This window comes from Drosophila hydei, unplaced genomic scaffold (assembly GCF_003285905.1).
Source record: "Drosophila hydei strain 15085-1641.00,03,60 unplaced genomic scaffold, DhydRS2 tig00000001-arrow-pilon, whole genome shotgun sequence".
NCBI lineage: Eukaryota > Metazoa > Arthropoda > Insecta > Diptera > Drosophilidae > Drosophila > Drosophila hydei.
The window spans coordinates 3,796,974-4,040,766 of NW_022045643.1; the positions used below are offsets into that span (position 1 = coordinate 3,796,974).

General features: G+C 42.3%; 25 protein-coding genes and 1 long non-coding RNA gene across 46 annotated transcripts; 13 read left to right on the forward strand and 13 right to left on the reverse strand.

The window, feature by feature from the left end:
* The first annotated feature begins 14,333 nt into the window (after positions 1-14,333).
* LOC111603704 (glycine-rich cell wall structural protein 1.0) lies at positions 14,334-15,098 on the forward strand. The gene is made up of 2 exons (XM_023321403.2): positions 14,334-14,571; positions 14,608-15,098. Exons 1-2 carry the CDS (start codon positions 14,334-14,336, stop codon positions 15,096-15,098), a joined length of 729 nt encoding a protein of 242 aa, XP_023177171.2.
* A 2,620-nt stretch (positions 15,099-17,718) lies between these two features.
* LOC111603705 lies at positions 17,719-18,493 on the reverse strand. Its single transcript, XM_023321404.2, has 2 exons — positions 18,050-18,493; positions 17,719-17,994 (listed from the first exon to the last, which is right to left on the reverse strand). The coding sequence occupies exons 1-2, from the start codon at positions 18,491-18,493 to the stop codon at positions 17,719-17,721; spliced, it is 720 nt and encodes a 239-aa protein (XP_023177172.2).
* A 53,366-nt stretch (positions 18,494-71,859) lies between these two features.
* Positions 71,860-90,017, forward strand: LOC111603718 (zinc finger MIZ domain-containing protein 2). 3 transcript variants are annotated; one of them, XM_023321427.2, is made up of 11 exons: positions 71,860-72,034; positions 84,111-84,690; positions 84,933-85,103; positions 86,369-87,060; positions 87,127-87,245; positions 87,309-87,441; positions 87,512-87,725; positions 87,793-88,571; positions 88,638-88,761; positions 88,833-89,237; positions 89,632-90,017. In XM_023321427.2, exons 1-11 carry the CDS (start codon positions 71,970-71,972, stop codon positions 89,761-89,763), a joined length of 3,414 nt encoding a protein of 1,137 aa, XP_023177195.2. In that variant the 5' UTR covers positions 71,860-71,969; the 3' UTR covers positions 89,764-90,017. The 3 variants fall into 3 exon arrangements, with proteins under 3 accessions (XP_023177195.2, XP_030081825.1, XP_023177194.2); XM_030225965.1 differs by lacking the exon at positions 71,860-72,034 and adding an exon at positions 83,637-83,699; XM_023321426.2 differs by lacking the exon at positions 71,860-72,034 and having other exon boundaries at positions 83,854-84,690.
* Positions 90,018-92,094: 2,077 nt separating this feature from the next.
* On the reverse strand, positions 92,095-94,653 carry LOC111603679 (ATP-dependent RNA helicase DDX42). The gene has a single exon (XM_023321359.2). The coding sequence runs from the start codon at positions 94,566-94,568 to the stop codon at positions 92,184-92,186; it is 2,385 nt and encodes a 794-aa protein (XP_023177127.2). The 5' UTR covers positions 94,569-94,653; the 3' UTR covers positions 92,095-92,183.
* Positions 94,654-94,752: 99 nt separating this feature from the next.
* Positions 94,753-95,633, forward strand: LOC111603684 (biogenesis of lysosome-related organelles complex 1 subunit 4). The gene is made up of 3 exons (XM_023321368.2): positions 94,753-95,056; positions 95,120-95,191; positions 95,251-95,633. Exons 1-3 carry the CDS (start codon positions 94,994-94,996, stop codon positions 95,614-95,616), a joined length of 501 nt encoding a protein of 166 aa, XP_023177136.2. The 5' UTR covers positions 94,753-94,993; the 3' UTR covers positions 95,617-95,633.
* Positions 95,634-95,678: 45 nt separating this feature from the next.
* Positions 95,679-96,703, reverse strand: LOC111603683. Its single transcript, XM_023321367.2, has 2 exons — positions 96,610-96,703; positions 95,679-96,531 (listed from the first exon to the last, which is right to left on the reverse strand). Exons 1-2 carry the CDS (start codon positions 96,619-96,621, stop codon positions 95,791-95,793), a joined length of 753 nt encoding a protein of 250 aa, XP_023177135.2. The 5' UTR covers positions 96,622-96,703; the 3' UTR covers positions 95,679-95,790.
* Positions 96,704-97,446: 743 nt separating this feature from the next.
* LOC111603686 (MIP18 family protein galla-2) lies at positions 97,447-98,078 on the forward strand. Its single transcript, XM_023321369.2, has 2 exons — positions 97,447-97,663; positions 97,722-98,078. Exons 1-2 carry the CDS (start codon positions 97,543-97,545, stop codon positions 98,069-98,071), a joined length of 471 nt encoding a protein of 156 aa, XP_023177137.1. The 5' UTR covers positions 97,447-97,542; the 3' UTR covers positions 98,072-98,078.
* A 28-nt stretch (positions 98,079-98,106) lies between these two features.
* Positions 98,107-99,939, reverse strand: LOC111603681 (mitochondrial inner membrane protein OXA1L). 2 transcript variants are annotated; one of them, XM_023321363.2, is made up of 3 exons: positions 99,643-99,937; positions 98,467-99,514; positions 98,107-98,407 (listed from the first exon to the last, which is right to left on the reverse strand). In XM_023321363.2, the coding sequence occupies exons 1-3, from the start codon at positions 99,724-99,726 to the stop codon at positions 98,199-98,201; spliced, it is 1,341 nt and encodes a 446-aa protein (XP_023177131.2). In that variant the 5' UTR covers positions 99,727-99,937; the 3' UTR covers positions 98,107-98,198. The 2 variants fall into 2 exon arrangements, with proteins under 2 accessions (XP_023177131.2, XP_023177132.2); XM_023321364.2 differs by having other exon boundaries at positions 98,176-98,407; positions 98,467-99,528; positions 99,643-99,939.
* A 1,230-nt stretch (positions 99,940-101,169) lies between these two features.
* On the forward strand, positions 101,170-134,550 carry LOC111603678 (formin-J). The gene is made up of 12 exons (XM_023321358.2): positions 101,170-101,248; positions 119,442-119,842; positions 119,911-120,085; positions 125,641-125,674; positions 128,609-128,756; positions 129,381-130,363; positions 130,427-130,777; positions 130,839-131,218; positions 131,279-131,590; positions 131,652-131,919; positions 132,226-132,359; positions 132,424-134,550. Exons 2-12 carry the CDS (start codon positions 119,660-119,662, stop codon positions 134,526-134,528), a joined length of 5,073 nt encoding a protein of 1,690 aa, XP_023177126.2. The 5' UTR covers positions 101,170-101,248; positions 119,442-119,659; the 3' UTR covers positions 134,529-134,550.
* On the reverse strand, positions 123,554-125,305 carry LOC111603682 (chymotrypsin-2-like). 2 transcript variants are annotated; one of them, XM_023321365.2, is made up of 3 exons: positions 125,047-125,305; positions 124,702-124,975; positions 123,554-124,614 (listed from the first exon to the last, which is right to left on the reverse strand). In XM_023321365.2, the coding sequence occupies exons 1-3, from the start codon at positions 125,295-125,297 to the stop codon at positions 124,249-124,251; spliced, it is 891 nt and encodes a 296-aa protein (XP_023177133.2). In that variant the 5' UTR covers positions 125,298-125,305; the 3' UTR covers positions 123,554-124,248. The 2 variants fall into 2 exon arrangements, with proteins under 2 accessions (XP_023177133.2, XP_023177134.2); XM_023321366.2 differs by having other exon boundaries at positions 124,702-124,968; positions 125,043-125,305.
* A 370-nt stretch (positions 134,551-134,920) lies between the features above and the next one.
* LOC111603680 (protein male-specific lethal-3) lies at positions 134,921-137,640 on the reverse strand. Of its 3 annotated transcripts, none has more exons than XM_023321361.2 (7): positions 137,427-137,640; positions 137,109-137,287; positions 136,376-137,041; positions 135,743-136,239; positions 135,595-135,679; positions 135,435-135,529; positions 134,921-134,996 (listed from the first exon to the last, which is right to left on the reverse strand). In XM_023321361.2, the coding sequence occupies exons 1-6, from the start codon at positions 137,526-137,528 to the stop codon at positions 135,478-135,480; spliced, it is 1,581 nt and encodes a 526-aa protein (XP_023177129.1). In that variant the 5' UTR covers positions 137,529-137,640; the 3' UTR covers positions 134,921-134,996; positions 135,435-135,477. The 3 variants fall into 3 exon arrangements, with proteins under 3 accessions (XP_023177129.1, XP_023177130.1, XP_023177128.1); XM_023321362.2 differs by lacking the exon at positions 134,921-134,996 and having other exon boundaries at positions 135,374-135,529; positions 136,376-136,643; positions 136,716-137,041; XM_023321360.2 differs by lacking the exon at positions 134,921-134,996 and having other exon boundaries at positions 135,374-135,529.
* A 309-nt stretch (positions 137,641-137,949) lies between these two features.
* On the forward strand, positions 137,950-140,210 carry LOC111603697 (Bardet-Biedl syndrome 1 protein homolog). The gene is made up of 6 exons (XM_023321397.2): positions 137,950-137,971; positions 138,033-138,323; positions 138,388-138,623; positions 138,683-139,517; positions 139,571-140,080; positions 140,143-140,210. Exons 2-5 carry the CDS (start codon positions 138,044-138,046, stop codon positions 140,038-140,040), a joined length of 1,821 nt encoding a protein of 606 aa, XP_023177165.2. The 5' UTR covers positions 137,950-137,971; positions 138,033-138,043; the 3' UTR covers positions 140,041-140,080; positions 140,143-140,210.
* LOC111603698 (acyl-CoA-binding protein) lies at positions 140,139-140,426 on the reverse strand. Its single transcript, XM_023321398.2, has one exon. The coding sequence runs from the start codon at positions 140,391-140,393 to the stop codon at positions 140,139-140,141; it is 255 nt and encodes an 84-aa protein (XP_023177166.1). The 5' UTR covers positions 140,394-140,426.
* A 535-nt stretch (positions 140,427-140,961) lies between these two features.
* Positions 140,962-141,562, forward strand: LOC111603709 (acyl-CoA-binding protein). The gene is made up of 2 exons (XM_023321410.2): positions 140,962-141,157; positions 141,222-141,562. Exons 1-2 carry the CDS (start codon positions 141,149-141,151, stop codon positions 141,459-141,461), a joined length of 249 nt encoding a protein of 82 aa, XP_023177178.1. The 5' UTR covers positions 140,962-141,148; the 3' UTR covers positions 141,462-141,562.
* A 1,392-nt stretch (positions 141,563-142,954) lies between these two features.
* LOC111603689 (acyl-CoA-binding protein homolog) lies at positions 142,955-144,148 on the forward strand. 2 transcript variants are annotated; one of them, XM_023321374.2, is made up of 3 exons: positions 142,955-143,016; positions 143,613-143,646; positions 143,756-144,148. In XM_023321374.2, exons 2-3 carry the CDS (start codon positions 143,632-143,634, stop codon positions 144,002-144,004), a joined length of 264 nt encoding a protein of 87 aa, XP_023177142.1. In that variant the 5' UTR covers positions 142,955-143,016; positions 143,613-143,631; the 3' UTR covers positions 144,005-144,148. The 2 variants fall into 2 exon arrangements, with proteins under 2 accessions (XP_023177142.1, XP_023177143.1); XM_023321375.2 differs by having other exon boundaries at positions 142,983-143,020.
* Positions 144,149-145,543: 1,395 nt separating this feature from the next.
* LOC111594851 (protein melted) lies at positions 145,544-154,019 on the forward strand. 6 transcript variants are annotated; one of them, XM_023308323.2, is made up of 10 exons: positions 145,544-145,595; positions 150,211-150,364; positions 150,439-150,690; positions 150,750-151,560; positions 151,619-152,385; positions 152,447-152,690; positions 152,807-152,973; positions 153,041-153,169; positions 153,235-153,516; positions 153,578-154,019. In XM_023308323.2, exons 2-10 carry the CDS (start codon positions 150,260-150,262, stop codon positions 153,833-153,835), a joined length of 3,015 nt encoding a protein of 1,004 aa, XP_023164091.2. In that variant the 5' UTR covers positions 145,544-145,595; positions 150,211-150,259; the 3' UTR covers positions 153,836-154,019. The 6 variants fall into 6 exon arrangements, with proteins under 6 accessions (XP_023164091.2, XP_023164097.2, XP_023164092.2 ...); XM_023308329.2 differs by having other exon boundaries at positions 151,622-152,385; XM_023308324.2 differs by having other exon boundaries at positions 145,555-145,635.
* A 585-nt stretch (positions 154,020-154,604) lies between these two features.
* LOC111594846 (early endosome antigen 1) lies at positions 154,605-169,303 on the reverse strand. 6 transcript variants are annotated; one of them, XM_023308319.2, is made up of 10 exons: positions 169,009-169,303; positions 158,818-159,680; positions 157,653-158,755; positions 157,256-157,595; positions 157,164-157,204; positions 156,832-157,106; positions 156,578-156,778; positions 156,348-156,519; positions 155,620-155,847; positions 154,605-155,554 (listed from the first exon to the last, which is right to left on the reverse strand). In XM_023308319.2, the coding sequence occupies exons 2-10, from the start codon at positions 159,665-159,667 to the stop codon at positions 155,306-155,308; spliced, it is 3,459 nt and encodes a 1,152-aa protein (XP_023164087.2). In that variant the 5' UTR covers positions 159,668-159,680; positions 169,009-169,303; the 3' UTR covers positions 154,605-155,305. The 6 variants fall into 6 exon arrangements, with proteins under 6 accessions (XP_023164087.2, XP_023164084.2, XP_023164085.2 ...); XM_023308316.2 differs by having other exon boundaries at positions 158,818-159,676; positions 169,005-169,303; XM_023308317.2 differs by having other exon boundaries at positions 169,005-169,303.
* Positions 169,304-169,890: 587 nt separating this feature from the next.
* On the reverse strand, positions 169,891-175,332 carry LOC111594848 (E3 ubiquitin-protein ligase Bre1). Of its 2 annotated transcripts, none has more exons than XM_023308321.2 (4): positions 174,790-175,332; positions 172,412-173,594; positions 171,436-172,346; positions 169,891-171,379 (listed from the first exon to the last, which is right to left on the reverse strand). In XM_023308321.2, the coding sequence occupies exons 2-4, from the start codon at positions 173,582-173,584 to the stop codon at positions 170,272-170,274; spliced, it is 3,192 nt and encodes a 1,063-aa protein (XP_023164089.1). In that variant the 5' UTR covers positions 173,585-173,594; positions 174,790-175,332; the 3' UTR covers positions 169,891-170,271. The 2 variants fall into 2 exon arrangements, with proteins under 2 accessions (XP_023164089.1, XP_023164088.1); XM_023308320.2 differs by lacking the exon at positions 174,790-175,332 and adding an exon at positions 173,797-173,896.
* LOC111594849 lies at positions 173,973-174,449 on the forward strand. Its single transcript, XR_002751149.1, has 2 exons — positions 173,973-174,273; positions 174,420-174,449. It is a non-coding gene; the product is annotated as an uncharacterized LOC111594849 (long non-coding RNA).
* Positions 175,333-175,578: 246 nt separating the features above from the next.
* Positions 175,579-177,308, reverse strand: LOC111594845 (tektin-1). Its single transcript, XM_023308311.2, has 3 exons — positions 176,937-177,308; positions 176,361-176,873; positions 175,579-176,301 (listed from the first exon to the last, which is right to left on the reverse strand). The coding sequence occupies exons 1-3, from the start codon at positions 177,107-177,109 to the stop codon at positions 175,722-175,724; spliced, it is 1,266 nt and encodes a 421-aa protein (XP_023164079.2). The 5' UTR covers positions 177,110-177,308; the 3' UTR covers positions 175,579-175,721.
* Positions 177,309-180,930: 3,622 nt separating this feature from the next.
* LOC111594833 (ribosomal protein S6 kinase beta-2) lies at positions 180,931-191,399 on the reverse strand. Its single transcript, XM_023308298.2, has 10 exons — positions 191,301-191,399; positions 188,901-188,941; positions 188,124-188,250; positions 187,933-188,064; positions 187,631-187,764; positions 187,384-187,575; positions 187,213-187,303; positions 186,898-187,146; positions 186,724-186,831; positions 180,931-181,707 (listed from the first exon to the last, which is right to left on the reverse strand). The coding sequence occupies exons 1-10, from the start codon at positions 191,397-191,399 to the stop codon at positions 181,393-181,395; spliced, it is 1,488 nt and encodes a 495-aa protein (XP_023164066.1). The 3' UTR covers positions 180,931-181,392.
* Positions 183,399-184,715, forward strand: LOC115482918 (protein twist-like). The gene is made up of 2 exons (XM_030223219.1): positions 183,399-183,986; positions 184,510-184,715. The coding sequence occupies exons 1-2, from the start codon at positions 183,629-183,631 to the stop codon at positions 184,521-184,523; spliced, it is 372 nt and encodes a 123-aa protein (XP_030079079.1). The 5' UTR covers positions 183,399-183,628; the 3' UTR covers positions 184,524-184,715.
* LOC111594832 (vacuolar protein sorting-associated protein 62) lies at positions 184,924-186,516 on the forward strand. The gene is made up of 2 exons (XM_030223192.1): positions 184,924-186,200; positions 186,257-186,516. The coding sequence occupies exons 1-2, from the start codon at positions 185,027-185,029 to the stop codon at positions 186,424-186,426; spliced, it is 1,344 nt and encodes a 447-aa protein (XP_030079052.1). The 5' UTR covers positions 184,924-185,026; the 3' UTR covers positions 186,427-186,516.
* A 663-nt stretch (positions 191,400-192,062) lies between the features above and the next one.
* LOC111594834 (uracil phosphoribosyltransferase homolog) lies at positions 192,063-193,263 on the forward strand. The gene is made up of 3 exons (XM_023308299.2): positions 192,063-192,393; positions 192,452-192,984; positions 193,199-193,263. The coding sequence occupies exons 1-3, from the start codon at positions 192,101-192,103 to the stop codon at positions 193,207-193,209; spliced, it is 837 nt and encodes a 278-aa protein (XP_023164067.2). The 5' UTR covers positions 192,063-192,100; the 3' UTR covers positions 193,210-193,263.
* An 84-nt stretch (positions 193,264-193,347) lies between these two features.
* Positions 193,348-194,238, reverse strand: LOC111594835 (mitotic spindle assembly checkpoint protein MAD2A). The gene is made up of 3 exons (XM_023308300.1): positions 194,077-194,238; positions 193,835-193,981; positions 193,348-193,767 (listed from the first exon to the last, which is right to left on the reverse strand). Exons 1-3 carry the CDS (start codon positions 194,147-194,149, stop codon positions 193,358-193,360), a joined length of 630 nt encoding a protein of 209 aa, XP_023164068.1. The 5' UTR covers positions 194,150-194,238; the 3' UTR covers positions 193,348-193,357.
* A 465-nt stretch (positions 194,239-194,703) lies between these two features.
* On the reverse strand, positions 194,704-227,886 carry LOC111594840 (protein vein). Of its 3 annotated transcripts, none has more exons than XM_023308305.2 (6): positions 226,148-227,886; positions 199,514-199,691; positions 199,300-199,427; positions 198,968-199,076; positions 197,720-197,769; positions 194,704-194,806 (listed from the first exon to the last, which is right to left on the reverse strand). In XM_023308305.2, exons 1-6 carry the CDS (start codon positions 227,511-227,513, stop codon positions 194,739-194,741), a joined length of 1,899 nt encoding a protein of 632 aa, XP_023164073.2. In that variant the 5' UTR covers positions 227,514-227,886; the 3' UTR covers positions 194,704-194,738. The 3 variants fall into 3 exon arrangements, with proteins under 3 accessions (XP_023164073.2, XP_023164074.2, XP_030081174.1); XM_023308306.2 differs by lacking the exon at positions 194,704-194,806 and adding an exon at positions 195,982-196,038; XM_030225314.1 differs by lacking the exon at positions 194,704-194,806 and having other exon boundaries at positions 197,286-197,769.
* Positions 227,887-243,793: the final 15,907 nt, after the last annotated feature.

Here is a 243,793-nt window from a genome sequence, read left to right on the forward strand (position 1 = left end):
ACGCGCTGCAAACTCGCGAAAAGGTGCGAAGCTGCCAAATGGGCAACACGAGGGCAACAAATTTGCAGCTGTTGTTGTTGCTGCGGTTGCTAATGTTAATGTTGTTGTTGTTGTTGTTGTTGTTGTCGCCTGTTGCCGGTCGAATAAAAAACCAGTAAATGATTTCACAGCCACAGCCACAGCCACAAGAGAGTCGCAGTCGCAACTTCGACTCAGAGTTGGAGTCCAAAAAACTAACAAAATTTGTAACATATTCGGCAGCAAAATATTTAAGTTGTTCATGTTGTTGGTGCTGTTGTTGTTGTTGTTGTTCATGTTGTTGTTCGATGCGTTGTTTTTGGTTATTGTACATAAAGGCAAAGCGACGCCGCGTCGGTTCATTGAACCGTTCGCCGCTGACTCTGACTGACTTATTGAATGACTGAGTCTCAGCAACTGCACCAACAACAACAATAATAAGAGCTCCATCGAAGGCTGCACAGATTATGTCACACATTTTCTGTGTGTATTTCAGGGGGAGTGTAGAGGCGAAGGCGGAGGCGGAGGAGGTGCCACAGCAGCCGAGAGAGCCAGAAGGGGGGCAGGCAATGTTGCACTCGTGGTAGCCATGTTACAACATCAATTGCGCGCGCCAAACAGCAACAGTAACAGCAACAGCAGCAGCGGCAACAGCAGCAACAACAACTGCAAACCGAAACCGAAATTGAAAACCTAAAAGAAATCGTATCTGAAAGATACAGCACTCCAAGCTCCGGTACTGCTGTTGTTTTGTATCTGTATTTGTGGCCGAAAAACTGTTTATGCTAAATATCTGTGCTGAATCATTCGACAAGCCGCTGCGCTGCTTATTGAATTAAGTACTAGAATTAATTGGTTTCCTAGCCAGTTAGGGCAAACAAAATATGCAGCTTTTGACATTTACAAAAATGCACAAGCTGTAAAGCTGCAAACTAATCAAATTTGATAGTAAGTTCGTTTATATCATGTACATGTAAAACTTGAAGATACATTTGAAGCTTTCAGATTGAAATTTATGGGTATCTTTTAAATGAAACATCAAATATACTTACAACATTTCTATTCCTTTCCCCTGTCTTCTATTGTTTTCTATAATATACTCTAAATTAAAGCAAACACTTTATATAGCATATTAAGATACATATGTATCTTATAGATATATGTAGATATATGAATGCTGGCACCTTTGGCACTTTTCTATATACATCTCTGTCAGAGATATAAGCCTAGAGATACTCTGTACTTAAGCTAAATTTGTATCTATTTGTATTCTTTTTGGGCACTTTTGAATGTATCTCTTAGATACATTTATAAGATAGTTTTAGTTAGCTCTAAAGTGCTCCGTTTTTTTGTAACATTTTACAAATTCATATGAATATAAATATATATCTAGATTACTCCTTAATTTGCTAACACTTTTAGCATTTCAAATGTGTATCTTGCAGATATATTTGACAGCATAGATACCCCGCATCTGAATTTCGAATTGTAGCTATTTGATTTGTAAATATTTGCTCAGTCAATTGCATAATGAGCTGGCAAGTTGACGACTTTTCTTTGCGTCGTATACAAAACGTTGGCTCCATCTTTAGCTGCTAGTCCTCCAACTCCGTTAGACTGTGCAGGGGAAGGTGGGAAAGGGAAGGGGGCGCTGCAATGGGTCGCATAAAAATAAGTGAAAGTCAAATTGTATTGACGCATTGAGCGCATGAACAAATTAACTGCGCAATGAGCCGCAGACAGACAAACAGCCGGACGGACGGACCGACTGAGCGGCACGCATATGTATCTGTGTGACTGTATCTGAATCTGTAACTGTATCTGTATCTGTATCTGCACCATTGTATCTTTGTTTGGCAGCCGCAGCACTGGCAACAGCTACACTTTTTCGTGGGCCTCTTGCTATTTGGTTTTTGTTAAGCGAATTAATTTTAAGAAAAAAATTATTAAATGAGCCACAACAAATGGGCAACAAATAGCGAAACAAGTTTTGTTTGTTATATTTTTATTTATTAATAAAGTGTGTTTCTTTCGTTTGTGGCAGACACTTATGCAATGCAACAGACTGCCTTTCAAGTGGTAACGCAGCAGCAGAATATTCAAAGAGTCGAAAAAATGAGTTGAGTCACAGCTATTTTGACTCTTATCAGGCGAGTTGTAGATAAGCTCTGCCTACTTTTCACTAGAAATTTTTCGATGAGTAATTGCTTAAATGATGGTCTGATAAGAGCGAGGGGCAGAGAAAGAGGGAGCGAGAGATAGTGGCGGGAGAAGTGTGTTTGACAGCCTAAACAGCTCATGCAGCAGCTGTTGCTCTGTTGTTAAAAGCGTGAGAGCCAATTAGTTTATCAGCGTGACAAAATCTTATTCGAACTCGAATTCGAAATCGAAGCTCATTTTGAAATTCAAATGTGGCATGCTACCAGCAGGCTGCTATGCAGCTCTTTCAATTTCGAAGTCAGAGCTAAGTGTGAAAAGCGCGCACAGCAGGTGCCACAAGCGAACCCGAAATTGACGCTGGAGTTGTACGCTTTAATGGTTGATGGCCAGTGTGGGCGTGGCTAAACTTTCACAAATTAATAACACTTGAACTGGCAGAACGTACGCGGGCCACTAGAAGCCGCTGGCGAGTTCAACAGACGAGCTGCTGAATTGAACTTCGGCTGGAGTTGGCATTATAATTGAATGGCGCACTAAAGAGATGGCACGGCGAGGAAGAGAGTACAAGTTCAAAGAACACACTTGTAAACGATATAGATACAAATGAGTAGTTAATGAGAGAGAGCAGGCAATGGGTATCGGCCGCAACGGGTACAGAGCCGCACGCTGGCAGAATTGGATAAACCAATTCCTTCTCATAACAGCGAAGAACCAGCAGGTGCAAAGTCTGATTAAGCTGAACGTTTACCAGTTTAACTGTTGAGCTTGTTTAACTGGTCGTATGATTGATATTTAATATAAGACTCGACAGCAATGTCCAGTTGAATTATATTCCATATGCAGCTACATAGCATTTTATATCTGATAAAATTGAATAAATGAAGAATTCCTTTAGCTAACCATGCTCAATAATAATTTTAACTACATTTAAGAATATACTTTAAAAATGTTTAACTTCAAAAATTTACTTCTTATAAACTTCACCTATGAATTCTTCAGGTAGACAATAAAAAGTTTAATCAAATGGTTGCTAAACTAGCTTTACAGTTAGTTCTTCTCTAGCCACACACACAGACACGCGCCTACAGATACAGTTGATCGCAGCCTATTGGGCTGCGAAGGCAGATGACGAATGGCCGCAGTAAAGCGAAGTAATAAAAAAAGAATAAACGTAGTCTCAATACGAGCGGCAAGTGCAAATGGCAACGGCAACGGGGTTCGAGGTTCGTTATTTGGTCAATGGCCCGCCTAGAACGGGGCGTAGCTCAGCTTTTGCTTTGATCGGGTCGCTACACCCAGAGCTCGGAGCTCAGTTTAAGTGACTTTCCACTGACTCTGCGACGACTGGTTCTGGTTCTGGTTCCCATTCTGGCTCTGGTTCTGGTTCTGACTCTTGGGCTGTCCGCGTGCGCTGGTAATTTGTAAATTGGTTCATAATTCGGTTTCATCAGCGCAGCCCGCCCGCACAGCTCTCGCCCTCTCTCTTCCTCTCTAAGAATTGAAGCTAAAGTAATTTTTTATATATACAACTTTTTGTTGCTTTGTTTTTCAGTTTGTTTTTTTTTTTTTTGGAGACAGCGGCAATGCGTTCGTTGGCTTCTCTTTTGTCTGTCTGCTGTGCTCGTGGGGGAAAACAATCCAAAAGCTCACAAATGAAATGGGTACAATCAACTAACTGTAAATAGTTTTTATTTCTGCTTCTGCTTCTTCCTCTTCTTCTTGCTCTTTCATCAGTCTCTGTTGCTTTTTGTTTTGGACGCGCTGCTGTGCCAGTTTTGCTTATGAACCGTCAGACAGAGAGACAGGCGGACAGACACAAGGCAGACAGCGCGTTATAATTTTCTATTTTCTACAAGCTACGATTGCCTCAGCGGCTGCTGCTGCTTCGCCTGCTTGTACGTCTAATGCGTTCTTCTCTCACTCTTTGCCTCACTTCCTCCTTAGGCAGCTTGTTCGTCTAATGCGCTCTTCCCCCTCTCCCACTCACCCTTGAGAAATGGTCTAAGCATATTCGAAACTGTTGATTCGAACATCGATTCGCATTTGGCATATGCGAAATTTGCATATTTGGCCACTTGTTAATTAATAAACTTCGCTAAGCGTAAACAAGTAGGTGTCAACTGGAAGTAATTGATAGACGACGCGATGCCCCGTACAAAACAACTAACATAAATTGTAAAATTAACCTGAGAAATGTTATAAAATCTTAAGCTCAACCCATATTTGGCTAATCTTCGAAGGGGCTCGACAGAACTACACCCTGTACTGCACTAGAAATAAGTCATTACGAAATTAGGAAAACCTAAAATGAAATGATTATATTACTTAATTATTCATCATCTCAAATGAATATTTAAATATTTAAAAAACTTATCTACCCGATTAACTCACGTACCTAACTACAGGGGATACAAATATTTCTTTTAAACGAATCAAATAAATCCCAAGTGTTGACATTATCGTATCTGTTAAGTTAAGCGCATGTTTTGACAGTTTATTGGTTTCCAAATTCTTAAATGCCAAAAGTTAAACTTAAAATATATCAGGTGATAGCCGAATAGATTGCCAAGCAAACATTATAAAATTGATTAAGAATAGTATAGCTATTTAATTGATTCCAATAATTTAAATGTTAACGGTTATTTGTGTACCTTCTCACACGAATAATGACTACAATCCCGTATAATAATTTACCAAAGTTGACTTTGACATTTTGTGCGACAGCTGAAAGGAGAGAATGATAGCTAAATAGTCATAGCTACCCTACATATGCACACAGACGCAAACTTTAACTACAGCTATTATTATGTACTGCTAGAGAGGGGGAGGGGGCAGGGGTACAGGTCGAGTCTTGGCTCGGCTAAACAAGGAGGTCAGTGCATGAAGGTTAGCGGCAATTTGTGTCGACAACATCGTCAGATGCTGCATCCAAAACAAAAGCAAAGCTTGAACCGTTGCTTGCTCGACAGATCGATGAAATGGCAACAACAATGAAAAGAAATAGAAGAAGCAGAACGGCTACAGCAACAACAACAATAAGTCAATTGCATTGGCAATAATAAATAGAAGAGAAACTGCAGCAGCAAAGGAGAACGTCTGCTAACTCCCCACCTCTCCTTTTCACCAACTCTCACCTCTCTCACTCTCTAGCTCTCTCCTCGTATTCACCAAAATCCCCTCGCAGTCAAAGCAGACGTCCCCACACGTCGCAGCAGAGATCGGCAACGAGCTAAACAAAATGCTTCCTCATCGCCGCCGTTTGGCCTAGCGGATTTACAATGGATGCGCTTTGCCTGCTAGGCAGTAGGAGAGAGAGAGCTCGCAGGCGGGGTGAGTTAGTCTAACCAGTTAGGCGTTGGAATCGGAATTGGACGAGCGCTGAAGTGCGAGCGAGACAGCGCAGCGGGTATCAGTTGACGGTCGATGCGTGGTGGAATGCTTCGCTGCTCGGGTCCAGAAATTGGCAAACAATAAAAGCCGTCAAAAAAGTGCAGTAAGAATAACAAATAGAGAGAGAGTGAGAAAGAGAGACGGAGAGCAACAAGCAGAGCACAAAACGCAAAACGAAGCATTAAGCGAATAGAAGAAAAGCGAATAGAAAAAACAACAGTTTGAAAAGTTGATTGTTTAGTTGAAGCGAAAAAAACTTTTGTTGTTGGCTGGCTCTGAAAAGTGGAGCGTCGATTGGAGCAGTCAGAGAAACAGAGATGAGAGAGAGAGAGAGAGAGATGGAGAGGGGGCGGGTGAGTAGAGGCATGTGCAGTTGCATTTGCAGTTGCAAATGAACTGAGGCTAAGCGCCGAGCGCACATTCTGAATGATGCGAGCCAGATAAGGAGAACGAATGAATGAGTGAGAGAGGTACAGCGGGAGCGCTTGCGATCTTAACTGGTGAAAGATACATTTCAACTCTTGTCAAAAATGAAAATCAACTTCAAACTTGTGTGTGGCAAACAGACAAATGTGTTGGAAGAAAGCGCACAGGGAAAACAAATTTGTAGAAAGGGGTGCGCAAGCGGCATGCGGCACGACTGCGCAGTCGCCGTTGACTGACTGACATTTTACGGCATTTTTTTTAAACTATTCTTTTTTTTTCGACTGGAACGCAAAAGGCGCCCGAAGTGTAGCCTGACAAATGCATAAAACTCGAAGCTGGAAGTTGCCAACTGCCAACTGGCAGTGGAAGGCTGCAGGCTTCATCACAGAGATGTATGCAGCAACAACAGCAACAACAGCAACAGCAACAGCAACGACAGCAACAACAACGAATGATGATGACGACAGCAGCCTCGACGTTGACGTTGTAGCAATTGAATTTTTGCACGTCGCCCATGAAGTTGTTTGTTTGCTTGGCATCCGCACCTCTCCACCTCCCTCACCTACCCCAAACGCTGCCCATTGTTGTTGTTGCTGCTGTTGCTGCACTTGGATGAAAAATAGTGGAAACAGTTAACGAAAAAAAGAGTAAAATGTTTGTGTGTTTGATTTTTGTTGTTGTTTCTGCTGTGCGCATATTTATGTTTGCTTTGACTTACCGTTAGACGGTTATATGGCGGATTACATTTGGCACTGCTGGCAAATTATCTGTGCCGAGTATCTTTTTCAAGCTCCAACTGAAGCAAAGTGTTCGTTGTTTGTTGCTGCTGCTGCTGTTGCTGATGTTGTTGCTACAAGTTGATGCCACTTGGATAAAGCCTTTTGTGTATAGCGAGTAGGTTCTCAGGCCTGACATACACTGAGAGAAATTGTAAACACCTCGATTATTTTTGCTTAAATGTAGGTTTCAGATCACAAGTTCATGTTTTAATTTCGCGTAATTGTTTCCGATTTGATTTCCATAATAGTTAAGAGCACAGCTAGACAAGTGGTCCATTGAGTTAGCCAGAGTATGATCTGTTGGTCTTACTCTTAATATATCTTATATTTGATGTAATTAAAGTTGATACGAATTTCTCACATTTGCTTGACTTTTCTTTACGTCGAATCTTTCTTTAATCTGTAGTTCATCTCCTGTTCTATGGCAACTATCGATCTATGGCAACTATCGATCTGTATACTCTATCCAGGCCGTGTGAATACATTCACTTCTATCCAACTAATTGTCGATGTGGCTGATGTTGCTGTTGTTGCTGTTTGCCGTGGACCTCCTAGGGATTTTTGGGTATTTGCTAATGATGATATGCGATTGGCTTGGGGGCCCGATTGCTGTGTGCTGTGTGTGAAATACAGCGACCCGTTCTTCAATTTACAGTTCAACTTTCAACTCGCCGGACTTTCGCGGCAAGTGACACACACAAACAGCAAAATGAAATCAAAACAACAGCAGAAAGGAAAGGAAAGGCCCCTCTGTTTATGTAGCTGCAGCTGCCCACCTGTCCTCCAGCCCAGCTGAGCCGCCTCTCTGCCCCTCCCCCTGGCCATTGAGTTGCACGGCCAACTCTTAGGCAACTGACTGACGCTCGTTTCGCACAACTTTCAAATGGCCGCTGCGATCATTGGGCGAGTATCGAGTATCGAGTATTTGAGTATTTTGAGTCGTTTGTTTTGGCCAGTCTTAAAGCCATTGGCGTTTGGCATAATTATTGTTGTTGTTGTCGCTGTGATTGTTGCTGTTGTTGCGGGTAATTGTGGCCGTTTTTTGCTTGACGGGGCAGCATCTGAAAAGAAGGTCGCACAGGGTGGTCCATGTTGACTCGCTGGCTTAACTGTTGTTTATGTCACTACTCTACACTGCGGTTAGATTGACTACAGAAGATCACATGATTGACAGGGTGATATTCGTACAGGGCGATTCAGGGCGACATCAACAAAGCAAGCCACCAAAGCCGCTTGAATCTATACTGGAGACATATCAATTTTTTGTTTAAACAACAGCTGGCACAGGGTATTTACAGTTGTTTCTCTGTTGTACGTTTCGTTAGCCAGATTTGATTTAGTTGTCTACTAGATGTTTATTTAGGTGTCAGCTTGACTTATTAATACATTTTTGTATTTTACCAGAAACCTAGAGAATAGAGACCTTCCGTACTATTTAAATTGAAGACGTAATTTTAAATTCTTATTTTGTTGATTGTTTCGTCTTTTCATCCGCAAATATGTTTGATTGGCTGTATTCGTCCGCCCTGTTTGGTGTTTTTATTGCCCTCTTTCCGATAGCATATGTTGTCGGCAAGGCTATACGGCAACAGAAGAGGCCAAGTACCACGGACATCAAGGACCAAGTAAAGGAGGCGATCTTAGCCACAATGATTGCAGGCCATAAGCCGGAAAAGTGCGATAAGCCACATCGACAGTCCAGCGGTCTTATCGATGATGAGCAACTGCAACTTATCAGGGGCACTGTCGACCTGATCACCTATCGACTATCGCTGATCGAGTCTAGCATCTATAAAGAAGTGAATCCGATGCCACACCTGTCGCCCGAGGAATATATAGCCGCAGCCCTTCAAATGAGAGACGTCGTGCGTCGCTTTAAGCATATGCCGAGTAATTCAGTGTCCATGGCAATGGAACCATAGGACACATCTTAAGGTCACAGCGTCATTTGTGATGACAGAATTCAGTATGTTGTGAGGATAAGCAATTTTCGGTTAACTCGATATATTTATATAAGGTAGAATTTGCTCGGATTTTATTTAACAAACTCCAAATTAGTATATTCTTTTTAATTATAAGATGTGCGTTTCTAAAATATCTAACTGCAAATATAATATCGTGGAGTCAAAGACCCATGCAAAGTGTATTCAAGCGTCGACTGTTTGCAGCTTAGCTGACTGATTGGATTATTTTCGTTTCATTTGCCTCTAAATTTAATGTGCCAGATTTGAAAAACCTGTAGCTGAGGTTGGAGCTGAAGACGGCGCAGATCGCCTGAGGAAATGGCTGAGGAATTGCAATCGAAGCGCTCTCTTTTTCATAGCTTCTCTGTCCGCTTCTCTCTGCTGCTTTTCACCAGCCAACAGCTCGCAGTTGGATCTCCTCTATATGCAAAAGACATGCCAAACGATTGTTGAGGCTGCTGCTGTTGTGGCACGTCACTTTTTGCTGTGGCATTGACGTATGGCTGGCGCTGGGGGCGTCACACTCTGATATTTGTCGCTGCTTATTGCTAAACAATTTCGGCAATCGACTTGGCGCTCGCAAAGCATTTGCATTTCAGCGCTGAACTTTAAAGTCTGTGACACAGAAGTTTGATAGGAGAGTTGTTGCAGTTGTCAATCAAAAAGTCAAATTCCAACTGCTGGCAATTTGTCTGCACGATTGAGACGAAAAGCGAATGTGACATGGCCCAAAGAATGCGACCAGTGGCCGCAGTCAGGTATAACAATTCACATATTGCGCATACGCCGCATGTGCGCCTTCAACATTTAATAAGCCGGCGAGTTACGAGCACGGGGCACGCGAATCAAAACGCCAATCGCCTATCGACAATCGACTCAGCCGAGGAATGCAGACAGCCGACCAGCCAGTTAGACAGAAAGACAGATAAACATGTGACAATTCACAATTGCAATTACAACCATAATCTACTGCTCGAATGGGTTACAGCTGGAAATTAACCCAAGGCAATTAGACGAACAGTCCATAAAACCAAGAGAGGGAGCAAAAACTTGAAATGCTGCTGGCCAAAGAGAATGTGTAGCATGTGCCAATAATAACTAAGGCTAAGAGATAGGTAATATGACATAGTTAAATATGCTACTACCAAATGTTACTAAAGAAACAAACTTGATCTAATGAGATGTATCAAATTCAGAGATAGAGAAATATGAAGAAAGAGCGAGAAGTTGAGACAGGCAGCTGATGGGATAAAGCTGCTTATAATGAGACAGAGCGGGAGAGAGATACAGGTATAGAGAGAGAGAGAGAGAGAGGGATAGACAGCTAAAGAAAGGAAAGTAGAGATAGAGAGGCAGAGAGAAAGGTAAATTAGAAGGCAGTGCGATGCTGAGAACTAAATAAAGATAGAGAGATATGCAGAGCAACAGAGATAAATATATTTTGAGTAATTTTAATTAAGCTTAAATATATGAGAATCGCATAGTGAGGCCCCATTTACACATAACTTACTTGTGTATGTCTTCTGCATACCAGTTGGAGCTATCTTTGAATAAATATATAGTATCAATATTATTCTTAACCCATCAGCTTCCAAGCCTACGCTGGCTGAAGGCCGCGCTCGGCTTAGCCTCCACACTAGCTAATATATAGTGTCTTTAATCAAATTCTGTTTGTTCTATTCGATCTGCTTAGCAAGAAGCCTTGCCATCGCCCGTTACTGAAAACCAACCAAATCTGAATGGGTTAATCGCATTGTGTTTGACAATTACAAAGCCAGGCAAATGCTCAACAATAAGCGAATAATTTTTCACATGACATGCAAATTTAGGATCGGCGAGGCAATTGGGCAGCCGGTTTAAACATTTGTGCAACATGTTGCATGTTGCACGTTGCATTTGGCCATTTGGCCGAACGCATTTTGCCGATCAACTTGGCAACGGCCACGCCAAGCGGTCAAACAGCCAAATGCATGAACAAGCTATGCACAGCAACAATCACAACAACAACAATTACGTTTATACAAATATATATATATATATATATGTATTATAAATATATATATATATATATATATATATCTGTATAAAGCCATACGATTTCTATGCTAATCGAATGGCAAACGCAGACAACTGAGTAATGAGTTGCGCGTTTGCCGCTTGACTTACATGTGTTAACAGTATTTACTGTTCGAGTACCCTGTAATTGCTACGATTCTAGGGTATCAAAGACTGTGGCTGTTCGAAATGTGCAATTGTTTTACGTACTCGAATTTTTTAAATAAATACAGAAATTTTATATTTTAAATAATATTTTAGAGGGAAGAAATTTTGAGTAATATAAATAAATAAAGGAAAGATACCAAAATACCCTGTAATAAAAAAAGCATAATATTAAATATACAATGGCTTTAAGAAATCCACAAATATTCTAAAATATGTTTTGTTTAATTTTTTAAAATTAATTAAATTAATTTAAATTAAAATTAATTTTTTAGAATTAATTGAAAGCTGGCAAAAGTTTTGTGTATTAATTTTAAATTTATTTAAAAAGTTTCTCTATTTCCATATTTAGTTCTTACATACCCTATAAATTAAAAAACCCAGCTCTATTTCAAGTTTATTAAGATATTTAAGATCTTATAACATATTGATGCAAAATAGATAGTGTAGAGCTTGTTACAGGGTACAATTGAGTGGCGCACTCTTGGCGAAGTTCAGTCTCAGTCTGAGATAAGCTTGTTTTAGTCGGGCTTAGCAGGTCAGCTACAGTGTGTTGTATTTAAATGCCAATTGTTTCCAGCTTGAACCCTATATAAACTATAGTTTAGATCGCATTCATGACATAGGTAAAGCTCTTAGGGCTCAGTTATCGCGACAAGTGAATCGTTTGCCACAAATTGTTGCAACAGCTACGTGTCACGATCCCAGCGCCCAGAAATCGCACATAGCAAAAACGAGCAGAGAGACAGATGGACGGCCAAATGAAACGTTTTGAAAAGCTGCCTCACATGTGAGCCAAAGGTGCAGAGTTATGGTTATGGCTATATGAGCTAATAAGTGTTGGCAACTCGACTAGGAGATGCCCTGGAAAATAGAAAACTGAGAGTGCTTGAAACGGCTATTATGGTAGACTATGAGATACTCTGTAGTAACTATAAGATACTCTGGCATAATAAAAAACTCATTAAAGAGACAGCAAAAATGATTAGGGCTTGCTTAAAGGCATCTAGGTATAGACGCAATAGACCTTGCCGGCTTTTACAGCACAGGGTATTACACTAACAGCAACACTTGCCACCTTACAACAATCGCTACGAAATCGGCCGCAAATGAGCTGCGCGAACGACTGTCGAAATTGTGTTTGGCTATAAAACTAACCACAAAGTAGGAGCCCAGCTAGAGAATTGGACAGAGTTGGCTGGCTGTCATAAAAGCCTTCAGTCATGTGGAAGCTGGGAGCCGCTGGAAGCTGGCTTGCCACAGGTTGCGCCGAGCCCAGCAACATTTTGTGGCAATTGCAACTTTATTTTGCTCAAACACAAAATATTTGAACGTCGTCACAAATGTCAGCGTGGCAAAATTTAATAAACAGCCAGCAGACAAACAGACAGGCGGCAGCTTTTTTTGGCCATGCAACATGTTGCATAAAGCACAAAAAATATAGATATATATAGATATAGATATATATATATATATGTATATAGAAAAAGGCAGTCAAAATCTGACAAGGAAAATATGTTGCACGCGTCGCTGCTTCGATTTTTTTAAAATTTTACACATTCCCAATTTGTGAGCTGCTACAGAAAAAAGGAGACGGCAAGCCAGGCTGAGGGGTGTGGCATGCACACACATATGCGTGTATTTGTTGTGCACACAAAAATTCCCACGTTTCATTTGTTATGCGTGTCTTGCAACATATTATTTAATTGAATTTATTTGCTTGAATGAAAATCCAAAAACATAAAACGAAAATAAACCATTTATCAAAGAGCTCGACTCTTGTTGTTTTTAGTCGTTGTCATATTTATTGGCAACACAAATTGATTAATTGTTGATCCTAATGCGCTAATTGAGAACTTTCTTGCCTCTTGCTTCTCATGATCGATCGCATTTCGCATGCTGTTGCACGCTGCGTATGCGCAATACGCAAGGACAACGCATGCAGCGTAACTCACGGCAGTAGCTGGCTGCTTCGACTGCCATCATTAACCATGTCAGGGTCACTCGCAACTGCTCTTCCACTCGCCCTTTCCTCCACTTCGACTAAGCAAACACTCATTAATCATCTGCCCTCATTGATCGCAGCAACTGCAGCTCCAATCGAGCTCATTCAAGAGCTGTCCATGCGCCAAAAAGTGATTGTTTTTGCTTATTGCATAAGCGTCAGCTACCCACAAGAAAGTTAAACAAAGCAAACAGAGTACAACGAATTTGTGAATACACTCGCCAAGTGGAGCAGCAACCCATTTTGGTTGATTTGGCTGACATTTAATGGGAGCAGAGTTATAAATGAAGAAAACATTCCTGACATAATTTACAGCTGACTTAAGCTTGATTAATCGATTATGAGGGCTGCATAGATATCGATCGATAAGTATCGAATCATATTTTATATTTAAAGAATACCTTTTTAGCATGGCTCTCAATCAATGGGGGATAACATAAAAATTAAAATTGTATTGGAATAATTTTTTTTTAATCAAGGCTTAGGTCAGGCAATCGATTTGAGCTCCACACATATATTAGGGTATCTTTCAAGCAGCAGCTTATCTTGCTACATTCTGCTTTATATTCGTATATCAAGCTCTTACTAACTTACCTCTTTGACTATATAACTTGCTGCTACACTAGGCTTATCTGTTTGTTTAGGGTCTCTTACCATTCAGTTGTAAGTCTTTGTCTCACACTTTGACTATTGAGCTTCTCGCCTAGCTAAAGAAGCTTTGCTTCCAGCACTGATTAGAGTCACTCTGCAGACAGTTCCTTCAAAGCATTTTGAGCATTCTGTTACAATTCTGGCCGACATTTGCAGCTTGGCTCTGCTGCCCAAGCTGTATTGGTTCAAAGCCAGCTAGCAATTGGTATTGCCCCAAATAAGCTTCATCTCACACAAAAGCCACTTCACATACTCTTTCATATTTGGCCAGCAGCTTCTCTCTTGCAAATTGTATGACATAATCAAGCAAACCCGAACTCACATGCAAAGCCCACTTCCAAATGCGAACAAAATCGTAACAATTCGTGCAAATGGAAGCAGCTCAATTGACTCTCTAGTTACGAGCTGCGAATGATGTTACGAGTGCGTCGCTATGGATGGGCCAAGAGCATCTCTCTCCGAGGGCGATGCTTTCGCTTTGCCTTTGCCTGCTGGCCACTTGAGCAAACACCAAGAGCTAGTGTTTGTTGTTGTTGTTGTTGCTGTGTTGTTGGTGTTTGCTTCCGGCGGCAGCAGCAACAGCCGCTCGTAAAGGAGGATGGAGGCGTTTGAGTTGCAGCTAGCCAAGGCCAGAGGAACACCTCTATAAAAGCTGCCGATTCACCTGGCAATAGCATCAGTTCAGCTCTTTAGTTCATCTCAGCCAGATCAACGATCAACATGAAAATCTTCCTTTGCTTGCTGGCGGTTGGCGCCGTAGTCAATGCGGGCTACATTGGCGGTGGTGCAGGCGGTGGCGGAGGCGGTGGTGGTGGACATGGACATGGTGACTCTGGTGCTGCACCCGAAGTTAAAGTTATCAAAGTGATACACGAAACGGCTGGTGGTGCAGGCGGTGGTGCTGGTGGCTGGGCGGCAGGAGGCGGTGGCGGCGGCGGCGGTGGCTGGTCAGCAGGCGGCGGTGGTGGCGGCTATGGTGATGGTGGCTATGGAGGTGGCGGCGGCTATGGCGGTGGCGGCTATGGTGGCGGCTCTCAAGGTGGACAGGAAGTGAAGATTATCAAAATCATTTCGCAGCAACCCTCAGATGGTGGCTACGGAGGTGCCTCTAGTGGTGGCTGGGCTGCAGGTGGTGGCTCTAGTGGTGGCTGGGCTGCAGGCGGCGGCGGTGGTGGCTCCTCTGGCTGGTCATCCGGTGGCAGCGATTCCAACACAGCTGTGAAAATCATCAAAATCATCTCGGAAAGCAGCTCTGGAGCTGGTGATGCCGCAGGCTGGTCTGCAGGTGGTTCAGCGGGAGGCGGTGGTGGCTGGTCTTCGGCTGGTGCTTCGAGCGGCGGCTGGTCCTCGGGTGGCTTATCAGGCGGCGGCGGCGGCGGCGGTGGCTGGTCTTCCGGTGGTCCTGCAAGCGGCGGCTGGTCCCCAGCAGCTCCTGCTAGCGATGGTTGGTCCTCCCAGGGCGGTGGCAACGGCGGCAGCTGGTAAAACTTTGCTTAACTTGTGATAAGTTCAAATCTCATGCAGTTTCATCTCTCATGCGCCTCAACTCATTAACTCTGTCTTATTGCTCGCCTTATTTGTTGAATAAAAAAGTCTTTATAATTTCCACAATCGATATTTAAGTCCAGGAGACGCGAGAAATAGTCTCAAACTTTTCCATTTAAGGCACCAAAAAAAAGAAAACAGAAAACTGCATTTGAAAGTCGCAGACAAAAGAGAAGGCAAGAAAACTTTGTCTGCCTCTCTCTCCCTCTCCCTCTCCCTCTCTCTCTCTCTCTCTGCTGCTGCCATATCTATGGCTTAGCTAAAAAGAAAAAACACACTTAAGCGTAAAGTAATAAAATTCAAGCAACCAAAAAAATGTCGAAGAAAAAAGCAGAAAAAAGTGTGCGAAATGAAAAGAGAAAAAACCAAAATAATAAAAAGGAAAATATGTAAAATATCACTTTGAGGCGGCGCCAAGGATACCAAGGATACGAAGGATACTCACACTTAGCCAACATAAAGGCCAAAAGTGCAAGAAAAAGCTTTTGCCCGCGCAGAGGGCGTCGAGTGGTTGACTCGGGTTAGGGAGTGGTTGCGGGGGCGCCACGAGTTTTTCTTGTATAAAAATATTTTCCATATAAATCTAACAAAGAACGTGTTCGGGTTACTTGATTAGGCGCCCAAAAGTGTGCAAATTGAGGGGGATGGGGCGGCTGAGCGACGACGACGATGCCAACAACAGTTACAGAAGCTACAACTAATACAGAAGCAGACAACGACTAAGAGATACCCTCTAATCTGAATTGCAATATGCTGGAAAAGCTAGGGAAACAGAAGAGTAGACAGAGAGAACTGTGAAAAGATAGCAGGAAACTCGCAAGCAAACCTGTGCCCGTTACGTACTCACTCAGGCAGCAGCTATGCCCGCTGTCAACAGCGCGAAATGGGTGTGCAGGAAGTATAGCTTCGACGACTTCTCGGTTTCCTTAACGCTTTCAAAATAAATACTTACATAGAAATAAAAGAGAGCTAAAAAAAGGAAGGCGCAACAAATCCAATTTGTTGTTGTCGCACCCAGCCCCAGCCCCAACCCCAGCCCCAGCCCCAACCCCAAACGCCCGACCTCTGTCTCTGTCTCCCTTCGTTGGGCGAGTTGGGAGCAAAGTGGGCGCCAAGTTGGTTTCTATATTGATTTATTACTCAATGGCCAAAAAGGATGTGCGCTGTATATTATTTTGGGAACGATTGCGCAAAGATTTTGATTTGCTCGACGATACAATTTGAGAACAAAAAAACAATCATTAAAGATCGATACACGCCGTTAGATCTCATCCACAAATTCAAATTGTTGCGCTGAATAAACAAACATGCAAACACACACACGCACACACACACACACATAATTTACTTAATATTTGCTGCTATATATACCATATATCTATATATATTTATATATCTATGAAATTGAAATTTGAAAATGGGAAATTATTGTGGAAAAATTTCCAAACACAAAATTTTCGCAGTTTGAATTGTTTTATTTGTGCGTTGCTGCTTACAAAATTTGTTATTATTTTAATTTTAATTTTGTTGATTGATGTTGTTGCCGTTGTTGTTGTTGTTGCACGTGCAGCGCCAAATTGCGTGTTTGCCAAACAACAACAACAATAACAACAAAAGCTAAAGTTAAGTTGTTCGCGGACTCCTTTCTTATTGACACAGTGTCTCTCTCCCACTCTGTGTGTGTGTGTGCGTGTGTGTGTGTGTGTGTGCTTAGCTATGTTGACAGTGGGCGCGTGTGCAGCGGCAGCAGCAGCAGCAGCATCGTAAGCACACTCAATGAGGCAAATGCAAACAGTTTACGCGACCCTCGCTTTAAAAGTCTTTTCAGCTGTAGTCTTAGTCAACCCCAAAAAAAACTTGGGAACAATTGAAAACACTTATCTTTATATAATTTCAATATACGTACAAAAGTTGACACAGAGATGAAAGAATTAGTTTCGAGTGGCTGAAGAGCCACGCCAACTGATTATATCTAAAAACAAATAATAATCAATCGGTCAATCACACAGAATAAACAGTTGATTATGAGAGGGTGCAGCAAGCCACTGGTTATGCATATATATAGCTGCTTGATCTGATTGAAATGCGAACTGACTGCAAACTAATTGAAATTTGAATTGATTGATTGATTGAACTGACTAGTTGATGTCATAAATGTCTGTTTGATTGACGCATTGACTAACTGAGATCTGATTGATTGAAGGACTTTTGAAAAGACAACAATGAAACTGACATCTGATCGGTTGACTTGATTGACTGATTGATTGGCTTTAGATTATTTAATATACAAATGATTGAAACTCTAAAAATTGATAGACTAGCTTGTAAATCTACTGTCTCTTTAACTGCCTGTTAGATATGCTATCTGATTGAATGATTGACTGACTGATTTACAGATGGATCCGACAAACTGATTGATTGATATACCTTCAAAACTAACTGCTTGACTCAAAGATTACACAGCAGAGTTACTTATCAATATTTATTATATTTATTTAAATATTTATAGATTAATGATATTACAATACCATTTATATATATTAGATATTGGAATACAATTTCAGTTTGGCATCTTCACCGAATTGAACTCGAGCTTGTTCAGCTGTCCCAGCACCAAAATCTCCTCGATAGCCTTCTTGGCCAGCAGCTTGTTCTTCTCATCCAACTTGCGATAGGATGTGGCCCAGCCCTCGGCATAGATGACAGCCTCATCCCTTGAGCTGTGGATGAGCGTGGGCATCAGCTGCGGCTGCAACTGTTCGAGCAAAGGCGATGGTTGCTCCGCTTGGATTGGGCTTACAGGGGATTTAGTGACCACCGGTCGCACGCCTTCAAACTAGGCAGAGAAAATCAGATTTCTATAATTCAAACATTCCCTGCAACACACTCACAATTTTAGTTTCCGTTTCGGACCAGTGATCCATGTCATCATCGTCTTTAAATTCGTTCATGGACTCATCTGGCTTATCATAAATGCCATCCGATGTTTCCGTCACAGCTATTCTGCCCACATCGTCGCGCAGGAAGGACAGTTCATTGTAGTACCACAAGTGCGGCACATACACCTTGCTCATGTCCTGTGAGATCTCCTCGCTGTGCTCCACTTTGCGCAGCTCACGCCTGAAACAAGTTCGAATCCCATTGATCCTGCGCCGCATGCTATCCACATTGGCTTTCGGATCGATCTGTCTATAGCACTCCAATAACCTCTCATAGGCAGCCTTCTTATGTCGCTGATTCTTGTACTGCTCATCGCTGCTTCGCCATAGTGCTGGCAGCTGGCGATATGTATCAAAGAATTCTTGCCAGCGATCCGTTTGCGGTATAGCGCTCATTACAATCCCACAGCTAGAAGCGTACTAACACTATCAACCAAAGAAAGCGAGAGAGAGAGAGAGAGAACGATATAGAACATAGTCAAACATGTTCATGCTTGACGCTACTGCACGAACTGCAGCGCAGAAGTTTGACGTGCGACATGGTGGATGGCAAGCACGTATGCGTTGTCAAACATGCTAGAAACGTTTGCTGTTGCTTAAAGTGTGTGTGCAATCGTTTGACAACCCTGCTAAGTCGCTTGCCTTAAATTCGCCTCATTTGCGTTTGTGGTTGTTGTTGTTATTGGCGTCACAGCGTCGTCCGCTGTCGAACATACAGCCATTCCGTCTGGTCGACGACACTGCCAGCAACAGCAGCAGCAGCAGACATGCGTCGCAGTCGACGCCATTAACGTCGCGACGTTCGCCTCATCGATTTGGCGGCGTCGTCGTCTTCTTCAACTCTGCATGTTTGTCGCCAAGTACTCAAGCACACACACGTACATAATCACAAGTAAGGCAAAGAAAAAGTTAGCAAAATATGCACGAGACTAAAATGAGCGCAAAAGCACAAACAAAATATTATTACTAATTCATTTTGTTATTTTGTTCATTGCACCCTTTGCTTATATCGCGCTGTCGCCCACTAGCGGCGCGTCGCCGCGATGTCGCCTTTTCTTACTCTCCCTCCCTCTCTCATTCCATCGATTGCACTTTTGCACTTCATTGCATTAGCCCACACGCCGTGCTGAACGCCTCTCTCGCTCTCTCTGTCACTCACTCTATCGCGCTCTGCTTATTGCCATTCGTTTAGTGTGAGCTTTTTTTGTTGCATTTGCTTTGTTTTCGTTTATCGTTAAATGCTTTCAGGTAGCCGCTTTGCGATTCTTGCGCTTTTGCCGCTGCGGCGAATGTCTGGGGGCCCAAGTCATAAGTAATTTATCATCATACAATACTGAAGTGCGTCGACGCCAACGTTGACGGCACAGCGACAGCGAAAGCGACAGAGACAGCGGCATCTGTCAATGCCAATCAGTTGTAAATGATATGACTGACCGATTCTTGGGACTTTCCTTCTCTACTGTTGTTGCTGTTGTCAGGTGGTGCCAGACACCAAGTTAACTGCACAACAAAGGAAATCGATGGCTTCAGGAAATGTCTGGTAAACAAATCACAAGACCAAAGGGCATTATTTATATTGGGGTGGATAGCACTATTAGTTGATTTTGAGAACTTCAAAATGGCATTTAATTATTTTTTAAGTACTATTTGGATAATTCCTACAGTACTCAAAATTGTTGAAAGACTTACGCACAGGTGCCCGCACACACTCTTAATCAGAGTCGCACATACACTCAATTACAGTGCAAACTACCCAACAACAGCAGCTCGACAGTAAAATGCGATTTCCGACCAAAAAACTTACATTCACACTAACACACACACACACACGAGCATACATCAATGCACACGCACACATACTTACAAATATTTTTTGGGTCTGTGCCTTGTGCTTTGTTTTGTATGTGGGTCATGTCCTTATGAAATATTCAAATGTCCTGAATTAAGCATTTATGCCATTTCCACTCTTTTTTTATTGTTTGTCCAATTTTCCAGGCTAGCCTCAACACTCAAACCCCTCGTCCTCACCTCTTTAACGGCTCCTTCTCGCTCTCTCTCACTCTCTAGGCCTCGCTCTGCAGCTCCATTGTAAAACAAATTGTAAATGTGCCTGATTATGTGTGCGTGTGCATGTCTGTGCATGTGAGTGTTTGCATTTGTGTGTGTTTCAATTTATTTATTGAAAATTTGACCAAACATGCTTGGCGAGCAGAGAGAGTGAGAGAGAGATAGAGAGGAGTACAAGCAGAAAGTGAGTGTGCGAGTGCGTGTGTGTGAGACAATAAAACAGAAACGCATAAAAGCAAATAAATTGGTTACATTTGGTTAACACTCATACGCACACAGACATACACACGTTTGTGTAAATCCGCAACGGAAGTTTGCTTTTAAATCGATTTTGATTGATTTTTCTCACTGCCAAGCAAAATGCCTTTTGGACAAAAATCAAAATACATGCCCGCATGCTCGGTAGGTGTGTATAAGAGTATGTGTGTGTGCGTGTGTGTGTATAAATAAAATCAAATTGTAAATAATCGAGTCGGAATCGTCGCCTGTTTGTATTTCGCCAGCCCTTTGGCACTTTTCACTTGAAATCCGTTTGGCCAGAAAATAATAAAAAAGAGAGAAAAATCAAGAATTTAACAACAGATCGAATACACAAAATACAAATATTTTTACTAAAATTATTTTCAATATGGTTGTTGTTGTTGTTGTTGTTTAACTTGGTCGCTCGCAGCTCGTTATTTATTTATATTTATTGAATGTGTGTGCAACGCTTTATTTCAATATCATAAAAAAATGTTGAAACTGCCCAAAAAAAGAGAAAAGCAGAAAGGAAAAATAAACTGAAAGCCAGCACTTACATTTTTAATACAAAATCAATAAATATAAAAATAAATATATATATATGTATATATATTTATGTACTAAATATATGTATGCTTGTGTGCCCATGTATTAAAATATGTTGTCCCATCTGAGCGTATGTGTGTAAGACGCTTTTTTATGGCTGCGGGCTCATAAAAAGCGCATAAAGTGGCTTTAACATGGCATAAAAATGCAACCAAGAGTGCCAATAGTTAAGCCAGTGTGAGAGGGAGAGCAACAGAGATACGGCCAAAGGTCAGAGAATGAATGAATCTTTTCAAGCTCTACAACTCTCTCTCTCTCTCTCTCTTTCTCCCTCCCTCTTTCTTCATCTCTGTGCTCACTTTGGGTGGTCGGATTGAGGTAAATGTCAAGCTATAAGAAAAAGCAAAAAACAACATATGTGACAATTGAGCCCCTGAGAGCCGAGTGAGAAGAAAGACGTCGAAAAAACTTCATATACGATTACACTAGATATACTATTTAGATATGCATGCATACATTCATACATTCATACATTCATACATTCATACATTCATACATTCATACATTCATACATTCATACATTCATACATTCATACATTCATACATTCATACATTCATACATTCATACATTCATACATTCATACATTCATACATTCATACATTCATACATTCATACATTCATACATTCATACATTCATACATTCATACATTCATACATTCATACATTCATACATTCATACATTCATACATTCATACATTCATACATTCACACATTCATACATTCATACATTCTCTGTCAAATCAAGATTATAAATTATATATAAGTATATATATTTTCTTTTGGTACTGTTTGAGAATCGCAAAGAAGAGCTATTCTCAAAAATACAATTTAAGAATAGTTTCCAGCTGCTTCTCAATTTGTTCAATCAAATTTCAAATCAGACTTAAGCTCTTTAAATTTCTCCCCTATAATTATGCTATTCCTTACATAAGTCAAGCATCAGTCAAGCATATACAGCATTTCCATAGCGATGAGTACAGTAAGTCGTAATTAAAATATCGCACCGACGCAAAATAAGATTGCCAGACAAACACTCAGATTTCCCCATCTACGAATAATCTTTAAGCCCGTTTTTTTGTTTTTAATAAAAAGGTCTTTACAAATATGTTAAGCTGCTCAGGCAACTCCCAGCTAGACCTTTTCGACACCCCTTCGCCTAGCTCCCAGCTCCCATCCTCCCTTAGCTCTGTTCTTTGGCTTCATAGTTCAGTTCCAAGTCGACTCGTCCACGTCCGCAAATCAAAGAAGCGTATCGCGCACGTGTCTGCAAAATGCATTAACACCTAGTGATGCGCGTTTTGGCCTTTTCTCCCGATAGATTAGCTTCTTTTCTAGCTGACTGCCTCGGCCAAAAATATCATATATGTATGTATCGCAATCAATCAAGATTGCATACATATATTCCTGAATATCTTTCCCTAAAGACGACTTTTTTCTTTCTCCTTTGGAAAATATATTTCCTTTCCAATTTTATTGATATATTCAAAATTGTTCATGAAGTACTTCGGTATGCAGGTTTAAAATCCCCAAGACAAGGTGGCTCAATGCAACAGATTAAGAATGGCATGGTCAACCAGATTAGCGAAGAAGCTCCCTTAAACTGCATCTTATTTGATTTATTCTTACGAATAACCTTTTTCTCAGCTTCCGATCCACTTTTATATACAGGAAAAGCTGAAAATCTCTCATTAAATTTGACACAGCAGCTTTAATCGCTTTAAAGCGTAACCAACTGAATTATCCCTAACTAATAAGCTTAACTATATATGTGTAAATATTTACTATTATATATTATAGAAAATGATACGTCCTGATACATCTAAAGGAAACTTCGATATTAGTAACAAGGCAATGAGAATCGCAGAGAAGAGCTTCACTCAAAAATACAGTTAGAAGATTCCCGTTTGGTTAATCTATATTTCAAATCAAACTAAGAAGCTAAACAATGATACTATTCCTGTCTTATGGTAGAACTTATAACTTATGTCAAGCATAATTCTTTTAGCTTTTATATATTACTGTGACATGATATATATATATGTATATATATATATATTTATTGATGCTAGGCATTTTGCAACACTGATTAAAACGCCACAGTTGCTGCTAGCCACGGCAACACCCCCCGCACCACCTGCACACCCACAGCAACCACTCCCAGGCATTGCCAGCGACAGACAGACGCAGCGCCCGAGAAATGATTTTTATTTTTTAATATTAATAGCGAGTGGCCAACCCTTGAGTTGAGAATTGATTTGGACACGTTTCTATGAGATGTACACAATATTTATTTTCCGCAACATCGAAGGTAGAAAATATAAAGCCTAACTTGTAATTGCATACATACATATATATACATACATATACATATATATACATAGGTGCTGGATCCGTTTACTTGCAGTCCTTCATGATCTCTCCAATGGCGAAGGGCAAAGTTTTGGTCTTGATATAATCCAGGTGTCGCACAGCTTCAGAGAACTCACCCATGGATAGGGGTGGCACTGGCTCGATATCCTTATAGATCTTCGATTCGATTAGTATCAGTTGGAAGTTGATCAGATCCACAGCTGACCTCATCTCGTCCACATCCACATCGATTCTATTGCTAGTATCGATCGGTTTAATCGAAGACTCGTCCGCTGCTTGAATTTTCATTTCTTGCGCCTTGAGCAACTTTTCCTTTCGCACCTTGAGAAGCTTCCGCAAAACATATAATAACGGCAAGATAATAAAGAAAAGCCCATATATTTTGGACTGAGCGATCCAATCAAGCATTTTGGCTTACGTTTAGAAAATATATGAGTACATATGACTGGGTAAAAACTACAAAAACAATTAGCCAGCTGTGTTGAATACAGCAATATGGTTGAAGTAATAAATCCAGTCAAGGAATACTAGATCAAGATTGGCTCATGTCTGATATGGCCGGCTGGCGATACGATGTCTTAGAAACTAAGCACGCTTTCCGACAGTTCAGTTCGATTCAATTACATTTCCAATTGAAGGCAATCTAAAGTCTACTTTGAGTAATATATAATACTTACAAATATTGTAAATATGAAAACCTTCCGCTTTCGATTAAGTAAAACACATTCAATATGATATTCAATGGGATACACTTGCTCCACTCTGACACAATTCTGACTTTTCACATAAGCCGCCCCACGACCCATGCTGCTCGCTCCTTGCCCCTTGGCTGCTTGGCTCCTGGTGTGCAGCCACTTGCCCCAGTCACTCGCCTGGCAGTCAACCCCTTATGCGACACGAAACCAAATCCCCGACCCGTGTCCGGAACGCAAATAAACGATAAAAGCGCAGTCGTTGCGAATAACACTAACAATAAGTAGCGAGAGGCGAAAATGAAAGGGGCAAGGCGTGCAGAGAGCAGAGCCGACAGGCGTCGCCTCGCCTCGCCTCGCCTCGTTCGAAAGCCGAACGAACTGTCGTACTCGCCGACTTACTCACTCACTCGCTAACTCGCTGTTGGGCCGGCTCGTCCGTCGTCTGCTCGCTGTTTGGCTCGACAAACGCGGGAGTTGCCTGGGCGCCCAGCAATGCTAGCAGCTGGATATATAGAATTTCACAAGGGATGGCAGCGCTGCGGCATAGTGTAAATGACAGAGAGCGAGTGAGAGAGAGAGAGAGAGAGAACACGAGAGCGCGCGCCAAAGTTGAAAGTTAAATTGATTTGAGCCGGGTGGCTATGGCCGAAGGGTTGGCTTGGCTTTGGGCTTGGCTCCATGCACACCCAAATGACTTTCAGCATGTGGAAGCCGCTGCTTAGCATGCTTCCTGCCATTAGATGGCGCCACGTGCGCAGTGAGAGAGCGCCCGCTCGACGTGCGCTCGTTCTCACACACACGCACACACATACAGAGATACCGTTTCTCCTGCCCACTTGGCTGAAAATGAGGCGCAAATTTTGTGGCAACCAAAAAAAGGTTCAACAAATGGTTTGGCTCGATACCAAAACCGAAGCCGTAACCGAAACTGCTCACACCCCGCCTCCGGGAGCCACCCACTATTTAGTAATGACACAAAGTTGTAATGGACGAGGGGCGAGGCGGAGCACGAGGCGGATATACCGTTGCTTTTGCTGTGCATAAAAACGTGTGGCATCATTTTTCAGGCTGGCCACGGGGGCGGTTCAGGGTGTTTGCTGGCTTTGGGCGCGCAGCAATGTACGCTGCAGAGCAGCAGGAGCCTCATTGAAGCGAGCGTCCATTATGATGCCCCACTCGTCTTGCTCGCTGGCTCTAGCGCTGTCTCTGTCGCACGTGCAGTCGCCTGAAAATTATGTCAACGAGCTCTGTTGATTTTCCATTTTGCCCGCTTTCATTTTAGCCTGCTTCCTGCCTGCCTGCCTGCCGTCCGCCCTTGTTGTTGTTGTTGATGTTGTTGTGCCGTTTGTTTTTGTTGTTAATGCTGATGTTATTTGGCATTTGCTGTTGCTGCTGTTGTTGTTGCTTTTGCTTTTACCGCCGCCTGTCGCTGGTTAATTACATTTTACAAAATTTGCTGTCAAGTAGTTAAGTTGGGTTAAGTCGAGCGCGCTGCGCAGCTGACGACAGCAGCGGCAGAGGCTGATGTTGTTGTTGTTGTTGCTGTTGCTGTTGCTGCTGGTAAATTTAATATTCGATTTTATAATTTTTATACGCTGACCTTTTTGCATTTGTGGCATTTTCTTTTTAATTATTTATGTGCGGGGCGCTTGGCAAGCAGGGGCGTGGCACTTGTTTTGCTCTGTGGCAAATTAAACGAAAATCGACATATTTAATTATGCAGACAGGTGCCTGTAATGCGGCATTGTAATACAATGTTGGGGGCCCGCACAGGAGCTGGAGCCGAGGGCATAAAGAATTAAATAGCTGAGCCAAGGCATTAATGTGGCCACAGCTGAGCCGTCAACCACTCAGATTAAGAATTTAATAGGACGGAAATCAGCTTGAGCTGAAATAGTTGCACACATACACGAGCTCTTCTGCGACTCTACAGAATTCCACTAGCAATAAAAACTTTCAGATACTTTTTGTACAATTGTGTGTGTGTGTGTGAAAAATTCAACAAAAATATTTTTAAAAGCTCAAGTCAGCAACACAGACATTAAGTAAAAAACTGCACTCTAGCACAAATGTAAGAAAGAGATGCATTTAGCCAGGGAAAGTTTAAGCGTGCAAGAGAGAGATAGATAGAGAGAGAGAACAGACAAAAAGGACAAAGAAAAACTTGAAAAAAAAGTAGATAGAAAATTATACAAAAAATCATAGAAACGTGACTAAAATAAAACCCAAAGACGACTTTTGGATGCTCTATAAAAGAAGAAATAAGAAGTAAAATACTAAAAATATTTATATAATAATTAAATATATAATAATAAAAAAATAATACATATTTATATTATATAATTAATGTATTATGAAATATAAAATTATATATTTACCTTATATAAGCCGAGCTAATCTGCTCGACTCTTCGACTGTGCCTGCTGCATCCTGTTGCGTTAGGGTATGAAAACTTGGAGAGCAAAAGACAAGCAGCGAGACAAGCAAAAAATGAAAATGAAAAGAAGGCAAAGAAATAAAAAGAAAGAAGGCAAAAAAAAAAACGATAGCGCAAAATGTTACGCTTGCATTTGAGCCAAAGGAAGGGAGGGACGGGGCGAGGAGTGGACTGCGCTGAGGTGGGATGCGGTGTTATTTGGGGAATTGTTGGCTTGGTGTTGGAGAGCATGTGGCTCCTACAGTGACAGCAGAGGCAGGCGAGTTATTGTTGTTGTAGGTGTTGCTGCTGCAGCAACAGCCGGCGAAGGACGACAACGATGAGCAGGAGCAGGGGGAGGAGGAGCGGCAGCATGATGTGGAGCAGCAGCACGATGAAGGCATTAAGCTGCTACACACAAACACACATACGTGCACCCACGCAGATGGCAGACATTATGGGCAGCAGAGGCGAAGGATGCGTTTGCCATGAAATACGCACACACACACACATAGACACGCACACATATAGAACTTGGCAAGAAACTTGCGCGGCTCTTCACAACGGGAGGCAACTGGTATATCCATGCCAAAGCGATAGAAGAAAAACCCAGACACCCACAAACACTCCCACACACAGTCACATTGGCACACACATGCCAGGACAAAATGGCAACATAACTGTAGTGAAAATGTCAAGAGAGAGAAAAGATATTAAAACGTATTTGACTTCTGCGAGTTTGAGGATGCGGCGAGGAAGCAGAGGGAGAGGGATATGAAAAGAAGACGCAGACGTAGACGAAGGACATGAGCAGGATGTGCGCCAGTGTGGCACAATGAAAAATATATAAAGAAGCCGCACACACACACAAACACACACTCGCACACACACGCATGCACATACAGCTTATGACAAAAATAATAAAAATGGCTCAAGAAACGAAGCAGCTGAAAAGCAAAACGAAAACAGCGCAAAAATATAAAGCAAAGTAAAATAAAAGTGAAGCAGAAGCAAAAAAATAAAAAAGAACGAAATACAAGTATAAAAATGAATTTTAGATGACAGTCAAAGTGCTTGTGGGGCAGCGCGGGTGGGGCGGGGCGGCGCGGTGCGGTCCGAAGGTTTGTCTTTGCAGTTAAGCAGACGAGTAAATGTTGTCCTTGTTGTTGTTGCTGCTGCTGCTCCTGACGAGGCTGTCGTGGCTGCTATTTTATGCCAAAGACGTTGGGAAAAACTGTGAAACGGGGTGGTGGGCGGTGGGCGGGTCTGGGAGCAGCAAACAGCAGCAGCATTGCATAGCAGCCGCAGCAGCAGCAGCAGCAGCAAAAAAGTCAAGAGAAGCGACAAAAAGTGGAAAGTTTTATGGGCAACAGCAGCAAAAATTGCAATATACCATAGCGAGGACTACGACGAGGACCCTCCTGACGTGGATTGGCCATGTGCGTTGGCAGGAGAGGCGGCGCGGCGCTAGCCTTGCTCTCTGAGGGGCTGAGGTGATGAGGCAGCTGCCTGATGTTGATGGCGTTGCCGCTGCTGAGGCACTGACAACCAGCACAAAAGCCGAAGACAGTGGCGTATCGAGCAAAGACAACTAAAGGGAGCATTTGAAAGGGAACTATCATGAAATATCATTAGATTAGCTGAGTTAACTATCATTAAATATAAAAGATGAGAAGAAAGGAAAGTAAAAATTTTGGCAGAGAGAATGAAAGAAGATGAAAAAAATGTAAAATGTAAAAAAATATGCAAAGAGAAGGTAAAAAAAGAGAGAAGAAGAAAGAAATGAAGAAAATTGGCAGACAAGATTAATAATGTTAATAAATGCACAAGGACATTTAAGGACTTCATATAAATACATCTAGCCAGTAGCCAATATAAACAGCTCTAAATAGCAGCACACGCCTGCATTATAAATAGCTCTCTCTATATATACCTATATTAAAATATCCAACCTAGTCAGCCGCCTTTGTGCCATCCCTCTTCAGAAGTCAATTAGCCTGCGCTCCTGACCTCTGTTCTGGCTGTGTATACATCGATACCAACACTCCTGCCACACACATAAGCTCTGGCATTCACTGTGGCAAACACTTCCCACACCCACTCGCTGTGGCCAAAAAAAAAAAGGAGACACAAAATGATTTCGTTTCTTGGCACGAGTTTGGGTGAAACTTCGACAATGCTGATGGGAAACGTTAGCAGAGCAACTTACAAATTAAGGCTTAAATAAGATGCCGTCATCCCAGCCAACGTGCCCACCCGTCCTCCAGGGAGTGCGCTGGCAACATATGTTTGTCAAAATCCCTCAATAAGTATATTTCCCAGCTCCGAAAAAACGAAAAGAGAATGATAAAAGAATACAACATAAAAATAAATCATACGCCTCATCAGCCCCAGAAACGAGCCAATACCGTAAACATTATTCAACTGCAGCGCACCACTGGCAGCTCCTTACCAACTCGCACTCTCAGTCCCACTCCCACTCCCACTCCCACTCCGACTCATCCCCCGCCTGCTGCTACCCCTGGCCACTCAACCGCGCGCCTGGCGCTAATAAATGCTTATCGAAGACGCATAAAGCGAGTAAATTCGCAGCCATTAAACGAGCATAAAACTCAATGCCCGTTCGGGTACTAGGCTACTAAAATGTGGGGGCCGACAAATCAAAGTACAAGCAAAACAGCCCCATGAAAGCCAGCCCCAGCCCCCCCCTCCACATTGACACTCCCTAAGGCCGCAAAGAGCTGTGAAATAAAACCAGGCAAAGCACCGACAACGGCTACAATGAAACCCAAAGCGGCTCCCAGGCGATTTTAATGCGGGTTTGGCGTTACGAACCGAACCACCCAGAACCCACCCAAAAGCCACCCGAAACCACCCAACGTTGACAGCATACAAAGTAACTTAAATCGAAACAATAAAGCGGCAACTTTGTCGAGCAAAAATGCAAAAAGGAGCAAAGCATAAAAAATGGGGGCAGCGGGCAGTGATCGGGCAGATGGAGGGACAGAGAGAGGGTGGGTGAGGGGGCAAAGCTTGCCAAAGATGGCGAGAAGAATGACAAAAAAACGAAGAAGAAAAACATGGAAAAAGCGCAAATAAATGAATGAATAAAAGCGAGCCAAGGCACAGAGCAGCGCAACAGCAGCAGCAGCTTCTACAAAGAAATTACAAAATTTAAGCGGAGAAAGAGGTCCACAGGAGCAGCAGCAGCGGCAGCGGCAGTGGCAGCAAAGGACCTGCCGGATAAGAGAGAGGAAAAAATATTAATAAATCGCAGCTACTGGAATGCAGATACTAGAAAGTGGATATGGCCAAGTGCTCTGGGGGTGCCGCAAAGTGCGCGTACAATGCGGCGTATACGTAATATGCCAAGTGCTAAAAGAAAATAGCAGCAAGTGGCCAAAAGAGCTGTGTAGATGAAGGCAGACATGGATGTAGATAGATAGAAAGATAGAGAAATAGAGAGGGATAGAGGGAGAGGGATAAAAAGAGAGGGATAGATAGGAAGGAAAGATATAGTTAAGGAGAGAGTGTTCAAAAGATATGGATATAGATAGATAGATAGACGGATAGAAAGCTAAATATATGAAGAAATAGATATGTACAAAGATATAGATAGAGAGATCGATAGATATATTAATTGATAGGCAGATATATAAATAAATTAACAGATAAACGAACAGATATACAAAAATATATAGATAGAGATAGATAGATAAAGAGATAAAAAGATAGATAGATAGATAGATAGATAGATAGATAGATGGATAGATAGATAGATAGATAGATAGATAGAAAGATAGATAGATAGAAAGATAGATAGATAGGTATATATATATATATGATAGAAAGAAAGTAAATAGTGATATAAACTTAGATTTGTAGAAGATATAGTTGGAAACAAATATAGATAGCTGGTTAGTTACATAGATCCTCTACTCTAGGCCAGTTGCTAAGCTGAATTATATAAACTACCTATACTCAAGCTGAAACCGAAATAGCCATAACATAATTAGCTAAAGATATATAAATACAGATTTATATACATAGCTAAGCCCTACCCTGACTAGCGTTTCCACTGATCCAACTACTTGACTTTATTTAACTCAGATCCGCCAAGTTATTCATGATTGTTATTGGGTAAATTGAATTGAAGTAAATACAAAATAGTGTCCATCTGTGGCATTAGTGGTACGTGAAGCACTTATTCACTATTGCGAGTGGGAGTGGGAGTGTTGGGCAAATAATTGATCAAATTTCGAATCTAATTCGAGTCGTTGTGTGGCACTCGAGTTAGAGTTTGAATTGAATTGAATTGCCGGCTATGCTCAATGGCTCAATGCCCATGAGCAATGACCGCTAATCATAAGGATAACACCTAATCAACCGCAGAGCGGACGCCCACAAAATCGAAACCGAGAGGTTTTGCGCCCAAAAATTAAATGAAACGTTGATAAGGCGCAAAAGGGCGCACTAAACGATTAAATCGAATGAGCGAGCAAATGAGTGAGTGAGTGCCCCGATTGCCCTTCATTCATACATACACTTACACGCACACACACTCACACAAACAGTCGTACATTCATGGCAACCCCCCGCAACACCCTGTGCTTGCGTTGTGGACGTGCCCGACTGACTTTCGGCACAAGTGCGCAGCGATGGCGAAAAGTGAATTTTCCGCCGTGCGGTTGTCGGGCACGCAGCGGGAATGACACTGGTAGGTGGGTGGGACGACCATTTGGTGGAGGAGGTGCAGCGACGACGGCGGTAAGAAATTGTTAGCTGAATAATTTCAGCAGAAACGCTGACTGTGACTGCGACGTCGACGGCGACAGCATAGCCATCAAGCATGTCAGCTGTGAGAGTGTGAGCATGGCCAAAGTCAGCTTAAAGCGCGACAGAGAAGGAGAGCGAAATCGAACCGAATGACAAGACGAGGCGAGACGAAGCCGACTGCCGTATTGCTCCATTGCTCGGCACTCGTGTTCGGTTTGAGTGCGAGGTTCGGTCAGGCAGACAATGTTTTTCACGTGCCATTGCATGTGCGCACACACACAGGCGCACTCACACAAATCACTTAGTGTCTGTGTGCCTGTGTGTGTGTAACTGCGTGCAAGAGAGCGCAGCACGCGTTTTGCTGCTTCTGAGCGCCTGATCTGCAGGCAGCGTGTTTTGTTCGTGTGTGACGTTCTGTGCGGCTAACTGATTGACGTTGACTGCGATGCCGACGCTGCTGTTTTGCTATTTGTTGCCACCATGCGACGAGTGAGAAAAACAGAGAGAGAGAGAGTAGGAGAGGGGGCGCACGTGTAATTGTTGTTGCTCTGTCCTGGTTCGCTCTCTGTTTGCTTAACTGGGCTTGATTAGATTTTCGAGGTTAGATACATTACGAATTATTCAGCGCTCAGTGGGTGGCGGCACGCCCACCCCTTGTCCCTCTCGCTGTGCAGGGTCTGGCACTTGTTTCTTTGGCTGGCTCCTGCGAGGGCTGTTTATCGAATTTCTGACCAGAAATTCTTTGATTGTGTTGTAATTGTGTTATCCTTGTTGGAACGCCGGCTGTTGCTGTTGGCTGTTGGCTGTTGGCTGTTAGCTGCCTGCCACTGTGGCACGTAGCACATAATTGTTACTATTAATATTTCATTGGGTGGTTGCTTCGGGACATTTATGGACTGTTTTCCCTCGCCTTTTTAGCATGGGGGTGTGTGTGTTTAATTAATCGACTTGCTGGCACTCAGTGCCAAATGTTCTTATTGTTTTTTGCTCGCTAGTCAAAATATTTGACTTGTAGATGTGCCTCTAATTGAGTCCCAGTCTCCGCTCTATCAATGGGAGTAAAAGTTTTTATCGTTGTTGTTATTCGTGCTGCTTTTGCCCATCTGGCGTTAACTTAACAAAAATGATGTAAACCTAATTAAATTTCCAATAGCAAATGGCGCTGTCCGCCCCCAACTGCCCCACCCCTGCCCCGAGATTAGCCGAAGAAACTTTGACGCAGATAATTGCGGCATTGCGTCATGCTGAGCTAATTTTCCACAGAACATTTTCTGAAATCTATTGAGCTTAAAGTAAATTGTGAAAATATGTAACTGGCAAATGGATGGCTCTATGGAATATACATAGAATAACTATCTACTATCTACTATCTACTATCTACTATCTACTATCTACTATCTACTACCTACTATCTACTATCTACTATCTACTATCTACTATCTACTATCTACTATCTACTATCTACTATCTACTATCTACTATCTACTATCTACTATCTACTATCTACTATCTACTATCTACTATCTACTATCTACTATCTACTATCTACTACCTACTATCTACTATCTACTATCTACTATCTACTATCTACTATCTACTATCTACTATCTACTATCTACTATCTACTATCTACTATCTACTATCTACTATCTACTATCTACTATCTACTATCTACTATCTACTATCTACTATCTACTATCTACTGTCTATCTATGTACTTTTATACGGATCAGTAATCGATTGCCAACTATGTGAACGATAATTATCGATATGCCAAGCCAAGGGGACAGCTCACTCTCCTCTTCACCTACACACTTTAACTTACAAAGAGAACAAAGATGCTGGGTCATCGTCGACTGTCGTTTGTCGTCTGTCGTCTGTCGTCGGTCGTTATCCTCATTGTCAATATCGAAAAATTTTTACACCCACACACACACACACACAAGCGCAAATTGAATTATCCCCAACAAATAGAGCTTGAGCCAAAGTGTGTGTGGGTGTGTATACCGATGTGTGTTGTTGTTGCTGTCGTTGTTGTTGGTGTCAATTGGGTGTCTGTACGTTGGCATGTTGTTCTTTGTGTTGTCTTGGATTGTCTTGTGCTCCGAGCTCAGTTCACTCTGTGTATCTGCGAAACGTCAAAGTATCTTAATTAAATTTCATCCCTTAGCCAAAACGTAAAAATGTACAACAATTTCACGTAGCCGGGACTGACTAATAGACAATTTACGCCCACACACACACACACACACACACACACACACAGGCTAGCGAGCAGTGAAGACGCGACACAAAATGAAACGTTGAATGAACTGTGCGACAAGGACACTCCCCACAAATGTCCTAACCCATTGCCCGTAGACATGAGTGCACGAAATACAATTTCACAAACAGCTACAACAAACACACACACGCACACATAAGCAGACAAAAACATGCCGTTTAGCAACACTGTTAGGCAGTGTGGGCAATGCCAGCCAACCAACTAGCAGTCAACTGTTATACCATTAAATAAAGTTGGCAACACTTAATGCACAACGACAACAAAACCAACAACTGACCCCGGCCAGGGGCTGGGTGAGGGGGGCAGTTGGGGTTGGCTGTTGCTTCGCTTACTTTTTGTGGGTGTGCGAAGGGGACTGCAAAACGTTTACCGATTTGTTGCTAATATTAAGCAGCCAGCCAGAGCGAAGCCTTCACTTTGAAGCTCTGACATGAAACTCGACACAGAACCTATAAAATATGTAATGCAACAACAACAACAGCAGCAACAACAACTCTGCCATAACAGTTTTCGATTAGGCACGTTTATACGGTTGCCTTTATGCTGAAAACATATTAAACAATTACCAAAGTTTTAAATAAAAGTTTACCGGCAAAAATCGGCTTTGTATTCAAATAAACAGAAAGCTTTATCTGAGCAGGTGTGTGGCAACCCTAGTATATTAAAACAATCATTTAAATTTGATCTGAAGCCCTAAAAGCTCGGTAATAATGTTGCAGATTATCAGGATGCCCTCCACTTAGGATTATGATAATGGCACTCGCCAGCGGAGTGAGTGGCAACTCTGTGCACGGTTAATAGATTCAAATGGAGCAACGATTGACAACTCTGTTGAATGGCAACTCTGCTTATATATTTATATTGACATGGAAATAACTCTAACTATATAATGAGTGGAAACTCTGGCAACTCTGTGCTAAATAACAATCATATGCGAATATTGTAAAGCTAAAATATATCTGGCAACTCTGTTAAGTATTAGTAATAGAGTTATGAGCTGCATATTCCATACGCTCTACTCTACTATATATTTAATTAGAAGAGTTGTTATTAAAGGAAGACTGTCTGGCAACGCTATCACGCAGAATTTCCCATACAAAAGCTAGGCCCCAGGAACTGTGGCAACCCCGTTGTATAGATATATTAATTATCTTCTCTTTCTATATTCTGCAAATAATTAGCATACTCAGTTAATTAGAAGGCGAGCTAATTGACTTAGATTACATGTAAAACGTTGCCACCTGGCAGAAAATTGCAATAAGTGTCGCATAAACGAGATAATATTGTTGCATGTATTAGCCCTGTGTGTGTGTGTGTGTGTGTGTGTGTTAGCCATTTGTTTTTGTCGCTCGCCTCTGGCATACGTATGTACATATAAACATGCCACGTTAGGCGACGTGCCAAGTTTCATGTGCAACTTCGTACCCTAAACAACGAGGCAACCGAACCACCCGACGGCAACCAAACCGAGCCACTCGAACCACCCACCCGCTGGCTCCATCCAACAATTTACTACATATGCAGCGACAACAAAGCGCATGAATTTGTTGCCAGTTTGTGCCACCCGCAGCTGCGATGGCCAGTGCTCTGGCTCACACCCACCCACTTATCAGCGCCTCCCTCCGCGCCCTTACCTTCTACCCACTCCCTATGCCCATGTCGCCGACTGTCCATGCACCGCAATTTGCGCGCAACAGCAACAACAATAGCAACAGCAACAGCAAACAGCAACTGTTGGGCGACGCGTGATATCCTTTACACAGACACAAGCCACGCCCACCGCTGTCCGACGCCCACAATTCTGCTACTGTCCGGAGTTTTACTTATCCATAGGAAGCCGGCACTCACAGCTACCGTTCCGAATTGAATTAAACTCAAACTTTTACCAATTTACAAAAGCAACAGCAGGCAACAGCAGAAAGAAAGGCCAGCAGCAGGAGGTGGGTTGGGTGGTGATGAGTTGGTGGTGCAGCCACGGAGCGCAAGTGCTGGGCAAGGAAGGCTGGCAAAGTTTTCGTTGGCAAAGCCAAGTCGAAGCTTATTTTCTGCAGCGCCTTTTGCCTTTTTGTTCTTTTGCCTATTTTCAGACTATTCTTCTGCCACGCCCCCATTCCACATTCTCATTCCTTGTTGTTTCATTTTTCATATACCCTAAGTATATTCAAAAGGCAGACTACGGACCCAACTGTTGCCATTGTCTTACTATTGATAGGAATGGATCTTACAGCTTCGGTTTTTGAAGACTCTTGAAGCTAGGAAAGTTATGTCAAGTTTCAAAACTAAGCTAGATTATTTGCTATAATATATCTATGCTGAGCTCAGGATATCTTCTAGTCGAACACTCCCCATTCTAGGAATCTTATTTGTGTTTTCTTTTTGTGTATTTTTTTATACTTTTCCTCTTGCTGAAACACAATCTGCACCGTAAAAGAGCTTAAACCCTGTCAAGCCACCCATTAAGAGCCAGGCGCACATTTTGCGTGCTGGCATACCAACACACAAGGACACACACACACAGAGAGAAAGAGACTATGCTCGGCTGTAGCCATATCCTGGCAGGGGACAACTATGGCCGAGCTTTGGGGACGCAGAGACATGGCTAAGTTCTTTGTAGTTGCTGTTGGGGATTGTTGCTTTTTTCGGTTACTTTTGTTGGGTTTGTCCTGCTGCTGTTGTTGTTCTTGTTGTTGTTGTTGTTGGAAATTATAGCATGTCCTTTGGACTAGCATTGCTATGGCTTTTGGCCACAGCACTGGGCGCCATTTGGCAGTAGATGGAGCAAATTGTTGACTCGCTTGTGCTTTGACTTGCCCTGGCTCTGTGGCTATACCACTCTCTCTCTCTCTCTCTCTCTCTCTCTCTTTCACTCTATCTATCTCTGTGTATGGACCATGGCCGAAATGAGTGTCCATGATTTCAACTGTGGCACAATGTTTGTCATCTGCTGAAATATAATCGAATCGAGCAGCCAAAAAGCGTACAATTTGAACAAATTTAGTAGCTAAGAGGGAAAGAGATATTGAAATGAAATGAAATGAAATGAAAATGGCTGTGGAAACCACGAAAATGGGCAAAAACTGAGGATGAGCAGAGATGAGACTCAGATGAGATGAGTGGATAAGATGCGATAATCGTAAGGAGCTGAGCGCTCAGCGACGAAAGATGATGAAGTAGATGGAGAGATAAGCTACGCTGCCAGAGATCTTGATTAAAGAAGCTTTTTATTATAGAATGTGAAATACGATTAGATATATAACGACTGATTATTAAAAGTATTCCATATAATATAGAGTATATATATATAATATAGTACAATAAACATTCATTGAAATCTTAAATATTATTCACAAAACTTAAAACAAAAATGTTTAAAAAACTCTCATAAAAATACTTAAGAAATTAGTTGAAAATAATATCAATATGTGAAAAACTATTAATATTATTAACACTATTTTTATTATTATTAATATTATTATCATATTCATTGTTATTATTATTATTATTATTATTAATATTATTATTATTATTATTATTATTATTATTATTATTATTATTATTATTATTTTTATTGTTATTATTACTATTATTATTATTATTATTATTATTATTATTATTATTACTATTATTATTTTTATTGTTATTATTATTATTATTATTATTATTATGATCATTAACATCATTATCATATACAAAAACATTAAGACCTAGTGGAACCCTTGTAGAAAAAAAAACATAATTACATATATTTGTCTAGCACAATATATACATATTCCAATAACAATAATCAATTATTAGATATAACTGAATCGCCATATAATTTGCTAGAGAAATAAAAGCTTACTATCGTAATCAGCGTTCCAAAAGAAAGTAAAATAAAATATGTATATAAATATACAAATGGGCAGCGATGAGAGACCCTCAAATATCATCCACAAATGTTTTACCCGAACCCGGCTTCCTCTGGCTCAGCCCCGTCTCTCCCCCTAGCTCTCACTCTCTTTCTCCCACTCTTTGTCGGACACCAAATATATAATTTTCCAGCCATTTTGCTCACACCACGGAGCACCGCAATAGCCCAACTGGGTGGTCATCATTCTGGCGACCAGGTCAGAGTCAGACTGTCAGACGAACCGACAGACAGAAGGACAGAAGGACAAAGAAAAAGTAGCTAAAACGAAAAGTTAATAGAGAAAGCAGAAGCGACAGCGACAGCTACAGCAACAGAATGTGGGGCCAAGGCAAAGCAATGGATGGAAATATAGCCAGACGTGGGTGAAGGGGCGGGTGCAGCAAGAGGGTCTTTTGGCAGCAGCCAAATGGACAGACGAGCAGACAGTCAAGGCGAAAACTCACAAAAAGGTCGTATATACAAACATATAAAAATATACACATATATATCTATATATGTATTTATGTATATACATAGATATAGATAGAAGGACAACGGACATTGGGATGTTGGACGACGGTCAGCCCCAAAGTTGAAAATGTACAAACAAATCGAGCAGACATGCGAGCAGTAACCGAACTGTGGGTTGAGCGCGGCCGGGAGAGGGAGTGGGACGATGACGACGACAGACATCGAGAGCAACAAACAAACAAATAGACAAACAGACGTTGACCCAAAAGTTGAAGTGCAGATCTAAAAGCACCAACAGACAAACCAACCACCGGACCACCCCAACCACCCACCCACTGGCAGCACCTCTCAGCCCCCCACTCAATGCGCCTGGCTAGACCCAAAAGTTTGATTTAAGCTGTAGAACTTTTTGGGTGCGCTACTCGAGTATATCACGCATACGCACTGTGGCCATGATAGCTGAGAGTGGCTGTGCGTGCGTCAGTGTGTGTGTGTGTGTGTGTGTTGCTGCGTATTTGTTGAATTTAAACATTTTCCCAACTTTGGGCTGCTGCTAGCAAAAGCCAAAAGTTTTTCCAGCAGCAACAAAACTTGGCCCCAAAAATAAAAAGAGTTTATTGCTGTCGGACTCGCAGCAGCAGCGCTGGGCGGGCGGGCGAGGGCTGCCAATGCCGCTGGCAGCATAATATTTTCTGCTAACGCAGTCACTTTTCATAAACTTTCACAAGCAACAACAACGGCAACAACAGCAACAATGAAAACTCAAACAACAGCAACAACTTGTGGAAACGTTGGAAAAAGGCAGCCAGCAAAAAGGATTATAGAAAATTGCCAGCAATATGAGCAGAAAGTGTGGGCAGCCAGGGGCTGTTAGACACAGCGCAGCAGAGGCAACTGAGTGGGTGTGGGTGTGGGTGCGGGTGCGGGTGCGGGTGCGGGTGGCTGCTTTAAGGGACGCTCGTCTGCCTGCGCATATTGTCAACTGTTGGCGGCGACGAACGACAGAACGAAAACGACAACGCATCAACGTTCTCGTCATTGTTATTACAGCCCTATGGCATAGACATCCACACCCACACCCACACCAACACACACACACACACACGCACAGATATCGCCGGCCATACCCACGCACAAGCCTAAAAGCCGTCAACACAATGTTTGGCTTGTAGCCGAGAAGCGCAGCCAACAATGGGCGGCACAGTGGGCTGAAAGCTATAATTAGTATAATTGAATTTAAGTAATATGTATTATTATTATGTAATTATATGTGAAAATATGCAATGTTGGCTTGACAGACTTGCGTGCTTGACTAAAAGGGAATTTAGAAATGGAAGTAAATAACTGAAGTTTGGTCACACATTTTTGGAACTACCCTCGCATATATGAGCTAATGCTTTTATTCATAATACTGCTAGATATTTTGTGGCACTTGCACCACTGTGCGCTGACAGCGAAGGTCGTTTAGCGTTGATGACTTGACGGCATCTGACAGAGACGCGAGCAGAGCGAACGCTTCAGCTGTGGGTGGGATGGGGGTAAAGGAGATTATGCCCTAAGGGCGCGGACTTGGCCTGGGCATGGGGCATGGGCGGGTTGGTTAAGAGGGATTCGTCGGAAATTTTCAGGTTTTGATTGTGTAGTCATGTCAAAATAATAGTCAACTTACATGCCACAGCCGCAGCGGCAGCAGCAGAGCTGGTCGCCAACCCCCGTCAAGGAAAAGCTCGCATTACACTCGAATATAGAGAGCGTGTGAGAGTGAGATAGAGAAGGCGAGAGGGAGGCAGCTTTGTGAGAGAGGGAGAAGATGCTGCTAAGTGGCTGGAACTTGTGAGTTGCTGTGAGTTCCTGTGGTTTACTTGCTCATTGCTTCCTTTTTTATATATTTCGTTCTGCTCCTCATTTGCATGGCGTGTGGCTTAAAATGAATTTGCGCATATTTGGCATATTATTTTACAGTTGCAGCCAAAGGACAAGCTCTTGACAAGCTGCTGCGATTTTGACGGGTAGCTCACTCGCACACAGACGTTCGCTTAGAGGATGCTGCATATGTGCACAGCCCCTGCCTTGTCCTTGTCATCGGTAGTCCTTGCAACCCCTGAGCTGAGCTCTGATGCTGCCTGCTACTCACGGCACATCCCTCGCTTGTATTATTTTCTTTTGTCATTGTGCCTGCTTTTTTTTCTGTATTTATATATACATATAGAGACGATTTTTCCTTTTGTATTTGTATAATTTTTTCTGTCGCCTGGCATCCCCTGCAAAATAATATGCAGCAGCCACCGCCACCTTACAGTGGGTCCAAAAAATAAATATAAAAAAAAAAAACGCTCAACCATTGTGTGCTTGCCCAACTCTGTTGTTATGCCATTGTGTGTGCGCGTCTTTTATTTTTCCTTGCGTTTTTACTTTTCTTTTTCTTTTTTCATTGCTGTAACTTTTGGCCAACCTCCTGCTCCTGGTACAGCTACAGCTCCAGCTCCTGCCCTCCTGCCCTCCTGCTCTCCTCCTCTGCTACTTTGTCAGCCTGGCTTGCCATTTTTATTGTTCTTTGCACACAACTTCATTGTAGCCCACTTTTTGGGTGGTTTATTTTTATGGCTCCATATCAGGGCCCTCCCCCTACCCCAGGCCTGTCCATGCCCATGCCACCGCGTGGTGTCTCTCACGAGTCGTTGAATTTTTGTGCTATTTGCCGGGCTCACACCCACAAACAGCAAAAAGGATCTGCGCCTGACCCCATCCTGCGTGCAGGACTCGCCGTTTTTGCGCTCTTCATGTCTCCCTCTTTGGTTTTGACTTTGATGAGATTTTTTTTGAGGTTAATCCGTTGTAGTGCCAGGACCAAGCGCGTCAAGTCCAAGTTCTTGCCGTGGCTTTGTCTGCACGTCCTCTATGCATGTCTGCGTTTGTGCGTGTGGGCGATTATTCTTGGTGTGGAGTGGAAAATTAGTAAATGTTGAAAACCTTGCTGTAGCAGCAGCTTCTCCATTTTGCCTTCAAGCATTCTCTTTGCCGCGCTTGACTGGACAATGGGGCGCAAACTGTGGGGCGTGGCACGTGCGTCGTTTTTTATGTTTTGCTTTTTGTTTTTTATTTGTTACCTTTAACCGTTTGCCGTTGCTTTGTTGTTGGATTGCACGAAAATTAATTTTCTTAGCCATCAACTGCTGCTGACGTTGAAAGCGAAGCGCTTTGTTAGGAGCTGCTGCAGCTGAATCTTCTTTAAGATGCTTCACCGTTGCCACCGCAACTGATGAAGAGGCAAAAGCAATTGGTATTTGAAAAATGTTTTTAGTTTTCGACTGGGATTTGGGTGTTTTATGCGAATTACTTCTTACTATTTGATCTACTCAATTCAGATAAGCTGAAGTGAAGCATACTAGGCGAGGCGAGGCGAGTCGAAGAGTGACTTCATCAATAACAATAACACAATACTCAACCTCTGAAGCACTTTTAAAGCAAACATAGTTATCTAAGAAGCTTTACTAATCAATTTACTCAAACCAGCTGCTCTCATAGATTGCCTAACAACTTTGTTATTTTAAACATATCTAAGAAATGTGATATACATATATTTATATACCATATATGTATATCACATTTCACGTTTAAACTTTAATTTTCTTTCAGTTCCCTTCTATCAAAGTGCAGCAATGCAAAAAGGCCAGCAAAGTAAATGAAGTCAAACCCTTGAGTTGGCTCGTATAACGCTGCGTATACTTAATATGCGACTAACCACGCGCAGCTTGATATTTATGACGATAAACCTGAGCGCAGCGTACACACACACATACACTATGCCAACACACACACACACACACACACACGCAGTGGCATTAAATGGCAGATATCCTTTTAACACTTAAAGCGGTGAAAATATTAAAAACAAAAACCACAAAGCCAACAACAACAGCGCACAACATTTTTATTGATAAACGCGCAGACATGCCAACACGCATGCCACGCCCCCTCTCTGCACATGTGTGTGTGTGTGCGTGTGTTTGTTTGCTGGTCGTGTCCATGCCGAACCGCAACGCAGCTCAGCGCAAGTGTATAAAATTATGAAACAGCTCGCACCGTTCGCGTTGTGTCCCTTCTCACCAGAAAAAAAAACTTTCCACTTGCACACCTAAGCGCCCAACCGCTGCACCACAATACATATCATTGTGCCTGCACAGTGGTGCAGAAAAGCAACAATTTACTGTGATCAAACTAAATTTGATTTTATTTATTATAATTTTTTTAAATTTGATATTCAATTTTCACTGTGCGTAGACACAACTCCAACCCAATAAAGCTAAAATACTTTATTTTTTAGGTATTTTTATTTTTATTTTTATCATCTGCTTGGCCCCACTGTGCTCCACTCATGTTCGTCCTTGTCCAGGCCCTCGCATACACACAAATGCGCTGCTGCTGCTGCTGCTGCCGTTGTGCGCTGCCTTCTGACATGGTTCCGGCTTGTTTGTTTGGTTTATTTTATGACCATAACCGACCAGAGCCACCCACACCCAACCACCCAACCACCAAACGGCCGAGCAAGGCAGTTCCAACTATAATACACAGCCGTGCCTACTATGCAACAACATGAGGCACACGAGTCGCTGCAGGCGTTATAGATATATATATCTATATATATATATAGGTGTGTGTGTGTGTGTGTGTGTTTGCCTGTGTGTGCGTGTGTGAGTTAGTTTAGTAGCTTTTGCCGCCTGTTTGACTCGGCTGAAGTTTCAGCGCTTCACTGTGTGAGGTTGTTGCTGTTGTGTTTGCGTTTGCCACGCATATAAATTGCGTTGCTCCAACTGTGTGTATGTGTGTGTGGGTGTGTGTGTGCAGCTGCGCTTAGCCCGCTTTCCGTGCCGTTTTGTAAGCCAGCGCCAGCTTAAATGCCATTTGTATGCATTGAATGTTGCATGGCCAGCCAGGAGACGAGACGATGCGATGCGCCCGACTTGCCGCACAGTGGTCCATCATGAGCTGCGCTCCAGTATCTGTCTCTTTGTGCCACATTTGATTATTTTTTTAGTACATTCTGGTTAGCACTGCAGCTGGCAACTTTTGGTTGCCACAATTCTGTTTTCTGCTGTCAGCTCAAATATGTTGCATATGATTTTTGCATTTTCCCTTTGCCTTTTATTTCAACTCATTTCAAAATGCAAACTTTTGTTTGGCTGTGTGTGCGACTGTGGGTGCTGGGCAAGTGGCAGAGGTCATGAGCTGCAGCATCTGCATTGAACCAACAGTTGACCTCTGCTTTACACCTGCCTGGCTGCCAGCAGCTTTTGTAACTTGATATGCATGATAGAGTCATAGAAGGAATATTCGAGTATATATATATATAGGTATATGCATGTATCTATATGTATCTGTATGGCAGAATAAATAAAACATATTTTTGGCACTCTTAACAATATAAATTCCATAGTTAGACAGCTTCTATAGGTAGATTATATATTGAGATCTATTGCAGAAATAAAGCGAAGCAGAAGTAAAGCTCACATGAGATCAGCTTTCTTATCTAACAATTGATTGCCGTCCAAGGCACAGTTCACTTTAGTTTTTATATTAGATTTTTAAAACATTTGTTTCTGAGAATCAATCAGATGCTTCAGAGCAACATGCCTGGGGTTGATAGCAAAAGCTTAGCACTTCAATACTGAATCTAAGTAGATAAATATAATTTTGATTAATACTTTATTCGATTTATGACATAGCAAAAATGATTAAAAATCTCTCATAATATTTCTCATACTAGCATCTTACCAACTTATTCATATTCTTGTATAGGCATATAAGTTTCTATAAGCTTTTGTTGCCAAGATCTGGCAAAAGTTTTCATTGCCTTAGATACAAATCTTTGAAATAGAAACACTTACGTCAAGAACCCTAATAAGTGCTTACTGGCAAGGGAGTTGCTCAGCACTGGGTAGGCTAAAGTTTTGCTTAAATGTAAAGCTTTGCCCACTCAGCTCGAAACCTGGGCTGTCGATGACGGGGTTCAATTGATGCGCGCCCTAATCGACAGCTCGACTATAGTTGGTTAAGCAAGAATCTACAGGGAAGCATGAATTATTGTTATGATTAAGCTAAGCGTGTGCGTGTGGTATGTGGGAGTGCGTGTGTGTGGGTGTGTGTGTTAAGCAACCCCCAGAAGACCCGAAAAGAAAACAATCCAATCTGTAGCCAAGATGCAGCCCCTACCCCAACTGCTGGCCGTAGCCCCATCCCCAATCCGTGTCCATCTTTAACCCAACGGCAAGTCAAGCAAACGAATCTCGTACGTTCCATCGACCATGCCCACTTATTCTATATTTTACTTAATGCATTCTCTGCTTATCCTTATTTTTATTAGTGTTTCAATATTCTTTTTTCACTTTGCTTGGTTGCGTTTTTCTCTGCCGTCCGTTCGGCTGTCTGTCGATTCAGCTTGCTTTGGTTGCCTTCGAGTCCTGGTTCTGGTCCCGGCTTCAGTCCTGGCTCTGGCGCTGGGGTTGGCTCGTTTCAGCCATTAAATGGACAAATGAGGGATATAAAACAATTCGCTTTGGCTTCCTTTTTTCGGTCTTCAAGTCCTTTCTCTCTCTCTCTCTCTCGCTCTCTGCTCCTCTACTCTATTTTATTTCGCTTTTTTTCTTCTTCTGCTCGCCAAAGTATTTTATTATTATATGTATTTCCTTTTTCTTGTAGACCTTCTGGGTTGGTCACTTTATTTGTACCTTGCCGTGGGGTGGGGGTAGTGTGGGCATGCAAAGTGCTTGGCATATCCTTTTTGGGGCCATGTCCTGGCATGGTTTTTGGTCGGGATTTATGCTCAGTTGTTGGGTGTTTCTATTTGCCTTTTGGGTGTGTTTGCTTACACGGCAAATGTCGGTACGCCCTTTCGTGTGTCCTGTTTATGTAATCGCCCACATTAGTTTTTTCGCCTGGCCATGTGTTCGGTCTTGGTGTTGGCTCTACAACATTTGCACTCACTTTGAAGACGCCAAAAGCGAAAAAAACGCAGCTCAATGGCCAACAAGATTTGGGCTAGCTGTGAAGCTCATTTATACTGGCAACACTGGCATTCGTATCCTTTTCATTTTCACTTGCCAAGCGAAAACCCAAAAAAATAAGAAATGAAACTTACCTTAATTCTAATATCCACTCTCTAACCCTCTCTCTCTCTCTCTCTCTCTCTCTCTCTCAGTGTCACACCTTCTCTCTGCCGTTGGGTCATTTTCTTTTACTATATTTTCTTACTTTCATGCTGGGCCGCGCTGGCGCATGGAAAATAAAATGAAAATAGAATGATACTCATTAATTTGATAAATCGCGGGCACAGCTGAGTGCATGTACCGTTCGCTATATACATATATATATATACACATATACTATATATAGTCCTCTTGTACTGCACAGTCGCTCGCTTTCGCTTTTGTTGTTTAATAATGCTCGCAGATTTTATAAATGACCACGTTGCAAATGAAAAGAAATAAGGAAAAGTTGACCTTTAGCGGTAATAGGAAGCTGCTTTGCTCTGCTCTGCTCCGCTCTGGTCCAATTCCTTTTGCTCTTCACTGGCTTTATTCTATCTCCGCTTTGTGCGCGCTGATTTCTCTTTTCGTCATCATCATCATCGTGATGTTTATGATTATCAGCTTGAGCTGGAAATTCTGTTGAATTTTTAAGTAATTTTTCTTGGTTTGCAACGCCCACTTCGAAAACATTTGCCACGGCACGCCCCTCTCCCCACAACTTGAATTTAGCTTCGAAATATTTCGGTGCCTTCAAGCATTCAGTGTCGTCATGGCCATTTATTTGGAGACCCGAGCTTTTATTAGCACACATTTAATAGGGTCACGCGTGTATTTGTTAGCCTCCCATTGACCCGGCCCTATACCCCACCCGCACCACAGTGTAGGTGTAGGTGGTTTCGTTCGTTTCTTCTGGCTGCCTTTTTTTATTATTATTAATTTTCCAGCCAGTTACATGCACACAAAACAAAATAAAGGCAGGACAGCAAGAAACAGTAGCAGGAAGCAACTCAGGGCTGGGCTCCAAGCCGGCGTCGGTGGCGCGAGTGGGAGCCGCCGTAGCACGACAGCAACGCAATGCGAAGGGACACTTCAATATGGAAAACTGAAACAGAGCGCTGAGTGTAGCTTCTTCAAATGAGGTCACTTTTTCTCCGCAGCTGAAATAGATGGAAATATTTGCGGCATTACCTAAATGACCTCTGGCGAGTAAATCAACAGAGGGATATGGAAGGATGAATGTGCCGCTGAGAGACGGAGGGGTGAACTACCCCTGCGTAATACCCTAGAAAGGCTCATGCGATAAATGATTTAGATTCGGCTATTCAAACATAGAATAAACTGGAATACACAGCTGAATCAGCCATATTTAAGCCACAGATCAAGAACCGCTCAAGAACCAATCGATAACTCGATATCGATACATATATAATAACTGTATTTTACTATACTTAAGGCTACATTGCATGCTCTCGAGGGTATCTGCAAGTCATGTAAACGGTCCATTCGGATTGGCTTAGCTGTCAATATGTAAGGCTGATTCGTCGCTCAACTATTAAATGAATACGAATTGAATTGAGTGTATTGCACACTTAAAGTCAAAGTCTAAATGGCCTTGAAAACAGTTGTGGCCATCAGTAATGTCGTCTCGCTGCTCGACTCGCGACAAGCTGTGCATTCGCCGTGTAGCTGTCGGGCAAATCTGGCTAAAAGTGTTGGAGAACTGTAAAAACAATGTCTGCGCAAGCTTATTTGCATAGGCATCGCATTGCAATACAAAGAATTTGGCGTCCATTACGAAGAAACGTAATACGAGCGACCACATGACGTATACGCAATGGGGCCAGAACTAGAGTTGGAAGCACTCGAAAGTCGATGGATGAACGTAAGTCAGCAGAGCGGCTGCTCGCGATGACGTAGTTGGCAGCCAACTGTAATAACTGCTACCTGGCACCAAAGCGATAGCAAAATATATAAAACAAAAATATAAAATAATCACAAAGCATGGCCAATATGCCTAGACAAAGAAGTTGGCCAGTTGCTCAGTTGGCCAGTTGGCCAGTTGTCCAGTTGCCCATTTTCCAGCTAGCAGTTGTTAACGCGAAGTCATCGCGTTAAGAGCTACACAAAATCGCCAGCTCCTTAGCAATACATCAGACAACGTGGCGTATGCGTAACGCGTTCAAGTGCTAGTGCAAATTATGATGAATAGGCCCGCAGCTGAGGCAACGGCAACAGCATCAGCAGCAGCAACAGCAACGACAGCAGCAACAGCAACAGCAACAGCAACAACTGCATCCAACGATACCTGCCTGTTCACCTTCGATGCCCATCCGTACTTCAGCTTTCCCATGGAACCCTACGCCTCCTCAAAATACGGCTCACAGGTGCGCGAACGCAAGATCGATCGTTGTCTCAAACAGCTGCAGGAAGCGCTCAAAGTTAGCAAGTAAGTGCAAGTTTGATCACCCATAAGCTCCCTTAAGTCAAAGATGTGAAAGAAAACTCTTAAGCATTTGTTTTAGAATATTTATGAAGTATATAAATATACATATATATATATATATATATATATATATATATATATATATATATATATATATATATGTATAGTGCTGTGATTATTCGCTTTTTCACTGCAAAGCAACAGCTCAATAAGAGTAATGAAACTTTGCAAAAATCTATCTATCTATGAGACTAACTATATATATTTAAATTAGCTGGATCAGCTTACTATATCATGTGTCTACCTGAGAGACAAACTAACAAATTATAAGTTTTCGCACAGAAAGCCTTTCTTGTTGCTTAACACATCAAATCAAACTTTAAATTTAAGAATATCCCATTGGAATTTCTATATTATACTAGAAATATATTTAATATATACTATAAATATATCATATATATAATATATACTATAAATATATCATATATATAATATATATTAGAAATATATTATATATATAATATATATTAGAAATATATTATATATATAATATAGAAATTTCTACCTTAGAAATTAAAAGAGATTTTGATAGAATCTTAAATTGTTTCTCATAAAATCATAAAAGCCTAAAGTTCTTTTATATAAATAAACTCCTATATAAAATTACTAAGTCTTCTGTATCTACACAATTATTATTAAAATATATATATATAATTCTAATTAAAATTAAAATTTTCAACAAGCATCCAGAAAATTACTACATTATATAAACAAAATCTGCTTAAAATCGAACAAATATAACCTCTAGTCGATACATTTTTCTACTACTAACTACCTAGCCTATTATATATCATATACAGATACAATCAGTGTAGCATTAAAATATCTCTAAGCACAATTTCAATCATTATTTCCACCTGCATCAGAAACTCTGCTCGAATTCTGATTCATTTTGCTCGTCATCCTCTTTAATTGGCAGATAATTAAAGAGAAATGCTAGGTAAGTATGCCTTTTAGCCAAATATGTTTGTGCTTAAGGGCTTAAATAAATGTGTACATGCACCTTGGAGACAGCACTTGCAATATAACTAATTCGAGTTGGTTTTGTTTAATAATTAATTAATTGTTGTCATGTCAATGGCAGAGAGCTGCAAAATGCAACCAAACAAGTGCCAACAAATGAGCCAATAAATTATTTAAACAAAAACTTAATTTTTGGTTGCGGCTGGCCAGATAACAAGCATGGCCAAAAGGAGCAAATGGATTAAGCATACACACACACGTGGCGTATACTTGATATGTATATAAATATGTCTCTATAAGCAAGCGAGCTGCTTGCCTGGTCTTGTGGCAGCTGCCTTTGGCATTAGCTTTGCGACGACTGTAACTAATCACAAATGATAACATTTGCATGTGCAGTCAACAGACGCACACACACGGGCACAGCTACTATGTGTGTAGGTGTTTACTATGCATTTATGATTTTCGGCTATTTGCATACTTAAGTGTGCAGTTATTACCTTGTTATTCCGTTATAAATAACAATGGCCATGGCAAGTCGTGTGCGTGTGCGTGTGTGTGTGCCCTGAACTATCTGCCATTGGCAATTGCATAAAGCTGCTTGAAGTGCTCAGGCACTCGGCACTCGGCAGTCGGCACAAAAACATCTTGTGCATAATTAATTTCTGTTTATTTAATACGTTTTAATTCATTATTGATTCTAAGGCAACATAATAATAATAATACAAACAGCATTTCCCTACGGATATGTGATAGCAAAACATTGGCTTCGTTATCTATTGCGATTTGAATATGCGCCTTGGAAATTCCATTTAATTGTGCATATTCAAATATCAAGCATACGCCTCGACTGACAGCCATTGACTTGCTTTAAAGCTTTAACAACTGTCACACATTTCTGCTCTGGCACACGGCTAAAGAATGCCAGCAAATGAAAAAGAAAAGCGCACAACAAATAGTCACATTGTGGCTTTAATCAGTGGCATTTTAAATGAAAATATTTAATCGCATTTGCATTAATTTGCCATATGCAAAAAATGTGCGCAAATGAAAAAGTGAAACACTAAATAAATAAATTGAACAAGCGACAAATTAAATAATAAAGATTACACACATACACACACACACACACCTCAATATCTCAAATGTTGATTGAATTATCACATTCTATGCAAATCAATATATGAAATTATGTTTCTGCTTTCCACTTTTGCCACATACACATTTCATATATTTCACATAAATTCATGAAATCATAAAACAAATTGCGCTTTTTTGACTTAAAAAAAGGCATCACTGACGGGTGCAACTGACTGCATAATGCGCGTTCAGGCTTCGCAAAAGAGCTTAACATATTCAATTACTGGCTCGTGAGACCAAAGGAAGAGGTCAACAGATATCCATATTTAAAGATATCCATATGGAAACAATTAAAAATACAAGTTATTCTTGACACATTTAGATCCATTCAAATTGATATAGTTTGATTTTTAAAGCTGTCTTTTTAGTGAGGCAAATTTATACTAAAAACTCTTAATTCCTCTTTTAATCCCAAAGATGTTGACAGAGCACGCCCCAATGGTCCAACTAGTCTATTTAATTAAGCACTAATAATATAATATATTATGCAAAACACCAAACAAATTTACAAACAGATGAAGCATTCAGTTTAAGCAGCAAAGTGAACGCTAATGCCTTGTAATATTATTTTATTTTTCTTGATATACTTGATAAGCTTGGAAAAAAGATTTTTTAATAAACATTGCACATGGACTGGGATTATTACAAATTGTAATTAAAAGCCATTATTAAATTTACATGTATTAATGAATTTTATTACATTTTACTTATCTAAAGTATGTTAATAACAAACAAGAAACAAACAACATTTATAGGCTTAATTTATGAGTCACGTATTGAGTTGGTTGGGCAGTTAGACAATCAGTCAACAAGTCGGACAGTCAGACAGTCAATCAGCCAATAGATCAGTCACCAATCGCGCAGTCAGTCGGACATTTAGTCACTGCGTCTGTCATTAAGTCTATCAGTCAGTCAGTGTTACTGTCTTGAAGTCAATAAGGATGTTCTGTTGCTCAATCAGTTAATCAATCTATGTGTAATTCATTCTGTCAATCAAGCTTTCACTGACTCCGATCAGTCTGTCAATCACTCAATTATTAAAGAACTTTTTTACTTATATATGGATACAGAATGCAAATCCTTTGACATTCTTAAAAGCAGAGACTTAGACACCAGCAGTCCCTCAATCAATCAATCAATCAGTCAGACATGCAATTAGTCTTTGAGTAAGTTTCACTCTGAATCTGTTATTTGTTAAGTTAATCAATCAGTCTATCAATTAGTCAGACACTTATTAGTTAATAATCAAGCAATCAGTCAGTCCATCAATCAATATATATCATGCAATCAATCAATCATATGATCACTCACTCACTCGATCGCTGAGCAACACGCTTTGATTCCCATGAATATATATAGCAAATGGCTGGATAACTAATCCAAATCCAATCGGCAGCTGAGCATCCAAAAACTTAAGATTCATATAAAGCATTGCGCATAAAATTAATGTACTAATTGATGAGGCCCTGATCTCAATACGCAAAATAGCTCGACGAATTATCATCGACAATGCAAACAAGTTGAAATTCAATTACGAAGAGACGGCAAGCGAAGACACTGAGAGAAATAATTGTGAAGCATGCGAAAGAAACACAGCGTAAAACAAAAGCTAAGCGAAGGGAAGTGGAAGGGGAAAGGGGAGTGGGGGTGGAGGCGAAGCAATAGCAAATATAAGTAAATAAATAAACCGAATAAACTGAAAATTTATTGAAGAAATACGCGAGCCACAAGCGCACAAAAGCCAGCGCCACAGATGATGAAGCACTCGAAGAGGATTGGGGGAGGTGGGGACGGGAGAGTGTGTGTGTGTGTGTGTGTGGCAAAGTAGGGTGTACGGCGACATCGCGATACGCGACCAAAATCGGCGCGTTGTCGATAAAAGTGACTTAAATCTCGCACCCGCAAGCGATGACGACAATGGGCGATGGCAGCAATTAGAATAGAGTGTGTATGTATGTGTGTGTGTGTGTGTGTGTGTGTGTATTAGTGTGTGTGTGTAAGTGTGTATGTAGAGACAGACGCTCAAGGTTGGCCCAGTCCCAGTCCCAGTCCCAATCGCAGTCGCAGTCGCAATGGCAGTACACGGCCTATGCCAATGTATCTGTATCTCTAGCCACGTATCTGTATCTCTCAATGTATCTGTATCTATAACTGTATGTGTGAATACACAAGCCAAGCGACTTGTGTCCATGTGCAGTGAGCGATTTCACAATATTTAATAAATAATTTCATAATTGTTTTGCTTTTACGTAAAATTCAAATGAAAGAGGCGCTGTACAGACTGTACAGTGAAGCTGCTGTACAATGAACGGTGCGGCAGGGCGGGCGGCAAGGTGCAAAGACACGCACTCTGCTGCTGCTGCTGCTGCTGCTGCTTCTTTTGGCTGCCCTCGTCTGCTACTTTGTGCTTGCTTTTCAATGTATAAGCACATAATTTAAATTTAGGTTTTTTTCTTCTTTCGCTCTGTGTACTCAATTAAAAGGCAAAACAACTACAACTACAACAACAACGACAACAATCACACAAAAATGGAAAATTATTCCGAGAATCTTTTGGATTGCCCACCCGAAACAAACGCCACAATTAAAAGATTTCGTTTATTTGGCTCTGTTTTGTTTTCGTTTTCGTTTTTGTTTTCTTGGTTCGCTTTTGCCTTGGTCAAAGACAAATTCGCTTGCTGCTTGGGGCTGTTCTTGGGGTAGCTAAGCAACCTCAAAGACCCACTAAAACCGCGCCCCCGGGTCATGCGGCGCAAATTCTCGACTTTACGCCATTAATGTCTCTAATCTATTACAGCCTGTGCGGGCATTTAATTCCTGATTATAAGCTCAGCACATTAGGCTTATGCGAAGGTATTGTCCCTGGACGAGTTGCTTATTTACTGCAAACCGAAGCTTAAACCTAGACACAAATGCTCCTCAGTTATGAAATTATAAAGGTAAAATTCAGTTTCAAATATTGAACTACGAGACAGGAGCCGAGCCGAAAACTGAACTTCAACTGAACCAAATTAAAGTGGGGCAGCAGAGCTGGAGCAAATGAAATTGAGCTTCACGCAACGAAGCTCAAGGCAGGCAGTTGATGCTAGCTGTAAGCCAAGGACTGGCTACATTTCCTTAATTTTACAGCCTACTTGAATTGCGCCTATATTAATGAGCTGCAATGTGAGCAGATTGTGATAGCAGCGAGAAATTTACTTGCTTGCAAAACACATTTGTGAACTGAACCTATATAAATGAACAGAGCTGTAAGCACTTAGAGGCTTAGCAACAACTGCTCAAGTATTTCGAGTGAGGTATAGATTAAGAAACTGTTGCTAGAAACAGCGTGTTAAGTTAAGCTATGCAAATTATTAGACTTATAAGCAAAGGCTGATAAAGTAGCATGTGAAGTGAACCTACACAAATGAACAGCACTGTAGATTATGGTGCTGGCAGCTAACGCTGTAAGGCGTGAAGCTCTCTATATATGAACAGAGACTTAGATGCTCAGACTCACTGTCAAGTGAACCTATTTAAATAAACAGCACTGTAGTTTGCGCAACTAGAAGCAACTGTAAGGCGTATTTGCTTGGTCAAATTAATCAGAGTTGCAGATGTTAGCCGCTCAGACTCACTGTCAAGTGAACCTATATTAATGAACAGCACTGTAGATTAAGGAATTGTTTGCTGCAAATACTGTTTATAGCCATATGTCGGGCACTTCTATTGCGTACTATATATTATGTGAAATTTATATTAAATCCAAGTATTTTTACCACACACACACACACACACACACACACACACACAGCACACACTAACACATGGAAATTCATGTTTTGTTGTTGCAATATGTAGACTTTATAATGGCCCAATTTTATTTACAATTTTCGTTTACTTAACGCATTTAATTGGCTTCGCTGCTCCAAGAGGCAAAAGACTCAGTTTTTCCACAGTTTTCCATCGCACAACGAGAATTTTCTTTATTTTTTTAGAAATTCGTCTGTGGCCTCCACAAAAAGAGAAAAAATTTAGAATAAAAAGAAGAAACAATTTGTTTATGAACATTTTACTTGCACACGCTTCGTTCTTATTTTTTTTTGGTTTTGGTCTTTTTTTATTTTACTTAATTTAACTAGTTTGCATGTGGCAAAACAGAAATTTATTTGCCTTCGCTTTGATATGGAAAATATTTTACAAATAAATTAAAGCCATCTGGCATTAACGCTCACATTGTGGGCCCTATATGATCTGAATATCGATGAGATACGTAAGAGTACAGGATATGAGATGAGTCGTGATCAAAAAGAGGAAGAGCGAGAGAGAGTAAGAGAGAGGGAGAGATATGTCGAGTGTCGTAATACCCATTGTAAGTGACTTCCGGGTCGCTTTGCAATTAAATTCCAGGCGCGTAATTTAGTTAATTAAGTCATTTCAATCAGAGACGTTGAGCTTGTGTCAGGCGGGAGCAACAAATCAGACTAGCGAAAGAAACAATCAATGAAAACGCTTGCATACCATAAATTATAGAACAAATTATGCAAATCACAAGGCAAATAAACAAAACAAAAAAACCTCCAAGACGACGGCCTCAAGCCAAGAAAAGCCAACGACAGCTCGTCGCCAATTGGAATTAACTGCAACTCACAAGAGCTAGGGGCCAGGGGAAGCAGCTACCGGTCAAAGAGTTGCGGGGGAGTTGGCATATTAAAAAATCAAGTAGGAATGCTTGGGTCAGATGTGCTCGACTACGAAATACCCGGAAGCTCATGGCAAGCCGTTGTTACAAGTATTTATTCTGCTAAAGTACTTCGCAGCTCGATCTACTTTTAGAGAATCTATACAGCAAGCTGCCATTTGTCCGTTTGCTACATACAGCTTGCATACCCCAGCACAAACCCTTTTTCAACGCTGGGTATATCAAAAATATGCCCGTGGCCGAACAAAAATCATAAACAAAACATTTGAGGACAGACCGAGAATGGAAGAGCGAGCATTAAACGTAACTTGAATATATGACGAGTAGCTGACTGAGTGAGTGAGTGCATTGTGAATGCGTGCGAGTGCATTGTGAATGAAGGCGAGTGCACTCGGCAACAGCTCAGGGCCAGTTCTTATGCATGGCGTCACCCGCTTTGAGGCCTAACTATGGGACAGCGCACAGTCGGAGGTCCCCACTTGTCCATGGTGCAAATTATGTGTTTATTATGTTAATTAATCGATTTAATTAAAGATCAATACAGTTTGACAGTTGACAGCGCAGAACGTAGGTGGAGGAGGGGCTGGCAGAGCGAACGGTAATCAGCTAATTGCATTAAAATGTGCAACAATCGGATCGCTTTGACATAATCTGTTGGGCTGCGCATATGAAATCTGTCAGTGGCTCAAAAGCCATAAGCAAAGATAAATAATGCAGTGCTCGAATTAATGAAAATCGCATAGAAAGGCGGTATTTAACGAAGAAAGTAAAAACATGAGAGAAGTTGAAGTGCGCAGAATTAAAGAAAATTACATATATCAACATGAGAAGCGCATAGAAGGGTTACATAAATATATAATAATAAATTGTATAGATATAAGAAAGAATAGAAATAGAAATTGAAATAGAAATATAGAGAAATAAATTTCTAGCTTTCTATTTCTATTTCTATTGATTGATATTGAGAGAAAAAGAGTGACAGAGAGAGATATTTAATGATTAACAAATATAGATGCAGCAGTTAAGTAAGAAAGTAAGTAAATCATATTAGAAGTGGTCTTCACTCTTCAAGCTGTTGCTAGTACATAAATCAATGAGAATCATATAGAAGGGCGACGTTGTGCTAAATGCCACACACAAGCTAAAATGAATAATAAAACTAATTCATGTTGTAAACACATTTCAACCCCTTTTTTTAAAAAGGGCTGTTAGAACTAATAGAATATGCCCACTTACAAGCTATTTATATATATATATATATATATATATATATAGACAGAGAGAGAGAGAGAGAGATAGAAAAGATCAGCACTCGATTGATATTTACTAATCTTTAGGCTCAACCAAATAATTGGCATATCAAATTCCGATTTCAGTATGAATCGATGGCAGTTCATAAAGCGCAGCCACCCAGTCAAAAGTCCATAAATAATGTTTGTCAAACAGTGGCTCGCAGGCTAAAGGGAATCAGATGCGTGTAACCCAGGCGCAGAGCCCGAAACGAACCGCATAAATGGCAATAAATGCGCACTTAAGGGTTAGAATTTAACCAACTGATGAGTGTGTGTGCGAGTGTGTGTGTTGTGCGTGGAGTGGACTCGCCAAACAGATTGCGGAGCACAGCGGGTGGTCAGCGAGTGAAGAAAAAAAGCAACAGCAAACACATTAGAAACACATAAATTCAAATGGCTCCCGATGGCAATTGTTATTCTTGTTAAAGTCGTGGCTGTTGTTGTTGTTGATGTTGTTGTTGTTGTTATTGTTTATGTAAAACATGCAATTTCGATTTGGCATATAATTTTTTAATACTCGCATACAGCCATATTGCATGCCCCTATCGCTATCTCACTCTGGCACAAGGGCCACCCGCTGGCTTTACGGGTGACAAAAATGTCAAATGCGTAAATGTTAAGACAGCAGGAGCTAAAATAGAAGTAGACACGGAGTGTGGAGAGACAGAGAGACAGGGCGTGGGGTGGCTGACGCAAGCCAGGCAGCTACAACACTTTGTCTCAGTCTTCGCATCCGTCAAAACAGAGACTCAGACGCGAAGAGAGGCGGATGGAGGCTGGAGAGCAAGGGCAGGGGCTGGCTGCCGCTGACGCAAGCCAGGCAGCTACAAAACTTCGTCTCAGTCTATGCAGCCTCGCAATCAGCGGCTACTCATGCCCGAAACTAAGACTCAAACAGCAGCGAGGAAGTCGGAAGGTGGTGGGGGTGTCATCGTCGTCGTCTCTCAGACAGTAGCTCGCTATTTTCTTAGCCGTAGCATTTTCATATTCATGAGGCGAACGCCGCAGACGCCGCCCCCAGCCACTCGTCCCAGTTGCGTTCTCATTATCTCAGCTTGACGCTCAACATTTTTATGCGTCAAAAATTGCTGCGTTGTCTCCTTTAAGATGGCTGCCACAAAGTGTGCGGCGGGCGGGGCGGGCAGTCGGCTAGGTGGGAGGCATATTTCACTGCACGTGTCAATTGAAATGAATGTCGCCTGGCGTCCCGCTGTCCAGCCCCTCCCCTTGGCCCAGCCTGGCAACAATACAACTTTGTATGACTAATCTTTGGCGTCGTCGCCGTCATGACAAGAAAAATGCCAACAACATCAATAAACAGCTGAGCGACGGATCTGCACCAGAGTCAAATTGATAGACGCTAAAATACCCTATGAGAGAGCTGAACTTGGGGATTTTAGTTACTTGAAAATGATTGCTGGAAGAGTTTGATTTTCACTGATGTGTGCTGTTTTCGCAAGTAACACACTGCCAAATACCCTGTAAGTGCACTTTGAACAGCAAAAATGACTTAAGTCAATCAGTCAATCAAAGGACAGTCAAGCAGTCAGTCAATTAGCCAAGCAGTTAATTTCTTTGACCCTTTCTTGATCAGGAATATAGTTTCTGCATTGGTTACCAGTCCATCACTTACATATATCAACAGTGACTCAATCAGTCAATCTTTAGGTAAACGACTACCTCAATCAGTCAGTCAGCCTATCTTTTAGCCAATCCACAGTAAGCTAATCAATCTCAGTGCCTCAGTCAGGCACCCAATCACTTGCTTACTCAAGCAGCTTGCTTGCTCATCATCAATCAATCAGTCTCAGTTAGTCAGTCAGCAAGGTATTCAATCAGTTAGTGATGCCATCAATCAATCAGTCACTTTGCTAGTCAATGGCTCTCCTAATCAATCAATACAGCTTACTCCTGACTATGTTTCCAGTTACATCCATTTCCATTAAGCTCTCCAAGCTGAGTCCAGAACCCACATACCCCACACAGCCACTGAGTAGAGGGCAAACCCAATCATAAACTCAAATAGACTTAAGCCATATGCGAATGGTTGTTGTACCCCTGCAATAATGTCGATTGATTTTGCATGGATGCCACCGGTCAAACAGCGGCCGGGGCAGAGTGGACGAGGGGGCGGTCGATTGGTTACGCTTGGCTGAAGATGGGGCAGGATGGCCGGGGTCCGTGCAACTGCAACACCTTCGCACCACCACAGAAAAGAAAAAAACCGAAAACCAAAAGCCGAAAAACGAAAACGAAAACGAAAATTGCGTCGCAATATGAGGGCAAATAAAGCCCTAAAGACACCCTTAAGCGAACCTCAAGTATTTACATTTGAATTTCACACAAATAAACTCGTCGCTCGATAGTCCTCGTCGTCGTTACCCCGTGTGTGTGTGTGTGTGTGTGTGTTGCCGTTGCTGTTGTTGCATCCCTTTTGGCAGCAAAATTAATAATAACAATAAATTGAAAATGGCAGCCGCAGTGGCTGGCAGCCAGCAATAGACTTGCAACGCGCACTCTGGGCTCCCCCTACCCAAACACACAATTGTATCTATGTGGCTGTTGCTGCTGCAGACCGAGTGTGTCAACATTTCGGTGGCTGGTGGTTGACGGCCTGCAATTGCAGTTACACTCACAATAGCGAGGGCTAAACTGCGACTGCCACCAAGCACCGCCCACGCCCCCCTACACCCCCGCTATGTAGCCGGCAGACTGTGACGTTTTGTCTATTTGACACTCTTGTGCCTCAGTTATGCTTTTCATATTGATTTTCGTGCCTGACTCGCAGCAGCAGCAGCAACTTGTGTTTGTGTATTGAATTTCAAATGAATCGATTGCCTTCAGCATGAGTGTGCGTGTGTGTGTGTGTTGTTGTTGTGCCTTGTCGTGTCGTTCTCTTTTCCGCTACCATTTCCATGTTTTCGGTGTTATTTCTGTTTGCTTTGCACTGCATTTAATTAACTTTTATGCGCTTTTTGTTTCTTTCAAGTATTTTCAACTCACAGATACAATATCTTTTAGAGTCGCGCGTGCCCTAACGCTTACGTATCTCCATGCGTGTGTATTTTAATGTAATGCGATAGCTGGCCTGACCTGGCTTCCATTTCAATCAGCGTGACATCATTTAGCAGTCTCGCACTTGCACAGCGCTGTGCTGTCTGCCACGCCCACTTCTGAGTGGCATGCGCCCCTAGCTAATTGCATTTACTTGGACAATTTCCTGCGACAGTAAATCGTAAATCTGTTCTATTTGCCAAAACTTTTGACTTTCGCTGCGCTTCATTCGCTTCAAAATCGCGCGCCGCAGGCCAAAAAACATTCAACACTTTTTGGTCTAGAGATTTTAGGCAAATTTTATTAGCATGTCCTGAGGGCCAAGCACACAAGCACACAGAGAGCGAGGGAGACAGATAGAGAGTGAGAGCGAGCGCAGCTAAAGCTGAGTCTTCAAGGATATAGGCAGACAGGCGCACAGCAGCCGTGACGAGCAGCGACACAGGACATGGTTAGAACACAGGAACTGTGAGGTTTGACATTTGTGCTGACGCGCGAACGTGTGCAGGGCAAGCAAGAGGGAGCGAGAGAGACACAGAGAGAGGGAGAGAGAGGGAGAGAGGTTGCTGTTGTTGGGCTATTTGCTGGGGTTGAACTTGCGCCGATAATCTCGATAATGAAGTGACTTTGCCTGCATGGTCATGCATCCTTCACACACACACACACACGCACACACACAGGGACACAGGCACACTCATACCATATCCTTGCTTCAATTTTGTATTTGTCTACGCTTTTGATATCCGGTTCGCAGTTGTGCAGCGCCTTTTTGTACCCGCCTTAAGTGGTGGGTTTTATTTTCCTTTGCTCTTCACAATTTTTTCCGTTTTTGTATTTATTTTTTTCGATTTGTGATGTATTTTTGCTTTTGTCGTCGAGACTTTTGACCATTTGCACGGAAACTGAATTTAAATTGGAAGGTTTTAACCCCAGCGTGCGATAATCTTGCCCACGCCGACCCAGAGCCAGCTCCAGCCCATGCCTACCCCTTGGCAAATTGTCGATAAATATATGTACATAAGACACGAGTACAAAATAGAACCCCCTAGAAACAACAAAAGCCTCTGCGTAGTTCAACAACAAAAGCGTCGCAAATGTTCTTTTCAGATTCTATTAGCAAACAAATTCGAAGCACTCAACGCACCAACGACGAATGTCTGCGGTAAACATAATGGAAAACCTTCGCTGATAAACATTACCAACACTGCGGTTGCGCTGCCTGCCACAACCAAAATAAAAGGCTCTTTACCAGCACTGATCGCTGCCCCAGATATGGAACGATCATCCAAACTGAGCTGCCTCAAACTAGTTTGCATTTGAAGGGGCTCCTAGCGTAGGGTTTGCCTCGAAACTACCTAGCTGAAATGACTTCCCTTTGTGACATTATAATAGAAAACAAATACCCTGTAAATTGTCACATATTAGAGAGGCGATCGATATTTGAAATATCGATATTCGAACTTAGTTTGGAAGGAGCTCCAAGCGTAGGGCGTGCTTACAAACTAGCTAACTGAAATGACTTCCCACTTTGCCCTTATAATAGATCATAAATACCCTGTAAATGGTCACATTTTAGAGAGGCGATCGATATTTGAAATATCGATATGCGAACTTAGTTTGGAAGGAGCTCCAAGCGTAGGGCGTGCTTAGAAACTAGCCAACTTAAATGACTTCCCACTTTGCCCTTTTAATAGATCATAAATACCCTGTAAATTTCCACATTTCAAATTCATATAAAGCACAACACTCTTATGCTTCATAAATAAAAAATCACAGAGGAGCCAAATTTAAATATATTAAATAATATATTTAATATTCCCATTTTACTTGAAAAAGTGTTCAGTTGAGTGCAATTGAATACCCTGTAAATTTGTACTTGCTATAAAGTACTACACAAGATTTCAAGGAAGGTCATATTGTACTGAATTAAAGTGAGAATAAAGTTGATTTTTTACTGGAACTTAGCTCTAAATACCCTGTAAAAAGTAAGCATTCTGAGCTTGCTAAGTGCCAAGGCCAAAGCTGACTTTAGAATAGTCAAATATGCAAGCACATCATTAGCCCTTTAGCTGCTTCACTACTGCATACCCTGTAAAATATCAAGTGTAGAGCGTGAAGCTGAATTGTCATTCATCTTGTTTTCATTAAGAGCTGAAGTCTGAGCATAATTGAAGAGCATAAACAAGGGAATTATTGAGTGCATCAAATTAGCTGCTGTTTGATCCGCCTCAGTTTATAATCTCATTATGTGATATCATATTGAAAGAGAAGTCGCAGAGTGCTCTATGGGTTGTAGAACCCTCGGGCTAGGATTAGAATTAATGACGCCCATTCCCATTTGCGCTCCTTGGGCTTGTAGCGCACGTTCGATTGTCGTTATGGCTGGGACCTGACTGCATATGCTCTCAGCCCGTTCGTGCGTTTCAGTTATTGCTTTTCATATTTTTGCCTACGTTTTGTTTTTTTTTTTTGTATTTTATTTTCAATTCAATTTTTTGCTGCTGTTATTCTGTATTTTTGTTTCGGCTTTTGCGTTTTGCGTGTTTAACCCTTTGAGGTTACATTTGGCGTGTGTTTTTGGCTTTGCGCCGCTGCCCCTGCCCCTGCCCCTGACCCTGCCCCTTGGCAGTTGTCTGCGAAAAGTGAGCAAAAATCAAAAGGAAAAAAATGTGAAGAAAGAAAAAGGTTCGCATTTTGCGTTTACGCAGCGAAACAGCCCCGGCCAAATAAAAAGGATTTCAGACCAACAACAGCCGAAGCTGATGAAAAGTAAGAACTCAAATGCATGTACATATATATGTATATATATATATATGTGCATATATATATATATAGATTCATCGTTTGGCTGGCATATTTAATCACAAACGATGACGCAGAAAAGTTCAAAGCCAGGAATTATATACCCCAAAAATAAAGGCAGCTCCAGCTACTGCTGCCTGCCTACCTACCCTATGCTACGGCTTTGTCCTGGGGTTAACGCGCACTCTAGTGTGGGTGCCCCAGAAAAGCTACGATTTAACCCTTGTGCGACACGTTTTGTGAGTCATATGCAGTCGCATTTGTCTCTCCAGTCGCTATTATGATTATTATTATTGTGATTACTGTTCAAAGAGCTGAACTTTGAACTGCCTAAAGGGTTGCAGCAGCTACCTAAGCAGATGCACAGCAGATCTTCTTTAGCCGGAAGTTCAGGTAGCAAAGCACCCTGTATAAGAACAGCAGCAGTAGCAGCAGCAGCAGTCGACAGCGCAACAGGATGCACATTAGAACCACTAAATGTCCGCTAAATGTTCGATCAACCACCAGGAAAACAAGACTCAAGCTGAGGAAGCAGACAAAAAGAACGTTGCAGTCGAGCGTAACCAACTGCACAATACTCGCTCATAGCTTGGAGGAAGCTAAGCTGCAGAGATTACCTATTGAGAGGCCTATCTTTAGAGCTCTATCGCTAGAGTAAGCCTTGTAGTTCAACAGTTCATACAGGGCAAACTAATATACCCGCTTGACAAACTGAACGTGTGCAACAAATCAAATGGCAACATTATCAGCAATCAATATTATTATCAGCGCGCAGGCAGCACAAAGCCAATATACCCCTTTGCAATTAGTAAACGAGCATAGGAAGTCAAGCTGTTCGAGCAACAATGCGCGCATTGTGCAGCGACAGCTGGAGAGTAAGGCAGACAAAGCCAATATACTCCGCTCTCGCTCAGTGAGCGGGCATGACAGAGCCAAACAACAGTGCGAACAAGCTCATTATCAGCGCATTATCAACGCACAATTATCGTATGTAAAGTGATATAGTGACTCTGCGACTGAGAACTGAGGCGAGTTGAGAACTCGAAGGACTTGCCCTGAATTGCTCCGGTTTTCAATTGAAATCCTTGACATTGTGCGGCGTTTCCATTGAAATTGGCAGCAAATTATTTAGCTCGCATCGCTGACTGCCAAAACGTTGTTGTTGCTGCTGTTGATGTTTCTAGTATCTTGTATCTGGCATCGGGTATCTGGGTATCTGGTATCTGGTATCTGGTAGCTCGGCTGCTCGGGGCGTTGTGTTTGTGCACGCACTTTTGGGCTGCGGTTCTTTGGTTTGTAATAAGCTCTTTGAAGTGTTTAATTGAAGCTTTTGTTGTGCAATTAGGCGCTAAAGTGAAGAGAGAAAGACAGAGACAGGGAGAGAGAGAGGGATAGGCAGAGCAAGTGAGACAGGCAACTCGAGGTGTTGTCTATTGCCAATTGCTAGCGATGACTATGAATGGGCACTTTAAATGAAACGCAGAATGAGTCGCAGGATGACGCAGGATGACGCAGGATGACAGCGAATGGCTCTGTGAATGAAGCGAGTCAGTCACAAGTGCTTTGCGACGCTTCACTTTACTTTGATGTTCCTCACTTTGTTTACTTGGCAGATAGGGGCGTGGCACACTTAGTCATTATTAGAGTTGTTTTAAAGTCAGCGAAATAATGCCGAATGTGATTACCAAAAAGTCAATAGGTGCCACACAGTGAGTGCGGCAAGTTAATGAACCACACAAAGTTCAAGTGTCGAGTCAGACGGCAGTTGAACTTGAAATGAAAGTGAAAATGTAATGCAAATTAATTGTATCTGTGTGTGAAATGTGTAAAAATATGACAAAGATTCAAATTACAAAGTTGCATGCAAAAAGGAGGAGTTTGAGCTTAAGCAATGGCAGCTTGCGGAAAGAACTTGTTGCGAGCCACCAAACAGTTTTGTTGGCCTAAAAGCCCTTGCTTTAATATTCATAAAAGATATTGAATGCTTTTTGAACCTAACTGAAATACAACTATCTGAGATCTCTAATTCCAATGTCTTTAGCTAGTCGAATTCCGATGCAGGTTATATGAACTCAATCGACTCAATTGCTGCTGCTCCCGCTCCTGCTGCTGCCACGCCTACTTCAGCCTGTACCAATGCCGTTAAGGTCGACTAATGTGGCCTGCTTAAGCAGCTGCAATAGACTTCAGTATGGATCTCTAGCTTTTGCTGGCAGTTGGCATGGCTAAAGCAGCGCATTCAATGAAATCCAGAGCTAATGCCGAATCATTCACTAATTCCGTCTTAGTTCCTTTCACAATTGGCCAGCTGAAAAGCGGAAAATAGAATTTTCAAACATGTTGGCAAGCAAAACGTCGCTCGACAGATCGCAAATGGAATTTCGCTTTGGTGAATTGGCTGCACAGAGAGAAAAAAGTGTTGAGTGTAGATGTGGCTCTATCTATAGCTGTAACTGTGTCTGTGTGTGTGTGTGTGTGTGTGTGTGTGGCGTACAAGACTGCTTATGTTCTTTGTTCTGGAAGATCATTTCCATGCTTTGCCTACTTGGCTGCATTGTCCTATTTCTGTCTGCGGCAAAAATCAGTTTTTTTCCTCTGCTTGATGCACTCTGAGATACAAATGTATCTCAACATTTACGTGGAGTGTGCTGACTGTCTACATGCATGTATGCATGTGTGTGTATTATTATTTATCATAGCCGCATTTTTATTTTTGTGTATCTATGGAATGTGGCAGGCAGAGGCAGAGGCAGAGGCAGAGGCGAAGGCAAAGGCGAAGGCAGGCAAAGGCAGGCAGCACTCACAATCGGACTGCAACCGCTGGCATTCGAGTATCTTCTGGTTACGCTGCTGCTGCTGCTGCTTGGTTACACAGATACATTTACAGATACAGATACAGATACAGATACAGATACACTGCGAGCTACACTCAATGCAAGTCCATTGGCCGAGTGCTGGGCTCAACATGCAAACGCCAACAAAACGCCATTATCATTGACCGATAATGATCATAATGATCAACAGCATGATGATGATGATGATGATGACGATCATCATCTGGCTGTGGCATCTGCGCGTACTTGTGGATCTCGCTCGCTTTGTTGTTTTTGTTGTTGTTGTGTTGTACTTGATTGTGGCATAATTTCTCGCTCTGCTCCCCACACACACACACACCCGCTCTCTCTCCCTCTCTCCCTCCCTCTCTCTCTCTCTCGCTTGCTCCATTGCTTCGACCATCAGGCAGCGCATAAATTTTTTATTTGTTTGGTATTCATCTTATTTCGTTTAATGTATTTTTATTTTCAGCTTTTGTACATATTTTTTCTGCTTTGCTTCTTCTTCTTCTTCTTCAACTGTTGTTTTTATTTTTTTTTTGTTCAGCTTGTTTGGTGTTTTTAAGGTAATTTTTGTTGTTGTGTGTGTTAATTTTATTGTTGTTGTTGCTGTTGTTGTTGCCGTGGCTGTGTGGTTGACGGGTTTGTTTCAGCTCGATTCAGTCATTCAACTATATAAAGCATTGTCGCTTCTTGGTTGTTGTTGTTCGTTTCGATTTCATTTATGTATGTACAACATTTTGTTGTTGTTGTTGTTGTTGCTGCTCTTCTTTTTTGCTTCGACTGGAGTGTTGTGTGGGCATGTGGCATCCACTTTTTGTTGTAAATGCATTGAAGCAACTGCATGAATAATTATTAAGTTGTATGCAAAGCGTGGGAGTGAGCGAGAGAGAGGGAGAAGCAGGCAAAGAGGGGTGGCAGGTAGAGGGCGCTCAGAGGAATGAACGAGCCTCGCAGCCCGACTTTGAGGGCAACCAAATGAGTCAAAGACTCACAAATGCTCGCTTGACTTTTATGCCCATGTTTATTTATTATTTACTCGAATCGAGCTATTTTTAGATAAGGAATATCTATTAATAGATCCAGCTATGCACAAGAATGGATTTAAGCATTTGAGGAGGGCTACAAAAGTATTTTTGGGATAAGGAATAGAAATAAGAGAAGAAATCTATTATTTTTATTTATTTACTTTATTTATTTTTTATTAGACTTAAAAACATTTATATTAGTTTCATTCATTTTCATTTTTATTCATTTTATTTTTCAATTATTTTATACCTAAAATAAATAAACTTCAAATTGTTTAATATTTTATTTAAATATTTTTAATTTTATATTTTTATTTAAATATTGTTAAACATATTTTTTAAATTTACATTTTTATAAATACAAACATATTTGTTATTATTTTTTTTTTAATATTTTGCAATACTATTTTTTATGCTTGCAACCTTGAAGCCAACAACAAATTTAATCACAATTAGCACAGCTGAGTTAAAGATACAAATGTATCTAAACTAAATGAAGTTCATGTGTGCTAAAGCGAGCTACTCCACAGCTGCGCCCACTCAGCAAAAGCTCAGCTTTGTATCAACGTATCCAAGGCAAAAGCCTTCACACTTAAACAGACTTAAATAATTAAATTGAAGAGGCTTTTAAGCATTTCAACCGCAGCCTCTTTATAATTAATCGTACTTATCAATAGAGCTCAGCTACGTGGCTTCATTTTCCATTTTCCATTTTCCAAACTCCGATTCATTTACCATATCAATTTACCCAGCACACAAAAATCCGTTTAAAAAGGAAACAGCAACACGAAATGCAACAGCAGCAGAGGAAATCTTTCACGCACACACACACACACACAACAATTCATTCATACCCAAAAACCCAGAACGCTTGCAGCGCGAGCGAGATAAAAGGGGAGAGAGAGAGAGAGAGAGAGAGACCATGGCAGACGAAGAATTCCTTGAGACTCGCTTCTTCAGCTGCAGTTGCTTCGGTTTTGGCTTCTTTTGTTGTTTTGCTGTGTGTTGTGATATTTATGTTTTCATCAAAAGGCAGCCAACAATCAAAATGCGCTGCACTTCGCTTCAACACACACACACACACACACACACACGCACACAGCTGCAGATACAGAGACAGCTATGGCTACAGATACAAAGCGCACAGGTACATAAGGCAGCCACATACTTGCATATGTACGTACGTATCTATATCTGTAGGTATGTACAGCAACTACAACAACAAGAGCGACCGACAGAAGGCAACGCTTTAACCTCATATTTATCCAACAGATACTTATAGCGCAAAAAAAACGTTGACGGCGAACGACGACGACGACGACGACGACGACGACAAATGCAAAGAAAAAAAAAACATAAGCAAAAGCAAGAAATGAAGGCAGTCGTCGCTCCACCTGCCCCTCCTCCTGCCACACTGCTTCGCTCTCCCACTCGGTGGCTTTTGTATGGCAACCCAAAAAAAAAGAAGAAAAATTGTACAAAATTATTGTTGTTGAGCATTTCTTCAGAGGCAGAAGAAAAGAAAACAAATTTCAATAAAATATTATTACGCTTACGTTTATCGAACAGGCCAGCCAGCCAAACAGCCAAGCAGCTGGCAAGAGGCGGGCGGAGGCGTTGTGTATCTTACAGATACTCATAGCCAGAGTCTCACACAGGCCAAGTGTTCATTCGATAGTCGCCAAGCGTTATAAATAAACCATATCCATCAATTGCTTAACTCAAAACAGCGCTAAAAGATACAAAGATACGTGTGCGTGCGTGTGTGTGAGATACAGATACAGATACAACCGAACAGCAACAAGAACAACAGCTAAACGCCAAACGGCACCCAAATAAAAACAACAACAGCAACAACAACGTCAAGAAAATCGTCAGGCAGCTAGCTACGTCGACGTCAACGCCGACTTCGCCTCGACTGATAAAATGTATGAAAGCAACAACAAAACGTAGAAAAAGTACAAAATAAAGCGCACAAAAGAAAAAATCTCAAAGTATCTGCCGACGCCACAGTCGACATCGCTGCCCCTGTAACTGAAACTGAGCGAACATCGAACATCGAACCACCGAACGTTGCCTGCGTCGCGTCGCGTCGCCCGCTGCTGCTGTTGCTGCTGCTCGTTGATTTTCTTCTGTCGCTGCCTTTTTTTTGTGTTATGCTGCACACACACACACATACACTTATACACTTACAGAGCGTGCTGCTTCTTTCACTTTGTATGGGCAGGCAGCCAAAGCACTCAGCATAATTTTTTGCACGCTCTTTTCTCCAACGTCGCTCGCTGATTATTTTGCCAAACATCTGCGAAGCAGCAGCGACGCTGCCGTCGACGGAGATGCTCTCGACTTGCACGTGGAAAGGTGTTTGCCTCAAACCTACGAACAACGGACGGCAACAAGAACAGCAAGCAGCGTCGCATCGTCGCATCGTCGCATCGTCAAGCAAAGTTCATCGTTTACTGCTGCTGCCGTTGCCGCTGGCAGCTCTCTTCACGCTGCTTACGCATTTTACTATCCAGTCCACCACCCCACATCGCAGCAATAAAAACAACAGTTACACAGCAGCAGCACTCGCTCGTTCTCTTTCGCTCTCTCTCTCTCTCTCTCACTCTTTCTACCAAGCTCTCTCACTTAGCCGAGGCAAAAATGCGCAACATATTTGTGACTGACCGACGCGACGTAGAGCGCGTCAGGCTGGCTGGTCGACTGACTGTCTGACTCTCTGACTGGCATTGCCACCCACCACCCTGCGCCTGCTGCTGTTACCTCTGCCAGCGTTAGCGTCAGCGTCAACGCTAACGTTGTCTGCTTTTTCATTTTACTTTGCCATTTTTTTCTCGTTCACTACTATTTTCACGCTGCTGCTACCAACTGCAATTGTAGTAGTTGTTGTTGTTGTTGTTGCTGCTGCTCTTGCTACATAATTGATTTTAGTGCTGTGCTCTCTCAGTGCTGCTGCTGCTGCAGTTGTTTGTTGTTGCTGCTGCTGGCAGTTACTTTTAGTGTAATCTCAACAGTTGCTGCTGCTGATGTTGTTGTTGTTGTTGCTGTCATTGCTTGGCCTGTGAGTGTTCTTCCAGCAGCAGCAGCAGCAACTTCTTCCTCTCCTACGCCTCCTACTCTTTTCCTCCTCTCCCACCCATTGCCTCCTCCTTTAGTGCTTTCGTCGCTTGCTGTTGGCTCTGGGTTTGGTTTTGTGAAAACCAGATTTTTGTCGTTTTATGCATTAAATTGTTTTTACAGCCGCGTTTTATATACAGGGTGATGCAGCAGTTTGCCTCAACATTTGATGAAAAGTCAACAAGGCAGCCTGTTTGAGGGGTATTTATGATATTTATATCTATTAACTTCTGAGACTTTATAGCTTTTGGAATCACCCTGTATAGTTCCAACTCTGCCTTGTCTGATGACTTGATTCATAATGGTTCTGCAGGCACCCTGTATATGAAATAGCTTAAGTACTTACAACGCTTACAACCGGCATGCTCTCACCCTGTATCACTTTTGACGAGCAAAGCAATGTCTTTTTGACCCCCCTGTGCACCCTGTATGCGTATCGGCTTGGCTCAACTCGCAGTCACAGTGACAGGAAGGCACAACAGGAACAACACAGCGCACAACGCATAAGCAGCCCATGACACATACACAATGACAGAGGGGCGACCGAACAGGCCAACAACCAGCAGCAGCAGCAGCAGCAGCAATAACAACAACAACACGTTTACACAGATACGGATACAGATACTCGAACCTCCCTCGCCCGCACACGTGCATAAAGCCGACGACGGCCTACAACGCAATACACTTCCTTTTACACACATACACAGGCACGCACGCACACGCACACACACACACAGAGGCAGGCAGGCAGAGCCATAAGCATAACCCAATGAAGCTGCCATCATCGCACAACTGTCGACGTTTATTGTTGTTGTCGTTTTTGTTGTTGTTGGCTCTCACGAAGACTTCCTGCGCCAGGACGGGCTGCGTTTCCTTCTCGCATTGAAATTATGACAAGGACTGCCAAAAATCGACGCTGAGCGGCTGCAGAGAGCAAGAAGTATAAGAAAAAACACCATGTTAAATAAAATAAAACATAATTTTATGCCAAAGCAACAAACACATTAACACTGCCAGCGGCAGCGACGCCGTCGTCGACGTCATCAATAAATCGCACGGCCAACCAAGCGAACGACCCAGCAATCCACCCAACCACCCACCTAGCCAGCCAACACGGCACAGCACAGCACACAAAAGCTTACAAGCAACGCACACAAATATACAGCGCTCGTTCGCTCTCTTTCTCTTTGCGTCCCTTTCTCGCACATTCACTTGTTCTTGCCTTCTCTCTCTCTCTCGCTCGCTCTCTTTCTCTGTCTGTTTGCCACCTCCAACAGCGGCACTGCGCTCGTTTGTGTTTTGAAAATTTAATCTCGATATGGCAACAAATATGCTACAATTTCATTGAGATGAACACCCGATACGGCTACGCCGAAGCCGAAGGCAAGAGCTGAGCCGAAAGCCGTTGCCGAAGCCGAGCAGTAGCCGAAGCTCGGCTGCTTGGGTATGCATTTAATTCGCAGTGAATTTCTCACGCTGTGCAGCTGCTGTTGCTCTCCGTACGTGTGAGTATGTGTGTGTATGTGTATGCGAGAAGTGTAGTAAATACACTACTACATTTTTCTGTGCTAATTGAGTGATAAATTGGGAGTGGATTTTGGGCATGATTCGACGTTGCTGAGAGCACGACGTGAGCGTGAGCGCGTGAAATGAGAGCAACTGTGAGTGAGAGAGAGTGTGCACATGCTTATGTGTGTGTGTGTGTGCGTGCGTGCGTGTATGTGAAGTGTAGTGTGCGGCAATTGATATGCTCAGATTAAATTGTTAAATGTTTTTTTATTCGGGTAATTAAAGTATTTCAATTTTGCGGCCACTCGACGAAACGATTGGGCGAGTGAGTGTATCTGTGTGTGTGAGCGTGAGTATTTAAGCATATGGCATGTTTACTCAGATATATCTATATGCATACACGTATTTATGTACTAAATTTGTTAATTAAATTGCGCAAACAAATAAAAGCTATAAAAACTCAATTGCTAAGTATAATGTCAACGTTTAAGAAACAATTAATTTGCATTTAAATAATGCACAGCCAACACTCAATTTGCATATGTAAGCCGCCTATCGAGTCTCGCCAAAATTGCGCCCCTGGCTGCCGTAAATCATTCAAATATCAACCACAAATCACAACAATTAAGACAAATGTGCTGAAAAATCTACTTAACGCTACCCACACACACACATAGGCGAATAGTAGCGTGCTCACACAGATACAATCATGCACACACTCGCAGAGGCTTTCAAAACAAACCCAATAAATGTCAAAGCACAAAAAAGTAGTAGATTCTACTACGCTTTGCGCTTTTACGCTAAACGTAGCAATAAACGCACGCAAAGAAGTCAAACAAATTGACATACGTATAATTATTATTTTACTTAAGTGCTCGCGCGTCGTCGCCCCTTAACAGTCAAATGAATACCAAACACAGCGACCTGAAATAAATCAAGCGCGCGCGAGCAAGCGAGTGAGCAAAAGAGATGGCACAACCCGAGAGAGAGCCGTCAACTGTACCACGCGCAAATGCTCGCAAACATGTTCGCTCTCTCGGGCACTGCAAGCGGCTATGGGAGTGTGTATGTGTGTGTGTGTGGGTGCGAAGGTAGCGCCGTCATAGCAGCAGCGACATCGAACAACGAACAGCAGCAGCAGCAGCAGCGAGCAGCAGCAGCGGCAGCAGCAGCAGCGGCCATCGCAGTCACCAGTTTCCCGTTCAGTCAGTTTCGAGTCGTGCCACGGTCAGCGTTGCCAGCCCAGCTTCAGTTCCTTTCTGGCTGCCGTCGAATGTTGTCGTCGCTCGGTTGAAACACGCGCAAGCATCAAACGCGGCAAAAAGTTAAAAAGAGAAATACGTGAAAAATCATTTAAAGGAAAATAAACACCAGAATTACGTTTTTTTCCAATAAAACAACTGTGTAGTATTTAAAAGTGTATTAAATATTATTATTGAAAATACTAAAAAGAAAATTTAAACAAAAAGTGACAAAAACAACATTCAGAACAAACACAAATTGAACAACAAACAAACAAACAAAAGCACATTTTTTGGATTAAGTGCTCAAAAAAAAAAAACAAAAGAAAAACAAATAAAAATAAAAGTTCCTGTTGCAAGTCAGCCAACAAACAACAACAACCAACAACAACAACAACTTGGATTACTACAACAACAGTATTATTAAACAAACAAGCAACTAGCACAAAAAATAATATTTGCAACAAGTGCAACAAACAACAACAAATTTGTTTCAAATAAAATTAAGCAACAAGTGCAAAACAAACAACAACAAAAGTTAACAACAAATTTTGCTAGCAACCAAAAAAAGTTACAGAAACAACAAAACCACAAACAGACGCACGAAATGTGAAAGCGTAACAAAAACAACAACAACAAAAGTTAAAAACAAAAAACCAGATTTTAATAATCAAATCATAAAAAGTGAAAGAAAAAGTGCACAAAAAGTTAAAAATAAAGAGGAAAAAACTTTTGCCAAAATGTCGCTGAACCTTTGAGCAAAAAAACAAAAACAAAAGCAAAAAGAAACACTTGAAACAAACAACAACAAACAAGAAAACACACCGCGTCGAGTGTGCTTAGATGTCCATGTTATTTGTTTGATGCCATGCAATTGATTGTTGACAAAATTCCCATGTATTCCAAACAAACAACGAAGCGCAATTCCAAAAAGTAAGTTCACTCAAAACAACAACACCACCACCCGCCCCCTTGATCCACGCCTCTGCATACAAATACTCAAAGAAAGGCTCAAGAACATCAAGTGAAAAGTGAATCGAAAAACCAAAAACAAACACAAAAACAAAAAGCAAAAGTGAGCATAAGAACAGCAACATCAACAAACAGTTCAAACGTTAACAGTTAGCGCTGATAAGCCGCAAAGCAAAGACAACAACAACAACAACAGCGGCAGGCAAAAGCATTCGCTGGCTGCGCGGCTGCTCTACTCTGCTGCCACAACAACAACAAGTGCTACAGCAGCAGCGACAACAACAACAATTCGCACAATAAAGCAAAACTTAGGTAAAATATCTAAAAATAAATTCCATTTAAAACAACAAAAAATAAATAAAAAATACCAACAAAATAGCTGAGCAAAGACAAAAATAACTTTACAAAAAAAGCTAAAGAATATTTCACTTTACCTTTAATTGTATTTTTGCTAAAAATAAATACCTTTAAAAATAAAATTCACGTAGTGCATAAAAATTATTGCTCAAGTAAAAATTAAAAAAAATCTACTTAAATTTTTTTTAAATAGATAAAAAAATAAAATGTATATTCAATTGTTGTGCTTTGAAAGGAATGTGCTTTTGTTTTTAGATATTTTATGTAAATTTTGTGTGACTTTTTGCTTTAGTTGTTGTAGTTCTAATTAGCTTTAAGCCATCAAAAAGTAAATAATTTAAATTTATTGTCAATATATTCAAAGCCTTCGAGAGTTAATCGCAATTGTTTTTTTTTCTACTCTTTAAATTGTCCAAAAAAACAAAACAAACGGTAAACACACTCTGTGAGACCGAGAGAGAGTGAGAGAGCGGTAGGCAGCTTTACATCAGCTGTGTGACAGGCATTATGCGTGGCTTTGCCCACTCCCCTCTCATTCGCACTCTTCCACTCTTTATTTAGCCTGCTGCTGCTATTGCTCTCAAACTCACGCACAGCTGACCCATAATTGACTCAAGCACACACACACATGCTCAACTCAGCTTGCACGTACGCCAAAGAACGCATCCAGCAGGCAAAGGCAGCGTGCATGCTATCTCCCTCATGCTCTCAGCCTTAGCAAACATTTGCCATTGAGTGCATAATTTGTTGCGACCTACTGCTGTTGCTTTGTTGCTGTTGTCGTGGTTGTTGTGTTGGGTATTTTTTCCTAGAGTTTTCCATTGAACTATTTTCGTAGAAAGAAGGCAAGACAAAGTTGCCAAGATAGAAAATTTTCCCAAGACGCGACGATCCGCTTGCCTGCCCGCCTCAGCGCAGCGCAGCCCTTGCAACAGCAACAACAGCAGCAGCAGCAGCTCGACAATGTTTTTGCCCAAATTCAGTTTATTGTATCTTTTGTAACATGGCGGGGGGAGCGCGTGAACAAAACAACAAAACAAAGAAAAAGGTCACTCGTCGAAGCATTACAAACTCGTCTCTCGTCTCGCTTTGGGTCTGTCTTTGTTTCTATTTCTATTTCTCTTACCCACTTCCATATCCAATCGCCTACCTACGCCTTTCTCTGTGGCTCGTTTGCCGTTTTTCTGCTGCTGCTTCTTTTTCTCCTTCTTCGTCTGCGTCTTTTATTTTCTTCTCACATGCCACGCATATCTCATACACACACACTCTCACGCTTGTAATTCATCATCGTAGGGGTCTTTACATGGCGATCTTACGGCTGGGAAGTGCAGGCAAATGCCGGCACAGGTAAGACAGAACCTTAACCCATTTGCACGCACAGGTAGTCAATAGAAAAAAAAAGAACAGAAAATGGCCAGCTTAGCTTGAAAATGGCTGAAAAGTAGCACAAAAATAAATCACTTGACGCATTCACTGGAATGCAATGGAAAATTCTCGGAACTCTTTTGGAAAAATACTCATTTACACTTTTTCACTTTATCGAAAAAAAAAAAAAAATACAAAATTAAAAAAATACAATTTTGAGAGATTCGATTTAGTATAACCTAAAATTTAAAAAAGAAATATGTTATAAAATGAACTCACTGGAATGCGGGGGAATATTCGAGAGATTTATGGACTTAACTTCAAACTATATTTTGTTTAAATATTTTATAACTTAAAACAATAATTTAATGAGCTAAAATTTGGATATTTCTATAGCTGGAAAATAACGTATCAAATAAATCACTTGATTAATTTCCTGGAATGCAGTAGAACATATTTGAAATTCTTGTAGTAGATTCAAAAACATTTTAAATGTATTTTTTTTAAACAAAATTAAGGGACTTATTCGCTGGAAGATGTTGGAAAGTTCAAGCGGTATAAGAAATAAACACTTAAACTATTACATAGAAGTAGATATACGAGTAATACGAAGCAACAGTCAATTACTAAAATAATTAATGGAAAATAAATGAAAAGGCATTGGAAAAGGCTTCCAATTATATCAAATTAAAATTAAGCTAAGAACTGTGAAATTCTATTGTAATCTGTAGAAATGATCTGAAAACGTATCTCAAATTTATGCTTTCAAAATCTAGTAAAAATCTTTTACGACAATTAACACCCTGTTAATGCGACACACACAACACCCCCCGATAGCACCCGCCAGCGATAGCAAAAAATTAAAAAACAAAAAAATAAGTAAAAGAGGAAGAAGAAACAAGTAAATACAGCAAACTATGCGACACATCAATCAACCACCAAGGCAACCAAATCACAACCCATCAACGATACATAAAGCCCACAAACCAACCACCAGACGGGCAGACGAAAAGGACGCACAAAGTAGCCGTTTTTACCTTCCGACTTCCTGCTCGAGCCTTTGGCGATTTTCACACGGGAAATAAAAATGCGCTACAATTGAACGCGACGAGCAGAAAAACAAAACCTAAACGCGGAAAACCATTTGCAAATCGCAACGAGCAACAAAATATAATAATAACAAACAACCCCCATGGGATATTGGCGAAAGATCAGAAGAGAGCGAGCGCACACAGACTCGCTCTCTTTGACGCTCTCTCAGATTCTCCTGCTGGCTCTCTCTCTCTCTCTCTCTCTCTCTCTGTGTCTCATTAACCCTAGAGAAACAAACATTTGCTGCGTTTATTGCTTTATCGAGTCCGCGTGCACTTATAAAAACGGCTTTAATAAGTGCGTGCCATTATTAATAAACCCATCAGTGAAACGGGGGCTGAAGCGCACAGCAGCAACCCTCGGCGGCAGACAGGGGCACACTCGAGGCCATGACAATAGTTACACGTGTTAGGCAGAGCAACCCCTGAACCGCTCTGAAGGTCAACCCGCTTGTCTCGCACATCTAATTGCAGAATTTTTGATTGTGCTTTAATGGGTTAAGAAGCTGACTTTTGACTCCGATTTCGCTTTCGATTGAGATGTACTCTTGATTACCTGATTTGTCGTCTTATCATCGCCCATACCTGACTTCTTGCTGTCCCCAAAAAATACCTTGAAGAAGTCACATGATAAAAACTAAAAACAAAAACCAAAAACACAACACAAGCCAGCCGCATTTAACGACCCAATTAAAAGGCAGCCAACATTGATATCAGCCAACACAACAAACACATTCGCATTCGTTCTAGTCGAAAAACAGAAACAGAAACAGAAACAGTAAAGAACCGAAATCTATATATGCTTTAACTGAAAAAACAGTAGACCAAAATATTTTCAACATGTCAGCCATAGATAGCACACGGTTCCAGTTCTCCTAACTTCTCCAGTTCTCCACAGCACAAATCAAAGGTAACCAATTCTTATCAGCACACGACAACAACAACAAACTATGGAGCAAGGTGTTGTTTGTATACCCTATAAACAAGCCAAAGGGGGTAGACAATTGACAAGTTGTTTTTGTTGTCTAACTGAATGGAAGATCTCTTACTAAGCGAGTGTATCTATTAGCTATAAATGAAAGAAGTAAATATTTTATACACAAATTTCCTTTAACCCTCACCTGAATTACTTCTCAGCTTATAGCAGCTCGCCTAGTTTACAGGGTATCTGCTGTAGGCTCCTCTGGCTGTTTGCTTTTCTGCTGACAGACAGCTAGATACGCGTTGCCAACAATGGAAATTTTCATTGCATTCTAGACAGTCGCCTGCCCCCGCCCATTCGGCTGGAAGCCCATTTTCCCACTTGTAGTTCGACTTGTCGTCTTGACATATTTCATTTGTTTTCATTCTCTTTTCGCTCAGGTATGCAGAAAAATGGTCGTCTTATCGCTGCGCTTATCGACGTCTTTCCGACCGTAGTTCTCATTGCCCATTCGCAGTTACCAATAGCCGACGAATCGCTTTAATTGCCAGCGGCTTTTTGTGAATGGAACTTGGGTACAAGCAAAATTGGACGCATTTATTGCTCTTTGGCGATTACATTATGAAATCGGAGTGAAGTCGAATTCTGATTTACGGCTAGCGTAATGAATGAAAATGTCGCTGGCCGAAGGTGATCTTCGATAGAGTCTACAGCAATGATATTGAGCTATATGATTGTAGTCTGTATGAGATATATGCTTTGTATAAGATCTATAGCTTCTTAGTGATCTTCCGCATATTTGCGCCTCTCTTTGCGCTTCTCATGCACAAAATATGTGCTTTGTGTGCTGCTCAGAGCTGAGCTTAGTCTTGGCGAGTTATGCCGTTCTTTGCGCTTCTCACATGTAGCTTTGCACCCCTCTCTCAGACGCTTGTCTGTTAAAGATACGCTCCCTTGCTCACTCTGCGCTTCTCACGCTTGTCCACGCTATCTATGCGCCTCTTCCAACTGACTGCTATCTATGCGCTTCTCCGTGCGATTCTCATGGCTAGCTGCTATCTATGCGCACCCCTCTCTGCGCTTCTCAGCCTGTTTGGTTAACATGCTTATCAGTTGATTTCCTCATGCCACACAATTTTCTAGCTGCTTCGCTTTTGGACTATCTTTAAATATTTAGTGGTTATGCGAGCGAGTTTTGTGGTCTTTCGGAATTTATGGCACGAATTTTCGACTTGTTTCGCTTTGTTTCTTCATTTTGTTGTTGATTTTTGAACAATTTTTGTTTTTTTTTTTTTTTTTTTTTTTTGGGCTTGTTTTGTTTGTTGTGTTGCAGTATCTGATCGTTGTTGTTGTTGCTTTTTAGCTGTACTTCGGTAGACATTTTTTTGTGTTGCTTGAAACTGGTTTTCAAGTACGACGCCGACGCCAACGCCAGCGTCAGCTGCGACGTCGACGTCGCCAGCTTTGTCGATTTATGCGTTGAGTTTTTCGTCGTTTTTATTTTGCGCTGTTGCAATTTTTGCTTTGTTTTATTTTAAAATGTGATTTATGTATATTGTTTATGTATTTTTGTTATTGTTGTTTGTTGTGCGCAAAATACTTGAGCAGAAATTATTGCAGCTTCTTTTTGTTGCTGTTGTTGTTGCCATTTGGCTTGTCGCTGACAGGCTTCAGCCTTCGATTTATTTTTAATGTTTATGTGTCTCTAATTGTTTATGTTTTTTTGCGCTAACTTTTGTACAATACGCGTCAGCTGGTGCCGCCGCCGCTGCTGCTTCTTCTTCTGCATTTAATTGGCGATTAGATAAACAACAAAGTACAAAATACGAAACTCAAAACACAAAACTTTGCTGATGACGTTTGACGTATTATCCAATTCATTTAGAATTTGTCGTAAGCCACAAGGTTGTGTGTGCACACACACACACACACACATTCACACACCTTTGCCCTGCAGCTACAACAATGTTAGCTGGCATAAATTTTGTTTCAGCGAAAAAACTGACAGATAAGATAGGCAGCGTATAACTAGAAACTAGAAAATTATAAAAAAATGTAAAAACCAAAGTAAGGTGCGCAAAACTGTCGCTGATTGATAGTTGAAAGCAGGTGAGGGCAGGTGCGCCCGCGGCTTGGCATGGCTAGTTGGGTGCCAAACTGGCAAATGGAACTGCTGCAGAGCCATGGCGACTCTTTACTGTTGATTAGCGCGTGTTACAAGGCGTTTTTTTTTATCGCAGCACGAGCAGACGAGCCAGCCATTTGGCGTTACATCACAAGGACAACAACAGCAACAACTAGCAACAACAGCAAAATGCAATTTACAAATTTTTGCGAAATGCAATTCTGTTTTATTTATGCGTTTGCAACTGAGTTAAACGGCGCAGCCTTAGATATATATATGCATATATAAATGACATAAACGATACAGTGAATACAGGCTATAAAGACTGAAGGATACAAAGCTGCAAGTAAAAACAGCATTCAAATGTTTTGGGCTCAAAGAGCAAACACAAAGAAAAGACCTGAAAATGTATTCAAAAATAGAACAAATATAAGACAAATATTTAAATTAAATATTAAATAAAATTAAAACATTTCTCAAACTAATTCTAATAAATTTTGAAAACATTTTTTTATTTTTCTAAAATAATTTTGAATAACTTTCGGATTTTAATTAACTAAATCAACTTGACTCCCAGAAGTATGCTAAACTTTTTTATTTCAAGATAAATTTCACTTAATTATATATTTATATATATGCATATATATTGATTGTTCTTTTTGTAGTTATTGACAGATACAAGAAGATATATATATATATATATTATATAAATATATATAAATTATATATAATTTTGTTATATATCAAAATCATATCAATAACTTGCTTTGTGACACTGTGCAGTTATTTATATCAATATCTATTCAAATATATATATATATATATATATATATATATATATATATATATATATATATATATATATATATATATATATATATATATATATATATATATATATATATATATATATATATATATATATATATATATATATATATACGCTCACAATTGATCGCATAAACATGCTAATTAGTATGCACACACACAAACACACTGCATTCAGTTGCCTGTCATAGAAAGCGGCTCACATTGCGTATACGCAGAGTGCAACATGATTTGTTGTTAGCATATAGCCATTGTTTAAGCTAATGTTGCTGTTGTTGCTCTTGTTGCAGCTGTTGTCTACAGTTGCAGTTGCCGCGTGGCCAGCAGCCAGCAAACCATTCAAATATTGCTCATACCACATGTGTTACACACAAAGCGGCTGCAACAGGCAAACAAGCCGGCAAAACATTTATAAAAATGAATTTAAAATCGACAGGAAAAATGCAACAGCGCAGTTTAGAGAGAGAGAGAGAGAGAGAGAGAAGGGAACAGCTATATATGAACATGTTTTTCAGCTTTTAACTGGTTGTTGTTGTTGCATTATTTGCATTGGATTTTTAATCAAAAATTGTGAGCCTTTTTTTCAATTTCTTTCTTTTCTGTTCTTTTTTTGAGGTTTTGCAGCAGAAGTTTTTCTTTTTAAGCCCCCCTCGACACAGACGAAAGCCACATGGCATTTGTATTTGTTTTTGTGTTTGTGTTTGAGGGTTGCTCTGCGGTGGTTGCTGCCTGGAGTCTATTATGCTGATTTATTTTTATTTTTATTGCAATTTATGATGAAACGATGAACGTGTGTGTGTGAGTGTGTGTGCATGCGGGCTCTCGAGTCGAATTCATTGGCAAATAAATCATAAGACGAGAAACTTTATACGAACGCAGCAGGCGCCTGGGCGCCAAGTAATTCACTCAAAGTGAAACCATAAAAGGGAACGACGAGTGGAAGGGTCGCATGGCGATTTCTGTAACTCGAGGCGCCTTCAAGCTTTATGACGACGTCCTGCTGTGTGCCCCCAAAAACTTTAAGGCGATAGCAAGCGAAAAAAAATGTTGCATAGCTGCAGGCGCCGCCAGCAAATGCACCAAGGCAAATAGAAAAGCAGAACGAAGCAAAAACTATGTAGAAGCCAAGGCAACCTGAAAGCAAATCCACAACAATAGCTGGCCGCAGTGACATGCAAAAATTGCGAACGTAAAAAAGTCCAGGAAAAAAAAAACAAACAAACAAATTTCAGCAAAATGCAATTGGATAAAGGCAAAAAACGGAGAGGGTAGCAGAGCTGGACATGGATTGGGTTTTCGGGATTGCGATGCGGTTCAGTTTGGGCTTACTCAGTTCAGCATTAAACACCCTTGGAAACAACTGTCAAACGCATTTCAAGAGGGTATCGCATGCAGCAGCAGCAGCAGCAGTAACAGCAGTAACAGTAAGGGTAGCTGGCTATCAGTTATGAAATGTGGAGGCATTGTATGAAAGCTTACCACCTCCTGCCACTCCACCCACTCCACCCACTCCTCCCACTCCTGAACTCCGGCACTCTTTCACTCTGCTGTCTGTCGTTCAGCATTTCGCATATGATTGGTTTTTACACATAATACAGGACATAGCGCTCCTCCTCAATGCATGCATGTGTGTGTGCGTGTGTGTGTGAGCTGGCTTTTTTAATTGCCTTACGATGTTTTTCTGTGTGTCCGCTGCTGCTGTTCTGATGGCATTCCACATACCAGATATATATCCCTTGTTCGTCATCTTTCATTCAAAATTTATCGAATATTGCTCATACGTCGCGTAGTACATGCTCGAACAAGTCATGGCTCCACTCTATTGATAGCAGAAACTTACACACACACTATCATACATGTGTGTGTGTGTATGTAGCCTCCGTTCGTTTGTTTCACGCACGTGTCTGACAATTTTTTACGGCTCTCTCTTTCTCTTTTGTTTTTCTATTTTGTTTTGCTTTACACGCGCCAGCAAATGTCGTCTATAAAAAGCACACGACAACACGCCGAATCACAACAATACGATAAATAATACAACAAAAAAATATATAACAAAAAACTTTTGCACTTATTTTTCTATATATATTCATACATACATACATACATTTTTTTTCGCATAACAAACATTTGCCAATCATGAACTCGAGCCAGACACAATATGCGACTATATATTGTGCAATATGGCCTCAGCGGCCTCTCCTCTCACTCTATCGCTCTCCATTTGTCTGTCTCTTTATCGTGCTCAGTCCACTAATTCATCTAAACCCCCAAACCCTGTTTGGAGCATATAAAAAACACATATTTCATTTGACTGCTGACATAATCAACCCTCTGCTCGGACAAGCCCCCAACCACAGCCATAGGAAAAAGGAAACAAAATCGCATTTAATATTGAAAATTCACAAAAAAAATTCCGAAAAAGTCCACGAAAAAAAAATCAGGCCCAGCTTTTGTTTTTTTTTTTTTTTTGTTTTTAACTACGTCTCGGAAAACACGCAAAGTTTTGAGCGCTTTATATGGCAGACACCTTACGTACCGCCCCGAACCGCCCTCTTTGGCAACCATCAAATAACATCAACACGGAAATCATACGAAAAAAAAACATTTTTATGACCGCGGCAAATTGAAATGCGCGCAATTCACAATTAGCTAAGAAAGAGCGAGAGAGAGTGGGCGAGGGAGAGCGAGCTAGTGGGATCACCTCATGCACAGATTTCCATCTGCTCGCTTCTTTGTCTTTTTATTATCTATATTTTTGGTTTATGTTTGTCGCGTTCTTTTTATCTAATCAATAAAGAAATTTATATCTAATCAACGTACAGAACAACTATGAGAACGACGAAAACTGAACTAAAACAAAGTACAACAACAACAAGTGCCAACGGCGTCATCAGCCACACACTCACACACACAATCATATGTACTGCTTGCGCTCTCTCACGCTCTCACGTTCGCTCATGTAATGTAAATTATAATTCACATAATGAGGCGAAACGAAAAGACGCAAACTTGACGATTATATGACAAAGCAATGTAAGCCCAACCCGTTCAACCCCCAACTTTGCGCTCTCTTCGCCGCGCTCTCTTCACATTTCTGTTGATTTGTATATTTGCACTATTTGTGATCGCTATCCGTCTCGCTCTCGCACACTATCTGCTGAAGGTTATGTTGTTTATATGACAGCAGCCAACCCATTAACAGGAAGTTATAACTGTAACTAGATATGTGCATAGATAGATATATACATAGATAGATAAAGAAGCGACTAAAGCGAAGCGCACGAAATTTAAACGGAATATTTTAATGCTTTCGCCAAACAAGTGCAAGCGTTTCATTGAAATTCATCTAGGCTAAATAAATGCACTAGGCAAACAAAATAAATCACAAAGAAAGCTTTTCATTGGAATTTCTCCAGTAGCATTTGGAAAACATGTCATCTTATCTCACTCACTTCTTATCTGTCAGCCAGTCAGAATACGAAGTTTTTTATGAGGTGGTTTAGAAAGCGAACTATGTCAAATGATTTCCATAAATAATACTCAACTCAAAAGAACCGGTTCACGATTGATGAACCAATCCAACGAATAAACCAACTTGTTCATGTACTCCTTCTACTTCTTCGACTTCGACTTCGACTTATACTTAGTCTGTCAATTATTCAACTGTAATTTGCTGCTTTGTCAGCCTTGAAGCATGCCACACCGAATCCCGTCCAGCTGCAACGACTTTTGCTTGACCTGCTGACCCGCATTCGCTGCGTCTTGGGAGCACTTGGCTTGGCTCATTGCTGCGGTTTTGCTTGCCCCGCACCCTTTCCCCGCCCGACCGCTCACAGCTCGCACGGCGATTAGTTGAACTCAATGCTAATTTATCGTCACAGCCACAATCACAGATCCACTTGAATAGCCAAATGCCCCCACACTCCGCTCACCTACGTCTAGCCCTCCCTCTCCCTCTCTCTCTTTCGCACTCTCTCACATCTAGCTGCTACCGGCAAAGCGCTCGTCATGCGATTATCAGCCAATCGCTTAGTGTGCTATTTATTTACATTTGCTAAGGCGCGCGTATGTGTGTTAATGTGTGTGTGTTCTTTTTTACTGTATTTTGTATTTGCTTTTGTTGTGCGGCGCTGCTTTTTGTAGATGCGCAATTATTGTGAGCGTGTTACTTTATATATTTCTGTATTGTTTTCACTTTATTTATTTATTTTGTATTTTGTATTTTGTACTTTTCCAATTCGCATTGCGTTTTGTGTTTGTGTTCTCGCCGCTTCATATGCTCCATGCTGTTGCTGCTGTTGGTGTTGTAGTCTGGCAAATATGCTAAATTATTTTTACCTTAAACGTCGCTCCATCAAAACGCGAATGTGAAAACAATTTCAAACGAGAGACGTTGCTTAGCCAAATGTGTGAAGCAGGGCGCAGAGGGGCCGAGGGGGTTGAAGCAAAGGCAGACGTCACTCAGGCCCTGAGCCCATTTGACATTTTAGGCTTTAAATGTCAAAGAGACGACAAAGTAGAAGAAAGAGACGACGAAGAAGAAGACGAAACAGCAATGCAACTGTGCGACAAGTGAAGCAAACCAAATGCAATGCGAACAGCTGCGAGTCAAATGAATGACAGACAGTGTTTGACAATGATGAAATATACATATGTATACACGTATATATATGTGTGTGTGCTTATGCTGATGACGATGACGATAATCATGATAATCGAAGTCGATGCAAGCATAAAGCTGACCTCATCGATGAGCCACAAATCGCAATCGACTTGACAGTTGCAAGCGTACCGCATCTCGAGGCACGCTTCAAAAGAAACATCCAAGCATTAACAATGTAGAATAATAATAACTGACTCACAGCCAACGATAAACAATATTTCAGGGATATTTATACACTTATACAGAATAACTCGACAATCAGCTTGGCCCGAGAGGTACTTGGAAATTATAAATAAAAAAAGTAAAAACAAAAAAAAAATTGTAAACATAATTCACAAAGCGCAATCACATTTTTCTGATTATGCGCGAGTTTATCAAGTATACTCGACTATTTACTCTATAAATTGGCAATGTTGTTATCATCTGTTCACCTGGCTACCTATAGCCTACCTGTCACATATCATTTGGCTTTCATTCTCGAAATTTGTCAAATCTCTCGTGACACGTTGTAAACAAATTAACTTTCGCGCTTTATTTAAGTCAGAAGCTTCTGCTCTCGATCGAATGATGGCCATGCGGTGGCAGGAGGTTGCCACAGCCACGCCCCATTGGCGCCTATATTATTACCTGCCGATTGAGGAGACACCAATTAATAAATATTTTCTTTGCTATTATTGCTATTGCAGAAAAAATGATGAAATGAACCAGCAGGCGGGCTCCTCAAGGGCGCCAGCCACAGGGGGCCAAATCTCACCGCCAGGTGGCAGCACCAACAGCATTGTGGACGCACAGCAGCAACAGCAACATCAGCAGCAGCAGCAGCAGCAACAGTACTATACTCAACAGCAACAGCAGCAATACCAGCAGCAGCAACGTGAAAGTTTTTTGGCTTATCAACAACAACAGCAGCAACACCAACAGCAGCAACACCAACAACAGCAGCAGCAACACCAGCAACACCAGCAACAGCAACGCTCCGTGGGCGCAGGCAACTTTATGCTAGGCAATGAGCTCGCCGGTGGCGACAGCCTGCGCAGCCTAAACAACACCTTCGGTCCCAACTCGGAGTTCACATCCCTCGGCAGCAGCAGCTCGGCCAGCTCACTGAGCGGCCTCAGCAGCTCCGCCAGCCAGAGCGGACAAGTCCAAGCGGGCGTCGGCGCTGGTTACCCTAATATGGTAGCAGCAGCCAGCCAGCAGCAGCAACAGCAACAGCAACAGCAACAACACATGTCCAACATGGACGCCATGAGTGGATACAGTCAGGTAAGCTAAACACAGCTAACTCGGGCTGCACCTAAACACAGCTAGGCTAACCTAAACACGGTTGAGGACTCTAAGCACAGCTGGGCAAGCTAAACACAGCTAGTAATTTGAGCTCAGCTGAGGAAACTAAACGCAACTATTGAGCTAAACACAGCTAGTGTACTAAACAAAGCTCTCTCTCGCTCAAGGATCTGTACTAAACACGCGCTTCTTTCTCTCTCTCTCTCTCTTTCTTTATGCAGATGGGCGGCGGCATGCATCCGGTTGGCAATGGCGGCATGATTGGCAACGGCAATGGCCAATATATGAATGGCGGCGGCCAGGGCAGTTACAATGGCGGCCAAGGCGGCATGGGCATGGCCGGGATGGGCGGCATGGGCTACGGCAATGCGGCCGCACAAAGGCATCATCAGGTGAGTGGATAAAGCGATGACATCATCGTGAGCACTGACTGCACCAGCAGCAGTAGCAGCAGCAGCAGCAGCAGCAGCAGCAGCAACAACAGTAGCTGCAGCCCGGCTTATGGCCAGCTGTTGGCATTTGAAATTCATTTGTGGCCATAAACAGAGTTTTTGTTTGTTTTTGTTTTTGTTTTTGATTTAATGCCCGCCTCCCCCATTTACGTGCAAACGACGCACAAAACAGACGCAAAAACAGAACAGCGAATCGAAATCTAAATTGAATTTCTGATGAATTTCTGAATGACAATTTCTGAATGTGAAAAGGAAAGGAAGGCGCGGAGTTGGCTATAAAACAGCTAAAAGCTTACACTGACTTTTTGGCTAGATTTGTTTGAAAGCTGTAAACGGGCTTAGCTGGAAAAGAGCTAAAAGTTAACTGTGATTTGCATTCAGTACAGCTATAAAAAAGCTAAACTTGGTTATAGCTGATATTAACGATCGAATATTCTAGGCAAAATAGAGCTAGACTCAGATGGATCATATACGACATATAAATCACGTCTGATCAGCTTTAAATGCGTTTTCTTATATCTAAGCACGGCTTAATGAGCTTTTGTAGCAGTTTTTAAAACCCTCCAGATAGATATATAGATATATATATGATATATGGACAAGGTCAGTCTAGTCTGGCATACGCTGCTAGAGGAGCAGCAGGTGGAGGAGGAGGAAGCGGGCTTGGGTGGGTCTGTTAGCATTACGAAAGCTGTGACGACTTGGCGAACGACAGGTAATTCTTTCTCCCTCTCCTTCCCCCTCTCTCTCTCTCTTCCGCACTTGGTTCAATGCGGTTCGGCTGAGTTCGCTGCAGTTCGGCTTAGTTCGCTTTGGCTGGCAACTCAATTGGTCTGCGACGCAGTTGGCAACGCGCGTCTTTCAATGCGCTTTCAATAACAAATTTAATTGTTGGCGGGCAAAGTACAGGCAACTGGGCAAACGTTGCGGTAGGGAACTGGATAGCGAGGGAGAGCGAGGGAGAGAGGCAGAGGGAGAGGGGAGAGGGAGGCAGACAGCAGGTGGTGCGGGGCGACGGCGGCGGTTGGTTTGGTTTGGTTTGGCTAATTACAGCCAAGCAGCTGTGTGACAACAACAGCAACACAACACCACCAAAGTGTGGGGCAATTAGCAACCACAATTAGCCGCACAAGCCACAAAGCGAGCATTCGTGTAGACGAAATGTGAAAAGCCGGAAAACTAATCGAAAACCTTAATCTTTGCAGATGACGCCAATGAACCAAATGCAGAGCATGTCAATGGGCCCAGGCGGCGGCATGCCCGGCATGCAGCAGCAAATGGGCGCCATGAATCCCATGGCCAAGATGCAGGGCATGGCCAATGGCGGCTATCCGCAGCAGCAGCCGCCGCAGCAGCAGCAGCGCCGCATGGCACCCTATCCACATCCGCAGATGCACATGGCCCAGAAGCGCGCCGGCGCTGGCGTTGGCGTTGGCGGCATGTATCCGAATCCTGCACAGCAACAGCAGCAGCCGCCGCAAATGTATGGCGGGCAGCAGATGCATCCGGGCGCCGGCAGTGGCTCCGGCGTGCCAGGCGTGCCGTTGCCCATGCAAGCGGGCGCCGGCAATGGCTATGGACGTGCCGGGCCAGCAGGCGGCGGCGCTGGCGCAGGCGCCTACGGGCGCATATCGGCCGGCAACGGGCCGGTTATGGGTCCCGGCGGCGGCCCCATGATGCCCATGGGCGGCGCCGGCATGGGACCTGGTCCCGGCTGCATGGGCCAGCAGCGCTTTGTGCCGCAGCCGGGCGGCGCCGGCGTTGGCTATGCGCAACAATCACAATTCTATCCCGGCGGCAATGGCGGCGCCATGGGCGTGGGCGCTGGCCAAGGTGGCATGTGCCCGGCTGGACCGGGCGCCGTTGCCAGCACCGGCAATCCCTATCAGAACCAAGGGTAAGCAACGCACACTCTTCCCCGACCGATGCAGCGACTCATTCCCCAAATCCCTATTGCTTGCAGTTTCCAGCAAAACTATCAGCACAGTCCAGTTCCTGGCAATCCGACGCCGCCGCTGACGCCTGCCTGCAGCGTGCCCTATGTCAGCCCCAATCCGGACATCAAGCCGCCAATGGATAGCAGTAAGTGCAAGCGTAGTTAGCCGTAGTCTACTGAAGCATCCACTAATCCCCATCTCTGTGCAGGCGAAGAGATGAGACTGACATTCCCGGTGCGCGATGGCATTATCTTGCCACCGTTCCGCCTGCTCCACAATCTCTCGGTGAGCAATCATGTGTTCCATCTGAAGCAGAATGTCTACAACACGCTGATGTGCCGGTAAGTATACATCGCAGCTCATCCGATCCTCGCCAGAAACCAATGTTAAACTGCCTCTCTCTCTCTTTAGCACCGACCTGGAGCTGCAGCTGAAATGCTTCCATCAGGACGATCGCCAGATGAACACCAATTGGCCACACACTGTCACCGTCTCCGCCAATGCCACGCCCCTAAATATCGAGCGCTCCGAGAAGAACAGCACGGCGCTGCGTCCGCTCTACTTGAAGGCCGTTTGCCAGCCAGGACGCAATACGCTGCAACTGACCGCCAGTTCCTGTTGTTGTGTAAGTAGCCAGGCGCGATGTGATCCATGGCATCCTCATCTAATTTTCCAAATCCTTCTTCCGGCAGTCCCATCTGTTTGTGCTGCAACTAGTCCATCGACCATCGGTGCGCCAGGTGCTGCAGACGCTGCACAAGCGCAATCTGTTGCCGCTGGAGCACAGCGTGCAGAAGATCAAGCGCAATCTGAGCCTGCCCAGCGTTGGTGCGGATGGCGTGGCCACTGGCAACAGTCCGGACGCCGCTCAGCAGTGCGCCAAGATCTCATTGAAGTGTCCCATCACAAAGAGTCGAATACGCTTGCCGGCGCGCGGTCACGAGTGCAAGCACGTCCAGTGCTTCGATCTGGAGGCTTATCTCATGATCAACAGCGAGCGCGGCTCGTGGCGCTGTCCGGAGTGCAGCAAGTCGGCCATCACTGATACTCTGGAGATCGATCAGTATATCTGGGCCATACTCAACACGCTGAGCACCTCCGACGTGGACGAGGTGATCATTGATTCGTCGGCCAATTGGCGCGCCTTGCAGCACAACGGCGGCATGCCGAATGCACCACAGTCGGGCGCACCGCCTGGCGGCACTGTGGCAACACCGACCGCTGGCAGCACCAACACCAACAACGGCAACAGCAGCAGCAGCAGCAGCAACAACAACAGCAGCAACACCAGCTTGCCGGTCATCAAACAGGAGCTGTGCGATGACATTGCCAAGGTCATGTCACCTGGCTCCACGCAGCTGCCCACCTGGGACAACTCGCAGGCCATGAGTCCCTACAACATGCACGACATGAATTCCATTGCCAATGGCAACATGATGGGCAACAACAACGCGGCCAACGGGGCCCAGCTGTAAGTACCCCAAGAGGAGGTCGGCTTCAAGCAGTCACTCACCTTGCCTTTCTCTCACCTTTGCAGTGGCAATCGCAGCAGCTATGATAGCTTCAATGGCAGCCACAGCGACAACAACAGCCTGGCCAACAGCGATGGCGTCAACTCTTTGGATCAGCTCAATGCCATGGAGAAATCGCTAAGTGATCAGGTGAGTTCATAGCCGAAGGAAACATCTGTTCATTTGGCTAATCCCCTCTCTCTCTGGATGTCTCTCTGCAGATGCCACACACGCCGCATACGCCGCACACACCTGGCGCTGCCAGCCATCCCATGACACCTGGCGGCCCGCCCAGCGTTAGCTCCTCCCACAATGAGCCCATTAGCGGCGGCACGCCCAATGCCTCCAACGGCGGCAACAACAACAACAACAACAGCACTGGACACAATTCACCACAGACGCCGGGCACGCCCAGCCGCAGTCTGGGCAGCAGCACCAGCATGTCCAACACGGACAGCCAGCAGCAGCAGCAGCAACAGCAGCAGCAACAGTCGCAGCAGGAGCAGCTGCTCAACTCCCTAATGAGCAGCCAGGCGCAGCTGAAGTTCGAGAACGATTTGAGCGCGGATCTGCAAAATTTTGATCCCACCGCCGCCGGACTCGATAACAATGGCCACGATTTGAATGTAAGTAGCGAGTAGAAGCAATTAACGAGTTAAGGGAAGGGGCAAGGCGGCGAAGATTGTAAAGCAATGAAGGCACTGAGCTGGCAGCGAGTGCTGAGCTAGGGGTGTGAAGTAGCGACGAGTGCTTAGTAACTAGTATCTAGCAATGAAGCGATGCCAATTAAGTGACGAGTACCTAACAACGAGTGCTAACTGACGAGTCCATCGCTGAGAGTACCTAGCTGAGCTTGAGCAGTAACGAGGGCTAGGCAAGCAGTGAAAAGCAACGAGTTCGGAGCAGCGAGTACTTGACAAAGTTTGCCTGACAGCGAGAGCAAGGCTTGCCCAAACAACGAGTAGAAACTAACGAGTAAACCAACCAATAACTAATCGATATCTTCCTTTCTGTTTGCAGCTGCTGCAGGATATGGATCCAATGGAAATCTTGTCGTACCTGGATCCGCAGCCGGATTTGAACACGCCACCGTCCAGTGGCAGCAGCAATAACAACGCTAACGACGATTTGTTGGCCACGTTGTTCGATTGAAGTGTGCGCCAGTGTTGCACAACGCCTGTGGTTGTAGTTGACAAGTATGAGAGAAGCTTGATTGAGAAATTCCTTAACAGAGAAATGAAAACGAAAAAAATTAAAAATGAAATGGATTCAAACCATATTTGTATATAGTATTATTAATTTTAATGAATTGTGCGCTATAGCGAGACGCGTAATTCACCACAAAAACAAAACCAATTTCGTTTCCTCACACGCACACACACCTACACACACACACACACACACAACAACAACACAAAATCGAAGCAGCAAATGCAAAAATTTTGAATTTGCAGTGTTGAAAAACAATGAAATGTGATTTAAAAATTAATTAATTAAATTAATTGGCATTTAATTTAAAGCATAAAAGAAAACAACAACAACAAAGCACATAAAACAACAAACAGTCATTATACCGTTAAAACTAATTCAGTTTCAGAGCAAAAAGAGAAAAATTCCTTCAATGAAATTTACGAATTTAACTAAAAGGAAAAACTTTTATTTTAATATAATTTTTTTCTCATTTATTGAAGGGAAAATTTAGAAAAAGAAAACACGATGTGAGCAACATTTTCATTTACATTTTCCTATGTGAAATCTGTTTCTTGTTTATTGTACAAAGTATTAAAAAAAAGAATTAAAAATTACAAAAAAAAAAACAACAACAACAACAGTAAAAGATAAAAGGGAAACATGAGCAAGCAAAAACAAAAACATGAATTAAAAACAAAATCCCAACAATTTTATTACATTTATAAAATGAAAAACATTTACATTTTAATTGTTGCATAATTTTAATTATTTTTTAAAGCCTATAAAATCTAATGATTTAACATAAAAGTAAACTTAACGAAGAGAAATATAACAAATACAGCAACAGAAAATATTAATTGTAAAAATTAAAAAAAATTATAAATAATTATATATATTTTAAGGCAGTTTAGAGAGCGCAAACAAACTATTAAAAATTTAAATCAAATTTAATGCTAGAACTTAAATATAAATATAATTAAAATAAAATATAAAAACAACAACTTGTATATATCGGATTTGTATGTTATATGCGGCAACAACACAAACAAACAAAAGAAAAACAAACAAAAAAATTAATTAATACATATAAATAAAAAAATACATATATATATATACAACAAAAGAGTATTGTTTAAAAACAATTTGAGTTTTGTTTTATTTAATTTTTATTTTTAAGCTTTTAATTTATATAATTGCATTTTTTGGTTTTTTTTTTCAGTTTTTGCTGTGGTTAACATGGACCAATTTTTATACATATATATGTATATGTATATATAATAAATATATATATATATATATATATATATATATATTTATATATATATATATATATACACCCACACACCGAACGATTTTGGAGCAGCATAAACACAAAAAAATAAAGAAAATTATTACAATTATACATATATATACATATATTAAAATATAAAACGAAAAATAAGAGAAAAAATATAAAAAAATTAAGAATAGCAAAATTTTTAAGCGAATTAAATGCTTCTCGAGTCAACAAAAAGAAAATGCTTACAACAATTAATGCTAAACAAAATCTCGTCAATGTGTTAGTTAAATGAATCTCAACTTTTCTCAATGTTATATCAAAAACAAAACAAACCATATGCTAAATTATTATATAATGCTTATCGTACTCTTATTGACAAAAACCAAAAAGCGAAAAAACGAAAACCAAAAAAAAAGGAAAAAACAAAACCCCATAAGATATATAAACAAAAGAAAAACAAAAAAAAATCGTAGTGGTTTCATTGTAAAACAATATTTCATAAATTTACGAATAGCTTCGACAATTTTTCTCGCTTCTACAACAAAAAAAAAAAAAAAAAACAAAAACAAAACAAAACAAAAAATTGCAAAATGAAAATCTTAAGAAAACAAAAATACTTTAAAATCGAAAAACTCGGTCACTTTGTTGGCGCAGTGCATAGCTAGCAGCGTTGCCAGATCGTTGCGATGTGTGTTGTTTATGCGCTGCGAGAAAGTCAACGAAAGTTCATTGGAACCGGTTCGGGGTCAGTTTAAGGCCATGGAATATGCGCAAATGTGATTTTATTCAAAATAAAATACACATAAAACGAAACAAAAACAAACAAAAAATAAAAGATACATAATTACAATTAATGACATTTTTATTGAATCGGCATCGGCTGAGAGTGTGTGTGAATGGGCGAGTGTACATACGCGTATATACCTAACATAATATATAATGGATATATATATATAAATATATATATAAACATATGCGTATATATATATCTATATATATATTTAATGCTAGCGTTTAAGTTGTAATTTTAAATGATGAAACAAAAGCAAATACACAATTAAAGAATATGAAATTAAACGGGGCTTGCTTTCGATTCAAGTTTTCAGTTCCAACGACTCTTCTTGGCGCGCTTCACATCCAGATTGCTGCCGGAGCTAGCGCCCGCTGCTGGCGGCGGAGGGGGCGGTGCGGCAAAGACGCCCGTCTCCGGCACTGTTTGTTCCCAGGTGCGATCACTGGAAGCGCGAAATTGTGAGGAGTATTGCGAGCGAAAGGCTTGGCGCAATGCCGAATAGCGATCCGTGGCCGGACCGGCGCCAGACAGCGCCTTACTGGACTCGGCCAGGGGGCCTTTGGTTTTGGCAACCACGCCACCAGATGCACCAGCTCCTCCACTACCGCTGCCGCCGCCGGCCGCATTGCCTGAACGCTCACGATATCCCAGACCCATGAAATTGTTGACCGGTTTGCGTCCCTTGCCCTGCTTGAAGCGGGAGCTGCGAAACCAGGAGCTCTTCATGGCCAGCTCCATTAAATCGTCGGGCACCGTTTGGTCGGCACCCTCCAAATTTCGCACCAGATGCCCAGCAAACTCCTTGTCCTTGTCGGTGACCAAGGTGTAGGCATTGCCCTTCTCGCCCGCTCGACCCGTGCGTCCAATGCGATGCGTGTGTGTGTCGATGTCCCGGGCAATGTCGTAGTTGACCACGTTACGTATGTGGGGAATGTCGAGGCCACGGGCGGCCACATCGGTGGCCACCAGAATGTCGCATTCCTTGCGCTTGAACTGCATGATGACCTTGTTGCGGTCCGCTTGGTCCATGTCGCCGTGCAGGAGCAGGCAGTTGTGCTCCTTCACAAGCAGATTGTTGGCCACCGTCTCGGCGTCCGCCTTCTTGGTGACAAAGACTAGCACGGCGCCCTCGGAGAGGAACTTCACTAAATGGCAGAGCAGCCAGTTCCACTTCTGCAAGGGATTAGGAAAGACGTAAACATGCTGCGTAATGTCCTGGTTGGCCTCATTCAGATCACCCTGGACAATGCGCACTGGATCTGTGAGAATGTCACGAGCCAAGCGCTCGATGCGTTTCTTAAACGTGGCCGAGAAGAGCAGCGTCTGACGATCGGGACGCACATGGTTACAGATGGAGCGCACCTGCGGCTCGAAGCCCATGTGAAACATGCGATCCGCCTCGTCCAGCACGAGGAATGTGACTCGCCTCAAGTTGGTGGCCTTCATCTTAACCATATCTATCATGCGACCAGGTGTCGCCACCACAATCTCGCAGCCCTGCTCCAGCGCCTTGCTCTGCTCCCACTTGGAGCCGCCGCCATAGCAGCACACCACGTTTATGTTGTACACCTTGCCAAACTTTTTGGCTTCGTTGTAGATTTGCAGCGAGAGCTCGCGCGTGGGCGCCAGAATCAGCCCAATTGGTCCATCTCCCGGGCGCAGTTCCCGCTGATCCATGAGATGAGTGAGCAGCGGCCAGATGAACGCTGCCGTCTTGCCGGAGCCGGTCTTAGCAATGCCTATTATATCGCGTCCGGACAGAGCGGCGGGCACTGCCTGGGCTTGAATGGGCGTCGGCTGTGTGTACTCCGCCTTGCGTACGGCCTTCAGCAGCTGGTCATCGAACCCGAAGTGGCCGAAGGAGCTGACTGGTTTCGGGGGCAGGGCACCGCTCACCTTGACGCCCAGCGTGTGACGCAGCTCACGCACCTGCTCCTCGTCCAGCTGCGCGATGTCCTCGTGCGGGGTATAGAAATTGCGCTCGAAGGGTTCATATTCGATTTCTGAGTGATAAATGGGCGGCAGTGGATCGATGTCCTTCTTTTTGGGTGGGGCTATGGGATTGCCATCCTCATCGTACTCGATCTCCTGGTCAGAGCCCTCGTCGCGCAGGCCCGCATTGGGATTTTCTTCCATGTACCGGTAGTAGCTTTCCTCATCGTCCTCGTCGTCAATGTCACCGCGTACACCCTTCTTCTCCAGCGGCGCTATATTTGTCTTTTGTTGCGGATCTGTGGCACGTACTTTCTCTTTTTCAACCTGCTGATTGATGCCGGCCATGAATTGCTCCAGCGGATCCTCGTCAGACTCGGAGTCATCCTTAGCTGGCGTAGCCGCGCCCGGAGACCCAGGCGCTGGTATATACGCTTGCTCCGGCGGAGCTTTCTGCTGCGGCTCATCGTCGTCATCGAAGTAATCGTCGTCCATGTGTTGCTTACGCTTGCCCACGAAATTGGTGGAGTTTGTGTACTGGCTGATGGACTCCAGCGTTGAGTAGCCATGCTTGGATGTGCTGCCGGTTGTAGCGGCTCCAGCTGCGCCGCCTCTAGCCTGATTAAAGCTAAACCGAAATCCCCCGCCTCCACGATTGTTGCTTAATGCCGGCGGCGGCGGCACCGCACTCATATTATGGCCTGCGCTGGGCTGTTTCTTGTAGGGAAAGCCGCCGCCTCCGATGCCACGGTAGTTGCTCATGGCTGCAGTTGCTCTTAGTCTGCTCTTGCTCTTTTAAAATAAAGCAGAAATCAATACAACAAACGCGAGAATAGAATTTGCGATATGCGCATTGTTGCCAACCTAATCAGAGTTGTCGTTGCCCAGCACTAAGCCAAACAGGGCTCAGAGAGGTGCTGACGATTAATCGGCGATAGTTTGCGTGATTGAATTGTGCCAAACTATATTACTTTCGTTGTACAACAAGAAACTGTTTGGTTTACGATTGTTTACTATCGTAAATTTGGCATATAACAAGTAATGGGATGATAACAATATATTATATCGTAATTTTTAAACTATTATGTGTCTAGTGCTGTGAAATGTTATTTGCTCTCGATTAGTCAGTTATCGATTTTCGTTTTGTTGATATTTTGTCTGTTGGCAGCAACAGATGATAAGGAAAAATGGTTGAACAAACGGCGAGAGATTATGCTCAAATTATACAAAGTGCCGATCTGGAAAAGGAGGCATGTAGTCACATCTAAAACAATGGTTACAATTAGTAATTACACTCCTTTATTAATTGTTAGATAAACCCCCTGTGCAACAACATAGACGACATGCTCGCACGATTAGACGAATTCGAAACGGTTTTGGCCTCCGTAAGTATAATTGAAATACATTTGTTAAATAGCGTAACACAAATATTAATGTGTATTAGGTACGCGCAGAGTCTAATGGCATCATGGCCAACCACGTATGTAGCATACTCGGCTTTATCGAAAACTTCGATGAATTGCGTCGGCGAATCGATAGCTTGGATACGTTTGTAGCCACGGTAAATGAGAATCTGAACGAAGTGGAAAGATCTGTGGACGTGGCTGAGCAGGAGCTTAATGTAACCGACTACAGTATAAAGGGTTTGCTATTGAAACCTTTGAAGGCCAGGCTATCCACCGCAGACACAACTGATACAAAGCCGAAAACCAATTTGGTTAATGGCGAGTTTCAACCGGTTCCCATCTTCAAAGCTGACGAATACTTTGGCATTAGGACAGATGAAACTAATATTAGCGACTCCATATAACCTTTAAGTAGTTGTTTAGTTATTAATTAGCAAATGGGCTTTGTGAGTGTGTAAATATTATCGTTTATTTTTATTTATTTTTTATTACTCGCGATTTGTTTTCTTTCGCTCGTAACACGACGAACCAATTAGCAGGTTTACAGATAAATCAACGAATCCAGTTGAGATTGTGACTTAGGCCTTGCTCTCCTTGTTCTCCTTGCTTTCGTTGCTTTGCTTACTTTCGTTGTTCTGCTTGCTTTCGTTGCTCTGCTGGCTTTCTGCGGAGCTGGCAGCGGGCTGGGTCTTGGGCTTATTGAAGAGCTCTGCGACGGGCACTGGATGGTGACGCAGTGGACTATGTGGCTTGACTTCGGCAGCTTCGGGCACGTGGGCATTCAAATCCTCTACCTGGGGTTTCTCCTCTTTCTCTTCCTTGGGGGCGCTTGTAGTCTTTACATGTGTGGGCACGGGTATGTCACGGGCATGGCGTGCGTTCTTCTGTGGCTCATTATGGGCAATTAGGACTTCGGGCACAGCTGGGACATCAGCGCGATTGGATTTACCATCGTGCTGCAGTAATTCATAAGCCACGACGCTATCGGGTTTCGCCGGAGCTTCGCGCTTCTGCTTCGTGGGATTGTGTTGCAGAGACACGGGGGCCCCAACGCTGGGCAGTTTCTCTGGCTGGACTTGGGGTTTGTGCTGGAGGCTTTCGAGAGTCTGGACATAATGCGGCTTTTCAACAGCATCATCACGCTTTTGGCGATGCTTGGCCTCATAATCTTGGCGCCGTAGCACCAGCTTCGTGGGTGGCTTGGGATCGCTCAGCACAGCTGGATTAATGGGACTGGGTCGTTCCAGTTCGTCTTTCTTTTGGGCTTCAATCGACGTTGGAGCCGCAGAGCAAACGGCGCACAAGGCCACAAAAATCAACTGTAAAAATAGTCAATTTAATGGACTTAGAAATTTAAAATATTAATGCTATTGGAGGAAATCGCTCGTGCGACTTACGAATTTCTTCATTGCTCCGAACGGTAGAAAAGTTAGTTGCCAACTGTGGGAGTTACTACATTGTTCGGTGCATTATATTGATGCGGATCTCTCCAGACGGGAGCGGTAGTGCGATGTTTGACGAAGCTGTTAACTAGTTCGTAAGCTGGTGATAATTGCCAGCGAGTTTCTATATCAATATTATTGTATGTGTTTATACATACACAATATTTTTCCTCATTGATACTAAAAATGATAGAGCGGGATAATTATAAACTAAAAAAAATCACCGTAGCATCTATTGACACACATATGTATGTATGTACATTCAAGCTGCTACTTCTATATACTATATATATAGACTTTCCGGATTTCAATGCGAATCAAATGTGGCTCAAGGCGGAGCTCTAGTCAGGTGGAGATAATATGATTAATGGATATATACATTTCTATATACATACTGTGTGTACTGATAATAGCCAGGTAGTGGCATCTTGGGACCCGACATATATTAGTCATCTATATTTAGCACCTTGTTGCGAAAAAGTTGAGCACAACTATATGTTTGTCTAGAAATGGGTGCAAATACTCGGAAAGGTTAATTTAAATGCACATAAATATAATTGCTAAATCTTTGTTTTTAATTACAGTGCTTTACGTAAGACGACACTTTGCGTAAATTAAAAATCTTTTCTGGTAACTGTGCGCTAGTAAACATGACAGTTAATATTAATTGCTACAGTGCAATTTAAATACGGATAAATTATCAATTCAAATTGACAATCGTTCTAGTTGGCCAGTGTGTGCCCGCATTATTTGAACATAAATATTCTCTGGCAAAATGAGTTTATTACGCTCTTTGCCGACGTGTACACATTGCTCGCTAGCATTGTGTAAATTTGTAGTTGAATAAACAATAGTAGTTAAGTAAATTAGCAGTGAATAATAGCAATAATGCCAACGGAAATTGAGAATATAAATCCAAGCGTCTATGGCAAGATTAAGGAGCGCCTGGTGACAGCCAACGAAGAGAACGAAAGCGTTGTCGACCCTTTTGACAAGCGTGAAATCTTTGGTAAGCAAATCAAAAATTAACTTAAATGATTCTTACTAACTAATTTTTATCATTGCAGATCTTATACGAAACATCAATGATCCAGAGCATCCGCTAACGCTGGAAGAGCTCCACGTTGTACAAGAGGAGCTCATAAGCATCAGCGACAAACAGAATTCAGTGCACATCAACTTTACGCCCACTATTCCGCATTGTTCGATGGCCACGTTAATTGGCCTCTCCATACGAGTGAAGCTTTTGAGATCTCTGCCTCCACGCTTCAAAGTTACCGTCGAGATAACGCCGGGCACGCATGCCTCCGAGTTCGCTGTGAACAAGCAGCTAGCAGATAAGGAACGGGTAGCTGCGGCACTGGAGAACAAACATCTGGCCGAAGTCATTAATCAATGTATTTCGGCCAAGGGGTAACCCATTTCTGTGTTGTTTCTTTTTAATAGAAAATATATTATATTTTAGAATATACATGTGCTTTAAGTTTTGATGGAACTACTATATCTAAAATTAACAACGAGCGGTACAGTCGACAGGACCACAGCTAGTGCTTGGAGGTAGACTTTATGTTGCTCGTGAACTGTGATTCGGACTTAAGAGGATTGGGATTTGTATTAACTGGGGTTGAATGCGGTTTGGTGGGATCGTACTTGTAAGTCTTCACTAGCGGACCTTTCCCAGCCTTGGCAAAGCGTATTTCATCCAATTGCTGTCGCTCCTCGATCTCTTTGGTTATCTTCATATTATCCCAGGCTGCAAGAATACAATTTTTATTTTATTGAGACTCACTTTTGGCTAGCAATTCAACTTACATTCCTTCATGCCTCCCACAAAGCCCTTTTTCTTGGCTATCAGTGCACTGGGTGGGTGGGACAGCATTTTCTCAATTTTGAAGTAATCCCGTACCGCCGGAATACGCAGTAGAGCCACTTGGCCGAGGGAGATGAAATTGCTGCAGGCCCAGTAGGTAAGAATGGCGGCGGGGAAGTTCATGGTGAATGGAAATATGACAATAGGCAAAGCGCGTAGCACGTACTTCATGGTGCTCATATTTGCAGCCGACAGACGAGCGCTATCTGTGCCTAGCTCAATGGTCAGGTAGAGCGTGGCACTGGTTATAACCGGCAGCAGATATAAAGGATCGGCCAGAGTGAGATCGGTAAACCAGAAGAGGCCTCCGTCCCGCATCGACTCGACTGGTGTATTGGCCATCTGACGCAGACCCATGAAGAAGGAGATGAAGAGAGGAGCTTGAGCCAATGGCACAATCATGTTCTTAAGAGGATTAACGCCCTTTTCTCGCATGAACAGCATCATTTCCTGGGCGTAGCGGGCCGATTCGATGGCATTACCCGATTGCCGAGCTTCTGTCATCTTTAGCTGTAGCACCTGCATCTGTGGCATGTTGTTGCTCATTTTGGCGGAGTTGCGCTGTGCCAGGATGACCAGAGGAAAGATTAATGTGCGAACGACGAGCGTACCTATGGCAATGGTGCCCCACCAGGGAATATCCCATGTACAGTGCAAAAATTCCATACAATTCTGCACCATTCCTGGTGGTGACCAACCGCCTAAGCCAATGGAAGCAAATGAAGGCTCGCCGTTGCCCACAAAGTTGCTTGAGATTGCAGATATCTCAGTAGGTGGCGCAATAGGTGCATCCGGTATGGCAGGCAGGTCCACCAGTTCCTTGGTGGGAACCGACTCAACAGGTATTTCCTTCTTTGAGCTTGCAAAGCGTATTATACCGGGTCCCGGAGCATTTAATGGGATCAGTGGTGCGGCTATCATACGCTTGTTTAGCTGGTTGGTCCAACTGCTGCTCAGGTGCAAATCGCGATTACTGCCACCTGAGAACATCTGCAAAGGTTCCTCTATACAATATATATGGACATTCATTTTCATTTCATTCATAACAAACCGCTCTTTACAGGTTATGTCATACGCAACTCGCGGGGCGATAACCGCCGGCTGCTATTCCTGCTTACCTGTATGGAAGTTCTGGTGGCTGTCGAGTTCAGCGTGAATACCGCTTGGGTTGATCTCCATAGTTGCAATCGTTTGGCCAGCATCTTGTAATTTTATTTGAACTTATAAATTTCTAAAAAATTTACGCATTTGCGTTTTGACGAGCAGAAAGGGATAGCAATTTCGTTCACTCACAGATGGCCAGTGGAGAACATATGTTGTGCTAGGGATGGATAATAAATATTAATCTGGGGTTTTTTTTTGGTTACTCGAACTTCTGACTACAATTTTGAAACGATAGAAAATATTTTGATGGGTTAAAACTGTTTTCGTAAAGATTTATAACAAGCAAGCTGGCTCAAATCTTTGGCTATTTAATCAGTATTATTTGCAGTAGAAATATATCCAAAGAAAATAGTGCTAAAAAATACCATTAATACCGTAAAACGGAAACAGTTACTTCTGTTACGATTGCAATTCAAAAAGTTTCACAAATAGTTTTCGCTGTAACAAAAAAAAACATATGTTTGTATGTTTAGAAAATATATAACTAGTGAAACGTGAAATAATCATTGATTTGATAATCCCAATGCAACATATATAATTCAAAATATAATAGTTATTTTCAATGTTTAACATTAAAATGTAGAATATATATATTATTATAAATTATTTTTTAAAAGTAAATATGACAAATGAAGTACGCTAATGACTAAAGAACAGGTACAGAAATAAGCACACAAAAATGCAAGTAGGTTATTTGTTAATATAAATATATCAAAATTAATCATACGCAGCGGATAACCGAACGCACTTAAAGAGAGCGCCGCTGCTGGAGCGACAGTTAAGCTATCGCGCTCTTCGCGATCGTCAGCCACGCGCTGTCGGCGTCTCTCTTAACTTCAGTCGTTTGTCGATGTTCGAAGCGAGCAGTTGTGGTGCGCACGCGTAGCTCTTGCACACACAAATCGGGGAAGAAACATAGACAGCAAGAAGAAGACAAGCACACTGAGCGGCCGACGGGTAAATTTGAAATTCTGTCAGTTTTCAGTTGATCGCGAGCGCTCCAGCGAATCGGTTACGTTCAAAATTAATAAAGTTGCAATTTGATTGCATTGCAATTTGTTTTGGTTTTTTCTTGGCTGTTTTTTTGGCTGCCGCTGTAATCGCTGGTGCAGCCAGCAAAAGTTCTTTGCGCAGTTGACGCGGACGCTGCTGCTGCACTGCTGCTGCCGTCGTCGCCTGTCGCAGTTGCATTTTCAATAAACGCGTTTTCTTTTGGCACGTTGCGTGGGCGCCCCCTGCCATGCGCCTGTCTGCCACGCGGAGTTCGTGTGTGTGCGCGCGCGTTTGTGTGTTTGTGTGGATTAGTTAATGTGTTTGTGTTGCTAATTAAACAACAACAACAACAACAGCAGCAACTGCAATAACAACAACATATAGAAACCAGAAACGATAACTTTGACGCAAGCCAAACAAAGTGCTATCGATAAATGCAATTAAGCTCATTCACAAATTGGAGCAGCAACCACAACAACAACAACAGCAACAGTAACAACAAACACAAGTGCAACAGGTGTTGGGCTGCCTGGTTAAATACAATTTTTGTTTTGTCTTGTGTGGCAAGTAAGTTTCCTTTTTGATTATTATTATTTTGTGTTTAATTGGAAAAATATTATTGTTTGCCTTCTTATTAGCGCTCAGCATCTGCTTGCATAAGTTGCCAGTTGAAATAATATTTATTGCCTCTGCGACGCGTTCCAACTAGATCAATTACGCGGAACAGTAATAATTCCGATAAGAACTCTACTGCTGCTATCCCTTTCGCACCAACAGTGCAAGTGCAGCTCATTAAATGCTTAAAATATTACAAGCAACTTGCCTTTTGAGCGCAGTGGGCGAAGGCGGGTGGGGCAGATTATGTGGAGCATGGAGAAAATGAATATTCTTATCAATTGGAAAACCAATTTCTATAAATGTATCATAAAATCTTTAATTTAACTTAAAAGCCACGCGAGTTACGTTGCTTTAATGACCCATTTCTATAGATTTATGATACGAGATTGCTTTTTATTTAGAGCACTTAGAATTGTTAGCTATAATTAGCATACAATCGCCACTGTGATTGTCTGCTCTCAGCGCGAATCCGCTTTAATCACTAGACAAACAATTAATTAACGTGCTGTTGGGCAAACATAATTCCTACTCGAGGTTCCATTTCTCAAGATCAGAGATTCACCTTTGGACTGTTCTTGATACGCAACGCCCCGCGGCGGCATTAGATAGCTGTGATATTTAACTTTTAGATCTTTGCCGATACAAATCAGAATCGACAACGACAACAACAATAGCAGGTGGGGCGGCTACCTGGTTTGGCAATTCTGAGAAGTGCTTATGCTTAAGTTTATGATATATCAGAGCCCGAGCTCCAGACAAAACTTCTTACGGCTTCTGCCCCTGGGGCGGCTTAAGTCCAATTGATTTCAGGCTTTTTGCAACACTTTTTGCCTCTACTTCTTCTTCTCATTCGTCTTCTTCTGCCTTTTCTTTTTCTTTTGGCAAACAATTTGAAGTGTCAATTTGTGTTTAAAAAACTAAAATTATTTATCAAGCAAAGCAAATCAAGTGGGCAGCGTAAACAGTTAACAAAAAACGCAGGCTTATACATGTATATATAAAATTTATATATATAATATAAATATATGTATATATATGTGTGTATGTATATATGTGTGTGTTTGTAAGGCAAATACTGCGTCCAAACGCGAGCAAAAGCACAAATAGTTATTTCTGACTTGGCCGCAAAGTCAATTGCCAAATATGGCGCACTTGTTTGTGTGTGGCTTAATGTCACACACACACACACTCAGACACACGCAAACACACTCAGCTGCACAAGTTTAAACTCTCTGTCAATATCTAAGTTTTTGAAAAAGGAAATTCAACTACTTGTTTCGCCAAAAAGACAGCAGCAAATAGTCACCAGCTTCGATAAATACTCACAGATATATATATAAAAAAAAAAATATATATATATATATATATATATATATATATATATATACATCTATTTCCATACCCTGGCTTTACATGTCTTAGTTTGGTATATTGCGTTAGTTCATGCAGTGGGAGATGTTATCGATCCTCTGAGAGCAAAATATATGTTATCGATCGGTGTTAAGTCAAGGCATTCTAGTCCTAAACATCTGTCTGTCTGTCATATTCATCGCTCTGGAACAGCAGTTTCTGTCTGTTAACCTTTAGGCTTCTATATATCCTTCTATAGCAAGCCTTGACTCTAGTTTGCTGTTAAAGTTCTTCATATAAACATAACTTAATAAATTTGAGTCTTAGACATGCATAATCCTTAACTAAATAACAAATGCTTCAGCTTTAGCTTGATTTTACTGTAAATACAGGGTATCTCTTAGTAGTTCTCTCCTGCTCGTTTCACTTGTTGCTTGTATAAATATTGTGATTTGCACGCATAAAATTATTTGCCAATTGTTGTCAAAGAAAATGTATCTATAGCTCAGACTCCGCTCCACTCTGCCTGCAAGTGGCTCTCAGAAGTTGGCTTAACTATTTGAAGAAACGCGTCACAAATGTTTTTTGTTTAATTTCAATTTACAAATCGCTGACGAATTCATCCGAATCGTTGACTAATTCAAACGCGCTTGACGCTGTAGCAGAATGCCAAAGCTCAATGAGGTTGCTAGTCAAACGATTAATAACTATATGAAACTGAAGGAAAAGTATTTTATTCATACATATTTATACTCATATATATATGTAAACTTTATGATTTAACAGACTTGAAAATGGATTTTTCTTTATGTAAAACGAAATGTGTTTGAAACTCTTTTCTTTTTTTAACTCAATATTTAACATACTTGAGAGCTTTTTTTCTATTCGCTGTAATTTAACGGATTTGTTGACTATAAAGTAATAGATCTTATGTGTACAGTTGTGTATTAAAAAAGTTAGTTTCCAAATGACACTTCATTAAAACAAAGTTTTCCCAATTCAAATATGTCAAACAGCAAAAAATTTGGACAAGTGTTTAATGAATCAACTGGTCAATGAATCACAAGACATCAATTGTCAACGTTTGACAGGTTTCACTGTACACTGTACACATGGCGATGTGCTATAGTTTTGGTATATACTTTTTTTTATACCCTGTAAAGTGTAACGGGGTCTATTGTTGAGGTGCTTATGCCTTGCTGTCTGAGACAAAATATTAAAGATTATATTTTAAGCTAATTAAAATGTAGTTGTAGAAATAGAGCAGTTGAGTGAAATATTAGGAAAATATTAACAGTAAGAAAAATTCATTTAGCTTATATAAAGTCATATGAATTAAATATTAAGACTAAGTTTGAGTCGGTTTAGCAAGTGGAGCAAGTGCTTACAAGTCGTCATTCGTGTTTATTTATACCCAGAAGTTTTGTGTTGGGTATCTTTCAGTCTGGCATTGCGCACTGTTTCTCATTTATAACTTCATTTCAATATACTTTGCACTTGCTGCTGGCAGTATGCCCTGTGGCTTGCATACGACTGTCGCGTTTTTCTTTGTTTTACGTCAACAAACCAAATCGAGTAGACGACTTAAAAAGAAAAACAACAAAAACTGCAACAACAATTACTAATAAAATAGCTGGAACGCGTAATACGCTGGCCAACCTACAGAGACGTCGACGTTGGCGACGTTCTTTTCATTGGCAGCAGCAGCTGCTGCTGCTTAGAAACTAACCACACAGCAGCGACAATCAGCAATAGCAACAGCAACAAGCAACCAACACAAATGCAGCATCTCAGTCGCTGTCGCTGTCGCAGTCGCAGTCGCAGTCGCAGTCGCAGCCACAGTCGCTGCCTCTGCCAGAAGCCCAGCCGCTTATTTAATATGCAAATGAGCGCATAAAAGCAATTCATTGCAGGGGCAGGGCGCAGAGTGGGAGAGAGAGAGAGGGAGGGGCGTAAGGGGCTCTTTTATTTGTTAAACAATAAATAAAAATGGCAAATGCAAAAAATATAAATATATATATATAGACATAGCTGCAAGGTGGCTTAAGTATATAATTGTTATTCAGCTGCTGCTGAGGAGGATGCGCTCTTGGCAACTAAGTTGTTAGCAAAGTTTGCAGTGCTTTTGTTTTTGCTCTGCGCCCACGCTGGAATGATTGGCTGTGGCAATACAAGCGATAATTATGCGAGCGCATATGCGGCGTATGAGTAATTTTTGTGCATGCAATTAGACGTTAGCGCCGACTGCGACGCCGACTGCGGCGTGTGTTGAAGTGTGCAAATTGCAAGAATTAATCGCTGCACAGCCACACGAAACCACAAAAACTAATAACAAATGTGGCAAGAACACAGAGAGAGAGAGCGAGAGAGAGAGAGAGAGAGAGATAGAAAACAGAAAAAATAAAATAAAATCCATGCAGGTTGACAAAAGCTGTGGGTGTTCTATGTGTGTGTGTGTGTGGTGCTCGTTGCTTGTTGTTGTGGTGCCCACGTTTAAAATTAATAAAGTACGCAGCACCAAGTAATAGCAGCAACAACAACAACATTCATTTAAGAGTTGGCACTGAAACAGCAGCAAGAATTTTTTTTCGTTAGTTTTTTCGGAGCAGCGGCAGCAGCAATGAGGCGGGTGTGCACTCCACTTAATGCGCCCATCAAATAGCCATAAATCAGTTGATTTAAATATGCACTTCGTGCCAGCAGAAGTTGCTTGTGAAAGGTGTAATCGTCCGTAAATAACAATTGAGCAGCCGCAGCAGTCGAAAATCATTTCAGCTCCATAACTGAGGAAATGAAGAACAGGCAAGTGACTCAGCAATTAGTTAGCAGCTAAGAGAAGTGTGCTCTAGGCTCGCATGCAAATGGCATAATAATTCGATTGTCAGCTGGCTGTCTTGAGACGCCTACGTAGCTCAATTGATTCTAATCGTACAACGCGTCGTATGCGTAATACCAAATGCTGACCCAAAGAGACGCCCACACCGAAGTGGGGAAGCAGCTAGGAAATAGCCAAAAAACAACAAACAAAAATCGCCAAGACGTCAGCAGCTCACAACTTGTCGATTATGTGTTGTTGTTGTTGCCTTTGGCTGATTGCTCTTTCAGTTGTTTGTCATGTCCATTTAAGCCTTGCCAATTTTGGCAAGTTGCTCGGCCACTTGGCCGATGATTTTACGCCTTTCAGTAACGCTCGCGGAGAGCGAAGCCATCGAGCTGAGTTCGACTTGAGCATTTGAGACCGCCCATACAAATTGCTTCCCATATTAATTTATCATTTAGAAACGATTAATGTTATATAAAACAAACTCAGCTAATAATAGGAAGCGCTTTTCACGCTTTTTAGCTAATTATTGGCTCTGTCTTGTTTGGCTTTGTCCATTTGCCGACAGATACCCTTTACTCTACCCCTGCCAGCCAACCTGCCTGACCTCTCCATAATCTGTTCAATTTTCTTTCTGCTTTTTTGCACTTCCGCCAGTTGGCGAACCGCAACTTTCTAGCCAATTTATTTTCCATGCCATTTCTAGGGCACCTCGGACCATATTCGCCCATGAAACTGATTGCCTTGGCCCGCCTTGTCAACAGGTGAAATTTTTTATGTGCCCGCCTAATTTGCTCTACGCGCCATTTTGCATAATTTTTCAATATTCCGCACAGCTCTGAGGCGAAATAGCCAAGACAGATAAATAATGTCGCAATTCGATGTCAAATCAGCGGCGAAGGCTGCCAAACACACACAATTGAGCACAAATAGAGGGACGAAAAAAACAAATAATTTAATGTTATTACCATTTCGCACAGACAAATAAATTATAAAATTAAATAAATGAAGTTTTTTCCTCCAGTCAGCTGGAGTCAGGTGTTGATAAATGTTTTAAGCTGGCGATCCAAGCAAATTTTAAATGCAAAGATTGTTAATGATCGAGAGATTTGCATCTGGACTCAAAGTCGAAAAGAGGGCAACAGCTTAAAGGTCTTTCGAGACTCGCAAATGTCTAGATGAATTCTGATTGGCAATAAAAATATATTGTAGTTTTGTGATAGGGAAAGTTTTTGAGGGATACCAGAGGAAATTTTCAGATTTGTCTAGAACTGATATAAAATCATTATATCAGGTATTACGACTGCATTTCATAGCTGATTAAAGAGATTCCAATGCTGGCCATTGATAAATGTTAGTCTGACATTTACTGGCTTAGCCACACTCGTATATGGAGATAACATATTTAGCATTTTTAAGCCCAAGACAACAGCTCATTCAATTAGATAATTACTTGTTTGCCCTTAGTAACTCGCAAAGCAATCAAGCAAGATATACACATATATATATATTAAGTTCATTTTAATGATTTGAAGAGCGCACGTAATTGCTAAGTAGCTCATTAAACTACATAATGATGGTTATATGCCATATGCCAACGTCGTTTTATCTGCGTCAAAGATCAATTCAAGAGATTCGAGAGATATCTTTATAGAATTTTAATTGTTTGCTTACCTGCTATGGCGATTTAAGCAATTCACGTAGAGTTGGCTCATTAAATTACATAATTATGTGCATGGCTTCAGATTATCTGATCAGTTTGGAAGAGCACCCAAAAGACGAAGAAGAAGCAGAAGATGAAATCGCTGTGCCATGCATAGCTAATTTAGCACATTCTTTATTGCCCAATTGTCAAGTTTTATGGTGTATAAATATTTATGCGATTCACTAGAGACAGAAGACAGAGAGAGAGAGAGAGAGAGAGAGTGTGTATGAGAGATAGGAGGAGCTGCACATGCCTCAAATTGCGCTCAAGGTCAGAACTCAATTCTTGGAAGATCAGCAGCAGCAGCTGATGCTGTCTTTGTGTATGACTGCATTTGGCGCTTTTATTAAATTTTGTTGAAAATTTATGAGCTCGTTTAGTGCACAGAAACGGAAATTCTCAGCCAAATGCTGCCGGCGTTAGTTGTAGCAACTTGTTTACAAATGCGATTCGATCTCTCAATTGCAATCGACTGCTCGCTCTCTGCGAACGTTTGCGGCGGCGCCTTTGGCCCAAAGTCGTTGTCTGATTTGCGGTTGAGTTTGCGTTTGCGGTTTATTTTGTTTTTGGCTTTGCCTCGACTATTCTATTAAAGCCCAAAAAATGAGGAAAAAATCGATCGTCTATTGATTTGCATCTATAGAGCCAGGCACTTAAGCGGGGAACTTGTTTCACCTACATTATTTTCGTTTCCGCAGCTGCGTGTGCGGCTCCCAGTGCCATTTGTATCTGTATCTGAGCTCTGTGCTCGCATCTGTGCGATACACTGCGCAAAATTGAGCTAACTGGTACGAAAAACGGAATTTCAATCAATTTTTTGACTGTGAAATGAATCCAAATTCAAAATGAATCGGATTTATACACTCGCTCATCATATGAACCAAGCTTCAAGGCAGGTATCTTTTGACTGTGCAGCCCTGGTCGAAGTAGATGAGAACAGGATCAGGCTGTCGAATATTCTAATGTAGGAACTATCGATAGTTTTGCGTTTGGCAGTGCAGCCCTCGCTGAAGTTTTGTAACCAATCAGACTACAGGTCCAAGGTTCAGCTGTCAAATGAACTTTGAAACGAGCGACCAAAAACCTTTTAGGGTTTCTAACGGATTAACGTTGCGTAGCTGACGCTGTCATCAAAAAAAACTTGCGCCTCATTAGAAATTGTCATCGATCACGCAGCAATCGCACAGTGTGAACCACCCCACAAGTGGAAGGGAACGAGGAACAGCCGCAGCTGAAGGGGAACGAGGACAGTTCCAATGCAACGGTACAAACCGAAAACGAAAGAAAGAAAGAAAGAAAAAGAAAAATGATAATAATTTATGCGTTTGACACATGCGAATTACAATAATTCAAAGTGCTGCTTAAATAATTCACAGCAACAAAGCTCTTCTGGCTTAAAAAGTGCGTAAATTTGTTGTTGTTGCAGCAGCTGCTGCTGTTGTTGTTGTTGTTGTTGTTGTTGATATTACTTATTGTATTTGTTGCTTAATCATAAATCGCTGAGTGAGAAACAAAGCAGAAATTGGCAAAGCCAATGCCGTTTTAAGAGGTGTTCGTGCGTGCCTGGGATAAGTCTGCGATCGCCCGACAAACAACAACGACAACGGCAACGACAACATTAATAACAACAACAGCAGAAACAACAACTCATAAATTCATTTGTTTTCATTAAGCCAAACCATGTTGGATAAAGGCAAAAGGGTCTTCAAACTATAAAAACTCAAACTGAAGGCTAAATGCGCTGCGTCGCAATTTCAACAGCTTTGTAGCTCCATTTAATTGATTGTTAACATGCAAAGGTGTCAAATTATGAATGGAAACATTTTGTCGGCCATTCTCGAATGGAATCTATCATAAAATGGTATTAGAGGAGGGTATATGATGTGTGAAGCGAAGCAGGAAACTTTAAGTATTCTTAGCTACTACATTTATCTTTGTCTTTGAAATATATTATTATCATATATAGCAGATCAGCTATTGACTTATCTTAGCATGTAGAGCTTAAGGTAAGATAGTTATAAATAATTCATTTTCTGTAATTTCCGATTCATGAGCATTAAAACTTCTCTCAGTTTTACTAATGACACAAACTTAGCTCTAGGCCGACTCTATACGTAAATCGAAAAACAAAAGGGTAGTCGATCATATGTCTACCTCTATTGGCTAGGGCGTTTATGGGTCATGCTATCCAAAAACAGGCGACAGCTGCAGCTGACGTCGAGTGCTGTTCGTTCAATTGGTTGTCTATGCGCAACACGTACGCGGATATCCGTGCTCAATCCGAATTCCAAATCCCCCCAATTGTAATTAAACACGCTAAGCGATCAACAGAGATACAAAGATAGAGAAGGAGACAGGGAGATAGGCAGAGAGAGAGAGAGAGAGTGGGGTTGAGGATTGGTTGTGGGAGTCACCACTAGCCGCAGGGCAAGTCAGTTAACGGCGCCTATCAACAGGCCCATCTATCGACTCGTATGTGCTACATCAAATTGAAATTATGCACAGCTGATCGACAGGCCGACAGCTAGACAGATTGGAGAGGGAGATCACTCGCTTATGCAATGGCTCGAGCGGTCTGGGCATGGGCATGGGAATGGGAATGGAAATGGGATTGGGGCTTTTGAATTGGGAATCAGCGCTGCTGACAATTGTAGACAGCTAATAGCTTTGACGAACAGTGAGCAAAACTCAATCCGGCTGATCACGGATCGGCGATCGCTGTTCGCTCTAGCTGGAGCTCTCAGCTAGATGCAAACGCTTCCTCGAGCGACAACTACCATCCATGTAACAGCTACAAAAATAATTTACACAAATAAATCAAAGTCATAAAATGCATGCAGCTATAGCTGGAGCAGCCTGGCGATCGACGCGACGTCGTCTGTTGCTTGCAGTTTGAAGATCAGCAAGCCGATTTGTTGCTGCAAATGTTTAAAGTTGTGTTTTATCTTTTTTTCTCATTTTGCTATTTGCTATCGCATAAAAGAATTTAATGAAATTTAATGAAAAGTTACACGATCACAGACACGATCCGATCGTTTGTCTACACTTTGTTGCAATTGCAATTGCTATTGCTGTTGGTGTTGGTGTTGGTGTTGGTGTTGCGATATGAATATGAATTTGTCTCTAGGATATTTTCGCAATTAATTGAATTATCGTCGTGAATGGCAAAGGCAGCCAAACGATTGGCCATTTGCGATTTGCTGGACGACGATGTGCAATCAAATATTGAGTAGCCAACAACAACTTTTTTTGTTGTTCATTTTGTGGAACGATTGGCAGGTCGCTCCGTCTGCACCCGCAACTCTTTGGCTGACTTATGCGCGGCACGTTTTATGGTTGCAAGAACTCTGCTATGGCTTTTAGCATTTGATGTTAGTAGTCGATGGTTCGATTGCTCGATCGCTGGGGTGTGGCGCGAGAGACAATTGCGATTCACTTGCCACACAGCTCGTGTGTTAAGGTTAATGCAAAAGCTCGGCAAAAGCTATTAAATTCAGCTACGCTCCATTAGATGCGGCGGCTGCGCAGTCGGCGTCATTTACGCCTAATTAAACAAATTATTGCATGTTTATGCAGCAAGTGCCAGCAAACATCAGCAGCAGCAGCAGCAACAGCAACAGCAACAGCGACAGCAAAGTGTTGCGCATACGCCATGTGGCCCAGGAAATCTAACAATGAAATCTTAATTGTAAGACAATCGTCAAATGCAAAAAGTAGAAGAAGAAGAAGGGGAAAAAAATACATTGTTTATAAATAGCGCAAAAAGCCAAGCAACACAACAATGCAAGCAACAAATAGCAAAAATTACAACAAAAATGAGAGAAACAAATATTAAGTTACAAGTTGGCTTACAAGTTCACGAGCCAACAACAAACATGAATGGCAAATTTGCTTAAGGTTTGCGTAGGCGAACTCGAAATACTCTAATAACAGTGAAATTTGATATGTAACTAAAAGATATATGTACCTCATACCAGCTGTCTGTAGAAGTCTTAGCGATTTTGTATAACTATTTGAAGTAAACTAAATTCTAGCTATAGATTCCAGATATATAGATGCTCTCTGCTCTTTCTTTTTTTCTCTCTCTCTCACTCTTTCTTAGTTTAATTTACTCTTACTAAACATAATAATAACCCATAATTTTAATTTAAAGCTGTAATATACTAAGCAATATTAGTTTGCACTTTAAAGTAATTAAAAAGAAAAGAAAATAAAAACTATTAAAGCTATTCCAATCAAAGTTTGTTAGCTAATGCTACGAATTTAACTAGGAAAACAAATAATTACACATTTTTTGCTCTGATTTAATGACTAAATGAGCTCGTTAGCGTTTAATGAATGAAAATGAAACAGTTAGTGACTGTTTAGCAGTTTTTAAGGCATTTGCAAGCTGCATGATCGACTCAAGATGCCGCTCGACGTGGCTGAAGAGACTTTTGCAAAGACAACAAAAGCAAAGCGAAAGGCGCTGTGGGCGATTCGGCTGCCTGGAGATCGCTGTCCTCGTCTATGTGTGTTTGTGTGTGCCCCAAAAAGCCAACAACAATGCAACAAAGTTGGCCAACTAATTCGCCTGTGTCACGTGGCGCCGCCTGTGCCGCACTCATGTCTCCCGCTCTCTCTCTCTCTCCCTCTCTGTGTTTAACTGAAAAATGGGAGCAATTTGCGCAGCTAATTTTCAATGTGCAGCTCATGTAGTTCAAGTTCGAGTTGCGCAAGTTTTTAGCCAGGCCAAAAGGTAAAAGTAACATGCAAACTGAGGCACACTCCCTGGCAGGCAGACCTCTTGGCAGTGACTGCTCTTGAGTGGCCTTTTAATCTCTGACTCTGACGCTGAGTCGCTGTCAATTTTCATGCTTGTCATTTGATATCTCATTTTTCTTCTTCTTGCTTTGTTTTCACATTTAATGTATGCATTGCTTAGGCAACAGCAAGTGCAGCTCGTTGCTTGAGCTCTGCAAGATCTTGAACTTACATAAAAGGCAGCTTGTTTGTCAGGTTATTCTAACATAATTAAATATATAAAATATAAACTTGAAGCTCAACGTGTAGTGAAAGCAGTAAGTGACCCACAGAAGCGACAGTGACAAACCTGGCCTAAGTTTTTTATAATTCTTTATATGAGTCAGCCGCATCGTAGGCGTTAAGCTCGCCTAATCTGTCAGCTAAATATAGTTAGCAGATGCTTGAAGTAGATAAGCTTTGAGCACCGCATGATGAATGCCGCATGCGGAAGTACAAACTTGGATGCGCCGCAGTCGCACAGACATTCAAATAAGATACAAGATACAAATGTATCTGAAGGACAAATAGCTGAGCGTGAGTACCACGCAAATTGAAACTGTGGCAAGAATCGCACCCAAATTCAAGTATATACAAAAAGTCTTAGCTGACTAATCAGAAACAGAGACCTGATCTCTGCTCTGCTGCATGAAGTGAGGAAAACAATTTGTGCTCTAGCTGGTTGGAGCCCACACACAGCTAGAAAAAAAGCGGCAACTGAAACCACAAGTCAATGTCAGCGCAGTGGCGGCATCTAGCGGCCTGTAGATCAAATACTAACAATTATTATTTATATGAATCACATTTAAAAGTTAATGTGGGCATAGCTACTGCGAGAGCGAGAGAGAGAGAGATGCAGAGGCAGGGGGCTCTCGGCTTGAACTTTGATGTTTTGACAATTCAAAGTTAAGGTCAACAAGGGATTTGAAATGCTGCAGTGCGTGGGCCATGCTTTTGGCCAGTGCATTGAACTCGAGCTGCTTTGTGTTCGGCCAAAATGTGGTGAACCGATCTGAGCCGAGCATAATTAGCGTTCATTGTGCGCAATTGGCCCTGAGAACCGTTTGATATTTTGTTTTCGCATACCGCAAGATTTTGGCACACGATATTTCATTAGTTGACTATCTATGCCAGGTGTGTGTGTGCCTGCAATTTGTTGGCTTGTTACCTGTCATAAGACCCGAACATATTTATGCACTTTACAAGAATTTTCGAATTTCAAACAAGTCGCTGGCGTGGCAACAGCTGCTGCCTCGCTGCGCTTTAACTCCGGCTCGATCTTTTATATATATATCTATATATATACATTTAATATATAGACTGCAATATAACTTTCGCTTTTCCGTTGTGTAAACATGCATGAAAATTAGCCTATTAGCGCCTCATCTTTTATAACACTAACAAATCTGTTCCACTTTCCGTCTCACGCTTACGCTTAAAGTCACCAAATATTCCCCTGAAAGATAGGAAAAGCCTAAAGACAATGTCCAAAGCCAAATATGATTCAATGAAGTTGCTTTTCACACATTTTTGACGGGTTTTTTACCAGTTTCGAAGTAACAAGTTTCACGTCTATTTAAACTATATGTGAGCTCATCTATGTGACGACCATTCATAAATTCTCATCAAGTTGCATGTTGCCCCTGCCCCTGCCGCTGCCCCATGCCACAGTCAAATGTCAACTAGCGCCACGCGGCGCTCTGAATGAGCCCTAATGAAGAAGTCGTGGATATATCAAATAAAAAGGGACAACCTTTAAAGCGCTTTCTAGAGATGCATGTGAGCGTTGATCTCTCTCAGAGATGACAATGTGACGAAAGCAAGTTCTTATAATTTATGCCTAAGGCCATTATATAACGGTTCCCAAATTTACTATTTGATTAATTAAGCTCCCTGTTTGAATCGACATCAATTTATACATAAATTATTTTGAAATACAGCTGAAAAACTAGAATAATCTAATGCTATTATACTTGAATAGAGATAGATGGAGGTTGATCTAATAGATATAACAATTTGGGTTAATAAAACCAGCATATATATACTTTGAGAATTTGGGAAACTAAGGTAATATTATAGGGATTTCTATATAATTTCTATATATAGATTATAGTTAGATATAGAGATATAGATAGATGGACTTTCATATAGATAGTGGAGCATTCACTTGGAATTTATCTGGCATATTTCTATAGATTATATCGTGTTCAAGCTAAGATATATATAGCTAGATGGATATGGTTTTGGTAAGATGGGGTTTCGTCTGATAGACGGCCATACCTAAACCTAACTGTAGTTTCAGTTTCAGCATATTTGAAACTCTCTTTTGGAGCAGCTGCAACTCGTGCTCTCAACACGTGCTCATCTCTGCTGCATTAGGCCCATATCTAAATGCATATATATAAATATATTTATATGCACATACATTTATACTAAAGTTTAGCCTATGTAGCTGTTGCTGAATAGGTTTTCGTGATTTGTGGTCAGTCGTAGTCGCAGCTGAGGCAGACGCCAAAGTCAACAACATCAAAAAGGCAAAACCTACGCATATTTCTTCTTCTTCTCCCATTTACTTTTATTTATTCCTCTTGCTGGTTTTTTCGGTACGTGGGCTTTATTTATTTTTTTGCTATATAATTTGTGTAGTCAAATGTTCTTTGTTAAGCTCGGGCAACAACAATGAAAACATTTAAAATTAAGTATTTGCCTTGTTAACTTCTTTTTTGGTTTTTTTTTTGGGCAGCTGTCGAAGACGCCTACTGCTTGACCAGCTGCTAATTGAGGCATTAATCGTGCCACCATGGGCGTACAGCTGGCCACGCCCCCTCCCGAAAATGACTTAATATTGCCGGGCAATCTTGACCTTGCAATCGTGTTGCAGCCTCCAACTGATTGTGCATCGGAATTATCCTCAAAACAAAGTCAAAATCAACAAGCGCTCAAGAGCAAGTGAGTGGCGAGTAGAAAGAGAGAGGGGTCGGCGGGCGGTCGGACGGTAGGCGTGGCATTGGCTCTTCTACTCGCATCGACTTGCATTGAACTGCATTGCGTATGGCAATTGCATAAAATATAAAAATCAAAATGAAAATGAAATATAAAGGCAATAAAATGTATCCCAATTTCAAGTACGCGACGTCTCGACTTAACTTTTGTATTTATACTGAAAACATATCAAAACGAATCAACAACTGCAACAACAACTACAACAACAACAGCCATCGACAACTGCCACATGGAGCTGTAAAGATGTTTTTACCGATTTTAGAAGTCATAAGGTCAATGCTGAGTGCGCCAAGCGCCAAGATCGTGTTTTGATTGGGATTCGATATTGTTGTTGTTGTTGTTGCTGCTGTTGTTGTTGTAGAAGTTGTTGATGTTGTTGCTGGCGTCGCCGTCGTCTGTTGTCAAGTGTTATGACTCGTCCAATGCGCCTGTCCATCTGTCTTCGCGTTAGTTTAAAGCTGCAGCAAACAAAGCGGCTTCTCTGTGTCTTGACTCTGGTTCCCAGACAGTTTCAGACACAGTTGTTGTTGCTGTCGTTGTCATTGTTGCAGTTGCTGTTGTTGATAAAGCAGCAGTCAGCCACAACTCGGCAACTGCAATGAAATTGTGCATTAAAATGAAGTTGCATTCAGATTAGATACGCATTAATTAATGAGCTGAGTTGAATGGATTAAACATAATCTACAAAGGGGCAAGACTTAATGCAAAACAGTAAAGAAGAAGAACAGAAATATAAATTAGATACCCTAGTGGTACTTACAGTGATAAATATTGCCTTCAGAACATTAATCTTATAATGGATATATTTCTTTATGCTGAAAAGATTTTGGCTTGAGGATGTTCATAGTTAAGTTTTTGTTTAATAACTTTTTATTTGATATTTCACTTTTTTATATTCCCCTGCCAAATTTGCAGCTTTTATTTATTTATGTAGAAATTTCTTTTTTTATTTATTTTAATTTTATATTTTTTTATTTTCTACTCCTTTATTTGCTACTTCTTCATATCTTCTTCTTTAATTCTCTTCTCTTAATAGATTTTCGACTCTTCTATTTTCCTTTTTTACTCCTTCGCTTTATACTCCTTATTTCTTAACTGCTCAATGCTTCTCACATAAATTGTAATTTTCTTAGGTTTTCATTTTGCTACTCCGTTATTTGCCTACTTTTTCTATAACCATTCAATGTTACAGCGCCTATTCGCCACTTGTGAAGCAATTTGTAATATATTTAAATATTTAGTCAATAGTTTCGAACATGTCTCTCATGCTGCTGCTACTGCTGCCTCACCTGCCCCCACTGCAAAGACCTTCCCAGTTGAATGTGTGTTGAGGGTGCGAGTTGTTGCCATTGTGTCGCTCAATGTTGCAGTTTTTACACATTTTGTGTTGTTCAATCAAATAGACTTAAGATTTATCAGTTAACAGCTAGTTATGGCCATTGTTAAGTACAAACACTTTGCTCAATGACCATTTACTTAATGCTTTATTCACATCTACAGATTTCTGGTTGTTGTGGGAGCACAAATCAAAATGCTAATTCGTTGCGGCTGCCGGCTGCAGCTCGTAAAAATTCAATAAAAGATTATGAAAATTGTGCAGTCAACAGCAACAACGACGACGGCAAACACCAACACCTGAATTTGAAATAAAATAATAATAATAATAATAAAAAAATGCTTGGGACACACCCGTAGAAAATGAATTGAAAACGTTCGACGGCCACTTTGAAGAGGCTGCAGCTACCCAATTGCTACAATTTGCTACAGGTGGCAAGCGGGCGGCAACACCAGCAACAGCAACAACAACAACATCGACCTTGCGCTTATTGCCACAGTTCTGCCAGCTTCGCTGCTGGCGTCGACGTCGCTGCTGGCGTTTGCTGTTTGTAGATTTATTTAACTGATCAGCATTTTTTAGTGTCTCTTTTTTTTGACCAGACTGTTGTCAAGCGTGCCACGTGGCGTATGCTTGATTTGTGGACAAGCCCAAGACGACATTCAAAAATTCAAAATGAAATAAATGCACTTTGCACAACATTTAATCACATTAAGCAGCGGCAGCGCCAGCAGCAGCTGTGAATTTGTTAAAGAGCCCGAGCATAATTTATACATAACATTCATTATTAAAATGTCGCTAGACATTGAAAGCGACAACAGCCACACACACACGCACACATAGTTAGTGAGAGACAAACTGATAGATAAATAGACGTACAACAAATGTTCGCTGAGCATTTGAAAAGTTTTGAAATTCGTGAATTATTACTTGCACTTTAACTTGGCTTCGAGCGAGGCGATGACGATGAAAATATTTTACAATCTCAGCGCCTGCCAATTTGTGTGTGTGTGTGTGTGTGGTTGACATTTTGTAGACGGGCGACGGCGACACCGTGTCGCCACCTGTCGGCTGTTAGCAGCGAAACAGGGAGGCGAGGCGCGCTGCTTTAGCGGCAACCGCTTCACTATGACAAAAGCCATTTGCGCCTGTCAACGCCCCGCAATTGTCTCCAGTCGGGCCATAAGCCAAGATAAATGAGTCGAGGCTAAAGCTCCAAAAAGAAAAAAATAAGAATTTTGGTTAAAAAAAGTAAAAACTCCGCACGGCAAACAAACCAAAAACAGAACCGACAAAGGAAAAGATCTTTGCACTTTTGACAAAATTCTAATTAGCGTTTAACGCGAGAGTTCATTAACATTTTAGTTGACATTTTGTGAATGGGTATGCGTGTGTGTGTAAATGTGTGGGTGTATGCTGTTCCCATACATTTCCGTTGCCCAACTCTGTTTACAATTCAATTAAACACGCAATTTTCGTTGCTCTGCTTTGCATAAAACAAATTGACAATAAATATTCCTGCAATATGGCCACTCTCGACTAGCCAACTGCGTCTCTGGGCCTAATGGAACCGGTTTGGCCGATAAGCATTTAATTTATCGATCTCTCCGGCTCCATACCTATAGCTCTATATGCATATATAAAGAGAGCATCGGCTGCTGTGCGGGTGTTGGGCTAAATTGAGTAGCCCATTAGTCTATACAAAATTTAAGCAGCAGGTTGGCTACACTGTGCAACATGACTAAGCATCCTAAGAATCATCGAACCAAGAATGTTCTGGCTGTAAAATGAAGCATGCTGTGGGGTAACTTCTATGGAATCAGCTTCGAACAATTCAAAACTTTTGGCTTTCAATGACTTCAACTTGAACAAACAATTATTCTTTTTCGAGCTTAAATGGATCACTACTTTCATGTCTTAAAACACTTTTCAGCGAGTTAAGAACACAGATTTCGTGAAAACTACTACTAGACCTAGGCTTCTATAGGAGTCACTTCTTTCATATAAAAATTTATTCTAGTGCCTACTCACTTGTGTAGCAAAGTGTATGCTTTTAAATATTCATTAGAGTTTCAATTAGAGAGACTGCCAAAGAATATGACAGAAAAAATGCGCAAAAATCGAAAAAGTCGCGCTTTTTGATTGAGAACTTGTTTCAGAATCGTGTCTCCGACATATACAGTTTTTTAAGGCATTGTCAGGTATTGGATTAGCTTATAGGAAATGCTTGTGCGTCGAGCACTTGTGATATCAAATGGGCATATCTAAAGGATGTCATGTTATAATATCTGTCCATTTATTTTATGACATTTCATTTGATTTCATTAGCGACGCCGTTCCGAACGTCACTCGCGGACTAAGCCTTTATATAATATAATATAGAAAACAACAGCAAAAACAGCAACAACTGCTTTAATAACAAATAAAAAACATGAGCATTTAGCGCACATACAAATTATAATTTCAAATAGCGCCAAGTGCCACTCGAGATCACAGCTCTTAACAAAAATGTTAAACATTTTATCGGCCTTTTTGTTTGTTCTTGTTGTTGCTGTTGTTGTTGCTTTAGCTTTCAGAGAATGTTTAATATGCGAGAACTTAAATGGCAGACTTTGTCGGCGATTTGTGCACTTTTCGACTGTATCATTTGGCAACTAATCGAAGGCGTCGCATGCTTTAAGTGTAAACAAATTAACAAGATCATTTGCCGTAATTGAGATGCCGATCTTGAAGGCGGAACCCAGACTTAGATTGAGAACGAGTGACGGGTGCCCAGCTTTGATCTTGGCTTTTGCCTTTTCGCTTATTTTTTGACCGTCAAAAATGGGGCTGGGGGCTGGAGCGGCGGGAAATCAAAACAATTGGCAGCGCCCTCTGGCGGTGCATTAACCAAAATGAATTTATGGACTTTATGTGCTCGGGGGGTGTACGGCCCAGAAGTCAAGATCGTAAATTAATTATGAGCGCTGCACGGACGGCATTTAAAGTAGCAAGAAAATGTGGAACAGGGAGAGCCGGAGACCGGCAGGGTTTTCGACCCACAATTGATTACCCCATCGTGGGGTGCAGGGCCCTAACTCAATGTGTCTAATGCAATCAGAAATTGATTTTTCATGGGCAACGCTTTTCCCATCTACATTTACAGATTCAGCGCACGAGAGGCGTTCGGCATGACGGAAACTGTTTAGGTATTCAATGCGGCTTCAGACCCAGTCCAAGTCCAAGAACTGAGAACCTTTGCAACTAGCCGCACAAATCAATCGATCGAATTGCGTCCGAAACGGCGTGACAAACGGCGAGCAACGCCCCGTCCTAACTCCCCCTCAGCCCACCGATTATAAAGCCAGATAAACAACAAATAAAATGGACTCACGCATCGGCCTGGATTACATAGTCGAAAATCGTGACTACATTGCCAAGTTGGGCTCTGCCCTAGACACGCAGAATGCGACGGTCAAGAAGCAGGTCTTCGAGCTGCTGTCTGCGCTCTGCGCCTACAGCCCCGACGGCTATGCCCGTGCCATCGAAACTCTCGAGTTTTACAAGGTAAATACGGCAGCTATAACAACGATGACAAGGTCTTTCATATTATTCATAATTCAATATTTGTCTAGAATCTCAAAAAGGAGCGTTATCGCTTCAAAATTGTCATCAACGAGCTGGAACAGTCAACTGCAGCTGCAGCTCCACCTCTGGACTACCTGGCAACTCTGCTGGCCTTCATCAACTGCGTCATCATCTCGGAGCCAAAGCTGCAGGAACGCATTCGCATACGCAACGAGTTTATAGGTGAGTGCAATTAGCTGTTTATATAGATACGATATTTGTCAGCAGTTAAAACACTGCTCATGTAGATACTGCGCTCACAGATGCTTTTCTATTTCTACTTCTCTAATACTCATACTACTACTACTTCTACTTCTCTAAGAGATATATAAAAGACACATATATAAAAGATACATATATAAAAGATACATATATAAAATATACTCTGCTTATAGATACATTTAAACCATTCCATAGATACTTTGCTTTTATATATATTTCTATTAGATATACATTTCATAGATACATTTAAGCCAATCATGTGGATACTCTGCTAATAGATAGATTATTTCTAATAGATACTTTTTTTAAAGATTCCTTTTTGACAGTCCAGTATATATATTTTCCTCTTATAGATACATACATCTCTTAAGACGCTGCACCTCTATAGATACAAATCATTTAAAGATACACCTAATCTAGATACACCATACAGAATCAACTCTCCCAGATTCTAGATTCTAAGTAAATTTCTTTAGAACTCTTTTTTATTATTATTGTGTTTTTGTTTTGCTTTCCGGTAATGCTGATAACCGAAAGGCCATCATGATAAACACATTAGGCCAACCACAAAAAGTCATCAGCCGACCTCCTCCAGGTGCCCCTTCTCTGCTCTTTCTTTGCTTTTGTTTTTGTTTTGTGAGTCAACTGTTTTGCCCTCTTGTGCTTTGTTAGCTGTCTTCGATTTCATTGATTTGATTGATGTGCCCGCTGATCCGCTGACGGCGCCGCTGATCGGCACTGCCCTTGACCATATACCGTATACCATATGCCACACATAGCAAATGCCCAGACGGAGTTGGTTAACTGCATGTCAGAGCCACGCCAGCGACCCTCGGGGCTCTAGCGACTCGGTTGTTGGCTCTGGGGGTCGTGGATAATGATAGTTTCGGCAGCGGGTTTGCCATACCGCATATCGTCCAATCGTCAAATCGTCTTTGTCTCTTGACGCAATCCAATTGAGTAACCTTAGCACGTGCCAACGATTAGAGGTGCGTCTTTAAAGTTGTCGACCGACTGTGGATTCCACTTAGCTTTCTTTGCCAATGAGACTTTACTCATAAAAAGCGCATAGACTAGAATAAAACTAATCGAAAAACGTGACAGCCTGGACTTCATTACCTTCCCTAAAATCTGCGTGCCCTGGAACCCGAAAGAAATTCAGCTTTTGACTTGGCTTGGCTGCACCCCTCAAAATTTAAAGCAGTTGTAGTTTTAATGGCCCACTATTAAAAATATGTGAAATATTCTATGGCATATACATAAAAATGATATTTCCAACATGTTGCTATGCATGTGTGCATGTATTTTGGATCTAGGGTTTCCACTGCATGACGAACACAAATTGTTATTTAATTTTACACTGTCCGAGTCGTTCTCAACAACATAGACACGTAGTTAAAATGTAATAAGTCGCCTCTGTGCCAGTTGTTGACAAACAAGGGACGCACTCACATCCTGTCAGCCCGACGTCTCAAACCTCCCCTCGACTCTGTGCGCTGGTCTGTGCAAAGTTCATGAACTGCGCCTGCGCCTTTAAAACTCCCAGCAGCAGTTGCAGCCCCATCTCTGTGTGCTCTGAAGACCCGCTTCTTATGACTTTGATTGAGCACAGTTGTGCGTGCGTGCGCAGGCGCAGCGCCAAATGTGGGGAGCACTCGTTGAATGATGAGCGCTGCACTTGCCAGCGACTCCGAATGGGCAGACGGTGGACAGAGGAGGGAGAGAGAGAGGGAGAGAAAGGGGACGCTGCCTTTTTATTGTTCTTAATTAAAATAAATTGAGCTGCGCTTTTTCAGCATTACAAGAATATAATAAAGCAACTGCGACAAAAACGAAATCTCAACAGCAAAATGTAAGTCACGCACTTCAACTGCTCCGCTATCTCTCTCCCTCTCTCCCACCCTCTATTTCTGAGTGTATGGAGGGGCGAGCATGTAGGGAGGGGCCTTTGTGGTAGGACATTTCACACATGCAGTTGCCATATCGACATGTACATTCCTCAGCGACACATTTGACAAGCAACGGCCGCATTTTGTTTGGCAATGAGCCGATGTATTCAGTTTCAAGGCTATTGGCCTCCGTGGCACGCCCATATTCCCTCCCACACAGCCGCTACGTAAGAATCTTAGAGTTTCCAGATAAATATTTGCATATATGCGATTCAAAGTTCATTCGAGTTCTGCTAATGCCATTTAAGTGTCCAATTATCGGCTCAGCAGATCTCTCCCTCCCTCTCTCTCTCACTCTCTGTCTATGCGTCTCTCTCTTGAAAACTAGAGTTCTTGAGATATATTTAAAAGCGGAATCTGTGCAAGACCCGGTCAGAGTGTGGCCAGCATATCTGCTGTATGTCATCTGTCAAGTTCATCGCTGCCGGCTGTGCGGCATTTGCTGATTTATGCCCCATGATTTTCCACTTTGGCACGCAAAGTTTTTCATAGTTCGAAGTTGTTGCGCCTGCGAACGCGCCATAAATTTATTTATTTAACAATTTTCTCATTTAACTAGCTGGCAAATTTCAATTGCAATTGATTTATAAAACGTCAACAGCTTATAACAATATATATATAAAAATATATCCAAGTATTTGAGCGCAAAGCAAACAAAAATATGCAAATCGAATTGATTTTAATTTCAATTTCTGCTTTATTTGTTATGCTCGTGCGCGTAAAGCAATGAGAGTATATTAGTTTTGTGCAGTGAGTTCTATTTAGTCATCCAACTCTATGACATACAGATTTCGAGAATTAATTTGTAATCAAAATTCTATGCTAGCCAAAGTAGATAAAGAAGAGATGAGACCCTGCAGATCAAGCTAGGCATATCGAATATTAAAGATATTCAATCTACATCAAAAACCCACACAAAAGTTGCCATTTGAAAATTGAATTCTTCATATTTTCTTTGCAGCTTGAGCAAGTATTGCGCAGTTGGCAACGTCCAATTGCAACATTTCTGCTGGTTAGTCTTAAAGTTTTTATTTGATTTCTTGTTGCATGGCATGTTATTAAACAATTACGTTTGGGTTTTGGGCGTGTTTGCGAATTCCTTGGCTGTAGGGCATATAAACAATTGAAGCTGGATTTGCTTAGATCGGTTCTCTAGATCGAGAGACCTCAAGACTTTCCAAAAGCTTTAACAATGGCCGGACAAAGAAACTTTTACACGCAGACAGACACAGACAAAGTTATAGACTCACATTTTAATTGTGTGCCTTTTATGGTTTTCAATTTCAAATAAATAAAACGACAACGAAACAAAGTCGTAAAATAAAATTATGAACGTCAAGGCGCCAAATAAGGCGAACATTGGGTGGGCAGAGTAACCAGGGGATTGGGTGGAGCAGCAGCACAACACAGAAGCTACAACGAGACGACTTTCACGAGCATTTTTGTAATTAATTTTTTATTATATTTATTTACAAGCAGCCACAAATAAAATAAAACAAAATAACGTCTGTGCGCAAATAAAAGCAGGAGGCGAAAAAGCAACAACAACAACAACAACACAAAAAACAAGCTTGACCGGAAGCGACTTTTGCTGCACACTGGGCGGTTAGATCAGGTCCCCAATACCCAGTGACCAGTCAGCATTGGGAGTTGGGCACAAGTGGCACGAGCTAAGAACTGTCTCGATGACAAATTCAATTAGCAAAGTTCAATCAACAAAAACCACTTTGTCAATGCATATTTTAATTGTTGGCAGAAGCAGGCGTAAGCGACAAAGTGTCAGCAGCCACGTCCAGCTGGCTCCCTTTATCTGTATAAATAGCCTTTCATCAGATGTAGATATATGTCAATTAAGTAGGTCCATTCCTGTAGTACATAGATTGCAAATGTATTCCACTTTGGACGTCTCTTCTCATAAGTAATTTCAAGTAGATAAGCCTTAGGCTGTGCTGCAAAGGATATGTTCCCTTGGTAGTAGAGACGTCTGTGTGCGCCTGCGCATGAGCTTAGAGCTCAGGGTATCTGCTACATGAAGCGTATGCGAGCTTAAGCTTTATGATTAAAGTATTGTGCATTCGTTCTTCTTAGCCACATTCGAACAAATGTGATCTGGGATTAGTTAGAATCATGTTAAATATTTGGGTTTCTTCTCGTAAATAATACGTAAAAATATGTTCAAATGCAATAGCTGCACGCATAAAGCGCAATCAAAACATAGACCGTTAAGCATTGAGCCTTTCCACAGTTATTACGCTCCATGATGTCCCTCATCCAATCCATGTGGTACCAGACATTCGTATAGACGGAGGGATACAGGTTATTGCCGCAGCCCAGGCCATAGGTAGCTACGCCATATACCGTGTTGTTCAGAATGAGCGGATCCCCCGCATCGCCAGAACAGGGATGCTCGTCCAGTTTGGGCTTGTGCAGATTCCCGACGCATAACATGTCCGGTGTGAATGGGCGAATTAGTCGCTTGCATGTTGCGAAATCGTGCAGCAGGACATCAATGAAAAGTATGCTAGAGGCCAGAGGTCCACCCTGCAAGGAAATGATAGATACGATAAGATTAGGCAAGATCAGATCAGTTCAGTTCAGCTCAGTTGCCAACATTAGCTGGTAATAAACCTTAAATATGCGTCCCCAGCCCATGGATCTATAGTAGAGACCATTGACGGCCGGACTGATGGGCAGCCGCGCTATCCCAATGCGAAAATTGTTAGTGGGCAGCTCTAGGCTGGTCTTAAGTAGCGCTATATTATTCGTATTGAAGACGGTGTAGTTTTGAGGCACAAATATCGTCTTCACCGGGACATGCAAGCTGCTCGCAAAGAACTTTAGTCGATTGGGTGCTCCTGCAACGATCAACAGCACTCGACTGCGACGCAAGACCTTCTGTTTGCTTCAAGGAAAGAATGACAACTGGATCACTGGATATATATACGTATATATAGCATAGCTCTATTTACCCACTTCATCACACACTGCGCAGCAGTTAGAACAAATATGGGCGACACTATGCTCCCAGCACAGAAATGATTGTCCCCAAAGTATTTGTGCGGCGTACGCGATCTAATGGACACCACATACTTGCCGGTATTGGCGAGGGCTTCTCTTGTGAAAGAGGGCGTGGCCAGTCGCTTTACACGTTCGTCACTGTCTAACAGCTGAATGCCAAGCAATATTAGCAAAATCTGTATATCTATTAAATTTCTATAAGTCATGACAGGTAGAAAAAAATATATATATGAATATCTCTAATATCGAATGAGGCATTCCTATATAATATATTGGTTTTAGAAAGTATAAATATATATTATTGTCTTCTTAATCCATTAAAATTCCTTCAGAATGCATGCCCTTCTTTGCGATTCTCATACTTAAACATAATATGCTCATGTGTCTAGACGTCCTCGTCTGTTCTTTTGTTCCCCTCACTCTTTCTATGTTTCTCTCATGAATTTCAGCACTTCATACAGCTCTACATGCATTTTCACTGGTACATAATTGTATATTAGCTCTATTCACTGAAAACTACTTATTATTCGCATGTTGTTTTCTTTGCAGGCCTCAAATTATTGCCGCTGCTCAACAATCTAAGGTGAGTTTTAAGTTTAAAGACCACTTAACATATAATTCGCATAGCTTTAGAGGATGGCAAATGTTAGTCAAAGACATGGCCAGACACCCACACTATGTGCTGTGTGTGTGCTGAATCTAGACAATTTATGCAATGTTTGTTAGCTGAAACCCTGAAACACACCCACTACAACAACAGCAACATCAACATAGTCCAAATGAATATCACAAACAATTTAAAATGTTTTGCTTGATTTCGATGTGAATACACTCGTATTGAAGAGATCGAATACGCATTTCAATTTGCATGCAGCGCTCAACTAGACAAGATCAAGGTCTAGTCGCAAAAAAATTCACATGGGCATGCGAAGTGGAGCCCCTCTTGGGCATCTCCCAGCTGGGCCTTTTAAGTGTAGTGGCCAAGTTGCGCCGATTTGGACGCTTGTCAAACATCCATCAAAAACGACAACGATCCGAAAAGGTTTTCATTTTTATTTTTTTATTTTATTTATTTTTTTTGTTTTGTGTGTTTGGGTCTTATGCAAATAATTTGCGCCGGTTTTTTGGGTATTCGTTTTTTTTTGGTGAGTCTGTCGAGCAATTAATTCAATATTTAATTAGTCAACAATAAATCAATTAGTTAGCTGCTGGCTGCCCCGCCCCGCCGCCTTCCGCTCCCTCAGCCGCCTTATCGAGCCACACAACTGGTTTATAAATGGGGCCTGGGCCCCAGTTGACAATAATTTGCCGCTTCGTATAAAGCTAAGACAAATTCAATTAATTCTTTCAAATAGTTCAGGCCCAAAAATGAACAATAACAATATGGAAACCCGCTGCCTCTCCCTATCATGCCCCTCTCAGGCCCCTTTGTGGCAGCTTCTACAGCTCTCATCAGCGACAAAATGCCTAATTGATTGTTCTGTGCCATTTGTCTTGTGGCTGTGAGTCTGAGGCCAAGTGAAGCCCATTTGTTTTGTCTTATGGCAGCTGACACGCCCCTTCAATGGGATGTGGCATTGTTATGAAAAGTTTTTTAAATGCGTAGTTTCTTGCGCGTTTTAATTTATTTCAAATTTACAAATCGCTTTAAACGTTTTCATTGAGCCGAGCAGCGCTTTGATTTCAGCGACCCCTCCTGCCCGCGCCCCTACACTCAGCCCCCTCTGCAGCGGCGTCTTCGAGAGGTGCTATAAACAAATAGATATTCATTTGAGTTTTCGGATCTGCGTAGCTTGGAAGCTGCTGTATTGCTATAAGCGGATTTTAATTGCTGTCGCGTCCAATGGGTTCTAATCAATCTTAAGTTCAATCAATATTGAATAACAGCGATTTTCTATAATACCAAGCGCTTGTGGACATATGAAATGACAGTCGGCCACAAAATGGAAAAAGAATGCTAAGCAATATCGACAAAAGATGCTAAACATTTACATTTTAAAGCGCCTTTTGAAGACTGCTTAATCTGTCTTTCAATTTAAGAGGCTGTAGATGAAGCTTTAGGCAAGATTCAAAAAGGAATATTTAAGAGATTTATAGAAATATATCATTAAATGAAAAAGAATATAGTTAAATATTTGGTAAACCAGATTTCTACTGCATCATAGATCTTTAAACTATTCCCTTACTATATGCCTGTTTTCATAACAGACTTATTATTATATTGGCTATTTCAACCGTTTCATGTCTTTAATTTGCCGTGTTAGTTCGTTTAACTTCCTGAACATTTGTTCGATTTTCCGTTTTGCCTTTTTGTTTTTCGTTTTTCTCACCCACATATCGTGGCAGCCCGGTAAAACTTCCGCGACGAGCCAAAATAGAAATTGCTGCCAAAACAAAAACAAAAGCGCATCACGCGCAGCCGATGTTGTTGACGAAGTGTCTCGTCAAAATAGAAGAGCCACAAAGACAAAAAAAAACAAAGAACGGAAGAGTTTTCGACTTTTTGGCCTGGCTCTCCTAGTTAGTTGCCAAGCCAACTTTTTCTATATATTTTTTGGCTATGGAGAAATCAATGCGCGCGCAGCACGTGGCTGGCAAGGACAACAATAAAAGCGAATCGCTCTCGCAGTCCAGTTTTTGGCTCCGTCTGGTCTCAGCTCCGTCAGCCGTCAGTGTCCTGTCTCGTCCTCGCACATTGCCAATTGCCAGTTGCCAGTTGCTATTTGCCATTTGCCATCTGCCATTTGCCTCGCTGCTCGTCACGAGCAACACAATTGAAAAGCAATTAAAAAAGGTGCCATTCAGTTTATGGATATCAATTGACACACCATAAAAGGAGCAAGGACACGAGTGCCTAACAACTAGAACAACAACTGCAGCCTATCGAATATGGTCGGAACTGGCGGCGTCTAGCTATAAGCGACGTCTCGACTCACCTCGCCACGAGTCGCTTCGCCTTGACTTGCCTCGAGCTGTGTCGCTTTGTGATTGCCAAGGCTGCTGCAAGGCAGGCAACGTGGAGTCATCATTGTCAGCCGAGTCCGAGACCGAGTCCGAGTCAGAGTCAGAGTCGGCGTCCGGATTGCCATTGCCATTGCCCTTGCAACGGCAGCGACGGCTCACGTATTGCTGCTCGCTGTCCCGTTACAGTGGCGCCGCCTTTCAACTAGTGCAGAATCTCAAGTGAGTGTGCCAGCCTCTGTGTGCGAGTGTGTGCTTGTGTTTTGGCAACCTGCTGTGACTATGTGACTATGTCGACTCAATGTCAGGTCACACACAGATTTGGACTGTTGCTGCAACTACTTGTGGCCCAGTTGTGCCATAAATCGCAAATAAATAACACATAAATCAGAAATCAATTAATGCCCCCCACAATTGTCGCGAGCAGGCAAAACAAATTGCGAATTTCTAATTGACGCTTGAATAATGAACCGGACGACACATTAGCAATGCAATTTGCGATTGCAGTTGCAATTAGCATAGTGGCCATAGATTAACCCATTATTGAACATTGCAGAAAAGTCGTACAGGGTGTCGGCGATATCATCGTACAATTGGACGTATTCGTGGAGCAACAGGAATGCGACGAGGCCCAGAGCCTGCAGGCGCCTGATGGCATCAATCTCAACTCGCATCTTGATGTCTTCTACGCGATACTGCGACAGGTGAGCTCCAACTCTAGCTAACTCAAACACTAAACACCCCTCTCTCTCTCTCTCAGTCAACTCTGCGCTGTCACATGCCGCGTATACTTATTATTTATATGCATATGCATGTGCATGGGCATTAAGTATACGCAGCGTATGTCCAATGGGCAGCGGAAGTATGTGAGGGTGCATTGTCAAGGTGCGCATTGCACGCGAATTGAGGATAAATGTCAACTGTCACATAGTAGAGAACTCATTTAATAATATAAGTTAAATTAAGCCAAATCCATGTCCGTGTGTAGTGGCGCCATCTAACGAGAAGAGAGGGAAACAACAATGCTTTTAAGCAGGAAATAATATATTAATATTTATGGGGTGTTTAAAATACCTCAAGGAAAGAACTTCTTAGGTTTCTAAAGCTACACATCTCTACGGAATGCTCTCCTACTGTAAGAGACTTACCTATAGTACAAATAAGCTTCATTATCTACTGAAAGAATACTTAAGACTAGGCAAACTTACTTTCTACAGGCAGTTGAATTGTTTTCAAGCCATTCTGCTGAGCAATATATAAATATTTAACTAACTAACTAATCAACTAATAAGTTAATCCCAAATCTAATTGCCTCTTCCTGCCGCCAGGTGGCCGACAAGCCGCAGGAGGGGCCATTTCTCAATATATTGCAACATCTGCTGCGCATCGATTCGAAAGATCCGCTGAGCGACGTCATTTGGGATACAACGGAGCGGCTGGTGCATCGCGCCACATTACTCGAGGATCCCGATGATGCAGTGCGTCTGCTGCGACATCAAAGCACACAAAAATTCACCTGCCCTAATTGTCGGTCGAGCGATGCCAGCAGTCCGACAAGGAAGCCCTCACAGCCTCATGTGGTCGCAAAGCCACCGTCTGCACCAGCTCCGCCACCGCCACCGCCACCCGCAACAGTCACAGTTAATGGAGCAGCACCACCACCGCCGCCACTGCCCATACCGAATGGCAATGCACGGCTGCCGCCGCCGCCGCCACCTCCATCGTTACGTCCGACAACGCCGCTCCAGGAGCACCCAGCGGCTACGCTGCTGCCACAGCAGGTTACGCCCGAGTCCAAGTTCAAATTGAGATCCATCAACTGGAACAAGATACCGGACAACAAGGTCCTGGGCAGGGAGAACATCTGGAGCAAAATGGCGAACGTGCATCGAGACAATAACCAAATGGAAATTGACTTCAGCGAGATGGAGGGTCTCTTCTGCCAGCAGCCCACCAGCGGCGAGGGCTCACCCATTCCGACGAGAAACAAGAACGGCAAACCATCCAGCGCCAACGGCAAGGACACTCTAGATCGCAAGGGCAAGAAGGAAAGCACAGAGATCACTCTATTGGATGGCAAGCGCAGCCTGAATGTCAACATCTTTCTGAGACAGTTCCGCAGCAACAGTCAAGATATCATCCAGCTGATACGCCATGGCGCGCACGAGGAGATTGGCGCCGAGCGACTCTTGGGCTTGCTCAAAATACTGCCCGAAATGGACGAGCTGGAAGTGCTGAAGAGCTTCAATGGAGATCGCACGCGTCTGGGCAGTGCAGAGAAGTTTCTTCTCCAGCTGCTTGAGGTGCCCAAGTGAGTAGCAAATGTTTTTAAAAAGTCAACCAAGTTCGATGTTTCTTTCGGCCTTTGCCACAGCTATAAACTGCGCATTGAGAGCATGTTGCTCAAGGAGGAGTTCGCTGCCAATATGGCCTATTTGGAGCCCTGCATCAACGCCATGCTCTTTGCTGGCGACAATCTGCTCAACAACAAATCGCTGCAGGAGGTGCTCTACATGGTCGTCGTTGCTGGCAATTTCCTCAACGCCGGCGGCTATGCGGGCAAAGCGGCCGGAGTGAAACTATCGTCGCTGCAGAAGCTAACTGACATACGAGCCAACAAGCCGGGCATGAATCTGATACACTTCGTGGCCATCCAAGCAGAGCGCTGCAATCCCGAGCTGTTGCAGTTCACCACACAGCTGAATAATCTCGAAGATGCCAGCAAGTAAGTAGAAAGCACGCTCAATTCGAGAAGCGTACTGAGGTCCCTTTTATATTGTCCATAGAACCACATCGGAGCAAATCAACAGTGAGATTACCACGCTGGAAAATCGCATCAGGAAGATCACAAAACAAATCGAGCTGCCCGCAACGGATGGGGACATCAAACAGCAGATGTCAGAGTTTCTACTGACTGCCGACTCTGAAGTGGCAGTGCTGCAGGCGGGCATGAAGCAGGTGGATTCACTGCGTCTCAAATTGGCCGAGTTCTTCTGTGAGGATGCTGCCACGTTTAAGCTGGAGGAATGCTTCAAAATCTTTCAGAGCTTCTGTGATAAATTCAGGCAGGCAATCAAGGAGAACGAGCGTCGTGTGCAGCAGGAGAAATTGGCAGAGGAGCGCAACAGAATTCGCGCTGAACAATTGGCCAGAAGAACCAGACAAAGTATGTAGCTACCATGCGAATCCTTTCTCTTTACTAAAGCCGTTGTCCACTTCTTTGCAGTGGGCCAAGCGGGTACGCCCGTCTCAGACTCGGACTCATTTCTGGGCGACGGGCTCTTCGATCCGCGTGCAAGCCCCGCCCTCAGCAGACGTCAAATGGGCTCGGGCGAGCTGAACAATGGCTTCATACGGATCGAGCAGGAGTACAGCGCCTCGCCAGACATCACACCCAATGGCAGTCTGCGACGTCGTCCCAGTCGCGTGCTCGCCGGTGAGGATGACCTCATGGAGTATTTGCGTAGCTCCGGGCCACATGGCCACGATGGCCCCGGTCATATCAGTCGCGATCGCAAGGCAGCCTACGGCAGTCTAGGTAGGTCTTCCTACTCTTTACATCTGCTTCTACTTCATTTTTTTGCTAACTTTACTTACAGATCGATCATGGGCACGTCGTGCCCGCTCAGGCAGCTCGAGTCGCAAGCGTCCGGATATACTTAACATTGACTTTGGTGTAGATCGGGAGCGTGCCAGCTCCCCAGCTCCCTTGCTGCAACAGCAACAGCAACAGCAGCAGGACCGTATGCAATCGCCATTAGCTAGCAGCGGCACGGGCACGCCCACAACGGCAGCCAACACACCTATCAGCAATGGCCCAACGATTCTGCAGCAAATGCCCGCAGCGCACGAGGATGCAAAACCGAGGTTAGCATTGCATGAAACTTATTTAAAGACTCCTAAGCCATCCGATATGAAAAGTAAACTATTTTTACTACCATCTATAGTCTACAACACAAACTAAACAATTTATTCGACATTTATCAAATTCTTTTCCTACTCAAACAATCAACTCAACTATCAAAGATAACAAACTATTTAACATATATTATTTATTATTTCAATTTTATAATTTCTGTGTTTAATCTAATCTAATAAAAATACTAAAATACTGGAGAATTTTAATTTTGATTAAAAATACCAAACAAATACCAATTAAATACCGCTCTACAGAATATCCCGTGAATGGCGACAGAAGATCGAAACTTGGCTGCAGTCGAACGAAAACGATGAGAAACAGAACGAGGAATACAAGCGGAAACGTCGCCTGGTTAATGCGAATCGGCGATCGCTCGAGAACGAAACTGGTAAGCGGCCTCCCTTGGTCAAATAGCCAAATGCGAACTGAAAATTTCCAATTTTCATATTTAGAAAACGAACGAAAACTGGATCCATTGCCAGAGGAAAAGATAATGCCAACAACAACAACAACGACGCCAACGACGACGGCGTCAACGCCAACGACGACGATCACTAACCCAACTAACAGCCACAGCCACAGCCGCAGCAGCAGCTACAGCCGACGTGAACCGGAGCCGGACAAAGAGAAGCAGCAATCCGGACGCTATCAGCGCGTCTATGCGGACTGGAAGCCAAGCCAAACACTGGACCACACAGACGTGGTGGGTAACTTAGAGGCCATAGCGGATGCGACGACAACAGTGCAGGCAGCTCAACCACATCTAACCACGGCCGAGGAGCTGCGTCAATATCGTCGGCAACGCTCGCAGGAGCAGGCACAGAGTACCAGTCCTCTGCAGTCGATTGCCGAGGAGGATCGCCGCAAGTCCATTATACAAAAGCTGGGCGACAGCGATGGCAACGCAGATCGCCTGAAAATCTATGTGCGGCGTCCATCCAGCATGGATCTGCAGCCGGAGCCAGCGAAGCGTGTGGAGCCCAAGTCGCCCACGCAGGATGATACCTTTGCCAGTTTGCTGGATCATCACAAGAGTCACAACGAGTCACAGTATGCGTCCGCTTCCTCCAAAGAAATCGATGCGGATAACATTGAAACGCCGCCAGTGACACGACGCGTACTGGCCACGCCCAACAGCACAGTGGTCACGGTCAGCATGACGGATAAGCCAAAGCATACTCCGGAGGAGAAGAGCAACGCCACAACGGCCAATGAGCAGGATGCGCCGGGTCACTTTGATCGCTATGCTCTGGCGAGGCGTACGCGTCGCTACAAACGACCCACAGACTACAGCAGCGGCAATGAAGAGCTCATTATGCCTACGCAGGACCTCAAGCAATCGGCGAGTGCCAGTGAAGTGCGTCGCTTGCAAAAGGAGGAGCCGCAGCCGGAGAAGGCGCGCACTATAACCAAACTGGAGAAGGTCGGTCGCCATATTAGCTCCATTAACCAGGAGGATGTACGAGAGGCCATACGCAATCTGAAATCTCCGACGGGCACTCCGGAGCGACCTTGGAGTCCGCCACGTGAGCTCACGCCCAATAAGCTGAAACTTAATGCCAGCGGCCATCATGAGCTCAACGACGAAGGCTTCGAAGAGACGCAAAGCTTGGTCTCGGACACACCTTCGCACGGGAAGGGTGAGAGCACCAACTCCTCCTGCAACGAGGCTAATGATGCACCTGCCCAACGCTCACGCCCGCTGTCCAAGCAAAAAACGAGCACCACCAGCATCAGTGCAATGGGCAGCCGCCTGGCAGATCGACTGCAGCAGGCGAGACGACATGGCACCTCGACGAATCCCTCACAGTCCCAATCCGGCAACAAGTCACAAAACCAAATTCCAGCCACGGCACCTATTACTGCTGCTCTGCCCAAGCGTAGCCTCTCAGCCAGCCGGCCGCTGCGTATGCCCAATGGCACTCACATGCCGAGTGCCACGCCCACTACGATACGCTCATCCTCATCGACGGGCGTAAGACGAAGCCCACACGAGCCTCCACAATTTACGCCCAATTATGCGAAGCAGCGTGATGTGGAGCGAAGTAGCTCGAGGAATAGCTTACGTTCCTCGCGATCCTCCATTAATAGCGGTGCCTCCACACAGACTGTGGTGCGGCGTCTGCCCTCAGTGCAGCGCACCGCCACCGTCTCGGTGGACTCATCGCCCAGCAAACGTCCGCTGGCAGCACAGAATGCACGTCCCACAACTAGTGGGCGTGGCGTGCCTGCCAGTCGCAGCAGCAGCAGTGGCTCCAGTGTGGGCCCCAGTGTCATACTCGTGCGGAGCAAACTGACAACCGGTCCACGAGCTGGTCAGGCACAGCCGTTGGGCAACAGCACTAGCTTCAAGGAGAACCAAACTGCAGCCACAGCAACAGCAACCGCCTCTCGCTTGACAGCCGCACGCAGCGCTATGCTGGTCAAGAATGTGTTGACCCAACAGGCCAAGAGCAACAGCAGCAACAATAATTCCCAGCAGCAACAGCCCCGCAATCGATCAGTGAGCAGCTTTATGCGCCCCACGGCCAGCAGTGCAACCAAGCGCCAGAAATAAGCATTGAAAGTAAAGGGGATGCAGACAAAGAATCGTAGTAGGAACAGGAGGCATCGTCCAAGTTAACGTCCCAAGTTTACAAACTCAGAACAAAGACAAGTTACAAAACGCATCTAATCTAAACCGTCCAAGCAAACGACATCAAAAACAAAAGAGAAACAAGTAAATATTTCGAATTTCTAGGCAGGATTTTGCACAAACTACTCCATTTAATTGTTAACGTTGCACAACAAACCCCAAACCCTAGCTCCCAGAGTTATTTATGAGCAGTTGTTATACTTGGTAGTAGCATCTAGTTTAGAGTGGGTCCAGCAAAGGGTCCGATGATGATAATGATGATCATTTCTAGCACATTCCAAAGGTAAACAGAAACAGGTGCGCCGTGAGCTCCGTCACAAAATGTGTTTCAATGCGAAAGTTATTTTTGCACACTTTTCATCGTTTCCAAGGACCTCTTACATTCTAATTCTTAAGAAAAAGACAGAAAATTATTAAAATTCTTAAATATATGTATTTGAGCACAAAAAAATTTAAGAAATATAATAGTTTGTAAAACTACTCAACTCTAACTTAGAATTAAAAGTTAAAAAATTGTCTATTCCATATTAACATTAACATATAGTTTTAGACACTATTCGATTATACATGTGTAGGAAAGTTCTTTTTATAGAAGCGCGTTTATTACAATTGTGTAGTTAAAAATAAACAAACAAAAAGACAACCAAAATCATAATTGATTTATGCATTGATATTGATACTGATGAACAAATGACAATTACAATTCTTAAACAAAAAAATAAAAAAACACAAGCTTTAAAATGCATAATAAATAAAATAAAATAATATGAAAAAAAAAAATGTCAATGTCTTGTCTTATATCTTAATTGTTAGCTAAAAAAATCAAACCTTTTCTAAGATTGCCAGGCGGGATGGATACTTCTCATATACATTATTTGCAATAATTCTGCTTATCAAACCATTCCTTATGGTTCTCCAAGTAACTAAAACAAAGAAGAAACAATATAAGTAACTATTTTTTAAGGCTGTTCATACAAGTTTCAAATACTTGATTAAGGAGTTAAGATGTGGCACCAGAATCTCCAGTTTCTCATTTGATATGGGTGAAGCATTAAGCCATTCGGGCAATAAAACTGCAATAGGAGAACAGTCATTTAATTATGAAAATACTCAATGCAAATAGCTTTTCAACTTACTCAACATGCGTGCTAAATGTGGTGCACCAAATATCATAGATTTCTCAGATCCATACAAAAGTGTTTCTGTTTTAGCCAACAGACTCCAGCTAAAAGTCTCACAGAGAAAGCCACGCATTTCCATGGGCAGTTTGTAGGCAGCCGTATAGGGAGAGGTTCGCTGATCATAGGCATGTGCGATGTTATTCTTTCCACTGCTTTTCACAATGTATAGCAGGCACTTTTGTAGCTGCTTCTCGTATTCAATGCCTCCTAGAATGGTGCCATCGACTCCATTTGTGCCATTCATATTGCCATCCATTGAAATGAGCTCATTGTCGGTGCTGGGATTTATGTATTCCTTGGCTTGGTCAGCGAATTTGTTGGAATATATCGATATATCATCGTTAAGGCAGCCTAAGACATAGTCCCTTTCCTCTTTGTACAACAGGTGATCTTCTAGATGAAATTCAAAATAGATCCGCAGTCCATCTACAACTTCCTTGAGCATACAGACGCTAGAGAATTATAGTAATGGATTTAATGAGTGCTGATTAAATAAAACAAAATGGAAAACGACTCACAATTGGAATCAGCCAATCGATTGGGATTCTCTACAGTTGGGAGCTGAATCAAGCCAAACCTAATACTTACTTGGACATTACACGATCGTACTCACGCTCCATGCGCGCATTACGGCTCTGCGTGTTGCGTGCCCTCGAACTGTCCTGCTTGATGCCAATAGCCAATTCGACGGCTCGTTGCTTGACAAAGTTTTCCAAGATGGTGACGATGGGCATGCGAGCGGGCAGGGCGTGCTCCTTGCCAAGTTTGCAGACCATATTGTAGTCGTATTCCATATACTCGCGTAGCCGCTCGCTGATGCGAAGCATCACACGATCCTCTTGATGGACGCGCTTCTCTGCATCAGTTGTATGCGTATCTTTAGGTGAGACATGCAGACTATACTGAGACTTAGCAGATTTTCGCTCACCCTCCGTACGGCCGGTTTTGCGTTGGTCCTTCATGGTTACATCAGTACCACCGCCGCCACCACCTCCACCGGTGCTCGACTTGTCATGCTGGCCCTTGCGACCGCGGCTGTTGTCCCGCGACCGATTTCCACTACCATCCCGCATGTGGGCGCCACCCTTCTGCTGTGCCGGCAGTTCGTGCTGTGGAGTTACCGGCTGGGATGCCGGCGATATGTCTAGGGGATCTGCTGTCTGATCTTCAGCGTTGACACCTCTGGCCAAACGCTTCTTTTTACCGGATGGCAAAGTCGGAGTTTTAGTGTCTTTGTAAGAATAGCCACCACTCCTGCAAATTGTAAACAATAAACAGGTGTTCACATATAGTCACACACACGTGCGCAAATTTCACTCACTTTTGTAGCTGCGCGGCTTCTGCCAGCTCACGCTGAAGATTGCGATTTTCTTCGTTGTCTTTTAACAAACTGTCGGCGCGCACATTTCTATCCCAGGATGCGTTCCAGCCTTGAAAATGGATTTTATAATCAAAATAGCGTAGATTATCGGCGTCCTTGCGTTCGTACACAGCTAAAACCTAAAGAAAACCAAAATTTTACGTTGTGAAAAATTGAAGCATTCACCTCGCGTTTGGCATTTATGTGTTTGACGTTTCGAAACGCTGTTTCTGTATGCGTGAGTGCATGCATGTGTGTATGTGTGTTTGCGTGGGTTACCTTACTATCGTACAAGACCCTAGCATTCGATTTGTCGGGCTCGTAACACAGGACTTTCTCACCCCTGTTGAAAAGCTGAACCTCGTTTTCACGCTTCGTCATCACTTTTGAAAAAATCACATAAACTATTAACTTATGGCTAAAATAATATTATTTATTATTTGCATTCAACGAGTCGCGTCGCTCGCGTTCTTGACTCTTTCTGCCAGTCACACAAAAAGCGCTCAAACTAGGGCTGCACATTCTGAGTAGTGAACCAGCAAATTACTAATTCTTTTTATTCACATCAATTATACCCTGCACTTAAAAAATTCCTATCATGATAATTGCAGAATTTTTAAGACATGCAAAATTAATACGATTTTTTCTGTTGTTAAGGTAAATAGATTAAATTTGATATTGCTGCGTAACGCAAATCATATGTACCGATACGACTTGTATGCGCTCGCTGCTACTGGCATGTAGCGATATCATTTTATAATCGATAACCATTATCGGCGCAATTTAAAAACAAACCGTTGCTAAGGAGGAAAAACCAAAACAAAGTACATATTCTAATTTTTCCACAGCCAGTGAACATACTCTTTTTAATATTAAAAAAAATAGGATTTATTAGCATGGCAACATCATCGGCATCCAATTGGCTGCACGTTGACTTCGAAGAAGACACACCTCAACTGTTTTCAACTTTGTCCAGTTGCATGACGCTCAGCGACGTGCAATGCGATGGTTACGTGCGACTTCTAGTGGCTGACATTTCACTGGAAGATGATGAGGAGCCCAGTGCCAAGCTGAAAGTATTTCGAGGGCTACAACTTAAGCACGAGCAATCGCTACCTGGAATACCTACTGCTATTGAAAGTCTCTACACAGACGAAACAGAGCCTAAAACGCCGGGTGAGTAACTTAGACCTTAAGAATGCACCTTCCTTATGTTACTATACTGGTTTCCATTCGTCAGTAATTGCAGTTGCCATTGCCGATTCGGTGCTTTTCTACAGGCATTTGAAGCCCTTTTTTAAATATACAATTCCCGCCACGGATGCCGAAGAATTGGAATTGGAGGTGTGGCGCAAATTGCCCGTGATGAAACTGGAGACACATGAAGGACTGTTGCAGTTGCTCAAGGATGTGGACCATGCCAAACTTTCGCGTAAAACGCAACGGCTGCTACAGTTAGCTGAAGAGGAACGAGCTGTAAGAGAAGTTCTATCTAAATAGAATCATATTTTATTTGATGTCTATCCCTTTGCCAGTCATTTATCAGCACCCACAAGGATTCGGTTGTGGGTCGATCGGGCAATATTGTAGCCATGTGTTGTTTGAAGCGAGTTTCCAGTAATGTGAGCCCCCCCTCCCATTTGGTTTTGGCTACAGACACCGGTCACATATATGTGCTGGAGCCGCAGGGGTTCAACTTGATATATCAGTCAAGAGTTTGCAACTATGAGACAGCTGTGCCGAGTCTCATTTCGATACATGGCACGTATGAGACAGATTTCTGCATTGTGGTGGGCACGCGGAATGGTGGAGTTTACCTGTTGCGCAAGTCCAGCAGCGAGGGTCAGGAGATTTTCAAGCTATCCACCCCATTGACTGGTCTGCTTTTGCTGCCTATTGATCAGACAATCGTTATAACCACCATGGAGAATCACTATATGTGCTGCTCGAAACGAGGTAAACAGCTTTATCAACTGCAATTGGAAGCAGCGCCGGTCTGCATTTTACCCCTACCGCTTACACACCTGGGCGTCACACTAGTGGCCGTCGCACTTCAAGGTGGCAAAGTGGGTTTCTATTTGAATCGCTATATGGTGGACGAATTCGTGGTACCACAGACTGTGGCAGGCATGATATATGGCCGTATGGGAATGGAGGATCATGTGCTCACGCTTGTCACGGAATCGGGCGATATTATTATTAAGATTTTGCGACGTATTACACACTTTGAACCGGACACGTCAGCGGTTTCATTAACGAAAAAGGGCTTCGCGGTGCCTCAGAAGATCGGAGATGCATCAATACTGGACAAGTCGAAGAAGAGCTCCATATTCGTAGAGCAAGCGGCGCGTGAGAAGCAGCAGGCCAAGTGTAAGTTGCATGGATCTTGGAGTAAACCATTGTGAACTCCCACTCTCTTGCAGCTAGCTATGGCAGCTTTCAGATGGAGCTGTGGCGACTGCGCCACACAGCAGCACGTGCCACAATTGATGCTATTAACTCCTCAGAGAGCACCATTTCAGGTGATCTTACACATGCGCCCGTGAAGTTGGCTGCCGAGGTCTGTGGAAGTGGACCCGCTTTTCGACTTTACCTCACCGTACAGAACCTATCAACTTATAAGATGGCCTCGAATCTGGCTGTACTGCTACATGCTGACCGTCGTCATTATACCATACAACAGTCTGTGGCCAGATTGCCTAGTGTTCTGCCTGGCATTCCGCTACGTGTAGACTTTGAGGTGCTGGCTGTGCTGGATGCAATGGACAAGCTGCCACCAGATACACTGACGCCAGACAATTCCCAAATCCGTGTTATGCTGATGAAGGCAGGTCAGGCAAAGCCACTAATCGCTGCTGTGGTGGCCATGCCCCAATCGGAAGCGGCATTTTAAAGGTTGTTGAACATAAAATAACTAAAATTTGTTGTTTTTTGTAAGTTTTAATATTTATTGACACATAATATTATGTTTATTGCTAATGGCCTTATCCTTTAGGCATATTTGGGCGCATACTTCTCGTAGACCTTGACGTAAGCTTCCTTGGCGGCATCCTTGGACAAACCCTTATGTGCGCTCCACGCCTCATACATGGCCTTCTTCTTTAAATCGAGTAATCCAGGCTTATCGATGTTTACATCTCCAACGGTGGCCTGCTTGAAGAGTCCATAGAACTCCAAGAACTCCGAGTCCGTGGGCTTCTTAGAAAACTTCTTGGCGAGTTCGGCGGCTTGCTCAAAGTTGACCATCTTGCGAGGCTAATGTGCTGAATGTTGTTCAATTTTAACCAACTCGCTTCTATTTATAGTAATCTCTTCTAGTAATATAAAATTTAATTAATTTAAATTTAGGATCATTTGCATATGGTAAGCCTATTTTCAGCTCGGTTATCTATTGCGGTACGATTTTATTAATTAATATTTTGGAAAAATACTATAGATAAGTGCCGTTAGTGTTTGTCCGATCTAAGATAATTGTGGGCATGAATCATTCAAACTGAAATAAAAATTTGACTTGGCTGTGAAACACACACATCATCACTACCAACTTGATTGAGTCGTCAAGCTATCTTCAGTTATTGAGTATTGACTTGTTTTATATATATGATAAAACATATGCGACGAACACCATAAAATATTCATGTTAATCTTATCGCTTGAGTGCATAGGGGACTCCATGTATATATACTTAGATCTATCATTGCGATTATACATATATATATATATATTGCTAATATTATTTCTGACAAACTGCAAGTGCAAACTCGTACGAGTTCTGTTCAGTAATCAGCCAATCAGATAGTATGATGTATGTGCCTAAGTGTATGCCGTAATTTTGGGCAACAGGGAACAGGGAGTTGCAAGTCTGTCTCCTGTTTTGATAAGATTAACTAACAAAAATTGGTTTCTATGTTTGGGCCCATTATATATATAACTATGCGTTGAAACGAGCAGCTACAATTTGTTTTCGTTAGCCCGACACAACAAACCAGCAAAAAGCCAATATGTTGACCGTAAGCTAAAATATAAGTGATACAGGAATATCAGCTATAATAACTTTATTCTATTTTGCTTCAGTTTGAGGAAATCGTTGAGAAGGCAAAGAATTTCAGCAAGACTGTCACTAAGGAGGATTTCCTGGAATTCTATGGCTACTACAAACAGGCCACAGTTGGCGATTGCAACATTGAGGAGCCAGAGGATGAGGAACAGAAGGCTCGCTACAATGCCTGGAAGAGCAAGGCTGGTCTGACTCTTGAAGACGCCAAAGCCCACTACATCGAGGTGTACAAGAAGTATGCTGCCAAATACGAGTAAAAATGCATTTAAAGAACTATGCAATAGCTCACAAGATTATACATTATTTATGCCACAAATGTCCTTGTTAATCAAATGTATTTATACTAATTTTATATAAACCTTAATAAACCGTAAGCATTTAAAAATAATCACGAAATATGTTTTGATATATTAAAATTGAACTACTTAAAACTAACTTGTATACTTTTAATTAAATATATATATATATATATATATATATATATATATATATATATATATGTATATATTATATATATGTATATATATATATATTATGTATATATTATATATATATGTATATATTTATTTATATATATATATATATATATTTAATTAAAAGTATACAAGTTAGTTTTAAGTAGTTCAATTTTAATATATCAAAACATATTTCGTGATTATTTTTAAATATATATAAATATTTATACATATATATACATATAAATAATTATATAATAAAATGATTAATTTGTTTCAGCTGTCTCAGCATGATAGCAATTTGCTATCTAAATGAAGCAGTCGATTAAAACAGACAGTCATTAATCATTTTATGAGTTTAATTTTTTCAAAGGTTTCCGTTACGAAAAAGGGTCTGAGAAACTAAAGTCTATAAAGAAGATAATAAATATACACGAGTTAATTATTGTCAATATTAATATACAAACAATTTCAATTATAAAAAGTGTATATATGTTGCTTCATTTATGCATTGAATTTGACTCAACTCAAAATCAGGCGCCTGAAAGTATGCTAAGCTTAAATATGCAAATTTTCAAAGGTGTAAGAGCTACGTCTCTATAAGCTTCCATTAATAACGAAAAGCTTTTATGACGGTTTTCGTTTAAATATGATTCTGGTGGTATATAGGATAATAACACTTCAGCTCATTTGTGTTTAATTTATAATTCTTGAATTTCTGATAAGTTTATTTCAATATAAATAACAATTGAATGCATTCATAGAAAATTGAAATTATTATCTGTATATAACTCAAACTTATAGATAAAGTTTATATTTACTGTTAATCTCAAAGCTGACTAACTTTCAAACAAGTTTTCTAGAAGTGCTTACTGTATTGTTCCGATTAACAATCGAAGTTCATAGAATTGCAATTTGTTGTCCTCATTACTACATACGTGGCCAGATAGAATAAGCAGAGCCATTAAGTTGTGTATACGTCGAGCAGTCATCAGGTGTTGAGAACTGATTAGAAGAAATTCTACAAAGTCGTGACTACAGCTGCGATTAGATGAGTGTCGTACTTCGCACTCTACTGATTATATGATTAAAATAAGATCCACATCCCAAAAACAAATTCTATTGCAGCTCAAAGCTAATCTAGCAGAGCGAAACTTTGGAGAGCTCGCCAATAGCCCGTTTGGCCGTTGCCAATTGCCTTGGGGCAGAGTAGCGGACGCTCTCAAAATAGCGAGAGCTTTGGCTCGGCGTCGCCGGCGATCGTGAGCAACGCGAAAACATTTAAATTGAAAGCCAAATCGAGACTCGGATTCAGACAGTGCCGAGTTCTGTAACCGCCCAGACAGCAAAAACCAGCGTAAGTGCGTGTACTGAAATTCAACAAGTGCCAGCCCACATTATCAATATATTACAAGAAACAACAATTGACACATGTGACAATCAACAATCAGAAAAGCTCGCAGATAACGGCTGTGTTTTTTAGCCAACGAGCAATAACATATGATTCGCACGTACTCAACCCACGCCCAAATTCCTTTACCGGCGGGAAAAATTTTGCTAGTACTGCTGCTGCTGCTTCTGGTGCTTGTGCTGGTGCTGATGTATCCGTTAGATACATTTGTATCTTTTTTAGCTACCGTCATAATTTTCATAAATGAATTTCTATTCTTATTACGCTGCTGCCTGCCTGCTGCTTGGTGAAAGTTACGTCTCTCCTAAACGCTGCTGTACTCAAAATCGTGCGATGTGTGCCAAAGTTCATCTCGCTAGACAATTTGGCGGCAGTCCATTTGTCAGGCCCTCCAATTAATGGTGATCAGCGAACTGGTTTTGTCATATCATCAAGCAGAGCAGCAGTAGCAGCCGCGGTAGCCCCATCAAGTTCATTGTCACATTTATAATTTATGTTGCGTCATAGATACATATTAAACAGGCTTCAATTGTTACTTGCAGATTATAATCTAAATCCACAATGTCCCTCACTGAGGTAAGTGACAGGAAATAATTTATGTGATTTATCTTATCACAGTTGTTCAGTGATAAGTCAATAGCTTATCAACCTGTTGAGTTGTGCTAATCTCTCAAATTTTTCGTAGCAATTCAATGCCGCCGCCGAGAAGGTGAAGACTCTGACCAAGCGTCCCAGCGATGATGAGTTCCTCGAACTCTATGCCCTCTTCAAGCAGGCCACCGTTGGCGACAACGAGACCAGCAAGCCCGGCCTTCTGGACCTGAAGGGCAAGGCCAAGTGGGAGGCCTGGGGCAAGCAGAAGGGCAAGTCCACCGAGGCAGCACAGAAGGAATACATTGCCTTCGTCGAGACTCTGGTTGCCAAGTATGCCTAAGCGCAAGGCCTGAGCCAAACTAAATTGATTTTATACAACAACTAGTGAGACTAAATCTATTTAAACATATATTGTAGATAATACGGAAAGAGATCTTCTTAATGCCTAATAAAACCTGATTACTAACTTTTGTATACCCGAAAAGCTGCCTTGCCTCTCTGCTCAAAGTGCATTCCCCTCTGCCTTTTAGTTATTTGCAAGGCAAATATGTATTCAAATCCGAGCTGGGCTGGGCAGTGCTGTGCTTGTCTACGAACACGAATACGTATACGTATTAGGATTGCAATTCGTTCTTTGAACGCTCGACTGTCCATTAGCGCTCAAATGTTAATGGGCTCACCAAAAAATAATCCAATGCCAAGCGAGCCAAGAATTAGTTGTATTAGTAATGCCAACGACCTTGACGCTACGCTTTAGCTACGACTGAGTGCAGCGGATCAAGGTGCGAAAGTGCAGCAAATAATGGATTTGACTTCATTTCCATTTCCTAAACACTGAAGTGTTTACATAGCACGGAGATACGTTATGAATAGAACAAATGCGAACATCAGAGAAACTAAATATTAGTATAACGTATTACTACGACAAGCTGGCTAAACTTCCGGGTGTCAAGATGCGAGAATTGCTATTCAAGTGTAGTCAAAAATCAAGAATTGAATAAAGCAATTTTAGCGAATATTTAAATATATAAATTTCTATATTCAAACTATAAAAAATATATTAAAATAAAATAATGAAGTAGAAATTAAAATGTTTTGCAATTTTGTTTGTCAAACTGAGATATTGATAAACATAAGTGTACAGTAGAGCCTTCCTATGCCAGATACATACTCTTATAACGGCGGCAAAATTACTAAAATAAAAACCGAAAGTGTTGCAAGTAAGGTTAAATATAAAATAAAAATATAATTTGATAATTAATATTAAATAAAAATATTTTTAAATATTGGCATTAAAATTTTGAGACTGTGAAAAAATCAACAAATATGTGGACATCTATGCAAGCTGAATCTTGTTTGCATTTGCATCTGTATTTCTGCATTTCATATTTTCACTATACGAAAGTCTCTGCACTTACCTGTACAATTAGCAAAGCGTAATTGAAATGCTTTTCTTTTTGCTTTCCAGCTGATTAACAACTCTGTCGAAGAGGCGTTAGGAATTCAAAAAAATTACCGCTGGCAACAGTTGTAATTGCTGCTGGCAACATGTCGCTGTTGCCGGCTGCTCAACAGGTGAGCACAGGTGAGAGCCCGACAGCAGCAACAACAATGCGCGCTGCGCTTTTTGTTTATGAATGAAAAGCGCATAAGTAAACGGTGATAAATGTGTGTGCACGAGCGAAACCAGCGCAGAGATCGCTGGCCACAAGAGCGCGAGCGTGGCAGGAGGGCAGAGAGAGAGAGAGAGAGAGAGCGAGCGAGAGAGAGAGGAAACAGGGAGAGTGTGTGTGTATGTGAGAGAGAGCTCGAAGTGCCTCGCTCGGCAGCAACGGGCAACGACGGGCAACTGGCAACTGGTGCTAGCTGTTCAGTCTACGTTTTGGCCTAAACGCGTTTGCTTGGACTTGGCCAGCGCGCATGAGCCGTCGGTTAGTCTGCGCTGCTTACCCTCTCTTTCTCTCCAATTGTGTGCGTCTGTGTGCATGCGTGTGCGTGTGTGTCTGTCTGTGTGTTAACAAAATGTGATTAGCAAAAATACAAAAGAAGAAAAGAAGGCAACGCGATATAAAGCATTGTGGCAAAAAAGAACAGAAAGCGCAAAAACTGTGTTAAAAATAACAAAAGAAATCAACGAAAACAAAACAATTTTTGCTGCTTTTTTTTAAATTATAGTTGCTTTGCATAAATACGTATATAAATTATATATGTATATATGTATGTGTGAGTGTGTTTATATATAAAGCACAAAAGCCGCACAAGTATATATTGTTAACAGCAATGCTGAATTTTGTGCTTTATCGGCAGCAGCAACAATAAAATTAATATTGAACTACACCCAAAAGCCAACAACAATAACGGCGCAACGGCGGCTGTGCGGCTGACTTGGCCGACAGCTCACCACCAACAGCAGCAGCAGCAGCAGCAACAATAATAATAATAACAACAACAAGCACAACCACAGTCATCGTCGTCGTCTACCTTTTTCGTGCCTTTTCAAGTGTTTTTTATTGCTGCACAACCTCCCCTTTCCCCCCTAAACGGAGCATAGAGCAAGCAAGTGAGCGAGCGAGAAAGAGAGAGAGAGTCTGCGTGTGTGTGTGAGGTAGCGTGAGTGTGAGCGAGAGCGTGTGTCTGGTTTGGCGCTGTATTCAGTCTCGGCTTTGCGGCCAGTTTCAACTCCCTGATATGAGCCAGCTGTGTCTGCCTGGGCCGCACACATACACACATATATGCACACACACACAGATACATGCATGTTCGTACATATATGTAGCTACGACAGAGCATGCAATTTTGGTAAGTCAACGTTTACCGTTAAAGCGAGCTCGCAACTCAACGCAGCTCGTCTTAGTTGACTTAGCGCAGCTTATCTACCTGTTCCAATGGCCAGCAGCGGCTAATTAAAAGCGCCCTTCATAAATGTGCCAAAGCGTTTATGTTTTAGGACTTTGTGTTGTGCGACTTAGTTCTACACCTCGATTTCTTTTCTCTTGCTCCTTCTGTTTTTTGTTTTACTTGTGTTTCGTATGTGCTGTGATTTGTTGTTCTTGTTTTTTTCTTGTTCTTGTTATTGTTGTTGTAGCGCTAATTCGCAGCATTTCATTTGCGGCTCTTTTCATTAATAAGTTTCACGCGACGCTCATTTTTCAACACGTTCTCCCCCCGCAGCCGTGAAAGCCCCTAAGAGCCCCCTCGTTTACCTATCCTTTGCTTAGCTTGTGTCTGGCTCGGATTACCGTGTTGATGTTGTATTTACTTAAGTATAATCGTGTATATATCTATATATAGCTGTGTCTGTGGTTATATATCAGAAAGTATATTTGTGTAAAAACACCAAATGAGGGCTTAACATAAATTCTGTTTCGGCTTTTTATTTTATTTCTGCTAATTTCTTTTTATTTGGTTTCTCACGCTGCGGCTTAATAAATTTGCTCAGCAATTTGTATGGGAAGCTGTGTGTGTAGGCAGGCGACACGATTAAGCTAGGTATACGGCTCTAGAGAGACACATGACTAAAGGTAAAAGTGTAAATTAACTTGGCTTAGAATGATGTTTAACATATTCAAATGGAAAAGAATGAATGATAGATAGATAAATAGATAATAAGAGAGATACATATATATAGATCTACCTATCTGAGATAGAAAAACAACAAAAGAGAATTAGATAAATAGATAGAAATATAAATAAAGATGATTCCAGATGAATTTAGATGCATTGATATAGATATAGATACATATAGATAAGCATATAAGTATCACACCATCTAAATATACTAACTAAGCCAGACGAGCAGAGGTAAGGTTGATCAGTTTGTTAAGTTGTTAATCTAACACTAATCAGCAAGGCACGAAGCGTTTTTAAACTCATGAGAATTGCATAGAAGGGCATTCCGTTTAGCAAGGCTTAACATTTATTAGATATAAGCTTAGTTCTCTGTAAAAAGCTATTGCCTGCGCTGAGCTGCGGCAATGGAAGTCTCTGCGCATGCGTAGCGTAGGGCAGGCATCAACCAAAGCCAGACCACAAAACTTGTTTCAGCCAGACAAAACAACAACAATGGCAACAACAACAACAACCACGCAGAATACTCGATTTGTATGTGCGCCTAACTGAAGCTTAGAGCAGAACACAACTTAAGCTATGACCGATGCTGAGACTGCGACTGCAGCTTGCCACATGCAACTTGCAACTTGCAACCTGGCCAGCCGCACGACACTTGACGCTCCCTAAGGCCAGGTATTTGCAACAGCAGCAACAACGGCAAATAACTGTGACCAGGAATGCGCAAACAAGAACAAGACACTTGCCTTGCACGCAATGCGACTCACAATCAAAATATTGCCATAGCCACTGCAATTGCAATACGTATACGCACCGTAGATCGAATATTTGAATGTGAGACTGCAGCAGGGCTGGGTCTGGGGCTGGCAGGCGTGGCACGCATAACTCAAAGCCTTGTCACTTCGCTGAACACTTGGCCCCGCTTGCCAGTTTGAGTTTCTATTCTCTCCCAGCCCCTCCCACGCTCGCCCTCTCTATCTTTCCGCTCGCTCTGCATTGCAAATTAAGTCATTTGCACATGGACCACAAATGTCAACTGCTACGCTGCTCATTTAAGCCAATTTGAACTCTGTCATTTCGGCTCGAAGACTTCAGCATTGTTTGTGTCCAGTGATCTATGTGATTTTGTTGTTGTGGCTGCCCTCTCTTGACTACGAGATCCGTTTCGCTTCGTCTTTGTATTTGTGTTTTTGTACGGGCCGACTGGCTAGCTGGCTGTCTGGCTAGCTGGCTGGCTGGCTAGCTGGCTGGCTGACTGGGCTTGTGTATTAACCTGCCGCACCGGTTTCGGTTTATGTTTTAGCCAACGCCATCATCATCATCATCCATTACTTATACTTATATATATATGTGTATATAGGTGTATTTCTATTTCTCTTTTAATTTTCTCTCGAGCGCGCGCAAAGTTGTTTTTGTTGCTGCTGTTGCTGCGACTTGTTGCTGCCTCTTTATTTATTTTTTAACCAGTTTCTTTGCTGCAACCTGAGCGCGAATGAGCCATAAATAACAAAATCAACAGCAACAACAACAACAACCAAAGTGCTGCGGCTGTCCCGGTTTCCAGGAAGCAAATGTCCGTCCCGAGTCTGTCGCTGTCTGCGTCTGCAATTCGCGTGCAGAGAGAGAGCTCTTTGGCTTGCTTGACTGCCTGACTGGCTGACTGGCTGACTGGCTGCCCAGGCGTCTATGGATTATGCAACTTTTGGTTTTTATTTGAAAATTTAATAATCCGCAGCGCGTTGGCGTCGCTTCCTTGATGGCTACAAAGACAGAGGAAGCGAGAGGAAGCCAGAGGCAGCGTCAGTCATGTTGTGCAGCTTTTCAATGCGCCCACAAAGCAAATTCCATTGTGTGAGCCGTCTTAAGGCTTAACGTCTTAATCCCCACGACTGTGGAATTTTGCGCATCTAATCAAAATCTAATTCGCTGCGACGCCAAGTGCATTCCACACACGTCTGTGCTTGGCCAACAATCATTTCTGTGCACATTCGTGACAGCCGTCGAGTGGTCTGCTCCGATAGCGGAGCAAACAGCAGTTCGCATGTGTTTTGAAGAGACCCAGTGCCCGCTCTCCGAGAACACTCCCAGGGAATCCCCACATACGAAACAGAAACACAAATATTCAAAAGCAGCAGCAGCGTATTTCATTACCTTCTTCGGAATTGCTGCATGGGCAAAATGTTGCCAAATCAGTTGAATATACAAATACATAAAGATGTATTTATATACACACATATATATATGTATGTGTGTGTGTGTGTACAGTTAACCTTGACCAACAAGCGATCTTTAAAGTGTGTTGAAATCGAATTTATTTGTCATACTTAACAAATATGTCTAAAGGTTTTTGTAGCTCCCGTTGAAGCCCACTAAAAGGTCAGTTACAATGCCCACAAAGCCAGCAGCTGATAAAGCCCAATTGCCGATAAGGAGTTATGGACGAGTGCAGTTGTTTAATATCATTTATAGTTTTTCGCTAGAACTTTAGTCAGTAGTAAAACCTTTACAGTCTAGCGAGGCAGCGTGCTAAGTGGATGGTTTTGGCGAGTTCGTTTCGCATGGAGACAATGCAACAAGTCTTTGTTGGCCATAGCCGCACATCTATATATATCTATATCTATATCTGTATCTATATATATCTATTTATATAAGTCAGCAGACGTGAATGCAGCCCAGACGCCAGGCTGGAAATGCCAGCGCGAGAGGCAGAGAGTGAGAGAGAGAGTGCAACAAATATTTAGTCAAGTGGAGAAATGCTGCTGATGGCTGCATCTGAGTTGCTTGTTTGGCACCCTTCGCTCCGCCAATTGCATTTGCCTTGGCGATAAGATAAAAAATCGCTGCGAGCGGCGCCTGAACTCTGGGCACGTTGCCAAACGCGAAGATGGCAATGAAAATGGCAACGCAACTGAAAGGGCGAAGAGAACAAGCAAACTCAGACAGCCCGAACTAATGCTCGATTCTGCAATTCTATTGCAGCCTGCCCAAGGAAATGATTGACTAGACCAAGGCAGCCCGAGGCCACGAGATGCACGAACTGTTTACGAAAGTGCTCGCCAAGCGCGATTTGTCTAGAGCCGGAGATCTGTTCTCGGTGCCCGATGCGGACATTGTCAACGACATCACGGAGGTGGTGAGTCGCGTGAATGAGCGAAAGAGCGAAAGACCCCCTTGATAACAAACTAATCGCCTGCCTCTCACCTGCAGCTCTGCGAAATAAATCCCATCATCTCGCACGCGGATTACGTGAAGAACAACAATGATCAGAGCGTGGTGGAGATCTGTGTGACTCGCGTGCTTTCCTGCATCCGGGAGACACGCAGCGCGGAACGCTATTGCGCAGCTCTGGTCGATTTGCTGAAGACCTGTTTGCTGTGGAATCTGCAGCCGGTGGCTGCCACCAAGGAGGAGCCGCCACATGCCAAAATCGCTGCTGACATTATCTCCAGCATATTCTTGGTGAGTCGCGCACGCCTTGTCACTGCCTGTGCCTCCTGCCTAACTCTTTGCCCCTGCAGAACTATGATAAGAAAGAACTGATGAAAATTGCGCTGCCCATTGCCGTGCAGTTTCTGCCCAAGGGCAACAAGGAGCTGTCCCGCAATCTGGCCAGCTACCTGTCGCTGGCTGCCATTGACTACGCCTACTTGCTGATAGACATTATGGAGCCGATCATGGACTCCATACTCGCTGGTAACTATGGACTGCTGCGTGTGCTCTCGCAGGTGTACGAGGTCTCGCCGGAGACGGTAACGCCACATGCGCCGCAGCTCATTCCGCTGCTGCCACAGTGCGATGCCCAGGAGCGCATGGCCGTCTTCCAGCTCTATCTGCTCATTGTGCAGAAGTCGCCGGCGGTGCTGGAGTCATGTGTGCCGCAGCTGTGCAACTTCTTGCAGGACAGCGACACCTCCAACATCACCATGCAAATCCTGCTGAAGCTGGCGCAGCATGCGCCCCACCTGTTGGTCGAGCACTTCGAGCAGCTGCGCCTGGCAGCCAAGGCCAATCCCAGCACGGTCACACTGTGTGCCCAGATACTAACCACCTCGGGCATTGGCAGCAAGGAGACGGCTCAGCAAGCGCTGGACTTTGTGCTGGAGCATCTGCCCGCCCAGGCGCTGCTGCAGCAGGAGGCAACGCGTTTGTGCTCCGCCTATCCCGTGCTATTTACGGACAAGGTGCTGGCGTGTGTGCGACAAAAGAATGCTGCGCTCAGCTCACAGCATGATGTGGGCAACAAGATCTCGGGCGGCGTCACCATTGTCAGCCTCAACAGCAGCTCCAGCCCCAGCCCCAGCGCCAGCACCAGCACGCAGCTCAAGCCAGGTAGGTGGCAATACTCAAGCAACAGTTACACCTTTATTAACTTTGAGGTCTTCTATAGCAGCTCCAGCTGCAACGCCTCCAAGCAGCAGCAGCAGCAGTAACATTGTTCAGCAGCCAAGCGCTGCTAATGCCATGCCCACGCCCAGTGCAGCGCCAGCGCCAGCGGCTGCAGTAGCTACACCCGCAGCAGCTGTGCCCGTTGCCACGCCCACGCCTCCGCACACAGGCTATACGAGACGTGTGAAGCTGGGCGACTCGCGCAGCACTGGGCGCCTGCATCCGGCGAGCAACACGCACAGAAGTGTGACCCGACTCAATGTGGCCAGCGGCTCGGTTGGCGGACTGCACAAGAGCATGACGCGGCTGAGCAATTCTCAAATCAATCAACAGCCCGGCGGCAGCTCCAATGGCAATGTGATCGTGCAGACAGGTGCCATGCCCAAGCAGCCAACGTCTCCAGCCAATCCCCCGGTCACGCCAGTGCCACCCTTAAGCAACGATGTGATCATCACTGGACACAACAAGCATGGCATACCCGTTACCTCGGGCGGAGTGACTGTGACCACGTCGCCATCCAAAGTGCGGCCACACTCGCAGGGGCCCTCCACGCTGCTCAACTCCAGCACGGTGCTGATGAAGTACAGCACAGACGCACTGAATCAGTCCGTGGGCTCCATATCCATACCGCCATCGGTGGCTGCCTCAACGGCTGCGGTGCAGCAGTCACAGAATGCCGTCTCCGTGCATCATGCGTCGCCAGCTGTGCCCCAATCTTCCAGCAATGGCAACGCCAAGTCTGTCATGAAGCTGCCCGTGAATGGCAATGTAACTATCCCCAAAATATCATTGACTTCCTTTAGCTTACCTTTTGCATTCGTCTGCTTAGAGCGAGGTGATTGTCTCGGGTCCCACAACCACAACGAATGTGGCGCCCAGGCGCAGCGACAACACCAGCCGCACTTTGCTCAATGCCAACAGCGTGATGGACCAGCGCATGAGCACCTTTGAGCCCTATCAGATCATGCGGGATCCCGTGCAGCAGTTCTGCGAAAAGAACTTCATCTCGATTAAGTCATACATGGATGAGGTCTCACAGCATCTGCCGCCACCCACACGCTGCAGCATCGAGGGTAGGTCCCTCCTGCTCTCACTCTCTTTCACTGCTCTATACTGATCTCTCTCTCTCCCTCTTTCTACACACTTCGCTTGATCACTTAAACCACACACACATACACACATCACACAGTTTCTAATGAATTTGCAGAGCGTCGCAAGAAGGTGGCCAAGCTGCATTTCGCTTGCCAGATTCGTGGTCCGCATTGCCTCTACTCCAAGACGTGCTTCACGATGCGCACACGCAACCCCAAGACCTGGATACACATGATCTTCCTAGACTTTCAAGTGCGCCATTTTGTAAGTTTGAACCGGAAACTGTCTTAAGGGAAGCTATCTTAATAAGATTCCTTGTGCGTCCTCTCAGGTCAAGGAGAAATGCGTGCTCAGCACTCGAGAGCCGGGCATCAGCAATCTGAAAAACATCTGGCAGATACTCAAGTGCGAGAATCGCAGCTTCACCGAACTGGTGACCAGTCAATTTCCCCAGGTCAAGGTGGGTATCCATTTGTAACCAAGCAAGCTTCTCGTGCTCATTGGACGCCTTCCACCTGTCTGTAGGACCGCGAGATACTTGTGAACGAGCTGCGCCACTCGGGCTTTCTGGATGTATTTGAAGTGTCCAAGACGGACAAGTCCAATCCCAATTGCAATGAGCTGGAGTATCAGTGGGGCTGCTTTCTGTGCAATCATCCGGACAAGGCGGTTGGCTTTCTCAATGGCAGCAACCAGCCCATGATTGAGGGCCAGCTCAAGGAGAAGAAGGGCAAGTGGCGACTATTTAGGCGCTGGCGCACGCGCTACTTTACGCTCTCCGGCGCACATCTGTCCTGCAAGGGATCCGTAAGTGTTCACACACAAATACTTCGATCAAATTGTTTACCAGATTTTACACAATTTGCAGAGCGGCGGCGAAAGCATCGATGTAAATCAAATACGCTCCGTGAAGGTTTCTCGTGGCGCTCGCAACATACCCAAGGCGTTTGAGATCTTTACTGCCGATCAGACCCTAATACTCAAGCCCAAGGATGGCAAGAATGCCGAGGAATGGGTGCAGTGTCTCAGCATTGTCGTCGCCCACTCGCAGGCACGCGACAATCCCACTGTGAAGACCAACAGCCTACCCGCCCGCAGCATTGGCAGCAGCAAGCCCTCCTTCTAGCTTGCCGCGCATCCCAATTCCCAGAACCCAATCGCAACCTGAACCTACATTGTGAGATTATTTGTAATTGTAAAGACCACAAACAAAACACATAAAAGACAAAATGCGGCGGCCGCAACATATAGCTGTCTATATATACATATACAAATACATATACATATACACATACATATACATATGAAGATACTTATATATATATACCATATACGAATACATGTTATATATATGAACGTATTTATGCCCATACTTATAGACTTATCTAGCATTAGTACCTACCATTTCAAGGGATTTTTCAAAAATTTTGCGAAATTGTTTTTACGAAAGTAGTTGATTTTTTTACATTTAGTTTATGCTTATTTATTGTACATGTATTATACAAAAAAAAAAAAAACAAAAAAAAAAACAACTTTCTATCGAAACAAAATCTAAAATTAATTGAATTTGATTTATTTCTACTACGGAGACAACATTGTTTGGCTATAAAATATATCAGATATATATAGATTCTGGGCAAGCAAAGACATGAATACGATGAACGTTTCGAACTGATTTGCACATATTCTTGGCTAAGCCATTTCATTTCAATTAAGCCAAATCCATTTAAGGAAAAAATCCTTGCAAAAATTCTAAAGAAACCATTTCAGAAAATTTTATTTTGTCTATATATTTATCAAATTCAGCATTTAAAATAAGAAATAAAAGAAAATAATAATCAATATTTTATGTCTTTTTAATATTTTTATAATACATTTTTTGTTTTGATTTTTCTATTAAACTTCAATTTGTAAACTAAAAATTGCTACGTGATTTAAGCCACAGATTTTTCTAACTCAAATGCCCAGACTCTTGTCTCTTGTCGATAGCAAAATAAATGTCAGTGCTGCTGTCAAATGACATTTTTATAAGCTTTTACATCAGCTTTTCTTAACATGCTGTTCCCAAATCTCAATTTTTGACACAAAAAGCAGCTTCTCTAAAAAGTTGATCCTTTTAGCTCTTAACATTTAGGCTGAGCATTGATCGTCAATCAGTCAGTCAGTCAATCAATCAGGACAAATTCCTATTTATATTTTTCTATATGCGTCTGAAATGCATTTCAGGCAAACCAATTTTGATGTCGCCTGAAAGTATGCAACAAAATCTTTGAGAGCGCGCTTAAAAGTGAGCAGGTTGAAGTTCAAATAAGAAATTATCTAATTTCACAGAGTAAATTTAGTTTTGGCATAATACTTGCATGAAAGACTAATTTGTTGTTAATTTAGTTTGTTAATTGAATTTTGCAACAGTTCAGATTAGTTGTAGAGGCTAAAAGTATTTAATATCGAGCTAAATAAATTTCGTTTGCAGCTGCTTTAAAGCTTTACACTCTTGCTTCGTATTGGACGCAAACATTTCTAACTAACTACGTTGAGTTGAACAACTTTTAACTACTATTAGTTAACTAGAGAATTAACAACAATTTGACACAGATCAAGGCCGGGACGTGGGCACATCCGCACCGTTGGCATTGAGATCGCATTGTTGCTCGGCTAGCTCCAATAGTTGAGTCCAATTGGCATTTAGACGCACGATCTCCATGTCACGGCGTAGTTGCTGCAGCGGCATATGCTCCGTCAGGCACTGGCAATCGTCTAGGACGCGACTGACATGCTCCAGCTGGTTGGCATAGATGCGCAGACGCTCCACATTGTTGTTTTCCTGGTGGGGCAAAACGTTGACCTGTGTATTAAATGAATTTTGATTGATTATTTGTCATGGGGAGGTAGGAATATATAGCTACTCACCGTTAGCTGATTGCCACATACATTACGCAGGTAACTGCTGACACGCTCATCCAACAGCTGTCCGTCTGCATGCCACATCTTCAACAGATTCAGTATGCCCAAGACGTCGCCCTGTTCGGGCATCTGGTTGGGCGAGAGCAGCTGCATGGGCGGAAACTCTGTGGTGGGCGACAGCTTTTTGTAGCTGCTGCAGAGAGTGCTCAGCGTGCAGATGTCCTCATTGAGGCGCTGCCAGTAGCAGCGGCAAACAAAAGCAGCAGCAACAGCAAAAGCAAGTTGAGAATCAGGACAAGGAGCATGGGCATTATGGCAATTAGTTAACGGATTTCATTTCAAACGAAAGAGTGCGCTTCTGTACTTGATTTGTGACTGGGACTGTCCGTTGACGGTTACGAATGTGTATTTACAAATGGTTGGCATGAGAAACAAAGTACAAGAAATGATATAGATGACATGATCTGAATAGATGACGGCAAACGCAACAAATCAAATAAATGTAAAATAGGCCAAGAGTTCGGTTTATTCTAGATCAAATAATACGTATGACTAAAAATACGATTAACATATAAGATAAGATCAGCTGCAACGCGACTGTTTAACATAAGATTATATATCTGGCGTGTAAACGATATAACGATATATAGAAATGTCTTCGAAGGGTGCGCAACACAAAAAATATTTGTAATCCAAGAATTATCGTATATAGCTAAGCGTGGCTAAAACCTTACGTCGATTTCGTTGCGATGTCGCTGCATTTCAGCCTTGGCGCCGCTCAGGTCGCTGCCCTTAATCATCAGCTCCTGCGTGGCGTCCATCAGCTCGTCCTGCAGCTTCAGATTGACATCCTCCAGGTCTTTTAGTTTCTCCAGCATATCCTCCTTATGCTGCTGTAGTTTGTTTCTGCCAGAGGAGTGCAAATTGAGTATTAATATACAAAGGCAGTTGGAAGGCCACTCACTTGTCCACGATCAGCTGCTGTATGCAATTGTCGTTGTCCAGCTGAACGAGTCGCAACACCTTCAGTAATTTGGTGACCAGCGTGTCCACCTCTATGACCTGGTCCACCACTGCCTGTGCCGTGCTGTACTCCATCAACGAGGGGAGCTCTGCCAGTGAGTCGTGGCAGCTGAGCTCCTCTGTATTACACTGCTCGCGATTGCTGTGGACGAACTGGTTAGATACAGTCTTCACATAATAAATTCGATTGCTCACTTGACGGGCAGCACGCTGAGCTTGTGCATATGCAGTTCCATCTGTTGGCGATTGGTTATGGCCTGCGATAGCTGCTGTAGTGAGTCGTCGCTATTGGCTGCGGCTGCGGCTGCCGCCTGCTGCTGCTGTTGCTGCTGCTGACTGCATTGGCTAATCAGCTCTGTGGGTAGCTCGATTTGCGAGATCATGCCCGTGCAGGAGGAGACCATGTTGTGCGAGTGCGAGTCCGGCTGCACCACATCCTCCAGCACATTGTCCATCATGAGTAAGCAAGGCTGTAAAACGGACATATGTGAAAGGTCGGAAACTTCGGCATCTATTGTTAAACTTACCTCCGTCTCTGAGTCAAGCATCTCCGTGGAATCGGAATCATCTGTAAATAGATATTTTAGCTATTGATTTCATATGTCTTCTGATGCTTTACCTTCGTTGCCATTAGAATTGGCCTGTTCGTTGTTGTTGAGCGCTGTTGTGGCATGTGTGGCGCCTGCTCCTGTGGCTCCTGGACCATGTCGCTTGCCCGCCTGCCGCAGTGAGAGACGCTTCCCGGAATGGGTGGTGGCCTGACGTATGGCACCAATGACGGCGGCTATAAAGGATTGATTGCGCTGCGGCGACAAAGAGCCATCGCTGGTGAGTACAAGAGTGTGTAGCGCATCGCCAGCCATTGCTGGACTCAAAGGCAAATCCAAGCCGTTGGGCTTGAGGCCGTTCTGCGCGTGTTCTGTTTCTGCGGCCAGCGACTCCGCCTGGAAACGTATGTCCTGCAAGGGAAAGTCATTAATTGGTGTTTAGGATAAATTAGTAGTTTGCAAACTCACCTCCAAATCCTGCTCAGAGATGCTGTAGGAGCACACCAGCTGCTCCACCAGATTGTCAAGCCGTGCATGCAGCCCCGACAATGCCGTGGAGGCGCCCGCCACGGCAGCGTTCTGTTGATGTATGAGCTCTCGGGACTTGTTCTCTAGTGCCGCATATTTCGTTTGTAACAGTCGATTCTCCTGGCGACGCTGCTCGTTGAGCCGCACCAGATGCCGGCACTCGTCACGCAACACTTTGGCCTCTTCCTCACGATTGGCCAGCTGCGCCTTGGCCGACAAATGTTCCGTCTCGAGCTCACGCAGCGCATCGCACTGGGCAGCCTTTTCGTGCTGCAGGAAATCCTGCAGCTCACTGGACTCCTGTTCTATGGCGGCCTTCTCTTGCAGCAGCAACTGCTGTGTGGCCAGCGAACGACGCATCTCTTGTTGCAAGGCGCGGCACAGCTCTCGCAGCTGTCCAATCTCTTGCTGACGCTCGATAAGCTCGTGGCCGCTCATCTGAATCTGCGACTCCAGCATGAGCAGGCTGTCATGGCCGCTGCCATCGCCGCTGTCCTCGGAGGTGGGCGTGCCCGCGCTGGCGCTGACCACGCGTGCCAGTTCCAGCATGCTCATGACGCGCTCCGTGTTGAGATGTAGCTCCTGTTGCATGACCAGCTTCTCCTCACGCTCGCGCTGCAGCTTGCCGCTGAGCTGACGCACCTCCAGGCGCAACTGCTCCAGCTCATGATCGCGCTGGTCCGGCTCCGCCTGCGTGCTCTGATCCAGCTGCTCCACGGCGTCTAAGGCGCGCGTCTGCAGCACACCGCCACTCAAAACTCGTTCCAGATCCTCGCTGGTCAGCGCCGTTTGCACCGCCGTCTCATGATAGATGCGTGTTCGAGGCGTCGCCAGCTGTTGCGCCTGTGGGCGACGCAGCGAATTGACCTTTGCTGTGACTGTAGGCGGCGCCAGGCTGCGCCGACTCGTGGGCATCACCATGACCGATGAGGTCATCCTGGCATCCACAACAGCGCCGCGGCTGATAGAATTGCTGCGCGATAGCCGCCCAGCGGTCAGATCCTCCACGGACTGCTGCTTGCGGCGGCGAGGCAGAGTGCCACCTGCGAATAAGAGGAGTCGAGTCAGAGAATGTTCAGCATTGCTAAGAGTATGAGGGGCTCACCTGGTGCCGGACTGCCCCGCATGCGACTGGCCATCACATCCGGAGTCACAGACATGCCGCGTCGCTGTCCGGCTGCGCCACGGTTCGCCGGCCAGCGTGCGTCCTCGGAGGGCGTGCCTGGCGTGCGGGCGCGACTCACTGAGGGCGTGCGCTGCACCTGCGCCAGTCGCTGCACGGATTGAGCGCGATTCAGTGCGCTGGGCAGCGTGTCTGGCTTCTGTGGGCGTGGCGTGCGCACGTGCGTGACCGCGTTGGCCGGCGCACGGAACGAACCGGAGTTGGCAAGGCGTGGTTTCTCCCTGGCCGCTGTTGTGGGCGCTCCATTGCGTGGCAGACTTGCAGCGCGCTTCAAATTGGCCACGCGTCCGCGCAGCTGCTCCGGCGTCTTGCCTGTGCTCGACTGCAGCTGCTCTAGCTCCGGCTCGAACATGGCCACCTTCTTCTTGACACTGCCATTGAAGCGGCGCGGCGGCGTCCGCTGCGAGCACTCGCTGCTCTGCTCACTGGGCGACACATTGCTCATCAGGTGCAGCTCGCAGCTGTCGTAGATCTCCTCTAATCCATTGCTGCTGGTGTAGCCGCCGCTGGTGCTGCTCAGGCCGCGCTGCAAGGTGACCCGGGACAGGCAACAGCTGCTGGGCACATCCAAGCCGCTGTCGCTGCCATCGCAGTTGCTCTGTGTGGTTATCGTGCTGGTGGTGGTGCTGCTGGCCACCACGGTCAGTGATGCGTTCTCGCCCAGCTCCAGGCTGGCCAGGCACATGGCCAGCTGCTGCTCGGCATCGTGCTCGGCCAGTTGCTGCTGTAGCTGTTGCTGTGGATCCTCCATCTCGAACAGCGTGCCTGACATGACAGCTCACTAGCTAGAAAGAGAGCGAGAGAGCGGGAGAGAGCGCATTTAGTCGAATGATTCACGTCGTGGCGACCCAAATTTTGTATGCTGCACGCGCGTATTTTTGGGATGCTGGCATTTCAGTTGCATATACTCCGCGCGCCCCCTTCCCCTGCCCCGTCACCGGTAACAAGTTGCACACGCCAACGACCTTTTGGCAAATGGGGAATGCCACATGCCACATGCCACAGCGAGAACCCGTTGCTGCCCCTCGGCCCACCGGGCTGCCTATTCTCAGCCTTTTGCGGTCAAGTTGGACATGCAACATTCTGTGTCCACATCTGCCAGCTACTGCGACGGCTCTGGACAGCTGTTGACTGTTGACGACCAGGTGGGCCAGGCTCTTGATCGACTTAAACTAGTTCACACCTGACACCCATAACTTATGAGCAGCCCGCCTGGCTGAATTGCCAACATTTGTTGACCCATAGAACTACATACACTCAAGCAGCCAGTCTCTCGCCCTGCCATTCGTGCCGCATTTCGGTGCATCTGCATTTTCGCATTGTTCTGTGCCATGCAATGCATTTCACAGCCTATCATCATGCATCATGCATCAGCATCAGCATCAACAGTTGTAGAATATTTATAAATCTGACATGTGGCATTTGCCACTTGGCCACAGATCTTATGTGCAGTGGCAAATCAGAAAAATCCATTATTTCAGCTGGATCTGCTCACTTTTTAGCTGTTATTGAAAGTTCATGGAGTTCTAGTTTGAGGAAAGAATAGACCTGGCCCTAAGGCAAACTAGTTTGCTAACCATAGACAATCCTGACTAACTAAAGTTCGAACTTGATGTTGAATTCGGCTTTTATATGCCTCAAAATATATTTATATATAATAGAAATTTGTATTATATATACAAATTTGTATGTTGCCAACAGTTTTCAAACTACCCTCGCTTGGTATAGCCTATTATAATCCAAGTTAGGGCATTTAAGCTTCGTCTTAAGCCACCTTCACCCATTTGCTATTGTTTTCTCAGCTCCAAACACGCATCATTAGTATCTGCTTTGTTATGCGCACTGCCAGAGATTGTTTATTTTTTTCTTTATTTTTTTTTTTTTTTTTTTTTTTTTTTTGGCAAAATTTCCAAGATTTCATCATCGTCCATCGGCAAAAGCGAAAACATAATGAAGCTGCTCTAATTTGTAGTTAATTGGAATTTCATTTGTGGCTAATTGCAATTGTGAATTGCGTTGAGCTGTTGCAAACAATTTTTGGATGCCACACAATGGGCGAGGAGGCACACAGCATAGCTAAGTTGCCAAACCCGTTTGTGCACGATCCTGTTAAACGACCTTGGCTAGAACATGTTAAAGGCTGAAACAAGCTGCCTAGAAGTGGCCTTAAAGCCCGTTTACGATGAAGTGGTGCAGAGGCAGGCAGGCGCAGCTGAGCAGAGTGGATGGCAGAGGTCTAATGAAGGGCACTTCAAGCGCGCCGAGCAGAAGGCGACAACCAGCCAGACGAAGGCAGACTTTGAGTGTCGCACAAGGCGGCGACTTTGTGCCTCGCAGCGCGGCAATGCGAGGAAGCGAAGCAAGAAAAGCGTTGCCATTTCCATATCCATAAAGCAGATAAGCACACACACACACACACATACCCAGTTGTAGCTCAATTGTTAAAGCTTGAAAAAAGTATCTTGTAGATACAGACAGCGCGGCAGCATCTTGCCATCGAACCCTTCAAGTGTCTGGCGGCAAATGAAGTTGTCGCTGCGCATCGATCCACATGGCCCTGACAATGCGAGAGATTGAGCTGTCGATGGCAACGCGATTCTATGCCAAGGCAGAGCGACGTCATTTGCATAAGCCGGAACTTGCAACTCGAGCTGCATCAGCTTGGCTAGGTTCACAGAAGCAGGTGCCTGCAGAGATAGGATATATATATATATATATATATATATATATATATATATATATATATATTTGTATATATATTTGTATGAAGTCTCTACGGCTCATTAACTCCAATCAATGAGTGCAGCAACTGCTGAGTTCAACTTGCGGCTGCGAGGCAGCGTTTTGCTGCCTAATTCGATTAAGGCGCTTCGCAGCGCAAAAATGAAGCCAACGCAGCCAGAACTGGCGGCGACATTGCCGAGTTAATTAAAGCAGTAATAAAACAACCGGCTATGATAGACTATCTAATACTCTGCTTAAAATGAAGTACGTAAAATGTTACTCAAATGTTGAGCAAATTTAGAGAGTCAACAAATCAAATCTAGTTTTCGCAAGTTTTTGTAATGAGTCAGCATATACTCTCTTTCAGCTGGTAAACAGGGCAGCACAACAAAAACTGCAATTAACTTGGCTGAAAAGGCGCGTTGATGCGAAAATGCGAAAAGGCGCAAAATAGTTGCAAATTCTGTGCTGCGTAGCTTTTGCCCATTAATTCGCATGTCGAGCTATCAGGAAGGGGAGCTAGTGGACGGGTGAAGGGACTGCGGTCAGGGGTTACAGCCATGACACTGCGACAAATGAGAGGCAGACGCAGACGCATTGCGGCACAGCCATTTGACTCCGCTGCTCGAGCAGTTCAGCGTCCAGTTAATGCAACGCGCATTAGCAGCACAATTCGTATGCAGATGCGATGGGAAAAAACATATTACAAAACGAAAAGAAAGCTCTACGATATTTATGACTAGCCATGATTAATGATATCAAAATCAAATCACAAAGTCTAAATACATATTAGAAAATTGAGATGAAATTAATAAAAGATCTGGCCACATGTGCCCAGCATAGTTTCTCTAAAAGACAACATCATTTGCAGAGAGCAAGATGAATTCTCTAATTTTATATATATATTTATATACATATTTATATATATTTTTATATATATTTATATACATATTTATATATATTTTTATATATATTTATATACATATTTATATATATTTATATATGTATCTGTATCTATATACATTTGTGCTACAATGTTGTTCATTTGGTTTAGCTTAAAGATAATTTCAATTAGCCCAAGTCATTTGACTTGCAATCAATATTACAGCCAAGAAAACAGTTGGAAAGGCTTTTTGCATGAATACTGTCTAAATGCCAGATATAATATAACAAGTTGTGTTATGGAAAAATGTATCATCATATAAGGAATATAAATTTACTTCCATTTAAAGTCATACTTGAAGTAAAATCAATAAACGTTGGACTCTCTATGAAGAAAGTATCTTGGGCAGCTCTTTTAACTTTCAATTCCTTTTCTAATAATATGATACGATTTGTTATGATATAATCTAATATGATAAATAACCAGAGTTTTATGAGTGCTTCAGAACCAGATCTATCAGCTCATAAAGCACATCCCACGACAATAAGCTGGCTCCGACTCGAATTAGTTCTACTTTAACAACTTGTCCATATTTTAAGAAATATGTTTATGTGTTCTCCCTCTCCCCCTCTCCCCCTCTCTACCTCCCTCCCTCTCTGGCCCTCTCATTCTCTCAGTTTAGCTCCATAACAAATTCTGCGCCATATGTTGGACAACTTATATATATATATATACATGTATCTAGACGAGTATATATCAAAGAGGGAAATACGTTCACTTGCATAAATTTCTCTCGACTCATTGTTGTTGCTGTGGCAGCTGCATTGAAAACAATTTATTTCCATGCCTCGCATTTATGGCAATTTATTTTGTGCTGTCTAGTGGAGGGGAGCAGCTTGTATGTGACCCCCTCTAGCAGGAACCTGCCCCACCCCTGCCACCGCCTGCTCCCAGTTCCGAACAATTTGTTTGGAACGCTTCTTCTTCTCAGTTTACTTTTTGGGTAGGTGGATGCAAATGTCGCGACTCTTTTAATTGATACCAACGACTCAGCTGCGCTGGCGAATTCTCACGCTGCGCTAAACAGGTGGACAGTTGAATGTGTGTGTGCGTGTGTGGGGGCAGCTGCCACGCCCCGTTTTGGGTTTATTGAACACTCCTCCTCGACTGCAGCACTTCCTGTGCACGACGACCCACGAAACACAAATGAAGTGAAACATTTGTGCCGCGAATTACAATCGGAGGCCCGCCAGGGCCCGCATTTGATGGCTCGCTGCCTCGGCCCCTGCAGCATGCCCCAGCCACGTTTCACAGTTATAATGAGTTGCAGTCGCAAGTTGCGCGCCCTGTTTGTGCCTCTAGCTGGGGACAGCTATTGAAAACTGCGCAAAGAGTTTTTCGGTTCGGTTCGGTTTGGTTTGGGCTGGGGCCGAGGCAAGCGAGTCAAACGAGGCACACTATCTTCCGGGTTCTGTTTGCCCCCTTCACTCATGCTCTCTCTCTCTCTCTCTTTCGTTGTTTTGGAGTTTTCATTTCGTTGCACCTGCACAGCCCAAGCATGATTTCTAATTTGTTTTTTTTTTTCGACGCTAGACGCGCCTGCTGCTGCTCCTCCTTCTCCTCCTCTTTTTAGTTGTTTTCAATGTGCATAGGGCAATGGCAGGGGGCGTGGCGAGGGTTGGGGGCGCGTGTTTAATGAATCAAAGAGAACGCAGACGACGCAAGAGAGACAGAGAGAGAGGAAGAGAGTGAATGGAGAGGGGGCGGCTGGGAGGGCGATAGTCTGGCATGAGCAGCTGGACTGTCACGAACGCGACTTCGGCTCTGGGTATTGGGAAACAACAACAACAACAACAACTGAGCTAAACAACAAGAAGCCAAGCAGCAAGTAGCAGGAAGAAGCGACCAACTGAATCGCTGCGCTTTTTGAAGTTTCTGTTGTTGTTATTGTTGCTGTTGCTGTTGCTGTTGCTGTTGCTGTTGTTATTGCTGCCCAGTTCCATAAACTATAAACAATTTTTCGGCGGCTTCTCAGTCAACGGCAAATGCGGCACGCAAAAGTTTCGTTTTGCATCTGTTGAAAGTCGAAGATTGAGCAACCGAACAACCAAACAACCGAACAACCGAACGAAACTCGAGGCAAAAAGAACTTGCGTTGAAATCGTCCCAAGTCATAGAATCATGAGCTGTGTGCCACACAGATTACACTGTGCAACACAATACAATCCAATTAGCCCCAGCCTATATGCTCTCTGTGTGTATCGCTAGCCTTTTTAGCTCTAACGAAATCCATATACAAGTTGTTAGCTTCTAAACAAACACTTAATGGTCGTGGTCCTACACGTGTATATCAGTTAATTCGCCTTTTGCGTAATCTATATATCTCCGATTGCAACAGGTTGAAAATAAGTTTATAACAAGAGCGAGTACTAGAGTCGGGAGTGCACAACTAGGAGATATCCTACACTAGCATTCCTATACAAATAATTAAGTATTTGCTGTCTAACTATACTTTAGTAGTAGAAGTAGAGCAAAGCTGATGACTCACTCTATATATATATATATATATATATATATATATATATATATATATATATATATATATATATATATATATATATTTACATATAGATATAAATGCTCACATAACTGTATTCTTCTATATTGATTTGCTAGATCTACTCGTGCTAGATGATAGTACGTCTCTTCCTCTTATAATTTGCCTCAGTTAGATATAAATATATGCTTTATGGGCTAAGCCACGAATTCTTGTGCCCACACAAATACTTCTACTTATACTTACTATTAAAAAACAAGCAAATTCACACCTTTTAACGTGTCTTTCTTTATCTGGCTTCTTCAGCAATAACACAAAAGTAAACAACAGAACAAAACTCCAAAAATGTCTCAGGTTTGAATGGCTCGTTCCCAAAACCCTGTAGCACAGTGTGTTGTTTATTTAGCTGCTGTTGTTTTTGGACCAAAAATAGGCAAAGAACTGAAAAGAAGTCCGCAAAAAAATGAGAAAATAATAAAAGAAAAAAAAAACTGTGTTGTTGCTTTAATTTTTCTTAAGCTGCTCCGAGGGCGGATCGTTCATTGGCCTGGCCGAAAGGGGCACAGTTCGGCTCATATAGGAACGACGATGACTAGCGTTGACTCTCCTAACTAGCCAACTGTGTGTCCGTATGTCTGACTGCCTGTCTGTCTAACTGTCTATTTGATTTCATTAACAGCTCATTGCTGTGGCAATTACGTCTAGAGCCGAAATTGTTTGTCATATGGCAGAGAAAGTCTTTGGTTCGCTTCATTTTTCTTTTAAAGCGCGGCAAGAAAAATAAAAACTCTTTATGACATACACTTTATATATAACGATGCCTGCCTGCACTTACCCATCGTGGCTCACATATAACTAACTATATAATCACAGCAACAGCAACAACAACAACAGCAGCAGCAGCAACGACTATGGGAAGCCCACTTCACGCTTGAAGGGGCTCCGCAGCGGCATGCGCCACATGACACTCAAGCCAAGAGGCGTTCGAGGGGGGCGTGGCAGTAAGTGCAGAGCTATATAATGGCCACGTCTACAACTGACCAGCTGACCATTGACCAGTCTCTTGGCAAAGCGAAAATAGAAAAGCATTTTTAGAGGCCACACACTTGGCTAACTGGTTGGGGTTAGGCGTGGGCGTGCCAGACGCCCAGATGTCTCGCCTGAGAGCCTTTGCCTTTGCCTTCGCCTTTGTCAGGAGACGCAACTTGAAATGCAATGCCACAAATCCTTTTGTGCAACGCAAACTGAGACTTCAACAAAAGCTGAGCCAAACAATATCTTAAATGTGTGTAAACAAATAAGAGCGCTGCCGTCGGGCTCAACTGACTGCAAAATACTCGTTCACGCTGGAAAAGCAGCTAAGTTTTACTTGATAGAACTGTAATTCTGGAAGTGGTCTAACTCTAGAGACTCCTAGCACTAAAGACTACGGAATTGTGTATAAGAAAACAGAGATGAGTCTGAGTTGCCAAGGTTTCGCTGCGTACACAGACAGACAGAGAACAGGTATATACTCTTTTCACTCTGCGAGCGAGCATAAAAACTTCATTTCAGTTGTTCTCAGGGTCTGCTCTGCTTCTGCTTCGATTCAGCGGGCATCCGACCTTGAAATTTGGCAATCAAAAAACAAATCCAAGCCAGAGCTAATTTATGTATATATAGATATATTTATATAAACATATCAGCATATACAAAACGAAACAAAAAGTTGACAAGTTTTACGCTTTATGTTAATGGGCTTTATTTGATAGCCAGCTTTATCAAGGGAAGTAGAAGAGAGGAGAGAGTGGTGCAGGGGGCAGGGGGCAAAATGTCGATTGTTAAAAAATTCGCAAACTCTCGAAAAACAAGTTTCAATGACTGCCTTTTTTATCAGAATCAAATTGCTTTGGCGGGGAGTGCAGTCGAGGAAAACGAGTATACGAAACAATTTAGCTATACAGAATTGCGGGTAATCGTTCATGCATATATCTATTTATAAGACCCGTTATCAGCGTCGATAAGACAAACAGGCCACACACATTAGAATGCAACTAGAAAGGCTGGCAAATTTCGGATGGCTCTGATAAGATTTAATTATTGAGAAAATAAAAATGTGTCAGACAAATGTTATTTGGGAAAGTACATAAAGTCAATACTAGTAAATAAAAGTTATAGTATAGCTGATAAAATCAAGGTTTTTACTCTGTAGATCGAACTACATAACACGAATTCCCTAACTGAATCGTGTCTAGCTAGCTGTGTGCAGAGTATCAAAGCAGTCAGTCATATGCATATGAAAGGGACTTAAGAGCTAATAAGTCGCAGCAAATTGTATTTAAATTGATTGTAAACTGAATTACTTGAATGTTTATGAAATTTAACTTCTTATATTTGATATTATTTTATATAATTTTCCTCTGAGGCAGCCAACGTCGTCTTTCTCATAAAACTGTTAATTTGCCAACATTTCAACTCTCCAATCTTGCATTTCTTTTGCTTTTCATTTTATTCACTCGCTAAACTGCGTCGCCATTTCCAATTTTCTCTATTAATTCCAACGTCAAATGGATTAATGAAGCTTAATTAGTATTTTCCTGAAGTAAATGCAAACTCTCTTTTAGCTGGCACATTTCCCCTTGCGCCGCTCGGCGCCAGGTGGCGCCATCAGTGCTTTTGTCGCGGATGCGTAATTAACAGCGCTTCGAACATCCGTTCCTCATCATTAGCCCAATCGTTAGCTTATGGATATGTTAAGCAAAGTATATGTTTAATAACCGGAGCAAGTGACTGACTCACTGACTGACTGACTGACTGACAGCTTGACTGATTGATTGATTGATTGACTGAAATTGCACTCTTCCTGATTGCTTGCGTTTGCTTTTTGCTTGCAAATCGATTATCGCTCGTCATGCAACCGACACACACACACACACACGCAAAATTAGTTTTGACGCTGCATAAATGAAGTGGCAACTGGGAGGAGCGAGAAGTCTGAAGTGAGGAGTGAGCAGCAGCAGGAAGCGCTGTCTCGACCTTTCAACCCGGGCGCTAAGCAAACGAAAGCCATTAGCAGCGCTCGACTATGCGACGCCAGCTGAAGCCAACCGCAAGAGCAAACAGCTAAAGCGACACCCAAAGCCTGAACGCCCACCCTCTGTCTAACTCAGTCGCCATCGCCATCGCCGTTGCCGTTGCCGTTGCCGTTCCCAATCCCTGTCGCTCTTTTGGACTCCCATCATATTCGATAACAACTTTCTACCCGCAACTACAACTGTAAAAAAAATTGTTACTCACCCACAGAGAGCAGCAGGAAAAACTGTGCCAGCGACGTCGACGTCGACGTTGATACTCAGTCAATGCTGTTGTTGTTGTCGTATTCAGTGTTAGTGTTGTTGCTGTTGCTGCTGCTGGTTCCTGCTGATGAAAATGTCAGCGGCTCCCCCAAGGCATAATTTGCCTCTTCTCTATCTCTATCTATATATATCTCTCTCTATCTGTCTCACACACGCTTCGCTGTGACTGCGTTTGTTTTGGGAAGTTGGAGTTGGACGTCTGTTAAATTCTATTATTGCTCCCGTTCGCAGTCGCGTCGCGGCGTGTGTATGCGAAAAAAAATAATAAAATAAATTTGGATGGCAAATTGCGTTCTTTGTGGACGGTCGATCTTGGGATTCGCGAAAATGTGCAAATTGTATGCACAAATATCACACACACACACACACAGACTTATACAGCTATGCTCGCGCACACACTCAAACCTTCAGGTGAATGGGCATTGTTGCTGCAATTGTTGTTGTTGTTGTAGCCTGGCAGCTGTCGGGACGGCAGCTGAGCAGCAGTTTTCAATGGCGCGCTGCTGCGTCCAGGATCTTTGTTAGCCGCTTGCCTGAGTTTTATAATTATGTTTATATGTGTGTGTATTTATAAAAGGTCCTCGCACACTCACGAACCACACATACTCACGTACACACACAGAGGCCCGTTTTAAACAGCGCGAAAAATCGATGGCTTGAACAGAAATTTGTTGTCTTGGCAATGCACAAGCGACGGGACACACAAGCAGCAGCAGCAGCTACAGCAAATACAATTTAGATTGGACGGCACATCGATTAATTTGAAAACATTGTATTTTTATTTCAGGGGCCGCATTTAAAGGCTTCAAAGCAAACAAAACCAGTTCAGTAAACAACACTATAATACACAGCACGACCACAAAACACGTCCGCACAGGCCAACAACATCGACGCAACTGTTAAATTAATCTCAATTGTAAGCGACGCCACTGCTAAGTGACTCTCTTTTTAACAAATTCGTGCAACTTAACAGTGGCTGTTAACAGCATGCTAACGAGCTGCTTGTAAACATTACAGACGCCGGTTAGCCGGCAAACAGTGTGACCATTACATGGATTGAACAGAATCTATGCAATACTTGAATCTGCCAGTGCTGCCCATAACGCGCGTCATTTAAATTTTATTTAATTATTTGTTTATGAAATCTTAGTTAAATTATTTTAATTATCATTTGATTTCTACATAAAAAGAGGCTTTAAATTAATATTTTAACTAAATTGTTTTTTTTTTTATTTTCTTAGTTGATTCAGTGAAACTGTTAGACAAGAGTTTAGTTGCATTTTAGTTTTATGTCCTAAAACAAATTGTAAACCTTCTTCAACCATTGCAGTAGAAATTAAGTTTTTTAAAAAATGGTTTTAAGATTGGAAGAATACAGCTCAAGTTTGCTTAAACCTAAAATTCTTATGAAAGTTACAAGAAAAACTGATTGATCAGAAGAGTGATACGAATCTTACACCTTATATACAAGAAGTTCAATAGCTATACCGATCCGTTGCGTATTTTGAAGATTCTGAATTTTTGATCATTTATTTTTTGATGCCATTGAAAATAATGGATAACCATTTATTAATGTTCGTACGATTTAGTTTCAATCTAGAAGCTACATAAAAACCCGGGAGAATATCACTCGGAACTCATTAATTATGAGATAATCGAAAGGGTGGATTCAAATAATTGCCGCAAGGTTTACAAGGGATACTAGTGGGAAAGTCGCCCTGATGGGGGACACTTAAAAACAACTCTCTATATATATATATGTAAATATATATATATATTAATAGTACATAGATAATATGCTCGTAATGGATTAGCTGGCTGGTATGTAGACGCTCGGTGTTCTCTTGATTGCTCTCTCTTGATGTGGTGATCGATCTCTACTGTAGATATAGCCTATGATAATCGTTGGCGCCAAAGGCGCAGTTGCATTTGGGACACTTCCTTTGCCGCGTCTCGTAGCGCGTTCGCAGACAGTCGTAACAGAAGACATGGAAGCATTTGGAGAGCACAGCATCCTTGCGCTTCACCTTGCATGAGGGACACGTGAGCGTTTCCTTGTATTCGCGGATCTCCTCGATCATCACCTCGTCGATGGTTGTGCCCGACATTTCCATCTTCTTCATGCGTTCCGCCTTTCGTTTGAACTGCGCCAGCTCCTCCTGCAACCGTTTCGTCTTGTAGGCCTCCGCTTCCAGCGAGCTGGTCTTCTCGGCGACCACCTGTTGGGCCTCTTTCATTTGGGCATGATACTTTTCTAAATGCAGCTTCAAGTCCGCTGCCGATTGCGCCGATTCGATAGCCTTTCGCTTGTGCATCTCCATGGCCTGCTGGCGCAGCATTAGCTCCTTCTCAATTGACGCTACGGTTGCCTGCAGGCTGCGCTCTTTCTCCTCCAGTTTTCGCAGCACAATGTGCATGGCCTCGATCTGTGTCGTTGCTGTAGTCATTTGATCCTCCAGCACCGTTTTCTCTTCGCGCAGCAGTTTGTGCAGCTGGTTAGCCTTGATTCGCTCAGACATTAGTTTAAAATTTGCATCGTCTTTTTCGCGCAGCTGCTGGATGAGCCTTGAGTTTTGTTCCTGCATATCCTCGAATGCCTGTCCCGTCACTTCCATCTCGTTGAGCAGCGCCTCCTCTTCGTGGGAGCCAACAAACGGACGAGTGTAGTTGGCACCTCCGGGTCCGCCACCTGGTGCAGCGCCCCAAGTATTCTCCGTGGGCTTATGATTGGCCACCTGCTTTTGAAGCTCATATTTCTGCTCCTCCAGCTGTTTAATCTTTCGCAATGCTTCTTCATCGGCTAGTTTCTTCCGTTCCTCTCGCTTGCTCTCCTGCAGCTTTTTCAGCTGCTGCCGCAGCTCTTCAATCTCGGAACGCAGCTTCTTCTCGGTGGCCATCAGCTGCACCTTGTCGCGCTGATCCTTCGAGACTCCTTTGTACATGTCCAGTAGCAGCTTCATTTCCTTCTGATCGTTCAGCGCTTTTCTGTAAAGCAAATGTAATAAGCAGATGGAGATTTACAATGTTAGTTTGATACCTACTTGAGTTGCGCTTTCAGATCCCGCACGGTTTCGCTCTCCACAGCCTTGAGTTCCTTTGCCTTAATGCCCTCCTTAGCATCCTTTTCGGTTTTAACAGCGTTTGCTGTGCCAGCTGCTGTTGCTGTTGCATTTGCTGGACCTGGTGAATCTTTCTTCTCAGCAGTTGCAGTTTCGCTGCCGGACAGCTTTTCTTGTTTAATGTTTGGGTCCTTGACATCTTTACTGCCGCCTTCATCATCGAGGTCATCCTCGGCAGAGGCCGAGTTCTCCTCTTTGATAACCATGTTGACTTCGCCACTGGCATTGCCGGCAGTAGTCGAGCAGGTTGTACCCCCGCTTGAAGTATTATTAGCATTCTCCTCCTTAATATTTGCTGCTGATTCCTGTTTAATTTCCTCGCCCGCTAACGCAGCAGCCGATTGCTGCTGCTGCTTGTTGCCTTCGAGCTTGGCCTGCGCCTCGTCCAGCTCTTTGCGCAGCTTTACAATTTCCGTGGAGATGTCTTTGTACTTACGCTTATACCTTTGCACCTCCCCTTTCAGCTGTCCGTTGTGGTTCTGAAGCGAGGTAATCAGATGCCTCATCTCCCGATTGATGGGTGCTGTCTGTTCATTGGCGGCCATGTTCTGTTCGAACTCAATCCGCAATGCTTCGTACTCCTTGCGAATGAGCGCCAGCACGTCCTCCATTTGAATCATCTCGCTGCGCACTTTTTTCTGCGCAATGAGCTCCTCGCTCTCCATCACCTCGATCTGACGCAAATGTTGATTCTTGCTCGTCTGTAATTGATTGCGCGTCTCATCCAGCATCGTCTTGATCTGCATGGACTCGTTATACAGTACGGAGAACTGTGATTGCAAGCACTTGTACTCTGTCGTCTCCACGATGACCGACTCGGGTAGCTGGCGGATCTACGAAGAGAGAAATATTGATAGATAAGTTCGTATGTGGATGGGTCTTGTCTGCATCTGCTTACATCCATTTTAAGTTTCTCTACTTCCTTGAGTGTTTCGCGATGCGTGGCATGCAGCTTATCCAGTTCCTGTAACCGATTGTTGGCCAACTCACGATGCTCCTCCAGTTCCTTCTGCAGCTCCTCCAGATGTTGGCTATTCACACTGGTCGTTGCACTGCCCCCACCGCCGGACCCGACACCGCTGCTAGGTGTTTTGGCACTGTTACTGCTTTTGTTAGGATCTCCGTAAATTTGGTGATAGGCCTTCAGCTTTTCAATGGCTTCCGCCAGATGGTTTTCCAGCTTATCGTTGCGGCAATGGATTTTCTCCAGATCATATTGTAGTTCATCAATTTGGTTCTTCAGTTCCGCATTCTCTGTTTCCTTGGCGGTGAGTGCATCCTGGTATTCCTTCATCTTAAGCGACATCGTGTGAAATTTCTCGTGTAGCGATGTGTTTAGATTTTGCAGGTTGTGATTTTCCGTCATGATCTCAATATGCGTCTTCTTTAATGTTTCCTCCAGCGCGTGCACACCAGCACCCGCTGTTGACGCATCCGACTCAGCTCCGGCAGTGGACTGTTGCTCTTCATCTCCACCAGCAGTTGCTCCTTGTGCTCCTGCACTGGGCAGACCATCACCTTTCAATACATGTGTTATCTTCTCGTTACGTTGCATTAACCTATCAATAACCTGCACGATCTTCGCCACAGCGCGCTTTGACACTTGGACACGATTGGCTAGCTTCTCGTCTAGCTCCTCCTTGTCCCATGTGGAGAGCTGTGTCAGAAACGAAGTGGTTACTTCGTTCTCGTTCTTATTCTCTAGCTCATCAGCCGTTTCGGCATCGAATCGCTGTAGCAACACCCTTATATCCTCATTTAGCTGATTCCAATATCGATTTACCACGTTGAGGACTGCATCATCTTGCGTTTGGCGCTTCTCCAGTTGCTCAATGCGATGCCGGAGCTCGGCTTCGCAGCGCATTCGCTGTTCGATTCTCTGGGCGAGTTTCTTGTTCTGAAACTCCAATACCTTGATGTCCATCTCCTCAAGTGTTGACACCGGCCCAATTAAATGGGGCTCGAAGTGTACCTTTTTGATAGGCGGCTGACCAGCGGCCGCTGCAGCCACTAAACAGCTGCTGCCGCCGCTGCCAGTGCCGCTGGCATCGTCAGCGCTGCGTTTTGACATAATTTCTAAACTGTAACAACAATGAAATGAAGAAACGAAACGCAAATAACTATTAATTTCAGTTTTCTCTATTATTGATTTTCAAGTTTCGTGGCTGTGGCTGTACTCCATTTTGCTGTGTGTGCGGCTCGGCGGACGCTGCCAGCTGCAAAAATGCACACATATGTAAAACGGTTGGGCAGTTGAGTGGACAGACGGACTGGGTTGCTTACCTTAATTTCTGTTTCTACACTTTTTAGCTTAACATTAATTAATAACTCAACAAAGCGGCAGAATTCTAAAGGAGTTTTCTACTAATTGCTAGCTGTGTAAAGAGTTGCATTTTAAACGATAGATTGTGGCGGCTAGTCGATAGCTTAGATTGGATTTCAATAAGCCAACAGATTCGATAGCTTACAGAAACTGGTTCAATTTACATGATAGTTGCCAGCATCCAATAGTTAATCGATGTTAAAACTTAAGAGTATCGATATTACACGTTACTTAAAAAGATGTAGGCTGTGAAATTCTAATTAATAATAAAACTAAGTAGCTACTTTTGAATTTATTTGCTAGCCAGATGAAAGAGTTAAATAAAGAAACTTGACTAATCATACTACATGATATGCTATTAGCAATTGACATCACTGCGGAACAAACATTATTCTCTAGTACAAGAATGGAAATAATTTTTTAATAAGTGCTAAAAAGTAATCAAAATTGCATATTCCTTTTAAATGTCATGTTTTTTACAGTGCATGAGCGCCATTTTTTTTAAATAACAAAATATTTATCGCTAACTTAACATTTATCTACATGGTATCGATTGCAAAACTGATATTTTGTTGCATTTTAGAATTTTTTTGTTGGTGCTATTGTAAATAGAAAAAAACCATGGAACCTGTTTGCCAGATTTGCATGGAAAGATCTGTTAATCTGAAGCACATTTTGGAGAAGAGTCCTGACAAAAAACTCACCCTGGCGGAAAAGCTCTCAGAGAGTATCACTTGCTAAGTAAATAATACTGATCCATTGCCTAAATACATTTGCCAAACCACATCAGTCGACAATCAGAATGCATTCAGACGAAAGCATACTCGCGGGCAAAGTCTACAGAAAATTTGCTCAAATGTTGAATTTCAAATGCTAAATGTAGCCAATGATCAGTCTGCGTATATTATTAGCAAGCAAGTTACTAATCATGATGGTATATTGGAAACACTCACCAGACTTAAGGATCAATTCCAAAGGAGCGCGAGAATGGTCAATTGAAGACGTTCAGTATAACAGAGCAGCAAATATATCCAATGCATCATTTGATCGTTGACGTCAGATAATCAGCAAGCGCTCAACACAGTTGAGGATCTCAGAAGTAGCCCTAAACTGAAAGTCCATTTGTGTGAGATTTGTGGCAAGTGCTTTGAGGATATGATAGAATTGATCCAGCACGAACTCGTACATAATCTTATATTCAAATGCTCTGAATCGCCAGTAAGGTTTAGAAGTTTTGTAGATCTCAAGGATTTCAGTCTTGCGAAGATACATCCTTATAGGTGTCTTTATTACCCAACGGGATTTCACGCAAACGAAACGATCATATATTCAAGCAGACTGATAAATACCCATTCACGTGTGTCCTATGCTCAAAGGATTTTAAAATCTCCATTGAATCCCGGAAACATGTGTAAATTCGACATTAGTAAGCGGTAGGATATCCCCGCTAATGTAGAACAGATCAGCACAGCTCACAAAAATAACTAAGTTTGTTTTATATTTTTAAACATTGAACTGTAATGTAGTTGTAGTAAAAATCAATTGTTGACTTAAACAATCAAAACGTAAATTTCTACATCGAGATCAGCTGAGTGTTTTTAATCAATCGATAGGGTGGGACCAGTCACACTGCTTCTTGCATATCGATAGTTTTCAAACTGCATATCGATTCTAATAAACTTGTAAGCTAATAATGAATTAGAAGCGATTTTGTTAATTGCTAAGAGTCTATGAAAGGTGTTTGCATAATTCACTTTATTAATCGTCTACAAGTAATAATTTGATATTGAACGGGAAATGCACATGTAATTTAAATTTGGTTAAGTAGTGTTACATGGAGCACAATTAAAGTGGTTGCTGAAGCTCATTCGCTCGAAACATTAGACTAGAACGATGTGTATTTGAGTGCCTGGCGTAGAGTCATGCAGTCGACCTCGTCAATCTTGCAGCTATTTGCTTTGATGTTGATCTCCTCCTCTTGCATGACCTGAACATGCATTAGATAGCGCATCGACGCTTTGTTCTCGTTCATTTTCTGGTTCAATTTGCAGACCGATGCCTTCAAGGCCTGCAGCTCATTGTAAAGTGCATCTTGAACCATGTCACACGTCAACTCCAACCCAGGGCGATGAGCGCGATTGCTGAGACGCGTCTGGCAGAGGGTTATGGCCCTCTGCTTGTCCGACATCTCACGATCTAACTCATTCATATTCCTCTGCACCTGATGGATGTGGTCCATTGTGTCCTTATGCTTGTTCTCCAAACACTGCTTTACATGCTTTGTCTCCGCAATTCGACGCTCGAAGGCCTCATTGGTACGATCCGTCTGGTTCTGCATATCCTCGCAGATCTGCTTCAACAACAGATCTATATAGGCACGCAGCTGCCCGGCGGATACCAGAGCCTTGGCATTAGCCTCCAGATTCTCATAGGTCTGAGCCTGCCACTCAGTCAACGAGAATTGGCTTGGAAGATAGAGATGCGGAATAGTTGAAATGGCAAGTTAATACATTTGTTTACTTACCAGTGCTGCTTGGATAAATCCTGGCCTTTGCCAAGATCCTGCTGAAAGTCCTTCAGCTTCAGATTCTTCTCGTCAATAGCCAGCGATTTATCCTTGGCCGATAGATCCTGATCCAACAGATACATGGCTGCTCGCAGCTTGCGTATCTGCTCCTCGGCCTCCTTGAGCGCGGCATCGGCCAAACCCTGACAACCTTTGATGACCTTCAGTTCGCGTCGCAATGAGCGATCCACCTCATCATCGCAGAGATCGACACCAATGCGTCCCTCGCGCAATATTAGGCACTGCTTGCATATAGCCAGTGACTTATCCTTGAGGAACTCAATGGCATTTAGCACGCGATTGCGATACGTGTTGAGAGTTTCATCTTCCAACATAGCTGTCTTCTTCTGACGATTCAGTTCGTCTACCAGGAAGCGAATCTCGCTAGTGCGCTCGCGCATATGATGCTCCACCTCACGCTGCCAATTCTTGGTGGTGTCCTTTGTCTCATCGACCACGCGACGGGACTCCCTAAAAAGGAAGAGCGAGTCATGCGGATGGACGGAAGCATCTGCTGATGGTTGGAGTACTTACTCGACAATGCGCTCAGCTAGCTTCTCTTGGTCGCAGGTAATGCGGAACTTAATCTTGTTGTTGTAGTCCCAGTCCTCCTCGGAATACCTAGGCGGACATTTGGCCACTGGACCCAGGTGTTTACCTGCCAGCTGCAGGCCAGTGATACGACGCGCCTTTAGGTTCGGCAACATGATGGACTCACAATGGTGTTATACTAACTCAAAGTAAACTTTATGTTGGTTTAATATAAAATACAAAATGGTATCTTGCGTAAGATTTAATCAAACAGTGAAATTAATTGTTACGTATGCAATTCTGAATACACATACACTACTGCAAGGGGAGTGGGAGAATTTCTGTAATTGTTTCTTTTTCTATTTTGAACAAGTCCTGGCACACTTTGGTTTCGATTGAGCTTGGGAAATGAGTACCCGACGACCTGGCTGACTGACTCCGAATCTGTAACTAGCGAGCTGCAGCTGCAGCTGCTGCTTCTCCAACTCGAGGGTTAGTTTAATCGATTCATGCTAAGGAATTCAGCCGTTGCCTAGCGGTATTTATTATTTTTATGTTGGTATATGCTCCATGTGGACGGACCTCTGTATGTGTGGTAGCCAGGGCAGTTGTCTTTGGGTATGTGTGTGTGTTGTTTGTTGGCCTGTGTATGTCACCTGGCAATCCAAATGGGCACAAACGCAACCCAGGCCTAGGCCCAAGCCCAGGTGAACTTCTTTCTGCTGACTTCGGTGGCAGGCGCGACTCGTCCTTGCGGTTTTCGCCTGGCTGCTTAAAAATAGCTATGCCTGACTTTCAAGCAGCTCCCTCGATCGATTTATGTTTAACATACTTTCGCTTTTTACCTTTTTTTTTGGAATTGTTTTTCTTTTTTATTTGGCAATTGTGCAAAACTTTTTTTGCCATTTACTTATGCTAATCAACGCCAGCTGCGTGACTGACGGCCTGATCGATTGGCGTGAGGTAGGCAGATGGGCGCAGGAGTGGGTGGGTCTGTGGGTGTAGCCCAAGGTATAACTTTTTTATTCGCATAAGACGCAATATATGTGACTGTTATGCATCATCGGTTAAAGAGACATTGAAGAAATGCATGCTAATTGGAATTTTAGATAATAGAGAGAGAGAGAGAGTTAATGAGAGAGTTTATTCAAGGACTTTTAAAGAGGAGCAAACTTCTAAGGATTGGTAACAGTATATATGTATTTCAGCTTACGTATTTTTATATTGAGATGTATAGGAAGGCAAAGAAATTTTCTAAGAGTTCCAAGATTCAGCTCGATTATAATATAAATCTCATATATGTATGTCATATCAAGAAGCTCAAAGCATAACATTTATAACATCGAGCCACTATATAATTTATATTTCCTTTCAAAACAGAATAATCTAACTTGCCTTTCAGTTAACTTGTCTGCAATAAAGTCGAAATTTTGGTTTAGTTTTTTTTTTGTAAAATTTAGTTTGAATTTATTACGATATACATTTGTTGTTGCCATCATACATATATGCATGCATATACATATACATATACATATATATTTAAATATATATATATAATTATATATATGTATGTATGTGTGTAGTTTGATGTATATTTATATTATGCACTGCACTTAAACCTTAATGATAATAAAAATGTACAATTTAATTAACTAGGATCTGTTGATGTTTGTTGCATTATTAGTTGTCAGTTTTTTGTTAATGTATTTTATTTTTATCTTCACAGAGTTGTCTCTGTTTTCGGTTTTTCTTTTTGGCTTCTATAGATCCAGCCAAGCATTCATTTCTGAACCCGTGTTGCATCTTTCGCTATGGCCTTGAAGTTGTTCGGAACTGGATCGCTCTTCTCGCTCGGACTTAGTAATTAGACTCTCTTAATGTCTGGCACTTACAAAATAACTGTAATTATTATGACAGGGTTGCCAGTGCGATCGCGTGTTTGGCGCAGTTATTTGTAATGATTTATTAACAGTGAACTTGTATTTGAATCATTTTTTTCGTTTCTTTTCTTGTTTCTTTTTTCTAATATTCGCTCAGCCAAAACGTTTTAATTTGGATTTTAATTATTAGCTCTGTGAACTGTACAAATAGCTAATTGTTTATAAATGTCGCATGCATATCGTAACTCTAGAATTTATTTGTATTTTGTTTTTTGTTTCAACTACATTTTTCTTTAGGCATTTTCTTTTCAGTGGACCTGGTTTTTTGTTCAATATATTGCTGGGCTTTTCAATTCAATTGTTTATTTTGGCTATCTACGAATACAAACTGTAACTGTTTTTTTTTTTTGTTATTTTAAATTGTTTTTTGTTTTATCTTTTTTTATATTTTTTAAATTCATTTATTTGCTTTTTGTTTTTATTGTTTTGTAATTTGTTGCTAGTTTCTTGTTGTTTCCTCGTTTTGTATGTAGGCAGTGTTTTTCCTTCTTCTTTTATATTTTTGGAGCTACTTCAATTTTTTATACATATTTTACTTAAGTTCTAGCACAATTTTTTTTATATTTTTAAATTTTTTTGGTGCTTTTCTACAACAAAGAAAAATAAGACATTTCTTACTCAATTTTTTAACTTCACTTCAATTTGTTATTGTAGCATAAAATTTATAAAAAATAATAATGCGAAATTACATAAGAAACTAATAAACCATAAACAATAAACAAATAAAGTTTTACAATTCAAAAAATATATATTTATATTTATATTAATATTATGTTTTCCTTCCGTTTTCTTGTTGCTTCTCTTTGCTTTTGTTTCTCTTATTAATTTAAGTTGTATTATCATTTAGTTGGTTTTTGTTGTTTTCGTTTCTTTTTCTTTCTTTTCATTTTTTAAAAAAAATAATTGCTTCTGAGGTATTTTCATATTCTTTTTGTTTATATAAATATGTTTTTGTTTTTATACATTATAAGTATTTAGTTTTTAGTCGTTCTCGTTTTCAATAGTTTTTTGTTTTTGTTTTATTTTTGTTTTTGTAGTTGTCTTGTCTTTTTTTAAACAATTCAAAGCACCTTTTGATTATATTCGACATTGTGTTTTTATTTATTTACTTTTTTCCATTTTTTTTTAAATTTTTTTACTTTTATTAATGTTTGCAAATATCAATATTTGTTAGAAAATAAAAACAACTGAAACAAAATATAATCAAAGTACATACACATCTATTATAATATATAAGTTTTGCTATTTCTTTTGTTTTTCTTTTTTGTTTTAAATATATATCTTCTTTTATTGTTGTTGTGGCAGCGTTTAGCTTCTCAGTTCACATTAAATGTTTTTGAAATAATAATTATAGCATCATTTATGTCAATTTGTTAATGTATCGACTTTTTATTTATTTAAGTTGTTGTTGTTGTTTTTAGTCATTGTTTTAAGAAATGCCTTATTTTAGTTATGTAAACGTTCGAACAACTGAACTGCTTAAGTGAAAATAATAATTGAATAATTGTAATAATAGTAGAAAGTTGCAGCAACCGAAAGCGAGTTTTCTTCTTTAGGACTATTAAATAAATAGAAAATCAATATATATATATATATATATATATATATCTATATATATTGGCTACGACCTTGACACTGGAAACCTTTGCATTTAGCTTCATATATTCAGTTTTTATTATCATTAATAGATATTGTTAATATTAATATTAATATTATTATCATTTTTAGTTGTTGTTGTTGCTGTTGTTGTATGGTGTTTGCGTTCTTGTAGTTGTTGTCGTCCTATACACTAATTGCTCACTATACAAACAAAGGTTCATCCAAAGAATTGCTAAATGGCTAAACAAGAATTTAAAGCTCGAGTCTAAACAAAAATTATTGTTAAGAATAGTTAAGACAAATAATAATAGAACTCAAAACGGGAAGTTTTTAAAACGAGCTCAATTAAACAACTTAATTGTAATAACAAGTGTAAATGTTGCTGTTGCTTTTCTTCTTCTTCTTATTGTTGTTGTTAAGTATGTATGTTTTTGTATCTATATAATCAATATGTTTTGTTTGCGTGTATACATGTAAATGTATGTAAAAAAATCAAAAAAGTTTGAAGTGTACATTTGAACTAAATTGTGTAAACCTTTTACCTATATAAGCATAAAACATAATCAGTAATTGATAAATATTTATACACGATCCGGAACTCGCTCCAGCTAGCTAACTCTCAAGTGTCTCACAATCTACATACATGTTCATATACATATACATATACACTTGTATATATATATATATGCATAGTTATTCTATATAGTTGGCTATAGCAATAGCATTTGTTATGTTATAGTTATATAGTATGTTATCTGTGTATGTCTCTAACTTTAGTATTTATGTATATCCAAACAAATAGCGATCTCCCTTCTCTGTCTCGCCGCTTTCTTTCTCTCCGTGTCGATCTCCCATAACAAAAACAATTTCCGATCTCCCGTCTACCCCTTGATCTGTATGTCAATATTTTGTAGTAACCTCTAGACCATGGGCAGCCCCTGCAGCACATCCATCATCTCGTCCTGCGCCGGCGATGGACGTGGCGCAAATGTTTGCATGTGATGCGGATGCGGATGCTGGTGCTGATGTGGAGGTGGGGCGGCACGTGCATATATCGTTGAGCGCTGCATGGCTGGCACGTTGGGAGCTACATTCGGATTGGCGGACGGGAACTGTAGCCGAAAGCTGTTATCCGGATGCTGATGCTGCCGAAGCATGCGTCTTGGTGAGCGTGCCGGCATACGATTAGCCCGATGCATATCCTCCAGTATTGATGGCGCTACGTAGGTGAAACCCTGCGAAAGGTAAACAAATATTGCTCTTAATGAAGATGTTTGCATTTGCCAATTGTCTCTGTCTATCTCTCTGTCTCCCTCCATCTCTCTCTATTTGCTTCTCCCCTCGATTGATCGCCAATGAATTGGGAGCATGCCTGGCTGCCAGTGGATTACCCTGTCGCATACTAATGCCCCGTCATATGGTCAAGCCACTGGACTGACCCAACTGCCTATGTAACACATTTTGCATAATTTTGGTTTGCAGCCAGCGTGAGAGACACTAATTAAATTTTGACGAAATCCAAAAACCAAAAGATATATAATAAGTCAAATAAAATAAGACAACAACAATCTACAAATGCAATAAAATAATTAAACATGCCGCCGGCTCGCGTGTAAATTCATCCAGCACGCCGCAGAGGCTGCACAGCGCACAGCGCACCGCGCACAGCGCACCGCGCACAGCGACGCATTGGAATAAAACGGTACGTGAGCGCAATAATATAATTGAAAACCTCGCTTTGGGAGCTGATCAGATCACAGTAAAGCATGCTGACCCACTAAAGCTGTGGGCGAGCCACGAGAAAGTTTGTAATAATACAATAATGGAGTTCTAAGTGCAGAAAGAATTTTCCAATTAGCAGCTTCTAACTGCAGTTTGAGAGCCACTGCTGTCAGCTATGCTTATAAGAAACACAAGCACAGCGGCTGTGGCTATCTGGAGCTACTTTGGCATATAAAACGGCTTTTAAAAGTTACAGCACAATGTGCACTACTTTAAGCAATTAAACCGCCCTAAACAATAATAAAATGCAAAACAAACGAAAAACAAGCGTAACGTATTTTATAAACAAATAAACGGAACAACAACAACAGCAGCACAGTTTGGGCTGCTCTCATGAGCTGCAATTAGCTGCTCAGTGGCCAAAGCCAGCAAAAGAGCAGCCGCAGCAGCAGCAGCAGCAACAACCATAGTTAACGCAACTCTCTGCGTCTGAGGCCAGGGCCACTTCGTCGTCACGTTCGTTGGCCAGTCGCAAAGAAACGCTCAAACTGAGCACACGACGGACGAGTCGAAGCAGCAGCAGCAGCAAAGCAACTTTCGTGTCTCATACAAAAAAAAAACATATTTTAAGCGCACTGTTTAACATAGAGCTCCCCTCTCTGCTCCACCCTTGCCAGTTTTTGTATAAGGCGCTGTCGTGACGTCTGGAGAAAGGCTTAGGCTGGAATTTGCACAAAAAAAAGTCATCCACGTTTAATTTCACTATGCGAGCGCAGTGACATTAATTCTTGGACTCGAAAGAGCTGAGCGCGTCGCATCATTTGCCTTTCAGGGCTATCGGGTTCGGCGAGACAAAAGCACCGGAGCCCAAATATCAAACCAGTTCAAGTGCTTGCAGTTACAACAATATCGACAACAACAACAGCAACAGCTGAGGGAACGATAGAAAGAGAGACACCGCAAGAGTGCGACGCGCAGGCGCACGTGCAGAAAGCGAGAGCGCAGCAGCGTTAGCGTCGGCGTCGCGTGCTTATAATTGGGACAAGAACCGTTTTTGGCAACAGCAACAGCAACAGCAACAGCAGCAAACGTCAACGCTGGCACAGTACATGCCAAACTGTAAGGGCTAGCGCGACAACAGTGCGTGCGAAAGTGCTCTTAAACTGTGAAGTTACATAATTTTAAATAATAGATAAAAAAACAACAAAAAAACCTTAACTAGCTGCCAACTAACAACAATGTGCAAGATATCTGTAATAAAAATTGGCAAACAGTTGAATTGTGTGAAAACAGTAAAAGCAACAGCAGCAGCAACAACAATCGTAAATTGCTGCTTGCCACAAATATAAAAGCGTAGCTTTGTTCGCCAGCAGCAACCACAGCAACAATAACAATACCAACTATACATAAGAAGACTTTGTTTGTTTTGTAAAAATGTCCAAACTGTTGAAAATCAATTCACTCTCGTTGCTGCTGCTGATGGCAACTGCGCTGCCCCCACAGCAACAGCAACAACAACTGCAGCAACAGCAAATGCCAGCAACAGTTGCTGCAATGAGCAGCACAGCAAAAACAACAATACTTTTAAATGCAACTGACAACGCTGCCACTTTCATCGATAGCAACTACAGCAGCACTAGCAGCAGCAGCAGCAACAACATAAACAGCAATGAAGCTTCCACCGCCATCTATGAGCAGCAGCAGCAGCAGCAACAACAACAGCAACAACCACAACAGCAACAGTCACAACCATTGCAATATGCACAAATAACGGCATTAGATAAAGAAGTAGGTATGCATACGGTATCTATTAGCAGTAACAACAACTACAAAGGCTGATCAGCTCTTGGGCATACATCATATACCCTTACCAGAAGAGTATTATTGGGCAGTTTATGACACTGGTTTCCTTTAAAAATAAAATGTTGACTTTATTTTAATAGAATTGACGCTTGTTACACATAGCCCCTCTATGCGATTCACATCATTTCAAGTAATTCATATCCCATATTTCTCCTAATTCGTATTAAATTGATGAACTGAGATACGTCAACTTCTCTATTTACTACTTTGTAACAACGCCTTTCTATGTGATTTTCAAAAACTTTAATATTGAGTGGGTAAATGCGAGCGCAAGTGAGGGTAATTGAGCAAGAGTTAGCGAAAGAGCGAGAAATATATGAAATAGAGAAAGTGAATAAAGTTTTTATGCTCTTGAGAGCAGCATAAAGTCGACTAGAATTACTTTAGCAGCAGTTTTACTTGATATTGAAGTGAAATTTTCGACATGATTTACTTGGATAACCGAACACAAGTTTTCGGGCCTTAACAAAAGGCGGAGCTCCAGCAAAAATGCGTATTTAAATGGAACGCAGCAGAAGTCACAAAACACCAACCAAATGAAAACAAACCGTGGCTTTGGCAAGTGCTTAAATTGCAAATTAGCTGCGCCACGGCAACGATGGCTGCAACAACAACTACAACTAACTACGACACGGTTTACGATTGAGGGCGGAGGGAAGGGCAGCAAATTGTCGGTACGTTAACTTTTTTTGGGTGGTCACTTCAAGTGTGTGAAAGTGAAATTTATTACACCTGAATTTGAAAACGAACGAATTTAGAGCTAGACGTGGAGCAGCTGCCTACGAATGCAATGGCCGGTTTTGAGTGTCTTAACTCTGGGTTGAGTAATTGCCAGAGCAGGCGAGAGAGCTAATTAAAATTGGGTTTATCTTTTATACTGATCTTGTCTTTCCCACTCTCTTACGTTTAGTGGAACGGCTTATCAAGCAGTGGGCGCCGATCGTTTGGCTAGCGCCAGAGGAAAAATTCATGCCGCTGGGCGTGGAGGAGTTCCTGCAGCACGTTCATCCCATGGACAAGGATCGCAGTTTTACACCTGGCATGCCTTTCAGTGAATACTCCACCAAATCACACCTGGTGACCAATGGCGAAATGGAGGATCTATTGAACAACGAGCAATCGTTTATCTATGGTCGCAATCCCAACGAGGCACCAGTGCCCATTTATGGCGTGGTCACGTTGTGCCCACCGCCGCCCAAAAGAGAGCCAGAGCCATTACCAATGCAAGCCTTGTCCAGTACGCGGGGACCCTATATTCCAGTGTCCATTGATCCACTGGAAGAACGTAATGAGACGTTGCGACGTTCGTCGCGTCTTTTTCCACTGTTCCAGCGCGTGAAGCGAGAGGCACCTAGCATACCAGAGTACGGCCCAATCAGTGACTACGATCTGTTAAGCGAGACCCAGTATGCCGGCGAATCTTTGTCTAAGGCCGTGACGTTGGATCAGCAGCAGAAACAACAACAACAGCAGTCAGAATCAGAGCTGGAAAATGGACTCCCAGTGAATAATTTCATAGCAAATCTGGCAGACAATGTGAAATTTAGTGGAGGCGTCGACCTGGACGACAATATGGAGGATAACAACATAGGCGATTCGCAGCCTCATGCTACAAGGAGAATTAAGGGACACCTACCCAGTTTCCATGTAACCTACTGGATGTTCTACCCATACAGCCAGGGCAAGACGATGTGCACGCTAAGCCTGGGACCTCTGGGCCGCATACCATTTCCAGCCGTCTACGGCTACTGCCTGGGCCATCGCCGAGACATTGGCAGCCATGTGGGCGACTGGGAGCACATGACTTTGTACTTTAACGGCGATTCCGAGCCACAGGCTATGTATGTCTCTGCCCACGATGCGGGCGCCTACTACAGCTATAGTCATCTGACAGGCGCCTTCGAGTTCCGACGCCAAGAGACGCGCAAAGGCATTCTACAGCGTCCCAATTTCCCCAAAACTGTAACAACATTCAAGAATCACCCGGTGCTGTTCGCTGCCAAGGGTTCCCATGGCCTATGGACGGCGCCCGGGAAGCATCGATTCGTTAAAGTCGCTCGGCTATACGACATCAATGGCTTTGGAACGCCATGGAACACTTGGAAGGCCGTTGACATAAGCTATAAGAATTTGCGCTCATATGGTATGAGACTATTTGCAAATTTTTAATTTGTATCTAATCTTATCTGTTTCAAAAAGGTCGCGCTTTGGTCCCTGATTGGCTAACCTATCGTGGCAAATGGGGCAATCCCAAGAGCAAGTGTCATCCCTTTCGCCGCATCGGACTCAACTTCTGCGAGTTTACAGACGGACCCACGGGTATACCACTGAAGGAGCCGCACTTTCAATGCGGCGCCGACTATCGCTGATTACATTGGCCTAAATAGTATTAAGATTACCCTTAGATAAATATTTATTGTGAAAATCCCATCCTGCTTCTTACTTTCAAATGAATTAAAGATGACCTAAGAAACGTGATTAAACTTTTGTTTCTTATTCAATAATTATGAAACACTATTATAAAATCCGATTATCTGAATGTCACAAAAGATTGGTCTAGCTATACATATACCTACATTCAACTCAATAATTAAACTCCTAATCATTCGTACTCTTAAGCTAGCATGAAGTGTTGTTTAAGCTTTCACAGATCGATTAACACTTACTTGAAAAATTAAATTGACACTTTCGCTGAGCGTTGTATCATCCGGAGAATCCACGGGAACTTGTCGTGTGAATCTCGTATCGAATTGGGAGACATCATCCTCACTTCGCTGTTAAGATTGAAGAGAAATTTCTTGAGCCAAATGCCCAGCATTGATATAAAATTTTTGGCCTACCAGCAGCGGCTTGATGGGTGGTTCTAGACGTCGAGCCACTACATCGTTCCAGTTGACATGCTTGAAGAACGGATGTGACTGCACAGCTGCCGCATCGTCGGGTCCGCTGCCGAGGCGCTGTGGCTCCTGTCGTTTCATCAGGCGTCGCACCAGATCTCTGGCTTCGGGTGTGAGGTAGGCTGGCAGATTAAGCTTGGCTTTAAGTATGGTTTCAATGGTTTTCTTGCGGTTCTCGGCTGTGAAGGGTGGCTGAAATTTTACCCAAGTTATGTTTTAGTTTAAAATAATAATGATTTACAATGCTATGGCACTTACCACGCCCGTGAGCATATCAAACATAAGTGCGCCCAGGGACCACCAATCGACGGCTTTGCCATGGCCACTTCTAGTTAAGATTTCTGGTGCCCTGTTAAGCAAGAGTTCGGGTTTAGTTATATATATGCACAGACTAAGCAATATTTAAATAATTGACGGGCGTGCACGCACATGTACTCAATTGTGCCGCAGAAGGTGTGGGTGACAATACCCTCTTGTATGTGCTCCTTGCACAGACCAAAATCTGTTAACTTCACATGTCCCTGTGCGTCCAGCAAAATGTTCTCTGGCTTCAAATCGCGATAAATTATGCCAAGACTGTGTAAATGACCTAAAGCCAAGATGATTTCGCTCAAATAAAAACTGCAAGCAAATATTTGATAAGTGTTTAGTTTGAAGTATAAACTGAGTCGCTTACCATGTGGTATCCTCCAGAAAGATGCCCTCGCGTTCCAAATGCATGAACAATTCCCCGCCGCTCAAATACTCGAGTATCAGATACAATTTGCCGTCTGTCTGAAAGGCATATACTAATTCCACGATAAAGGGATGCTGCAAATGTGAGAAAAGAATATAATTAAGAATAGTGCAGAAGGAACAAGATGGACTAATTTGAATAGCATTGTCTTGGGCTCGACAGTTGACTGTGTGTTAACTGTGACAGTGTGGGAAGTACTAAATTTTCTGAATGCTATACCAGAGCTTCACGTTTTTTCTTACCTTAACTGCCTCGAGTATATTACGCTCGGCTCGCGTGTGCGCCGTGTCCTTTTGATTAGTCACAATGGATGCCTTTTTGAGCACCTTCATGGCAAAATATTTGTTGGCATCACGTCCAGCGGTCTTGCGCACCTGTTGAACAAAAGATCAAATGATGTGAAAAGGTTTCGAATGGATTTGTAGCAACATACCTGAAATACTTTGCCGTAGCCACCTTTGCCCAGCACTTTCTTGAGCTCGAAATCCTTAGGGCCCAATTTAATTTTGCCAGGATTGACATTCTCTTCGGAGAGCTGTATGGTTTCCTGGCCTTCATTGCTGCTCAGAGAGAGAGAAAGAGAGAAAGAGAGGGAGAAGAGAGGAAAGAGGAGCAAATTTACAGACACGATTAGTTTAGCAAATGTGTTTTAGATTTAGTGTGCAGTGCTGTTAGCGTGGGAAATGGACAGCCCACGCGTTCTATAAATAAAAACGTTGGCAAACACGCGCCAATTGGCGCCCACAAATCCCATAACATTGCCCACCCCCTCTTAGCTTTTCCAACTACCAGCTCACTCCATGAACATATCAAGTGTTTGTACACTGACTGGCTGGCGGGCTGGCAAGGCTGGCATATTGCCCATTAGACGAGCCAACAACAGCTTGTTGGTTGGTAGTCAATTGCCAGTTGTAAACACTTCTGCCACATGCCAAAGCCAGCCGCGTTATCAGTCGCAGTAGCTGCCGCCCGCGTCAGGTGTGCCTTCTGCCCCGATCATAATATGTGTGCGTGTGTGGCAATTAATACATTGCCCAACCTAAGCAGATTATCATCCAGTCGATACTTGGGATTCGCTATAGGAATGGGTAATCCCCCACACCCTTAACGTGTATTCAGTTGTCGTTCTCAGAAGAGAATTCCGTCGTGTATCGAAATCGCAGTCACATCTCTTGCCCCTGGCAGCGGACATAACTTTCGAATTACTCACTCTTGGTGTAGGTTTATGCTCAATTCCGGTTCTAGGTCGACCTGCAAGACAGATAGAGAGAGGGAGAGAAAGAGAAAGGAAGATAAGAGAAGAATAAACAATATGCAAATGAGTCAGAAAAATGTAAAAACTTGAACGATTAGTCAATAGTTTGTAGCAAAAGCCAACAAAGTAATTTGTAAATAAATTTAAAGATACACAGCCTAAGGGCAAACAGATAAATTTATAACGTAGATGCTTTACAGGTAAATGTCCGGGAAAATTACAAGAACTATAACTCAAGTTTCACAGATTTTCATGTTTAGGGCTGCAGCTTAGTCAAGGTTAATTTTGTAGGTGAACTAGGTGTGAATCAAATTTCCAATCGACAACACAAATCTCGCTTTTCTATAGCTTAGAGAACTATATCAACTAGAACCTATATCAAATATATGTTTATCTTGCATATTAGCACTATCCTATGAGGTCATTATCCAGAGTTAGTTAAGCTTTAAAGCTTATAGGATTTGAGTAAATGATTTCTGATGAAAGTTGCGTCTACCTGGAACTGGGCGAAGTGTCTTAATGACAGAGACAAATTGTGATGCGCTCTTTGTTCAGAGAAAGTGTTTTGGGGCAGAGAAATCGTTAAACGCCGCAACGCCGACGCAGAACGAGGCGTACAAAAATTCCGTTTTGCCTCGGGTGTTGCGTTCGCTGTAGATCGGCAATATATACAAGAGTAAATATATCTATACATGTATATAAAGCCAGACACTTCTCCACACACACATACGCGCACCTTTTCTTTAATGACAAACTAAAATTAGAACTCGGAATAATGCCAAATACTCTGCCGGCAGTTCAGCTGCGGATGCTGCCGAGACGTTTGTTTCTCCGTTTAGGGGCGAGACTTGGAGACTTGTTAGGCAGCATCTCAGTTTGGAATTGTAGGGGAACTCGTCGTTATATGCAATCTATACATATGTATAAATTAATTTTTTATATGCGGGTGTTGCAAGTAAATCCATTTTACTCAACCCACAACTGGTTCAAGCTTTGCAATGCTGGCGCCGAATTTCAATTAACAAATCAATCATAATTTCTAATGTCCACATTTCGAGGGCGTGCGCCCGCTCAGCAGTTACAAGTACTTATGACATTTGTGACAAAAGGCGAATATTGAAACAAGTTGCCGACTAGCACATGCCCTAGCTAGTCAAATTTTACTTATCTGCTGGTGTTCAGCAAGAATTTATGGACATTATCAGTGCGCTTATGCTTACCTTTGCTTGCTACATATATTTGCAAACAAAAAAAATAATATCCTCTTTAGAACATAATCAATGGGTATATAAAAAGAATCCCAATTGCATTTTCAATCGCTACGAAGAAAAAAAAAACAATAAATAGAGCTGCACACGCGGCCGATAGACACGATTCCATCCGTTTTCTTCGAATTTTTTTTTTTTTTGATTACTTGCGCCTTATCAGCAAAGTACAATGCCGTTTTTTATTTCAGTTTTTTCGTTTTCCAATTTTGTTTTATTCACTGATAAGATTTTCATTCCTTTTTAAGTGGGAGTTTAGCTTACAGCGAAGAGCGAATGAATGAGTCAAGACCCAGAGTCACATTTTGACATGAAGCATGCACTGCTAACTACGTTCTTTTACAACACAAATCAAGGTTTACTGTATTTAATCGAATAACTTATACACTGTGCAAACCCCTTTTATATAATCATTTAATACAGCTAGGAATCATGCCATTAGCATTTAGGTCTCGGCTATTATGAAGCGAATTATCTCATAGTATGTCAAGGTAAGAGTATCTAATCTTCGGCAAATAAAAGATAACTGTGCTTTCCTGTTTTGCTGACATACATAAATATAATATGAATATAATTTCCAGGAATTCGCGTGGTAAATCTACAAAAATGAGTTCCTTTTTCCACTTCGAATTCAAAACAAAAGGTGCAACTGGTACGATTGATACTCGTTCATGTCTGGCTGTGTGTGTGTCAGTGTGTTTGTGTGTGTGTGTGTGTGTATGCGTGAGTTATTGATACTGATTATTTTTTGAAGGACATTTGTTTAGAGCGATACGATTGCCCAATATTTCAATCAAATTTAGCGATAATGGCAAAAGAATGTATTCCACAAAGAATAGAATGACTGCTAACGCCGCGCTTACAGCTGAAGTGGACTTTTGCGCAGCAGCAAAGACGCAGAGTTCAGTGCCCAAAACAGAGAAAATATTTCCTTTTTCTTTTCTCTTTGTGGGGAGGGGACCCAGACAAAGCGAAGAAGGTAAACAAAGAGGAAAATCGTACGTGCAGCACATGTATGGGTGGGCAGCGAGTGCAAGGGGAGTGGGTCGGAGAGTTGGCGTGCTGCTGCGTAGTTAACTATGTTACTCACATCATCCAGCTCGATCCTGTCGTCGTCCGAGTCTCGCGCTTTGTCATCCTCGTGCAGCTCTAGATCGAAGAGTTCACTTGTATCACTTACGTCCGCCATTTGTCGTTGTGTTTGTCGTCACACACACACACACGCACACAAGCGCAAACACGGGCAAACACTATGGTTTTGCCTATTTTTTTTTGCTTTTGCTTTTACGTTTGCAATTGAATTTGTTGCTGCTTCTGCTGCTGCTCTAACAATACGGAAACAGACCAGCGCAGCGGCAGTGAAGGAAACGACGAGACGCACTTTCTTGTCAATGCTGTGATTTGATATTAATTTTGGCTTACTCGCACTGGCGCGATGCGGCCCCGAAGGTTATTTGTTTATTAGTTAATAGAATATGAATGGAAACTAAGGCGCAGCAGCAGCAACAGCAACAGCAGAAGCGGAGCGCCAATGCCACAGCCACACAATGCCAATACACACGCACGTACACGCACACGCACACACAGAGACGTTTACGCGACCATGAGACGCATATAGAGGCGCACGTAAGTTGCTGCACGACGCTAGCCCACACGCGCGCTCACGTATAAATGTTGAAATTAAATTAAATGTAATTTAATAACAATTAAAATGCACTTTTTCTTTGTTTGCAGCCAGAACACGAGGTAAGTTGGGACAGCGATTGCACTATTCGCGCTTATCGATACTTGACAAGCATCATAGCAGCGCTATCGATGCCTGCGAACGAATTGTTCCGATACGAGTCAAATCGCTGCGGTGAATCGATACATCGATATATTTAGGTTGGCATGCTAGCGAAACAAAGCTGGCAAATCAATTTCCATTTTTCAATTGCAATTTTTAATCAAGAAATAATGTGCACCGGCGGATCGCCCAGCAGCAATGGATCACAAGCTGAAGAGAGCAGTGAAAATGATAACCAACAACAACAACTAGCGACGGAGCAACAACCAGAACAGACACAACGCACTGCTATTGGATCATGCACACCCGAAGAAGTTCTCGCCGATTATGGTGAAAATATTAAGTTACTTACTTTAAATTCTCAAGTTGCAGAGCTGCTAACCATCATACGCGACAAGTAAGTAGCTGGTCAGTTGAGTTGGAGTTCGATCGCTAATCATATACATCATACACAGAAATACCTCTCGAAGCGACTTCAAATTTTATGCAGACCGGTTAATAAGGCTAGTTATCGAGGAATCTCTCAATCAGTTGCCATACACGGATTGCGACGTCGAAACTCCAACGGGAGCCATTTATGAGGGTCTCAAATATCGTTCGGGCAACTGTGGTGTTTCCATCATACGCTCCGGCGAGGCCATGGAGCAAGGACTACGCGATTGCTGTCGTTCGATACGAATTGGAAAGATCTTAGTCGAATCGGATGCCAACACGCATGAGGCACGCGTGGTCTATGCACGCTTTCCGGATGATATTGGCAGCCGCCAGGTGCTACTCATGTATCCAATCATGTCTACGGGCAACACTGTTTTGAAGGCTGTAAACGTACTGCGTGAGCACGGCGTACCAGAGAAATGCATCATATTGTCGAATCTGTTCTGTACGCCAGCTGCCGCTCGTACCGTGGTTACTGCGTTTCCCAAAATGAAGATTCTCACTTCTGAGCTGCATCCGGTGGCGCCCAATCACTTTGGCCAGAAATACTTTGGTACTGACTAGACTACATAGCCACAACAATGAAAAGAAAGCAGAGGCAGCAACAGCTGCTAGAAAACTTGACGACTAAGTTCTGCTTAGGATAGGTAGAGGATAGGATAGGTAGATTATCCATCCCAACCAAATCCTGTTTAGACCTACTAACCTATATTTTGTTAATTATGTTGTTTAGATATCTTACTAAAAACTTCTCTCTCCTGATCTAGATAACTTTTAATTTGGAGGAGGAGAAGGATGCGGAGCTCAACTACTATTGAAATTATTAGCCCCATTTCAGATTTGGCTTTTAATACAATTCGCAAATATATATAAAAGTGACTTAACTTATGTAAATAGAAACAAAATAAATATAAATATATATATCACTAAGAACTCATTTTATAATTGACCACCGTGTCAACCTTATGCAAGCCCGTGGAAAAGGAACGCAACTGCACCGCCTGTGCGTTCTGTATAAACACAGCGCCAGTTTCGTCCCACTGTGCAGGTATCTCAGTGTTCTGTAGCGTATGGATCATCACATCGAAAGTGCAAATGCAATCAAGCAATGGTAAATAGCTAACAGTTGCCGATATCTGCCGCATCACATCTCTAATCTCGTTTTGTATGCGGCTCAGCTGTTTTGATGAAGTCTGCTTGCTGGGATCCTTGCCATCGCTATCGCCATCGCCAAGCTCCGCTTGCATCTTGAAGTCCCAACATTCAAGAACTTCTTTAGTATGCGCATTAGTTATGACCATCGAAATCTTGTTAATCATGTTCTTCGAAAGCCACTCTACAGGTTAATGAAAATCAGTTGCTTCAATTCTTTGTAAATAAATGCATATTTTTATTTAACAAACCTTCAGTTTGCTTTAGAACATTTTGCAGAAATGTTGTAATCTTTGGGTCCTTGGACATTAGTATGGTTAACCCGTATTGCTGCGTGTTATCAAAGTTCTCGGCTGGATAAATACCACGTTGGAATAATATCGAATTGATGCCGTACTCTAATTTTGCAAATAAACAAAGGCAGGACGCCATTTAGATCGCGCTTTTTTATGGGCGTCGTGGTTATTCTAATTCTTGGTATTGTTCTACTTACTTAAGTACTCGACAATGATTTGGGCGGAGCCCTTTAGTGTGATACAGTTCTTGGTTGCTTGAGCTGTCGACATATTAATCAGTGATCTTTATTTAAATGAACAAATGAAAACTTTTCAACAAATTTTAGCCGCTAATTTTTGAAGCTGTCTTTACAGTTCCGTTCCAGAACTAACTAACAGGGTTCAAAGAACCAAGCACGAATCGTCACGATGAACTAGTTCACTAGCTCCATGTGCTGTTAAACAGTTACCAAAAGAAAAATACCAAAAGTTGATTTAATACTGCATTTCTGACCGGCAAAATTTAATAGAAGCTTTATATTTGAAGCTGCGGCTTTTTATAATATTTTTATGCAATTGTATTTTAGCTGTTAGTTTTGAAGCTGCCTATAGAATTTGGTTTTGAATGAACCACTTAAGTAGTTCAAAAGCTCGATAAAATGAAGTGTACAGTTGAATTGACTCGATCAAAAAATACCAAATTTTAACAAAATGCACTAAAATATGTTTTTGGCGCCATTTAAAGGTTATTCGAAAATAAAATTCAAAGTCACCGCAGTTCTTGGAACAAGTACATGTATTTTATTAGGAATTTTCAAATTATTTATAATCATGAGATCCGTGTATGCTGCAAAATAGAGTTTTTGCATATTATAAACGATTATTTTGCACTGCTTCTCATCCAGCGATTGTTTTGATTACTGCCAAAAGCCATTTTGTAGGTCGAACCTGTCGGAAAAGCAAATATATTTTTAACTGCAATATATTTTATTCCATTCTCGGATGCAAGTGACCGACAGAAATAAAAATCAATAAAATATGTTGAATTTGTTATTTTTTTCATAAGTGTTGTAATTGTGTAGCTATAAATAAAAATGTAATAATTATAAAAGAAATCAAGATGTGAAGTATTTGCAAATTTTTAATGACATTTTTTCTTACGCGTCGTTTTTCTTGTTTTTATTTTTAAATTAAAATTAAACTTTACTTAGTATTTTTGGTATAAATCTTTCAAAAACTAAATTAAAAATTTTGACTTATTTTAACTAAAAATAATCTCTTCTTCCAACAGAATTACAAACTCTTTTCTCAACATATACATAAAAAATTAATGAAGTTTGCATTTTACATATCATTCAATTAAAAAACGCTACAAATTGGGAAATAATTGAAAATTTCAAAATTAAGTATTTATGTACGAGTACTTAGATAATAAAGTTTTAAATTATTATTTCATAAAATACAAAATAAATTATGGTTAACTCTTATCTTTTTTTTTAAATTTTTTATAACTTAGTTGAAATGTACATAAAACTTAGTGTGCATTATAACGAATATATGTATATATAGAAATAGATATATAGATATATATGTATATTTATATACATGGTTTATTACAAGTTCAATCTTATTATATTTATACATATATATGTCTATGGTACAACAACAAAAGCGCAACATTGTCAGTGTCAGGGTCAATCGCTATCTTTCCTTATCCTTCATTATGTATTTTTCAAATTTTTTCTTTTAGTTTTTCTCGCAATACAAAGTACAATAAATAAATTCCGATTAACATTTTCATACACAAAATTCTGTCACCGTGCACAAACGCCAAAAAATTTTCAGTCTGCAACTGTTTCATGTATTTGCTTTCAAATATAATTATATTTAATATATTTTTTTGTAGTTGCAAGCAGTTTCTGTAAATTTTGTAGTTTTCGATAAATTGATAAATATTGTGTGTATATTTGTGTGGGTGTGTGTGTGTTGCAACAAATTGTAGAATTTTTTAAACATAATACTAAAAAAATTATATTTGTCGGCGTTGGAGTGCAGGGAGTTTTTCTTTTTGTTTTTTTTTTTACTTTATTCAAATAGGTTTTAAAGTGTTTTCCTTCTTTTTAATAAAAAAATAGTCATTATTTAAGGTAAGTATTAGGCCGTAGATTGCAACATAATATCTGTGAAGAGATTAAATCATAAATAAAAATTAAAAATTAATTCGTTTTTCTCTTAATTTTTGGTTTTTTTTTTTCATAACTATCTGCCCTAATACCAAGCAAAAGACAAAAAATACTAAAATGAACTAGCGCTCAAAACAGATTCCGTTGCGAACCAAAAAAAGTTTTTTCATGCATGATTTTCAAATCGAATAAAGCTTTAACGCTTATTCTCTTTTGCGTTATGTATGAAAAAGTAAAGAAAATTAAAAATTAGGAATACAAATAGTGAAACCGAGGTAAACCACACAAAACAGGTAAGGAGAAGAACGCAAAAGTTTAGTCAATAATTATTATTGATAAACAACCACCAGATAAATAATATTGTAAGGAGCGTATGAAATTTGTTGTTTGTTTCGTTTTTTGGTGTTTTGGTTTTGTCAAAATCTACAGCCAAAGTGTTAATATAATGTTTCATAGTAAAAAAACAAAGTAAAATGTATGTACGAGTACTAAAGAACTAAATTAATTGCAAAGAAATAATTATTGTTATTCAATGAAGTATTATTGTTCATGTTGTTACATCGCATCGTTTTTTTCTTAATATTGCTTTGTTTATGTTGCAAACTACAAAAAAATTAATTTATCGAAAACAAAACAAAATTTCGATCAGTGCTTTTTTCGTTTGTTTTTTAGCGGTGACTGTACTTTGACGACAGCTATTTGATGGGCTGAATAGGGTTGCCATTGTTGCAAAGAATAACTAACTTAAGAGAGCCTCTGTTTACTGTTCTATTGTTATCGTTATCGTTATCGTTATCGTTATCGTAATCGTTATATTTGTATATAGGTATTCGATATGAGTGTAGGCTGCGTCAATTGAATGGTTCGACAAGTATATTTCAGTATTTGGTAGGTATTCTGTTGTCTCTGTAATTATTTTTAACTGAGTCTGAGTCAAGTGAGTTGCATTTTAATTTAATTTTGTTTTGCTTTGTTGTGTAAATGGAAAATCAAAATTTCTTTTTGTTTTTAACATTTACTTTATAGAGAATTTTTGTTTTTGTTTTTTTTGTTTTAATAAAAATAGTTTTGTCTATATGTAATAACTATTTAAAATAAACCTTCTATAGCACCATTTGTTTGTATTCGCATTATCAAAATTTCTTTATTTTTAACAAATTTTTAGCTTAGTTTTGTTTTTTAATATAATATTATTTTAATTTAAGAAAGAACAAACTTTTGTTAGATTAAAGACTTTGCTTTGTTGCTTTTTGGAATGTGTTTTCTAATAAAAACAAGATAGAAGATGAGCTCAGTACTTGATAATTGTATTGAAAGAGGCGGAAGGAGGTTTTGATTTTAAGTGAATCTTAGGATTGGATTGAATTTCCCGGTATACTCTGTATTTGTACTTTGTGTGTTTGAGTGTGTGTGTTTATGTATATATATGTGTGTGTGTGTTATCAACTATATTTGGTTTATATATGTATGTGTTGTCCGATATACTGTGATCATTCTCTTAAAGATTTGGTTAATTGAAATATATTTGTATTTGATTTATATTTTCTTCGTTTTTTTTTTTTGGATTTGGTTTATCTGTAACTCGACTTAAAACAATCGATGCTATAGAAGTGCCTATTTTAGCAGTAATACCCTCCATAATACTTGACGCCACACATGGGATAATTGCTGTACGTACTGTCTGGCCTAGAGAACTCGCAGCGCTCGCCAGTGAATCCATCCGGGCAACTGAAAGTTCAAAAACACACAAAAAGAAGAAGAAAGATGCATAGGTTAAAAATTGTGTTGTATTATTATTGACATTAAATGCGATGCAAACACTTCAGATCTTTGGCAAAAAGAAAATTAAATATACAGCATATTTAGATGGCCATGAACCGGGTTCCAGCATTTCCCTCGCATCACTTAAGTATAAACAGCAAAAGCAGGGAAAAATAACAGCAAAAAACGAAGCCAGCAAATTTAATTAACAATCTTTTACTTTTATTTATCTTGTGCACTCTCTCTCTTATATTTATTTTTCTTTTTTGCAAGTCCAGCACCCAAAACGAAAATGAAAATGGTTTTTCACAGCCCCAAAGGAAAGGAACCAAAAAAAAGACAGAAAAAACGAGAAAGATCGTTGCAGTTGAGCGTAACTAACTGCATAATACGCGTTCACGCTATAGAAAATTGATAATTCGGATTGACTACAGGCCAAATGGCGGACTATTTCGATTTTTATGGATCTATCTGTTGAGGTGTTCTAATGCCTTGCTCACCTGGAGTTCCTAACTCTAAGCTTGAACTCTAAAGAGGTTCCGATATATATATAAAGTGTAAGCAATGTAATGGATGCACTTTAACAGACAAGAATACACTCTTCCTGAAGACGGACGACAGCAAGACAAACAGGGCAGAAAAGCTAATCTACTCTTGTCACAAAATGAGCGAGCAGATCCGAGTACAATGCGCTTTTTGGGGGCTGCGCGTGCATGGAATTGGATTGGTTTACATATACGAGTAGATATATGCGTCTTGCATACACACACAGACACACAAACACACGCAGAACGTGGATAATGTATAAAACGAGGCGCCGAAAGACATTATTCACATTGCTAAGAGTGTGCGTGTGTGCAAGTGTGTGAGTGTGCGTGTGTGGGTTCGTGGAGTTCTGAAATTCTACAGTTGAGAGAAAATTTCACTCGTTCGTGTAATGCGATGCCAAAATCGAAAAACACTGTTTTCCCCGACAGTTTCTCAAGTGCTTTGACTCTCCAGATCTCTAACGGACTTTATCAGCTGTCACAGGTTTTATCACAGTGCAGCCACTTGACATTTGGTTCGATTTAGAGCGAGAGAGTAACAGAGACAGAGAGAGAGGGAGCAGCTGTGTCAAGAGTGAAATAGATTTCGTCAGTTGATGTTACTAATCTTAACTTACTTGCAATAAATCTGATTTAGCTCCAATAACAATCTGCAGGTGCCACCATGAAAGCAATGATTCTTCACACATGGTTTGCCCGAGTTGGGATTATCCGATCGAGAGTAGACTGTAAATGAATAAATATATATATATATGATATATACATAGTGGATATGTAATCAGAATTGAGTCATCATGTCTGTTGCTTTACAAGCCAACATGCATGGTTTGCCGCCTTCGAATGTGGCCATAAATTAGAAATGAATTGGAGCGCTAGCCAAAACATGACAGACGCACATCAAAGCGAGAAGCGATGGACGGAAAGATCGAGAGGCTGTTGAAGGTCTTACCTGGATGGGCACTGATCATGATGCGTCGCTTGTCGATCGTGTTGCTAACTTTGTTCTTAGCACGGCATTCGTATTTCCCCGCATCGGTGGAACTGTTAAAGTGGCGCACAATCAGCTGGGAACGTCTTCTGCAAGCACCGATCGAAAGATACACATATATATATATAGAATTATATAACAATTTGAGCAATCGCTCAAGGGACTTGTGGCTCACTTGTGGTGCTTGATTTGATAAACATGGGGTCTGCGTTTTATTGATTTGTCGTCCTTGAACCAGGTCACCTTCGGAGGCGGCCGGCCCTGCACCATGCATGTGATGCGCAGCTCCGCGTTGTTCTCTATTGTCGCATTATTCGGTTCAGCTTTGAGCAATATAATCGATGCGTTCTGTGCTGTAAGAACAACAATGAAAACAGTTTAAGCATTAATCTATGAGTTTTCCAATATGCACTCTATATGTAGACAGATAGAGAGGTATATGTCTAGAGCCTGTATCTTAAATTCTAATTAATTTCAGATTGTTTATGCGAAAAAAGTTGAAAATCGTTTGCGCCTCGGCGCCATAAACAAAGTATCGTTTTAGAAATTAATGAAAAACTTTTTCTACTTTTAGTATTTTAAGTTTTTTTATTTGCATTTTATGGGCGTCGCGTCTGCACGAATTCTTTAACATTTTGTTGTTAATCCTAAGTTGTTTATGATGAGTTCTGCGATCGTTAATTCAGAATATGACATGAAAACATTTTCACGGACTAATCAAATGAACTAAATATTTGTATATAAGATTAAGGATTTGTCTAGTGTAGCACTACTATTTTAATGTCTGTCTAAAGCGAAAAAATTGTCTTAGAAACTTGTCTTTATATGGTAACTCTACTGTCATATTTAGAGTTTTATAAAAGAGAAAAGATGGCTCAACTAAGAGATATCAGCAACTAACTAAACTAAATCTTACAAAATGTAGCCATAGATGCTTCAGTCATCTCACAGTTGATGCCTCATTATATTGCTTAGAGATATTTTACTCCATGATGGTATATATTTTCCTGATGCCTTGCACGTGTTCATAACATTGTTAGCTCGTACAATTGATGTGATTTAGCATTCGATTTATATTTAAGTTTCGCCTAATTAACGCATGTTGCACAAATCAACCAATAGCAGATGGGCCAATCGTTCGGTCAGGCAGTTATTGCCAAAAAGTCTCCTTCGGACGCTGAGTCATAAGTGTCGACGATTTGGCAATGAAATTGTTGGCCCACTTGCCACGCCCACGGTACAATGTGACAGGCATTTGGCTTTACTTAAATTAGCCGGCATCTCACGTGTCTGGGCGAGAGGGCGGGGGTGGAAGCGTGCCTTAAGGGGCGTGCATCACATGACAATTGCGTATTGCGTGAATGAATGAATCATTTGCCCAACGAAAGAGAGAGAGAGACGGGTAAGATAAAGAGTGAGAAAGAGAGAGAGAGAATTGGTCAATTACCAAGTATTTTCTAACAACAATTTTCTATTTTCAATTCTTTTTTCTCTTTTTTAAAATGCATTTTAAAGCATTGCATGTGAACAGATTTTTTATTTAGTTTTTTTGCCTGATTATGCAATGCACGCGAATTTTTCCAGCTAAATGAATAGTCATAACGATGATCATAAAGAAAGCCGTCTGCATATATATTATCAGCTATATATATGGCATAGAATTTCTGCTTAAGTCACTGAGCTCTATTTATATATTCGACTAGAATCTTGATATGATTTAATGCTAAGCGAATGTTAATTTATGCGTCTCTCGCGTGGCTCGTTCGAAAGGAAAATGCTGCTAAATATTAATTCTATAAAATCTTATATATTAAAACATAATTTATTGTTTATAATTTATGATTTTTGTTCATTTTTGTTGCTTTTCGCCAATGCGACGGCCCATAAAACCGCATTTTAATTGTGCGCGTCACTTTCTCACGCTCCCAAATTGGTTTGCGATGGCTCTCTACGCTACTCTATGGCTTTCTCTCTCTTTTCAGCACTCGCTGTCTCTTTCGCGCGGAGCTGTGCAGGAGCTACATGCCGAATAATCGACTGAAAAAAGCAACTCACAAGTGGCTATGGACAGAAGGCGATTAAGAATTGAAGGCAGCACGCAAACAAGTTGACAATTGTCATGCCCAAAAGTCCCCCTCCCATCGAAAGGGGGGCGACTGCCCCTCTCTGCGGCACGCAGTTGCCGGTCGAAGCCTTTTCAAGTTTTTTGCTTTGATTCACAATGAAATTCGAGGCATAATAATAAGATGAACATTTTATACGCGTTCCTCCTCCTCCTACTCTTCCTTCACCTCTTCTTTTTTTCTCTTTTTTTTTTTATATATATTTTGATATTTATTAATATTTTTTCTTCATAATTTTTATGTCTTTTTTCTTTTTTTGGCGTATCATTTCAGTTCGCTTCAATTCTTTGTTATTATGACTTAATTATGCGCTTAAAAGATGATTATCGAAGTGCTTTGGCGGCTGAGTATGCCATGATATGTGGCAAGCCATTATGGAATATATTAAGAAAGCTAGTTAAAAATACGAAAACATCTTTTAATCAGCAAACAATATAAGACAGTCATATCGCACCTACTATAAGCTCTAAGTGGGTGTAACACCGTGTCTATAGAATTCTTCTTCCAGAACTCTTTTGATCAGAAAATTATATGTTTCAAATCATCCTGCAGTTTGCTACTAAAACTCTAAGAATCCAAAATGAGACCCATTTATAAGTTGTTTGTTTCCTAAGATTTTTTTTGTTTGCCAAGTCTATGAGTATTGCAAAGAGAGGTCCCGTAATTTGATATGAATATTGAGTAAGTCGTTCAATGACCACTAAAAAATCTTCGTTTTCAATGGAGATCACTTCTCGTTTCCAAGTATTGATTGCTTCTATTTTCAATCATTTCTAACTGGCTGTTAATTCTAGTCTGAGATTTGCAAAGAGAGGCCCTGAAATTTGATAGGCACGCAGTTGGTTTTTTGAAAGCGTTTCGCTGCCAGAGCTCATTGGCCTCTTATGAAGATGCTGTTGTTGCTGTTTGGTCTGTTTTTGGGCTGTGTGTGCGTCAACACTACGTCAAAGCCGCAGCTGCTGTCGCGCCGCGCTTCCGGAAAAGTCTGGCATAACAACTGCGACAACTAGGAATCGAAAATAAACGGAGAGGAAACGCTGCCAAAGCAGAGGCAGGAAAACTGTCGTCGTTTTGGCTGCTGCCTGTCGACGATTTTAGCACACAGGAGATGGAGGCGACGTACTCGCATTAAAATAACTTTTCTCAAATATATATGTATATATATATATATATATATATACGTATGTTTATGAAACATAATAATTTTTCACGTTTGTTTGTTTTTGCTCAACTCAACTCGACGCGACTTTTTGTGCGCTTTTCCTTCAAGCGTGACGCCTCAATGATTCATGCAAATCCATCAAAAAAGAACACAAGACGCAGAGTGAGAGAGAGAGAGAGAAAGAGAGATAGACAATGGCGACAACATGTGGTTTTAGCAATGGACCGCTGCCAGCTGAGAGGTAGGGTGGCTGTGAATCGTTACGTTTATTAAGATTTTATTGAATTAATAAGCAAATTGCATGCGACACGCTGACTGGCGCCATCTGTCGTCCAAATTGCATTCAATTTGCATGCACTCACAACGGCACGGATGCACTTACTATATATATATATATATATATAGATACTATATATTATTGTTCTCAGGGGCTTATATTCCCAAAGATTTCACTTAAGCCAAATTAATGAAATGTGCAATGTGAAATGTTACTTATTTTATTTTTAATTTTTTTAGCTCTTAAAAATATGAATTTCGAATTTTGTTGTCGTGCGCTGAAAGACATTTTATTTTGGCAGCCCCTCTCCTACTCTCTCTCGCTGTCTCTCTCTCTCACACTCTTTCTTTATGTTTGACCCACATTCGTTGGCGACAGCGAACGGAAGTTTTTCTTGTTGTTCTCCAACATTTTACGCTGTTTTTCCAAAAAATAGATGAAAAACAAAAAACTTGCCAGTTCTTCTGCATTTTCTTAATATATATATGTACGTATATCTATATATATATTTATATTTTTGTCAACTTTTGGTTATTTATGCTTTTGTATGCGAGCGCTCGTTATTTATTTTATAATTTTTGATTCATTTTTATTGGCGCTCGGGCGACATTGTGTCATTCCTCGATTCCTCGACTAAGTAAATAGAATACAAGTCGAGTGATTTATTGCGCTGGCCATAAAGCGACGTTTGTGTACGCACATTATCTTATTTGAATCGGATCTCTTTTACAATTGCTGGCAGCGGGTCTAGCACGCGCCTAGTTAGCTGGAATTTGGGGGAACGTTTGACTGACTGAGACACCCTCTCTCTGCCTGGCTGTCTATAAAACATTATTATATTTGCATACGTGTGCAATTACTCAGATAAGACACACTTGAGCTGGGAGCATTGAACATTATGTATACGCCCGGTGGGTCGCACTTGAGTGTAAACAAATTATTTCATTTGTGCTGTTGTTGTTACCGGCAATTTGACTTGGGTAAACATCAATTAATTTAATTCAACTACGGTGTTGGGCTATCAAAAGGAATTAAAAGCAAATACAACAGTTAGATTAGATATCTGTATTGTACGTATGGCTACTAAAGGTGATATATCAGCTACCCTATCGCAGCTCGACTTTGATTTCGATGACTAGACTTCTGTGCGCAATAAAGCAATAGAAACGGCAACGCTAAAATCAGAAAAAAACAAGCAAATTATGTTGTACCCAAAGCGAAAGACAGGCCAACTGGCTGGCCGAAAAATTGTACAAGTTCTCTCGGATGGTCTGGCAAATGAATGGCCGGCACGTGTGGCCAAATGTTCGCAATGAAAATGTCTTGAAGGCGCAAGCAAGCAAAACTAATAAAACGAAAGAAAGAAAGAAAAACAGCAACTAAAGGGAAATAGCAAATAGCAACAGCAACAACAACAGCTTAATGTATGCACGATGATTGTCGCCCGTTGGGATCTTTCGATTTTTCCATGTTTGTTCGGCGCATTTGCTTGTTTATTTGCACGTTGCGTATACGCAATGTGATTTCCTTTGAAGCAACGACCGCGACTTTCACGTCGAGGTTGTACGCTGTCAACGTCTGATTGTTGCTGACAACTCAAGCAAATAGACAGCAATATAGACAGCTACAATGCGTTTACTACAGGCCCACAGTGCTGGCATATGCAAAAATTGGTAAGAGTCGTGTCTATCAAGGCTAGCATTTGCCTAGTTAGACCATTTAATCAGTGTAGATAAGCGATAAGTAGCAGCAAGGCAAACACTACTGTCTCTCTCTCTCCCTCTCACTCTCTCCCCCTCTCTCTCTCACTCCGTCTATATATCTACCTGTCTCTGTTTCTGTCTGCGCTGGCACTTTGCTTTGAACTTCGTCTCGTTTTTTACGCCTTGTCTTCTTCTATAGACGGCCCCATATTTACTTTTATATATATATAAATTTATATGTATGTATGTATATATATATATATTTATAACACTGGCTGCCCCGTTTAATTAAGTCAAGTGAGTGCCGCAGTTGCTGCCTCTAAATGCCAAGAAAATCAGCGCAGCTGCCACCTTCTCTGCCTCTGCCACAGTCGCTGCGCCCCTCTTTTACAATCTACTTGCAGCAGTTGCATTTGTTTTGTTTATTTGATTTGATTTGCTTTGCTTTGCTTTGCTTTTCTTTGTTTGTTGCTCCCGTCCCTCAGCTGTTGCTCTCCCTCTCTCACTCGCTCTCTATTTTCGCAGTGAGTTTGCTATATCTAGTCGCCCAGATGTTGCAGCTAACCGTTGTCTAAGCTAGCTATCTTTATACAAGCCATACTAAGCATCATCATCATCATCATCATTGTCATTATCATCGTCGTCATAAGCAGCACGCTCTATACTTGGATTTTCTAGCGGCATTCCCTTATCTTGGCGCATAGTTTCTCACGTTCTGCTCTGACTAATGCCAAGCGCTGCAGGTGGCTTATCAAAAATCGCAGCTGCCACAGATAAGCAAAAAGTTATGCTCTGCTCTTTTGTATTAAGAGTGCTGCCAATGAATCATTAGCAATGCTTTACAATATCATTCATTGCCTCTAGCTATCTGTGAGACAAATTCTAGATACATTCAAGTGATACGACATATATTTGCCTAGAAAAATACGTGAAATTCTTTGCAAGTGAAACACAATACCCGACGGAGAGAAAAAGCTGATATTTGTCAAAATATTTCAAAGTGAAATCGGAAAAGCGTTGCCAACAAATCTTGACAAAACATATATGTGAAGTACTTGTAATAATTTCTTAAAATTCCGCTGGCAAAATATTTGCTGTGACTGAAGCACGTGCTCAACATTTTGAGTGCCTCGGGCAAACAGTTTATAGATTAGCGCTGTGCGCGCACCTTACCAAGTCAACAGGGGGAAAAATTATAAACAGCTTTTTCTTTGAATTCAAAATTTACATAAAATCAAAAATAAATTTGAGCCAAATTTATGAGCAGCATTGCCATGAAGGCCTAACAAAGTCTGTTCGGTTTGAATAGAGTTATGCAAGTAAAGAAAGTCTGCGACTAGAAGAGATCTAAAACTTTTCAAATTAAAATTTTTATGAAATATAAAAAGTTTACTTTAGAGAATAAGAAAATAACATAGAAAGAAAGGAGTTTAAAAACTTAATGAATCGAAAATTGCTGTAAATTTGTATAATAATTTAAGGAAAAATCTTAAAAGTTTAGTTTAATTTAATATTTATAAGGAAATATTTGATGTCTTAATTTATGTATTTTTAAATTAATTCAATATAAATTTGGCAACTTTATTAGCTTGTAATTAATTGCAAGATGTTATCAAACTCGATTGGGCTCTGACGCTGGCGCTGCGAACAAACAAACTGAACAAACAGACAAACACAACAGACAAGCAACGTGTCAAATCTAAGAATTGATTTATTCTCATTGTTTGCTGTAAACGCATTTTGATAAAAACGAGTACAGAGAAGAGAAGAGAAGAAAATATCCGACACAAATTTTCCGTGACGTGATTTGAAAGTTTGTCAACCGCCAAAGTCGATGACGTAGCAACAGAATTTACCGCTACTGTTTGTGCTCGTTCTTGTTGTTGTTGTTTGTGCCCACCTCTTGGCATGTTTTTCCACAAAAACTGTCAAAATGTTATGCAAATATTTGATGGCATTTTATGTAAATCCTGTAGATATTGCTGCCAGTGCACACATCTCTAGAGAATACGTATTCTAGCTAATGAGTGTATAAGTCTATGTGTGCGTGTGTGTGTGCATGTAGGGGGCGTGTGAATGAAAACAATGCGGCAGTGATAATACTGATAAGCGCCATACACAAAAAAGTTGGTTCGATTTGAAACGAGGGCTGCTGCAAAAAAGGTAACACAATTTCGGCATTTATGAAACACTTAAGATTAAATATTCTTCTCGAAATACATGAATGTAATAAATAAAATAAAATTAAGATAATTTGTGCAATTTAAAAGGTTGTTTTCATGTATATATATTTTTTTATTTTTATTTTTTATTTATTTTTGTTTTTGATTTATTTCATTTTCTATTGATTTCTTTCAGATTTGTTTGTATATCATTTTCGTATATATTCATATATTTTATATTTTTGTATATATTTTTTTTTATTTTTATATTATATATAAATCTATTTATTATTATTGTTATATATTTTTTATACTTCTTTATTCATTTTGTAAAGTTTAAAATTTGAATTTAAATTTGCTTGCAGCCCTGCTAGATAAAGGCCTACGTCACTAGCCTACAAGCCAGTATGACATTTAAAAATATGATTAAGCATACACATACACACACACACTTGTACTCACACACACATAGACGCACAGTCACGCACTTGTTGGCGACAGCGTGTGAAAATCTACACAAATGCATTGAAAGAGTTGTTTTTGTCATTTATTCTTTTTGTCATATTTGATATTTTGTTGTGTTTATTTATTTATATATTTATTTATTTTGTTTGTTTGACTAAAAGATTTGCTGAAGGCCACGCAGCTGTCCAGATATTATTTTCATCTCTCTAACTGCAGGCGCGTTGCGCTTATCGGGCATTGTTGTTGCCGCTGCTGTTGTCATGAAGTTTTGTTTGATTGCTTGGGCATGGGCTGGGGCCATGCTAAAATGCAACTGGGCAAAAGTCGTTTTATGCCAATCGCTTGCCACAATTTAAATGTCTGCGGCGGCTGCTGCTCATCAGCTTTGCTGTTGTTGTTGTTGTTGTGGCTGGCGCACAAAGCGCCTGATTGCTGATAGCCATCAGCAGCAACAGCAGCAGCAGCAACATGGACAACAACGACGACGACGATTGCAATTGTTTGGCAATGACAGAGCGCACCTCCCAGACGGCCGTAAAGCAAACAAGCCATAATTAAGTTGCACTCGAGCAGAGGCAAAAGGCACAGGCTGAGGAGCTGCAGCTACTTCTCTCGACTCTGACTCTGACTGTGACTGTGGCCTTTGCTGGTGGCTTAGTCGTTCACTAAGTCAGTGAGTCAGGCCGAGAGAGACAGAGCCAGACCGAGAGCGAGAGCGAGAGCGAGAGAGACGCGGTTGTCGATGATCTTAATTCCATTTAAATCGATCAATTTCCACTGACGACATTATTTTTGCATGCCCAGCCCAGTTCAGTTCGCAGTCCACAGTCCACAGACAACAGGCAACGTCTTGGCCGGTTTGAGTCAGCATCTTGGGTTACGTGGGTGAGCTGCCAACAACAAGTGGAATGACTAAGCGCTCTCTCGGTTGCAGTTTGGCTCTGCGGGGCCTGGCTCCTTATCGACCGTTTGTAGATCGGGACGCGCCCTTTTGTTAGTGCAGCTCTAAAAATAGCCGCAAGGCTGTTAACTTGGCCATAAGCCCATGAAAATCATCATTCAGAACAACATCATTATGTTCGTCATAATCAACAATTGTTAATCTAGAGCAAGTCCATTGCCAACAGCAGCGACAACCAAGTCGAAGCCAAAGCCAAAGCCAAAACCAAAGTCAAACTTAACCCAATTTTCCCGGGCAACTGCCGCATAAGGAAAATGAGCACATTACAAGAAAACGAGCTGCTGCTGCTGCTGGTGAAAAGTCGCTAGCAACACACACACATACATAGAGGCTGCTCTAGGCGATCATCATCTTTGGACACGTTGTGGGATTCGGGCTGACACTGACATTTGTCAAGCGGCGCATCCTTTTTGGCCAAAAGCCGCGACAGAAATTATTCTCTCTCGCTTTTCGTTCGTAATCAGCGTGGGAAAATCAACACAGACGCGCCCACCACAAAGACTTCCATGTCAATTGAAATGGGCGAGAGTCAGAGAGCGAGAGAGAGATAGAGAGAGAGGGAGACAGACGGAGAGAGGCGGACTGACAAGGAGAGAGAGGGAGAGAGATATATACGATGTGACCTTCAGCTGGTGCGGTTCACACCCACGGCAAAAGCACCGCTAGGTGGCGCTGCAAGTTCTGCTGCAGCTGCAGCACCTGGCAACTAAATAAAAATTTGGTGCATGTTCGCTGATTGAACACAAATGATACGGAAGTCGGTCGGACGCCAAGCGGGGCCAAAGCGAATAACAAAAACAAAAACAAAAACAAAAACAAAAATGAAACTAAACTGAACCAAGCCGAGCCGAGCTGAGCCGAGTTAAGCCAATGAGTAAAATTCTCACGCTTGGCCACTTGGATTACCCGCCAGATTACATGAAACGCGCCTACACAACAGCAACAGCAACAACAACAACAGCAGCAGCAGCAACAAGAACAACAACAACAAGCGACACCGACGACGTCGAAGAAGGCGCATAAATCAGCTGCTAGCCCGACTCGAAAACGGAGACAGAGACAGAGACAGAGTCGGAGACAGAGCTGAAGCAGGAGCTGGATAGCAGGAAAAAGCCGCCAGTTGTACGCATGCCAAAAGCGGCTTAAATGTCCAAAGTGGGCAACAACAAAAACAACAACAACAGCGACTGGAAAATGTGAAAATGTGCAGTGAAAAGTCAGCTGGCCAAGTTCTGTTGTTGCTGCTGCTGCTGCTGCTGCTGTTATGGGAAACTATTCCGGCCACTGAACAGAGCCGCTTGCAAGCACTGTGAAACAAAAATTAATCATACGCCCCATTAAACGGATGACGCAATCAAGTGTTGGCCTTTTGCAGCAATAATTCGAGCGCCCATTTTGCAACACAAATTCAAAAAGCACTCATCGCAAGACTTGTCAGAGTGTTGTCTAGGCATGCCACCCGAACACATACACACACAAATATAGATTTATATATATATATATATATATATATATATATATTTATAGATGTGTGTAAATGCGTTGACTTCTTGGAAATTGCGGCAATGTGCGCAAAAATAAATTTCTTTGACACGCCACATAAAATGTAGCGGGGATTCCAGATGAAAAGCCGGCAACTGGCTAGCACTTGGCTCGCACACACACACCCACATATTCGCAAATTGCATTGCCAAAAAAAGGAAGAAGAACAAGCAGACGACGAGATACTCGGCATATTTCGGCCTCTGCATTTTAATTCACTTGCGCTTATTTATTATTATTTATTTAGCTCCCTTAATGCATCCGTTTTCATCAACTGCTGCTTCTTCTTCGTTTTATTAAGCCCATTACTGTTTACTGTTTACTGATCTTTTCGGCTCAGTTCTGCTCTGCTCTGTTTTGCTTGCTGAAATGTTTATCGCTTATATACAGATATTTGTGAGCGTCTGACGAAGCATTTGGCATATTTTTGTTCATATGTATTATCTAGCAAAATGTAGTTATAAAAGAAGTCGCCTTACGCGATCGATTGTAGTTTTGTAATCTATGTATAAATTTACCTTATCATGACGGAAAGTTTGCCAAAAAAAAATAAAAACAATATAACAGAAGTGTTTTCCTGTTTCGTTGAATAGTTTGTGTAAATTGTTAAAATTTGTTATCTTAGGTTATCGCTTAACATCAGCGTCAACTTTTGTTTTTCAGCGCTGGATTTCTTGGAACCATTTTCTGCTCTCATATAGGGTATTCCCATTTCCCAATTTCTCGCTCTGTTTTGTTCTATTTGTCATACAATCGTTCGGCTTTCCACTAGAGCTACTGTGTGTGTGTGTGCTTAATTAATTAACGATGTGTTGAAAATGCGATTCCCGAAAAAAAGAATCGAATAAAATTCAAACTCAAATTCAAATTGTTTCACATTTACAGTTATGTACGGACGCGTTTGTGTGGCAATGCGACTTTTACGCCTCAACGCACTTCGATTCCCAATTCGATTCGAATTGGCTGCGCTGCTGTCAAAAGGTTCGGCCATGCCTCTCGTTGCCACACCCACAGAACAATTGAGTTGCCAGTGTTGCACAACAACAACAGCAAGCAGAAGAAGCAGCAGAAGAACAAAGCATTTGTTTAGACAACTTGTAGGTAGCAGTTCGTCAATCAACTGACGCCCAAAATTCAAAAAAGCTCATTGCGAAAAATCGCCTGCACATCAATTAAGAAATTCGAAATTCGAAATACGAAATTCGAAATCAAAATGTTTGCTGCACAGAGCCGAGCATAAGCAAAATAAATAAATAAGGTGCCAAACTAGAGATTACAACATTTGTGATGTTTATTAATACGAAATTAAGTAGCCACCGTTAACAACAACAAACACTACAACAACAGCAACAACAACAAAAGAACCCACCAAGGTGTTTTTGGTTGGGTGGGCCTCTGGCTCTGCTGGCCAAGACGAGGGCGGGCGCGACGGGTGTCCAAGTAGCGCTTTCATCTTTTTGTAATTAGGTGCGCGCAGAGACTGATAGATGGCGCGATAGATAGATACAGATTGGATTTTGAATGCGCACAATACACACGCACACACACACACGCGCAGTCGTATATGGGCCAAAGTGTAAGAAAGATGAAAATTAAAACAGCAGCCCCACGTTATGTTTACATATTGTAATGCGTGTAGCAAGCGAGCAGACAGCAAATGTGCATGTGCATGGATGGGCATTTCAATTCGATAAGTCCGTTTGCAACGCAGCTGATCGATACATTGTGAGGATAATGAGCGCTACTATGGATAGCCAAACATCACGGATAGTTAATGTCTTAAACAAAAATTTGAATTCAAATGTAATTTCAATTATCGAATATGAAATTAGCTAGCAAAACATTTCAGCCAAATCGAAGTTATCGCTTAATTACAATTGTATTAAAGGTACGGAGGCACTCATGTGAGATAAGATAGAAATAATCAACTTTAAACTGATTCAAATTTCATATTGCAAAAAATGTCTTCTTTTTAAAAAAGTTCTCATTGCATTCTATCTATATACTTATAAAGTTAAGTAGAGAGAAATTCAGTACTGAGCGATAAGATAAGTGAAAGTGTATATGGCCTTTACACTGGGACTCTTCATATTAAATATATATCAAAACATATCAACTATTTTGATAGAGCATTGAAATGTTACTTTGACAATGCACCAACAGCTGTCGATACACACACACACACACACACACAACAGATATTTGAGGTTGAGTTTGTTGAATTTCATTGCGGTTGAGTCGGCGGGGGCGTTTATAATTAATTGTAATTGTCGTTGAAAGATTAATTTGGTTGCGCTTCAATGGCGCTTCATTGTCGGCCATTGCGCGGTTGGGGAAATCAATTTTATATCGCTTTTTCCTCTTCTATATATATATTTCAGTTGTTTTGCTGCTGCGTGTGTTTTCGGTTACTTTTCTAGTGTTTTTCGTTTGGGTTAGCCACAGACATAAATCTATATTTTATGCTGCGAAAAGTGCAATCAAGTGGTTAGCCGAGCAGCAGCGCCGAAGGGGGCTGGCCTAGGGGGCAATCTTCAAAGGGGCAAACACGCGCCGTCTGCGTCGGCCCATTGAAATGGAGCATAAAAACTATGGCTATAAATAAGACCCTGTAGGAACTGTTTTCGTTGCGCTTGTTGTGCGTGCGTGTGTTTGGGCAGGGTAGACTGACTGCCCGTATTTTCAAATCAAATTCAAAGTTGTTGCTGCCGAACATTTCCGCAGATCAAAGTCACAGCTTGACAAATTTCTATGGAAAGGGGGCTGGGCTGGGCTGTTGGCCCAGCTGGCAGCTGGGAGCTGCCGGCGGGTCGCTCTGGCTGCTAATTGCTTTCATATCAATATCAATTGACGATCCTGATAACAGCTCACAATTTGTAGTTTCAACACCTATAATGGCCCGGGGGCATCTTTCGCACAATCTCCGACTGATAATTATCAACAGAAGCAGCGGCAGCAACTGTGGCAGGCAACTGTTGCAGCTACCACACCACTGATTGATATGCAAAACGCAAAAAGCAACAGCAGCAGCGCCCTCCTGCGGCTGTGTTTGGCAAATAAATGATTGGAAATTTTCGTTGTTACACACACATACGTATGCAAGTGCTGTATGTAGGCAATTGCTGCTGTTGCTGCTGTAGGTGGCAGCCTCTGGCGTTTGCTTTTTGCGCAACCGACAACGGCGCCGACGAGCTGCAGGCCCTTTGATCTCTTTTTTGGCCAACAAACGTGGCGCCATCTGTTGTTGTTGCAGCTCTAATTAGCCACACTTCATACGGGGGCAACGCCAGCATAGGGTGCTGCCCCTGCTGCCCCGGCGGCCCCTTCGGCGTCTGCGCGTCTGTCAGCGTTGTCGTCGCGACGTTGTTGTTGTTGTTTTAAAAATAAATTGCATATAATTTTATGAAACATGAAAGATTTCAAATAAATATTTCGTCATATTGTCAAAAAGGGACGCCCTACGAGTCAAATAAAGAATTTAATTAGTTTCGGAGTCGAATTGTGCCCTGCTTGCTGTCCGTTAATCATGGCAGGGCGTCATCCGATTGGAACGCGATGTATAAATACGCCAGCTATGATCCATTAAGTTGATTGCATATAGTTTCTGAGTAAAAGAGGAGATGGCCAATAGTTTCCAGCAAAATATTTAGATAGTCGAGCAATTGTTTTTCTGCTGCTATAAACAAAAACACGCCCACACAAACACACAGACACACGCACACAGCAGAGTGAACTACTTGTAGTTATAACAACAACTAATTGCCAATGACATATAAACAATCGCTGGCAACAAGTTGCAGCCGTTTTGGCCAAGTGCAACACAAGCAGCCGCAACGGCTGTGGCAACCAAGTTGGCTCGAATGTCTGCCACTCAGCCACTATGTGGCACTGGCTGGCAATCATCATCATTAGCCACGGCCATTTTTGGGTAAATAGTGCAACCCTCTTTGCATAATAATGTGGACAAGGTGCGCATTTGGTGAAAAGCGCGCAACATGCAACATGCAACATTTTTGTGTCTAAATAAAGATGCGATGCAGTCCGACAACAGCAACAGCAACAGTAACAACTTTTGGCTGCAGTTGCAGCCTGCTTGGCTGGCGACCCGGTAGTGAGTACTCGGTGCTCGAAGAGCGCCGGCGATACCTGTTTACCTGCCAGCGGCATGTTTATCGATAATACAAATAATCGAAGTCTATGAGATCGATAACTTAAATAGACGCTAAGCTTAGCTGTTTATTAAGTAAATTGCTATCATCGCCTGCTATCGATAAATATCGAAATATCGTTCAATTGCAATTGCAGCCTTCCTCCAGACAAACCTGCTTAACTACTTAATATGCGATAATTAACAACATGCTAATGACATCTAGTATATTAATCGATTTATAAATAACACTTCACATTGTTATCTCTGAGTAAACGTATTTATTGAGCTAGGTTACGAATCGTGTGTTATCGATCAACCAAATTATAAAGCACTTTTCGTGTCCTCGCGCAACAACACTCTTATCGATATGAAGATTAATCGATTTATAACTATCACTCAACATTCTTGACTTGACTGCGCTATTAAAAGATTATTGTGGACTATTCGACAGATAGAATAGACTATATATATTGAGTTAGTAGAATGCTCATTATCTGAGCGTGTTATCGATATCAGTCAAATACGATTAGTGAAAAGTGTTTAATAGTCTCGGGTTCAATTGTATCACATACCTATTCATTGTCTACAAATTATTTATAATTTAATCACAATGTCAACTGTTGGCCATGGCAGCACGTTACGCATACGCCACTTGCGCTTGGCAAATACCTACGTCACTGGGCAGTAAAATTCTAGGTAGCTGAGCTTATCTCGGCCGTACAGCCCGATAGATAAGTTTACACACATGCATACATTGTTTTGGGGCACCCAGATTGAACTGCTTTCGCATTCGGCTCCCTACAGAGGCGCCAGCTCTTTCTTTCTTAGTAGCTCATTTGCAGTCACGTCACAGGCGACAGGCGTCAGACGCCGAGCAATGGCCCCCAAGAAATTTAAGAAAAGGCAAACGTTAACGCAAACGCAAACGCAAACTTTGGCGTCACATTTTGGGCCACAAACTGTCATAGACTGGCGCAGATTTATAATGGGGCGCCTAACAAACCAAAAGTAGCAGCAGCTACAGCGGCTACATCGACAAGCAAGAAAATTGCTGGCTGGCCGTGCGGCGGCTTCAAAGTTGTTTCTTTTTTTGGTATTTTTGGTTTTCTTCCTCTTCTTTCTTTTGGTTTTTGGTTTTGTTTTTGGTGGCATCATTAAAATGTACAGAGGAGCGCACAATTTTTTGAAATTTATTTCATACGCAGCGTGGGAATCGCGGCGTCAATTGTTTAAAAGGCGCCAACAGTCACAAAATATCTGACTTCAACCCGGCCCATTGTTGTTGTTGTTGCTGCTGCTGCTACTTTTCGCATTATAAACGCATTAACTAATGTTGGAATTATAAGGTGCCGCGACGCATAAATAAACAATTAAAAATTGCTAAGACGAACGACAGAGAAAATGAAGAGAAGAAAAAACGCCGATAAATGTCGCAAAAGCAAACAGCCAAACATCAGATAGAAAACATTGATAAGTGGAGCCCGTGAGTTTCAGTTTCAATTTGCGCCCAGTGACAGTTGACAAAATGCCAAGCGAAAATCTATTTTATACAGCTATACTCTAGCGGCCGCTTTGGTTACCAAACTATCAAAACTACTCATAATTCTTCAACAGCAATATTGAAACGAAACGAACAGCGGCAAACAATATGACGAGCACGCTTCCACGAGGCGGTGTTCCTATATCTAGGGTTTCAGCTATAGATAAGATTGAGCTATAGTAAAATTATCGCATTCCTCAAATTATTGCAACTCATTACTCGTTCATTCATTAATAAAGTACTAAAAATAACAGCATAAGTTTATACACATGTGATTATGGGAGCTTAATTGCAGGTTGACGTCGCGATTAAAATGAAAGTACTGGGAAATTGGTCATGATTTCTTGGAATACAAACTCTTTTTATGATTTTGGAATTTCAAATATATGCTCACTGCCTGCAATAATTTGTGATTCACACAGTTCTTGACCAATTCGTCATGCCTTCCACAAGGGTATACGCATTGTGTGTCCCAATTTATAGACAAGGTATTCAGCCTTTCCATCTCTATCTGCTGAACTGTACTTACCTCTCCCTATCTGTCTCTATTGGCCGATTGCCCCCACCTATCTCTCACCCTCACTCTCTACATCTCTCCCGTTCTTCGCCAACCGCTGAGCCATTTTCTATCTATATGCATGTATATTAAGAGACATTGCTCATACGCACCGTTTGCTTTCTGACTGTCTCGTCATTTGTGGGCTAGTGAGAGCGTGGCGAGCGCTTTATGGTCTATGAAACGAACCAAATTTCTACGCTTTGGGCTTAATTGCAAGCGGCAGAAACCGTAAAACAGTTGCCAAAACGCCGTTAACTCAACTGCCAGACACATTTTCCATCCATCCTCTTCCACTTCCTCTTCTTCTTCTCCGTGATATTTTATATTTCTTCTTATTATTTTCATGCTGCCAGCAAGTGCAACCATGTGCTTAGGCTACTCATAAAGATAAAGAAACGGCAAAAGAATACAGAACGGAACAGTATGATCCATTATCAGAAATATTATCAACAGCAACAACAGCAACATCAGCAGCAGCCAGTTGCAATTTAATGACAACAACAAGTTGAGCTGCAGGGCAATGCAATGCAAATTGAATTGATGTTGCGGTTGTTGATGCTGTGGTTGTGGCTGTGGCTATGGCTGCTGGTGCTGCTGCTGCTGCCGTTGCCCTTGCCATGTAGCTGAGCTGCATGCCTGAAATTATAGCATAAATAGCTAAAGCCGAAGACCAACAGGTGCCCAAGTGCCAGTTGGTAGTTAAGAGTTGCCAGTTCCCAGTTGCCAGTCAGTTGGCAACACGTGCCCAGGGCGATGCTGCCGTGGATAAATAATTACGTAATAAGTGGTTGGCAGCCAGGCAGCCAGGCAGCAAGGAGCCCAGGCAACAGCCAACAGGCTGCCAGGCAGGCAGTCAGCAGCTTGGCCTGTCAGGCAAACTATGCCAAGAATTTCATATGAAAGCGCGGCCAAAGAAGAAGTGAAAAGTCTGTTAGTCAACCAGACAGCGAGACGACCAGACAGGCCAGCCCAAGTCGTCAGTCAAGCAGCGGGCAACATTGTGGCAAAATACACAAACTCAAACTTGTTGCACGCTTCATTTTCAGCTTTGACACGTGTGACTAATAGACAGTTCCAGTTTTAGCTCCAGTTTAGCTAACTAGTTCCTTTTGCACTCAGCATTTGAGCTTATTAAATCTTAAGGGATTTCTCTTTATTTGTGTTTAAATTACTTGTTCGAAAGCGAAACTACAAACTCTATCTCGTTCGCTCTTCTATTGCCTCAAATTTGAAACTAGTTCCAGCTGCAACATGCAGCCTTTCATGGCTAGGCAACATGTTGCTAAGGCATGTTGCTGCTGCAGCTCATGTTGCCGCTGTCATTGTTGGCTTGGCTGCGCTCTAGCAACAACGCCGCACACAATCAATAATCGCAACGATAAAGATCGTTAACCGAAATGTTTTTATTTTAGACCGATGACGACGACGCATGTTTCGCGGCCAGCTGCAGCAGCAGCAGCAGCAACATTGCTCTGTCGACGCTGGCAACGGCCGGCGCATGAGTTATGACGACGTCCTCGTCCAGCTGCGCGTTCGCACGCCACACATGCGCAATGGCAATGGCTCATCTGAGTGCACCGCCAGCAGCACCACCTGCCCCCCGCTTTGTGGTGCGTCTGGCGCGCTGTGCGGTAAATTCGCTTTATGGGCTCCCGACAACGACGACTGCGAACTGCTCTATGCTAATTACGTCATGGGGACGACGCTTCGTACCTAATTTTGCATTGTGGGAACCGAAAACTGGAAATCCAAGACACCCAAGACACCGCGCAGCGACTTTATTTTTTTTCTCCTCGCTCTTACTGCAGCAGCAGTAGCAGCAGCAGCCGGCTCTTGCCCCCGTGTATGTACCTGCTCTGGCCTGACTGCTTGCATTTTCCAACTGTGGCAATAAAAAACTGTTGCGGCGGCGGCAGCAGCCAAACGAGCAACAAACGACAACAACAACAGCAACTGTTGCTGCTGCTGTTGTTGTTATTTAAGCAAATGTGTCGCAGCCAAAGCCAAAGACGACGTCAACGTCGACGCCGACGCCGACGCCGATGCCGATGCCGACGTCGCATATAATGACTTTTTCGACTTGGACTGCGGTGGCTTGCGCTTTTTATGCTTATGCTTTATGCGCTCGCCCGGGCTGGCTGGTCAAGCATGTGGACACTGGTTGCATTGCTATTTGCTAGCTAGCGTGCCTCATCTGTGTTGCAGGAGGCAGCAGCCGCAGCAGCAACAGCAGCAAAAACAGTTGCCGTTTGTTGTTTGCAATTGCTGTTGCTGTTGCTGCTGTGTGTGGCATGCAGCAATAACAAGTTGCTGCTGGTGGCAAGCTGAAATAATTGTGTGTGTGAAAATATTTTGAAATGGGCGCGAGGCAAGTTCGCCAGCAACATGTTGCCGAAAACCCAAAAACAAAATAAAGCAACTAGCAACATGTTGCCGCGTCCTTGAATTTAGCAAATAGTCACAAGCATTTTTTGCTGTTTCGTTTTGTTTCTGTTTTCATTTATAAATGTTGTTAAGTGCAAAGAATTGCGAATTAAAAGCACAAAAATTACATTAAGACACATTTAAATACCATTTAAATAGCTTTTTGTGCACAAGGTGAAGCTGCAAGCAAATTTGCTGCCGCACAAAAATGCTGCTAAAAATGCAACTTCAAGTTGAGGCTGCCAGCCTCTGTCTGTCTCTCTGTGTGTGTGTGTGTGTGTGTAAACAAAGCCTGGGAACCGAAAAGACAAACACGCGCTCAGCTTGCCCCAATGGCAATGTGGGCAATGTGTGCCTCGGGGCAAATTTTGACTGCTTTTTATTTGGGCACACGGTCAGCTTGCCGGCCGGCAGATGATTGGATGCAATTTGGTCAATTTAATAATATACATTTTATATAATTTGTATAAGCGATTGGGCTGCACTCGTCGACTGCTGCTGCTGCTGCTTGCGTTGCCTGCGGCGATTGGCCAGTGGAATTTCCGCCAGTGGCCGGAAAAACCCGCCGTGCTCACGCCAAGTGACAGCAAGAATTCAGCATAAAAGGCAAGGCAGGGCAGGGCAGGGCGGACGGGGAATTTCCGGCGCACAAACATGTGGCATACAGCATTTGTGTGCAGCACTCGATTGGCACTTGCCTTTTACCTGTTGCCCACCCAGCAGCTTAGTCTCTCAGCATATTTTCCCACGCAGGTAGCGCGGCGGCGCCCTTGACTGGGCGAACGGCCACGCAGACGCTGAGCTGAGCTTATATCAATTCCATTAACAAGTTAAGAACTCAATTGAATCGCGCAGATTAAGCGATTTAAGTGGCAACAACATCATCAGCGGCAATGCGATTATGATCGTGAAATCGGCTAAGTCGTCAGCTAAAAAGAAAATATTGCCTGCCACAGCCACAGCAACAGTCGGAGCTGCAGCGGCAGCACATGTGGCATGCAACAGGGGAGCCCAAGAGGCACCCAGAACTTGAATCTGGCAATATCAAAGGCAAATTTTTCAAGCGCAGACGTTGTCGACATTGTTGAAGTTGTGGCAGGGGCAGTGGCAGGTTGCAGGTTGCAGGTTGTAGTTGCTGCTGTTGCATTTGCAGCAGACCAAGCGATAGCCAAGAAGGTGTTGCTGCCACTGAAGTAGATAGATGAGCCAACAGCAGTCGGCCCCAGCCTTGACTCTGGCTCCGGCTACGACTCTGGCAATGGCCATGTCGCATTATTAATGTTTGATGTAATTAATGCGTAATTAAGATGGCCAACAACTTGCAATTTGCGAGCTGCGAGCTGCGAGCTGCTGCAGTTGCCACAGTAAGCGGTCAGTTACACTTCCATTTCCGCCAAACAGAAATAGTTCAAAAGCCAAATTCAAATGCCGCCAACGCAAATTGCAGTCTTGGCCAAAAACAAAACGAAATGGAATCATTAATGTGGCAAGTATCATGGGAAACTAATAATGAATCTCTATCCAAAGAGATCTCAGCTCAAATATCGATCAATTTTGACTAAGATGAGCGAGGTTCATTAATCTTGGCCGCGTGCGCAACTGTTGAAGCGTTTTTCCATTCCTAATGGGCAGCCGACAGAGATAGACAGATGGACAGAGGGAGAGAGAGAGACTGAGAGGGAAGCTGAGACAGGCAGGGGGAGGAGGAGGCGGGGGCTGCTTTAGTGGAGCAGAAGTTGGCCCAGGGCACTGCGTTTATGCGGGCACAAATTAACAGCAAGGCAAAACAATTAGTGGCAACAACAGCAACGGCAACAACAACAACAACAACAGCCACACGCATCTTATCATTTATCTTAGCTGCGCTGGCTATTTATTTGGAATGTGCCGCAAGTGCCGCGAAAATTAACGCAAAAATTTTGACTGGCTAATTGAGCGGGGCTTTTGGGCCACAAGCTAAGCATTTAAGCCAAACTGGAGCTAAGCGGCATGCTGCATATGTCGAAAGCTTTGTGACCCAATCGAAAATGTTTACTTTGTAATTGAAATACAAGCTTATCCAGTTCTAAATCTGCTAGAATCTAAAGACAGAAACTATTCTCAATATATCCTCAAGCATCAAGCCTAATACGCTATTATAGGATAACTTAATAAGTACAAAATTGATATATTGCGATACATCGAGCAGTCGTAGCTCTTATTTATAAGCTTTATATATTTAGTCTCTCGCCACTTTCACAACTTTATTAGGGCATTCAGAGTACGTTGTTGGAATGGGCAAATCGAGTTGGCAAAGCTTTCAGTTTGGATGCGCCACCTGTGGGGCGTTTGCTGGGCTTTGATATCGCCGACATAGATCTGAATCTGTTGACGGGATCTTATGAATGGCATGCGTTATATGCATTTGGGCTTGCATGGCTAGCATGGAGAGCTAGCTGACTGGGCTGGGATTATGTCACATCCGCTTGGCCCTGCTTAAGACGGATGCTTCACTGTGCTGAGTGCCTGGCCATTAAGATCGAGTGGGCCGAGCACTTGAGAGCTGAGAACAGTGGCTGCCATTGATGTTGGCAGCGAGTGCAATGCGGCTCCATTAGCGCCACTCGAGGGGAACTTAGGTGTTTTGGTCGGCCTGGCATTGCACTGCACTGCACTGAGATCTCTCAGTGCAGCATCTCTGATTTCCAAATGTGAATTACAGCCGGTCGTTAGTTGGGGTAGACAAGAGGCAGAAGTGGTTTGGCTCTAACAAGCATAATATTTTTGGCAAGGCGGCGACGGCGGCGGCGGCGTCGGCGGCTGATGACGATGGCGACGACATCGACATCGACATCTTCCTATACTCGAAATGCTTTTCAGCTGTGACTGTTGTTAGTGTTGCTGCTGCTGCTGTCGGCGGGGCCAGAAATAGCGTAAAACTCATAAACGGCTGGCGACTGTTGCTGGCGTGGGGCATTGGCGAGTGGCGAGTGGCGAGCAGCAGCAGCAGCAGCATGCGATGCCATTTGAAAATTTCATTTCATTTCGTTATAATTTTCTATTTCCCGCATGCCAAACGGCCCCTAGGTACCGCTACCAATGGGGCCCCCTTAGCTGGTACCCCCGCAGCAAATCTCATATCGCAGCCCCCTCCTTGGCAGCCCTCGCTAGTTGTTCATTTGGTTTTAGCTGCGTCTAGCGCCGGCATTCATACTTAATTACCAAAAACGAAAACTCGAAGAGCCGTCGCAGTTGTTGTTGTTGCTCTGGTTGCTGCTGTTGGATCTTCTCTGGCGTGACGCTAAATGAGCAGCGCCAAGAAAAAAAGCCTTCTGACCAGGTAGCCAGACGCACCAGCTATGATGAATTGTGGGTGCCGTTGACTAAGTTTGTCTCTCTGCAACGTAGGCGTTGACCTAAATAAATAGTTGCTGCTGCTGCCGCTGCTGCTGCTGTCGCTGTTAAATCGTTTTCCGCTTGTGCAATCGCTTGCTAAACATTCTATGGCGACAAGTGCAACCAGAGTAGCTATCAGAGTTTTCCACACGGCTTGTGTAAGTGGAAACTCACAGTCAAGGTTTGAGCAAAAGCTACAATATATCTTGTCTAGCTATTGAAATGTATATGCTTGCCAGTTGGATTGGCGTTGGCGCTGTGACAAAACATAAAACCGCAAATTGATTTTCAATGTTGCATTCGTATATTATATAATATTGTAAATAGATAGAGGAAGGTGTCATTGCGGGCTGCACTGATTGAAGGTGTTGCTGTCGTCGCTTTGCTTTTGCTGCTGTTCCGAATGCTTCTGGTCTACGCTTGGCAGCATTTCGAGCACTGCCAGTTTGTCTCCGCTTTTAACCAAAACAAACAACCAGAAGCAGCAGCAGCAGTAGCAACAACAACAATCGATGCTGCTGCTGCTGGTGGTAACGACGAGCACACAAAAGCAAATGATGTTTTATGAGCAGCTAATTTACTTAACACCTCAGCAACAACAACAACAGCAGCAGCAGCAACAGCAACAACAGTAGTCACATAAATAAAGATAAAGAACCAAAATTTCAACTATAATAGCCCAATGCCAAAAACAATAGCAGCCACAGCGAGCGAAAGAATGAAACATTTATATATTTTTTTATTTATTTTTCACATGGCCTTTTTGTTGCTGTTGTTGGGGGGTTTTATATTTAAAGTCAGATTTGGGCTGCTGTGGCGGCTAATGGTGAGAAATGGAGATGTTGCGTGGGTGCAAATTGGACAATAATATTGACCAGTTAATTCATGAAAATACCGATTCAGACGAGTTCGAATGCATTTAATCAGTTTCAAGCAGAGCAGCGCGGACCGGAGAGCTCGGCTCCGGCTCTATGCGGCGCACGGTGCGTATGACTGGCGCGCCTCGAACCGGTTCGCGTCTGCCAGTTGTGGAATCAGTTGGTCGCAGCAGCTCCTTGTAAACGGTTTATGGTTTTTGTGGCTCTTTTATTTTGGTCTTTTAATTTCTTCATTGTGTTAGATCTGCGTTTGGCGCTGACATTGATTGGCTTCGATTTTATGGCCAGCTTTTGATTTGTGTCCATTGATATGCAAATGCTGAGACGCAAACTGAATGCTGTTCACAGGGCGTGGGCGTAACGCTATGGATTATGTATGCATTTGGTGCATGAAGTAGCTGTTAAGACATTTGCCAATCAGCAGTTGGGGAAACGAAATTGAGCCTCTATAATGGAAGAGAAATGTGGGGAATTGAAAAGGCAGATGCAAATTTTTCGCTGCGCTTGCAAACAAAGAGCCCAACAAAAGCTGAAGCCCAAAGCTGGCAAAATAAATCAATCTCAAAACGAAAAAGTAAATATCCTGTGCGCCGCGGCACACAGTTCCCCCCATTCATTGATGAAGCTGAAAGGAACAATTGGCAAGGCGGGCGTGCGGCGGGCAGCAGCTAAAAGTAAATAAACACAAATTGAGACTGGAGAAGCGGCAGAGACAGAGGCAAAGAGAGCACGAGACTCTAAGAGGGGCAGCAGCCAGAACAGCTGATTGCAGCTGATTTCTGATTTCAAACAAAAAAAGAAGAAGCTGAAGAAGAGAGGAGAAGAAGGGCTACCTCTGCCTCAGCCGCGCCCTCGCCGCTGCCCCGTTTCTCGCTGTGTGCGACAGGCATGACGGAAGCCAAAGAAGACGCAGCAGCAACAGCAGCAGCGGCAGCAGCAGCAGCAAAACATGAATTAAAAATCTAATTGCGACCGCGCTGAAACAAAGCAAAGACGAGTAAAAGACAATAAAAAAGCGAGGGCGGGGGCGGTGTAGACACACACACACAGATATATATATACTATATATATACTCTCATATTGTTGGATGTCGGGTATCTTGTTGGGCGCACTTAGTCGCGTTACAGACGCAAACGTCATGAACCGCAACGCAACAATAATTACAACAACAACAACAACAATAAGAACTTAGGGCTGGGTACGGCAAACCGCAAAGGTCGACTGCAGATGCCAGCCGTTGAGACGAAGGCCAGAAGAAATGAGTTTTCAAAGTTTTTCCAACTTGGGGAGCAGCACAAAATTAATGCGAATTTAATTAAAATGTGCAACTAGCAACAGCAGCAGCAGCAGCAACAATCAATTCTAGAGCTGAGCTTTGCTTGTTGCTGCGCAGCCGCCAAATTGTAGAGGAAGCAGCGGCAGCAACAGCAGCAACTGCTGCCTGGATGCAGAGCTGACTTGGAAAATTGCAATCGCCGGCGCATGTGCGACGACTCCAACTAAGTGTGTGTGTGTGAGTATGTTGCATAAAATTATTTCGGTCTGGTGGATATTAGCAGAGCGTGAAGTTGGCAAATAAGAAATTCAGCATAAAAAAAGGTAAATTTTCATTAAACAGCAACAAAAAAGAAGAAAAGGAAAATAAAGCGAGATAGAAAGCATTGATAACTTTGAGTGTCTAACAAAGTTCAACTCTAATGTGACTCAGACTCTCTCATATTTTCTTAAACTGTATCGGACTAACATACAGTCTGTCAAGAAACACTTTACACAGTGGAAAAAATCTCAATTTTTTGACTTTATGTAAAAAAATAAAGAGTTTTTGTTTAATTTAACTAATTTTTTTTAATGGTTACCTGTTTAATAGGTATTTTTAAATCAAATTATAGAAAACAGAAACAAAAACAATAATGGTGAAACTTAAAAAACAACAAAAACTTAGATTACTCATATTTTACACTGTCAAGAAACTCTTTACACACTTCTTATATATTGTTCTAAATTTAAAATGTAAAACTAATTATAACTAATTTTGAAATACTTAATATTTAGTATGGCCCCCCTTAGCATTCTGTACATGTTGGAGTCTTCTTTTCATTGAGTTGACCAAGTTTTGAATATACTCTAGGGGTATCTTCTGCCACTCTTCCAGTACGAAAGCTTTTAGCTGTCCACGGTTGGTTGGATTCCTTTTTCCAACCTTTTGCTTTAAATAAGACCACGCATGTTCGATTGGGTTGAGATCTGGGCTTTGGGGTGGTGTATCCAAGACCTTTCCGCAGTTGTAAAGCAACCAATTACGTACATTATACTCCTTATGTTTTGGATCGTTGTCTTGGTAAAATTTAAAAGTTGGCCGATTTTCACTAATAAAGCCAAATTTGGTTAAAAAATATTGCTCGGCATTCATTGTGTTTTCAATGAATACCAATTCACCGACTCCTTGGCTGGAAATGCAGGCCCAAACCATAACCGACAGCTTTCCAAATTTGACTGTTGGAATGATATTCGCTTTGTCGTAAGCTTTAGAGACCTTTCGCCATACTTTGGGCGGACCTTCGTTGTAATACAACATTATTTTGGTCTCGTCGCAAAATATAACGTCCTTTCAATACTCCTCTGGGTGCCTAAGCATAGTAAGAGCAAAACAGAAGCGCTTTTCCACATTTGTCGACGACAGCAAGGGTTTCTTACGTGCCACTTTCAAAGAATACCCATGCCGTAGAATAGCCTGACGGATCGTTTCGTGGGACACATCCACACCACACTCTTCTTTGAGCTCCTTGGCAAGAGTTCTGGTCGAGATTTGGGGATTTGATTTGATCTTTCGCATCATAAGGCGGCTTGCCCGATCAGATATCTTTTTTTTTCGGCCACCCACACCCTTTGCCTCAAGTCTTCCCTCATTTCCGCGCGACTGAGAACGTTGTATATGGTTTTTCTTGACACAGAAAACATTTCCACTAATTCTGGAACTGATTTGCCCAACTGCCGATTGTAGAAGATCAATTGGACAACATCGAAGCTTAATCTCTTTCCGGGCATTATTAATCAAAATTTGTATTGCTTTTATATGTGTACTCAGCCAAATTTCGCACAAAGTGAAAAATAAACACAAAAATAGAGATGCATAGACAGATTCTAAAGGCATAGTTAACGGTAAAGCCCCGTTATTTCTTAGAATCAGAGCAAAACAGATGAAGAGAACAAAATGTGTAAAGAGTTTCTTGACAGTGTAAAATATGAGTAATCTAAGTTTTTGTTGTTTTTTAAGTTTCACCATTATTGTTTTTGTTTCTGTTTTCTATAATTTGATTTAAAAATACCTATTAAACAGGTAACCATTAAAAAAAATTAGTTAAATTAAACAAAAACTCTTTATTTTTTTACATAAAGTCAAAAAATTGAGATTTTTTCCACTGTGTAAAGTGTTTCTTGACAGACTGTATATATAAATATATCTTTAAAGAATTCGTTTAGGTACTCACCATAATTTTCGTTCACAGCCGCTTGGACTGACTCACGCACCTTATCCGTCGCGCGAATGGGCTGGCCCAATATGGAGAAGTTGCCGGGATTCGTTTGCTGCACAAACATCATGTAGGGTATGTCGGAGGACTGCTCCAGATTGAAATGGATCAGTCCGCGCACCTGCGGACGCTCCCTGTAGATGTCGCACACGCCGCTTCCGTTGCGCTGCGCGAACTGAAACCGAACGAGCTGCGGCAGCTGCAAGTCCCGCTGCTTCTTGTACACTTGCAACACCTTCATTGTTGCCGAGAAATTAGCCGGCCGATTGGCCGTCCTCGAGATAAACACGCCCATAATCACTGTGGGCGCCGCATACGCCAGCTGGTCGGGTTCCCGAGCGGAACAGTAGCGACCAGCGCCCAGCTTATTCCGATGTTTTCGTGGATGTTTTCGTCGCTGCTGGTGTCGCTGCTGCTGCCGCTGCTGTTGACGCTGATGCTGCCGTTGGAGGCGATATTCGCGCTTTGCCTCCTGCTGCTGCTGTCGATGGCCGCGATACTTCCGCTGGCCATTGTCGCTGCCAAAGTCGCGACGATTGCGCGCCGCCAGCTCCTGGCTGCTCTCTGGCACTTCATAGGACTCAATGAGATAACGTTGCGCTGCGGCTGTAACTCTGCTGCTATAGTTATAGGCGGTAACATTTTGCTGTTGCAGCTGCAGTTGCCGCGCATAGCTGCTAAGCTGTAACTGCTGCTGGTGCTGATGTTGCTGCTGCAATTGCTGCTGTTGCTGTTGGAGCGCATAACGTCGTGTTTTACTGCTCGGCGACATGCCATTGTTTAATAATTTATATCTTTGACTATTTATTAGCATATTTGGAACTTGTTGCTGTGACTGCTGCTGCTGCGTTGTCACCGCAGCAATATGTTGCTGCTGTTGTTGTTGTACAGCCGCATCGCTATCGCTGCCTACGTCGAATACTGTTGCTGGCCTTAACTTAATGTTGCTAGTGCTACTAAGACTATTGCTGGGCCGGCTAAGCAGCCTACTTAAGATATTGTTGTCGATGTTGCTGCCGACGCTTTCACTGCTCCCGCTGCCATTGTCCGCCAGCTGTTGCTGCTGTTGCTGCTCTTGCCGCTCTTGCTGCTGCTGCTGCGGTGGCAGCGCAATGTAGTAGCTGCTTTCTTCTGATTCCCATGATCTTTGCTGCTGCTGGTGTTGATTTTCGATTGCTGTTGCTGCTGCCGCTGCAGCTGTTGTTATCGTCGGCGCACATGTGATCAATAGCAACATGTAGCTGACGAAGATTGCTATCGATATCAATGACATTAGTTTCGGTTGCGTTTTTAGACTCCATTTGCGCACATGTTGCGCATACATGGCGTCCTCCAAAGTTGTTGTTGCTGTTGCCCTAGCTTTATTTACAAATCAACTATCGATTGCTGTATATCGCTTATCGTAGTAGTTGCTGTTGCTGCTGTTGCTAGTTGCTGCTGTTTTTGCTTTTGTCTGTCTATTGCTGGCAAATGTAGCCGTCGTTGCGTCGTCGCTGTGCCTTGTCGTATTTTCGTTTATCCTGCAAATACTTTCGATAATTTCGTAGCATTTTGAGGGACAGCAACAGAGAGACGCGACGCGAGAGAGACGGAAAGAGAGAGAGACCCGTTGAGTGAGTGGGGTAGAGACAGTAAATGTTTAACAATTTCTAGCATAATATTTATGAGCACTTTGAGAACTTTTTTGGCTGTTGCTGTTGCTGTTGCTGCTGCTGTTCTTGTTGCTGTTGCTGTTGTTGCTGCTGCTCTTGCTGTTGCTGGTGACTCATTTTGGCCCGATCGTCTGCTTTGGCAATGCAAAAAATGTATTTGTATATCTTTAAATAAATAAATTGCTGTTTGTATTTGTTATTGTTGCTGTTATTATTGTCGTCGCTGTCGTTGTTGTTGCTGTTGCTGTTGTTGCTGGTTTGCTTGTTCGTTCGCTTGCTGTTGTTGCATTTATTTTGTTTAGAATATTATTTGATTTTATTTTATTCGTTCGCGTTAACGCTCGCGTTCGCGTTCGCGTTTCACTTGAGCGCCTTGGAGTCGACGCACTGAGCTATGGCCACGCCCACCCCCTACCTCTTGAATGGACGTAGACTTAAGGTCGTCGCGTGGCGTTTGATTTAAAGTTTTTATGCTGTGGATCTATTTTGCCGTTGTTGTTGTTGTTGCCACTGCTGCTGCTGCTGTTGCTGTTGCTGTTTCGTTTTACTATTTGTTGTCGCTTTGCGCGTTTTTCACGACGTTTTTCACGCGCGCGCGTTTCGTGTGCGACTCGGCAAGCTGTTCGGCTACCGTCGGCTCTTTGCCGATTGGCAGCTTCGTCTTCTCGTGCGTGCAATGCGACGCTTCGTTCGCGTCGCTGCTGCTGGCGCTGCTGTTGTAATTGTAATCCTCGCTGCGCGCGTAGCTGTGAGATACACTTTTTGCTGCTTTTTTTTCGATAATGCTAATGTTTGACTTGCCGTATACGCGATCTATCTATATAGACGTGCCGTAGCAGTAGTCGTTGCTGTAGCCGTTGCCGTTGCCGTAGACGTAGCCGTAGCCGTAGTCGTTGCCGTTGGCGTTGCCGTAGTCGCTGCCTGATTCACTGTTGTGAAGTGTTTTCTGGCACACACATACACACACACTTGCGCTGACTCTGTTGTCGCTGATGACGCTGATGACGATGATGATGATGCTGCTGATGCTGATGATGATGTTGATATAGCAGACACACAGACACAGAGTCAAACAGACACACACGCACGTACAACACACCCGACGAAGACAACACACACGTTTTCTAATTTTAGACAAAAGTAATTATAAAAGAAAAAAGCAGAGCAGAGTGCGCCGCGTTCAGCTCATACGCATATATCTTCTACTCTGCCTAGATATATATTTTATATATATATTATTATATATGCTCTGTGTATATGTGTCTGTGTGTTGTTGCCGATTATATAGGAGGATCGTCGCAGCATGTATATTGCACACGCACACACTAAATCGATCCCGATCGTTTTTTATATAGACACATATGCATATATGTGAATTATAAGTATATATATTTGTGTATCAGATGTAGACAGACGATGTCAGTTGTTTGCTGGACGGAGCAGTTGATGTTGCCTGTGGCTGTGGCAATTGCAGTTTATACTGTTGTTCTTGTTGCCGCCGCTTCTGTTGTTATGGTTTGTGCAAAGTTTATTTTTTCTTTTATTTTTGTCACTCGGCAAATTGTGCGAAAGGCTTATCAATCAATAAATATCAGCTCGAAATTCAATTGAAAATTGAAAGTCCTTGCTCGATAATCGAAATCTGATGAAATTCTTCAAGCTTTTCACCTGCACTCAGCAATCGATGTTGATCGTGATATGCGAAAGCAATTGTATTATTCATAAAGTCGTTCGGCTTTATTTTTATTTATATATTTTTTATTCCCTATTTTCGTGAATAAAAATTTCGTCGTTTTTTGTTTTTGTTTTTGTTTATAATATATTTTTGTTTTTGTTTCACGCACCGCACAGAAAATGAAATAAAATTAAATTCAATTTGAAATTCACATACACACGATGCCTCAGTGTCTCGGTCTGCATTTGACTCGACTCTATATGTTTTTTTTTATTTTTTTATCAGTTCTCGGTTTGCGGTTTGCCGACACGCGCGTATCTGACCCGTCGCCGTTGAGTGTTTGCAGCGGACTAACACTAAACGTAACGGCACGCAAACGCTTACGTTGCGCTGCATAAATCGAACCGCCATCGCATCGTAACCAGTCAACCAGCCGAGCATATACGATCGTTTGCAGTAAGTGCATCTATTATTTATTCACAGACTTTGCGCCTTATTTCAGCTTTTGAATTTACATTTATATTCTAATGTTATATTGAAGTAGGTTTTGGCCATTTTAATAGCAAATTGTGAAAAATATAATTCAAAATGAATGCAAAATTGGAATAAAAATTAACAGAAACTTCTCAGATGTATGTTATACTCAAAATGGATATGTTAAGCCCCGAATGGCACTGTTAGACTGTTAACTTAGGTTGTAGTTGTGTTCCATGTCCAGGTTTGATGTTGCATGGTTATACGTAGTTCGCTCGCCGAACACGGCCATGCAAAAAGTTCGAATGCATTTAATCAATTTGAATTAAAGAGCGCGAAATTAAATAAAAGGGACTGCTGATTTTTGCAATGTATTTTATAGACGTAATTATTTATTTATTTTAGAATAGAATTAGAAGCAACGTTATGTATGTGAAATCCAATGAATCAAACGATTTATTATTCGAATTTGAACGTAAAAATTTTAAATTTATTTAATTTTTATATCAGAAGTTACGTTTAATTAGCCTCTTTTCGAGAGAGGAATATTAAGTATGTAAGTATTATATTAATATTATTTGGCAGTTGCATGACACACTAAAACGTAACATGTTACGCAATACCCGACAATATTAAAATTCCTTACCTTACATAACGTTTACTTTATAGCCAGCATAATTTAAATAATATTTAATAAATACCCACAGTTCATCAAAGTGCTCATAAATAAAAATTTATTAAAAATCTTCACCTTTACTTACAATTAATTATTGTTATGGTTGTAGAGCTTTTTAGCAACACCACGAACAGAAATTGTTTGTTCAGGAAACGCAAGACACTTTCGGAACTAAGCACGCTCTAATGGCCTTTCGTGCGCCAATTGAAATTTCGCTTTAAATTCTGCAGCTATTTATGCGAACTAAAATCGAATGGAGTTATTATCTGAAAAGCTGATAAGAAATAACATACGTAAAACTGTTCATTATTCACTTAAATATATATATATATATATATATATATATATATAATATATTTATATCAATCAAATAGCTTGTCAAATTAGTCACCTGTAATCGTTTAGATTAGGTTAGAGATTAAAAGGGATTTATTTTTGGGATATATTAGTGATTTAGCATTTAGTATTTAGGTTATTTTTTTTTATTTTAAGAGTGTTTTACGGAGAGGAGAACGAACATCGACAGACTCGCACACTCACAGACACACACAGGTGTTTTCAGAGTGAGCTGGCAGCTCAGCTTTTTCCCATGATTATTTGCTTTATTGTCAAATGTCAAGCCCCCAACACAGAAGAAGGAGACCAAGTTGTCCGGTGAAGCTGTCGCCGGTTGGAAGTCGTGTAAACTTAACGTTTTTACCAGTTGCTGCTAATGCTGTTATTGTTGTTATTATAATTGTTGTTCTTCTTGTTGTTGTTGTTGTCAAACAAAGCTTCCACTTGTTCTACGCACCGCGCATAACAATAAAAGAAGCGGAGCCAAGCGGCAAATAATAAAAAAAAAAAAAAAACAAAAAACGATCGCCTCGCCTTGCCCCAGAGCTGGTGACAAGTGCCGCATTGTAAGAAAACCTGAAACCTCAATGCTGGCGCTTCGTCAGCAAAAGCCTGATTTTAAGAGGGATGGCGGAAGGTGATGAGGGGAGGGTGATTGGTGTATAAAAAAGAGGGGCGTTAGGGTGATACCGGGTTAATACCAAGTTAACACAATTATTCTTATCTATCTGACCGAAAACTACCAATTATTAGATCTCAGAGCTGAAGAAAGATATGAAAGAGCAAAGTCTAAGGCCAGACGAGAGCAGTACCAATGAATATATATATATATTGTTATCTATAGGAATCCCCGTCATCATGACTGCACGCACGTAGTCCAAAAAGCCGTCAAGTTCATAAGAAGGTCACCAAAATAAAATAATAAGCTTCTGGTCGCAAATTTTTACAACAAGCGGGTTCTGAAAGTTGGGTGAAAGGACGAATGGGCTAAGACATGTCATGAATTGTTGTGATAAGATTAACAATATATCGCACACTTTTGCTCTGTCTTAAATTAGATGCATGACAAGAGCTTCGCACATATATCTAATCGGGCATTCAGTGAGGTTTTTGGCACCGGAAGTGGATGAGGAAGTGTAACTGTGGGTCCCCAGCACCTGTCGTCCAGACAGGTAGACAGCGAGCGGGAGTGAATGAGGCATGTTTGAAAAGCTGCAAACTGCGGGCAGGCAACAATCGGAGGGCATTGTTTGCCACTGGGAATCAACTGTAGTGGCTGCTGTGACTGCTGCTCTGCATCCGAGACTTGCGGAAGTGCAGGAAATACTCGAACTAGTGGACCTTATAAACAAACCTCTGAATCCCGACGGGGGCTGAGCCGTAGAACAGAAACAGAAACAGCGACCAAGACCGAGACACACACAGACGGCAATAGACAACAGCTGCCAAGCGCAGAGTCATTGCATCATCAACAAACACACACACACACACACACACGTACACCTAGTAAGTAGAACAACAATAACAACAGTAAAACGCACCACTGAAAACCCACAACAATAACAAACATATAAAAACAAATTTTCCAAAAGCAATTTTGAAATGCGCGCAGGCGCAACGCCAACGCCAACACCGACGCCAGCTGCGCAGCCAGCGTCAGCGTTAAGAAAATAATGAAAATTAAATGGCTAAAAAAGCAAAACAACTTAAATTCTCAGCCATATTTTCTTTTTTATTTTGGTAACTACTTGAGAGCCAAAAAAACAAAACAAAAATAAACACAGAAACTACACAAATGATTGTGTAATTTTCCTAAATGACTTTTCACACACACATACACATACAAAGGAAACTCTACAAAGAGACAACCGAATCAAAGTAGTTTATAGCTGATTTAGTTGTGACTTGGATTTATTTGCCTAATTTAACAATCCAAGCGATGTGCTTTAATTTAATATTGAATATGAAATATATTCATAAAAAATATTAAGACTAAGAAAAATAATGAAGTATATTTTTTGAGTAAGCACATCGAATATACGATAATAATTTTCAATCTAACATATGAGCCAATAATTCAATACTAAGCAGTAATTATTTTAGTTCACCAAGCCAAGCGAAGCCTTTAAATTTTATATAGAATTAGACAGACTAAAAAGTATTATAAAATGCAGTTTGTTCTCCTTTAGTGACTAACAAAATGTGTTTGAGTTTCGGTTTAGAATTGGGCAAAAACGCTTTCTTCACACCACTTTCAAGTCACTTTTTATTATCATTAATATCTTATAATTTAAGTAAAAGTATAAACATTGAGTTCTATGCCAATAGAAATGAAGGAAAAAATGAATATGTTTGCTTCTATTAAACGCGAACTGGAGTGCAGTCAATAAAACCCATTTGAACCGCATCTGCTTTGCTCGTCATTGATTTGATCGCTTTATAATGGATATTTAACATCGTGTTATTAGCTGAAACAAGTTTCGACGAGATAAGACTAATAATGATTTAGCAGTGATATCATGTGTGATCTTAGTCATCAGACGAGGCAACTACGGATTTAATGTCTGACACTCGCCTTGCGGAAACTTTTTTTTACCAGAATTGGACATTTAAAGGTTTATAATTAGAGTAGCACTTGATAAGAGGAACAAAGTTTGATTTGAAGCACTCAATAGCCGCGTGATTGCTTAGTAAACGGCATCGGAATTGGCATACCAATGCATCGGTATCTAGCATACCCTGTCTTCGAATATCTAACGATCTCTGTTGTGGTAATTGCAATGAAAGTAAATGAAATTCAAATTTGTTTCTCTGGCAGTTTTTAGTTTCTGTTGCAAGTAATTCAAGACAGCGATGGTAGTGGTACCAGTTGCTCTCCTCCAGCTGCCCCCTCTCCTGCTGCACCTGTGTCACTTTTTCTTTAGCTGTCTCCGGGTGGCACCCTTGCGATCATCATCAGCCGCCGCAGCCACTAAATTGTGTTAAAAACTTGCCAGCCAGCCAGAAATACAGAACGCAGAAACCTCAAGATCTGAGCGAACAGATAAGCGAACTGTGGCAGGGGCGCGAGAATGGAACGGATCGGAACGAAGTCGAGGCTCAACTCTACAGCTCTACAGCTCTACACTTTGGTTCGGTGCAATCTTCCGCATTATGAGTAGCAGCCAGTAGCGAGTCCGAGGAAATGGAAATGAAAATGCACTTGGCTTACACCAGAAGCAACAGCAGCAACAAGAGGGAGGGGACAGGGGACAGAGCCATTCAGGTTGTTAGCGGCGACATGTGGCTCGGCCTGGCTTTGGCTCTGACTCTGACTCTGACTCTGACTCTGGGTCTGTTACTGAGCTCGGGCTCTAATTTCAATTGGGTTTCGTGGTCGTGGAAATTATTCAACAGTGCTAAGTACGCTCTGAGACTGGGACTAGCTCTGAGGTCTGCCTCTGTCTCTGTCGCTGACACTGTCTCTGGGTCTGGGTCTGGGAGTGGAACTGCTGGGCACCCACGCGTGACGTGACTCTTTGGTTTGACTTTCTGTACCTGTACCTGAGCTGCTTCCGTAAAAAGTTGCCGCCGTTTGCCCTTACCCCTTACATCCATTACCTCTTGCCGTCTTACTCCGGAGTTAGCCCATTCCACCCTTCTCCCGTCTGCCCGGCTGACGTCCACCTTGCGGTTGGCTCTCTTCAAGTGCATTGAAGCAAGCTGACGGCTATTTTTCAACTTCAAATGTTTGCTAAATGACTTTTGATGATTTGTGGCGAGCTGAACAGCTCAGGAGCTCAGCAGCTCAGAGGTTGGCCGGGGGTTGACCCGTCGTTGAGCGCAAAATAAATTAATGAATGTATTTATCTAATTTCACATGCCTAAGTGTTGACTTGGCGTCTAATTGGCCCATCGATGAGGCTCACGGTCAAAGAGAGAGGGAGATAGAAACGGAGAGAGATGGAATACACGGAGGTCAAGTCAAAAGGTGAGTAATAATTGATCTATGTTGACTCTCAAGAACTACTCTATTTGTATTCCAATCGACGATATTTGAACAATTTTATATGATATAGATCCGGCATTCCAAATTTTAAAATTTCCCAACTATTGGAACATATCATTTCGCAAGCCCAGGTGTTGGGCTGCAGACTAATTTGCAATTGATAACGGATAAAGGAGAGTGGGAATATTCATAGGTCAATCCAAATAGTGAGTAATAATTGGTCTATATTTGCCCAGCTTAAATTAGATATATATGATATATGAATCAGACTTTCAAACAGAAAAAAATATCTTGATCCGACGATTATAGACGCTTCCGTTGCGTTAAAACGCTGGCACTATGCGATAGTATCAATAGCAGAAATCAAGCACAATAGCAACGGAAATATGTCAGCTCGAATTGTATGAGTTATCATCCGGTCATATGACGTATTCCAACGTATTTCCAACAGAAATATATGTCAAACACATTCCACTTGCTATTAATAAACATAAACATTATCACATTGTGCAAGCCATTGAAAATTCAATCTTATCAGCATTGGCACCGTGCCCCTAGTTGCTATCCGGCACTGACCCACGGCAAACATACATGTCGTAGGTGTTGAGCGTGCTCTGTCCGGTGACTAATGTGCTTTGGCGAGACCGGTGATAAAATCGAACTCGGTGCTCATGACCCAGCTGAGAATGAAGCGTCTACCCCGTCAAATATTTGACATTTTTGGCAAAGTTTTTCTTGGTTTTGGCCTTTTCCTTTGGCAGTTGCCCCGAGTTGGGACAGGGCGACACGTGCATTGCAGATAATCAACGTTGTGTCTAGGCCTTAAAATAAACTCCATGTAATTAGCCCCGCCAAGTGTCGGCTATACCCTATACTTTTTAGCTAGCGGGCATGACAGCTAAATAACGTAAGATGTAGCAGAACATGAAGAGAGCAGAGGGCAAACTGCGAAAATGACAAATAAATAATAAATAGTATTTGGAATAAAAAGTACTTAAAGAGCTGAGATAGTATCTTATCGGCCGAAGTCGGAATTATCAATTAGATTAAAGTGTTTGTGTACTTGATTGACTATTTAATTTAATGTTATCAATAATAATTTCGAGATTGCAAAAAGACTATAATACAAAATAATCCATTTAAAATAAATTGATTAAAGTATTCCAGCATTAGCTATGCTCTCAGTCCCAAGGAGCCAGGCATAGAGCATTTAAAATTTGTTGATTCTCTAGCAAAATTGTTGTTTTCCAGTTGCTGCTGCGTCTGGAGCAAAAATAGCCAAAAACGACGCAAGTCGCGACAGGCGATGGATGGGCTATAAATAAGCCGTTCGCAGACTGAACCGCACAGAAGTGGGAACTAAAATGCAGCCAGACTTCCAAAGAGAGCAAAAGAGATAGAGAGAGAGAGAGAAAGTAAGAGACAGAAGGTGTCCAAAGCCATATAGCATAGACTGACTCACACAAGTGCTGCTGCTGCTGCTACTCGACTAATATTTCAATTAGGCGAGAAAAAAATCAAAAGCCCAAAGGCAATAGCAAAAGCTGATGACATGCCCAACGTTAATAAAAAGCGGCAGAAATTTGTGCCGTGCCGCAGACCGAGCTGAAGCGAAATAAATTCCATGGGACCCTAGGTGGTCGAATATTTTAACACTACCGGGCACAGGGCACAGCGAACGAGGCAGCAACAGCTTCCAGCGGTCAGCCAGTGGACGGTTTCAGTTGATCAGTGGGACGGTGGCAATCTGTGGCGCTGGCGTCTGCCTTTTAATGTAGAAAACTAGTCGAGGCGCATAATTTACGACAGGCAACTCTGACCAAGGATCACGAAGGGGGCAGCCAGGCAGTCGGCCCGCCAGTCCGTCAGCGGGGGCGGTGGTGCAGCAGCCGACGCTGAGCAGCGGCGTTGACTTGACTTATCAATTTCACGGGAATCCAATCGATTTTTATATGAGAGCGCGCAGATAAACCGCAAAAATCAAGCAATAAAATCGCTGTCCAAGCAGCAAACAGAAAAAAATCACCGATGCGAGGCAACAACAAGAAACTAAAGCGAGGCGGGGCAGAGGCAGCGGCAACACAGTGCAAAATGAAGAGCAGCCACAGAGGCTGACACTGAGACTGGGGCTAAGACTGAGACTGAGGCTGATGCTGGGGCTACGACTGTGGCCGGAGACTGAGACAGAGAGGCAAAAGGAAAATACCAAAACGGCAATAAATGGTGTTGATATCCCGCGAAGCGTGTGAAGACGCTAACGATGCCGCCAAAACTTGTTAACCACAAAAATTATTGCATGAGATGAAATAAATTAAGGTGGCGGCGTCGACTGCAGCAGCAGCAACAGCAGCAGCAGCAGCAGCAGCAGCAGCGCTGGCAGCAGAAGCAGCAGCAGCAGCTAAAGTCCAGCCAAACTATTCACATTGCTTCCTATTGCTCGCATCCTTGCGCCGACGGCGACGGCAACGGCGACAGCCTCTCCAGCCAGGCGTTCAGGCCGCCAGTGGCGACGTCCTCTTCACCAACATCGTCATCGTCTGCTGCTCCACTGCTGCTGCTGCTGCTGCTGCTGCTGCCTGTTGTTGTGTGTGTACTTTTGGTGAAATGAAATGACAGACACAGCCCAAGATGCAAATTTACCTATGGAATGCTGAGCAGACTATAAAGAATCTGGAGCACACTACAGTTAGCTGCAGAACAATTAGCTCAGGCAACCAATGTGCTCATGTTGACATTGTTAGCTATCAACAGTAGTTGAAGATGATTTCTATAATGATTTTGTTATATTATAATTATCATTGTATAATTCTCGTACATCATAGTTCTTAGTATTTTGCTTAAACATTGCCTGTTCTGACTTATAGAGACCTCAGCTCAGTTATACGAGAGCTCTGTTATATAAGAATGATCTTTACAGAATCAACTCACACAATTCCATCTTGTTTAAGGAAGCTTCTTTGCTGGCACTCACCACAGCCGAGCTCGTTTTTTATTTTCATTTAATTATTATTATCCCTTAGCTTTCCACACTCATCATGTGATTATCATCATATAAGCCAGAGTCTATTAACCCAATCATTTGATGTAGCGCACTCTGGCAGTCGTTGCAACTGAATTGCTACACATATGAAAACATTTGCACTGACCAACGTAAAGCTCTTTCAGCACTCTGTTCTGGCCCTGTTGGCTCGCCGCTCACCCCCTTGCAGCGCAGACAGCTGCCGCCCCCTCTCGTGTTGCTGTTGTTGCACTCTCACAGCAGTCGGCTGTCTCTCGCCTCGTGCCCCTCGTTTGGCCGCGGCGGCGCTGCCGTTTTAGCAACATTGCAATCATCTGAAAATTCCATTCCAATCAAATTAAAAACTGGCGTCTACCTTTTTATCATTTTCTTATCAGATCTCAAGATCTGCCGCAGCGATGCCTTCTGCTGTGCGCCTTTTATGCGAGTTTGTGTGTGTGGAAGGGGTCTGCAACTCTCTGGCACCGACTCTGGCTCTGGCACTGGCACTGGCACTGGCACTGGCTGTGGCTCGGCACTCGGGCGGCGGCCGCGGCTCTGGTGCGACTCTTTTTGTTGCTGTTTTCGTTTTTTATATAATAAGCAGATCTTTGTCCCAAAGAAACCGTGGCCATAATATATCAATATAAACGCATACAAACACACACACACACACACACACAAGAACACATACACACATATGAGATTGGCCCGTGAGCGCCTGGGAAGCAAAGCACATTCATGGCTCGCATTGGAGCTGGAGCTCTGCAGCCGTTGCTGGACATTGACTTCAACTTCCACTTCAACATCAGTTTCAGCTACAGCTACAGCTACAGCTACAGCTTCAGCTTCAGCTTGAGCGCTTTTGGTGGCTTGTTGCGACGGTTGCGGGGGCGACGTTGGCGGGCAACCAGGCAAATGCGGCAACGATGCGAACGACGATGAAATCCATTAGTTTTGCACCTTTGCAACATGTTGCAGCATCGCCATTGCCAACGCCGTCGACGTCACCGTTGCCGTCGCCGTCGCCGTCACCAAGTCGCCAAGTCGCCAAAATTGTTGTTGGCCATTGCTGGACCGCAAATTGGTAAAAATTAACACGCCGCTTTGCTCTTGACCAAAAACGGTCACCACGAAGCCCATTTTGCTTTTAGGCGTCTGTCGCCAAAATTCCTTTCATGACAAGATCTCCCCATCAGTCGAAAAAAAAATAATACCCACCCTGCCCACCGCCGCCCCCTCTGCAACCCTGCGTCGGCCTCAGCTACGTCCTACTTTTTAGCCATTGGCGATCTCATACTTCAATTTAATAAATTAATTGGCTTTGTGTCGGCTTCGGCTTCAGCTTCGGTTTCGGTTTCGGCTTCGGCTTCGGCTCGTTTCCCATTTATGGAACAGGGGGACGGGAGTATCGGCCGCGTCGCGTGTAACTTTTTGTCGTAATTTATTTTTTGATTTCTGCGATTTGGAAATGTACAATATCTGCCATGAAGAGATAGAAATCAGCTTCAGCATCGGTTGCAGCAGCTGCTGGCTAGAATCGAACTCGACTCGTCTCGTCTCTCCAATTGCCTCTCACGCATTCCTTGCGTTCAGCTGGGTTTTTTCTTTTTTATCTGGCTTTCTGTTGATTGGGGCTGCCTTTTATTATCTTAGGTGTTAATGATTTCATTTTTGGCCACCCAATTGCCTCGGCATGCCACGCTGATCGTTCGTTATCTGCACCGCTGCGCATGTGCAGGTCCCCATGCCACGGTCTGAGTCTCAGCCCCAGTCTCAGTCTGAACCTCAATCTCATCCTCGTGCTCGTTTTCGTTTTCGTTTTCGTCCTCGCCTCGGCTTATCGCTTTAATCTCTTCTGACAGTGATTATTGCTGTTTGCGGATTGTGCAATTGATGTGCGAACTTCGACACCGTCTCTGAAATGAAAAGGAACCAGACTGAGACGACGACGACGACGGCGACGGCAACTGCGACTGCGACTGCCATTGGCGATGGCAATTGCGAATCCGAATCAGAATCCGTATGTGAACGAGAGCCAGAACGAAATTGAGCCCAAGATCGAGACCTCTACCATCTTGGCTGTCAGCGCCAGGCAGCTTTTGCAGTCTCTATTTACAGCAGGGCGGCTCGCTTTTAGCATCCAAATATGATGTCATGGCCGCGGCCTGAGGGCTCAGGATCCGAATCCAACTGCGACTGCGACTACCACTCTGATTCTGATTCTGACTCTGACTCTGACTCTGACTCTGACTCTGACTCTGACTCTGACTCTGACTCTGACTTCGGTTCTCGGTTCGTTGCAGTCTTAGGCTCGCTCTGCTCTGTAAGTCGAAACCCCAAAAAGGGCAATTTTTGAAATCATACGCCAAACATGGCGCGACATAACTGCCGAGTTGTGGAGCTGCGAGCTGAGATAGCTGGGTAGGCCGTATAGTTGGGAAGCTGGGTATATGGGTAGCTGGGTAGCTGGGAAGCTAGCAGAGCAGTGGCAAGAGTCCAGGGAGCATTGAGCATTGTTCTTTGCACTGTCGCTTTCGCACTTCACAAAGGGATAGAGTTCAATTTGGGGTTTGCGTCTGCATTCGAAACAAAAGACTTAAGCAACGAACTTGGCTTTTGCTTTTCTTTTTTCCCATTTTTTGTTGTTGTTGTACTGTGCTGCTTGGCCAGAAGCTGCTTGCAGTCGAAGTGCTGCTGCTGCTGCCGCTGCTGCAGCAGTGAGAGTATTTTGGACCAAAAAGGTGTCGCTGATTGTCTTTTAAGAGACGGCATCGGCGGCGCCGCCATCGCCCGGGCGCGTTGACAGTTGTTGTGATTGTGATTGTTGTTGCCGTTTTGGCCGCGGCTCTGGCTTCAGTCTTCGCCATGCGATGGGGATTGCGGCATTGTTGTTGCCGTCTGGAATGTGACCGTCGCCTCCTTATGCCGGTGCATTCAATCGAATTCAATTGTTTTTGGCAGTCGCACCGAAAAACCCAGCAAAAATTGCAAAACAGCCGGCCGCATTCCCACACAGATCAACGCCAGACCAGGGCAGATCAGGGTGCCAAGCAGCGGGCCGGCACAGGGGGCGGGGTCGTCACCATGGTGTGGTGTGGACTGGTGTTAAGCAGCCGCGGCACCATCCACCCAGAAGTGAGTAGCAATATCTGTGTTTTCCTCTTATTTATTTTATTTTGTATTTATTTCGACTCTCGCTTGGAGTCTGTGCAAAATTGCGCCTGCCGCGGTAGCTGCCATAATCAGGCACAGCCTGCCCAGCCTCCGAAACTGGCGCTAAAACCTCAAGCGATAATCGCGCATCAATTCGTTTTATAATGATGACGAGCACACAGCCACAGCACACAAACACAGAGAGTGAAACGAAGACAACTCGTCGATGCTGGTGGCAAGTTTATCTAATGCCGGCAATCTCCATGCCCAGCGCCAAGTGTGAGCCAAGCCAATTGGCTGGCCGCAGTTGCCAGTTTGTAGAGCCCCCTCCCTACCGCTGCTTGGGGACCTTGAGCCGTTTAGAATCTGGCCTGGCCAAGCCAGCTCTGCTAATATACGCTTCACCCATGGATGCATATTAGCTTTGCATTATAGCGTAGCTCTTGTGCTGCTCAGCCTTAACTATCTAGCTCCTTTCAAACTACTCTTTGATGCCTAACTGTTTATGCATATACTCTTCAATATTTTGACACAAAGATCCATAGCATTTTCATACTGCAAATTCTAAGAGCTCATTTGATTGTACTTTAATTGGAATCAATAACTTCAGACTTAACTATTTAACTCATTGGAATAGTCCTTGAGAGACCGTTGAATGTGTAATAATAAAAGATTTTATGTACATCTTATAAACTGAAGTTTAGCAGCTGCATTGCCGCTGCTTCGATTGGGGATTCGAATCATTGAATGGCAATTATGATTCAAGTTTCTAATTCACTATGAGAAACATGACTAACTTGACTAAAAAGTCAGTCAAATAATTTAAATTTCCTCTGCTAATTCTAATTGATCAACTACTTCTACTTGATGTTTCAAAGAAAATGAAGAAGTATAAAAACTTTGAGCTATAATTTAATATATAATCTGCTTAAGATTGAATATAAAATAAATCACTGTAATGGAAATTCGAGTCACAAACACAGCTCTATACATTTTCCATATTAAAAAGTTATAAATGTTGCCAAAGAAATGCTTAAAAGGGTAATTCAACTTCGATCTGGCTTGCGAGTGATGCTGTCTGTTGTTGTTGCGTCATTAAAATTTGCTGGCCCCAGTGGCCAGTGGCCAGTGGCCAGTGACCAGCCGGGCAGACAGACCGGCAACCAGGCTGAGTCCAAGCGGCAGCTCTTGCCCCTCAACTGTGGCAATAGAAATCATTAGCAGCAGCAGCAGCAGCCGCATCGGTTGCCTCTTCGTGGTGCTATCTAATCTGTGGTTTCGGGGGCTGTGGCTGGCGCTTGCGTTGGCTACCTCTTGATTTCTGTTGATTTAAAGCGCTGATTACTAATTTTATTAATTTTTCAACGACCAGGCAACATGGCTGTGGGCTATTGAATGTTTATCGTTGTTGTTATTGCCGCTTCTGCTGCTCCACTGTGGCCATGGCTGACTGTGGCAGCGGCTCTGACTGTGGCTGTGGCTCTGCTTGTGGCTGTCGCTGTGGTTGCTTGGGTGCTTTTGTCGCTTTTGATTTAGTTGATGTCTTTATGAAGCATTTGAAACACGACACTTTTTTAGGCAGCAGTCGAGCTGGAGATTCCGAAATTAAAAGTGATTTCATTTAACGGTAAGCCGAGGCAGAGGCGCCTTTTGAAGTGGCATCGAATTATTAAGGCGCTGATGCTGATGCTGATGCAGTTGACTTTTCGAAGCAATTTCCATGCAGCAGTCTTTAATATATTTGGAAGCAACTTCGATTCGATTCATCGTACAGCTGTACAGCTGTACAGTATTAACCCCTTGATGACCGACAAACGGTGTTAATCAGATCATTTACACAAACGACACGCACATTCACGTGATGGCAGCTGCCCCTGACCCTGACCTACAAGTGGGAAAGCAGCCAAAGAAAACCAACAATCAACACCAGGGCTAGCTAATAGAAATGCCCAACAAAACAGAGAGAGAAAGAGAGCGAGAGAGATGAGACAAGCAATCCGCACTCACATCTACTAAATATGAATCAATGTCAGGGCAAAGCGTGCGGCACAAAGACGCAGCTTGGCTGCGCGTCCTGCCAGGACACCAGTGGCTAGGCTACCGAAACGGCACGGAGAGACAAATTGAATGCAAACAACAACAACAAACAACCAACTAATTCCAAGAACACACACAGCAGACGAGCTGAAGAAAGGAAGCAGCCAAAACTGAGACTCAATGAATGAAAAATGTTTAAAAAAAAAGAAACCGAAATGAAAGAACTCAGATCGTGTACGCAATATCAGCGGATAATTGAGCCTAATAGGATTTTAAGTGCACACACACACAAACGGGCACACAGACAGTGGAAACTATGTGTGTGTGCTCCCACTGTGCCTTAAGACCTTAGGCTTCAGGAAGCTGTGTGTGTGTGTGTGTGTGTGTGCGAGGAGTGCGCGAGGATAACGGCTGACGGCTGACGGCTGTAGCGTTGAGGCGAAATCCGTTCCGGTCATTAAACGTACCGCCCTAGCCAAATGGTGCCAGGTTCCAGTTACCTCTCGGCACAGAGCTGAGAACTCAGGTTTCTAGGCTCCAGACAGCGCAGCCAGCGTCTGCATGAGTCAGCTGACTTGGCTAGGCCTTTGTTTGTATTTGTGTTTGTGTTTG

Excerpts from the sequence above, each read along its gene's own strand:
- LOC111603704 (XM_023321403.2), top strand. The coding sequence starts at position 14,334 with ATGAAAATCTTCCTTTGCTTGCTGGCGGTTGGCGCCGTAGTCAATGCG. Across the intron at positions 14,572-14,607 it reads CGGTGGCTGGTCAGCAGGCG|GTGGCGGCGGCTATGGCGGT; the intron begins GCGGTGGTGGCG and ends GTGGCTATGGAG.
- LOC111603705 (XM_023321404.2), bottom strand. The coding sequence starts at position 18,493 with ATGAGCGCTATACCGCAAACGGATCGCTGGCAAGAATTCTTTGATACA. Across the intron at positions 17,995-18,049 it reads CCGAAACGGAAACTAAAATT|TTTGAAGGCGTGCGACCGGT; the intron begins GTGAGTGTGTTG and ends TTCTCTGCCTAG.
- LOC111603718 (XM_023321426.2), top strand. The coding sequence starts at position 83,989 with ATGATGGCCATGCGGTGGCAGGAGGTTGCCACAGCCACGCCCCATTGG. Across the intron at positions 88,762-88,832 it reads AGAAATCGCTAAGTGATCAG|ATGCCACACACGCCGCATAC; the intron begins GTGAGTTCATAG and ends GTCTCTCTGCAG. Across the intron at positions 89,238-89,631 it reads ACAATGGCCACGATTTGAAT|CTGCTGCAGGATATGGATCC; the intron begins GTAAGTAGCGAG and ends TTCTGTTTGCAG.
- LOC111603679 (XM_023321359.2), bottom strand. The coding sequence starts at position 94,568 with ATGAGCAACTACCGTGGCATCGGAGGCGGCGGCTTTCCCTACAAGAAA.
- LOC111603684 (XM_023321368.2), top strand. The coding sequence starts at position 94,994 with ATGGTTGAACAAACGGCGAGAGATTATGCTCAAATTATACAAAGTGCC. Across the intron at positions 95,057-95,119 it reads GTGCCGATCTGGAAAAGGAG|ATAAACCCCCTGTGCAACAA; the intron begins GCATGTAGTCAC and ends ATTAATTGTTAG. Across the intron at positions 95,192-95,250 it reads TCGAAACGGTTTTGGCCTCC|GTACGCGCAGAGTCTAATGG; the intron begins GTAAGTATAATT and ends AATGTGTATTAG.
- LOC111603686 (XM_023321369.2), top strand. The coding sequence starts at position 97,543 with ATGCCAACGGAAATTGAGAATATAAATCCAAGCGTCTATGGCAAGATT. Across the intron at positions 97,664-97,721 it reads TGACAAGCGTGAAATCTTTG|ATCTTATACGAAACATCAAT; the intron begins GTAAGCAAATCA and ends TTATCATTGCAG.
- LOC111603681 (XM_023321363.2), bottom strand. The coding sequence starts at position 99,726 with ATGCTGGCCAAACGATTGCAACTATGGAGATCAACCCAAGCGGTATTC. Across the intron at positions 99,515-99,642 it reads CCACCAGAACTTCCATACAG|ATGTTCTCAGGTGGCAGTAA; the intron begins GTAAGCAGGAAT and ends GAACCTTTGCAG. Across the intron at positions 98,408-98,466 it reads TGTGGGAGGCATGAAGGAAT|CCTGGGATAATATGAAGATA; the intron begins GTAAGTTGAATT and ends GTATTCTTGCAG.
- LOC111603678 (XM_023321358.2), top strand. The coding sequence starts at position 119,660 with ATGGACTCACGCATCGGCCTGGATTACATAGTCGAAAATCGTGACTAC. Across the intron at positions 119,843-119,910 it reads AAACTCTCGAGTTTTACAAG|AATCTCAAAAAGGAGCGTTA; the intron begins GTAAATACGGCA and ends ATATTTGTCTAG. Across the intron at positions 130,778-130,838 it reads AATCTCGAAGATGCCAGCAA|AACCACATCGGAGCAAATCA; the intron begins GTAAGTAGAAAG and ends TATTGTCCATAG.
- LOC111603682 (XM_023321365.2), bottom strand. The coding sequence starts at position 125,297 with ATGACTTATAGAAATTTAATAGATATACAGATTTTGCTAATATTGCTT. Across the intron at positions 124,976-125,046 it reads GCTGCGCAGTGTGTGATGAA|CAAACAGAAGGTCTTGCGTC; the intron begins GTGGGTAAATAG and ends CTTTCCTTGAAG. Across the intron at positions 124,615-124,701 it reads GCTGGGGACGCATATTTAAG|GGTGGACCTCTGGCCTCTAG; the intron begins GTTTATTACCAG and ends ATTTCCTTGCAG.
- LOC111603680 (XM_023321361.2), bottom strand. The coding sequence starts at position 137,528 with ATGACGAAGCGTGAAAACGAGGTTCAGCTTTTCAACAGGGGTGAGAAA. Across the intron at positions 137,288-137,426 it reads GGGTCTTGTACGATAGTAAG|GTTTTAGCTGTGTACGAACG; the intron begins GTAACCCACGCA and ends GGTTTTCTTTAG. Across the intron at positions 135,530-135,594 it reads CATCTTAACTCCTTAATCAA|TTACTTGGAGAACCATAAGG; the intron begins GTATTTGAAACT and ends TCTTTGTTTTAG.
- LOC111603697 (XM_023321397.2), top strand. The coding sequence starts at position 138,044 with ATGGCAACATCATCGGCATCCAATTGGCTGCACGTTGACTTCGAAGAA. Across the intron at positions 138,324-138,387 it reads AACAGAGCCTAAAACGCCGG|TAATTGCAGTTGCCATTGCC; the intron begins GTGAGTAACTTA and ends TCCATTCGTCAG. Across the intron at positions 138,624-138,682 it reads TAGCTGAAGAGGAACGAGCT|TCATTTATCAGCACCCACAA; the intron begins GTAAGAGAAGTT and ends TCCCTTTGCCAG.
- LOC111603698 (XM_023321398.2), bottom strand. The coding sequence starts at position 140,393 with ATGGTCAACTTTGAGCAAGCCGCCGAACTCGCCAAGAAGTTTTCTAAG.
- LOC111594851 (XM_023308323.2), top strand. The coding sequence starts at position 150,260 with ATGCACGAACTGTTTACGAAAGTGCTCGCCAAGCGCGATTTGTCTAGA. Across the intron at positions 150,365-150,438 it reads TCAACGACATCACGGAGGTG|CTCTGCGAAATAAATCCCAT; the intron begins GTGAGTCGCGTG and ends TCTCACCTGCAG. Across the intron at positions 152,386-152,446 it reads AGCTGCCCGTGAATGGCAAT|AGCGAGGTGATTGTCTCGGG; the intron begins GTAACTATCCCC and ends TCGTCTGCTTAG.
- LOC111594846 (XM_023308319.2), bottom strand. The coding sequence starts at position 159,667 with ATGTCAGGCACGCTGTTCGAGATGGAGGATCCACAGCAACAGCTACAG. Across the intron at positions 157,596-157,652 it reads TCTCTGAGCAGGATTTGGAG|GACATACGTTTCCAGGCGGA; the intron begins GTGAGTTTGCAA and ends TTTCCCTTGCAG. Across the intron at positions 157,205-157,255 it reads CAATTCTAATGGCAACGAAG|ATGATTCCGATTCCACGGAG; the intron begins GTAAAGCATCAG and ends ATCTATTTACAG.
- LOC111594848 (XM_023308321.2), bottom strand. The coding sequence starts at position 173,584 with ATGTCAAAACGCAGCGCTGACGATGCCAGCGGCACTGGCAGCGGCGGC. Across the intron at positions 172,347-172,411 it reads TAGAGAAACTTAAAATGGAT|ATCCGCCAGCTACCCGAGTC; the intron begins GTAAGCAGATGC and ends CTCTCTTCGTAG. Across the intron at positions 171,380-171,435 it reads GATCTGAAAGCGCAACTCAA|AAAAGCGCTGAACGATCAGA; the intron begins GTAGGTATCAAA and ends TTTGCTTTACAG.
- LOC111594845 (XM_023308311.2), bottom strand. The coding sequence starts at position 177,109 with ATGTTGCCGAACCTAAAGGCGCGTCGTATCACTGGCCTGCAGCTGGCA. Across the intron at positions 176,874-176,936 it reads CTAGCTGAGCGCATTGTCGA|GGAGTCCCGTCGCGTGGTCG; the intron begins GTAAGTACTCCA and ends CTTCCTTTTTAG. Across the intron at positions 176,302-176,360 it reads GATTTATCCAAGCAGCACTG|CCAATTCTCGTTGACTGAGT; the intron begins GTAAGTAAACAA and ends CTATCTTCCAAG.
- LOC115482918 (XM_030223219.1), top strand. The coding sequence starts at position 183,629 with ATGTCCAAACTGTTGAAAATCAATTCACTCTCGTTGCTGCTGCTGATG.
- LOC111594832 (XM_030223192.1), top strand. The coding sequence starts at position 185,027 with ATGCCGCTGGGCGTGGAGGAGTTCCTGCAGCACGTTCATCCCATGGAC. Across the intron at positions 186,201-186,256 it reads TAAGAATTTGCGCTCATATG|GTCGCGCTTTGGTCCCTGAT; the intron begins GTATGAGACTAT and ends TGTTTCAAAAAG.
- LOC111594833 (XM_023308298.2), bottom strand. The coding sequence starts at position 191,399 with ATGGCGGACGTAAGTGATACAAGTGAACTCTTCGATCTAGAGCTGCAC. Across the intron at positions 187,304-187,383 it reads TGCGGCACAATTGAGTACAT|GGCACCAGAAATCTTAACTA; the intron begins GTGCGTGCACGC and ends CTTGCTTAACAG. Across the intron at positions 187,147-187,212 it reads TTGATATGCTCACGGGCGTG|CCACCCTTCACAGCCGAGAA; the intron begins GTAAGTGCCATA and ends GTAAAATTTCAG.
- LOC111594834 (XM_023308299.2), top strand. The coding sequence starts at position 192,101 with ATGCTAGCGAAACAAAGCTGGCAAATCAATTTCCATTTTTCAATTGCA. Across the intron at positions 192,394-192,451 it reads CTAACCATCATACGCGACAA|AAATACCTCTCGAAGCGACT; the intron begins GTAAGTAGCTGG and ends CATCATACACAG.
- LOC111594835 (XM_023308300.1), bottom strand. The coding sequence starts at position 194,149 with ATGTCGACAGCTCAAGCAACCAAGAACTGTATCACACTAAAGGGCTCC. Across the intron at positions 193,982-194,076 it reads AATCATTGTCGAGTACTTAA|AGTACGGCATCAATTCGATA; the intron begins GTAAGTAGAACA and ends TTGCAAAATTAG. Across the intron at positions 193,768-193,834 it reads TGTTCTAAAGCAAACTGAAG|AGTGGCTTTCGAAGAACATG; the intron begins GTTTGTTAAATA and ends ATTAACCTGTAG.
- LOC111594840 (XM_023308305.2), bottom strand. The coding sequence starts at position 227,513 with ATGTATGCGCAACATGTGCGCAAATGGAGTCTAAAAACGCAACCGAAA. Across the intron at positions 199,428-199,513 it reads TATCAAATCAAGCACCACAA|AAGACGTTCCCAGCTGATTG; the intron begins GTGAGCCACAAG and ends CGGTGCTTGCAG. Across the intron at positions 194,807-197,719 it reads CGAGTTCTCTAGGCCAGACA|GTTCGACCTACAAAATGGCT; the intron begins GTACGTACAGCA and ends CTTTTCCGACAG.